This window comes from Mesoplodon densirostris, chromosome 10 (genome assembly GCF_025265405.1).
Source record: "Mesoplodon densirostris isolate mMesDen1 chromosome 10, mMesDen1 primary haplotype, whole genome shotgun sequence".
Taxonomy (NCBI): Eukaryota; Metazoa; Chordata; class Mammalia; order Artiodactyla; family Ziphiidae; genus Mesoplodon; species Mesoplodon densirostris.
The window spans coordinates 66401582-66689939 of record NC_082670.1 but is presented as its reverse complement, the minus strand read 5'-3'; the positions used below and the strand labels follow the sequence as shown (position 1 = coordinate 66689939).

The 288358-nt window shown below is 45.5% G+C and overlaps 6 protein-coding genes and 1 non-coding gene across 24 annotated transcripts; 3 read left to right on the top strand and 4 right to left on the bottom strand.

The window, feature by feature from the left end:
* Positions 1-35139: 35139 nt before the first annotated feature.
* SCN11A (sodium voltage-gated channel alpha subunit 11) lies at positions 35140-112857 on the bottom strand. The gene is made up of 27 exons (XM_060110779.1): positions 112822-112857; positions 105706-105979; positions 102084-102202; positions 100963-101064; positions 97713-97841; positions 96173-96276; positions 92279-92446; positions 91428-91491; positions 83475-83616; positions 82638-82835; positions 81532-81705; positions 78555-78684; positions 77288-77526; positions 72812-72997; positions 70182-70550; positions 68131-68562; positions 65471-65590; positions 64591-64705; positions 62059-62213; positions 58623-58832; positions 54050-54151; positions 53296-53565; positions 52543-52596; positions 49608-49749; positions 43472-43572; positions 39231-39501; positions 35140-36290 (listed from the first exon to the last, which is right to left on the bottom strand). Exons 2-27 carry the CDS (start codon positions 105970-105972, stop codon positions 35263-35265), a joined length of 5391 nt encoding a protein of 1796 aa, XP_059966762.1. The 5' UTR covers positions 105973-105979; positions 112822-112857; the 3' UTR covers positions 35140-35262.
* Positions 112858-116113: 3256 nt separating this feature from the next.
* On the top strand, positions 116114-116229 carry LOC132498086 (U5 spliceosomal RNA). The gene has a single exon (XR_009533698.1). It is a non-coding gene; the product is annotated as a U5 spliceosomal RNA (small nuclear RNA).
* A 44536-nt stretch (positions 116230-160765) lies between these two features.
* WDR48 (WD repeat domain 48) lies at positions 160766-207576 on the top strand. Of its 2 annotated transcripts, none has more exons than XM_060110760.1 (19): positions 160766-160829; positions 172619-172759; positions 177489-177567; positions 178299-178381; positions 178497-178626; positions 180782-180870; positions 181252-181353; positions 185606-185830; positions 187508-187582; positions 188516-188618; positions 189434-189531; positions 194374-194481; positions 194793-194889; positions 197209-197304; positions 199828-199933; positions 200836-200923; positions 203267-203343; positions 204778-204970; positions 205571-207576. In XM_060110760.1, the coding sequence occupies exons 1-19, from the start codon at positions 160782-160784 to the stop codon at positions 205664-205666; spliced, it is 2034 nt and encodes a 677-aa protein (XP_059966743.1). In that variant the 5' UTR covers positions 160766-160781; the 3' UTR covers positions 205667-207576. The 2 variants fall into 2 exon arrangements, with proteins under 2 accessions (XP_059966743.1, XP_059966742.1); XM_060110759.1 differs by lacking the exon at positions 160766-160829 and adding an exon at positions 161481-161562.
* A 10-nt stretch (positions 207577-207586) lies between these two features.
* Positions 207587-218913, bottom strand: GORASP1 (golgi reassembly stacking protein 1). 8 transcript variants are annotated; one of them, XM_060110767.1, is made up of 10 exons: positions 218761-218848; positions 218008-218066; positions 214407-214492; positions 213697-213900; positions 212147-212233; positions 211883-212013; positions 211438-211645; positions 210548-210698; positions 209939-210091; positions 207587-209685 (listed from the first exon to the last, which is right to left on the bottom strand). In XM_060110767.1, the coding sequence occupies exons 4-10, from the start codon at positions 213823-213825 to the stop codon at positions 209438-209440; spliced, it is 1107 nt and encodes a 368-aa protein (XP_059966750.1). In that variant the 5' UTR covers positions 213826-213900; positions 214407-214492; positions 218008-218066; positions 218761-218848; the 3' UTR covers positions 207587-209437. The 8 variants fall into 8 exon arrangements, with proteins under 8 accessions (XP_059966750.1, XP_059966751.1, XP_059966748.1 ...); XM_060110768.1 differs by having other exon boundaries at positions 213697-213972; positions 218761-218837; XM_060110765.1 differs by lacking the exon at positions 218008-218066 and having other exon boundaries at positions 213811-213972; positions 214407-214487; positions 218761-218913.
* A 45-nt stretch (positions 218914-218958) lies between these two features.
* On the top strand, positions 218959-248222 carry TTC21A (tetratricopeptide repeat domain 21A). Of its 5 annotated transcripts, XM_060110757.1 has the most exons (30): positions 218959-219126; positions 220454-220583; positions 221370-221480; positions 222148-222314; positions 222691-222813; positions 224635-224792; positions 227608-227692; positions 229592-229690; positions 230650-230842; positions 234376-234473; positions 234632-234832; positions 235506-235635; positions 237529-237686; positions 237895-238110; positions 238927-239165; positions 239971-240043; positions 240142-240252; positions 240587-240725; positions 240910-241013; positions 242218-242406; positions 243580-243690; positions 244368-244449; positions 245215-245365; positions 245593-245754; positions 245912-246092; positions 246177-246401; positions 246870-246990; positions 247149-247216; positions 247302-247400; positions 248171-248222. In XM_060110757.1, exons 1-29 carry the CDS (start codon positions 219100-219102, stop codon positions 247377-247379), a joined length of 3930 nt encoding a protein of 1309 aa, XP_059966740.1. In that variant the 5' UTR covers positions 218959-219099; the 3' UTR covers positions 247380-247400; positions 248171-248222. The 5 variants fall into 5 exon arrangements, with proteins under 5 accessions (XP_059966740.1, XP_059966738.1, XP_059966739.1 ...); XM_060110755.1 differs by having other exon boundaries at positions 245912-246401; XM_060110756.1 differs by lacking the exons at positions 247302-247400; positions 248171-248222 and having other exon boundaries at positions 246870-247209.
* Positions 248223-250259: 2037 nt separating this feature from the next.
* On the bottom strand, positions 250260-262448 carry CSRNP1 (cysteine and serine rich nuclear protein 1). Of its 4 annotated transcripts, none has more exons than XM_060110773.1 (5): positions 262305-262448; positions 255665-255916; positions 253331-253590; positions 252512-252826; positions 250260-252417 (listed from the first exon to the last, which is right to left on the bottom strand). In XM_060110773.1, the coding sequence occupies exons 2-5, from the start codon at positions 255876-255878 to the stop codon at positions 251437-251439; spliced, it is 1770 nt and encodes a 589-aa protein (XP_059966756.1). In that variant the 5' UTR covers positions 255879-255916; positions 262305-262448; the 3' UTR covers positions 250260-251436. The 4 variants fall into 4 exon arrangements, with proteins under 4 accessions (XP_059966756.1, XP_059966758.1, XP_059966759.1 ...); XM_060110775.1 differs by lacking the exon at positions 262305-262448 and adding an exon at positions 260465-261724; XM_060110776.1 differs by lacking the exon at positions 262305-262448 and adding an exon at positions 257917-259978.
* A 17963-nt stretch (positions 262449-280411) lies between these two features.
* On the bottom strand, positions 280412-285943 carry XIRP1 (xin actin binding repeat containing 1). Of its 3 annotated transcripts, none has more exons than XM_060110842.1 (2): positions 280913-285943; positions 280412-280834 (listed from the first exon to the last, which is right to left on the bottom strand). In XM_060110842.1, exons 1-2 carry the CDS (start codon positions 285941-285943, stop codon positions 280412-280414), a joined length of 5454 nt encoding a protein of 1817 aa, XP_059966825.1. The 3 variants fall into 3 exon arrangements, with proteins under 3 accessions (XP_059966825.1, XP_059966824.1, XP_059966823.1); XM_060110841.1 differs by having other exon boundaries at positions 280412-282410; positions 282453-285943; XM_060110840.1 differs by having other exon boundaries at positions 280412-285943.
* Positions 285944-288358: the final 2415 nt, after the last annotated feature.

Below are 288358 nucleotides of genomic sequence, written 5' to 3'. Positions count from 1 at the left end.
GACCCCATACGAAGTCTCTGTTAGGCTTCCCATTTTGTGCTGCTGTAACTCACTGTGTTTTCTCTATAAACCTCTGATTTGTAATTGCTGTTTGCTTTTCTACTTCTCTCACTAAATTGTAAGCTCAGTGAGGGAACACATTTATCCTGTTCAGCAATGATTCTCCAGGCCATAGCATAGTGTCTGGCATTTAGTAAATACTCGGCAGATATTTATTAAATGAATAGTGGTTTTGAGTTTTAGGAAAAAGGGAAGAGAAAGCACTGGTACTTGGATTGTGAGACCAGGGTGGGCAGAAACTGACCATATTCCAAGTTACTGAGGGAAAAATGTGATTTCTGTTCACTAACAACTTAAGGCCGGTGTTCCTAAAATCCACCCTGATTTGGATAAAATTTGTTCTTCAAGGTGGAAGAAGAACAGTGAGGGCTGAAACCTGGAGGTCTATGGGGGTAAGAGGTGTTGAACATTACAGAGATGCTATAGCCAGAAAGGAAGAAGAATAAAATCTGTCAGTGTCATAGAAGAGCAAGAAGAGAAGTTTTAAGAACTGCTGAGCCTTATTCTAGGGGTGGGAATGGTTTTAGTCATGGAGATTCATGGGGAGCATGAGTAAGTACCATGGGGTGGAAAGGATGTGACTACATTGCTTGATTTGCTAAAGAGAGTGGTTGGGTATGGGTGTAACTACAAACATGATTAAACTAGCTATGAGGGCTACCCTAAAAGTAGAACCATGATAATAAGCTGCTTCAGGATTTGCTTCCATGACTTGGATGCCTGGTGGAACAGCAAGCATATTATCAGGATGTCACTAGGACTGAGAATGTGGTTGGACATTTCATGGGTGGATTGTGAATGTGACTAAGCTGGTGCTGAGAAATAGTAACCAAGCCATTGACACATCTGAGTGAAACTGTTTTGTGCATGGTACTGAGAGTGTGGTTAGGCTCTTTAGTTAGTGTAATGAGCAACCTTGCTAGCTTTAGCACTAGGGATATTGCGGGGGTCTCTGTGCTAATGGGAATATGGAATTAACTGTCCCTGTTTTGAGGGATGTGGCCATATTAGTGAAGACTTAGAGCAGTCCCTAAAGTATCAGCATTTTAGATAGTTGGTGATACTTATATGTGTCTATCTGAGCTGTCCATTGCCCTGAAAATTTTAATTGTTAGGCATCTGATTGGAGCAACAGGGAAACTGGACATGTGAGTAAGCTATCCAAAGAAGAGATAGAATTTGAAGTAGCGATGCCACTGGGAAAGTGCAATAAGCTGTTTCTGGTGATGAAAGTGAGACCACATTATCCATGCTCCTGCCCAGTAGTCAGAGATTGAGCCTCAGCTACCTGGGACAACAGAAAAATATCACTGAGTTGTCTTTGAAGTTGAATAGTCCTGAGTTGTCCCTGGTGCTAAAGGAATGGGGCTATGGGAATCTTTGCTGAGTATAATTTACCTCTGAATGATTCAGAGATAATAGCTAGCTGATCTGTTGTCCAGGGATGGAGTACAACAAAAAGTATTTACAGTGTGGTGAAAACGACATACACCATCAGTCGTTGATGAAAGAGCAAGGCAATGCCTAGTATGCCCTTGAGCTGTCCATGGTGCTGAACAAGAATTGTGGGGATGGGTGAGAGAACTGAGTGGGAATGGCTTTCTACCAGGCTTGGTGAGTAACTGCTGTAGGGCTCAATGAGTGTGTCAGGCTATAGTGCTGAGAATAATCAAATTTCTGTGGGAGATAAAGTGGAAGAAAGGAGTAATTCAAGGAAGAAAGAAATGTGGAAGTTTGGGAGAAAGTGCCTAACAAGCATTTAATCAAAACATCTCTGCCCAACAGAACAGAGATCCAAATGAAGCTGAAGAGGAGAAAAATATTCTTTTCTTAAGGGTCTTTGTCTCACAACCCCAACCCACTGAAAACAGAATCAGAATGAAGGAAAATCTTTTTGTCAGTAAGGAAGAAATCAAGTTCCTCATCACCTGATCTGGAGTGTTATGGACCCAGGAACTCAGGATGGTGGATTGAGTCAGTTCTAGAGACTTCAAGTTATAATTAGTCAAACAAAAACAAAACAGAGAGGTAGTGTGGTTTTGTTAAAATAGCACTGGAATTGGAGGGAGGAAGCTTGGGTTCTGACACTAACTAGGTTTTTTTGAATTGTCTTACCCTCATTTCTATGAGTTGTGAACTGGAGATGCTAACATCTGCCCTGCTAATCTGACACTGTTGTTGGGAGAATCGAGTAATGTATGTGAAAGCATTTTGTAAGCTAAATGCTGTGCAAAGGCACAATGTAACTTTAAAATTTCCCATTATACATGTGACTTAATAGCCAATAGCCATTTAGCCTATTTCAATTCCATACCACTAGTTCTCAGCATACAAACTAAATAAACATTTGAGATCATTTACAATTAAACACAATATTAAAAACTCATAATGTTTCTACTTTATTTCTCCATCCCCCACCTTTAGTGTATGAATACTTTTTAATATGGTTCAGCTGCCCAAAATAAAAGTGTTTATTTAATGAGGTAATACAAATTACAGTATACTCAAGAATTTGAAGGGAATTCATGCTATGGATAAGAGTTTTTATTAAAAACATATAGAATCTTTCTTCTTTCTCCTACTTCTATTACCCTCCCCAACAGAATTCCTATCCTCTTCAACAGGTCCCTATCAGAGCATATCATTAACAGACCTTCAGAATTCTTCTGTGAGGGAGGCTGACAAGTGCTGTGAGTTCTTATAGTTTTTAAAACATGATCAGGTATATTTAAGTAAGCTAGAGATTTCATGAGTGCTGGTGTCTTATGAAACTGGAAGTAATGCGATGGCTTTGACTCATTTTGAGGGTGATCTTGTGAGGAAACTAAGGTTTTGTCTAGTTAAGGACAGGTTGACTTTGCAGTAGGAAACATCAGGATTGGGTTTGATCATGCACCTGGTAGAAGTATTTCTCCCTGACATGATTGATGTGTTCAGTTTCCTTCTGGATGCAACTCCTGGAGGAATAAGAGGATTGCGTTTCATATTTATTTTGCTTCTTGACTCTCTAGGGAATGAGGCAACAGATCTGTGTTCTCTTGGCTACAGTCAAATATGAACATGGCCTTGTGCCTTTAAGGTTCAGAGGTTCTCTTCAAACTGCCATAGCCTGGAAGTGTTCAGCTGAGCTGCTGGAGGTTACAGGGTGAGTCAGGAAGACTTAGCTCTTTCTCATTTTGTCAAATATTCAGAGATTCTTCCATTCTCAGTAATTACTAAAGGCTTAATGTGCATTTAGCTCTTTGAGGTGTTGTGGAACATGAGGTGGTGCAGAGGAAAGAGCATTGGGCCAAAAGTTAGCAGACTGGAACCACAGCCACAGGTCTATAATAAACCTTGCTCAGTCATTGTATATTATCTTTCTCCGGATTTCAGTTTTCTCATCTGTACAATGAGGGAATTGGTCTAGGTATACACTGAGGCCCTTCCATCTTGACAAAAAGCCATGTTTCTTGCTCTGGGGGCCTTTCAGACTTCTCAGGGAGAAAAGAATCCTAACAATTAGGAAATAATTGGGAAAAAATAAGGGCTAAATTATGTGGTTCTGACCATGGAGTTTTTAAGCCATAAAGACAAGTGCCTGAAGGTTTTGAAGAAGAGCAGGACCAACCTAGATGAGAGAAACTGGTGAAGGCTTACTGTTTTTAGAGTGTTTTTATGACTGTATGTATCATAATATGAATGTCACATACTCTAGCTGGGAGAGGCACAAGTGCACTGTGGGCTAAGAGACCCTAAAGAATATGCAAATTCACACCCAGGCTGATGGCTCCCCCTGGAGTATTTTCTCTCTCTGTCTGGCCTTGGTTGAACACCTCCTGAAAGCAGTGGCACCTATATGAGGCCCCTTTCCATGAGGCAATTCTATGGCTGTTAATCTTCTTCTTAAACATTAATTATTTTAGAGTCAAACATGTTTCTCATGAATAATAATCCCCCTTTTTCTTTGCTAGGTTTCTAAAGAAAATATATGCAAATTCTGACAGGTAGAAATGGGTTTTGGAAAAGTTTCTAAGGCAAGAGCACTGTGAATATTATGTAAATGCCAACCAATATAATGTAGCCCATCAGTTTACTCCAGGGAAGCAAAAGGTACTCAGAAAGTCTGGTGCTGCTGCATGGCTCTTGGCATTGAAGGAATCTTTTTTCCACAAATCACATTCTGATTTGGCCCTCAAATTCTGCTTTCAAATGGCAACTTCTGACAAAAATAGTGTGTCTCCTTTTAGGCCACTGATTAAATGTCACTTCCTCAGGGAGGCCTTCCTTAATGTTGCCTTTCTAAATTAGGTACCTTCAAGATGATATCCCAAAGAATCCTTTCCTTTCCTGACACTTATCACAGTTTATAATTAAATTTATTTGTGTGTTTGTTTAATATCTGTCTGCCTCAGTCAATTGTAAGTCCTGTGAGGGCAGAAACAAATTTATTCTGTCCACAGCTCTGTGGCCCCCAGTGCCTGGTACAGTGTAAAGCATGAAGTACTGTCACTGGGTAAAAATGGGGTCTCAGTGAAATTGTCACATTTTAAAACCTATATGGTGCATGCTTAGTGTTTCAGATCTTTAAAATGCACTATGTGATTTCATCTAATATTTGATTTCTCTAAAATTTTTTAACACATTTTTACCTCTCCCTCAATATAATGAAATATTTTCCATTGGTTAAGAAACTGGTATGTAGAGAGGCAACATGTAATGGTTAAGTTCTTGGATTCTGGAGCCAGACCATCTGGGTTTAAATCCCTGCTCTACAAAATTACTAACTGTGGGACCTTGGGAAGTTTATTTAACTTCTCTGTCCTCAGTTTTCTCATCCATAAAGCAGGCATAATAAGAGCACTAAGAGATTATCACGAGAATTAAATAAGTGCTCAGAACGCTTATCTATAGTGCTTAGAGCAATGACTAGAACATATATTAAGGAAACATATATTAAGTTTGCTGTTAACATTAGTATTCCCCAAGGGAACATAACTATTAAGTAGTTGATCCAGAAGTGCTACACAATCCATCTGATTTCACATCAAAACATATAATCTCCCTGAAGGACAACTGTCTCTAGGTGACAGGTAAAGACTCTGAGACCCAGGTGGATAATGGATCTCGCTCAAGTCCTCCAACTAGAAAGAGGTAGAGCTGGGACAACAACCCAGATATCCATCAATCATGCTGTCAGTTTCTCCAGGATTCCCTTTATCCTGCCCTCATACTGATGTTCCACAGAGCCAGGACTGGAATAGATGGCAGCAAGAGATATAGTGCAGTGTCTGGATAAGCACTGAACCAGTGGGCCAACCAGGACATTCCAAGCTGACCCCATTATTAACCCATTTCTACAGATAAGGCACTAAAGCCTTGAGGCTGACATAGCCAAGGTCAGAGCCTATCGATGACCTAAGTCATTATTCTTATCTGTTCTGTCCAGAAGGTGAAGAATAAAAATATTAACACTGATTCTTTGGGGGGATTATTTTTGGTGATTTCTTTAAAATGAAGGGGTAATATATACATACACAAAGTAAATAAGAGGCACTCATTTTAACTTTACAGTTTGATGATTTTTTTTAACATATGCAAACACCTGTGTAACTAGTACCAAAACCAAGATAGAGCACATTTCCTGCACCCCAGAAGACTCCCCCGTGTAACCACTCCTCTGACTTCTGTCAACAGAGTTGGCACTTTCTAGGTGTCTCTGATTCTTTGCCTATGTCTCCTCGCTGCACCCCTCCCTCCTCTGTGCACAGTAAACCCCCCTTCTCCATCTATCTAAAGCCCACCCACTATTCAAGGCCTTCCTCTGCCTGAAGCATCCCTAATTTGTCCTGCCTGTCAGCTCTGTGAGCCCCTCAAACAATAATAATAGTAATAATAATAATAATAATAATAATAATAATAATAATAATAATGCCACGACTCACTCCATCTCCCTTTTCCCTAGGACTGTGACTAATGTAAGGTCAAGCTCACATCTGCTGTTGCATACATGCTGGGCTTTGAGTGCCTTGGCCCTTCCCTACAGAATGTGAACAAAGCATCTCCAAGAGGGCTCCCCTCTTGTCACCTCGAAGCCAGTCAGTGCCACGTGGCAGGGGAATACCTCACAACATGGGTCCCTGCTTCTTGTGCTAGTAACCAGCTATATGACCTTAAATAATGGGTGGGCTTTAAGAATAAGTCACTAAAACTGAAATTCCAGGTCTCAGTTTCTTTATAAAATGAGGGCATTGGACTAAATAATACTAGAAATAGTAGCTAATAGGCTGGGCTAAGTCCTTTATACATACCACTGTTTAAAATTCGCAATCATCTTGTGAAATAGGTATTGTTATGGCCATTTCACGGTTGAGGAAACAAAAGGAAGGGGGAGAGTTGCCTGATGTGCTAATAAATAGCAAAGCTGGGACACTACCCAAGGTCCAGCTCTGTTGGCAGGCCTGTGCTCTTAGCCACTGTTCTCTCTACCTGCCTGTGGTCACTGTGACCTCTTTCTGCTCTTCTGATCCAGTTCATGAAACATGACTCTAGTCCTCTCTGGAGCACCAGGGGAAAGCATGATAATGAATAGCAAGGAAAGAAGAGTGACCATGGGGGTCTAATGAGCAAGATGGACCAAAGTGACATCTTCCCCAAGGACAAAGAGTTCTAAGCTCCCAGAATTAATGCCAGCAGGCAAGGGAGAGAACACATTTGCTTGAAGCAGGAAGGTGAGAAAAGGTGCTATTGTATTTGAATCTTCTTCCCAAATGATCTAGAACCCCAAGCCATGATTTTTATTCAGGAAGCACTTACTGAGCTGTTAGTGTGTACAAAGTTGTGATGGGGGTATACAAATCAAGGATGCTGAAATCCTGCCATTCAGAAACTCACACTCTGGTGGGCGCTGTAATAGGGGGCATACACCATACAAAGAAACATAAATGAAACAGTGAGACAGAAGCAGAGAAGAGGAAAGAGGGCCTTAGGGGAGAAGGAGGTCTATCCAGGACTTTGAAGGACAGGTAAGATCTGGGCAGGAAGTGATTATGCAGAAAGGGCAAGCCCTCTAATGAGCAATGTACCAGAAAGGGCACAGCAATTGCAGAGGAGGAAGGGATATTGTTTCTTTCATGGGCCCAGGAGGCATGGACTCCAAGCTCATGGTATTGGTTTGTATGTGGGACCCAGGACAGGTCTGTTCTGGGGTGGAGCGGGTGCTAATGGGAACCATGGGGCTGCTGCTCATAAGAAAGCTGATGTCTCAGGAGTCTTTCTGCATGACTGGGCTCTGACACAAGGGAATGCACACCCAGAGTCAGTGATCAGTGCTTTTTCTCCTCCTAGAACAGCATTTCTTTTGCAATATTTGTTTGTGAACGACTCTTTATCCACCATTTACCATTACAGACCCTTCTCTTTTTCCATTTCCTTCTGATGATGGTTTTCTTAAAACCATCCTTGCAAAGATCCACTTTTATGCCTGGGGCAAAAAAAAATGCTGATGTTTCACATTAAATGCTTGTTCATTACTATTATTATTATCATTATTATTATTATCACCAGTATTTGATTGCTAAGTGAGTGGACAGGGAACCCGTAAATTACTTTTTAAGACCACTCTAAAATCCTCCTAACATTTGAAACCAACTTTCTGCTATTTCAAAACAAATTCTTCCATCAAACTGAAAGCAATTCATTTCGCACCATCATTTTCTCCTCCCTCCCATGTCATGCGGCTGGAAAGCTCAACCTTTAGGCTGCCGTTACTCAGAATACACACGTGGCATTGCTTCTGCCTGCTGCATTTTGCAAGTCCAGGAAAGCCAACTCAAACTACATTTTAAAATCATAGCAGACTTTTCTCTCTTTTTCTGGTACTGATCCAATCAGGTAATCTCAAAGAGCAAATCACGATCAAGAATCAAATGTACACTAAGTGCCCTTGAACTATGGGAGGGAAAAAAGCCAAAGAAAGTCAGAACCATAGAAACTTCTGAATGGGTCGTTCTTCTGGATTGCAGATTCAGGGCTAAAAACGAAGTAGAGGTGGCTTTGGTTCGACCTGTTGTCAGCTTTCTGAACATGTATGAATTCTCCCTGAAGCTTGGAAAACATCCTTGGTCACCCGGGTTTGTCTTTTTTCACCACAATCTTAAAACAAGCATTCCTCAACCTTGTTGCCCATCAGAATGTTCTGGAGAGCATTGAAAAAATTATAGATTCTTAGCAGTCACTCCTAGACCTTCAGATTCAGTAGGCCTTGAGTGGGTCCCAGGAGTCTGCTTCTAAAAAGTTCTCCCAGTTATTCTGATTTGTGACCAAGAGTGGAAACCACTGCTTTTAACCTTACTCGTATTTCTCTAACAAGAGGACTTGTTGCCTAAAGTTTGAGGCAAAGCTTATCTCTGAAGGAGTGTATCACCTCCTACCCAAAGACCATGCATTCTCTGCTTTCTACGTCCATTCTTATTTAAATTTTCATCAATACTACTAGGATATTTGTCCTCTGTTACCACAGCTTTGGTAAAATTTCTGAAATTACATTGGCTACTAAAACATCTCTTTATATCAATGTGACTCTTTGAAGAGCATAAGCTTGACATTAATGTGGCATATATATTTGATAGTTTTTGGATTTAGCCATATTTTTTCCCTGATTCTTCAGAGGAAGGGCAGCAGCAGAGTCTTCTACACAGATTAATTGTAACTATTTTCTAAGGACTATGGGTGTTTGGGGAAGGTCATGTATTCAAACAGCCTACAAAACATGCTTCATTTTTGGATCATGGACAAAACCTAAAATTCTTCCCATATCACCCCAAATCTTTACACCATTAGCCATAGACAGGCCCCCGAGTCCCACAGTCATACCTTTGCTGCTCAATCTTGATTGTCTTCTAGATGAGAGGTCACCTCTTCTACCCCAGATCGCCTCCACTGGAAACCATGAGCTCCTGGAACATACGTTCAGCTTAACATCAAGCATGGTAAGAAGACACTGACCGATGTCTGTTCTGCCAGGAGGCTATGAGCGACTCTGGGAGGGGAGGCAAGTCCAGGACCCCCAGTTTTGCGAAGACTTACACTTGTTTGTCCTCAGGGAGGTGGTTCAGCCTGTCTGCTGGGAACCTCACTGTCGTTCAACTGGAAGTGCAAGGAATCCTGCTTTCTTGGGTGTCATTCCCTTTTCCTGTCACGAGATCCACCCTGGCTGCTGGTGCTCCAGAAAGTGTCCTCCTTGGATGGAGGCAGGGCGTGGGGAGGGGGTGGGGAAGCTTATGTGTGATTAGATGGTAAAGTAACAAATGTGATTTTAAATGATCTCATGGGAAATGCTGAAACCCAAGGAAGCAAAGAAGCTGCACTTTAGATCACAGTGCCTCTGGCATCCACAATAGCCGCCCAGGCTGGAGCAAGGCTGCCTTGAATAGCAGGACAGGCAACTCCCCACCGTTGACCCCAGAGAGCAGGGCTGCACGGACTCACAGGGTGTCTTCCTTGTCTCTACATTCTGCCTCCAGAACAAACACTCACATTTATTAAAATGTTTTTGTTCCCCCTCCCCAACTAAAACTTTAAACATTTTAAATATTTAATTGAAAAATGTATTTGAGTAATTTCCCCATTCTTCATGTATACTTAGAAATAGATCAGGTCTTATGAAAGAACAGTTTGAAATGAAATTACCGAAAAGGCCTAAGACCTCAGATTTGGTAAAAAGAAAAGAGCAGGAGAAAATAACCTGTCGACATGGCCATGGACCAAGAGGGAGGGGGGAGTGAAGCCAAGGGGTCCCAGCCCATCTTGACTACTCTGAGGCTGCCTGGTTCACCCTGGGCTGGCATGGGAGTCATTTCTCAAGGCCAGTTTATATTGCAAGAAACTGGCTGGATGTTTTATTGCATTATAACTTCATTTACACAAAATTTCTCAAATCAAACAAAAAACGGCTTTTTCAGGTCAGGATTCAGTTCTTATGAAGTGCTGGTCCCCCCCCTGCAGGAACCAAAACTTTCGAAGGAACAGGCCAAGAAGGGCCGACACCCCTGCTCTAAGGCATAGCTTGTAGAAAGGCTGGAGGCTAGAGGGTTTGGGCATCACAACAGCTCCGTGGGTGTAGGGAAGCAGGATGGCACTTCTTCTGCCCCTGGCAACCTCTTCAAGATGCTTCTCCTGTGGTCCACCCGGGCAATGGCATCTGAACTGCCTGAACTGCCTCAAAAGATGAAACTTCCAAAGTATTTATGGTCGAATGACATGATGTCATTCCACCAATAAATGTCTGGGATTTACTGCAAAATAACTCAAGAGGGGAAGGGTGAAGATGAAACAAGATTGACCATGAGTAGATAATTGTGGAACTGGGGTAGGTAAGGATTTATTACACTATTCTCTCCAGTTTGGTGTATGCTTGAATCTCTATGACAAAAAGTTTTTAAGAAGCAGACTCAAAGATATAGAGTAGCTACCAGTGGGAAGAGGGAAGGAGAGAGGGGCAATATAGGGGTAAGGGATTAGAAGTACAAACTATTTGTATAAAATAAGTTACAAGGATATAATGTACAACACAGGGAATACAGCCAACATTTTATAATAACTATAAATGGAGTATAACTTTAAAAATTGTGAATCACTATATTGTACACCGTACATCAACTATACCTCAATAAAAATTTTTTTTACGTTTTAAAAACAAGTTCATACAAAGGCATTAACAACAGGCTGTTATATTTTATGAAAATATAAAACTATTCTAGCTATCTGCAGAGAATATTGTCTGGGAGGTAAGACACCAAAAGTTTATGTGTTTGTATGTATATTGCAGAATTATGAGTAATTTTTCTTTTTTCCTTTTTTTTTAACTCTCTTTGTATTAAAATTTTTTTTCTACAACAAACACGGTACTTTAAGACAATATTTGAGGACCATGGTTAGGGCTCCATCTCCCAGGATCTCTGCTTTGCAAGTCCTGGTCTGGTGAGTAAGAGTGAGTGGCTGGGAGCAGGGAGTCTTTTCATTCAGGACTGAGCACCATTATCACCACGTGTCAGAATCTGCACAGCAAGAAAAGGGCTGCTCTCTTCTTTTAGAAATCACCCTTTTCCCACTTTCTTTCCTCCTCCCAGCTGATAGCCCGGGCTTCAGAATTCTCAGAAGCGGCATCGTCTGGGGAAACAGCTCTGGGTTGGTATCAGGGAAGGTGGGCTCTGCTGCTGGTACGTTTGTGTCCTTGGACAAGTTATCCAATTTCTCTGCACCTCGTTTTTCCCACTGCCACTCCACCACTCTCCAACACACTCTCCACACAGCACCTGGGATGTTCTTTATAATAGAATCTGATCAGAAAACACCTCTGCCGAAAACCCCTTGTCTGCCCATCGCTGTTACAAGGAAGTCCCAGATCCTAGAAGTAGCTCATGAGCTCCCATGATCTCTTAGCCTCAGGGTGACAATCCCCCACCTCACCCCCATTTCCATGACCCAGTGGTACTGGGCCACTTAACAGATGCTTAAACACACCACGGTCTTCCAACTTGGAGACTCTGCAGATGTTCTTTCTTATTTTCTTATATATATCCTCCCTTTCCCTTCACTTACTCATTTCTAGTGATCCTTCTTCCTCAGACTGAATATTACTCCCTTGAGAATAGATCCCTGACTCTCCAAACCAAACTCATGTTATACCCTCATATGAAGTTTTTCATTCACTCAACACATATTTATTGAGTACCAACTAAGTGCCAAGGGCGCACAGTCTAATCGGGAGACAGACATCGAACAAATAATTCTGAAAATGACCACAATAATGTGCCTTGTGAGGACGTATCCCATGAAAATACAAATTCAGACAGACAATGATCAGTGACTGGCTCCCCTCCTTGGCGGCTGGCTTACCCTGGTCACTTGGTGAGACGTGATAATGCAACACACATTCTACATGACTGAACTTTTTGGGCCTCGCATAAGGCCTGATGACAGGATTTTACTCTGTGACCAATTTATATCACTGAGAATATAAAGCATTTCTTCAAGTCATTTGTTCAATACCTATCTGCCCTCATTGTGTATTTACTTATTTTACTAGTGCTTCAAAAGAACCTATGATGTGTCTTTGTTGAGTGCTAAGCTTATAGAAATGAAAAGATGAAGTTCAGCTCCCATGGAGCTTACATTCTAAATTGGGGGGAGGGGGCGCAGAAAATAAGAAGCTAAGAAATTAGTGAATGCATTATGTGATGTGATTTTAAGATTTTTTAAATTGTAGTTAATTTACAATGTTGTGTTAGTTTCAAGTGCACAGCAAAGTGATTCCATTATACATATATATATATATATATTCTTTTTCAGATTCTTTTCCATTTTAGGTTATTACAAGATATTGAGTACAGTCCCCTGTGCTACACAGTAGGTCCTTGTTGTTTACCTATTTCATATATGGTAGTGTGTATATGTTAATCCCAAATTCCTAGTTTCTCCCCCACCCCCCACCTTTCCCCTTTGGTAACCATAAGTTTGTTTTCTATGCCTGTGAGTCTGTTTCTGTTTTGCAAATAAGTTCATTTGTGTCATTTTTCTAGATTCCACATATAAGTGATATCATATGGTATTTGTCTTACTCTGTCTGACTTACTTCACTTAATAGTTGCATCCATGTTGCTGCAAATAGAATTATTTCCTTCTTTTTTATGGCTAATATTCCATAGTATATATACACCATGTCTTTATCCATTCATCTGCCGATGGACATTTAGGTTGTTTCCATGTCTTGGCTATTGTAAACAGTGCTGCTTTGAACATTGCGGTGCATGTATGTGATGTGATTTATAATAGAAATAAATATTTCATCTCCCTGTTTCTGGCACAGAGCTCCTGAAACCCTTGAAATTTCCTAAGTGATGAGAACCATAAAGGTGTCTCTTGCTATGTTAATGAGGTGACTTTTGGAGTGCACCTAAGGATGCGGCTGGTTGCAGGGAGAACCATCTATGTATGAGAGGACTGGAACTTTTGATCTCACCCCTTAACCTCTGGGGAGGGAAGCGGGCTGGAGATTGAATCAGTTCCCAGTGGCCAATGACTTAATCAATAGCGCCTCTGTAATAAAGCCTCCATAAAAATCCAAAAGGATGGGGTGGGTTTGGGGAGCTTCTTTGTTGGTGAACACATGGAGATTTGGAACAGTGGGGCTGGGAGAGGGCATGGTATCTCCGTGCCCCTTCCCTATATCCTGCCTTGGGTATCTCTTCCATCTGGCTGTTCCTGAGTTATATCCTTTCATAATAAACCTGTGATCTCGTGAGCAAATGGCTTCCCTGAGTTCTGTGAGCCATTCTAGCAAATTAATCCAACCCAAGGAGAGGGTGGTGGGAACCCCTGCTCTATAGCCAGTTGGTCAGAAGGGCAAGTGACAACCTGGGCTTGCAATTGGCATCTAAAGGGGAGGGCAGTCTTTCAGGTCTGAGCCCTTAGCATGTGGAATCTGATGCTATCTCTGCATAGATGGTGTCAGAATTGAGTTGAATTGTGAGACACCCAGCTTGTTGGGTGTCAAACCAGACTTGCTTGTTGATATGAGGGAAACCTCCCCCCACACACACGTTGGACCTGGGTGCTCACTTTTAGTGTATTAAAGGAGAATTATTTTCCAGAAAGTAACATATTTTGCAAAGATTTATTTTGCTCTAGACAACCAGAGAATTATTTTTCACCCCCTCTAACTCAATCTCCATTTCATCCCAGGAACCTTCCTTTCCTCGGTAGACACCCAAGGAGGCCTTCTTCCCCAGTAAGTTACTACTTTCCTTCTGTGTTTCATATATCTTGTGTTCATCGCCCTAAGAAGTTTTATTTGTGCTCCTTGAGAAAAGTGTGGCTGTCTCTTCTGGCATGCTTCACAGTGCTGGCCACAAAGTAGGTCAACAAAAACCCTTTCTGTGAGCCTGGGAGTCCCTCCAGGGCAGGGTCCAGGACTTATCCTGGGTCTCCAGCCCCTGGCACCATGCCTGTCTGGATAGAGAGGTACTAAGCTCAGGCTAATCGAAGGAATAAAGGAATCGTTCCTTTTAATCCATTAGCGAGTTGTCATGCTTTCATTTATCTAATTGTTTTGAATACAGGTGACGTTTTTAGCCTGCTATTGCACCAATTCCTTACATGGTCGAGGGCTTTGTAGCTTATACTTTACTTTCAATAATGATACTTGATGGATATCTGGTGGATCAAATGGCCCTTGTTTTACATGTGGGGAGACTGGGCATGGAGAGGTTGACCCCAGCTCTGAAGTATGAGGACAAGGATGAGAACACAAGGTCTCCCACTCTAAGGCTCTTGACACCACACATTCCCCAGATGTGATTCTTGCCTCCGACAAGCCAACTCTTTCAGGCAGTAACCATCCCCAGGAATCATGGCAGTGGGAGAGAGTCATTGCCACTTTCTTGGTCCCTCTGCTCTCCGTGCTCCTCCGAGTCCCAGCCCGTGATGTGCCCTGGACACAGACTGAGAGGGTGAAGAGGAGCCCAGGGGTGAGGGCGCTCTGTGGAGTCTGGCCTTCCTGTCAGAACTCCAAGTACCAGGGAAAGAAGAGCAGCTTGGTTTCCATGGCGACCTGCCCACCTGGTTCCTATAGCTGCAGTCCCTCTGGTCCCCTGAGGTGAGGGCTGCGGGTGACCCGAGCCAGTCCTGTGCCCACGTTGGCTCCCGCCAGGTTCAGGCCCGAGGCACGCTGTTCATTCTGAGCTGGAGCTTTGCCTGACACGGTTCCCATGGGGACGGCGGTGGGCACACGCTGCCTGCAGTAAGATCCCCAGATCAGAACTGCCCTGCAATTCAGGCAGCTCCTCTTAAGCTCAGAGACTTTGGAAGAAAGACTGAGTTTCAGATGCCTTAGTCCTTTAACCCACCCCTCAGCCGAAGGTGGATTTAAGAACTTGGCCCAGTGGGGCTGTTTCATGTACAGGGCATTCCCTCTGTGCCAGGGCCTGGGGACACCAAGATGACTTGAGGCACAGTCCCCACCCTTAAGGGGAGCAAGCAAGACAGTCCATCAAGCTGGCAATGACAGTGCATCGGGGGCAAGCAATGTGGGACTAAGAACAAGAAGCCGGAGGGATTGCTCAATTCTGGGAAACATTTCAGAAGGGGAGCAGGAGGCATTCCAAACAGAGGGAGGGGCTCCTGCAAAAATGTAAGAGGAAAGAATATGCTGTATGAAATACCAAAGTTCCAGGTGTTGGGGAAAGAGTTGAGAGGAAGCTGCACGGCTGGGGTATGGGCAGGAGCCCTGCACTGAGCCCAGCTCGGGCTGTATCTTATAGGGAAAGAGGAGTCATTTTACACAGGAAAGCAACATGGCTGGACTTAGAAAGGTCACCAAGGATGCTGTGAAGGGACCGATTTAAGGAGGAGGAGATTAGCAGTGGGGAGGACAGTGAGGTGGCTGCAGAAATTCTGGTGAGGTCGCAGAGGCTGGTGACTAACCTTTCAGAGTCCGGGGCCTCCTACCCATCAGGTGTGGCCAAAGGTGTCAATTCTGTACCTTCGCGTGGAGATGGCAGGAACCAGGAGTCGGGAGACGTGGCCGTCAGCTGACAGATGCCTCGCCCACCTCCTGCCACAGGTCAGGAAAACTCTCAGGGAGGGAGGTCAGCCTACAGAAGACAGCCCTGGGTCAGCACCTGTGAGGAAGGGGCGGTGGCAGGATTGGGCAGGAGGAAAGGTCAGCTGTGATCGACCCATGGGCAGCTCTGGAACTCAGATGCACATCAGAGGCGTCCTACATCAGGCAGGTGGCCAGGTTTTTACACACCCCCCCCATAGTGGGTCGCTAGAGGTGGGCCATCCCCAGAAGAGCAGGACCTGGAGGCAGCTGCCTGCCGCTGAGGTTGTCCCAAGAGGTGGGAGCTGCCTCCACCTCCAGCACTGCCAGAGCTGGGTGGTGGGTCCTCAGTGCAGGGGACTTGTGCACAGTTCATACCTCGCCCACATCTACAACTTCGTCCTGGGCAGCTCTCCCAGCTGGAAAATTGATGGGTCTGGAGTAGGAGGTCTGGAAAGTCCTCCCAGCCTTGGTGCCTCCTGAGTCAGGGAGATGATAATAACAGCAAAAATAACTATCATTACTGAGTGCCTATGACATGTGTGCAGACTCCAGGCCTTCACACTCTACTTATATCATCTCGTTTCATCCTATGAGATAGGCACACCTATTATCCCACTTTGAAGAGGAGGTTGCAAATGTCAGAGAGGTAAAGTAAATGACCAGGTCCCCAGCACCTAAGTGGCAGAGTCTGGCCCCTGTGCAGAGTGTCTCACCTCCGGGTGGAATGGCCTCCTTCATTGCAGCTCCCACAACTGCGCTGGAAGATTGAGGGATGACGATGTGACAGTCGTGCAAGTGCAGGCCAGTCCATGAGGTGTCGCTACCTGCCAGGAGCCCCAGGTACCAGGGTGAGGCTTACAGCACGCCTTCCCCAGCCACCTACTGCCTACTCAAGCATCCATGGCTAGGGCCTGGGACTGTCCTTGGGGCCTAGGGAGTGGAGCAGTGACATGTAAAAGAAAAGATACCCTCACTGAGAAATGCACTTGTCGGGTTTATAAGCAGAATTCCATTCAGTCAAAGTGGAGGAGTGGGGAGCCAAGCACTGAGGACCTGAAATGTAACTCACTTGGTAATCTTCCTCCAGTGCCTGCATCCCCTTCTCTTCCCTTGTAAACACTGCCCGTGAGGTGGACTGTTTCTCCTTCTCTACCTCCTGACAGCTAATTCTTTAGCAAGATGCTCACCCCCATTTACTGAGCGGCCAGTACAGGCGAGGACTTGTGCCCGGACATCATCTCACTCTCACAACAGCCCTGAGAGACAGAGGCTGTCGCCTCCATTTCATAGAGGGGTAAATAGAGCCCCAAATGCATTAAGTCACTCGCCTGAGTCACACAGCCATTGCGGGACAGGACTTGAATCTAACTAGTCTGTCTGCTCAACCGTGGTGTTGAGGGGATTGAGAGAGGGTTCAGGTAAAGGGGCCAGGATTAGAGAAGGATGTAGTCTTGTGGGCTACAGCAGGAAGGAGAGGAAAGTCATACAGAGCCACTGGGATGTGGGGCCTGGTTGTTCCGGAAGCCATGGCAAGGTGAGCTTCAGAAGCAGAATCTTGAGAGGGGGAGTTGGAGTTGTGGGCAAAGGGCAGTTTAGATGAGCTGGCTTGGTGACCATTACAGGGGGTCTAAGAGCAGGTTTAGAAGGCAGTGCTCAATGGCACCCCACTGGGGACTACTCAGGACACCTGGTCTCCTGTGGCTGAGTCTCGGGGTTCCTTGGTGTAAGATGGCCAGGGAGGTGGCAGTAGGGGAAAGATGAGATGGGATGGTTTAGAGCGTGGTTCTCAAATCTCAGTGTACATTAGAATCACCTGGAGGGCATGTTCAACTAGATTCCTGGGCTCCACCCCAGCGGTTCTGACTCTGGTGGGGAGGTCGGGGGTGGGTCATGTTCTCCGTTCCTAACACGCGCAGGTCCCAGCCCTGCTGTGAGGAGCACTGGTTTGGTGGTTTCCACGGGCCCCTCCTCCCCAGCATCCGGCTTTCTGAGACTCTGAGATCGGCTTCCCAAGCAGGGCCCCTCTCCCAAGGGCTGGCTGCTGTTGACTCAGGCAGGAGAGAAATGACCCTCTTGCTCCAGGAGCTATGACTGGGAGTGGCTACCATTTTCAATATGCTTTTTGTGCAGACTTTACAGATAATAAGCCTGGATATCAGAGAGGTAGTCCCAGAGGTTACACAGCTAATAAGTGCTAAAGCCAAGATTAAATCCTGGAGCTTAGCTGAGACCCAAGGGGATAAGGCATAGGCACTAAGGAGGCCCTTCAGGACCTGGAATGCCCATTGCTTTATGGGAAGGTATAACAGGATATTTGTTTGGGAGGTCTGGGGTTCTGCATGCCTGAGATTCATTGAACCACGTCCCACCAAAACTCCTGAGATAGGAAGGTGTCTGGGATGAAAGAGGGACAATTTGCATAGTGTCTAGGAGTCATCTGGAAGGAAATGGATTGATACCATCACTTTTCCCCTGGGGTTCCAAGTTGGCTGGATGAACTAAGTACAGTGAACTCACCATTGAGATTCTTGAACTTTGTATGAGCCAGTGGCCCTGGGGAAGAAAGACCCCCTCACAGGGAACAGAACAGAGCTTGGAGTTACATGAATTTGAATACTAAAGGAAGTGTGATTTTATTTTGTACCCTGAGTTCCTTGCTACAATAGGATTGGATGGGGGCGGTGCTGGCAGGAGAAGTGCGCTGTTGCTCGCATTATCTCTGAAATAGGTGCACATTCATTAAAATGACAATTGTTTTAGAGTCATAATTGATAACTACTTTCATAATTTCAAAGTAAGAGAAAAAAAAATAGGTAGAAGAAAAGATGCCTAAATCAGCGATGGCAGTGAAATCAGAAAGCACCAGCCTGAGACAATGGCATTTCACTTTACAAAACACTGTTCAGAGGAGAATGCATTGCCTGATGTGGGTTCAGTAGAAGTTGGCCGAAGAAATTCTTATAAGAAGAGAAAACATTTGGGATCTCAAACCTCTTAGCCCTCGGCTGGAGGAAAAACTCAGAGCTGGGATGGAAGAAGCAGGGTGTGCTCTAAGAGCTATGCCAGGCCCTGGAGAATCGGGAGCTCTGAATATAACTTAATCTAAATGGACAAAGGAAATACAGAATGGATGTTAATGGATATTTCAATCCAAGATGAAATATGAGTCCAAGGAGCATTTCAGTATAATATATACTTAATTGAAATGAACTACATATCTTAAATCAAAAATGATGTTAGTGATTCCATGCAGAAAGAGAATTGCTCTGTGACTTTCATTTTCTCACTCTCTAATTCTTATTTGGGGAAAGAACTGTTAGCTCAAGTTTTTGCTGAATAAATGATTGAATGAATGAAGTTGCACTGGTAGAGGAGGTTTCTGAAAATGTACTTTTAATAATGCAGTTAATTTCCTGTGCTTTCCAGGTTTTCTACAGTGAAAAGAAATTACTTCAATAGTCAGAATAAGATTAGAATTGGGTCGGGGACAGTTTCCTGTGAGGGGCAATGAGATATCTACTCTCCCAGGCCAGAGATGGTGCCCTTCTGACCTGTGACCCAACCACTGGGAGAAAGATGAAGACAGGTGCTGGTCAGCAAGGCTGGGGTGGTGAACCAGCTGGGACCGAGTCTCTCTGTATCAGGAGTTGTGCATGGAGCTGGCATTCCAGGGGAGGCACCCAGATGACCTCTCCCTCAACAACCTCACAGTTTTGGCTGTGAAGGTTCATGCACTTGTCACATGTAATTCTAGAACAACCTGTCTGCATCTGTGGCCAATAAAACAGCAGAGCTGGAGCTGAGCTGAAGAAGGGCAGCTGGCAGATGGGTGGGAACTGTGTCTGTTGAGAAACAGCTGTTGATGCAAAGGAGAAAGGTGTATCCTGGCCCACAACCCCTCTCACTGGTCAGAAATGACTAGACATGACAAACGATCTCAGATGTCCCTAGGGTGTGCTTCCTGGCACTCAGAGCAGAAAATTCATTGAAGGATTTCACTGGAGTGGGGGTAACAGCAGGCTGGACAGGCTGGAGCTTTCCTGGAAGGGGCAGAGCTGTATCTGGGCTCCTCTGGGTGGGGCGGGTAGAGAGCGAGGATGGATGGATACCCGGCAATGGACCAGCAGAGGGGCAGCCTCTCTGCCCCTCTGTGAAATGTCATTCACAGGAGTATCCTGTCCAGCAGCCGCTGTCAAAATTGCCAGGGGTGATCCTAAAATGTATAGTCCAGAGCCCTATTTCTAGAGATTTCTTCTTCTTCTTCTTTTTTTTTTTTTTTTTTTTTTTTTTGCAGTACGCGGGACTCTCACTGTTGTGGCCTCTCCCGTTGCGGAGCACAGGATCCGGATGCGCAGGCTCAGTGGCCATGGCTCACGGGCCCAGCCGCTCCGCGGCATGTGGGATCTTCCTGGACCGGGGCACGAACCCGTGTCCCCTGCATTGGCAGACGGACTCTCAACCACTGCGCCACCAGGGAAGCCCTTCCTTTTTTTTTTAGGTTTGCAGTTGATTCCAAGAAACTGCATTTTTCACAAGTACTCTGGATGATTCTGATGCAGCGTGTCAAGCATTAGACTTTGGATACTGTATTAGCGTGGGCTGTCATGACAAAATACCACAGGCTGGGTGGCTTAAACAACAGAAGTTTATTTTCTCACAGTTCTGGAGGTTGGGAAGTTCCAGATCAAGCCTGGCAGGGTTGGGTTTCTGGTGAGAGCTCGCCTGCTGGCTGTCGACAGCCACCTTCCCACAGTGTTCTCACCCGGCCTTTCTTCTGTGCACTTGTGATCTCTGGTGTTTCTTCTTCTTCTTATAAGAAGTCCAGTACGCTCAGGTTAGGGCCTCATCCTTATGACCTCCTGTAACTTTGGTTACCTTCTTAATTATCTTCTATATCCAAATACAGCCACATTGGGAGTTAGGGTTTCAAACTATGAATTTCGGGGGACACAAACCAGTCCACAGTGGGTGCCACTCCTGTGGAAGGGAAGTGGGGCCTGGATACCTGGCCGAGGATGGTGGAGGATGTTCAGTGAGATGGGCCAAGACTGGCAAAGGATCTTCTGCAGGGAGATGACTGATGTCAGTTCTGCCTCCTGTTTCAGACCATTTGAGGATCAGCATGTAGCAAGCAGGGGCTTTACTGCACTATAACTCAAGTAATGCTATATGACTTTATTTTCCTAACATTAAATGACATATATCCATCCCTCCGAGGAATGAGAACTTCATCTCAGTCATCCCTGGGGCGCTTCCTCTCTCTACCTCCTCCCGGGAGCGAGTGATCTCTCCAGGCCTTCCTTACAAGGTCTGGAGCATCTGGGAAGGTGCCCTGGCCTTGCACCTGCACCAGTCACCATGGTCATGCTCATTGTTTAAACCTGCATGGTCTCTTGAAGGTGGCAACTGACTGCTTGGTGCCCTGCTTGGTAAGACATCTTTTGCCAGGGCTGGGACACCTAGGGCCTGGAACGCAACTTCCCTTGAACATCGCAAGGATATTTGGCTCTGGTTCTGCCCTGACCCGTGAACACCCTCATTACTCCTAGCTTAAAATTTCTCCCCAGCCAAACTGAAGAGAGTGCACAAAGCACTGAGGTCTCTATCATTCAAGAAAATCCCCTTCCTAGTTCCAGGGAACGTTCACTTCATTCTTAGACCCAGGCCATTGATCCTGCACCACTCCATGCCTTCTGCTCTGGGAGGGGAGATCTTCCGTGATCTGTGCCCAGCAGGCCTGTGACGGGACGCTGCTGTACCTCCTCCTTGGGTAGGGGGATGGGAGGAACAGGTGAAAGCTGGTGATTTGGTGGAAGCTGAGAGTTTGTACTGCAGAGTTTAATGGTCTATCCCTACCAGCTCCCTTGGAGTATTTAGGTCTCTGGAACCTGAGGCACAATATGCAGGGTCACCCAGCCCTGGAAGGCAAGAAAGAGCCAGGGAGCATATTTCCTAACTGTCTGAAAAGTAACGGGACCAAAAGAGATCCAGAGTGTCTCCACCAGAATGAGAGGATCACAGAATGTCGGCGCTAGAGAGAACCAAGAGCTCATCTAATCAGTTTCCTTGTTTCACAGATGAGGAAACAGAGGCCCAGAGAGGGGAAGGTACTTGCCCAAGGTCACACAGCAGGCCGGTTCCAGGGCAGGAACAGATCCCCCACACCCATGACTCCCACACTGGCCCTGCTCTTTTCATTCTCATCTGATGTGGGCCTGGTTCCTCTGCTCCAACTATATCTTATAATTTACTTGGTTCTACTAACCATAAAATTACCATGTACTTCATCAGAAAATGTGTGGTAGATCTAGAAGCCCTAGGGAAACATACGTACACACACATACATATGTGCACACACTCTCAGACACCGAGGTAACCCCTGTCAGCATTGGCAGGCCTGTTCTCCCTGGACATGGGGTAAAAAGCCCAGCCCAGAGCTCTGGTGCCCCGCCAGTGGGCAGCTTCACATGTCCTCCCCCCTCTAATGATAAGCGTGGACCACAGCATCCAGCTCTCACCATCAAGCTCAGAATGGGAATGGGTGGCCACCAGATGCAGTGTCAGGGGAGAAGATCCAGAGACCCCTCCCTCAGGAGCATTAAAACTACAGTGCTTGACTGAGATCTTGTCCATGAGCCATTAGGAAAGTGGGGAGCGCTTTCATGCATTTCTTTGAGACCCAGCAGCTGTGCACCCTGCCCTGGGCAGGGACATAGTCAGCACTGACTTCTCCAGTGAGCTGTTCTGACCCAAGGAGGAAGGTTGAGGCCATGACGGATGGTGAAAGCAGGGAGAATAGCACCAACACCAACAGTGATCCAGCTGACACTGCTTATTACATGCCAAGAGGCTTACATGGTTATTGCACTTAATTCCCAGAATGAAATGAGGACAAAGGTGGTGGAGCTGCGGGTGAGAAGGGAGCTGCCGAGTGACATCCGGGGGGCTGGGATGGCCAGGAGGACAAAGAGTGGCTCCCGGGTTCCTCTGATGAAATGTTCTAAGCAAGTTCTGGGTCGTCCCCTGAACTCACCCCCAAAACCCTTCAGCCATCACCTGGGAGCCTCCCTGGTTGGGAAGAGCAAGTGTGTGTATGTGTCCTTCTGGCCACGGCTAAACAACCAGGGTGGAGAGAGAGCACGGGAAGGAAGCTGGTCCTGGCCCCCAAACCATGCTCTCCCTCCATCCCATACCTGGGGGGCTCTTCCTGACCTGGCTGGTGCCGGGACAGCCCCAACCAGGCATTGGAGCAGAACAAGGCAGCTCTTGCAAAAGAGGGAAGGAAAGCTTCCCTTATGCAGGTATTTCTCTGGGGAGCAGTGCTGGGGTGGGCACAGATGGGCCTCAGACAGTCAGACATCAGAGGCAGCGCTGCCCTCACTGCCTTGCCAGGGAGTGACCCATCTACTTGGGTAAGTGTCAGTTTGCTGCAATTATTCATGTGACTCCCCCTTCTTCCTGTTCCTCTAAGCCCAGCACCATGGGGGCTACTGCATTTCTCCACGACCAACCTTCTGGGCAGCAGCAGGGGGGCCTGGCAGGTGTACCCTCAGCCAGAGAGATGCAGAGGAGGGATTCATGGGGCCAGGACCCACAGGCAGACTCACCAGAAGGAGGACGGACACTGACTGTCCCTGGGTGATGGGCAGCACACCCAATCTCTCACCTACAAGCCTCCTTGGGCTCTCACAGCAGCCCTGAGTCACTAGTGGTTTTATCTTTCTCATTCTAATGCCAAGGAAACTGACTTAGGGACAAACTTTTCTAAGACAAAATGGAAAGGCCAGGCAAGACACTGAGGTGACCAGTTTCTTAAAGACCTCTGCACTCTCCAGAGCACTACAGAAACCCATTCAGAACTCACCTTGCAGAGTCCCCAGGGACCCTGGGAAATGGACTCTCAGGAGAATGTCCATCCAGAGGCTTGTGGGGCTGGGTCCCAGGATGCAGAGCTGTTTCTTTGGCAGCATCCAAATGATTTCCTAACAAAGACAGACAATAAGAGTCAAGGAATGAAGACTAAAGGAATGAGATTGGGGATTCCTTGGGGGAACCGGACTACTCTTTTGCCATCTTTGTATCCCCATTAAAACCCTTCGAAATCTAACAATATACATCAATAAATACTTAATACATAGTAATGTTAATACTAATTGACCCATATCTCACTTAAGGATCATAATTGCCTCATGAAATAGGTATGGTCATTATTGTCTTCATTTTTAAAATGATTAAAGCTCAGAGAGACTGAGGACTGGGTCCAAGGTCACCCCGCTACTATTGGGTAGCGTGGATGTGAGACCCATGCAGCTGCCATTGTCTGCCATGTTTTTGGCCCAGAGACAGCAGCAGAGTCCTTGCAATGAGGATGGCACAGGGCTGGGAGAAGACTGCACTCACAGACCCAGCAGCACCCTCTCTGGTTCAAATTTATCTATTTCTGGTCATTTTAAATTCAATTTAAATTCTATTATTTCATTCTGGGAATGGAATACATAGGAAATGTTGTGTCACCCTTCAAAGTTGAGGACAGAACCATTGTATCAGTTAGAAATGCCCCACAATCACTTGAAACAGAGACTCACTAAAGATTGGCTTAAAGAATCTGCATCTCTTTTTCTCTAACGTAATGTGATGTGCAGAAGTAGGTGGTTCAGAGCTAGTGCAGCAGAGCCATGATCCCCTCAGGTCTCACACTCTTTCTATCTTTCTCCTCTGCCATCCTGAGGATGTGGCTTCTATTCTTTAGTTCGCCTCATGGTCACAATATGACTATTGAAGCCCCACCATCACATCTGTATTCCAGGCAGGTAGGAGGAGGTGGTGGTAAAGGATAAAAAGGCATATATCAACTGATTTAGCCCCCTCTTTTAAGGAGCTTATCTAGAAGCCTCATTCAGCAATGTCCCTATAACTCATTGGCCAGAACTTAGAGCAAGTCTAGTCCTAGGTTCAAGGTAGAATTAAAACTGTATTTTTTAAGGTGGGCACTTAAAACACATTTTTTTTTTTTTTTCAGTACACGGGCCTCTCACCACTGTGGCCTCTCCCGCCACGGAGCACAGGCTCCGGACACACAGGCTCAGCGGCCATGGCTCACAGGCCCAGCTGCTCCGCGGCATGTGGGATCCTCCCAGACCGGGGCATGAACCCGCATCCCCTGCATCGGCAGGCAGATTCTCAACCACTGCGCCACCAGGGAAGCCCTAAAACCGTATTTTTTTTAAGGTAGGCACTTTGACACCTCTAATAAAATCAGATTTCTTTTACTAACGAAAGAGGAGAGTGGATATTGGGTAAGCCCCTCACCACCTCTGCCACAACTTTACTTTGCCTTGGCTACTTCAGTCCCAGTAGTTAAGGATAGCCCTGGGGAACACTTTCATAGAGACTAAGCTGTAAGTGGCTTGACCATCAGAAACCTGAGGTGAGCCTGGCCCTGCTCTTAAACTCTTTCCAGCAGCAGCCTCAATAGCACAGCCTGTCTCTGGGCTGGCCTCAGGTAGGAAAGCACCTATATTGGGGGAGAATAAATACCTTTGGCTTGACCATGTCCCATGGCTGCTGTGAGCCTCAGAGGAGCTAATGCACGTAATAGCACCTCATAAAGTATGATGTCCATGGCCTCACCACCAAGAACCAGCAGCACTGGCATACCTGGGAGGTTGCTAATAATGAAAATTCTCAGTCCCCCTGCAGCCTTACTGAATCTTTATTTTAACCAGGCCGCAGGTGATTCAGGTGCATTAAAGTTTCAGTAGCACTTCCCTCTAGAGCCGTGGGACTGAATCACAAGGGAGGCCAGGTGACAGGAGACAGGTGTGCTCACCTGAGACCCTTCCTCCAGCCTGATAAAGTATCTTGGGAAAGTCACTCTCCCCCTGTGGCCTCGGTCTTCCCAACCATTTACAGGAAGGGTTTGCACCAGACCCTTGCTCCACAAAGTATGGTCTTGATCAACAGCATCAGCAACACCCTGGAAGAAATGCAGAAACTCAGTAGTCCCCCCAAACCCAGAGTGACTGAAGAAGAGTCTGCATTTTGGCAGCCTCCCCAGGTGATGCATCTGTACGCTAAAGTTTGAGAAACCCTGCACTAGATGTTCTGTGTGCTCTGAAATGAGAAATCAAAGTCATTTAGGCAACTGGTCCCAGGTTCCCAGCCTGTGATGTGGATGATGGGAGACCACTGATTCCTGGAGTTTCTTGGGTTGGGCTGAGTGGAGATAAACTCCCTTTGAAAGCTCAGTGACTGGCAGAGCACAGGGTGGTGAGCCACGCGGCTGGTACTGTGGGTGCCTGGGCTAGGTCTGGAGCCGGGATCAGACTTGGGGCTTCCTTATCAGGCACTTCTCCTCTGGAGCTGGATGGGTACCTGGAGCCAGAAGCGCAGCTGCAGGCGGCGCTCCGGTGATGGCTCTGGACCACACCTCCTTCCTGCCCTTCTCCCTCTCCAGGGCAGAGGTTGGCACACCTGAGATGCACAGGTGAACAGCGTGTGCACCACGGAGTCAATGCTGCCGGCTTTCAGGTGGAGAAGGCGGGGGAGCCTACCTCACCAGTCTTCTTGCCCCTGAGCACTTCGTTTTTTAAAAGAATCCTTTAAGACTGTTTGATGTTTTGTACTAAATAAAGCTGTGCTCCCACTCCAATTGAGCTTATAATGGAGTCTAATTTTATAAAGAAGCCAATTAATGTCTTTGTAAATATAAAAGAAAGTACCCCTGCTTCTTTTCTTGACCAAAAGGCCCCAGAAGTTAGTCCTGTAAAAATGTCAAATCTTGCTTTAAAGAATGGCAGGACTTCTCTGAGAATAACAGGAAATGACTCACAGAGGGCGCCCCGAGGCTGCTCAGCTGTACAAAGCGGGGGCCACACCCCCACCCCCCGCGCAGTAATATGAGGCTGCCGGCTGACTGCAGGGAGGAAAGTGCCCCGCCCACGGAGGGGGCGCTCTCTTCTCTAGGCTGGAGCTCTCTGAGGGGCTTAGGGATGCTGGCATGCTGGCTTGCAGAGACAGACATCACGGTGAGGCTGAGAGTCCAACACTGTCAGCATTTAGCGCCTTGAAGAAAACTCACCTAGAAATAATGCTAAATTAACCACACAAAATTGCCAGTCCAGGGACTCTTACCTGTACTGGACTCTCTCTGGCTCCCGTCTTGATCCCATTTGATGAGCCGGTGGAGACGGGAAAGATGTCTTCCTGGGTTCTTGTGGACTAACTCAGACCTGAATCTTCTATTCTGCCACTGAGCTCCCTATCTGTCTGCCTTTCACTTCCTTTCTCTCCCTTCCCGCCCACCGCCCTCCTCCGCTCCCCTGGCCCTATTCCCTCCTCAATCCACAGGCTTGCCCTGTCCAAGGCCCTCACTAAGGGCTCTCACTAAGGCCCTCACTGAGCAGCTCTGCCCCAGAAGCCCAGATCTGATGAATGGGTCAGAAGATATTCATATGGAGCACATCAGTACAGCCACAGCAGCCAAGTCCTAGAGCAAATAAAAGTCCCATGTTATTTTTTTGTTCTTGGGGAGAAAAGCCATCAGATATTGAATATTTTCCATGCCAGTTGTGGAGTAGCTGCTGCCTTGAGCCCTTGTACTAGTCAGAAAGCAGAATCCACCTCAGGTGGTTCAGGAAACTTGAATGAAGGACTATTTACAGACATGTGGATGCAGTTGCTTTAGTTACCCATTGCTGTGTCACAAATTACCCCAACATTTTGCAACTTAATATACGTTTGTGATTTCACATAGTTTCTCCAGGATGAGAATCTGGGGGTGCCTTAGCTGGGTGCTTCTGACTCTCATGAGGTTGTCACCAAGCTGTTCATAGGGGCCACAGTCACCTCAAGACTTGGCTGGGGCTGCAGGGTCCACTTCAGAGCCCATTCAGGGGATTTTTGGCATTTCTGCTCCTGACCATTCCCCCACAGGCCTCCAATCTTGATGTGTCCTCCTGTTCTTGCTCTTCTCACCTAGAGATAAGGGGCTGCAAGGGTGAGCAAGTTGAGCATACCCTCTCACCTTCCTTTTTGTTAGTGTCAAAGTGAGGCCCAGAGAGGGCATGGGCGTTGCTCAAGGTCACACAGCAAGTTGGTGGCAAAGCAGAGCTCAGGCCTCCGCTGCACTGTGAGGAAGGGCAGGGAAGTTTTCTCAGCATCTTATCAAGTGAGCAGGAAAGCAGCTACAGGCCCCAGTGGCTCTGAGAAAAGAGCTACTGAGCTGTGGGGCTCAGCAGAGCATTCTTAAGTGTAATTGACTTTAGGCATTAAACTTTTACCAGAATGAGCTCACAAGGTCTGTAGGGAGAAGGAAAGTGCCTGGCATTTCCTGCCTCTTGGGGCAGCGTCTGGGGTGCAGAAAAGCCCATCTTCCAGGCTGCAGGATGGAGCCCTCCCCTGGGAGGCAGAAGAAGGGTGAGGCCCTGGGAGAGACTGCAGGTCAGGATACTGAGTGTTCAGTGGCCATCTGGTTCTCACTAATTCTGGGGGGTGGGGAACGGGAGCTAAGACCACCACTCAAAGGCGTGACGGCCCTCGAGCAGTCACGCCTATGCAGTGAGTGACTACTGCAGGGATGGGGAGAAGGGACGGAGCACTCAGTCCCTGCTCATAGGGAGCAGCCCCCCAACCCCTGGCCACGTCCACTCATCTTTTTGCCCCTAAACCTGCCCTGCTATCAATCATGGACCTGGTATAAATCATAACCAATCTCTGGGCATAGTTTTCTTATCTGTATAATGAGGAGCTATACAAGATGATGTCTTGAAATGTTTTGAGCTTTGTCTTTCCCTAATGAAGGAGTTATCCCAATTCTTATCCCAAGGTTTCTTTCCAAATATTGAGGCAGCCACTCTACACATCCAGGCAAGATATCACCTTTGTTTGATGTGTCTCCCCAGCAGCCTCTCCCTTCAGATTTAGTGCTAAAATAAGAGCTCCAGAGGCATATTGAGACTTCCATTTAGATTCAAAAAACTCCAGGGCTTTTTTTTTAAACAGGCTTATTGAAGTATAATTGACATACCACAAACTGCACATATTTGAAGAGTACAATTTGATAAATTTTGGCATATATATATATATATATATATATATGTATTTGGCCATACCACACGGCATGCAGGATCTTAGTTCCCCAACCAGGGATCGAACCCGTGCCCCCTGCACTGGAATCTCAGAGTCTTAACCACTGGACCACCGGGAAGTCCCTAGACATATATTTTTCCCTTGTAAAACTTGATGGTTTTACAAGTGAAAACCACCACGATCAAGATAGTAAACAAATCCACCATCCCCCAGAGTTTCTTCATGCCCCTTTATCTGCCCTTTTTACCAACCCTTCCCCTATCCCCAGGTGACCACTGATTTACTTTCTGTCACTATAGTTTAGTTTACATTTTCTTCTTTCAAAAGGAAAAGGCAACCTACAGAATGGAAGAAAATATTTGCAAAGCATGTATCAGATAAGGTGATAATATCCAAAATATGTAAAGAACTCATACAACTTAATAGCAAAAACACAAACAACCCAATTAAAAAATGGACAAAGGACCTGAGTAGACATTTTTCCAAAGAAGACATATGTATGACTAACAGGTACCTGAAAAGGTGCTCAACATCACTAACCATCAGGGAAATGCAAATCAAAACCAAAATGAGATATCATCTCACACCTATTTGAATGACTATTGTAAAAAAGATAAGACATAACAAGAGTTGCTGAGGGTATGGAGCAAAGAGAACCTTTGTACACTGTTGGTGGGAAGGTAAAATGGTACAGCTAATATGGAAAACTATATGGAGGTTCCTCAAAAAATTCAAAACAGACAACCATGTGATCCAGCAAACCCTCTACTCAATATATATCCAAAGGAAATGAAATCACAATCTCGAAGAGATGTCTTCACTCCAGTGTTCACTGCAGCATTATTCACAATTGCCAAAGCAAGGAAACAACCTAAATGTCCATAAATGGATGAATAAAGAAAATGTCCTGTATATATGTACAATGGAATATCATTTAGCCATGAAAAAGAAGGAAATCCTGCCATTTGCAATAACATGAATGAACCTGGAGGACATTATGCTAAGTGAAATAAGCCAGACACAGAAAGATAAATGCTGCATGATCTCACTTATATGTGGAATCTAAAAAAGTCAAACTCATAGAAACAGAGAGTATAACAGTGGTTACCAGGAGCTGGGGGTAGGGGGTGGGGAGGGAAAATTAGGGAAATGTTGGTCAAGGGGTACAACCTTTCAGTTATAAGATGAATAAGTTCTGTGGAGTCTAACACACACTAGAGTGACTGTAGTTAATGATATTGTATTGCATACTAGAAATTTGCTATGAGAGTAGATCTTAAGTTTTCTCAGTACACCAAAAGGAAAAAAAGGGTAACTATGTGAGGTGATTGATGTGAGAATTAACTTGACTGTGGGAATCATTTCACAGTGTGTATGTATTTCAAACCATCATGCTGTACACCTTAAATATATACAATTTTCATTTGTCAATTTCACCTCACTAAAGCTGGGGGAAAAAAAGAGTATAAGCCATCATTGTGTTTTGGCTCCAAAAGTGATATTAAAATATAGAAAGAGCTTAGAATATGGGATGGAGGTAAGGGGACTTGAAGCTGTAATGGCACCAGAGGATACAATGCTTTTAATTAGACTGTATGCTCGTTCAGGGTGGCTTGGGTTGGGGGACTGATGGAGATTAAGGAAGACTAAATCAGCACCCTCACTGTCACCTCTTGATACCACCACTGTCTGACTAGCACACTTGAAGTCTATGTTAATAGAGATATATTGTCCAAAGGGAGGGGATAGTCCCTCTCTTGCCCCCTGGGTGCCAGATGCTAGAGGATATAGATTAACCAGAGTTTGCCTAGAGAAGGAGGGAGAAAATGATAAAAGGATTGAAACTACATCAAAGTATTGGAGAACAGAGTACACAGAATTGAGGCTGTTAAATTTAGAGAGGAAGCATAGCACCTCCCACCTAGAGGATGTTTCCACAATGTAAGAACTTTGAAGACATGCATTGTCTCCAGAGGAGAAGAAATGGATAGTAAAATATCCGTGGACATAACGAGAAAAACTCTGTACTTCAATCACACCATTTCTGTGTGCTACAGTGGTGATATAGCTTAAGCACTGGAGCCAGACTGCTTGGGTTTGAATTCTGTCAGGGCCACTTATTGGTTACGTAGCCTTGAACAAGCTTCTTATTCACTCTACATGCCTCAGGTTTCTCATCAGAATAATGAAGATTAAAAATAGTTTATCCCTACTAGAGCTGTTGTGAAGATTAAACAAGGTAATACTGGAAAGTGGCTACTAAGCCCAGAATAAGTGCTCAATAAATGTTTTTTTATTGCACTTGTCTTCTCACCGCCTCTTTGATGACTCCTGGGCAGTGAGGGACAGGACTGCCCACTGAACTACCCTGGAGGTTCCATCTGGGTTGTCAGCCAACAACCATCTGGGACCAGTGGCTCCCTTTCCTTGAGCAGGAGGAGCTGTACAGGATTGCAGCCTCTCTAAGGGCACTGGGCGCTAGTAGCTGACATTCCAAGAGAGCTCTCCTAAACAGCTGGCTCCTGAGTCTGGATTATTTATAAGGCAAGCTCTCACGCTTGCTCCATGAAAGGGTAGGGATCCCTTCCTGGAACACCACCGCGCTGTGCCCTGGCTTCTTGAATGCTTCTTGGTGGAAGGGATGAAAAGGTGGGATCATGTATCTCATCTTGTTGGCTATGACTTTCTTGTGAAGCCTGCTCTGTGCCCACAATGTGTGTCGTGGTATTACCTTCACCTACCTCCCCACACCTTTCTCTGAACCGTCCCCTCACCTTTATTCTCTGAAAGCATGGCCCCCAGGGCGAGTCCTCTGGTATGCTCACCCCTCCACGATTTAGTCTGCTCCCGGGGTTTCAAATGTCACCCTTGTGCTGAGGACTCTTGTCCAGGCCATGTCCTCAAGTTCTAGGCCTGGCTGAACATTGTCACTTGGACCTGGCATCTTAAACCTTCAAAATGTTCAAAACTGAATTGATTTTTAGATTTTCTTATTCCTTCATGAAAACAAACAAAAATAAATGAAAAAAACCTTATCCCTCCTAGGCTCATTAATTTGGTAACTTGTGCTGCCATTTATCTTGTCACCCTGGCCCAAAATCTTAAGGTTCCTCCCTAGACACCTCCCCCATGGACAGGCATTTGGCACAGGTATCTGAGTCACACCGCATTGCCCCCTGCCTTCGTCCTCACTCGGTGCTTCTTCCACAACAGGATCGGCATTCTGATCTCTTTCTCCTCCATTCCACCTGAATACTCTGTCCAGTTAATTTCCTTCCCTGCTCAAACACCGTCAATGCCTCCTTATTACCTAAATATGTTAGAACCCTTCGCTCTGGCATTCGAGGCTCTCCACAAAACTGTCCATTTCTATATTCAGTTGCTGCTGCTCCACTGTCTACACTCTGAGCCCAGTCAATTGAGGAGCTCATGCTTCCTTCCACTTTTTACACTCCTTACACTCCAGGGTGCTGCCTATACTGTCTCCTCCCCTTCAAACACCCTCCTGAACCACCTCCATCCGTCACAGTCCCACACATTACCCAGCTCATCTCAGATGCCCCCCTCTCTCTTGTGATGCCTTCCTGTGAGCCTGTCTCCACTCACACTTTGAGAGCAGAGCTGTGTCCTGGTTCGTGCACTTGTTATTTTGCATTGTATTGTCATCAAACACCTGTCTAATTCTCCTCCCAATTAGCATATATACTCTTGAGGTCAAGAGCCATTGGTTAGAAGCAGTTTGCACAAGGTGGTATTGCATTGGCTCTCCGGAACTTGTCTATTGACTGAATTGAGCAGGGGCTGATTTGCCTGGAGAAAAGAAGGCTCAGAAGACAGGGGACTGGCTTCATGTGCCTGTAGGGCTGTCTACCATTGACATTCAGCACGGCCCCAGGACAGAGCTCAGACCAACATCTCTGCCTCTTGGGGGTATCCTGGCTCCTTGCACAGCGAGAGCTATCTCTGGGGAGTGTGAGCTCTCTAGCACCCATCCAAGGTAATTCAACACTTCCTTGCCTTGGCTCTCTTCTCCCCCTTTAGCCCTCTGGCTCTTCGAACTCTAGGCTCATACAGAGAGATGCTGTGCAGCGTTCAGAAAAGAACACGTTGGGCATTTGCTGCCATCTAGTGAAGGAAGCATGGCTCAGCCTCTTGCAGAAGCCAGAGGGAGGGATCCTGTGCTCTCCCCAGAAGCTGGCTCCAGGAATCCAGCACTGGCGAAAGGGGACCATGTGGGGGTGGACAGGTGTATGTGAGAAGGGCAGAAGCTATTGCACAGATTATATTCAAGCCCCTAAATTGTAATCTGGAATAGACAAGACCATGTCCTTCCAGATCCTCCCTTACCTCCAGCCAGGGGATATCCCTAGTGGAATCAGGGCCAGCCATCTTTTCCAGAAAACTTGGCAGGGATCCGTAAAACACCCAGAGTTCATAATCGGAGGCATCTTTTAGGGAAGACACAGGTAATCTCCAGGGCCTCAAGCAGAACTGGCCATGGCTTTAGAACTGGTGATTTCCACAAGGCTCTTGCAGCCCTATATATGGGAGCCCTGTGGCCCTGTCTCAAAAGTGCCCTTGTTCTGGCCACTCCCCTGCCTCAGCATGGCACAGAGGCTCAGGCTCCACCTGCTGAGTGACAGCACACTCACCGGGCTATTGTGAGGTACAGATGAGATTATGCATGGCAAACACTTAGCCAGTGCCTGACACACAGCAAATGCTAAGTAAAAATTAGATATTGATAATAATTAGATAATGATATTACTACTTTTTGCCAATGCTCCAAAGCACAAGGCTGCCTACAAAACTCAGGCCCTGGACACGAATACATCAAGTCATGGTTAGATCTTGTGCACATTGTAAATAAGCACCCCCTCCGTGCACCACAGTATCTGGCATCGGCCTTACCTCCACCGGACAGTGAGGGGCAGGGCAGAGGCTCAGGCCTCAGACTCCAGGCTGCTTACAGACACATCAGCTCCTCCAGTCTGTCTGAGATACAGGATTCCAGGACCATTTCTGCAGGGTTCTCCTCCAAGCCTAGATTATCACAGCGTAGCTCTTTGTCCCCAGTCCAGCTAATGTCTTGTATGGCCTCTGGGCATCTCCAGTTTTTAGGGAGGTCCTGGGCTACTCCTGGGGCCAGGCCCTTCTGATCGACCTGGTTGTTCTCTGGGCTGTGTTTGATGCAGACATTCAGCCAGAACTGAATGTAGGGCTCATCAAATGCCTGAGGTCACCAGCTAACCAGTATGTCTTACGGCTCCCCCTCCCTGGGGTCCAGGTGTTGTTAAGGGGTTGCTCTCTCCATCCAAGTTGTGCATTGCAGATGTTTTAACCAGAGGCAAGTGAGACTGTCTTACTGGTTCCAGCCAGTGGTGTGCTGAGCCAGCTCCAGGCAGCTCGCGAGAACTGATTGTGGACGTCTCTTCCCAACTCTATGTTCAGAAACATGTTGGTAGCTTGAAATCAGTCATGATGGGAGTATTCACCACAGAAATCAGTAAATGCTACAAATCATGGCTTTTTTTTCCCGAAGAGCAATTGTTATACACTTATCAGCACACCACTGGCTCCCGCCTTTAATTCCAAGCAAAGTACCACATTTAAGCCACTACTCACACAACCTCCAAACAAGAGGATTTTTAGTGTAGTGTCTGAATGAAATGCAAACTGAAAGTCTCATTTATTTATTTTTTCTCCGAAAATATATTACAGAGATTGCAGCTGGTGAAAGATACGGTGGTAACTGACAAGTCATGATCATGCTTTTAGGTTTGAAATAAACCCCCAAAGTTTAATGCTGGTTAAAAAAAAAATCTGCAGTAAGTATTTATTGGCAGGTTTTGAATTTTCACTTAGCATGCAGAAGAGTTATGTGTGATAAGCCATATATTTTATTGGGGAAAACATCAAAGGTATTGGATACTGTACTTAAGAACATTTGGAAAAACACAATTTAAAATTTTAATGTTTTCTGTTTCTTATTATTTTCTTTTGATATAATTTGAACTGTGCTTCAATCCTCACATTAGTGTCCCCTACAGCAGCGGTCCCCAACCTTTCTGGCACCAGGGACCAATTTTGCAGAAGACAGTATTTCCACAGACTGGGCTGCAGAGGGGTGGTTCGGGCGGAATGCGAGTGATGTGGAGCGGCAGATGAAATCTTGCTGGCTCGCCCTCTGCTCACCTCCTGCTGTGCGGCCCAGTTTCTGACAGGCCACGGACCGGTAGCGCGGTCTGCAGCCCGGGGGTTGGAGACCCCTGCTCTACAGCCCATTCTACTGTCTTTTTCCTTGTTAAAACAGTACCGGTGGTTATAGTCAGGCAGCCTTATCTTATATATCTATAAGAACCATTTGAAGTGAACTCAGAAACACCATTTCTTTTAGCCAGAAAAAGAAAAATGGAATGGCTAGTTCAGTGGGTTCACTGCTTGTTCGCACACTGAGCTGTGGACCCCTTGGAGTTCAGAGGCTGGAGGCAAGGCTCTGAGGCTGTGAGGTAGGGGTGGAGGTGAGGGGCTCAGTCATAGTGGACCTTGCCCTCAGCCACCCCAGAGCTGGACAAGTCTCCATTGCAGAGTGTCTGGAGGGGTGAATGAGGCCTGTCTTCCAAGGTACACTTGGTCTTCATCATGTACTTTCGAAAGGCCTTTTGAATAACAGCAGCACATCTTTCCTCTTCCTTCCTCTTGGTGGTGGTGACTATGGGTTCATATAACTTCTTGAAAGGGTTGGCTTCCATGAACTTCTCCTCCATCACTGCTTTCATGCTATCCAGGCCACTGGACTCACCAAGTACCCTAGCGGTGAAAGCGAACAGAATATCCAGGCAATGAAGGCGATCTCCGCTCACCATGGGCAAGTCCATGACTAAAAATTGGTACTTATTTGGCTTTGCCACACGCAGAGGCTCAGAAAGGGCATCAGCAAAGTCAGAAAGAGCAGAATATTTGATAAATTGTGTTGCTTCTGGGTCAAACTTTTCCCAGACTTCGTAGAATATTTCAAAGTCGTCTTCACCCAAAGGGTCCTCACTTTCTTCAGTGGCTATATTGAAGTTTTCTAAAATCACAGCAATATACATGTTGACCACGATGAGAAAGGAGATGATGATGTAACTGACGAAGTAGGTTATGGCTATGGCAGAGAGGTGACAGTTCTCTGACTTGGGGTTACATGAGTCTTTTGATTGCAACATGGGGCTGAGGAGGGCATCCCAGCCTGCTGACGTGGTTATCTGGAAGAGGCAGAGCATGCTGCCTTTGAAAGTTTTGAAGTTGAATATGTCATCAATTCCAGACTCTTGCTTCACTCTGCAAAAACAGTTCATACCAAAAATGGCATAAATAAACATAACCAGAAAGAGTAGAAGACCAATATTGAAAAGAGAGGGAAGAGACATCATCAGCGCGAAAAGGAGAGTTCTGATTCCTCGTGCTGCCCGAACAAGTCTCAGGATTCGGCCAATCCGAGCCAAGCGGGCAATTCTGAAGAGTGTTGGAGGGAAAGGAATGTGTGCCTGGGTTTTCAAGGCAGAAACCATTGTACCTTAAGAGAAGGAGAAGGGTCAGTCAATTTCCAGCAGGCAGACTGACATAGCCTCTCTCTCCTGCCTTGAATCTGAGTGGGACCAACTTTTTATCATTACTTCTTAATTTATGTACAAAATTAAGATTTTTTTTTACCTATATCAGGGAAAATATATATCTGTGCCTTAAGTTGGAGAATAATTTCCAAGGTTCGTACAGTTTTAGATGGGACTTTAGATGGGATAGGACATCTAAAATACTGAAGACCCCCAAGGAAAATAAATAAAATGCTGTTTATGACAGGTTATTTTGTTAGTTATCGTATGCACTTGAAGTACATTATCTATGTTGGGCATTTAAAGTTATTCATGGGGTAACAAATATAAGTTTTCCATATTTATTGTATATATAGAGTGGAAAACAAACTACGGATGGAGTTATTTAGATTAGAATGCAAGGAGAGATTTCTGCTACTGAAGGTCAGCTTGAGCCTAAGCTATCAGTGGAAGTTGTTCGACCCCAGCCCCAAAACTTCTTAAACAAACAGGTTCTTATTATAGAGGAATTTGAACACAGCCTGCTACAGGCGAGGACAGGGCTGGAGAAAGAGGGTGGTGTTGGGATGCTCATTTTTGGGCTAAAGCTGCCATGGATCTTTCATCTTTGTCAGTATGCTCATTCCAAGTTCTTCTGGAAGGCCTAATTCAAAAAGCTTAAGGGACTAAATTGGAGACAGTTTCTCTGATGTTGTAGATACACCAGAAATGGCATCTCAAGCAAAGGTTTCTGCAGACTGCTAAATATTTGGCCTAAAATGTTGCCGTTTTCTCATTGCCTGCTCTGCAATCAAGTGATACAAGAATTTAAAACAACTCACATTTTGGCCCAAATATTATAGAATGGCTGGAACATGCTTGCCTTGTATAGACATGGCCTTGTTCTTGCTCTGGGGATCCTCTAAGGTAATTAGGGGTGATGGGTGGCCAACACTACCTGCTATCACCTAATGACTAAAGAGAACTAGTTGGTGATATACTTCACTGACTGCCTGATTGTATCAAGGAAGTTTAATTCATATGCTAATTGGGCAGGCAACTCTGGTGAGATGTGGAATTGACTACAAACCAATTCAGCAGGAACTGGAGGAGGTCCCTCCTTTAAGGCCCACCTCCTCCATGAATATTTCTTTGAGTAATCAAGCCCAGAGTAATCTGTCTTTTCTCTGAGCTCAGTTCTTTTGTGTACCATGTGATTTGCGGTTCAATCAGTTTCTCTTTTTCTGATCCCTTAAGGTGGTAGGTCTTAATACCTCAATTGGATTGTAAACCCCATAGAGAGGATAACTTTGACTCACACTCATTCTGTATTTCTCTAAAAGCTCAGGGGAGAGCGTGAGAAAATGTAGAGGCTAAGGATTGGATGGCAGATCAACTGGCAAAAGCATAGAAAATGCTGCCCACATTGGTGAGTAGGACTTGGCTCAATGTGTGGATCTTCTCATCCATTGGAACAAGATGCTATACAGTGCTATGCAGTGTAGCTGCAATCGCTTAGCATTTGTTCATAGGACAGAAGTCAGAGATATTTCCATGAACTCTACAGTGCCTGGCACTGCCTGGAAGAAGGTCAGTAAAGAGTGAAATGAGTGAGCTGCTCTCTGCATATTGGAGGAAGAGCCCTTTAAGTGCTCACAGGGCTGCCCCAGACTCATCCTATCATCATTTTCTAACTTTACTGCTGCTGTCGATTTCACCAGGAAATGATTAATAATGCTTGGAATTGACTAATAATGATTAACAGTCTATGTAACCGTAACCATGTGTAAAGATCTATTACTAAACCTTATCTACATAAACTTTACGGCTTAGAAACCAGAACAGACTATGAACTGTACCATTCATTTTCTTGGTCTCTGAAACATCTGCATTGCTGCTGTGGTGATAGGAACCAAAATATTTTGATCCAGCCTATCTGTTTAATGCATCCTTTCTGAGATAGCACAAAAACTTCTACTTGTGAAATCAGTTTTCATTGTCTTCATTGCTCTTTGAACTATGAGAAGAGCCCCTGGGCAGTTTTGCACAATTATAAAAAGTCAAATTATCAGTTTAGTTAAAAGCAGACTTCAAAAACCCAGAGTAAAATCTCATAGCTTAGTCATGAAGAATTTAATTTCCAAGTTGATGTATGTGTGTGTGTGTGTGTGTGTGTGTGTGTTTTATAAAAAGGTATATGGCAATAACCCTCTTTTTTCCCTATTCTTCTTCCATAAATCTTATAGTTAATTTCTGCCTGCGGTTAAGAAAAATATGCTGATTGTGAGTGAGGCTGGCTGGTGAGTGGGATCCGAGCAGTTGAGACAAGTGTAGTTCCCACTGTGGTTTAAGTTAACATGAGATACAGAATAAAGATAAAGCATTACTTGTCCTTATGACACACTCTTGCAAGCCCCATCTCGGCTGGGCCATGGAGGTCCTGTATAAGGAGGAGGTACGGGAAGGCCTGGCAATGTCACGGGGGCACAGTGATTGTGATCTGACATCAACATGGATTTTGAACTAGGGAAAAACATGGAAACTAAATGCCAAATCCTTAAAACAAGAAATGCTCTTTAGTTGCACAAGAAAGGTAGAACTTTGACTCAACTCCCTGGATAAAGCAGGTAGCCCCACAAAAACTTTTAAGTCATCTTAATTTTGTCTATCTCCGTTGAATAAATTATCCACATAATTATTTAACTCTATTTCAATTGTGTAGATAGTCAAGGGAATGGAAATTACTCTGTATCTCCTAGCAACTCCCCAAAGAGAATGGCATTAGTTCATCTATTTTTTCAGAAATCACATTAAGCTTAATTTTCTGCTTTGTGGATACTCTGGACATAATTCCAAATGATAAGATTTATAAGTTTACTTCTGGCTCTTAGATTAAAGCCCCTCTGGCTGCCAATTTTACTTACTAACAATAGAGATGACCACGATCACACAATCAAATAAATTCCAGCCACTGGTGAAGTAGTATTGCCTCAAAGCAAAGATTTTGATGAGACACTCAATTGTAAAGACGACCACAAAGGCCAGGTTGAGACGCTCAAGGAAGAGTTCCATGGCTTTGGACTGGCCATATGATTCAACCATCATGCTAACCATGTTGAGGAAAATGAGGATGATGATGATGATGTCAAAGACCTGGTGTGTAACTAGGTCAAAAACAAGACCCTGGCATTTGTTCTGAGGGAAAAAAAAAAAAAAAAAAACAGGAATCATAGATCATTTTGAGTTGTAGGAATGAAATCATATACATTAAAAGGCACATACAGCAGCATTTGTCCTCTCTTACAATTAAAGCAGTTTCTTGGAAAATGCACAGACCTTTTTTAAAGGGCAAGAAATTCTTCTATAGATATTTTTTCATTTAATTTCATTAAATTTAATTAGATAACTGATTTTAAGTTGTAGGCTTATAGCTTTAATCCCATTTTGAAACCAAATAAGTAAATTAATTAAATTTTTAGTAACAACATAACTTTGATGTGGTGGATGATTTGTTTTTGCTGAAATAAAATAGCTCATGTTGGACTTAATCATAAAAAATGAAGTTCGGTCTCTGTATTTCACCTGCTTCTGTATTTCACCTGCTTCTGTATTTTGACTTCAATAATACTAATGTAGAGAATACTTGCTCACATAATTATGTTGGACAAAAGAGAATTAATATCTCCAAGCCTCCATTTGTCAGTTCAGAATAATCAGACCTTATACTTAACCAAAACTCTGTATTCAAGCAATTCTTGAATGCCAATTTTCTAATTCTTGTTCACTTAAAGATAAGGCTAGATAAATGGGATTCTGATCCAACGATTACTAAAAATGGAAACAGAAAAACTGATTATTTCACTCTATTACTGATGGTGAACTTGCATATTGGTTTGTACATGGATGGCCTGCTCCAAAGTAAGAATGTGCTGATTGCTCTGGTACAGGTTCTAACTCAAGTTTACATGTCTAATCTACCATGTGCAGTGAAATGACTCAATTATTCCACTATTTTCTTTAATTTAACATCTATAACGCACCACTTTGTTCTTTACAGTGGAAACTTTTCTTAAACACAAACTCAGACACTGATATTGTATGGCATACTTGGCTATACACTGGTTGTTTTATATTATATGTATATATTAGATTATTTCATATTACATATCATCTAATCAAAGTATACATATAGTATTCTATTTAGAAACCTCATAGACCCCCTAAGAATTCATCTTTATAATCCCAGGCATCTGTTAAGGTAATCCAGGCAAGAGATGATGTTGGTATGTGGTGGTAACAGTGGAGAAAGACATGTGCATTTAGGTTTAAGAACTAATATGGAAGTAGAAGCAGCAGGAGTCAGAGAATGTTTGAATGGAGTAGGTTATGGGAAAGTTAAGGCTGAGGCTGTAATTTCTGCTTGGTGGAGCATTCAAACAACCAGAGAACAGGGGATGAGGAGTTCTAGGGGGAGATGATGAATGTATCCTGAGCACATGGAGTTTGAGGTGCCAGTGGGGCATCCAAGGGACATGGGCAGGTAGAGGTATGGGTCTGGAGCTCAGGCAGAGAGCTGGAATGAAGATGTGGAGTACAACAGCACCAGTACTGATATGAACTAAAACCAAGACAATGAATGATATCACTAAGGGACAGCAAGGGCAATGAGAAGAAACAGGGTCGGGACGGCAGTGGTAAGATACTACCCGTAAATTGGTGTCTTTCAAACTTTGCTCCAGGAGCCCTAAAGCTTTTATCAAGGAGTCTGGAGAAGAAACTTGAACATCAAGTGCATTTCCTATGTGAGAATGCATCTGGGAAGTCAGAAAGGACCTGGAGAAAAGATACTTTTAAGGGTGCTCTCCAGGGAAGCAGAAAGAGGGCTGAGAATAAATGTAAGGAATGGTAAGCAATGGCCTTACAGTTCAACTCTAATATTTAGAAAATGGAGATTAAAAGTATAAGCTACCAAATGTGGTAGATGATCAAAACACATTCTATGTCATTTTAAGATGTACAGGGACTCCTATACCTCAGGATCATTTTTAACCCCAGTAATGAAGCTGCCTTGTGGGGGTGCCTCAGGTAGAATCAGAAATGATTCCAGATTTCTTGCTCTTACTGCTAGAAAGAATATCCATCACTTCTCAGGTTAAAACAGCTGTATTTTCCCCTCTATGCAATTGCTATTCCTTTGTTCCAAAGACCAAAAGATAATACGTAGACTTTAGAGATTAAAAAAAAATCTGTGGGGAGGTAAAGTTGTGAGTTAAGGGCTAACAGCTGATTTGAAGTCTTAGCTCAAACTCAGGGACACCAGGGGATATGCTTTTGGGTTTATCTCATGCAAACTGCTCTCTGGAATACAGAGGTTAAGATAAATGTTCGGCATTAACTGGTGAGTTGTACTTGGTTGTCAGAATCACTCATTGTGAAATCTTGATTGGTGAGCCATGCAGGAAGGGCTTTGGGATAGCACCTACGCCCCGATGAGACATGCAACAAACAAGTTATAAAAGATAGTTAAGAAATGGAGGTGGCAGCTTCCCTTTGTTAAAGTAGTCCATGCCCACTTCAAACTCATCTCTTGCATCCTAGCATGTCCAGTGCAGTGGAGAGGCCTAGAAGCTACATCCACGCCACTGCAACTTCTGTTCGGCTGTGTGCTGCACTGCTGGCTTCATATCCTTCATGAAATAAACTGGTAAATATGTGTCTCAAGAGTCTTTTAGTTAATTCCAAATCTGGGACCAACTGGTATTGAGTCAGTTGTTGCATAGCGTGCATATGTAAATAAAAATTGTCTTTTTTGTTGGCTCAAGTTCAAATAAGAACTTCAAAGTGAAATTAGTACTAGAAAGTGAGTTTGGTACTTAAAAGCTAGATCTGACTTAGGTAAAATGAAGTTCCACATACTGTCGTCAGATGAAAATTTCCCAAATATATTGATAATTTTATCATTAACCCTTTTGTAAAAGTTCTTCATTGTATAAATTCTAAACACTTGGCCCTGACATTTGTAGACATTTTTAGTGCAACACAAATGTTTAATCCTAGTGGGATGGATTTTGTGTGTGCCCGAAAACATGCTCCTTTATTCAACAAATAATTACTGAGAACACACTTTTACTGTTCTGATTGATGGGAATAGCAGGAAACTAAACATACCTTTGATAATTTGTGGTCTCATGTTTGAATGAAAATCTCCAAATCCTCTACATGTATCAGATATCAAGCCCCTCTTCCATACTGCTTTCCCGACTTTTCGGACCCACTGATCCTCCCTGTCTTGAAAGCCTTCAAACTCACTTGTCAGAGCTACCAACTGTGCCTGTTGTATTACTTTATAATCTAATGCTCTCAAATTCCAGCTCCTCAATTAGACTGTAAGCACAGAGCAGCCCTGTTAGTATCTCGTAAGGCAGGATTCAGCAAAATATGGCCCACAGGCCAAATATGGCCCATCATTTGTTTTAGTGTAGCCCGTGAGCTCAGAATGGGTTTTACTCAGGATGACTTTTGGGAGAAAAACACAAAAGAATAAAATTTTGACACACGAAAATTATATGAAATTCAAATGTTGTTGTTTATAAATCAAGTTATACTGGAACACAGCCAAGCACATTTGTTCTATATCGCCGACGGCTGCTTTTGTGCTACAACATCAAAGCTGAGTAGTAGCAGCAGAGACCACATGGCCTGCAAAGCTTAAAATATTTACTGTCTGACCTTTTACAGAAAAAGTGTGCACATTCCTGATATAGAAAGTTTATCATACATACTTGTGAAGTGGAAGTGAGTATGCATGATCTCAGTTTCATACCAGAAAAAGTTGGTAAAAGATATTATAAATACATTTTCAATTGGCCAAGAGTAAATTAAAAATAACTGCTAAATTCACATCATTGCAATCAGTATATACTAAGCAGCTACTGTGTGCTCACTAAAAGGTAAATTAAAGTTGTTGCCCAAGCTCTTACTATTGAATTTGAATGTCTAATCTTCCGAAGGACTTGAGCCATACATCAGTGTACCTGGGGTCATACTGACTTCTTAGGTAAAGTCTACAAATTTAAAAATTAAAGGAGAATGGCACTGCAGATATCTGAGTTCCTCATAACCACTTAATGCATCTATGTGTTTAGAATCAATCAAGTGCTCTCACCAGAGGCCTTGGGATGGGCCTTTGAGGTTTTTTGGATCCTAATTTTTTCATTGCATTATAGTATTTCTTCTGTTCTTCTGTCAGAAAGATGTCTTGGCCACCTAAGTATATGGAGAAGATGAGAGCTAATTATCATTAATGGATTTTTGGAAAAAAGTTCTGAATTTTCAGAAATAGTTTTAAAGTTATATTACATTTCTATCAACAATTCCTAAAATTCCAATGGGAAGCAGAAAGAGACTCTGGGGGAGGGCTGAAAGGAAATAGGGTTTAAATTAAGGAAGAAAGGAAAAATGTTACTTTTACCAGTTACATTTCTCTTTTTATAATATAAACAAAGATTACAAATTCTTTGCAAACATCCACAGAATCTTTACAAAAACTGAATATATTTCAAGTTGTGTAAATCAATCCACAATGAAACAAAAATAGAAATTAGTAACAAAAATTTAAACAAAAAATCCTACAAAGTGACAATTAAAATTCTCCTAAATATGTGAATGCATATATCACTACTAATAAAATTTCAAATAATCTGTCCAGAGCCATTCTCAGGAAAAAAAAAAAAATTAGAGAGCTTTAAATGTTTTTACTACTGGGGAAGAAAGAATAGAAAAATGAAGTAGGATTTTCATTTCTGGAAATAGGGGTTGGGGGAGTTGTAAAACATCTAGAAATGTGGGATAAAATGGAACAGAATTCCTTTAAAAGACATAGCTGATATAAAAAGAAACGAAATTCAGTTATCTGTAGTGAAGTGGATGGACCTAGAGTCTGTCATACAGAGTGAAGTAAGTCAGAAAGAGAATAACAAATACTGTATGCTAACACATATATATATGGAATCTAAAAAGAAAAAAACAGTTCTGAAGAACGGAGGGGCAGGACAGGAATAAAGACACAGACAAATAGAATGGACTTGAGGACACGGGGAGGGGGAAGGGTAAGCTGGGACGAAGTGAGAGAGTGGCATTGACAAATATACACTACCAAATGCAAAATAGATAGCTATCGGGAAACAGCCACATAGCACAGGGAGATCAGCTCAGTGCTTTGTGACCACCTAGAGGGGTGGGATAGGGAGGGTGGGAGGGAGACGCAAGAGGGAGGGGATATGGGTATAGATGTATACGTACAGCTGATTCACTTTGTTATACAGCAGAAACTAACACAACAATGTAAAGCAATTATACTCCAATAAAGATGTTAAAAAAAAAAAAGACATAGCTGAACTTGTACAAAAGTAAGGAACATCTCCATCGTCTGAAAATCAAGAGAGATCAAAAAGAAAGAGTAGTAAATTAGTCCTGAAGCCATGGCTGGCCTAATGGCATTTGCTAATCTCCGTAAAAACAAAAATCTTGGGATTTAATAACTACAAGGGGGTCATGAGGAGAAGGCAGTGGGGTTAGGCCAAGGACCCTGTGTGAATCTGGAACTCTCCAAGTGCTGCCATTAAAGGGTGAAGAAGAAAACCAAACCTGTCTGTTGGCAATGGAAGACAACCAGAACACTGTCCCAGTCTGTACTATGGGTAAAAAGCCAGTCTTCCCTGATAATTTGTGAATCCAAACCTGCCTTGATGAGGGTGTGGGGTTTGAATTTACACCACCAGTATGGACCAAAAATATACAGCCTTAGGACAGTCTTTTCAACAAATGGTGCTAGGAAAACTGGATAACAACATGCAAAAGAATGAAGCTGAATCAGTACCTAACATCATATAAAAAATTAACTCAAAATGGATCAAAGACATAAATGTAAGATCTAGAACAATAAAACTCTCAGAAGAAAACATAGAACAAAAGCTTCATAACACTGGATTTGGCAGTGATCTCTTGGATATGACACAAAAGGCAAAAGGAAAAATAGACAAATTGGACTTAATAATAACTTAAAAATTTTGTGCATCCAAGACACTATCAATGAAGTAAAAAGGCAACCCACACAATGGGGAAAATATTTGCAAATCATGTATCTGATAAGAAATTAATATCCAGAATATATAGAGGACACCAAAAATGTAACAACAGAAAGACAAACAACCTGATTCAAAAACCAGTAAAGGGGGGCTTCCCTGGTGGCGCAGTGGTTGAGAGTCCACCTGCCAATGCAGGGGACGCAAGTTCGTGCCCCGGTCCGGGAGGATCCCACGTGCCGCGGAGAGGCTGGGCCCGTGGGCCATGGCCGCTGGGCCTGCGCGTCCGGAGCCTGTGCTCCGTGGCGGGAGAGGCCACAGCGGTGAGAGCCCCACGTACCACAAAAAAACCCAAAAAACAAAAAACAAGTAAAGGGCTTGAACAGACATTTCTCTAAAGAAGATATATGAATGGCCAGTAAGCACATGAAAAAAATGTTCAGTGTCACTAATCATTAGAGAAACGCAAATCAAAAAAATGAGATACCACCTCACATCCATTAGAATGGCTACTATTGAAAAAACAGAAACAAGTACTGGTGAGGATGTAGAGAAATTAGAACCTTTGTATACTGTACATATTACCATATGATCCAGCAATTCCACTTCTAGGTATAGACCTAAAAGAATCAAAAGCAGGGTCTCAAAGAGATGTTTGCACACCTATGTTCGTAAGAGCTTTATTCACAATAGCTAAAATGTGGAAGCAACCCAATTGTTCATCAACAGAAGGATGAAAGAGCAAAACATGGTATATACATGATGATGATGGTTGCACAACGTTATGAATGTAATTAATACCACTGAATGTACACTACAAATGGATAAGACGATAAATTTTACATTATGAGTGTTTTGCACAGTAAAAAAAAAAAAAAAAAAAATTGCAAAAAAGAAACAGCCCTAGAAGTTAACCAGGTTTTTTCAGGATGCCTGGCAGACACAAGTGTCTTCAATAATCTTATGCATCATGATAGTATTAATACTATTATTATGAGACTGTCCTATGTGTGTGTCGTGAGATAAATAAAATGAGTAGTTATGGAAAATTTTAAGGTATCATCTTTTGTACCGATGAGAACCAATTTTCTCAGTGTGGAAAAGAGGAGATATAGATGTACTGGTTAAGTGAAAACCTTGTAGTCTTGAATTTGAATGATGAGTATTCATATTTCCACATATATATTTCCTTGTGGTCCTAAATTTGAAGTAGCTCTGTCCACTGAAAACGTCTCAAAATAATCACAATAAGCATTCAGACTGTCTTGGAACACCACCTCCCAGCACTCCTTAGAGAAATGGCTGATTCCAGATCTGGGGCAGGAAGGGTACAAGCAAGGCCTAGAACATATTGTCATTCCAGAGAGCAAGGAACTCATCCAATGGGAGGACCTTATTTGAATCCTAATTTGAAAAGAAACAAACTTTAATATCAGTCAGTCAATCAATGAAAGAATGGATACATATTTTGAGAAAATAAAAGACTGGAGGAAATTTGAACACTGACTGGGTTTCTGATGAGTTTAAAGAGCTCATATTAACCTTTTTAGATTTGATAATGGAATTGTAGTTATATTTAAAAAGAGATATGTTCTGAAATATTGGTGAATGAAATAATGTTATCTGTGATTTGCTCTATAAAAAGTCCGGTGAGGAGCTTCCCTGGTGGTGCAGTGGTTGAGAGTCCGCCTGCCGATGCAGGGGACACGGGCTTGTGCCCCAGTCCGGGAAGATCCGACATGCCGTGGAGTGGCTGGGCCTGTGAGCCATGGCCGCTGAGCCTGTGTGTGCGGAGCCTGTGCTCCGCAACGGGAGTGGCCACAACAGTGAGAAGCCCGCTTACCGCAAAAAAAAAAAAAAAAAAATCCGGTGGAAGGATTGGGTAAGGGCATAGATGGCATAAGGACGTTCTTAAATCAATAAATGTTGTGCCGGGTGATAGATATTTTAGGTTCACTCTACCATACTCTTGTGCATGTTTGAAATTTTCTGTAATAAAAAGTAAAACAAAACAGAACAAAAATGCTATGGACTGATCAAAACAGTGATTTCAAATGTAAGCTTAAATCTAAAATCACAAGGCCTAACGTTCAAATTGTAGGTATTGATTGCAATCAAGCTGCATATTACAGAGGTGACACCATATAGTACACTCCTGAATAACAGCAGCCATATAGTTGCCTGGGACCATGAATGATTCTCCCAGCAGACACTAAGAAAGCTCAACAGTATCAGGATACATTTTGGATGAATTTAAAAAGTTCAACAGAAAAATAGAAGAGAGACACAAAACAATTAGGAAAACCAAAGGTGAATATTTAGTTACCTGATTTTAGGACTGAGAAATGCCTTCAGTATATAAATGCAAGAAAAGAAGCCAAAAAGGACAAGCTTCAGAGTTTGACTTCATAAATATGCTAAATGTCTATAAGTTAAAACTGTCATTACAAAAATGTAAGAAGCAAGTCACAAATTGGAGTTACTATATAAAAACATAAGAAAAAGATGATAATGTCAATTTTAAGATGAGACAAAGACAGTAAACAGATAACTCAAGGAAGAAATACTTATGGCCATCAACCTGCAAAAAAGTGTATAACTTCATAAATGGTCAAATGAATGAATGTAAAACTATGAGATAACACTTTTACCCATCGAGCTGGAAAAGATAATTAATAATTACAAAAGTCAGAATGATTAGAACAGAGTTAACAGGCATCTTCATATCTTGCAAAAGGATGGGACCCAGAACAGCATTTCTGAAAGGTAATTTGACAATATATCTTTAATGCCTTAAATTCTAGGAACTTATCCTGAGGAAACAATCAGAGATACACAGAGAGAATTTTAAGAATGTTCATGATTATTTTAGAAGAGCAAGAAATTTGGAAATGACCCTAAATGTCCTTAAAAGGGGGAGTGGGGGGAATGATTAGAACAAATTATGATCCATAATATGGGATGAAATTCAGCCCTGAAAATTCTTATAACAAAGATGATCTCATGACATGAACTCATAACTAATGGAGAGGATAGTTAAAAGTATTACATAATTTCAACGGTGTAAAAGAAATATTTAGTTAAAAAGTAACAGGAAAAGATGGTACCAAAATGATGAGGCGTAATCTAAAATGGTTATGATTTGGCGGTCATCTTATGGGTGATTTAAATATTCTTTTTCTCTTCCTTTTTTTCCACATTTACTACAATGCTCCTATAGATTGTAGAATCAGAAAAATAAATATCTGTTGTTACAATGCATGGGGAAAAAACTCCCTAAAAAAACCTGCCTCTTCCCCAACCATCTTCTTTCCAAGTAAGTTCAGTAAATCTGCTGAGATTTGGGTGTTGAGAGGCAAGACACAAGTTTACTGAAAAAGGAGCGTTTACAGATTTTCCTATACTTACAATGGTGTTACATCCTGATAAACCCATTGTAAGCTGAAAATATTGTAAGTTGAAATGCATTTAATACACTTAACCTACTGAACATCATAGCTTAGCCTTGCCTACCTTAATTTAAACATGTTCAGAACACTTACTTTAGCTTATAGTTGGGCAAAATCATGTAACACAAGCCCTATTAATAAAGTGTTGAATACCTCATGTAATTTATTGAATACTGTACTGAAAGTGAAAAACAGAATGGTTGTATGGGTACAGAACGCTGTAAGTATATATCGATTGTTCACCCTCAATGAGTGCGTGGCTGACTGGGAGCTGTGGCTGCTGCTACCCAGTGTCACAAGAGAGTATTGTACTGCATATCTCTAGCCCAGAAAAAGATCACCATTCAAAATCTGAAGTAAAGTTTCTACTCAGTGAGTATCACTCTTGCATCATCATAAAGCTAAAGTCATGTAAATTGAACCATCCTAAGTCGGGAATCGTTTGTACTCTTTTATCCTGGATAATAAGGTATGCTTGAAAGGTTACTAAAATATGACATAAATACTAATCCTGGTAATAATTTTTCTATTAGAGTTCCTTTGTTTAAGAGGGTAGAGTGGAGAATAAAAACAATGATTTAATAAAACCCAGCTGTTTTAGTTCCTTTTCAGCCATATCCTCAAGACTCCTCTTCTCCAGGAGGCTCCCTCTTTGTTCTCATGCAGATGATAAAGGCTACTTTGCACAACAATTTAGAACAGATTTATGCTCCATTCAAGCTCTTTGGAGAAGAAAGGTAAAAATACCAAATCAGGACAACCCCCATACTTATCTTTTTCTGCTGTTGGTTGAAGTTGTCAATAATAACACCAATAAAGAGATTCAGAGTGAAGAATGAGCCAAAGATGATAAAAACTACGAAGTAAACATACATTAATGAGTTCTCCTCAAACCTTGGCTGCTGTCCTTCCTGTTAGGGATTTTTTAAATGAGAGAAGAAAACAATTACTGGAGAAAAACATGAGCCATCTTAACTGCCTGGTAGCAGCAGCATTAACCACTCAGCCTCCTCCAGTCAGCCGTGGCCCTGCAGGGAGCCTCTCTCTCCTCTTTCAGCTTCCCCCAGCGCAGCTTGAGTGGTACCATACAGTGGGGAGGGGGTGTGGTGGAGGATTAGGCTTTTCCTTCTAAGCAATGGAGAATCATTGAAGGGTTGTGAGGGAGGAGAGTGGCATGTTCATATGTGTCCTCTGATAAGGCTCTCTAGGATGTCCATATGGACAAATAATTGGAGGGAGCCAGATTGGAGATATCCACCAGAGAAGGGACATGTTCACTTCAGGAGATTGACTACCAGCCCTTGTTGAAAGGCTATATCCTTCAAACAGAGCTCACTACTGTATTTAGTCTGTGCTTGCATCCTGTCACTCTTGAATTCCTAGTGCCTGGCACAGCTTGTGACATGTAGGTTCTCCACACACATTGAGTGAGTGGATGAATGATCAAGCTCTAGAATGGACAAGAATGGACTATAATCAAGCTGCCCTAGCTTAAGGCATGACCAAAAGTGTCCAAGATCTTCACATGGTCATTGGTTTTATTCATTTTGGGGATAGGTGGCAGGAGCATCTCTGTTTTCTTTCCCCTGATCACATTCAAAGATAGAGATGAATGTTGATAGCTCTGTTATGTGTTGAATGTACTCATGATACTTGTTTTTCAAAACCCACCATACAGACTAGTGTATTAGAGGTAAATATTTGAAACAATTATTTTTCTCTTTTGTCTTGAAGAGTACCTGACCTTAGTCCCAGTTGGCTGGAAGCATCTACTTGTTTGAATTAAGGATAGGCATTAGTCTAGAAACAATGTAATGGAAAGAATAATTAATATTCAGTATCTGACATTGAAAACAAGATTATGCAGCAGGCTAATCATCTTGCAAAGGGAGGTTCAGACAGAAAGAGGAACACAGAAAGGATCACCTCACTTGTACCCAGGGAATTGTCAGAAAGAGAAACAGAGAGAGAGAGAACATCAGAGCTGTGAGATGTGTATCCTGATTTTCCCTTCTTTGGGTTTGGAGAGGGGGCTTGGGGCCCAGCAAATCGAGGGAAACATGGAGAGCAAAGAATGTGTGTTCTGGCTCAACTTTGGTATTTTTCTTTTTTTTTTTTTTTTTTCTGTACGCAGGCCTCTCACTGCTGTGGCCTCTCCCGTTGCGGAGCACAGGCTCCGGACACACAGGCTCCGTGGCCATGGCTCGCGGGCCCAGCCGCTCCGCGGCATGTGGGATCTTCCGGGATCGGGGCACGAACCCGTGTCCCCTGCATCGGCAGGCGGACTCTTAACCACTGCGCCACCAGGGAAGCCCTCAACTTTGGTATTTTTCAAAGAGAAAACTACTGCTGGGAAGGCCTGGGATACGTTGCGCAGGCAGGATGACTTAAGAGACTGGAGTAGCATAATTGGGCAGACAGTGGTCTCTTGAACCTTCTTTAGTTCTTGTGGCTTGGATGTGGGGTTGACAGCCATATGCCTGCCATTGTGGGCTTCTTAGTAAGGGATGGGAGTAGACTGCTGAGCCAGGAGACCATATGAAGGATATGGCAGAGAGTCAGTGTTTGAGGCTAGGAGGAGTTGAAGGAGGAGAAAGGCCCATGGTTTCACCAGTTGCAGCTTCAATATTTGAGAACAGTAGGATGCTCTGTGACTACACAGACAAAGGCCATTATACTAGCACACACCAGTTAGGATATCCCAGGACCACAACAGGACAGGCACACCTCCACACACCTCCACCCACCCATCATTCACTCAAGGAACATATATGAGACATATACTTCTTTGGTCATACATAAGATCTCCTCCCTATCCCCTAGCTCCACCTCAAGGCAGATGGATGTCTAAGGTAAACTGAGGTGAAGTTCATATATTCATACAGACAAAAAAATAAGCACATTAATATTTTTAAATATTTCCTTTGTTATAAATTGCCTCTACTACTACTATAACACTATTCATATCACCTCTACTGCTACTACCAGCTGTACTGAACATCTACTATGTGCCAGGCATCAACTCTGTATACTCTCAAACAATAACACATATGTGTGTGATGGTAGGAAAAAATAAACAATGCTGATTCCATTCTTGATTCAACCATTTGCTCTCGCTATGACTTTGGGCAACACTCTTCCTTTCTATTCCTCAATTTTCCCAACTGGGAAATAGAAATGGACTATTTTGCTGAGTACTCTTCTAACCTTGGGAATCCATGATCACTTTATTTAACTATAATTTGACAGTTGGCAATTACTAGAAATCCCCTTATTCTCTGGGGAACCTGGAGCCATTGAAGGGTCTCTTGCTCAGACCTAGTCCAATCTTAAGGTTCTCTCTCCCACAGTAAAGAGCAGGTACTCTTTGAAATTTGGCTTCTGCCTTTCCACTCACTTGAAGAAGAGGTGAGAGAGGAAAATCAAGGCATCCTGTGATTCTGTTGCTTCTGGCTCCACCTCCTACATGAGTGGTCAGTATGGAGAAAGAGGACTTGACTTTGTAGCATGCTAGGATGTAATACTCACAGGAGGATGAATAAGAATCCTTTTAATCCCTGTTTCATAGTGTTTGTCCTAATGAAAACAAGGCAAAGAATCCTGGCCACTGTAATTATAATGCAGGAAGTTCTGGGCTGTCCATTTAGTCATGATATTCCTGATTTGATCCTAGCACTCTAGAACACGGTAGAACACAAGCTCACCCCTCTGGAATCAACAGCTGCATACATAATATCCATCCAGCCCTTAAATGTTGCCTGCAATGAAAGCAGAGAAACATGAACGTAATTATAGACTTGCCATCAACAGACAAGTGCCATACAAAAGCCAGCACGTCCAGTGGGCAGATGTACATAAGACAATGTCCCACCCTTCCAGGACAGAATGTCCACATAAAAGAACAGCAGAAGGAAATTCAAGGATAGATGTCTTGGATTTTTTTTTTCTTCATTTTCACAAGACAAAAAGTTTAAAAACAAGAGAAAATTTCTGCCTTAAAAACTGCTAAAGAAGCTATGAACCAACTGCTGCAAAGAGCCTGATTAAGGAAGGCTCTTTCCTGATTCCACATCTGTTTGCACTATCTGTCCAAAACCTTGCAACCACGATTTGACCTGGGACTGACTTCCCACAGGGAACTGTTACTAATGGAGTGGCTTAGCATCTGAGGCTCTATGTCTCTCTGGCTGGAGCTCAGGAGAGCAAGGCACCCTTTAGGACAGAGTGAGAGGTCCAGACCCTTATGGGACAGCTCCTGGAGGTTGAGGCTCAGTAGAAAATAAGGTTGGAGATGCTCAGTGCAGAACAATTCCAGAGGGCATTAGCTCCCATGTGAGAAACTGTGATTTGATTCTCTTATCTCAATAGAGTCACTGTATTTTTATTAGCTGAGAAATGGTTTATGATTCTTTTAAGGTTTCTTTCCCCAGAGTGAAAAACAAACCCACAGCGCTTACCACTTGCAGCAGTGCGAGGTAAGCCATTCCCACATTGTCAAAGTTGACTTTCAGGGTGAACCAGGAGAAATTTCCACTTTCACATTGACTCCGGTTTGCAACAATGTTGTAATTTATAACTGAGTTTCCATCTGTTACATTAACGCATCTTCCAAATTTTCCAGAAAACAAACTTACTCCCAGGATACAAAATATGAGCCAGAAAATGAGGCAGACAAGCAAAACATTCAGAATGGCAGGTATGGCACCTATGAGAGCATTAACTACCACCTTAAGGAAGCAAAACAGAAGAAAAATATAATAGACCTGTGAGACTCAACAAGCTCTTGATCTTCCCAGGATGGGTCTAACGTGTGGGGCTGGATTTCTTGGAGCCCCGTCTTTACATTCCAGCCCCGAACCCACACCCACGGCAAGCCCTGCTCTCAGCTCCATACATAATGGGTCCTTTCTGTTGCCACAGGATCACCTGAGAAGTGTCCTCTAATGATGGTGTTACGAGACTTATGGGACACCTACCCTAGGATTGAAGGGAAGCCAGAGCCCATCTCGGCTGTCACAGAAGCACTTTTAGGTGAAGACTGTATCTTAGACTTTTCTTTTCTCCATCTCTGAAATTCTAAGCAGTGGGCTGGATGGGAAGGAGTCCAGGAAAAGCTTGGCAATTTAAGGGAAGCCCAGCCCAAGAAGAGCAGTTGGCTTCTCTGCCTTTCCCTGCTAGCTGACTTTCCTCCCATCCATCTGAAGAACATACCTTCATTCCTTCAAACTGGGACAGCGCTCGCAGAGGCCTCAGTGCTCGCAGAATCCGGAAGGACTTCAAGACCTTTAAGTCGATGAGACTGGTCACAGAGACCTGGTGGGAAAAGAAGCCACAGGTAGTGCACCTGACTTGGTGCCCAGAGAACCCAGTGGGGATTAAGAGCTGTCTTTCTGAGAGGCAAACTCATTGTGCCCACAGTGGATTATCCAGACACAGAAACCAGCCAGACCCTGCTGGAAGGGGAGGGCAGGTGAGAGGCTATTTTCCTCCTTGCCTGGCAAAGCTACAGCCCATATGGGTGAGAACAATGCATTTACATGATTTGCTTGATGAAAGACAAAGAAAAGCTGAGACATTGTTGTGAATTAAAGGAAACCAAAGAGACATGACAATGATAAGTCATGTGAGGTCTTGAGTTTGATCCTGGATTGAGGTGAGGGGAAAGGTGATGGTGTGTGGGTAGGGTGAATTAGCCATAAAGAACCTTGTGACAATTGAGAAAATTTGAAAATGGATGTGGGTTTTAGTATTGGACCATGTTAAATTCCTAACCTTGATAACTGTATTGTGACTGTGTGAGATAATATCCTTGTTCTTAGGAAATACACACTGAAATGTGGAGGGCTAATGGAGTGTGATGCCTGCAACTTAATCTCAAGCAGTTTAGAGGGAAAAAAAATAGAAAAAATGATAAGGCAGATGCGCTGCAATGCTAACAATTGGTGAATCTGGGGGAAGAGTATAAGGGATTCCTTATACTACTTCTTGCAATTTTTCCATATGTTAGAAATGATATCAAAATCAAGTTATGAAGAAATAATTCTTTGTTTGCTAATATTTCCCTCCATTCAAATAGCTCTCTTTTGGAGAATTAAATCCAATTTTCTCTCCTAGCATACTTCTTCCCAATGGGACAGGACTGAGGATTGGAAAACTCTGTAAATACACTAACTTAAAATTCAACAAACCTGCTGAGCTTAAGTTGAAGGCCACTATTTGCAGACCTTCAGCCATTCTTATTGATTATGCAGACCCTTCAGAGGCTCAGCTTAGAAGGGGAGTGGCTCAGCATGACAGGAAGTGAATTATCCTGTCAATCTCATTGTAAAAGTAAAATATTTGCAAATTGAGAGAAATTGAGTGAATGTGACAGAATAACCAGATTTTAAAATTTGTAATCAACTTTAAAAAATCACCACCAATTCGAAACGTGTTTATAATGGTTTTTTCAAGTAGGTTTTTTTGTTCTTCTGTTTGTGACAGCATTGCCTGTTGGGAGACCTATTTAATCAGCTTTTCCACAAATACACCTACTTTGTTCCTAGCCAGAGGGACAAGGATGGCAAAGCCTAGCAGTTCTGGCTTTACTAAATGACTGTTACCATAGGTGGGGAAGATGTTCCTAGAGGGGCATTGTACACCCTTTCGCCTGGAACCTCACCCCCAGTCTCTGTTCCACCAATTGGGAGACATTGATGAGACACACAAACATAAAAACATCCACATTCTTTCCCACTCTACGGCATTCTTCCAGGGGGGAAGTCTTCACTAGTTTTATTTTATTTCTACCTAATTTGCATTTATCACTCTGCACTATGTTTTTGAGATTCCTATCATGTTGATATATATTCTCATGGTTTGCTCCTTTTAACTGTTATGAAATATTACAGCATATAAATATTCATATTTTATTAACTCATTCCCTCTTGGTGAATATATAAATTATTTCCATTTCTTTGCTACTATGAACAATAGCAAACTGGACAGACGTGTGCATTTTCCCTGGGTACATACACAAAAGTTTTCCTTAAATGTATAACTACAAGTGGTATTTCTGGGTTTGTAAATTGGGCTCATTTGTAATTTTACTTAATAGTGCAAAACTTTCCACAAACTGACTGTACAATAGTTAGCAGTGACTAAAAATTCCATTTTCCTAAATCTTTCTCATATTAGATATTATCCAACTTAAAAACTTTTGTCTATCTGATGAGTAAAAAGAAGTGTCTCATTTTAATATGCACTTCTGTGCTAACTGGTGATATGACTAGTGTGTATTTCTTTATACATTTATTAGCAACTTGAGCTCCTTCTGTGAATTGCCTATTTTCATCCTTCTCCCATTTTTACACTGGGTTGTCTTTTTCTTGTTGATCTGTAGGGAGTATTTACATACTGTAGACAATAACTATCTGTTATGTATATGGCAAATACTGTCTCCAGGGTCTAGCCTGTCTTTAACTATAATTATGGTATTGTTGAACAAAAACAAAAAGAAAGTTTTACATTTTGAAATAGTTAAACTTATGTCTATATGTATGTATATATGTATTTGTGGTTGTGTTTGCATTTTCCTACTCCAAAATTATAGAGATCATTTTTTATAATCTTGAGTAACAAGCAACATAAAAGGATTATTCACATACACTCTCTCTCATTTAATCCGCATGGCAATGCCCTGAATTAGGCAGTGTTGTACATCACTACCATGTTACAGATAAGGAAGCCTGAAGCTCAGAGGATCAGCAACTTGTTTCAGGTGGAATTGGGTCTGTATAATGCTAAGGCTGATAATAGTAATAGTGGACCACACTTATTGAGTGCTTTCTCTGGGATTTATAGAGATATATATTTACAGGATTATTTCTTTTCTTGCTCTACTCATTTCTGTTCCATTCATTTCATTGTCAACTTTATGTTTGTCTCATTAAATAAGTTTGTGAGCCTCCCCTCTTTTTCTGTTCTTTGTAAAAATTTGAACAAGGTTGGAGTTAACTGCTCGCCTTAGTCAGTTCAGGCTGCTATAACAGAATACTATACAATAGGCTGGATGTATAAACAACAGAAATTTCTCACAGTCTGGAGGCTGGGAAGTCCAAGATTAAAATGTTGGCAGTCAGTGTCTGGTTGAGGGCCTATTTCCTGGTTCATAGACAGCCATATTCTCCCTGTCTTCACATGGCAGAAGGAGTGAGAAAACCCTGTGGGGTCTCTTTTATAAGATCACTAATCCCACTCATGAGGGTTCAGGATAAATGTCCTTATGTCCTAGTCACCTCCAAAACACCAAAACACTGGAGATTCGGTTTCAACATACAAATTTGGGGCAGGGGTGGGACACAAACATTCAGTCTATAGCCACTGCTCCTTGGAAGTTTGCTAAACTTGTTTTCAAAACCACCTGGGCCTAATATCCTTTTTGAAAGTGTAGTATTCAACTACTGCTTTGATATTTAAATGGCTATCATTAGATTTATGTTTTCAATTTTGTATCTGGTCAAATTTGGGCAATTTAGCATCTACACTCTCATTTTTATCCATATGAAAATTTATGTCAAAACTTCAAGCACTTTGCTTGAGGTTACACAGAAAGAGAGTAAACAAAGAAGATTTAGAATTAGTCTCCTAAGTTTAGGCCAGTAAACCACAGGATCTAGATCAGAAATACCAATAATCTTTCCATTGTCGTATGCATTTTTCACTATAATCTAATAAGATAATGGGTGTAGAGTGATTAGCACTCTGGAAACTGATAGGGATCGACATGATGATCATGGGGTTGCTTGTGTTGGAGCTCCAATGGCACTGATGCTTTTCTGAAATTCCTGAACCACACGGCTTATTTCTGCCAACCAACAAAATTATGGCTCTCCAGTGTGGTGTGCTGACCACACGGCTTATGCTATGTATTTGTCGTATCTACTTCCTTAAATAGCAGGGACAAAGTCTAACTAATTAGGTCATGGTAGCAAGGATATAGATAGATGTTAAAATCAAGGGCTTTGGAGTGAGGCTTACTAGGTTTGAGTCTCACCTCCATCACTTCTAGCTGGGCAAGCTTGAACATGTTTCTTAGCCTCTCTATGACTTAGTTTACTCCTTTGTATCTGGGAAAAATAACAATAACTACCACATGGAAAGGCTGTGGTAACTAAAAGATAGAATGCATATGACGCATATGGCAAAGTACTGTTTTCTCTGGTACAGAGAAAGCAGTCGAAAAATGTGATCTACTATTACTACTACTGGCCTTAGCATCATACAGACCAAGGTGTGAATTACAATTTCACCTGAAACAAATTGCTAACCCTCTGAGCTTCAGGTTTCCTTGTCTGTAATATGGTAGGTGATATATAGGTCTGCTTAACTTGGAACATTGTTGTTCAGATTAAATGAAAAAATGTATGTGAATAATCCTCTTTGTTGCTTGACAATCAAGACGCAGACCAGTCTAATCTGCTCGCTGCTGACCTGCTTTGAGAAGTCTTGAAAAGAAATGAAAAGTTGGAAGGAGAAGTAAAAGTAGAGAATACAGAAAGTTATTCTAGATTTACATCAGACATAAGCAGTGCTTATGGAGAGAAGTGAATGAGTACTATCATGGAAAGTGTTGAGGTGGTGAGCATATGAGATGCAGCGTATGAGGAATGGGAATGAGGAAAGGCTGGACTGCTGATGGATGAATGTGAAGAAAAATATTTTGGAGAGGGACTCATATAAGGCACACAGGAATAGCAGCTCCCATGTGATCCCCTCCTCCACCCCTACCCACCCCCCCCTCAACCCCCACCTGCATGGGACACAGAGATGTTAAACTTACAATCACAATGATGAAATCGAGCCAGCACCAGGCACTGGTGAAATACTTCCTAAATCCAAAGGCCACCCATTTCAGACCCATCTCCAAGATAAAAATGTATGTGAAAATACTGTCAGTACAATTAAGTATTGCTTGGATTTTGGGTTGTGTAACAAGGTAAATATCTTCAAATACCTGAAATGATAAAGCACATCCATAGACCAAGTTGAACTCTCTGCTGACTATACCTTTTATTTTTCTTCCTTATTTGAATAAACTAGTACCTCTCTTGGTGACAAGGTTTTGCTCAAAAGGTATTAAGGCTGAACTTTTCCAATAGAAACAATTCCTTGAGTAAGTAAAACCAGAAGAAGGAAAATCCTATTTCTAGATTTCTGTTGCCACTATAGTTCCCCAGGCTCTCATCACTGGCTCCTGGAATATTTAAAAAATAAATCTTCACCACACTATTTCCTGGTCTTCCTAATCCTTTCAACTCTTGCCAACAATATCTTGCCAACTTTTCCAGACCCTCCCAGTGGCATACACCATCTCTCTCATCCCCCTAGTTACCTGGTGGCTCTATTCAGTGGCTCTTTGTTTCTTATAACATCAAGTCCAAACACCTTAGCCCACACTCTGGATCCTGCCAACCCTGAGGCTCGTCATCTTCCACCACAAACAGCATTATCCGTTTACCCCAGTGTCCCCTACAGATGTGATCATTTTGTATGTGAACCATGATTTGCAAAAGTTTGGGAAGCACTGGGCTAGAGCTCCCAATGTAAATTACTTTGAATATTAAACTTCATTAAGTGTGATTTATGAAAATTAGATACCCAAGCTTTTGGAGAGACCCTTTTCCATGCTACATCCAAACTTTCTTCACCTGAAGTATGTGTGCGTGTGACTCTTCAGGGTCTATATTACTAGGGTATAAGCTGTCCTTTTGGTCTTTACAGTGTTACTGAGGATGAAAGAAAAGAGAGAAGAGGCACTAAACCTGCCAAGTCATTTGGCAGGCAATGCCAAATGAAGGCAAGAAAGACATCAGCCCTGCTGTCAGGGACTAAGGTAATCCCACAGTCCCACAACCCTAGGGAAAAAGAATAAAGAATAAAACAGTCTCACTTCCAACCCCCAAGTGGGCTTTTGACTGAAGAAGGCCCTTCATCTCCTCCTCTGCCCCACTGGCTCCTGGTCAGCATTTAAGATCTCAGCTTAGCTTATATCTTCTATAGGAAACTGTCCTTCTTCCACAGGAATAGGTTAGGTGCCATCCTACATGGCCCCATGTCACCCACTGCTTCTCTGAGTGTATCACTATGGCCCTGGTCTATAATCTTCTGGACTCCATCTGTCTTCCCTACTAGCCTCCAAGCTCCTGAAGGTCAGGGATTGTCTGTTTGCCTCTTGAGGAGAGACAAATCTGAATGGTGTTGGAAGCTCATTTCCTCTCTCATTTTGAAAACTTAGCAACAAGCTGGCTCAGTAGGTCTGAGTTTGCCCAATGGAAGAGCAGGCTGATATCAGCAACTGAGCTTTGGAAGCTCCCATAATATAACTAGGCCATTTCCTAATCCAGGAAGCTCCCATTATTAAGTAGTTGCCCAAATCAGAGCTTCTCAAACTCTAATGAGCCCCAAATCACCTAGGTTCTGGTTCAGCAGGTCTGGGGTGGGCCCAAGGCTCTGCATTTTTAATAAGCTGCCAGGTGATATGAGGCTGCTGGTTCATATACCACATACAGTGGTGAGGGACTAGATGTTTCTTGTCTCCATTTCTCTATAAATATGTGTAGTGAAACAGGGCCTGGGTCCCTCTCCTGGAACCCTCTGCATTGTGTGCTCAGTATCACTCTGCCCGGCCTACGCTTGCCTCATCTGAAGGCAGATGAGAACTAGGAGGATTGTGTGCCCTCTGCTACTTTTCTGATTATAAGTTTTCTCACATGGTGCATGGGGTGTGTGTCTGTGACCTTGTGACGACACCACTGCTTTTCTGCTGACTAACACAGGGCGTGGCAGACAACAATGACCATTTGTGGAATAAATGCAAGAACCCTGTCTTTTGGAAGTGTAGACAGCTGGTGAGATGTGATCACCAGAAGATTACAGGGAACCCTACAGGGTGAGCAATAAAAATTAATCAAGGGAGTTCTCTGGGATGGTCTTAGGGAAATTTTCTTTTTTGTTTCAGGGATAATTTATATTGCAGTAAGCAGGTAAATGGGGATGCCTGTTGATCACAGGCTCTGGTGGGCCCCCATGTGTGCTCTTCTCCTTTCACCTAGAGATTACATAGGTGTAAAGCACTAACCAGGAAGGCAGGGGTGTAGGAACAAGACATGTCCTTGTCCCTCCTAGCAACTTGTGAAATGTTCTGTGACTCTAAATCCATAAGGGATAGCTCAGTACTCCATTCACTTGACATGACAAATAATAAGAGAATTTAGTTTTATATTATGGCCATTTTAAGAGGAGACACAGAACATAATGGGAGGGAGAGAGAGAAACATGTAGGTGATAAGAGAGAACATACTGTTGCCCAAGGTGAGGATATATGCGCAGAGGAGGAAAGATGGACTACAAGGTGAGAAGAGAGCGCAGAAAGGAGTTTATGACTATACGGTTAGGGAGGCTGATGGATTTAGTTATTTCCAAACCTCACTGGAAATCACACCATACCTCAATTTAGAAGGATCTGTCATACACATAAAGCGGTATCTCTTTGTCTCTCCTCTCAAGGGATCATGAGTGGTGAAAAGTACCAAGGCAACTTATATCCTAATCTGGTCCCTGTTGACTTCTCCTCCTAATGTTTTACCTTTCAGAAAGCAGCACTATGGTCTTCAGAAAAAAAAAGAATAGGAACATTGCTGTCTAGAGGAGGAAACATGTAGGATACAGTGAAAATGTCTAGAAATCCTCCAGGAATGATGGACAGACTTGGAGTCAAGGGCAAGACTCTAATAGCCACTTTAAAGTGCCTATTTGGGGACTTCCCTGACGGTCCAGTGGTTAAGACTACACACTTCCATTGCAGGGGGCATGGGTTCAATCCCTGGTAGGGGAACTAAGTTCCCGCATGCTGTGTGGTGCAGCCAATATATAAAGAAAGGAAGAAAGAAAGGAAGAAAGAAAGAAAGAAAGAAAGAAAGAAAGAAAGAAAGAAAGAAAGAAAAAGTGCCAATTTGGATCATCCTTCCCACAGGTAAAGCATCTTCGGCTTGGGGATTTCCCGGTTGTAGCATTCCTCCAGAACTTGTTGTGCAAAACCCTGTCCCCTAAGGGGAAACAACAGCAGAGATCCCACTTCTTCTTGGTCTCCCCACATTCACAGCCCCGTGAGGGACCAAGTCAGAATGAAGCCACCCAGCTGCCTTGATCCCAAATGTGCCCACAAGACCATGATAATTTACCAGTGCCCCACTGCTCAGCAGAATCACAAAGATAATAAAGCTCTCAAACCAGCTGTGTTTCACTATTTGGTAGCAGGTTTTCCGCAGGTTCCACCAAATGATCCAGGGGGACTTCCTCTGGTCCATAGTACAGCACGGAGAGCAGCAATTCAGGCCTGCAAGGAATTAGCATCACTATCATTAGTGTCTATAATACGTATGCATTAATAGCCCAACTCTTCACCCCTCCTTGTACACACCATGTGACTTTGAAAATCCACCAACTAAAGAGATGGAGTCTTTTTGCAACCCCTTGAATCTGGGCTCAGCCATGTGACAACATTTGGCCAACAGAGCAGAATAGGAGTCATATGTGCCAGTTCTGACTCAGTGAGAAATTCAACAAAGATATAGAACTATAGGAAATATAAAAAAGAACCAATCAGAACTGAAGAATACAGTAACTAAAATGAAAAATGCACTGGAGGGAACTAACAGATTAGAGGATGCAGAAGAATGAAATCAGTGATCTGGAAGACAGGGTAGTGGAAATCACCCAATCAGAACAGCAAAAAGAAGAATTTTTTTAAACGTGAAGAGTTTAAGGGATCCCTGAGACAACATCAAGCATACTAACATTAGCATTATAGGGGCCTCAAAAGGAGAAAAGGGACAAAAGACTTATTTGAAGAAATAATGGCTGAAAACTTCCCTAACCTGGGGAAGTAAACAGACATCCAAGTTTGGAGATTGGGAGCACAGAGATTCCCAAACAAGATGAACCCAAAGAGATCCATGCCAAGATACAGTATAATTAAAATGTCAAAAATTAAAGATAAAGAGAGACTCTTAAAAGCAGCAAGAGAAAAAGAACTAGCGTTATACAAGAGAACCTCCATAAGACTATCAGATGATTTTTCAGCAGGAACTTTACAGAGCAAAGGGACTGGCACAATATATTCAAATTTTTGACATTTTAATTATAATGTGTCTTGGTGTGGATTGTATTATTATTGTATTATTCAATTCTTTCCTACATTTTCTAAGTCTTCATTGAAGTTCTTACTGGGATGAAGTTCATTTTCCTCCCTAGTTTGGTCAGAATTCTTTTTTTTTTTTTGCGGTACGTGGGCCTCTCACCGCTGTGGCCTCTCCTGCTGCGGAGCACAGGCTCCGGACGCGCAGGCTCAGCGGCCATGGCTCACGGGCCCAGCCACTCCGCGGCATGTGGGATCCTCCCGGACCGGGGCACGAACCCGTGTCCCCTGCATCGGCAGGCAGACTCTCAACCACTGCGCCACCAGGGAAGCCCGGTCAGAATTCTCATGATCATCTCTTTGAATTCTTTATCAGGTAAATTACTTACCTCTGTTTCTTTAGGGTTTTTCCTGGGGTTTTATTTTGTTCTTTCATTTGGAATACATTCCTCTATCTCCTCATTATGACTTTCAGTTTTTGTTTCTATGAACTAGGTGAAACAGCTACCTATCTTGGTCTCGAAGGAGTGGACTCGTGTGTGAGTATCCCCTGTGTAGATGGCTTGCACCTGGCAGCTTTAGCAGGGCAACTGGGACTGGAGCTTGCCAGGGGCAATCTCTGGGGAGCACTCCTCCTAAGGCCACCCAGGCGGGGCAGCTGGGGTTAGAGCAGGCTTGGGCTGGAGTCAGTCCCTGGGGAGTGCTGAGGCCAAGGCTGCCTTGGTGGGGTAGCTAGAGCTAGAGTGAGTGAGGGCTAGGGGGAGTTCTAGAGGTAACTCAAACAAAGGCGCTCTCTGGTGCCTCTGACCCCACAGAGGGCTCCAGTACGTCCCTGCTCATTTGGCAGAAGCTCTAGGGTTAGTACATGGATATCCTTCCAGTATAGTCTAGATGCCCTTTAAACTGCTATTTTCTTGCTGCGTCCCAAGGTAGGTGAGTCTGTGCTCTGGCCCCGCAGCAATATTCCTTCCTACTGTAGGTCACTAAGTTGGGGGTGGGATTCCCATGGATACCATGTCTCCGTCTTTCCTACCTGTTTCTATGTGGTCTTTCTATGTGCAGTAGCTGTTCAATCAACCCCCAGGTCTTTTTCAGGAGGAACTGCTCTATAAGTAGGTGTAGAGTTGGTGTGTTCATGGAAGGAGGTGAGCTCAGGGTCTTCCTACACCACCATCTTGGACCCCTGCTCCCAGAGAAAAATCTTGAGAGATGAGTTGAGGGCCTGGCAAGGGCTCTAGTCAACCCCAGACTTGTGGTCAAGTTCTCTTGGTCTATGACCTCTAGTACATCCTGACAATTGATGTACTGGGAACTCTACCAAGTGGCAAAAATACTGGCCCAGTGGGCTTTCTGGGAAAGTTTTCTAGATTTTCTACCCTGGTACTTGGGCTGTACAAGTTGACCCCACCTAAATCAAGAATTTCCTGAAATGGTCCCAAGAATCCAGGGAAGACTCTTCACTTTTGTCTCCAGTAGAAGCAGAAAGAAGGCCTCTATCAAAACCATACATCTTCAAAGAATAACAGAATCCCATCCAAATATTCCATGAACTGAAGGTAGGAATACTGCCACTTACCTTTGGGCAAACATCTCTCTGGTTCCTTTTTGGGAACCATTTCAAGTACCCGCCTAAAGGGATCCTGTGGACCAGTGGTGCTACATTCTGAGAGCACACTCGCAGCATCAGACTTCTGTATATCAGAACAAAGAAAGGGGGAATCACTTCCAACACCCTCTTTCACCATGGTTAATACCTAATACCTTATTTTATGACTTTTTATGCATGAAACTAGCTAGGCAAAGGTATGAGGGGTGTCTAGAAAGTATACCTCTTGTTGCGTTCTTTCCTAAATGTTCTGACCAGCCCTGACTTCAGGAAAGAATTCTCTAACTGCTCTCCCTTGGTTGATGAAAGATAAGGCACATGAAGACACAGTGCCTTAACCTTTTCCTCCCTTCAAATCTTACCTCTGATCTGCTGACTAACCCCAAATATGGAAGCCAGGTGATAAGAAGGATGCTTCTTTACTGAGACTGAAATTGTCAGCTACCTCAATTCCCAGAATAATAGGCCTAGAACAGTGGTTCTCATTGATTTTACCCTCCAGGAGACATTTTGGCAATGTCATTGATTTTATCCTTTAGGAGGAGGCATTTTGGCAATGTCTAAAGACATTTTTTATTTTTACAATGGGGGGATGCTATGGGCATCTAGTGGGTAGAGGCCAGAGTACTGCTGAACACCCTACAATACACAGAATTGTCCACATAACACAGAATTATCCTGTCCCAAATGTCATGGTGGAGAGGTTGAGAAACTCTGGCCTAGACCTTTGCTTAAGATCTAATTCTGGCAGTTTGCTTTGTACTAATCTTGATAGTTTTCCACAGTGGCTATCTTGGAGAAGGTGTATGGATGAGCCATGTTTCTTCTGGGAACACCCTGGGAAAATTACCTTTCGGGGATTCTGTATCGACAGATAAGGATCATCTTCAGAGAATATGTCCATTTCCACACTCTGAGCTCCTGGACTGGTGGGCTCCTTGGTACTCTGATGGAGTTCACTGGCCTGACACTGAGAAACCCCGAGTAGGATTAATATTCCTCCTGGACATCTCAGTTGAGATGAAACAAGTTTGAATTCTATTTGGTTTTCTGTTTGTCATGAAAATTATTACATTATTAACCTTTTTTGCTTTACTTTTGAAAACTGATCCTGGAAAAACTCAACATAAAATAATTCTGGAACACTACTATAGGAAACTTACTCATAAGTAATATAATCAAAACAATATGCTTTGGATACAAAATTCACCAAATAATTAAGAGATGAAACTTACTGTAGCCTTTCAATTCAATGGCAAAATAATAAATTGTTTAATAAATGGTACTGGCATAATTAGTTATCCCTGAAAAAATATTACAATGTCAGAATATAGTAAAAATTAAAATCCATAATCATTTGATATTCTGATGTAAAAACAGATGTATAAAAATATTAGAAGAATAACTTGGAAAATAATTTTTTACTCTGTTGGGTACAGAGGGCTGGCTTAGCAAAATAGGTAACTGAAAGACATAAAGAAAATATGAAAATATATCACAACATAAAAATAAAAACTAAATTTTGTCCTCTGACCTGCAGCTAAATCCAAGAAGGATATGCAAAGTCACACCTTAAGTGAAGGTTTCGTCCTAAAATCTATGTGAGGGTTCCTGTGAATGTGACACTGTAAGGTCATGATTTAAGAACACTTTCCCCTTTGAACATATACACACAATAAACAGGTACATATTATCTATGGACCAGACACAGAACAAAAAGATAAAGTAATAACAATTTAAAGCATGTAGCAGGTAATGGTGAATAAAAGTGCCCTGTGTGAGGAAGGAAACCACAGTTATGTCCAAAGCTTGAAACGGTGGGCTGGTTGAAGTTCTTGCACTTAAGAAAGTCAAAAGAAGCTGTGGTTTTGTGACCACCTAGAGGGGTGGGATAGGGAGGGTGGGAGAGAGGGAGACGCAAGAGGGAAGAGATATGGGGATATATGTATATGTATAGCTGATTCACTTTGTTATAAAGCAGAAACTAACACACCATTGTAAAGTAATTATACTCCAATAAAGATGTTCAATATAAATAAATAAATAAATAAATAAATAAATAAATAAATAAATAAATAAATAAAAGAAGCTGTGGACAATGTTTGGGATTACAATTATACAAAGCTGCATACCTAGAGAGGAAGGAGGCAGCACAGCCTCAGAAACAAGACCTGGGCAAAGGGAGCCACTGGTTCAGTGACTGGATCTGCAAAATGCCTAGTATCACTATTAGACAAGAATCCCAAGTTGGCAATACAAGACTTAGTTCTGAAATGGATCCCCTAGGAGGGTCAATTAAAGATACCACAGAACTTAGACTGCAAAGAGAGGGACAGATCCTCCCACAAAGATGAGCTTTCAAATTCACACTCCAAAATGTATGAGTAGACAAAACATAAAACCAGTAGCCCTCAAAAATTAGCTACAGGGAGGTGAATTTACTTGAGAAAAAAATGAAATTAGTATAGTAATCCGAACGCATCATTAAAATTAACAAGTTTAGAATTTAATTTTAAAAAGATATACAGAATTTCGCTTCCTGGATAGTAAAGTAAGAAGCTCTGCAGACATGCTCCACAGGAAAATTAACATAAGCGGTGGAAAATATTCGTAAAAAATCATTTAAGTTTCTGGAAATTGTCCTAAAGGCATACAGCAAATGAAGAAATATTTACTAAAAATTTCTACACATTTCAGTAATAACAGCAGGAGTCTATGTCACTTGAGCCATGACCTGCTCTCTTCCTTCCCACCCCCAGCTCAGTTTGACAGAAGCTCCACTCTAGGCAGATGTGACCAAGAAGATGGGGCTCCCTTTACCCTCAGCTCCCAATCAAGAGATATATATCTCACCAGAAGGTGCAGGTCACCAACTTTTCTCATCTCCTCCAACTCTGAGTTGAAGAGGCTAAATTTCTGGTGAATGTGGCCAAGAAGTTGGATTTCCTTTTTCAATTCAGTTTCTACCCATAGGACAGAGACTCTATTCCAGGTTCAAAAGCTTGAGAATACTGGGGCCCTGATCACCCTTACTCCAGCTAGTTTGCAGGGCAGAGGTTCCATGAAGGAAGAGGGAGGCTGAGAGATGAGAGACTACTGCCCCTCGGAGTACCAAGGGTAGCGGCTATGGCTAAGTGATCCTTCCCAGGGTGGTAGGCAATTCATAAGAAACAAAATCTCTTTTTGTGCTATTCACTTCACCTTCCACACTCCCTTTCTCACCTTTCAGCCAATTCAAAATCTATACTTCTTCTTTTAGGGCTCAACCAAAGGCACTTGATTCCCCTGTTGCCCCAGCCCACTCTGATTGTGCTCCCCTCTGAACTCCTCTGACACCGCCCACCTGGGCCACAAGTGCAGGACCATGATTAGAACCAGCCCCGGATGTGCAGCTGCCACATTTTATACCCTTATCATCTCTGCATACTGCTCAGAACAGGGCAGGCAACCAGTGCCCTATGGCAACTCTAGCTTTGTACAACCTCTAAGTCTATGCGTGAACCTTCATACCTGTTTTCCAGCCGCAGGTTGTGTGACAGGCTGTGCCTTATCTTCACCAGGGGATTCAGCATCATCTTCTTCCTCTGCTAGTGGGGCCAACCAAGTCCGATCATGCCCAACACTCAAGGTCTTTGGTGTGGAAGTCAGTACACCAAACTCCTCCCAGGTCTCTGGGCCCTTTCTCATCTCTGTGACCAGGGAAATGACACCTTTGCTCTCTGCCTCAGGACCATCTGTCACCTCTTTTTGCTTTGGTAAATGTTGTCTCCTGCACCACTTGGTACAAAAATGCTTGAGAGTATATATGACAAAACAAAAAGCCCGGCAGAACCGGTCCAGGGCTAACTGGACTTTGGTTTTCCTGACCTCTCCTTCCAAGTGTCCATCTCTCTCCTCATTGCTGAAGGAATTGAGCAGCAAGGCAATGAAGAGGTTGAGTACCTGGGAAGGGGCAAAGGGAGGGGGGACATAAGGAGAATGAAAAATTTAGCAAAGGAAAAGAATACAGTAGGTTTCCACAACAACTTTTCCCCAAGACCCAAAACTAAATCAAATGAGAGTTCTATGTCCTGCCTCCCAAGAAAGTTCATCTGTAAAATAAATAAAAGGAGAGAAGATTGAGGAAGTAATAGGGACATCAAGATAAGACCAAAGAAAAATTGAAGTTAAAGAGTGCAGACAGCCATATCCAGTCTGTCTGTGTGTAAGCAGCACGTACTGTAGACCCTGGCCAGGGTAAGGCTAAATGGTGAAACCATGTGGCAAAATCAAAAGTGGATATTCCTTGGGGTTCAGCCAGAGTCACTTTTTCTGGAATTGCCCATAGCGATATGGGTCTGATGTCTAAGACTGCTGTGCTAGGAGGTCCTCTCCTGTCTGCACAATTTGAGAGATGGTATACTTGTGCAGGCTTTTAAAAATCTCTTTTGTTTGTGGCTCTTGCCAGCTCAAACGTATACAGCTCTCTGGGAGAAGTGTCTTGTGGGTGTTAACGGGTCTAGTCACTCTTCCTCAGCTTCACCAGGAGAATTCCCAAGTCTGAATCTTTGCTCAAGCTCTCCTCTATTTGCTAAGTCCTCTTTGCCTCTTAAGTGCCCTTCTCAAGTACTGTGTCTCCCACAAAGCCTTTCTTAGTGCTCCCTTCCCACCCCCTTGGGTGATACCCTGCCCTTCTGATCTTTCGTATCTTTTACTGTCTATCAACATCACTTATTAGGTATTTAGGATAGTTAATTTTATTTCTATGTGGATTGTTAATTATATTTGCATGATAGCCCCAACTCAGTTCTGAAGATGTTATGTTCAGGTATCCCTGTCTGTCTCCTGTCTCTTCATACCCTCACTGGTGTACACCTAATTAGCCTCTCCATAAATAGCCATGTTTCCAGCTGCAAGTAACAGACTCAGGGCAGCTTACACAGTAAGAAAATGTCACATGACAAGATATTTGAAACGTTTTAAACAGGGGACCAATTATGACCCGACAATAGGTTTGTTCCACCTTCCCTCTATCTTCCTCAGTGCTTACTTTGTCTTAGTTTAGTTCTTCTCATGGTTGCATAATGTTTGCAGTTCTACCAAGAGTCACAGTCATAAAAGGTCCAGAGGAAGTAAAAGGACCACTTTTTTTTCCTCATCCCTCCTTCCTCCCCTCCTCCTTCTCTCCCCCTTCCTCCTCCTCCTCCTCTTCCTTCTCCTCCTTCTTCTTTTAAACAACAAGAAACCTTCCTCAGTGGACATTTCTTTACATCTATTGAACAAATTAAGTAAAAAACCCCTACCTCAGCCAATCAATGGCGATTTGAATAACCACCTGGAGTAGGATAGACATTGGGACATCTTTATGAGCACTACGTGACAAGGTTTTCTTTCATGCTTACTGTACTGTCTTCAAACAAAATTCAAATGCAGATTTTAAAATATTATATATAACATTACATTTATAATACTATACTTAGAGTAACAATTTTCACTAGTGAAGTGTTACAAAAGAAGCCAATGCATTTGTTTAGTCCATGTATTTAATACAATGACAACAACAACAAAACTAAGACACTCACCACGAGTTTTCCTATCACCATGATCAACAGAAACACAATAATGCACAGTGCTTGGTTAGCTTCTTGCATACATTCCCACATGTTTTCGATCCATTCCCCACAGAGGATGCGGAATACCACCAGAAAGGAGTGGTAGAAATCCCCCATGTGCCAGCGTCGTAAACATGGGACTGCAGGATCATGGGACTTTGAATTACTCTTTATGCAATTGAATTTAGAGCCAAAAAGCTGCATGCCAACTACTGAGAAAATAAAGACCACAATGGCCAAGACCACAGTCAGGTTTCCAAGGGCTCCAACGGAATGGCCAATTATCTTAAGCAGTGTGTTTAAAGTTGGCCAGGACTTGGCTAACTTGAAGACCCTCAGCTGTAAAAACAGACAATAAACAAAGATGGAAGAAAAGCCAGTTAAGAACAAATTCCATCTGCTCAGCTATAATTTAAATGACATGTTCCCAAACCACAGCATTTATAACTTTCAAAAATCTTTTCAAAGCCAGATCCATCCTAAACATGGTCATCAACTCCATGTCCCAATCTAATATTCACCTGTATCTACTTTTTGTTTAAAAAATGGAATATTTTGGTCTAATATTTTAAATGATAAAGACTTTGGGATCATGATGGTGGAATTGAGCATACATGTTTATTAAATATAATGAATGTATTAGAACCCTATATAATATACCAAGGGTCAAAAACTTTGGCCCCAGGGCCAAATCCATCCCATTGCCTGCTTTTATATGGCCTGAGAGGTAAGAATGTTTTTTACATCTTTAAATGGTTGGAAATAATTTCTTAAAATATTTCATTACACATGAAAATTGCATGAAGTTCAAATTTCTATGTCCATAAATAAAGTTTTATTGGAACACAGCCACGCACATGTGTTCTCTACTGTCTACAGCTACTTTTGTGCTACGATAGCAAAGCTGAGTGGTTTCGACAGAGACCATATGGCCTATAAGGCTGAAAATATTTACCATCTGGCCTTTTACAGATAAAGTTTGCTAACTCCTGTATTATATATTTGAGGTCACAAGTTTGAATCTAAACTTCATAAGGATGACAAGAGTAACATGATGTTTTGTACCCAGGAGAGAAAAGGCAATCAGCCAGTCAAGACACACTCTTTCCACGAGAAATTTTCTCCATGGAAACTTACAGACCTTATAGGAGACAATAACCTTAGAAAAAACACAGCAACTAGTTTATAGATTATTTCTTATATTAACTTTCAATGTAAACCAGTGGTTTCACTCCAAAGTACAATCCTGTTAAGTATCAACTATTTGGGGGGTGGGGAGATACTGCAGGTCAGTATGACTTATCACAAGAGAAGGACCACCACTGTCTACTTAGAGGGGAGCTGAGGGCATCTCAGGGAGAAACTGTGGTTCTGTTCTTATCCACAGGCAATGCCACAGAGCTCCTTGCCTCATAGCATGGCTGTAATAAGTCTAAACAATAGTAAAGCGAATGTAATTTTGCTCACCCAAGCACCAATAAAACTTTAGGGAGCAGCCTAATAACGCCTGACTTTAAGCAGTGTGATTTTCTAACATATGCCAAGTATAACATGTATGCTTAAGTAACTGAATCAAATGTCTTATTCTACAGGCTTAGAAATCCTATCCATGCCAAAAAAAAAAGTAAATCTCTGAAAGGGGACAAGAGGTCACCTTTTGTGGTTTCCCTATTACCCTCCCACATGTGATTTCTCTGTGATTTCTGTCCATACTTCTTGTGGGGTCTGTCACACTCCATTTTGCCTCATGGTCATTTCTGGGCCTGTCTTGTATCTTCCCAAGACTGCAAACTCCTTGAAGGCAGTGCTTTCCTCACCTTTGAACCTTCCCTCATGTACATATCAGGTGCTCGGCAAAGGTTGCCGGGATGCCTCCAATGGTTCGTGGATGGAGGGCAAAGACTACAGAAAAGGAATGTGGTACTGGCAGCAATGAGGAGGGACCCTGTGAGATAACACCTGCAGGCAGCACCCGACCCTCATCCTGGGCTCTGTAGTCTACACCCCCTTGGTGAGCCCAGCTGTGAGGATGCCTGGCTCAGAGCTCTGTGGGGGAAGAGATCATTGGAGGGGTTGTACACGAAGCAGGGAGCAGAGTCCTGATACCAGAAGACACAATTTTGCATCTGGTTGCCTGAGGATCATCTTGTGGAGGGAGAGGGAGGAAAGTAGGGGTTCACCTGAGAGAAAACGCCTTGGGACTCACAAAGGTATTAAAGACCTGGGTGGGAGGAGGAGTGCAGTTTTGGTTCTCAGGTTAAGGTAAGATGGTAAAGTTTAATCCAAACTAGCTACTGAACTCACTCAAGACTCTTCAGTCCTGTCAGATAAGTTATTCAGTATGGGACTTCCCTGGTGGAGCAGTGGATAAGACTCTGCGCTCCCAATGCAGGGGGCCCAGGTTCGATCCCTGGTCAGGGAACTAGATCCCACATACATGCTGCAACTAAGAGTTCACATGCCACAACTAAGACCTGGTGCAACTAACTAACTGACTAACTAACTAACTAAATAAATAAATAAATAGCTGGTTAAATTGGATTATCATCCTGACAGCCCCTTAAAAAAAAAAAAAAAAAGAAGGAAAGAAAGTGCCTTACCACTCTTAAGGAACGAAGTGACATACAACTTTGTTTTCCTGGACACATACTATTTATTATCACCTCTGCAAAGCTCAGAAGAGCAACAATGCTGTCAAAAATGTTCCAGCCTCGACGAAAGTAGTGGTAGGGATCCAGCGCAATGATTTTTAGGCACATTTCAGCCATGAAAATGCCAGTGAAAACCTACAGCAAGACAAAGAAAAATGAGAAAAGGAAGCTACCTCTTCTTGGAGATACATTTTTAAGAATGGTCCAAGGGAATTACAGAGGTTACAAAGAAATAAAATGTATTCTCATGCTTGATACAATATGCCCTGCAATCCACAAAAAAGAAACGTTTACCACTGTAGTATGAACCTCACTCTACCTTTGCCCCTCTCTCTGCCCTCCTCCATGGCCTCCACTCCAGTGTCACCAAGCTAAGAGACATCAGGATGGAGAATAAATATTATTTTCCATTCTGTTAAAAAATAAAGCAAAATTGGCTTCTTGGTAGATGGCAGAGTAATAGGAAGTGTCAAGCAATTCCTCCTCTGAATTCTCTTTAAGATACTAATAACTCCGAAGTGGGGGGAATACACAACAGCTCTGAAAACTAAAGATAAATATCGTTCATAAACCAGAATGCAGGAGGAGTTCACCTAACCATTCAATCTCAACACCTTGATCAGAAAAAAAAAAAAAAAAAAAATTAAAAGGGCCCAGAGCAGAGAACTGAAAAACACTACCAGGCGCAGAAAAATGTCTTTGAGCAACCTGATATAGAGGATAAACCCTAGATTGGTCATGGTTGAAAGGAAGATTAGCGAGTCAGAATATAATCCTAAAGACTCACTAGAATGCAGGGCGCATCATTCCAGAACAAAATATCAAAGAATTAAAAGGAGGGGCAAGAGCTTAAAAAGCACTAAACTATGTCTTTCCCAAGGGAAAAATAATTCTCTGTCTTTAACAATTAGATAATACAGGCTTAAGATATTTGCAAAATGTAGCACAGTAGCCAAATTCAAAACTAAATCTATCTATTCTTTGCAGAAGATAAAGCAAAGCATTCCTTCATAGCAAATAGCACTTTCTCTATCATACACACACACACACACACACATTAAATAGAAATGAGAAAAACAATAGTATGAAAGTAATACAGTAATATGAGAAGGGTTAAAGTCTTTTAAAATGTATTTTTTGTGTGTGTGTGGTAAGCGGGCCTCTCACTGTTGTGGCCTCTCCCGTTGCAGAGCACAGGCTCCGGACGCGCAGGCTCAGCGGCCATGGCTCACGGGCCCAGCCGCTCCGCGGCATATGGGATCTTCCCGGACCGGGGCACGAACCCATGTCCCCTGCATCGGCAGGCAGACTCTCAACCACTGCGCCACCAGAGAAGCCCCTAAAATGTCCGTCTTAACAGGGGTCCCCAACCTCCGGGCCACAGACCAGTACCGGTCTGTGGCCTGTTAGGAACCAGGCAGGAGGTGAGCAGCAGGCGAGCCAGCGAAGCTTCATCTGCCGCTCCCCATCACTCGCACTACCACCTGAACCATCTTCCCCCTCCCACAGTCCGTGGAAAAACTGTCTTCCACGAAACCGGTCCCTGGTACCAAAAAGGTTGGGGACTGCTGGGGCTTCCCTGGTGGCACAGTGGTTGAGAAGCTGCCTGCTAATGCAGGGGGCACGGGTTTGAGCCCTGGTCTGGGAAGATCCCACATGCCGCGGAGCAACTAGGCCCGTGAGCCTACTGAGCCTGCGTGTCTAGAGCCTGTGCTCCGCAACAAGAGAGGCCGCGATAGTGAGAGGCCTGTGCACCGCGATGAAGAGTGGCCCCCACTTGCCACAACTAGAGAAAGCCCTCGCACAGAAACGAAGACCCAACACAGCAAAAATTAATTAATTAATAAATAAACTCCTACCCCCAACATCTTAAAAAAAAAAAAAAAAAAAAAAGGTTGGAGACCGCTGTGTTATAAGACTCTCCTCTTTAGTTCTGGAAACAACAAAAACAACCCTTAAATGATTAAATTTCCTTATTAAAAAGTAACACGTGATCTATCTTTATAAATAATTCAATGACTTACTATTTATAAAATACATCCCTAAAATAAAATGACACAAGTTAAAATAAAAGGATAGGCATAAATAAACACAGAATAGGCAAATAAAAAGAAATCAAGGGTGGCAAAGAAAAATCAAAGCTTATACCTATCTTCTCCCTTTAAACATTGCTGCCTATCCCTGCCCAGTGCCATAACCAGCACCTAAAAGCAGGCAGTATTGCGCATTCCCGTTAATTGCGCTGGACTGATCTCCATCCCCTTTTGACCCACTCTTCCTCCTCCTGTCTCCTTCAGGCTTTAGGTATCTGAGCCCAACAGCGTCCCTAGATGCTTTGGGACCATTGGTTCTGCAATCCAATTCAATCGCTATTTATGACTTCTTGGGAGCTCAATGTACTCGTTTGATTCAAGCAATTCTGAAGCCTAGAGAGTCCATTTCTAAGTCTAGTCCACAGAACTCCACAGGCCAGATTAATCCTGGTCCATCCATCAGAAGGGAGAGGTCTGAATGTGTTCTTTCAAGCTCAGGGCTCCAAGGCCTCCCCGCACCACCATCACAGGGCCACCAGAGATGAGGTGGCTGCCCCTTTTTTTGCATGTCTAGGGAATGGGGCACATGGAATAGATGCACAGGCTACATAACCAGCTCTGCATGTTTCTCTTCAATTTTCAGGACCCAGGGTCCAGCTGCTGCCTGTGTTCTCAGACACTAACAATGTCCCTGTGTTCCTTCTGCCTCTGGAGAGAGTGAAGAAGAATGTCACTTAATTTGCCAGCTTCCAACTGTAAAATGCAACTTCACCTCAGCACCCAGGATGCCTGGTCAGTGGGAAATGTGAGAGGCGGGCTTTGGCTATTTCCCACAGTTGGACCAGCAGATGAAGTGATGGACAGAACACCTTTGCAATTGGGAAGCCCTGCCCAGGGGGATAACTCTGGGTTCTTTGCATATTCTCTGGAATTTATCCAATAACTCCATCTACCAGGAGATGCTGAAAGATGGGTCCTGCTAACTCTGTCGAGGTAGGGACTGTTGCCCTGAGGGCACAGCATTCTGCCTCCAAGTGAAACTAAACCTTCAGGCCATTCTGGGACACCTCAACAGGAGAGAGCTAAACATCCTGGCCTGGAGCCCAGAAGATGCCAGCCTGTTATAAGGTATTGTGTGTGTTAGCTTTATTGTGCAACACGGAATCTAATCTGACCTATGCACACCCACAGGGCACTTCTTCCCAAAGGCGGTATGGGAAAAGGAACTTAAATGCAGACTGTCTGTAAGGAGATCCACCCTGCTCTTATACTGCAGTTCCCTACTCTTCCTGCATGGGATGTGGAACCAAGGGTGACAGGCACCTGTCTACAGTTCTACACCATCCTAAACCTGATGCATGGAAGCAGCTCTGTGGACCAACTCCTGATTCAATACGTACTGTGGGCTCTTGTCAAAGTAAAAAAAAAAAAGGAAAATTTAAAAATACCTACATACATACATACTGCCTGGAAATACTCTGCAATGCTAAAAATGATCATCTTTGCTAGTAAGACCATAGGAAATGAGTTTCTTCTTTGTATTTCCCTTCTTTGTATTTTTACTTATTTTTAAAATTAAAAAAACATATATTGCTTTTTAAATTAGAAAAATAACATAAAACTGTAAGAAGAAAAGGCTAGACATTCTGGTAAGAATTTTAGCTAATTAACTCATTAGCAAATTAGGGTAGAACATTCACTAGGTACTTACTTATTATTTCTGATATTTGGGAAACTAATTTTCCCTTGGGCCTTCTGCAGGAGCTATGAATTAAAGTGAACAGTTCTTGAAAAATCTGCTCCCCTATCTTAATGTTCCCAATTTAACTGAGAGTAGCTTCATCCAATAACAAACACACTGAAGCAGGCTCAAGTCTGGAACCCCACGCCCACCCCACCCCACAAGCCTCTCACACCTATTCCTGGGAAAGAACCTCCTACAGCTTCCATGCTCTGACTCACCTTTCCAGGGAAGATAAAACTTAGTAATGGCAGTCACACTGTTTGGTGACAAATGATGTCGTCAATATCACTGGGGACCATGGTACTCATTACCATGGGTCTCTGGATATGGTTAATGTTTTCTTGATTATCCAAAATAGTTGACCGTTTAAGATGTCTACTTGCTTCTGTCTTACCACTGAATGACTCTTTAGTCATCCATTAAGATGACTATAGAAACACCTCAATGTACTAGAGGGCGAACAGGGGCCCATGGAAAATTACTGAAATGGGTAAAAATAAAATCCTAACGGTCATCTTTTCCCTCTACTCCACCTAAGAGGACCAAAGACCTATGTTAGGTTAGGCCATTCACAAAATGTTTAGACTTTGAAAGAGTTATAATTCAAAGTTTGAAATATGTTTTATATTTTAAAAAGCCTAGAGTTACCAAATTCCCTGTGTACAACATATTCTCAAAACTCTGGTCCATTTTGTAATGCTCCATGGCCAAGAAGAGAGTGTTGATTATGATGCAGATGGTGATGGCCAGCTCAGTAAAGGGGTCAGTCATCATGGTTCTCAGGGCCTTCTTAATGCACAGCCACCGGGGGCTACAGTCCCACACGAGGTATTTGGATGCCAGGTTTTCCCCACATGGGAGGCAAGGTTCCTGTGATTTTTCTTGTTCTGGAGAAGGAGAATTGAAAGAGCACTTGAGGAGTTAGGTCTGAGCCAGCCTGGCTGTTCTTTGCCTGGGTGCATTCCTTCCTCCCTCTTCCCTAGCATCTCCTGTGCTACAACATGATCAGTCAAGAAGGGTACTGACGCATAGCTAGGAAGGTTTCCCACACTCAACTCCCATGTGGTATATAGTCAAGTACTTCAAGTCTTTATACTTATATTGAGCATCTGGGAGCAGGGCCGCACTTCGGGAGATACAGATGGGGAAGTCAACACTGACTGGCTATGAATCCATGAGAGAGACAGACACAAGCCCAAGTTATGTTCACTCAAGGAAGACTATGGTGACGGCTGTACCAGAGCACAGGAAGCTACCAGGGCTCAGGGGAAGGGGAGATATTCAGGCAGGGACATCTATAAGCACTGAAACAAAAGGCATGCTATCAGTTGGTTGAATTCAGGCCAGAAAGCAGGTGCACCCTGACTTCCACACAATTTCAAGGCCTCATGAGATGATGCAATAGGCTCAAAAGTGCTAAGAACCCATTTGATCCCGTTCTTACTGGGACTTGAGTCCTGCCCTTGAACACAAACCCCTCAGTTTGGTCCCTGTTGCCTCCTGTTAATCAGGTCCATCAGATGGTTCCAGCCTGCATACGCAAGTCTTCTTCTATTATTCATGCCAGATTCCTATTCTAACTTCAATGACAACTGTAACCTCCTGGAAACTTCTGTGTCTTCTCTTCTTTGGCTGGCTATCATTGTCACCGAAACGTCCTGTGACTGCCTGGCCTGAACGAGAAGTCCTGTTGGTGCGCTTGGTCCCACCACTACCCAAGTGGCAGCTCAGGGTGGGCCCAAAAGGAAGGCCTGCTTCTTCCAAGCCATTTTGCTCACATGCTCCAAAGAAGCATGGGGAGTCACTCTGCAGGAAGTACAGTGGGTTGCAGAGGGCTTCTGGGGGGCTGGAGAGAGGGAGAAGGGAAGGGCATCCTTGAAGTTAGGCTCCCCCTTGGTCTTGGAACAGAACTTACCATGCATGGTGATGGTGAGGATGCTCACAGCGCTCAGCGCTCTCTGCCTTTGGAAGGGGTCTCTGTGCTCATCACAGTGGTCCACTGACAGATTCTGGGACAGTCGTTTGGTTTGTTCAAGTAGGTGTGGCTATAAGAGAAGGCATGGTGGACTGTCTAAGGGAAGGGGCGACCTCTCCTCAAAACTTGACAAACTTTGTTTCAATGCCACATGCAGCGAAGATGCTCAACTAACTTCAACTTCATAGCATGCCAAAGGTGCAGTTTTCTTAATTCACATTTAATAGATAAGAGAAATATGGTTTGAACATTCATATTTCTTATGTATGCCCATTTCTAGAGTCTAGAGTTGTACCTACAGAAACATTTCTTTCTCCGTGTTTTATTCATTGCCAACAAAGAGCAAAAAATATTTTACAAAAACTAATGCGCAATGGTTCAGGGTATGAAAGCAATAAAAAGTGCGATTTAGAAACAATGTTTGCGAAGGGCAGAAGTGGTGTATAAATTTAGAAAGGTGGATTGAGGCCACATAGTGAAGTGCCTTAAGTGGCTGCCTAAATAGATTTTGAAATAGTCAGTAACTAAAAAGAACAGTCAAAATAAATACCACAAAATCCGTATACTAAACTTCAAACACTCAGGCCATGTCTAAGAGCTTATTGATTCTCACCCTATCTACAACTCTAAAGTATCTAGAGATTAAAAGACATAAACCTCCAGCTATCCAGAAAACTCAGGTATCCGTAATTACTTATTCCCCCAAAGTTCTGACCAACCATGGCCCCAGAGGGAACTATCCCTTTCTGAAAAGCTATTCTAAAGGGAGCCTGTCGTCTTTCTATAGCTATTTCCTATTCTAGTTAAAGGGAAAAGACACTTTATGTTAGGTGTCTGGGTCTTTGTCTATTGCTTTGTGAAATGAGGAAAAACTTGCAAAATATTAAAAAATATATGCAGTCTCTTGAATATACTGTGATCTGACGGCAAAGAAGCCTCTAAATCATGAGATCTTGACCTGTCACTCCATCAGATAACTGCTCAGAGCAGTGGGTGAGGTCCGTGCATCTACTTCTACAAAGGCCCTTGAACTCCCTTTCCCCACCCCAGGCTCAGGCCCACACACCCACCTCCTGCCTGCTTCATCCTCCCCCTACCTCAGTAAAGAGGCTCTAGCCATTATTCCCTGGCCTGTATCACCAACATCTTCCTCTCTTCTGACTTCTCTTCTCCAGAATTAAAACATGTTCAAACATCCCCCACCTTAAATGATAAGAATAAGCTTTCTTTTTCTACAGTACATCCTCCCATAGCTTCTTTTCTGCATATCCTGCTGCCTACTCAATAGCCTGACTTGAATGCCCCAGAGGCACCTCAAAACTGGCACATGCAAAACTTAACTTGCTATCTTCCTCACCCCCAGAACATGCTCTTTGCCCATCTCAGTAGATTACCTACCAACAAGTCGGCTACCCAAGCCATAAACCCCACCCTCTACATCTAGTCAATTGCCAAATCTTTTCCTCTGCAGATCACTGTAACCTGTTCATCTCTCTTCATCCTCACTGCCCTAACCATAGTTTAAGCCATTGTCACCTCTTACTTGGATCACTGCAACAATTTCTTAATTGGTTGCCTCCAGTCTCGCACTCCTCCAATCCCCTCTCTTCAATGCATCCAGGATTTCCACAATGTAAATCTAGTCATATCACTCTTCTGCTTAAAACCTTTCCAGGGGCTTCCCTGGTGGCGCAGTGGTTGAGAGTCCGCCTGCCGATGCAGGGGACACGGGTTCATGCCCGGGTCCGGGAAGATCCCACATGCCGCGGAGCGGCTGGGCCCGTGAGCCATGGCCGCTGAGCCTGCGCGTCCAGAGCCTGTGCTCCACAACGGGAGAGGCCACAACAGTGAGAGGCCCGCGTACCGCAAAAAAAAAAAAAAAAAAAACCTTTCCATACTGCTTACCACTTGCTCTCAGTGTAAAGAATGAACTCCTTAGCTTGGCTTCAAGGCCTTTTATGATGGTCTATATCTTACCACTAGAGCCTCTTGCCACCCCCCCAACCTCATCTCACACACGCACACGCACGCACACACACACTTGCACATTTTCTACTGGGTCATGTTCTGCTCTCCTTTGCTTCCAGGCCTATGCGTGTGCTGTTCTCTCTATGTGTAGTGCTTCATTCTTCTTTTTACCTGGTTAATTCATCCTTTCAGCTTACACACTGCTTCCTCTGGGAACTCTTTTCTGATCCACTGCTCTTTTCCCAGCCCCCACCAAGTCTGGGGTTGGTTGTCTGAAGCAGACACTATTGTTGGCCCCATCCATATGTCCTCAGGCTTCCTTTGGCAACCCAAACACTTCTGCCCTAACACATAGAAAAATTATTGTTTCCTGACCCCAGAAGTCTTGAACCAATGATGGACCAAAGCTGGTGTATAAATACTCTAGTGCCCTCACTCCAGGGAGATTAAACTGGCTTAATAGTTCACATTAATTGGCCACCTTCTCTTCCATGTATCACTTCTCCCCTCCCCTCTTACTGCTTCCTAAGATCACTTCCCAAATAATCTACTTGCACTCTAATGTCTCAGGGTTTGCCTTGCGGGGAACAAACATTGCCCCTAAGGCGATGCTCCTGCTCTGCTCTCCCTCAGTGATCATCATGTTGGTCATCACACTGAACAGTAACTGCCTCCTTGCCAGTGTGCCTTCATCATTACTTGCCTGTGTTATATATCCCACGTATCCCCAGTGCCTACCCCAGTGCCAAATAAACACTGTCAACATTTTAAATAGACATCTGTAAATAAATGGATAATTGAATAGACACATGGATGCAGGGAAGTATGTGCAAATGGATGAATGGATAAATGATTGAGTGAATGAATGAGTCCTTTCAATTAGATTGACAACTTGACCTGTCCCCCTGAACAGTGCTAAAGTATCATCAATCCCTTGGCCCAAACTTGCCTTTTTTGAAGAATCTTCATCAGAATCTAATCCTGGAACCTGGTCTTTCCCAGACTTTCTCAAAAAGAAGGATTTTCTTTTCTTATTACCAAATAGCCTTCTCTTCTTCGGGGAAAAAGATGATGCTTCAAGGGAATTAAGTGAACTTCTGTCAATACCCATGGCAACCAGAGCCTTAAAAAGTGAAAAAAAGCAATTAATGAACAGATCACACTCCCCACAGAACACTGTAAATGACTTCGACCTCAGTAAGCATTCTCTCCTCTCTTCTGGTAGCACTGAACCATTTTGATTGCTCATTGCCCAACTGTAATATGCTAGCTTTGTCATTGTTTATGTGGGATGCTAGCTTTGTCATTGTTTATGTGGGGAACATGTCCTGTTTGTCCACGAGATTGCAGCCCTCAAAGGCAGGGTTGACTCTTAGATATCTCTGTGTCACTAACTCTTAGCACAGTGCCCTGTATGTGATAAGCATTCAGTAAATGTTTGCACTTAACGTTGCAGATATCAAGCACTTAAGATGGGCTTCCTCCTGACAAATCTCTGTGGAGGATGAGAAAAAGCATAAAATATGGCCCTGCTCTGAAATCTTAGAATCAAATCTTAGAATCTTAGAGCTGAAAAAATGTAAAGATGCCAGGGAAACAATAAGAATGGCCTGTAAATATAACAAGAATTATAAGAAAGGATCATGACTGTCATCTCTACAGCCACCATGATTGATTTCCCAGACTCTCGCAAGCAAAGTCCCTGGACACAAACATCTCCAGCTTCCCACAGGAAAGCCTGCAGCAGAGCCTTAATTTACATACACATACATTTTATCCTCTAGCCAGCCATTTGGGATCTATCTTTGAAGGCTCAGCTTTCAGAAGGTCAAAGATCATCAAAACCAAGGGTTCCCTTCCTCAAGAGCCCTGTGCCTGGACATCTTAGTGGGAGACTGTAGCAGAGCCAGCTGCAAGGGGCTTAAAAATTCTCAGAAAAGCACCAGTTGGGAAAGCACTGAGACTAGGCCTTATACAGAAACCTTGAGTGTCAGACCCCACAGCCTCTGGGGTCCTCCCAAGCAGACCCCACTGTCTGACACCACGTGCCCCTACCTCCTTCTCCTCCTTTAACAGCTGCTGGGCTTCCTGGAACATCTTCTCCTTGGCTTCTGTCTCAGCAGCTACATTCTTGTTCTGTTCCTCGTAAGCCATGGTGACAACAGCCAGGGTTAAGTTAATCAAGTAGAAAGAGCCCAGGAAGATGACCACCACAAAGAAGAAGACTGAGTAGAGCCCTGAGGTGCGCAAAGTCTGCAAGGGACACAGCACATGCTGGCATCTGAATCCTTCCTCTGCAGAGGGGTGACTTGACCTCGAGTGGAGATTATACACTGTAGCAATTGGTCTCTCCCCAGCCCTGGTTAGCTCAGCTACCTGCAGCATCATCTACTGCCTCCCCCATCACCTAGAGCTCCTGATGCCCTATCTCTCAGCAAGGAAATGCCATCTGTACATTCACACAGAAGTCATAGTGACTTTACTGTGACTTTCTCAAGGGTATTTGCATTTTTTAAATTAAAAAGGCAAGAGAGAGAGCAATGCTGCATGAAAGCTGAAGCACTAGTGGTGGAACTTCAGTCAGTGGAGAATCTGGAGAGGGGTGATATTTCTAGGAAGAGGAGTTTTTTTGTACTCTTCTTCCAAATATCACATTTATAGTCTTTTTTTTGATGTTTCTAATGGAATTTCTAAAACACAATTTAACAGTACAACTGTTAAGGATAAGAAATAGATGACAAAGGTGAAGGAGAGATGGTAGGTTATAAATAAATGATGAAGAGATAGATAAGTGATGGAAAGGGAGAGAGGAGGCAGGGAGACAGAGGGGCAGGGAAGAAAGGGGGAGAGAGAGAGAGGGAAATAAAGAGAGAGAATGAATAAATAGATAACCTGTTGATAAAGCTTCTCCCAGGAATCTTGGGTCATAAGCCGGAACACGGCAAGAAAAGACCAGCCAAAGTTGTCAAAATTCGTGTAATTATAGTCAGGATTTTTATTGGTATGTTTGCATTCAAATTGTTCAGAACAAGCCCTAGATATTGAAAACAAAGGAACAGAGAAAGAATTACATACCCTGCAGCCCACCTCCCCTCGACACCCTGCCCAGGGCACTGATTCTTCCAAGAACCATGGGCTCACACTCAAAAGTCCTAGGTGAAGAGAATATTTATAGAGTTGGCCATCCTCCATCTTCCAAGCCTCCCTTTCTATATCTAAACATGGGCACTCATAGACTCTTTTCAAATGGATTGATTAGGAAGTTCATATCGGCAGTTTTTCATTGAAAAATTAAGTGCAGTGACATAGTGAACACTTTACAGTAAAAAAAGGACATACAATGAATATGATGTCTCCCTCTCTCCCCACTCAGTCCCACTTCCTAGAGGCACAGTTTAACAGTTACTTTAGTAAATTTCCAGAAGTCCTCTATGAATATAAATGCACATATTATCAATATACATTTTCTATAATATATGAATGGGAGCATTCTTTGAACACTCTCTTGCACTTCGCTTTTTTCATGGAATGGTATTGATTGGGGGTCTTTTCCACCAGCATACAAGGAAATATCTCATTTCTTTTCATGCCCTACAGTTCTGGGATTTATATAAGTGCTTTGCTAATGCTAAATATTTAGGTATCAATTGTTATCAGTCCTCTGTTCTTACAAACATTTAGGTTTTACTTTAAAAACAGTAGATATCTTGCATATAGGTCTTTGTCCACATCACCAAAAACACATCACTGAGTGCATCTATTGAATATACTATGAGTATGTACTTTCTTAATTTGTAATAAACATAGTATTTTTATCAAAGTAACACATACATGTGGTTTAAAAAAAGTCACATGGCACTAAAAGGCTTGTAATGAAAACCATTCCATCATTCTTCATCTGTCATTTATACACCCCAAATTCAAAAACTTTTAGCTCTTTTAGGTCTATTATCTCTAAATATAGTGCTTTTACTGGGAGAAGATCAAGGTGGCGGAGTAGGAGGCTGCTGAGCTCACCTCTACCAATGAATACACCAAAAATACATCTACATGGGACTTCCCTGGTAGCACAGTGGTTAAGAATCGGCCTGCCAATGCAGGGGACACGGGTTCGAACCCTGGTCCAGGAAGATCCCACATGCCACAGAGCAACTAAGCCCACGTGCCACAACTACTGAGCCTGCGCTCTAGAGCCCGCAAGCCACAACTACTGAGCCTGAGTGCCACAACTACTGAAGCCCACATGCCTAGAGCCCATGCTCCGCGACAAGAGAAGCCACTGAAATGAGAAGCCCATGCACTACAACTAGAGAAAGCCCGCGCACAGCAACGAAGACCCAATGCAGCCAGAAATAAACAAATAAATAAATTTATATTAAAAAAATACATCTACATGTGGAGCAATTTTCAATGAAAACAAACTGGATACTGGCGGTAAACTGGACACAAGATTGTAAAGAAAGATCCACACAGAGTCAGAAAGGAAGGAAAGAGAAGCAATCAGGTTGGGACTCCCTAGTCAGGGGCACAGAAGAGAGGGATATCATGGGCTCAGAGATCCTCCCTGGGGAGTGAGGGGTTCGAATCACATATTGGGCACCCCAGCCCTGGGGTCCAACACCAGGAAGACAAGTTCCCTTAGCTGGTTAGAAAACCAGTGGGACTTACAAGAGGGCTGTAACAAACTGAGACTCTGCTCATGAAGAACATATGCACACGCTTGCTTAATCTCAGGAATAAGGTGGATGCCCACTCTCACCAATTCTATTTAACATAGCATTGAAAGTCCTAGCCACAGCAATCAGCCAAGAAAAAAAAAAAAAGGCATCCAAATTGGAAGGGAAGAAGTAAAACTATCACTATTTGTAAATGACATGATACTATAGATAGAAAACTAAAGTCTCCATCAAAAAAACTATTTGAGCTAATAAATGCATTCAGTAAAATTTCAGGATACAAGATTAATATTCAGAAATCTGTTGCTTTTTATATACTAATAATAAACTATCAGAAAGAGAAAACAAGAAAACAATCCCATTTAAAATAACATTAAAAAGAATAAAATACCTAGGAATAAACTTAACCAAGAAGGTAAAAGACCTATACTCTGAAAACTATAAAACACTGATGAAAGAAACTGAAAATGATACAAAGAAATGGAAAGATATACCGTGTTCATGGATTGGAAGAATTAATGTTGTTAAAATGTCCATCCTACCGCAAAGCAATCTGCAGATTTAATGCAATCCCTATCAAAATAACCATGACATTTTTCATAGAACTAGAACAAATAACCCTAAAATTTATATGGAACCACAAAAGACCCTGAAGAGCAAAAGCAATCTTGAGAAAAAAGAACAAAGCTGGGAATATCATGTTTCCTGACTTCAGACTACACTACAAAGCTACAGTAACCAAAACAGCATGGTATTGGCACAAAAATAGACACAGATCAATGGAATAGAATATAGAGCTCAGAAATAAACTCGTGTACTTATGGTCAATTAATCTACAATAAAGGAGGCAAGAATATACAATGGGAAAAGGACAGTCTCTTCAATAAATGTGGTGGGAAAACTGGACAGCTACATGGAAAAGAATGAAATTAAAACATTTTCTCAAACCATATACAAAAATAAACTCAAAACAGATTAAAGACCTAAATGTAAGACCGGAAACCATAAAACTCCTAGAAGAAAACATAGGCAGAACACTCTTTGACATAAACCATAGCGATATTTTTTTTTTTTTTTGCGGTATGTGGGCCTCTCACTGTTGCGGCCTCCCCCGTTGCGGAGCACAGGCTCCGGACGCGCAGGCTCCAGACGCACAGGCTCAGCGGCCATGGCTCACGGGCCCAGCCGCTCCGCGGCACATGGGATCCTCCCAGACCGGGGCACGAACCCGCATCCCCTGCATCGGCAGGCGGACTCCCAACCACTTGCGCCACCAGGGAGGCCCATAGCGATATTTTTTTGATCTTTCTTCTAAGGCATAGGAAGCAAAAGCAAAAATAAACAAATAGACCTAATTAATCTTAAAAAGTTTTGCACAGCAAAGGAAATCACTGACAAAATGAAAAGACAACCTACTAGATGAGTGAAAATATTTGCAAATGATATGACCGATAAGGGGTTAATATCCAAAATATATAAACAGGTCACACAACTCTATCAAAAAAAACAAACAACCTGATTAAAAAATGGCAGAAGACCTGAATAGACATTTTTCAAAGAAGACATACAGATGGCTAACAGGCACATGGAAAGATGCAGAACACTGCTAACTGTTAGAGAAATGCAAATCAAAACCACAGAGATACTACCTCAAACCTGTCAGAATGGCTACGATCAAAAAGTCTACAAATAACAAATGTTGGCAGGAATGTGGAGAAAAAGGAAGACTCGTACACTGCTGGTGGGAATGTAAATTAGTGCAGCCACTGTGGGAAACAATATGGGGTTCCTCAAAAAATTAAAAATAGAATTACCAGGGCTTCCCTGGTGGCGCAGTGGTTGAGAGTCCGCCTGCCAATGCAGGGGATGTGGGTTCGTGCCCCGGTCTGGGAGGATCCCACGTGCCGCGGAGAGGCTGGGCCTGTGAGCCATGGCCACTGAGCCTGCACGTCCAGAGCCTGTGCTCCGCAACAGGAGAGGCCACAGCAGTGAGAGGCCCGCGTACCGCAAAAAAAAAAAAAAAAAAAAAGAATTACCATATGATCCAGCAATTCCACTGCTGGGTATATAGCTGAAGAAAATGAAAACACTAATTCAAAAAGATACATGCACCCTAATGTTCATAGAAGCATTATTAACAATAGCCAAGATATGGATGTAACCTAAGTGTCCACCAACAGATGAATGGGTAAAAAAGATGTGGTATAAAAAAGAATGAAATGATGTCATTTGCAGCATCATAGATGGACATAGACATTATCATACTAAGTGAAATAAGTCAGACAGACAAAGACAAATATCGTATGACATCACTTATGTGGAATCTAAAAAAATGATACAAATGAACTTATTTACAAAACAGAAACAGACTCACAGACTTAGAAAACAAACTTACGGCTACCAAAGGGGAAAAGGTGGGGGGGAGGGATAAGTTAGGAGGTTGGGATTAACATATACACACTACCGTACATAAAATAGGTATTCAACAAGGACCTACTGTAGAGCACAGGGAACTATACTCAATACTCTTTAATAACCTATATGGGAAAAGAATCTGAAAAAGATTAGATGTATGAATATGTATAACTAAATCACTTTGCTTTACACCTGAAACTAACACAACATTGTGAATCAACTATACTCCTACATAAAAAATAGAAAAGATGCGGTGTATATACATACAATGGAATATTACTCAGCCATAAAAAAGAGTGAAATTTTGCCATTTGCAACAATGTGGATGGACCTGGAGGGTGTTATGCTTAGTGAAATAAGTCAAACAGAGAAAGACATATACTGAATGTTATCACTTATGCATGGAATCTAAAAAATGAAACAAATGAATATAACAAAACAGAAACAGAATTAAATATATAGAGAATAAACTAGTGGTTTCCAGTAGGGAAGGGGGGAGGGGCAAACTAGAGGTGGGGATTAAGAGATACAAACTACTATGTATAAAATAAATAGGCTACAAGGATGTATTACACAGCACAGGAATATAGCCAATATTTTACAATAACTTCAGAGTATAATTTATGAAAATACTGAATCACCATATTGTATACCTGAAACTAATATGATATTGAAATTCAACTATACTATAATTTTTTTAAATGCTTATACTGATATTTGATTTATCAGTTTTAGTCTTTGTTGACTAGCTTTCTGCTGTGGTAGATAAGGGTTTTCCAACATCCCACCCTACTTCACCACTACTTATATCACTCTCCATGGAAAATATCATGGCCTGTGTCATTGGGTCTCCTGGGTCAGATACATTTTTTCTTGGCTCTTTTGTGTTGCTCTTTCTAAGTTTTACTCCCTCATTTTTCTGGACCAAACCTCAAGTAGCTTTTTAGGAAGACTGGGTGATCTTTGCACATATGGGTATATCTTTACTCTGCCTTCACAATGGAGTTACAGTTTGACCAGAAATAGAATTTGGGGTTGAAAATAGTTTTTCTTCAGAAACATAAAATCACTGCTCAGCTATTATCCCTATGTTGTTGTTGAGGATTCTGATACTGTTCCTTTGTGGGTAACCTTTTTCTCTTTGGTTTTCAGATCTTTTTCCCCAAAGTTCTGAAATGCCATGGAAATGCACCTGACATGGTCCTTTTTCATTCATTGTGTTGGCTACTTTTTTTTTTTTTTTTTTTTTTTTTTTTTGCGGTATGCGGGCCTCTCACTGTTGTGGCCTCCCCCGTTGCGGAGCACAGGCTCCGGACGCGCAGGCTCCGGACGCGCAGGCTCAGCGGCCATGGCTCACGGGCCCAGCCGCTCCGCGGCATATGGGATCCTCCCAGACCGGGGCACGAACCCGTATCCCCTGCATCGGCAGGCGGACTCTCAACCACTTGCGCCACCAGGGAGGCCCCGTGTTGGCTACTTTATGGGCCACTGAGGTATTTGCATATTTAATCCCAGGGAAATTCTCTGTATTATCTTTGCTAATTTCCTCCTTTTTGCTTTTTCTGTGCTCTATTTCTGGAATTCCTACTTAGTCAAAAGCTGAAACTTCTAGATTGATATTTATTCTCATATTTTCTGTCTCTTTCATTGCTTTATCTTTTAATTCTATATTGATTTTTTCTATTCTCCCCCTTGCACTTCTCACCACTATCCTACACATGCATTTGCACACACATATACATGCCAACACCCCTCCACAAGTCTTGTTCTGTCTCCTAAATGTCTTTGGGATTCATCCATCCATTTCTCTTCATCTCCGCTGAAGAGCTTCATGACTCTCATCTGTATTAACATAGCCTCCTAAGTGACTGTTTCGTCTACTCTATCCATCCATTCTCCATGTAGCAGACATAAGTGAGTTTTAAAAGTATCTAATCTGATCAGATCTTGTTTCCTTTGTGATTGAGGTCAAAATCCTCAGCAGTGATGGGCTGCCAGGTCCTGCATGGTTGGCTCCTGTCTCCTGCCCCTCTGCCTAACAAGCTGCTGGGCTTCTTACTATCCCCGCATGTCCTCATGTCCTGAGGCTTTCATCCTTGATATTTGTACCGTCAGGAATCGTTTGCTCTATCTTCTCATCCACCAGAACTTCCCACTCATACTTCATATCCATGTTGTAGTCACCACTCAGTCAGTCCTCAGAGGAGGCAGTGAGTAAAGGCTGAAAACCAGGCCTGGACCCTGAACAGAGGCCTGTCTGGGAAGGTGACCTCAGATCTGCCATCTCCTTGGAAACTACCACGTTATGATCAGTGTCAAAGGTCATGTACTAGGAGTTCGCTTACTGTAAAACTCCTGAGCTTTGAGACTATACCTAGACTGAGAGAGTTGTGACTGGCACACAGTTGGAAACCAAGGCTTCTGCATCTGTATGTTTAGATGGCCCACCCCACCTTGGATTTTGCTTATAGTAACCATACCTGCCCTGCATGGATGATGGATCAAAGAAGCACTGTTGTGACAGCTGTTGAGCTCCTCATTGAATGAAAACACTGTAGGTGCAGTATGTCCTGCCGAGGATCATTCTAGAGAGCTCAATAAACCTTGTATTAAAACCTAATAAGTCTGTGAGTTTGACCTAATCAGTACCTGTGACCACCACAAGAAGACTTCCTTAATTTTACAGGCAGAGTTACGTCTCTGTTATCTCTCTCAGTATCTACAGATCTCTCTTATAACATTCATCACACTTTCAAGAATTTACTGTATATCTCTGTTGCCTGAAAGATGTCAATTTCAAAAGGGCAGCACTCCTTTGTTTGTACTTGGATTCCTAGGGCCTAACACAGAGCTTGGCACACTGTTGGCCTGTTGACCTTGATACCTCTTTGTTATTGAGAGATGAATGTAGTCTATTTCATCAAAGTGCCTAGCATATTATCTTAATTTGAAATACACTCAATAAACCTTCACTGAATGAATCGCTCACCACAGAGAGTACTAATATCCTGGAAGAAGAAACAGTATCCCCAAAGGGTCAGAGGGCTACTAGCTGTTGAAGTGAATGTGTATGAACACACATACAACAGTGTGTGCAATTAGAGGCAGTGGGGGCCACAGATCAACAAACAGAAGACGTGTGCTGAGATGTCTTCCATCAGGGCCATGTCATTGAACAGGAAATAGGTCTAGATGGGGCTTTCAGTCACAACATCCTTTCTTACCTTTGATAGCCTTGAATATCCGCTCCATAGTGTCAAAATATCCCTATGTTTTCAGTAGGTTTCTCATCAGATACAAATTCAATATAATTTGGGAGAGAGAACTGCTCTAAACACTTGGAAATAATTTTTAATTTAGTAATGCACATCTAAACCTGCTTAGAGGGACTTCCCTGGTGGCGCAGTGGATAAGACTCTGCGCTCCCAGTGCAGGGGCCTCGGGTTCATTCTCTGGTTGGGGAACCAATCCCACATGCATGCCGCAACTAAGATTTTGCATGCCACAACTAAGGAGTCCACGTGCTGCAACTAACGAGCTGGAGAGCCACAACTAAGGAGCCCGCCTGCTGCAACTAAGACCCAGCACAACCAAATAAATATGTTAAAAAACCCAAATAAAATAAAATAAACTTTCTTAGACACATGAAATAGTAGTGTTTGAGAACTACCACCACTGCTTCTACAAGTCATTAGATAAAGACTGTCTGCCATGTCACTTCAAAAAGATAGAATGAAGAGTATAAACGTCTTACCTGCTCTCCATCCATGTACCACATATTCTGAGTTCAGTGGACTCTTTCTTTTCAAAGCAATAGTCTGAGAAGGAAATAATTATAAATTCAGATTTGAAAAAACAACATTGAAAGGAAAAAGAATAGCAAATATGCCAGATTATGTTCGAAACAGATGGTTCAGAATCCTCCAAAATGATCAAAGTGATCAAAGTGATCTCGATGAAATGATCCAGAGAGGAACTAGAACCTAAGCCCTCAGGAAGATGCAAGAGAAAAAGAGGGAAAAGGAGAAGGAAGGAGAAATAAGAGGAGGAAGCAGTAACACCACCACCACTTTGCCTCTCAGTACATAGAACTGAACCAGAGACCACCCCTAGGAGAAGCTGGAAACAGGGTCAGCCCATGAGAAGCTCATAAACCAAGACAGTCATGGAGAAAGTGTGGCCACATAAAATTCAGGACACATGAAATTGATATAGGGTTGACCTCAGAGTGGAGAGGGTGCAACATAAGAGGAGCAATATCATTGAAGAAAATACTTGGGTGGGGGCAAGCATTGTGGGAAGTTGCTGGTCCCCTTTGGCCAAAGCCAGGCACTCTGAAGACTTCTGCAAAACATGACAAGGAAGTGGGCAGAGATGGAGGATGACACCACGCCTATAGATGTGGCTTCAGGATTTTCCTTCTTCATGGAAACCCAAAGAATGAGGCAGTTCTCTAAGAAATGCATCTGCCCACTTGAGAACCCTAGAGGGACTAGTCATCTCTTGATCCTAAGACACTCTGTAATGCAGATCAGTAGACATATGAGTGGGGATAAATAAAAGTTAACCATGCACAAACCAAGGAGTGAAAGGTGGGGTGTTTACCTTTATAGTCAGAGTCACAGTCTTTCCTCACACATTTCTGGTTCAGATTTCCCATGAAGAGCTGCTGACCTACCAGGGCGAAGATGCTGAGGCAAAAGAGAGTCAGGATCATCACGTCGACAAGCCTCTTCACAGAGCGCAGCAAGGCCCCAACAATGACCTTCAGACCTGGGGAAGAGGACAGATGTGGGGAGAAGCCCCCCACTCACACACACACACCAGACACAAGCAAGGAACAGAGAGGGAGCAACAAGGCCTCGAAAGTTGTCTGATTGCATGCTGGTATCAGAAACTGGCCTGACCTGGGATTCTGAGGCCATAACTCTGTGCCTTAGAAGCTATGGGTCATCAGAGTGGTCCACTAGTCTAGGACTCGGCCTCTTTATCCTGCTCTACAGATGCCACAGGGTTGCTCTGAAGGGCAAGTGAGAAGACTTTGAGCAGAAGCATGCCACAGAGACACAAGACATAACTTGATGACAGTTGTGCAGGCACCTCCACGGCTGGGGGTCACAGGCAGCATTAAGGCCAAAGTGAGGCCTCCTGAGAGAAGGAACAGAGCTGTATTTAACATTTGGTAGCTACTACCTACTATAAGGTACACGAGGTGCCATGAGATATAGCTAAATTGGGGGGTCAGGGAGCTGGAAGAAGGAGCTTTGTCTGGACCCAAATAATAAGGATGTCTTAGGAAAAGAAACTCAGATTACTACTTATAATAAGGATTTTTAAAAATTCATTCAAGAAATATATTTACCAAGCACCTACTATGTCCATGGTACACTGTCAGGCTGCCAAAGTTACAAAATAAAAAGGACATAGTCTTGTAGTCTGTTGGTAAATGTTTAAAATCAGCTCTTGTAGGGAGGGGAGGAGACAAAGAAAGTCTTCATTTGCAGCATTTACAGATGTCCTTGTTTGCTGAATTCCGGAGTGTAAATCCCTCTTCTCCCTCCACACACCCCTCTCCCCCAGCTGCTTTCAAGCTACCAACATGACGTCCCTGGATGCAGAGCTGGGAAAAGATGTGCACAGTCTGCTGGGGAGTCGGAACAAGTCAGTCCCAGCACAACACTGAGTCACAGGCTCTGCTCTCAACACAACTGGAGAGATAAACCAGCAGATGGCATTGGTAATGTGTGGGATGACACTAAGTGACAAAGTTTCAGTTGATCAGCATAAACCATGAATGGTAGACTTGAGAACACAAAGCAGCATCTGACGGGAGGCCAAGCCCACAGCAGATGACCTTCCACCAAGGGTGATGCCACATGAGGAGGAGACTTCAGGCCAAGCTGGGACATCCACTGGATTCACCAGTGCTCTTATGTTCATGCCAAGATCACGCTTCCCCTGCATGGTCAGGGGCACCAAACACAAAAATACTGTAACCTCATCTACGCCTGATTTTTCATCTGTAACAAGAGGCTCGAGTCTTCTCCAAAGCAAGATGATTTGGATGAAAGATAGCTATGATTCCTGAATTATTTTTACATAGTCCCATAAAAGATTGTATCTCATACTCTTCCTTCCAAAAAGCATCCAGGGATCTCATGTGTTTCATGAGTCAAAATGGAGAGTACGTTCACCTGCTTAGAGATGAGGAAGGGAACATGAAAGCTGCTAAGTATCTCCCTGAATGTATATTTTACCCACGCGAAATACGAGGGACTCAGCTCAGGCAGAAAGCCCCTAAATCTACCTGGGAAACGAAGGTCCACCTTGCAAAAGAGGAAGAGAAAGAGTGACATGTTCTACATAAAGTGTCCTCTGACTGCCAGTTGCTTTATCACTATGCAGTTGTTCTTCTGGAGTTTCCAAAAATAACCCCACTGCCTCTGTATGAAAAAGATCCAAATTGCCTGAAGTTTTGATAGAAGAGACTAGAAGAAGAAGGGAAGAAGAAGGGGGGAAGGAAGGAGTCCAGAGGGAGAATATTTTTTAATAAAGTTTTATTTTGTAAAGGAAAGGAGGAAAGGGGAAGGAGAAGACTGTGCCATAATAACCTCATTTCTGATAAACTGGAATTCATATTTACAACCCCGTCCTTGGCTTCATCCTGATCCACAGAGCTCCTTCCTTGCCTGGCTTCCAAGAGACCACTTTTGCTCTCTTTCCTCCTTTACTGGTGGCTCTTGCTCACCTCCTTTGCTGTTTTCTCCTCTCTCCCCTCCCCTTTAAGGTCTCAGTGCCTGGGACTCAGTCCTTTGTCCTCTTCTACTTTCCATCTCTGCTCATTTTCTTGGTAATCTCATCAGATTCCATGGCTCTAAATATCATCTACAGGCTCATAATCTCCAAAATGATATCTGAAGCCCTGGAACTCCAGCCTCATATATCTAATTGCCTACTTGGTACTTTGACTTGGATGTCTCACAGCCATCTCAAACAGAACACATGCAAAGCTGATTCCTTATCTGACCCCCAAGGCCTGCTTCTCTCACAGCCTTCCTTTTCTCATTCAGTGATGATTCCATCTTTCCAGTCACTCAGACAAAAAACCTTGACTCATCCTTTACTCTTTTTTTGCTCATATCATGTATACAATCAACCTGTCAGGAAGTCATCTTGTTTCCACCTTCAAAGTTATACAGAATCTGACCACCATTTACCAACTCTTCTTCCACTGCCTGATCTGAGAGCACCACCACCTCTTGCTTGGATTACGGCAGTGGCCCCCTGTGTCAGTTTGGGCCCTCTGAGAAGCAGACACTTTGAGACCAGATTGCAAGAGATTTCTTGGGGAAATGCTTGTGAGGAATAATCTGGAGGGAGGGAGTGGAGGGACAGAGAGAGCCTCAGACTGTGACACAGGGCTGACACCTGGGAAAGGAGATCAGGAAGGAAGCAGGATAGACAGGAAGTGCCTCAGACTGCAGTGCTGCTGTGAGACAGTCACCCTGGTTGCTGAGGAGCCGCTGAGCCAAAGTCCCACATAGAGGAGTCCCATACCCTTCAGGGGTGGGCCTGCACTAGCGGCCCCCACATGCAGGGAAAGCGTGATCTTGGCATGAACATGAATGCAGTGGTGAATCCAGAGAGGGGGCAGCTGGGACCATTAGCCAACTGCACTCCCTGCAGCAGGAGATCTGAGCAGCACATTTCCATGGTGACCAACATGCCTCCTATCTGGTCTTCCTGCTTCTACCTTTGCTCCCGCACATTCTGTTCCCCACACAATCGCCAGAATAATCCTTTTAAAGCCTGGGTCAGGTCATGACTCCTCTGCTCAAAGCCCCTGCATGGCTCCCATTTCTCTCAGAGCAAAGCCCAAGTCTTCCCGGTACTTAGGTGCTTCCCCTTCACCTCTGTGGTCCCTCCTCCACCACCTGGCCCCTCATTCTGTCTGCTCCAGCCCCACCCACATGTTTTATAGTCCTCGGTCTGTAGACTGGCTGCTTCCTATGCTCAGAACACTCTTTCCCATAAATCTGCTTGTGAAACTCCCTCACCACCTTCAAATCTACTACATCTCACCTTCTCAATGACACCTATCCTGACCACCCCACTAAAAATTTCAACCTGCTTCCCTGAACCCCTGTGACTTCCAAGAGCCACCACATCGCCTACTTTTCCATTTTATTTTTCCATGGCATATGTTACTTTCCAGCGCGCTATATAATTTACTTATTTATTATAGTTACTGCTTAAGTCTGTCTCCCAACCCCCCATCTAGAATGTAAACTCCATGAGGGCAGGGACCTTTGTCTGTTTGCTCATTGATATATCCCAAGCAGCTAGCACAGTGGATATTAGGTGCTCAATACATATTTGTTGAATGATCAAATAAATGAATAAAGCAGAGTTTGTTAGTTTGTGGTTTACATGACATATTGAGAAATTTTAACTATTCTCTTCCGCTAAGAGCCAGTGTTGAAAGTTAGAGTGACTTACCTGAAATTACTGAAATTGCTTTCAAAGCTCTGAACACTCGGAAGGTACGCAGGGATGACAGACTGATGCTGCTGTCCTTGATATATGGTGAATATGATACAAACCTACAAGACAAAGCACAAGGAAAGTCCAGGCTTGTTCAGGCATGCGTCTGCCCTGCACATCTCCACAAAGGTCACAAGTAAGCACAGCCTGAGGTGTGCGTCCACCAGAATGAAATCTGCAACCTACCCTTCCAATCCCACCTTCATGTCAGGACCTGGCAATACCACTAGTGCTCTATTGCTATGGACCCTATGGACCACAGATTGCACAGGAGGCTGCTCTCAGCTAATCTTTACACTTGGACATAGATGAGGATTCCTTGAAATAGTCACTGCAGTTGTGGCTACATCCATGGATAACAGAAATCAACTTAAACATTTATTGACTTGCTACCAAGTTCCAGGCCTCAGTACACTTCCCTAAGGTCTCACCAGGTGGCCAAGCCCAGGAGGAACCGAGGCAGTCTGGCTCCAGAGCCCACATACTACACCATCTCTCAATAACCAGGAGCACCTGACCATTGACCTTCAAATGTAAAACTCTGAAATTAATAGTAACTACCTCAAAGGACTTTCGTGAATATTAAATAGAAAAAGATATGCAAAGTGCTTAAGACAATGGCTGGCACAAATTAAATAAGGTTGGGTTTACTATAATTGTGCTGGCAATGGGCCATTGCTCCTCTTGCTTATTATTTTGCTGACTCATGAATTTGGAATCTCATCATTCAGATGCCAAATTGATGCCCTCTCCTTCAGGAAGAACTTCAACTCTCACCTCATGCCATATACAATAACTAACTCAAAATGGACCACAAACTTAATTAAACATAAGAGCCAAAACAATAACACTTCTAGGAGAAAACATGAGAGAAACTCTTTGTGACCGTTCAGTAGACAAAGATGTTCTAGACCCCTTTATTCCTCCTCCATGCTCTAACAGCTGGAATCATGCACAGCTCCTATGCTAGCACTCACTGTAGCAGGTTATAATGGTCATTAAATGCCTCACTTCCCCTCTGACCTGCGGGCTCCAACAGGGTGAGAACCATGCATGATATATATTTTTTTCATTATCACAAGCCCTATATCTGGCACAGAGCCTGGTCCCATAACAGGTCAGTGTTTGGTGAATAAATGGCTGAAAAAGTAAGATCATGAGTGTTGGCCTAGAAATGGATTTGTGAGGAATTCCCTGGCAGTCCAGTGGTTAGCACTTGGTGCTTTCATGGCCATGAGCCTGGGTTCAATATCTGGTTGGGGAACTAAGATCCCACAAGCCTCGCGGTGCGGCCAGAAATGGATTTGTGTGTGTGAAGGCCTCTGGTCAGTTGGCTACATGGTGCAGTTCAGTGTCAACCAACACTGCACTCAGAGTTCTAGGCTTTACTTGGCTGCACTCAGCCAGTCATGTGGATCTACACAGGGCCCTGCTGGAAGCCAAGGGACTTCTTTCCCACCCCTAGTCTCTTTGGTAAAAATCTTAACATTCTTACGCTGTTGCAATGACAATGGAGTCCAGCCAGTTCCACGGATCTCGAAGGAAAGAAAACTCATCCAGAATAAAACCTCTTGCCAATATTTTAACTAATGCTTCAAATATATAAATCCCAGTGAAGACATACCTACAAAGCAAATCATTCAGAACAAGGAGAAATATGATAAGCTATGTGAAAAACAGAGAGCCCATCTGTCTGATATGACCTTCATGAGGTCTGATTCCATTTTAATGTGACATTTAACATTCTTGTGTTAGCAAATCAGAGTTCAGAAAGGTAAGGTCCTCAAGCACGTTCTGGTATTTGGGATTTCTGAGAAAGAGGCCCATGGATAAAGCTGTAAAGCTGCTTTTAAACACCTAGCTTCACAGCCATATTCTTGAGAGAAGCTTCAGCCAACATGGACAGTCTTTTCAACAAATGGTGTTGGGAAAGCACAATATCCACATGCAAAAGAATGAAGCTGGACCCTTACCTTATACCATGTAAAAAAACTAATTCCAAATGGATTAGAGCTAAATGTAAGACCTTAAACTAGGGACTTCCCTGGTGGTGCAGTGGTTAAGAATCAGCCTGCCAATGCAGGGGACACCAGTTCGAGCCCTGGTCTGGGAATATCCCACATGCCACAGAGCAGCTAAGCCCGTGCGCCACAACTATTGAGCCTGCACTCTAGAGCCAGCGAGCCACAACTACTGACCCCACATGCCACAACTACTGAAGCCCACGCGCCTAGAGCCCCTGCTCAACAACAAGAGAAGCCACTGCAATGAGAAGCCCGTGCATCGCAACAAAGAGTAGCCCCCGTTTGCCACGACTAGAGAAAGCCTGCGCACAGCAACGAAGACCCAATGCAGGCAGGCAGGCAGGCAGGCAGGCATGCATGAATGAATGAATGAATAAATAAATAAATAAATAAATAAATAAGTTGTGAATATTTTTAAAAGACCTGAAACTATAAGACTCCTAGAAGAAAATATCTGCAAATCATATATCTGATGAGGTTAATATTTGGAATATATGAAGAACTCCTATAAACTCAACAACAAAAAATTAAATAATCCACTTAAAAATGGCCCAATGACTTGAATAGACATTTTTCCAAAGATTACATACAAATTGCCAACAAGCATATGAAAAGATGTTCAATATCACTAATCATCAGAGAAATGCAAATCAAAACCACAATGAGGTATCACCTCGTACTCATTAGGCTGGCTACTTTTTAAAAAAAGCAGAAAATAACAAGTGTTGGTGAGGATGTGGTGAGATTAAAACCCTTCTGCACTAGTGGTGGGATTGTAAAATGGTGCAACCACCATGGAAAATAATATGGAGATTCTTCAAAAGATTAAAAATTGAATTACCATATGATCCAGCAATCCCACTTCTGGGTACATATACAAAAGAACTGAAAGCAGAGTCTTGAAGAGATATTTGCACACCCATGTTCACAGCAGCACTATTCACAATAGCCAAGAGGTAGAAGCAACCCAAATGTCCATTGACAGATGAATAGATTAATAAAATGTGGTATATACATGCAATGGAATATTATTGAGCCTAGGAAAGGAAAGAAATCCTGTCACATGTGACAACATGGATGAACCTTGAGGTCATATACTAAGGGAAATAAACTAGTTTAAAAAGACAAATATGGTATGATTCCACTTACAGGAAGCATCTAGAGTAATCAAATACACAGAGACATAAAGTATAATGGTGGTTTCCAGGGGACTGGAGAGGAGGGCAGAATGGGGAGTTATTGTTTTATGAGTACAGAGCTTCAGTTTTGCAAGATTAAAAGAGTTATGGAGATGGAGAGTGGCAATGGTTGCAGGTCTGTGAGAATGTACTTAATACCACTGATCTGTACACCTAAAAGTGATTAAGATGGCAAATGTGATGTAATGTGTATTTTATCACAATTTTAGAAAAAATTATTTCCATTTTATTCCTTTAGTTCTTCATCATGTTCTGTCTTCTAATTTATTTCCCTTCTTCCCCTTCCTCTTCCTCCAAAAGACAATACTCTAGCTCTCTTGTTATAATCCCAATAAAAATATGCTTGGTTGGTGCACACACACACACACACACACACACACACACACACACACACACATGCTGGTCCCACATCTGGGACAGAAACAATCATTTCAAACACTCTGCTGGTTCAGAGTAAAAGAAGTGGACCTTTTCTGGTAGAATGTCCAACCATTGTTAGCCCTCAAAGCTAAAGAACTAAGGTCTTGGGAACTCGAAGAATCCCAAAGCAGCTAAGTCCAAGAGCAGAAATGGTCATGAGGCTGCCTTGGGCAAGAGCTACTTCTGTTTCAGCTTTTTTCTAAACTGCTCACCTTTTAGGTGACAAATAAACACAGAAGATTAATTAATGTCTGCCCTGAAATGCCATCTTTTAAACTCAAGTATAATTTATAAAATTATAGGCATTTTGAAAAAATGCTGTAATTGCAGATGTGTGGGATTCTGCAAGTCTTCATCTAGATCTCAAGCAAATGAGACAGCCACCTCTGACTGCTATTTCTGCCTAGCCATTTAGCCTTCCACCTCCCACCCTGCCATTCTCTCTTTTCCAGCAGAAGCCTTCCAGTGGTAGGACATGTGGACCAAAATGACATCTGCTGTGGAGTACAGCCATGCCCACCAGCAGGAAGCAGGGCTTGAGATCTCCATGATAGGGAGACCTCAACCCACCAGGCAAATCAGGCCCTCTGGGGTGTGTCACTGTCAGTTCAACCATAGTTAGGGTGTCCAGTCAGGACCATGGTTGTCTAGCTAGTAAACCCATTTCTAAGACTCTATTCTAAGAAAATAATGATTTTTTAAAGTAGCTTTATACCAAAAGATGCTTGTTGCAATGCTATTTATAGTAGTAAAATACGAGAGTAGTTAAGTAAATTATAGTATAGTCACCTGATGAAATATTGTATAGGCATCAAAATGGGCTCCTATTAAGCCTACATAAGGACAAAGAAGACCACTTAAAACTAGACATAAAATTAGTATGTGTGCTGTTTATTATAAATGTAAGTGTAAAAGACCTTTAAAGACAATTGTAAATGTACATATACAAAAATGAAACTGACTCTGCCAGCATTTGTGCTGGGGATCTGGGATTATGGGTGACGTTTTCTTCTCTCCATAGCTAAAATCTGAGGTAATCATAATTCTTTTAGGTTTATTTGCTTAAAAACGTAGGACAAATGCGTGCAGGACAAACACTTACTCAGCACTCTCAGTATCTACGTTAATGCTGTCCTTCCCACGAGTCATGGCCATGAACACGCAGTTGATGATGACGGTGCAGATGATGAACATGCTGAACAATGTGACCAGGGCCGTTAAGGCAGCTACACTGCAGGATGGCATGTGTCATTAGTTATTGTAGTTGAGGCTGTGGGGGTCCCTGCAGGGCCCCTTTTCTGCAGGAGCATCTGTCCTCTAACTGTGAGCATTGGCTGAGAACAACCCACAGCTGTCCCCTCCCTTAAAGAACTGTCCTCAGCCTGAATGGCAGCCTCCTCACCCTGGAGGGCTACACTCCCCTTCCACATGTCTGACCGACAGATTTACAAAACCCCGGCCTCTGGCTTTCAGGCGGGGCAGCTCTGTGATAGATTCATGCTCTGGAGATCCCCGTGGCTCCGGGTGATGCCTGATGAGGGCTCAGCTGAGCCCTTGTCCTTGCTTGGCTCCTCCTTTTGCTCCATGCTGTTTCCCTTTTTCCTTTTCCAGAGAGCACTCCCCCACTAAATCACTTAAATAAGAATCCCATCTCAGGCTCTGCTTCTAGGGAACCCACCTTAAATAGATATTCCTTCCCGTTTTCCTGAGTACTTCCGTCTACCAACCCACGTCTTTTTCACACCCCTCTTCCCCCCATCTAAAACTGCCTGGTGTCTCCTCACCCCCTGAAAATCTGGACTTTTAACACTAGAAAGTGTTTCTAAAAAAAGCTTTAAACACTGTAGTTCTAGCACAACTCATTTATCAGCTAAACACAGTGCACAGGTTGCCAGTTTACCCTTTATTTGGGTCTCAACTTAGATGTTCCTTTCTTCAGGAGGCCATTCTTGATGCCTCCAAAGCACAACAGAGCCTCTCCACACTCCCACTTCCAGACTGCCCATCTCACTAAGAAATTGCCTGCCTTTTGACCTGTCTCCTCTGAGGCCACAGGATCCCAGACAGGTGCCAGTCCCAAAACAGCCCTGCCATACAGCAGGGCCACTCACCCAGTATTTGTTAAAAGAATGAGCTATTTCCACTCAACAAACATGTGAACCCCTAGGGCTTCTGCACACTTCACATGACCTGGACTTGGTAAAAGAAACAACAAAAGGATATGAATGGACTGAAATTCTAATGGCTAAACTTCTGATTGAATTGAAAGGCCCAAAAATGAACAAGGCACGTTTGGCACTGAAGCGGTAGATTGTTCTCTTTTTGTTCAACACCAAAAATGTCTGCAAAATAAACAAACACAACAGGAATTACATGCAGTGACCAAACAATATTTATCATGAGTTCATTCAGAGAAAATTCGGTGGAACCACAGGTTGAGGTATGGCTTGTCTTATTATGATGACTGTAGCTTCTGATTGGAGACCTGTCTTCTGAAGCCAGAGGTACTTTCTGACCAGCCTACACTGTCACTCTGGAAACCAAGAGATCTCCCCATGTGGCTTGGGTCTCACTCAGAGTCCCAAGACTCTGATCTATTGAAAGTCATCCCTCACTCCCAAAATAACTGTTGAGCTGTGGACTGTTCAACCAGTGAAATACTCTCGAAGCCCCAGAAATGAAGCGCATGGGCCCTGCAAATAAAGAAAAAAGGGGTGAAGAGTAATAACTGGGTCAAACAAAACCCTCTGTATTGTACTCCATGGTAATATATTTATGGAGACAAGAACTAGAAGAGAACTTGAAGAGACAGAAATAGAATTGAACATTCACACTCGGCAGATTATTTTAAATTATTTTGATTACTAATGAAAACTTTGTTGGCACAACATTGTAAATCCACTATACTTCAATAAAAGATAAAATTAAATTAAATAAAAACTTTGTAATGAATCCTAGAATAGTCAGGTACCTAGAGAGTTTATATTGTTATACCTGAGCTGTCCTACATGAAATAGTCTGCCACTCACTTCTAACCTTGAGGATTTTCAATAAAAAGTCATCACGGTTCCCAGACTTGCTCTCCCATTCCCCCCACCTCCCTGGACATAGGCAAATCTGCCTGAGGTTCTCGACTGACAGGGGAGGGCCTACAGAAGGCAATGGAAATGTGTGTGGGTGTTTTTGGTTATCTGTCACAATCACTGGAGGCTCTACTGGCCTGTAGTGGGTACGTCCTGGGATGCCAAATCCAGGACAGACACACCAAATGGTGCACTGTTCACCCAAAGTGTCCAGTTGGGCCCCACTGAAAAACACCAAACCTGCGCCCGTTTCCTCCTTGCATGTCTTCCTGGGCTCTGGGCCTGAACCTGCACCTGGACAACAACCAATGACTCACAGGCTTCTAACATCAACCCTCAGACCTCTCCCTTTCCATTTAACTGTCATCTGGCTGTCCCCTTATGTGTCCTGAAGGCTGTTATAAAAGCCTTCATAGAACTAGGGTCATTCCTGTCTCCTGTGTCATTGCTCCTTTCAGATTTGCAGAAAAGTACTACTTGACATGTAATCCAGCATATTCTCAGACAGGACAGACAGGTCTTGTCACCCAGGCCCAGAAACAGTGGGGTAGCTGCCGCCTTGCTTGAGATACCAGAACTTCAACCACTGCCAAACATCAACTTCCCTCACTGAGTTGCTGGAACTTACTTGTCTGCTGGCCATCTGGCTGCAGGGAAAATGTGGACTAGGATATTTTCTGTTTCCTCCATAACAAAATGAAATGGGTCACAGGGTTTCTTTAAAAGCTATGAGCCCAGGGGTCTAAGACTCACTTTGAGGATTCTGTGCCCTTCCTTTGGACAGAAAGACGATTTTAGGGCAGTGAGCAAACCTCTTCCTAAGGTGGGTCACCCAGATTAATAGGTGGTATGATATGGCTCTACTTCTATGCCCTTTGAGTTTTTTTTTTAATTTTATTTATTTTTTTATATAGCAGGTTCTTATTAGTTATCCATTTTATGCCCTTTGATTTTGATATTTTATTAATGCCTCCTCTGACTGCTTTAAATATTTCAACTAATAGTGTATTTAACTACACTTGCCAGGGTTTTAATGATTTAAACCTGTCTGCTTGCTGACACATCTCCACTCTTTTCCCTGTAGCTCTTCAAAAATGGAAGCTTTGAAAAGAGAGGAAGTGACCTGCGACTACAGAAAGAGCCCTTGGGTTTGAGTCCCAGCTCCACCACTAACTAGCTGTTTGACCTGGTGTAAGCCACTTCCCCATCAAGGCTTTGTCTCCTCATCTGTAAGGTGAAGTGCTAATGACACCACACATAGCTCACATGACTGCTGAGAGCACTGACGTGTTAGGTCATGGGTGTGCAGAGCTCTGAACAAGTATCATGTCTCCTGATTTAAAGGGAGGACCCAGGCTAAGAAGAGATGGTCCTAGAACATCCATCCCAGCTGTATCAGAGCCTGTCCTCCCAGGACTGGCCGCAAAACACCAAGTTGCTGCCTACCTCCTGGATCTCCTACCCAGCCTAGAGGCAGAAGGAGGCCTCCAGGAGTTACCTCACCTCCAACTACTCTGCCTCCTAGAAGCCCCTGGAATTCTGGGGCATTAGGAGAAGGAGAAATATTGGAGTGTTTTTGCTCCTTCGTCTCTTTTCCCCTTTTTTGTCCTTCCCACTCATACCCAGCTTTCTTCCATCACACAAGTCCCCATTCGGCCTGGTAACCCCAAGTCTGTCCAATTCAAGGACATACAAACCAGGCAATCTTTCTTTGGAGAGGTCAATTTCTCATGGGTGCCAGAAAGGGATGCTCTCAGCATCCCATATTTTCCAGGACTTGCCCCAAACTCCCCAGCCTCCTTCCTCCCTGTCTTCAGTCTGGCAAAGTGGGTTTTCCATTCTCTGCTGGATCACACAGTGAGATGATGATGGCAAGGTCTTCTGAGTCTTTCCTGAAAGGGGATGGATGGTCTGTAGAGGACTTTCCTCACTGCCCCAGGCTTTCAAACAGCCATCAGAAGAACCTGAGCTCATGTTTCCTCACCCAGGAACCCCTTTGAAGAACTTTTACTAGAATTTCCCTACATCTAGGTAGATAAAACAGCAAGCCTATCACATATTGGCATGGAGTTTACATGTAATCTGCATGTGCCTACTTGATTACAATATTCTTAAACTTCATTTATTGAGCTCCTCTTATGTGCCAAGTGTTGGTCTAGGGCTTTGACCTTCATAAATCTCATTTAATGGCCTAAAAAGCCTATTGCCTAAGAGTTTTTCAAGGTAAACTCTAGTTGCTGAAATGGACATTCATGGACAGTGATATTAATTCTTCATATCAGTATAATGCCTTACAGTTTATAATGTTTTACAGTTTTTAAAGGCTCCATAGCATGCCTATGTTGTAATGTAGGGAGAGCAGGGATTATTCCCGTTTTACTGATTAGAAAAGTGAGATTAGTGAAGTGATTTACCCAAAGTTATAAATCCAATTACTTGAAATGGCCTACACCCAACTTTTCTGACTGCTAGTCCAGTCCTCTTTCCTGACACCATCTTATGTTTTCTCTGTTCTCCTTTTACCCTTCTGCTGCTTGTCCTCATTCACCTTCTTTTCCAAGACATGCATTATTACAGAGAGAAAATTAGTACTGAAAGCCATTCTCAGGACTGTGAAAGCAATGACAGGGGGTGACAGCAAAGGAGAAGTGGGGTCTGGCCTCTTTATACACCAAGATCAATATTTGGAGATCCATGCAATGCCAATTACAGCTGGTGGTTAGAACATGGTTAGAACACCCCAGCCTCCCCACAGAGGGTACCTTATGATTTCTGTAGAATGGGTCCAAGTCTTCCAGGGGCTTCCCTATCAGCTCATGGGGAATGTCACCATAGAGCATGGGCAACTTTCTGGACACCTTTAGGTCAAGCTGAGGTCGAGGCTGGGGTTCTGCTGCTGTCTGGTCTTTGGACTTTTTTTTCTCCTTTTGGATGGCGATCCGCTTCTTGATTGCAGCCAAAGAGTCAGGAGTGAAGGGGCGGAAATTCCTCGCATCTGGGAAGATCACCGGGTAGCGCCTGTCATCCATCTTCACCCTCGGGGCAGAGACAAGCAGCAGATCCTCAGAGAGCTCTGGGAGGTAGAAAATTACACTGTCTGCCCTGAGATTCCACTCTCCAAGGACCATATCATGGGGTCTACAAGAGTTGAGACTGAGGTGAGGGGGCTTGGGAACTCACTAGCTGTGGAGAAGGTCAGAAGTGGTGACCACTATTGTGGATATAAAAAGAATTTGGGGCATAGGCGAGACCAAAGCAGGACATCGTTCCTGGAGGACCTGGAAATAGGTGGGAAGCTGAGTTCAGGATCAATGAGCAGAAGAAGCTCAGTCTCTAAAAATGAGACCCAAGCATCAAGGAAGACAGTAAGACTGAACCAGCTGAACTACTGAAATGGGACCTGCAGATGGTAGACAAGTGGCCACAGTGTGAACAGGAGAGGAAGGAATAGGGAATCAAGTGGGCCATAGTTGGGGGTTGTAAAATCAACACTATGAGTGCATGAGTCTTCACCTTTGGTCGGCAAAGTTCTTGAAATGTGATGGGATGGAAACAAAAGAGCCATAAACACAGGCATGAACATTTACACTAACATCTATGATCCTTTGCCAGCTCCCTAACTTCTGAGACCCAGACCTGGCAGAAGTTAGACCCCAAGAAAGCAAAAACGATTTGCCAAAGCTAATAAGTCACTCTATCATGGGATAATAGCTCTCCCAGCCCCTATCCCTGACAGCCCTTTCTACAAGGACTTTCTCTACAGCCTCAGGCTTAAAACTAGACTCTGAGAAAAAGCAGTAGTGTTTAAGTTGAATGCATTTATTCCCCATGCTAGGCATCTTCTTCCTTTCTAATTTACTGAATGCCAATCTAGGACTGACTCCCACACCACTCCAAGGAATTACAATGGGGAACCCAGCATAGGACTGGTTTATTCATTCAACAACCATGTGCTCAGAGCCTGTTCCAGGCACAGTGTTAGGCACTAACGGTGAAAAAACCTCAGTCTCTCCTCCAGGCCCTACAGTTACACTGCCTGCTGTAGCGGAGAAGACAGATAAAAGACATGAAATTACAGTAGAGTAAGACAAATGCTACTATAGGAAAGAAATAGAGGGTGCTATGTCTGTTCATAGGATAAGCATCTAAGCAGTTTTGTAGAATCAGGGATGGCTTACCAAAGCTTTAATGTCTCAGCTGAGACCTGAAGGAGATGTAAGTCTCAGAGAAGAAAAAAAGGGACATTAGAGTGTTACAGTGGGGAAGAAAGAACATGTACGAGGACACTTGGTTGAAAAAGAACATGGTGTCCATCAACAGGTTTTGTTTGCCCAGAATGGAGATTGTGCAGAGTGAAATGGTCAGTCAGCATTGGAGAGCATGTGGGGGCCTGTAATCCTTAGTAAAGATCATGGACTTCACCCTGAGGGTAGCAGAGTGTTACTGAAGGGTGGGTTATTACTATTATTATTATTCCAGAGGAGTAACACTATCATTTTTTAATATCCCTCTTACTGGTGAGAATGGATAGGCTTGGGATAGGGGAATGAAGGAGTTGGGAAGGCCAGAATAGGAGGAATGAGATTGGAAACTGTTGCAACAGGTCATAACCACTGAGGATGACCTAATGGAGTGCATGGATTTGAGAGTCTCTTTAAAAATAGCCTTGACAAGTGATTCATGGGAAGAGAGGGATTTAAGGGACAGGAAGGAGCCAAGGCTCCTGGCTTCAGCAAGTGAGTCAACAGTGCCACTCGCTCAGATAGAGAGCACTAGGGAAGGAGAAAGCTTTGGGGGAATAGATTCAGATTAAAACACATGGAGTTGAAGCCACTGATGGGACCTGCAAGTGGAGAGAACCGGGAAGCACTTGAATACAGAGAAATCACAGCTTACACGTGTTAGCCTCTGGAAAAAAGCACATAAGAAAAAAACAAAAACAAAAAACATAGTCAAAACTTCCCTTGCAAATCCCTTAGGGAGGTACCATATTGAAGAGGCATCCCAACTCACTGGTCAACAAATTCAATAGAACCTCTTTCTTCAGTGAAGAAAGTAGTTGGATTCTGTTTAAGGGCCATGATAAGGGCAACATATGTGTCTTAAAACACACTAAGGGTAATGCAGTACTCACAAGGTGTGAGCCATATGTCAACAGAAACCAAATATGGGACCGTAGATTCAGTGCATTCTGTCCTGCATTCATTCAGGGTCAAGATCTTTATGGATGCTCCTGGATAATGGAGTTGGCCGTACTATTTAAATTACTCTCTCTCCTCTCCCCTCCCCTCTGTTCCTCTTCCCTTCTATTTCTTCCCTCACCTCTCTCATAAACGTATGTAACTGAATTTGTATAAATGAAGTGAACATATAATGAGACTCTACTGAATTTGGCTCTAGAGCTCATAAAAGATATTTAAGACAAGCATGAAGTCTTTTGAAGTAAACAGCATATGAATGCTAGTTGATCCTATAAAATGGATGAGCCAGGAAAGACCCTGGATGGCAAAAACTGGACCTTATGCTAAGTTGCAGCAAGAAATTCAGTGGAGGGCTGCTGCCATAATAATGAGACTATTAACGAAGAAAATGGACATTCTGGCCCTGCTGTTCTGACCCTGGGGTATTTTGACTGGGTCCTTGAGGAAAAGAGACTTAATAAAAATAAATAATACAAAATAAAACTGACAACCCCTGAAACTGCACATGTCAAAATTTGTTATAGATGGGGACTTCCCTGGTGGTCCAGTGGTTAAGAATCTGCCTTCCAATGCAGGGGACACGGGTTTGATCCCTGGTCGGGGAACTAAGCCTCGGGGAACCTAAGCCTGCACACTGCAACTACTGAGCCCGTGCGCTCTGGAGCCCGAGTGCCACAACTAGACAGAAGCCCACGTGGCTGCAACGAAGAGCCCGCATGCTGCAAAGAAAGATCCCACATGCTACAACTAAGACCTGACACAGCCAAAAAAAATAAAATTAAAAAAAAAACTGGTTTATTAATAGGTAAAAAAGAAAGGTAATTAGAAATTCCATGGAAACAAAATGTTCTTCAGAAAGTCACATTTTACATATGAAGCCAACTAAGTGATCTGAGCAGCCGACAGAATATAAGAACAGGAAAAAAAGAGAGTCCACTTGACCTTGACACTTAGAACGTTCTCCTTCATGCAGCAGAAGGTCAGTGACATCAGAGTCCATCCTCTTCTTTATGGGTCCAAATATAGTACTTGGTTTTAGAGACTAGTAGCTACAAAATCTTTATATCATAAAGGTTATATATTAGTTTTTGATTTTTAACAATCTGATACATAAAGCAAAATTAATTATAATTACAGAATAGACTTCAAATGTTATCAGTGTTATAAAATTTTGCTGCAGAAGAGAAGAGGTGGAGAGAAAAGGTGAAGGGAAGCTCAGAGGCACTAATTTCCTCATCCTAAACACGTGGAGAATTAAGACGTTCTATGGAAGGTCAACGGATCGAGCAATACAAGTATAAGTCTATCCCTTAAAATTACACAGGTAATCAAGTGCAAAACCAAATTAGAAATATAAGGAACAAAAACTGGAAGAAATCATGAGAAAGGCAGAAGGATTACTGTCAATAAGCTAAATCCCTCATCACACATAGGGACAATTCAATAATTTTTACTTAAACTTGATAAATCAAGAAATAGAAGAATAAGAGAATTATTTAGAGTTAAGTGAGACAATGATCAGAAGACTGAAAAACTGAAATGGTTAACAGCGCGACTGGATACATAGGTGACGGTGGAGACATTTTATTTTTCATATTATATCCTTCCCAACATTTTTTCTTCCTGAGCTATTTGAATTATATGCATGTATGTTACTCCCATAGGATTGCGAAAGGATTGTAAAAATCCTTCAAGGGCTCAAAACATCCTCTAATTCAACATAGAGAGTCAGAACAGAGGATCAAAATAGAGAGTCAATATCAGGTATGAAGACAAGCTCTAAATCTCCTTGAGTCAGAAAGGAAGCAAGCTTAATCTCAATTTGCAGTCCTAAACCAGGAGGCCAGCAACATGTGAATTATGACTTGACACAGGGCAATCATGGGAGAGAGGGAGGCCTGCGAGGAGGCTCTGCCAGACCTCCATCAGGTGATGGGCTAGACTGGCAAGGGAGGTGGGGAGCCATCTGTCAGGGTCTCTGAGGTCCAGCCTGTGTTCAGCAGGCTCACGGGCCCACTCCCGCTAAATAGAAAGTAAACAAACACTCATCTAGGAAAGAAAGCCAAACCTCACTTCCTTAAGTAGAGGTCCTAAATTCTTTGGGAATTCACTCTCTGTTAAGATTAGGTAGCTCTAGACCTTAATTCAAATCTATAGCTTTATAGAGGTATTTAGATCTGAACTCCAATCATTCATTCACTCATGTGCTGGGTGCTGGAAATGCAAAGTGATATAAAACACCATCCCAGCCTCAAGGGTCTTACAATGGTGTGGGGAATCAGGTAAGTTAAGGACAAAGGATGAAACCACACAATGAGGAAGCACCAGGTGCTGTGGGAGCCCAGAGGAGGGCATGGTTACAAAGACTGGAAGTCATGGAGCTGAAAGGAAAGAGGGAAGAGTATGCATGTGTGAAAGCACTGAGGGTAGCAAAGGGCTTTTGTTTCTTATTTATGACTTTACCTATAATTACAAAAGCTACATAACCTTACTGTGCTGGCCATCTTCAGTTTGCCCTACAGGTTTCTCCCCATACTTCCCCACCCTGCTCAGTGCCCATGAAGCTGATCCACATGGACCCCTCACTGGGGTTCCTTGAACTCTGGCTTCTGGTTGAGTTTGGCCAATGGGAGGCACCAGCAAGAGACCCAGAAAATAGGGGAGAATGAGGTTGGAGACTTCTTTCCCAACTCTCTCCCTGATGGCTGCACGCACCACAGCTCCTATCAGATGGCCCATCCACACAGCTTCTCCTCCAGTTATACAGCACCTCCCCCTGCCCCTTCAGATGCAGGGTGTAATGGCTCCCCACTCTCAGCACACCTGAGAACGGCATTGTCACTTGTTTCTGTTACTGTAACTCTGCCTGAACTTTTGTAAAATGTCCCTTCAATAAAACATCCTCAAAATGCCCAGTTTGAATGTGCCATCTATTTCCTGCCAGGGCTTGGGCTGATAGAATCATCCATTAAATAAAATTTAGAAAACAAGACAAGGAAATGATCACTCACCAAAGCCACCTAACACATGCAAATTTTAACATTTTGGTGTATTTCTTTTCCGCAGTCTTTCTGTGGATATATTTACATAGCTGTCATTATGTAGGGTATGCAATTTTACCCTATGAACTTTTCAATTAACATGATATCACAAACATTTTCACAATGATAGATGTCATTTAAGGATGTCTACCTTGTTCCAGGCAAAATTATTATCTCATTTAATCCTCAGAGCAACCTCATGAGATAAATATTATCCTTGGGGGATTTCTGAAAGGAAATATTCATCTGGAATTAAGGTGAATTCTTCTCCTAAGAGGCAGAGATTTTAACCTTACATCTGCCTTTGACTAGTGTTTCTCTCTAATTTTCTCTCCAGGTAAGAAGCCAAACTGGACAACCTGACCCTTACACTTTACCCTAACCAGTAAGGGGAAGTCACAAAAGGATTGCAGCTGCACAACCAGAACCTTTTGGCATGGATCTGGTCCACACAACCTAAAATGCCAAAGGTCCACACTGAGGTTAATAAGAGTTCTGAGCCATAGGCTAAGCACTGTCAAACACTTCAAATGGATTATCTCTCACAATTTCCCAAGAGAGCTACAGGGTAGATATTATTATATCGTCCACATTTTACAGAAGAAAACATTAGGGCTTAGAGAAATGGAGACACTTGCCTGTGATCCCGTAAGTGCTGGAGAATCTCAGTCCCAAACAGTCACGACCATGCAATTCCACCTACCTGCCTAGTTCTTCATACTCAAACTAAGACACCCCTTCCTGAGAGAAGGGAGTCAGGAGGAGAAAGCCACACAGCTTCCAGCTGGGCTGCACTGGGTTGACGGCACCTTCACTGCGTGTGACGTTCTTCCCTGGACATCAGCCTCACCACCATCGCCCCATTCACGTCACTCCCACAGGCATTCCACTGGCCCCACCATGACACCCTCCCACTCATCCAAGCCAGACAACCCAATGGTGGATATATCCTACAGGATGCCCCTTCATCCATTTTGGGTGGTGGTCTGCATAACAAGTTCCTAACTTTGGTGATTCATAAACCATGTACGTTAATGTGGATTACAAGAATATATATATACTCTTCCTCCTTCATAGATCCCATAAGAAAATCAGAAAGAAAGCGAACTTGAACAGACTTTAACACAGTTTGATCTCAGTCCAAAGCCAATCCCAAGATTAAGTTGCTAGCTCTTCAGCAAAAAACAAAAACAAAACAAAAAACAAACAAACAAAACCCCTCATGTACATTAATTTCTGATTAAGTTAATTGGCCACAGGGAATTCAGAAAATATTTGGAGGATTTGCACCATAGCCTCAGATGGACACAAGACTTGAGCACATCATTTCTGGAAAAGTCCAATTCCTGACACAAAGTCCAGGGTTGCAAGCACCTACCAGGCCAGCCAGCCAGCCATCTCCTGTCCCCATGCGTTCATGCCCTCTCAGAGCATTTGAAAGGAAGAGAACCACCTGATGGACCCCATCACCTGAGTCATGTATCCTATACCTGGTCTCTGCCTCTGATTTGAGCAGGAAAAGGTTACAAAAGGCCTGTACTCTGTCTTGATGAAGAAAACAGAGCAAGTTCCATAGTGGCAGGTCCAGCCCTGAAAGGACAGAAGAACAGGGCTGCCCCCAGCCCAGAGGACTTACCTGCCTCCTGGTAAGGTGGCTCCAGGCAGCAGCCCCTGTGGTACCTCTTGAAGCTCTCCGCAGAGCAAGTCTCTCGCAGAGTCCGAGCTCCTGCTCCTGGCAATTGAAGCCCTTCTGGGAGGGGCAGCTCCAAAGCTGGATGGAGAGCATAGAGGAAGGGAAATGGGAAGAGAGCCAAAGTGATTTTAAAGAATCGTGTAGGAAACCCTGTAACCGGAGAGTGACTGAGATGGTACTTACATTTATACTTTGGAAGCATCTGCCTTTAATCAGTGCTTAATCTAGCTGTGCAGAAAGCATCATTAATAAAGAAACAGGTTGTTTTTTTCTTTGGCCTCATCCAAGGGGGTGAGAAAATACAGAAAAGTCTACCTGAAAAGCCATGCTGTTTCTGCATTCAGCTTAGCTTGCAGGCCAACTAACTTGGGGGCTCTAAGGTCTCGTCCCCCAGGACCTACCAAGGTCCACAACGTGAAACTGTTCACAAGACACCCATTCAGCTCCTCCTTCTTTCTCTTCTCTTGTGCCATCAACACTGGGGTTCAGACCTATGAGAATACATGCTTCCTTATATGTTTGTCATAAGGGACACCAAGAAGACCCCTTGGCCACCAAAGCAACCCCACAATGGACCTGTCACCAAACCCAAACTCTCCCATGTAGGCTTCTGTTTTGTTAATTCTTGGGGAAAAATGAAATCTTGCTGGGCAGTGTCCTACCATAAGCTATTTTCAGCCATTGTCCCCATACAGAGGCCGGCTGACAGCCAACTGAGGTAAAGGATACAAGATGCGTGTTTATAAGGAAGCATGAAGTAGGAAGTAGAAAGGTGTTGAAAGGAGTGCTGGATTGGAATCACAGGCAGATTTGGGTCCTGCCAGAAGGGGCATTGAATACTGGTCAAAAGAACTGGGCTCTACCACTCTAAGCTGTGTGATATTGGATGGATCACTCCATTTCTCTGAGCCCTAATTTTCTCCCTATAAAATGGGATAATCTTCCAAATCTCCTTAGTCTTAGGAAGCAAATGTGATAATAGCTGTGAAAACACTTTGCAAACACTAGATATAAGTATCTTATAATCTTAGAGAGAAAAGGCCTGGTTGCTTTTCTACCTCTACTGACTCAACACCTAGACCCCATGGAGAGGATGAAATCACAGACATAGGATAGGATTAGTACCAGGCCTGGCACAGTGTATATGACCCGACTTTTTAAGGCAGTGATCAGAAATTCTAAACCCTTGTCTGATTTTAGGGTGACTCTCAGAATAAGAGAAGATCAAAGAATAAGAGAAGTGCTTAGAGTTAATAAGCATTTTTTACATGGATAAAAACGTGTGCATTTGAAGAGGTAAAGGAGGCCTCTAAATCCATTATCTTAAGAGGCCCTGGCCTTTTTTAATATAAACTCTTTGCAAATATTATTTTCCTAAACTATTAAGTCAGATTCAGACTTCCCACTCTGAAGTTTCAAAGAATCTTTCTAGCTCCATCTTCAAGGAAGTGAAAATGATTCCAAATGTAAGGACTTAAGTGACTAAGAGTAACACAAACACAGGCCGCCTGAGCACTATGGGGCTTGCATTCAGGACTTTCCCCAGATTCACGTCTCCTGTGGAGAACTTAGGGAAGGCAAACATGCATTTGAAAAATGGAGCAGGGCACCTGTGCTAGGACTTCATAATATAAGGTGCCAATGCCAGGGCACCCACATTTGCACCCCTCGAGCCATATAGCATCATCACCTCCCTCAAGTGCTAGCAGGCAGCAAGACCTTGCCAGTCTCAGTCCATCTGATAAGCTGATCAGTTTCAGCATCAGTGGTCAAGGTGGCACATCAGCTTTAGCAGCAGCCATGCCTTCCATCTGTTGATTTAGCCAAGATGACACTGAACCTCCACTATTGTAGAGCACCTGGAAATACCAAAATAAGACCTGGGCCCTTGAGCAGCCTGCAGTCTCTTTATGAGAAAGAAACCTGTCCAAAGAACTGTAAAACAAGAAAGGGAGCATCAAGGGGCTGCAAGCAAGATGCAAACAGAGGCCTTCACAGCATACAGCAGAGAGCAACTCATTCCAGGAGTGCTTCCAAGAAGAGATGGGATTTGAGCTGAGGCTCAGAAAATGAGTAAGTACTCAATATGTGAGAAAGTAGGGCTTTCCAGGAAAAGCATGAGCCAGGACACACAGGCCTGGAAGGATAGGACATGTGTAGAGAATCTCAAGTGGTTCCATGGGGATAGAAGAGGAGGAGGCTAAGATGAAGGGATGATTTGCATGTCCTTGCATACCACTTGGATACTGCTGAGTTTGAACTTGAACTTGTATTGAGTCACAGGCATGGCACTGGCACTGTCTTAGGCTTCTGATTATTTTATGAATAACCACCAAGTCCTGTTTCCCGAATATGCACCATGGCTGTAATCACACTGACAATAAGACATCCACGCAAATGAACAGATGTTAATGAGTGATGCTGAGGGTATGATGTACACCACAGCAGAAGGTGAGAGCAGCCAAAGGGAACAGGACATTTTGTGGGGAAACTTGGAATGAGCAAACCAAGGAGAACTAGCTGTGACTGATTCTGAGGACACAGCTCTGAGGAAGTCCAGAATCCATTTCCTAGCATGCACTTGCCTTTAGGATCCCAAGGGAGATTCCTAGATAGTTCCTTACAGAAAACATGGTTGTTGAGGACACAGTTTCATGATCTTGTTCACGGCTATGGCCCTATGCTTAAAAGAGTACGTATTTAATAAGTGTTTAATAATTATTTATGAATGAATAAAAGAACTGCTAACCTCACAGTCCTTTCTGAAACCCAATGCACGCTCCTCAATCCTGTCCGTCTGGTTCTGGGAAGGAAGCCCTGGCGTGTCCTGCTCTGTAAGATCTTGCTCTTCACGTCCATCCTTCATTTCCATATGTACAAGCCCTTCTAACCTCTCACTGGACTGTCACAATGGCCTTCCCAACAGACAGCCTGCCCGAGCCCCTTCCTGGTAGACTGTCCCACGCACTGACCACTCCTCCCCCAGCCACATCCCTCTTCTCTGTTCCCTGCCTCGCTCAGGGTATTGCTAAAGCTGCCTTCCTCTTGCCTTTCTTCTTGTCCCTTCCCCCAATCCCTCCATCTCTCAATTCCTGATGCTTCCACGAAGCTTTCATGACCATGCTATCCCTCTGTGAGCTTCCTCTACATGGTTAACCATCAATATTCCAAGAGCGCAGTATATCACATACCTTCGTGATCAGCTCCACACCATTTCAAAACTATTTTAATCTATACTCGTACTTCTCTTCATAATCAAATGAATCTTTTGCCTTTTACTAAAGATTAACGTGGAGAGGGACGAGCATGACCGTTGCTTCCATTTTTTTGAGGGCTTGTGGGAATAAGCAAGCCTGATATTCCTGTGTATAAAAATAGACCTAGGGCTTCCCTGGTGGTGCAGTGGTTGGGAGTCCGCCTGCCGATGCAGGGGACACGGGTTCGAGCCCCGGTCCGGGAAGATCCCACATGCCGCGGAGCAGCTGGGCCCGTGAGCCATGGCTGCTGAGCCTGCGCGTCCAGAGCCTGTGCTCCACAACGGGAGAGGCCACAACAGTGAGAGGCCCGCGTAACACACACACACACACACACACACACACACACACACACACACACAAAATAGACCTAGCGAGGGACTTTCCTGCCGGCCCAGTTTGTAAGGCTCTGTGCTCCCAATGTAGGCGGGCTGGGTTCAATCCCTGGTCAGGGAACTAGATCCCACGTGCATGCCGCAACTGGGAGTTCACATGCCACAACTAAGGAGCACTCCTGCCGCAACTAAGGAGCCCACGTGCCACAACTAAGACCCGGTGCAACCAAATAAATAAATATTAAAACAAACAAACAAATGAAATTATTTTACATACTACCTTTGTGTTTTGGTTTAGGTTCCTCCAAAAGCATTAGACAAGTACTTCAGTGAAAGAGTTTGTTTGGGAGGTGAGTCACAGGAAACAGGAGTGAGGGAGAGAGGAATAGAAGGCTAAGAAGGAGGAGAAGCCAACAAAGGGTGTGCACTTCAGATGATTACAGATATGGCAGACTGGGGCTCAGCCTCTCTGGGGAGCTTCTGAGGAGCTACGCAGAATTTATTTGAGAATTAGGAGGCTGGGCATTTGTCCTCTGGCTTACATCCCCTATTGGCTGAGGGTTGTCCACGGGGGCATTATGGTAATCAGCCTCTAAAATAGCCCCAGTGACCCTTACCTCTGATACAGTATTCATGTTCTTGTCTGGTCCTATTCCAAACTGAACAGGTATAACCAACATGATATTGCAGAAGTGACAGTGTGTAATTTCTGAGGCTTGGTCACAAAAGGCAAGGTGGCTTCTCCCTGGATTGCCCCTCTGGAGGGAGCTAGCCACCATGCTGTGAGGACACTCAATCAGCACTGTGGAGATTCTGTGTGGGGAGGAACGGAGGCCTCTTGCCAAGAGCTGGCACCAACTTATCAGCCATGAGAGTAAGCCATCTTGGAAGCAGATCCTCCAATCTCAGTTGGGGTTAACTTCTCTCCAACCTCCAAATCTCTGGGCTATGCTTGCTCATGGGCTGAGAGAGTTCCCGTGGCTTTGGAGAAAGCACTGAGACAGAAAAGCCAAGAGAAGCAAGACAGACCCTTGAGGTGGGATGCTGTTAGTACACAAGAGCTATCCACCACAGCTTTAGCTGTAATCAGAGGTAGTCTGACGGAATGTGTCAGGAGTACCGAAAGCATCTGCTATGCTCGGAAACTTCCTAAAAGATGGTTCCTGTGTATTCTTCTTTCCCCTCCACAGGGTTTGCCAAATGGTTACATACATGTAGGTTGTGAGCAAGGCTTCAAAGCCCAGCTCATGAGATCTCCTGCAACACAACAGCAAAAACTGCTCCATCCTCTAACTCCTATCGTTCACTTCTTGTACCTATATTTAGTGCTTAGTTCACTGCTTCCATTTTCTGATATGTATTTTTCAGGATTCTTTTGGTTGCAAGTAAGAAAATCCTAACCCTAGTATACAGTATAAGCAAAAAAGATTTTATTGGCAGGGAACAGGAGTGTCATACAGAATCCAAGGGAAGAGAAGCTGCTGACTCTCATGGAACAGAACCAAAGATTGAAGACCTGCAGGACGTTCAGGAAGTTCTGCCTCTCCTCATCTCTTGGTTCTGTTGCTGTTCCCCAGCTTCTTTGCTCTCCTGTCTTACTGTACACTGGCTTTCTCTGGTCCTAGCTGACCTAACAGAAAATGGGCACTCTCAACCACTGTGTTTACGTGCTGACCTTTTTCATTCTCAAAATTCCTGGGGAAGGGGCTGAGTGACCTCACCTGGCTCGGGGGGCCGTCTCTAAACCAATAAACAGAGGGTCAGGAAGCTAGAGGTCAGGGAGCTCCCAATGCCAACCTGGGGATGGATCCGGGAGGAGAACTCCTAAAGAACCCCCAAATGGGGACAGCATCAACTTCATAATGTTTTTTTTTGTTTTTTTTGTTTTTGTTGTTGTTTTTGTTTTGTTTTTGTGGTACGCGGGTCTCTCACTGTTGTGGCCTCTCCCGTTGCAGAGCACAGGCTCCGGATGTGCAGGCTCAGCGGCCATGGCTCAAGGGCCCAGCCGCTCCGCGGCATGTGGGATCCTCCCGGACCGGGGCACGAACCCGTATCCCCTGCATCGGCAGGCGGACTCTCAACCACTGCACCACCAGGGAAGCCCCCATCATAATGTTTTAATGATTAAATAAGGCAGTATGAATGAACTTCCTTTTGTACTCTTAAATGTTATACAAAGGTACAACTCTATTGTTATTTGAGAACCAGTGTAGTGTAGAGAGGAAACACATACACACACACACACACACACAATTTAGAATTGAACACCTGGTCTTAAATCCCATTTTGTTCTGCCACCTAATAGCTGTGTGATCAATCCCTTTGTAAAATTTCTCTGAGCCTCAGTTTCTTCATCCATAAACACCTGGATGTAGAGTGATAACACCTACTTGTACAAAGGATTCATGAGATTGATTTACATGACCAGGGGATAACACTTTGTAAGGTACAAGCTAAAATAAATGTTTGTGGCTGAGGTAAGAGAAGGCGTTTATATACGTGATCTTCCACTATCTACCATGGCCCTGCCCCTCACAGGGATACAAATACACACACACTTCAAATTCTTTATACCCACTACAGCCCTGACCATATTTAAGCTCCAGGAGGTAGTAGCTACAGAGGATTGCTGACTTAATTGTGCAGGAGGGAGGGGGGAAGAGGTGGTGGGAAGGAGGGAGGGAAGGAATGAGGCAGACAGATAGGCATGCCGCCAGCCTGAGGCTGGGATAGGTGGCCAAGTCTATATGGAAGCCCAGTGAGGGACTGGCTGGAAGTCAAAAAGGATATAATTAACTTAAGAATTTCAATAAACTTGTAGCCACACTTAATAGGTTTCAAATATTTTCTCAATTTACCCTGGCTTCATTCTTCTCGGTTTGGTCTTGGGCTTGTTAGGGACGAAGGGAAGAGGTAAAGCCAAGAAAAGTCTTAAAGGGGCAGCACCACCAAGCTTGTAAAAGGGAAGAACGGGTCTAGGCTTTCAGCAAAAACTCAGTGGCCTGCGTGACATCAGATATCTGCACAGTCAGTCCTTGGGGAACACAGAGGAAGGGAGTTGAGCTGCAGCAACAGGAAGAAACACATCTGACCTGACTGTGAAGCTGCCTTCCTGGCCTCCCCTCCTTCTCATCCTTCCCTCCCGCCCCCCGCCCGCTTCCCACCATCCCTTGGAGGCTGAAGGTGGTCCAGGGGCTGCAGTCAGTGTTCGAGATGACATTTCAGCTTTCTTTTTCTGCTCTTTCCTGACTAGACAGAAAGAGGATGTTGGTATTTCTAGAGCAAATTTAAAGGCATCTGGAAATGAATGTACACAGAAGAGAGACAATATCTGCTAACTGAGGTTTAAGTTCAGAAATAGAATGACTGAATGTCACAGGAGAAATCGGAAGACCTTCCTCCTCAATTCACCATGTGGCCTCAGGTTAATTGTTTCATGTCAAAACCTAAACTGGATGAGACTCTAAAATCCTGAGCACAGAACCTCCCCGGCTACTTCTGTATAAGGTGGCCCAACCAAAACCCCCAGGCACGCTTGACCCTGTGGCCATCTGTTGCCATTAAAAGAATGTGTCCTGGGCTTCCCTGGTGACGCAGTGGTTGAGAGTCCGCCTGCCGATGCAGGGGACACGGGTTCGTGCCCCGATCCCGGAAGATCCCACATGCCGCGGAGCGGCTGGGCCCGCGAGCCATGGCCGCGGAGCCTGTGTGTCCGGAGCCTGTGCTCCGCAACGGGAGAGGCCACAGCAGTGAGAGGCCCGCATACAGCAAAAAAAAAAAAAATTAAAATAAAAAAAAAAATAAAAGAATGTGTCCTTTTATTGTCGCACAGATGTTAGCTGCCTGTCCCTCTGCTGTCACCTGTATCCAATCCTGTTGCCCCTCACTTCTGGCCCTGGAGGATCTCTCTTGGCTTTCCCCAACTCCACTGGACCCTCAGTTCTTTCTATTCACCTAAATTTCCTACCAACTTTCCTCTCAGGAATGAGGCAAATTCCTTTTGATGCCTTGAGCATAACAGTTTCAAAGCCCCATCTATTTTTTTTTACATGCATGCCCCTGGGGTCTTACCACCCATCTCAAGCAATTTCTCTGAGTATTTCTTTCAAATAAATAATATGCTCTTCCCAAAAGACATCTGAGTAGAGAAGTAGGTCTCCACATCATTGGATTGCCATAATTTGTAATTAAAGGTAATGTTGTCTTATTTTGCTTGCTCTCAACTTATATTTAATTTCAGAAATTTAAAAGAAATCTTAGTTAATGTTTTTTTTTCCCCTGAGGCCTCATTTTTAAGACATTTTAGCCAAGAGACACCCTGAAGTGAGCATATGAATACAGGCTCCTAGATGCCTGGAGAGTCAGACCATGGGGTCCCTCCACATCGTCTCCCTCCTCAGTTCACTCTCCGGGATGATCTGTGCCCTGGGCAGTCCAGTCTGTTAGCACCTTGGCTCCTTGGAAGGCCAGTGAGACCCCCTCCCCCAGCATGGTGTTTCCTTCTGAGAAGGGAACAGTGCACTGGGCTGTGGGCACACCCTGACTATGGGACCCTCAATGTGCCCCCCAGAGCCCCGGGACCCTTCTCGAGAGGAAGGACCTGTGTAGGTGCTCCTTCAGCTCCTCCAAAGGTCCAGGCTTCCCTGTCTCCCCATCCTCCACCATCAGGGAGCCCAACAGGCCTGAGGTAGGGACAGATCTGCTATCAGGGCCTCTTCAGCGGCCCAGGGTCTCACAGCCTCAGTGACTCAAAGCTATGGCCCCTGCTGTCCCAGTTCAGTTATTACCACCCCAGCGCCAAATCCAGAAACATACTGTCTGATAAGAGTCCCTGAGAGCCAAGGTGTGCATTCACACATACCTGATCACATCACACACACACACACACACACACACACACACAGCCCACTAGAATACAGATGTGAAAGTAAATAAACTAAGAAAACCTAAAACTGCACTGGGGCCGCTGCCTGACTTCCTCTGTAAGGTTGGGCTCTCCACACCCCAGAAACCGTGGGGTTAAGAAAAGGAGGCTCATAGGCCAGCTGATCCCATAGGTGAGACAAACTAGCAAGCAGGCAGACAAAAGGCTCCCTTAATCAGCACTAGCTTGGTTAAGGTTCACTTCCCTGACTTTACCTCACCTGCCCTCACACCAGATTTGCCCAAATCCACACTTGTGCTCCCACTAGGCCCTGTGTGGGCTGCCCTCTCCTCTACTTCCTCCCCAAATCCACACCAACATTCAGAACTGGTTTCAGTCCCTTCCTCCAGGGAGCTTTCCTCACAGCAAGGCCGAACTTTGCTGACACTGACAAATACTGTCCCCTCCTTCCTCCTCTGACGGCTTCATGTTGAATGAGCCTCATCTCCCCAGTTAGGTTGAAAGCTGGCCCAGAGCAAAGACTGTATCCTTTTCCCTTGCATTTCTCAGCACGCAGCCGGGAGTTCATGCTCATAAACTAACACTCAAGTTCCCTATTAAATGGGACAAGGATGCTAGATGAGAGGTGGCTCAGCTGCTTCTAGAAAGACACTAGTGCTTCAAAGCTCAAGGAAGGCAGGAGGAGGGAGGGAGGGAGGGAGGGAAGGCCTGCATTAAAAGCTTATGGAATACACAAAAGAGCTGAGCATCAGAACAAAGACTCATTTAAAAGGGCAAAGGAAACACTAGATGGCTGTTAATGGTGAACTGAATATGATAAATTATTACTTAAATCACTTGGTTTCATTCCTTGTTGTTATGCACAGTTAATTGGAGGGAACAAAATGCTGGGCCTCCCTGAATGGGGAGGGGAGGTGGGAGCAGTCTCAGGCTTGCAGCTTCCCCAGGACCATAGAGCCATCATGCAGAGATGACAAGTACTGGGACAACCTCCATCCCCAGCCTCCCATGGTGGCTGGGTCCCATTACCCACACTCTGGTGCTCCTTTAGCTGGAGCTGTTGGCAGCCAGGTGGCCTAAGAGAGACAGAATCAGAGGGCTGGGCTGAGTGGCAGGTTCTGAACACCAACCCTGCCCCTGCTGGACCCCACTCAGACGTCTCGTACCCTGAAGAAAGCCAGGCGGCTGGGCTTCCCTGGTGGCACAGTGGTTGAGAGTCTGCCTGCCGATGCAGGGGACACGGGTTCGTGCCCGGTCCGGGAGGATGCCGTGTGCCGCGGAGCGGCTGGGTCCGTGGGCCACGGCCACTGAGCCTGCGCGTCCGGAGCCTGTGCTCCGCAACGGGAGAGGCCACAACAGTGAGAGGCCCGCGTACAGCAAAAAAAAAAAAAAAAAAAAAAAAGAAAGCCAGGTGGCCTCAATAGCAGATTAACTGCTATTCAAAAACTTGGATTTTGACGTTTTTTTTTCTTCTTAGTTTATATTCTATTCATTATATTCCTGAGTTCCTACTAAATTATAAACCACTTAGACACAGAAATGAGTAAGACAGAGCTTCTACCTTCACTCAGTTGGGAGTACCGATACAAGCATATTGAACTCATTGTGGGCTGCATAGAAAAAAAATCTTTCTAACACTTAAGACAAAGAATGTGTTAGAGTCTGGGAATAAATTAATAATTCCACAGTGAAAGGGAGAAGAGGCAGACAAAGTGAGCCTGATAACACCATCATCAAAAAGAGAAATTTAGAAACATATAGATCTGTTACAGACCAGGATTTCACAAGTAACGCTTGTATGACAATTATTAGCAAGGCCTAGAGAGGTATAGTTACAGGATAATGGCAGACAACATTCAAATGTGGAAATCCACATGTCTACAGGACAATTTAACAAACATTAGCAAAAGATATTCTTATGATTACAGACATAGAAAAACAGAGTTATAGCACAGGTATGTTTGAAGACCATGTTCCTTTTCCTAATTTAAATTTATGTTTAATTTTATTTTTAAACACTATTCTCAACCTTCAGTTTTATCACAAGAAAATATTAATTGCTATACTCCTCTCCATGAAACTTTTGTATAAATAAATGTAATCTCAAGAGAAAAAAACTTTTTCACAAGCCTGTTAATTAGACACTCACAGGTTCTACTTGAAGTCAGGAGTCAGAACTGAAGATATATATATATATATATATATATATATATATATATATATATATTTATACACACACACACGCACATGCGCACACACACACACACACACATATATACACATACTGCAAAATCAAAACAGTAACAAAGAAAGGAATAAGAGATAATGTTTTTTGTTTTTGTTTTTGTTTTTTTGCGGTACGCGGGCCCCTCACTGCTGTGGCCTCTCCCATTGCGGCACACAGGCTCCGGACGCACAGGCTCAGCGGCCATGGCTCACGGGCCTAGCCGCTCGGCGGCATGTGGGATCTTCCCAGACCGGGGCACGAACCCCTGTCCCCTGCATCGGCAGGCGGACTCTCAACTGCTGCGCCACCAGAGAAGCCCTAGAGATAATGGTTTTTACATAAAGAAAATGTGAAGCTTAAAGAGGACCCTGGACTGACATGGAGAGCTAAATACCCTAAATAATTTTGCAATTGAAACAATTAAAATACTGGATAAAATATTAAAAGATGAAAAATTAAAATATTTTAAAAGCTCTGAGGACTCTAGAGATAAAGAGAAAACAGAAACCCTTGGATGAAAGAGAGTGTTGGAACTATCTTTTACCTAAAGGACTTCTGCCATGCCTTCAAGACCTTATGCTGCTGTTTAGATGGCTACACAGAGTATGGAGCAGAAGAGAAAGTCTGGGGGCCCCTAAAGTGGAATATGTAAGAGGAGTCCACTGTGTAAAACTGGAGCATCTAAGGGCTACACCCACAAAGTAAGGTGAACAAGAAATAAAACTGCCTCTAGAAGGAGGCTAGCAGAAACAAATACAAATCCTTTCTGGAGAAATTCCACTCTGATTCAGGCTTCAAGCAATTCCCACAAGTAAGGTTTTAATAAAAATTAGCAGCTCACAATCCAAATCACAAAACGTAGAAAGAAATAAGTCACCATCAGTGAGAGCCAGTCAAAGCAATGGACAACACAAAGATTTTAGGTACTAGAATTATCAGACAGAAAATTTAAGAACTAACAGAAAAAATGGGAGGAAACAATAAACTATAAAGAATGATCTTGGCAAATTTTAAAATGAAACAAATAGAATGTCCACAAATTAAAATATTTAGCAACAGCAAGTAGAAATGTAGTATGCAAGTTATACAGCAGAGTAGACACACAGGCAGAGAAAATTTTAAAACTGGAAGATAAATATAAAGAAATTAAACCAAAGTGCAGCAAAAGAACACAAAATGATGCAAAACAAGTAAGCGGGGTTAAGAGACATGGAGGATAGATTAAGAAAGCCTATTGTAAGTCCAATTAAATGGGCACTTAGGTTATTTCCATATCTTGGTTATTATAAATAAAAATGTACCATCTTTTAAGCTTACAGTTCAATACTGTTAAGTGTTCACATTGTTGTGAGATCAATCTCCAGAACTCTTTTCATTGTGCAAAACTGAAATTCTGCACCCATTAACTTGCTATTCTACCCTTCCCCCGGCCCCTGGCATCCACCATTCCACTTTTTCTCTCTGAATTCACTAGTCATAGGTATCTCATATAAATGGAATCATAAAGTATTTATCATTTTGTGACTGGCTTATTTCACTTTGCATAGTGTCCAACAATCTCCATTCTTTACTTCTTTTCTTTTATATATATATATATGTATATATTTATATATATATATATATACACAATGGCATATTTCTCAGCCATAAAGAAAGAATGAGATCCTGCCATTTGCGACAACATGAATGGACGCTGAAGGTACGATGCTAAGTGAAATAAGTCAGATGGAGAAAGACAAATACCATATGATTTCATTCACATGTGGAACCTAAAACAAAACAAAACAAAACAAAACAAACAAACAAACAATATAAAACAAAACCAAACTCACAGATACAGAGAACTGATTAGTGGTTACTTGAGAGGAAGGGGTATAATAAGTGAAAGGGGTCAATTGTATGGTGATGGATGGTAACTAGACTTGTGATCAGCACCAACACTCCTTCCATGAGAGTTGACTCCACACCATGTTTGCAATTCTTGACAGTTCTGCTTACCACCTGTATGACTATTACTATTTTTATTTAAATCAAGTCAATTTTTAATCTTAAATATATTTTTATTAAAAATCTATAAGTCACTATGACACATTAAAAATTAATAATACTTGTCATAAATAGAAAATAATCCTAAAAAAGCAATATAGCAAAGACAACATGATGTGATTAGACTTAAACATGATAAGCAATGATAAAGAAAAGCCCCTTACCATGGCTCACAGACCTGGCATGGTCTGGCCTTGCCCCCTCCAGTCTCCTGTCCCTTCTTTCTTCCCCTGGCCACAACAGCTTTCTTTCCTGTCCTTAGTGCTCTCCATGCCTCCTGAAGCTACAGGGTATTTGCACATGCTGTCCCCCCCCGCACCCCAAAATCCTCTTCCCCACCACCCTCTTAGCGCACTTAAACTCCTTCCAGCCTTTCAAATATCAGTGTAAGATATTTCCTTGGGAATACTTCACAGACGTCCCTGATTGTGCCAAATCCTCCCACTCTCAGGCCTCAGAGCACCGCAAGTCTCTCCTTAGCACGTATCTCAGGGGCAGTTTTCTATTTGTTTATGAGATCGATTAACAGCTGTCTTTTCCTCTGGATTCTGTAAATTCCACCAGGGCTATGACCACTCCTGGTTTTGCTCACCATTAAATTTCCAGTATGGTGCCTGATACATTATAGGCACTCAATGGTATCCACTGAGTGAATGAGTGGATGAATGAATGATTCTTAGATTGTTGAGACATAAAGTAGTAAAGTCCAGCAATTCCTTGTGGGTGTAACTTTTCTCTTCCTTACTCAACTTCTGTGTTTCCAGTTTGATAATGAGGCATGGGAGACACTACAAGCTTTCTCCAGTGGGGTCAGAACTTCTTCCTGGGACCATGAAGGCATAGCAGGGCATATTGCTCACAGGTTTTGAGAAGCAGAGCTTTCTGAACCTTATGAGTCCTCCAGACACTGCCATTTCCATGTCCATTTTCTGCAGACCTCTGCCATGTCATTCACATGAGACCATGGCAGGCAGGGACTTCAACACGTAAAAATAAACATATAAGGGCTTCTCTGGTGGCGCAGTGGTTGAGAGTCCGCCTGCCGATGCAGGGGACGTGGGTCTGTGCCCCGGTTTGGGAGGATCCCACATGCCGCGGAGCGGCTGGGCCCATGAGCCATGGCCGCTGAGCCTGCGCGTCCGGAGCCTGTGCTCCGCAAGGGGAGAGGCCACAACAGTGAGAGGCCCGCGTACCACAAAACCAAAACAAAACAAAACAAAAAACCATATAACTAATAAAGTTTTAAATGGCCTTCCATGAACCTTTTAAACTTCACCCTTCATAAAACACTTCTCTGCCAATTCTGCATAGCATTCCTCCAAAATCTCTTCTAACTTTGTTTCTCCATCTCAATTGCTAATCCCACTCTTATCCTCTGGCATCTGGACCAATATAATTGACCCTTCCAGTCCTGGTCTTCTCTAATCAATTCTCTACACAGTCAAAAATTCATATATGGGCAGGTTGCCTCTTAGCTGAAAAAGCTGAAGTCTCCCAATTCCCTATAAAATTCTTCAAGAATTTCCCAGCAAACATTTAAGATCCTCCTCAGCTTGGTCTAACCTCACCATTCAGCCTATTTCCTTAACGAGAAAGCTGTACTGAGATTTAACCCAGGCCTGCAGCATGCCAACAGCCCAATTCCAGAAGCAAAGTGGTTTTTAAAACATCTTTCCAGGAAGGGAAGTTAATGGGTGAGCAGTGCAGCAATACCCAGAACCAGTGCAGGCAACTGTGTACTGTGATCTCAGTCATTAACGGGAGTTAGGAGTCGCAGCTGCTACATGCGCTCACTGCAGGAGCCCAGGCAGGTCACTTCCCTCTCCAAGTCTGCAGTATGGAAACTACAAACTGAACACCATGGGAAAGGCAGGAGGACAAGGAGAGACATGTGAGAGGCTTCAGGTGTCTCTGAACCTAAGAGAGATCTGGGAGCTTTTCAAGTTTCCAGTAGGTGGTTGTGTCTAGCAGGGAGGAGCTCATGGATGGGTAGAGTCAGACACAGAATCTTGTCCTCAGCTTTGATGGGTCAGAAATATCTCATCTATTTAACAAAATAGTCATGACTACTATCCCAGGCAGCCTCTTCCCAACATCAGGATTTCAGGGAAGCCAGGGACTTTTCTGGTGGTCCAGTGGTAAAGAATCCGCCTTCCAATGCAGGGGATGCGGGTTTGATCCCTGGTCAGGGAACTAAGATCCTACATGCCGCGGGGCAACTAAGCCCACATGCCGCAACTACTGAGCTCGCACGCCTCAACTAGAGGGCCCACGCGCCACAACTACAGAGCCCACACACTCTGGAGCCTGTGCACCACAACTAGAGAAGAGAAAATCTGCTGCCACAACTAGAGAGACGCCTGCGCACCGCAACGAAAGATCTCACATGCCTCGACGAAGAACCCGGTGCCACAACTAAGACCCAAGGCAGCCAAATAAAATAAATAAATAAAAGAATTTCAGGGAAGCCAAATTATTAACCAGACGCCTGCGCACCACAACGAAAGATCTCACATGCCTCGACGAAGATCCCCGTGCCACAACTAAGACCCAAGGCAGCCAAATAAAATAAATAAAAAAAAGAATTTCAGGGAAGCCAAATTATTAACCAGAAGTTTACTCACTAGGGGTGGAAGTAAGCCAAAGGGAATCAGGTAATTGCAGACACATTTTTTTTTATAACCAAAACCTATATAGAGCCTGAAATTTCTGATGCAGTGGAGAACTGGTTTGCCTAAAACCCAGGATGAGATACACCAGAACGCCAGACACAGTGCCTTACTCCCTTGGCTGCAGCTGAACAAACCTTGACATTGGTTTATCGCTGGTCTTCCTTTGTCTATCCTCTCTGTAGACTTCCATCCTTCTGCCTACATCTGTCGGTACACGTCACAGTTTCCAAGGTCACAGTTTATTTTACGTGGCTCCTTATCGTCCTCATTTGGAAAAACCTTAATTTCATCAACCACAAGCCTTCTCTGGGGTTGGACTTTCCATCTATTATGGAAATTCTTATTATCCAGGAATGTCACTTCCTGACCTGATGGCAAATGCAAAGAGTGCAGCTGTCTCCCCTTGCACCTTAATTACATTTCCAAGAAGGAGTTCAGAAAAACAGACCTGGAAAATGGCTTACAGTTGGCTCCAACAGGAAGTAGAGCTCTGTCAGCTGAGAAGGACTGAAAAAGTAGTAACATTGAAAACCAGGGGGAGCCAGTGCCTCCTGGATGCAGCCTGGTTGTCGTGTCCTTAGAGATCGGTCTTCAGTTTCTCATTTTGCCCTCTTCATCTGTGGCCTCTGGAAAGGGCAGCAGGCCATCTGACTTTGACAGATTTTTGAGGTCAGGTGTCATGGTGGCCATCCCAATACAAAGAAGGAGGCAACATGGCAATCCACAGGGAGAATTCCAGTTCAAAAACCAGGAAGGACAGAGAGTGGCCCCATTCAACCTCAGACTTTCTAGTGAGGGGGATTAATCTGACAGGGAAAGTGAGTTGGCATTAACTCAGAACCACGGGAACAAGCATAAGTCAAAAGTAGAGACTGAGGCCAACATCAAGCCCTGTTTGGAGCTGTTAGGGCTCAAAAGCCAAGTGCTCAGGAGGAAATGGTAGTCCTGTTGCCTGCTCTTTTGGGACCACACCTGGATCAGCTCAGGGTGCAGAATTCCTGGAACTTTTAATGAGAGTAAACAACACATTCCACAAAGCAAGAGGAAATAAGCTTCATTCTCAACAAAGTGCACAAACTGTCCTGGCCCATGAAACATCATTTTTCTTAATGTTTTAATGGCCCTGGGTAAATAGTAGGTGAGCCCCTGACTTAAAGGGAAAAGTCTGAGTTTGTATAATACAGGCCCTTGGAGTTAATAAAAGAGGGCGGGGAGCTGCTTCAAAGCTGCTACTCCTATGTGAACCTAAAGGCAGATGAAAGAATCTTGCGGATTGTTTTGCTGGAACAAACTTAAAGAAAGGTTTCATTTATCAAGGGAAGGAGATTTCCTTAAAAGTAGGGAATCAGCAGAAATACTGTGGCAAGGCATTATGTGGTTACCTAAAATGTGTCATGCTACACAGTGAAGAAAGTGGATGGCCCAGGAAAGGGTTGGGGCAGGAGAGGGAAACCGGGTCAGGAGCGTGGGCTAGCCTGTAACATTGCTGTGATCTTGGGAAGCCCCTTCTGGGCCATGGTTTCCACATCTGTGAAATGCTATAATGACAGCAACCAGCACTTACTCAGAGCTTCCTCCAATGCCACATGTGTGTTCTAAGCACTTTAGGTGAGTTAGTTCTTTCAACTGTTACGATAATCTCATGAGGTAGGAGAAGAAAAAATTCCTAGCTTCTCTTAAAAAATCAGAAAATCTGACTATGTTGGGCACCAGTCCAACGTAGCAGAATAAGCCAGAGCTGAGTAGAAGTCAGGCTGTTCTAAGATGAGGCCATCAGCTGCAGCCCTCACACTCTTCTTGTCCCACTTATTTTGTTCATGGTGCCTGAGTGGCTCTTGCAGCCTGTGGGTCTGTGGCCCCTGGATTAGTTGGTCTCAGTGATTTCTCCTCTACCCTGAGAGTTGATGTTCTTTGCTCCATGTCACCCTGCCCAGAGTGGTCAGGTCACTCATGAATATTCAGGCCTCAGACAAAGGGTATAGAAGATTGGGCTCCCTCAGTTGAGGACTCCTAAGAAGCAGGAATACTGGGGACTGAGGAAGGGCACTTCTGTGCCCTATGACATAGAGTTTCAGTGGACACCGGGCCCTCTGCAGCCTGCCCTCCCCTGTGCCAGGAGCTTGAGTCTCACTTGAATGGAGAAAGGAAGTAATGGAGGAATGAACAAGGACATTCTGAAACCCCCAGGGACTGTATCAGGACGAATGAGGACCTGCCCATCCTAGGAGCAAGACAAGGTAATTACTTAACCTCTCTGTGCCTCAGTTTCCTCACCTATGAGTTAAATAATAGCACCTACCTTACAGGGAGGTTGTGAGAAACAGAGTAAGAACCCCTTTGGGTTGCTAAGGACTCTATAAAGTTTCTGATTCTAGTCCTTTGGCCATCATGACTCACCAGTGGTTTCTTGAAAGAACGATCTCTATTTAAAAAACAAAACCACTTTCTCGGCTTAAGCTAAGCTTGTCTTGTGTTTTACCCATCAGGAAGTTAGAGACAGAAATTACTTAGAGATAAACTTACAGATTACAAGTCCTTCAGTTCTATGTGCTTTTTCAAATGTTCTCTTTCTAAATGGGCCTCTGGTGAAGATAATGATCGGTTCACTGATTTGTTCCCAGGAGAATGGGGTAAAATGAAGTCCTGTTCATCACATTTTTAATTCTTTTTTGTCCAATTACTTTGGAAAGGTTTCTACACCAGTTATCCTTCTCCAAGCTCTCCCTCTTTCACCCCACCTGCGACACCTCCTCAACTGCCAGGCCATAGGAGGAATCACAGAGCGGTCTTGCTCTATGACCAGCAGGTCCTCTTCAATAAGAGCTCTCTCAGACCATATTCTCCAAGTTGGGTTTACTCATTCTTCAACTGAGGTCCCTCCAGAGGGGCAGATGCTATGTCCAGCTGGAGACCAGTATGTTCACAGCTGCCTGTTATCTGCCTCTTCTTGGCTCTTCAACATTGTCTTCAATCAAATGAACCCACCCCCACCTCTGTCTTCCATAATTGCTATTTTATTTTATTTTTTAACAATTCATACATTTATTTATACAAAAATATTTAATGAATACCTACTATGTTCCAGAAACTGTTCTAGGCATTGAGGATGGTACAACAGCAAGACAGACCAATTTTCTTTCCTAATGGAGCTTGCAATTTTGCAGTAAGAATATGGTAAATAGGCAAATGAATAGCTAATTAAGAAAACTACAGATTGTGATTTGTATGTCATCAACTATTGGTTTATATATTGACATTTACGTGTGTGTATATGTAGATATTGATATATACATGTATATACCTATATATCTATATTGATGTATATATGTGTATCTCTATCTATCTATCCATCTATCTAAAATCACACTGAGTTATCACACTAGCTTGTTAAGCACTGTTCACTCCTTTTACAGATGAGGCTCAGAGAGGTTAAAGAACTTTGTCAAGGTTATACAGATAATAAAGATCAAAGCCAAGATTTGAACCCAGACACTATGACACCAGGGCAGTGTTCGTTCTATGATTTCACCAAGCTGTACTACTGAGCTCTCTGGCAGGGTGGAGAAGTGGGAAATAAGAGGGAAAGGGATTGGTTGGTAATGATGAGAGTGAACCAGAAATGACTGACAAGAGGAGCAAAAGGTTATGAAGTCCAAAAGGGGAAGGAGGTCCTAACTTGGAAAATAGGAGGAGGGTTTTCAATTTTCCTGGAGGATTTCCAGAATATCAAGACAGGGAAGGCAATGTGGGCAGACAGTAGGCTCTGATCAAGTTCTTATCAGTATTCTACTGGGAAAGTATAGTTTAGCTTTTCCTTGTGAGCTTCTATTTTAAGATGGTGTTGGTCTTGATGATAATTATTCTCTTATTCCTAATTAAGTTTCTGGGTCCCTCACAGAGGGACATAGTAAGTTTTCCATTAATTGTTACCGTAATTGCTATTTTAAATTGGAAAAAGTTGGTTTCTGTTGCTTGCAACCCAAGAACTCTAGCTCTAATACAGTACCTCAGTGGTGAGAACAAGGGAATAGATGGTAAAAGAGAAGTGTTTATATCTGAATTTCAAAATGGTGACAGCAGAGCATTAAACCAAGCTTGATCTCTCCTAGGTGAGGGCCCTGTGTGACTGCATGGGTTGCACACATGTGAAGCCAGCACTGCCTACCTGTTACTTCCCATGACTGCACAGCCCCAATGCCTGCTATTGACATTCATGCAGCCAGTCTCCCTACATGTCCCCTCCAGCCCTGGGCAGAGCCACACAGGACTCTGAAGGAACAATACTCTTCCTTGTCTTACTGTCTGTCTCTCACTCTCTGAGCCTAGGAAATTTCATCTTCCCACCACCACCACCACCCTCCTCACCCCTGTCCAGGGACATGTCCTGTGGTCCCCATCATCAATGTTTCTGGCCTAACCCATCCCTCCTTCTTAGAGTTCTCTTCCTGTCTTGGGCAGCAGTGGTATCCCCACAGCTCATACCTGACCTCGTGGATCACCTTCCAGTCCCTTTCTGTCTTGGGTGGTCCTCACACACTCCTCTCACCTCAGCCCAGCCCTTCTCCATCTCCCACCATCACTCTCAAGGCCCTCTCCCATTTCTCCCTCCAAGGTCACCAAGCTTCCGCCCCACAAAAGAGTTCTGCCTGCAGCTTGGTAATATTCCAATCCCTTATCATAATCCTGCTCAGAGTTGTACAGGACAGCTACATTTTAAAGATATTTTGTACAAAAAGATACATGCACCCCTATGTTCATAGCAGCACTATTCACAATAGCCAAGACATGGAAACAACCTACATGTCCAGTGACAGATGAATGGATAAAGAAGATGTGGTACATATATTCAATGGAATATTACTCAGTCATAAAAAATAATGAAATAATGCCATCTGCAGCAAGGTGGATGGATCTAGAGATTATCATACTGAGTGAAGTAAGTCAGAAAGAGAAAAACAAATACCATATGATATCATTTATATATGGAATCTAAAATATTTGCACAAACAAACCTATCTACTAAGCAGAAACAGACACACAAACATAGAGAACAGACTTGTGGTTGCCAAGGGAGGGGGTAGGGGAGGGATGGACTGGGAATTTGGGATTAGGAGATGCAAACTATTACGTATATTGATAGAATGGATAAACAACAAGGTCCTACTGCATAGCACAGGGAACTATATTTAATATCCTGGGATAAATCATAATGGAAAGAATATAAAAAAGAATTATATATGTGTATAACTGAGTCACTTTGCTGTATAGCAGAAACTAACACAACATTGTAAATCAACTATACTTCAATAAAAAAAATTTTAATATATTTTATATGTGACAAAAGACATCTAAAAGTTTATTTATTTTGTAATAAATACTTTTATCAATGAGAAAACAGAAATTTGGATGGGTGAGGTAACTTTTCCAAGGTCACACAGCTAGTTAGTGGCAAAGCCAAGGCAGGATTCCAGCACCTGCTGACTTCAACTACAACTCCTATGTAATTAGGGATTAATGGGGTCATAAAGAAATGAGGACATAAAGGAATAAGACAGCACTGTGGTTTTTAAAAACAATGGCTACATATTCTTCAGCATTAGTGGGAGGTGGGGTCTGTGTTCCTTCCCTTGAGTTTGAGCAGGCCTGTGGCTACTTTGACCAACAGACTGGAGTGGAAGAGATACTAGGTCATAAAAGGTCTACCTGGTTCTCTTGGGAGGCTCACTCTGAGGAAAGCCAGTCTCCACAGAAGAGTACCAAATACCCTGAGACTGTCATGCTAGAGAAGACACATGTGGTGCTCTGGTCAACAGCCCCAGCTTAGCTCCCAGCTGACAGCCAACATCAGCTGCCAGCCATGTGATGAGCAATCCTGGATGTCCAGCCAACTGGACCCTTAGAAGATGCCAGTCTCCAGCTGTCAAGTGACTCCCTGCTATATGTCTTCCCAGCTGAGGCCCCAGACATCATGGAGCAGACAAGCCATCCTCATTGTTGCCCTGCCTGAATTCCTGACCCACAAGATCTGTGAATATAATAAAATGGTTTTTGGAAGACAGTCAGTTTTGGGATGATTTGTTATGCAGCAGTAAACGGAACAGACCCGTACAACCCATGCATCTGTCCACTAATATTTTTTTTTTTTTTCCTTTTTGCGTTATGTGGGCCTCTCACTGTTGTGGCCTCTCCCGCTGCGGAGCACAGGCTCCGGACGCGCAGGCCCAGCGGCCATGGCTCACGGGCCCAGCTGCTCCGCGGCATATGGGATCCTCCCAGACCGGGGCACGAACCCGTATCCCCTGCATCGGCAGGCGGACCCCCAACCACTGCGCCACCAGGGAGGCCCTGTCCACTAATATTTAAGTCATAAATTTCACATGACTTCTTCTAACAGCTTTTCAGAATTCTCCTAGCAGGCACTGAGAAGGTGCCACTTTCAGAGAATATGCTTAGAGAGAGCAGGGCTCCCCCACCTCCTCATCCACACTCCTCACTTCAGCGAGGTCTACTTTCTGAAAGTAGAGAAGCTGTGGTGTTAACTCCAGTGCCATGTTAACCCCTCTGAAGTTCCATTCCTCCTCTCTAAAATGAGAGATGGAGAATAATTCTCACTTCATAGATCTGATGGATGACCCAGGAAAGCGAAGCTGTAAATCTGCTCTGGGAATGCTTCAGCACACTCTAAAGATAATCATGAAGGCCACCTATAGCCTGTTTCCCCCTCTGCCCACTCCACAGCCCCTTTCCTTGTCTTCATGACTGGTAGATATGGTCTGACTCTGTCAAAATAACTTTCCCAGCCTAAGCCATTAGCTCTACAGAGCCTCACACAGCTGCCATCCTTCCCCTCTTGTTTGTACCTTTCCAATAAAAGCACCGCCTCTTTTGATTACAGGAGAATTCTCCACTCTAATTGACTTCCAGGCATTAAAGTTTTACTGAGATGATCTCAGAGGCTCTCTGGGGAGAGGAGAAGTGCCGAGCATCACCGCCCTTAAGGCCCTGGTGCTAGCTAACAGTTTCTAAAACTGTTTGCTCTAAATTTTGACAAGGCACCTTCTGGGTAATATAAAGAGCAGCTCAAAGCAAGAGAAGCAGCTCAAAGCAAGGGCAGCTGGGTCCCAAGCTTCCTGACCTCTCACTGACCTCTTAGACAGCAGGCAGAGCAGAACACAGACCCGTAGGTCTCCTCGCACCTGCATCCCTGCCCATCTCTGTTAATGAGATGCCTCTGCAAAGACAAAAAGTGAGAGGCATGGCACCTGCCCTAGACAGGTCAGCAATGCACAGGCACACATGACCCCTGTTGAGACAATGTGAGGCCATATAATTAGGTGCCAAATTTGGTGGCATAATTAGCACTAAAAGAGGTAAGGTGGAGGAGGAGAGAGAAGCAGGAATTAGGGATGATTGAGGAAGGTTTCCTAGTATTGACAGTAAGGAAACAAATGCTAGACCTTTGAGAGCAATGATAATAGTAAACACCTCTATAGCACTTGCTTGATGACAAATCCTGCCCCACGCCCTTCATATACTTAAACAAGTTTATTTCTCGTAACAACTTTTTGAGACAGATTCTACTTTTAATGCCCTTTTTATAGATGAGAAAATCATGGCATGAAAAGGCTGAGTAACTCAGCTAGAGTCAGAGCTAGTAAACAGGAGAGCCAGGCTGGGAACCAGAAAGTCTGACTGGGGGTCTGCACTCTTCTGCACTGTGCTGCCTTTCAAGGCATTCACACCAGGAGAGGAGGAGGAAAAGAAAGGTCTCTCAAGCAGGAAACACTATAGACACAAAGGCACAGACCTGGAACTGTGCTCCCTGTTCAATGACCAATCATCCTTCCTCTGTCTCCTCGAGAAAAAAAAAAAAGAAATCACATATATGGTTTTATATGCTTAGAAAATTTCTGGAATAACAGACATGTTATCAGTGATTACCTGTTGGAAATAGAAATAGAGAGGAGGGGAGAAATGGGAAGAGAGCTCTTACTTTTTATTTTATAATTCTCCAAATGTTAGAAAATTTTGCCTCCAATCACTTTGACAATTCCATATTGCTCCGTAAAAAAATGAACAAAGGAAAGACTCTCCTCTATGTCCCCATCATTCTCCTAGGGAAATAGCTGATAACAGGGCAAGTGGACCAAGTCAGAGCCAGTCCTTGGGCTACAGGAGTGTGCTGGGAAGATGAGCCTCTGCATCCTGACCTCCACCCAGAGGGAGCTGGGGACCTGCCCTCCTCCCAGTGAAAGGGTCCATCCCTCAGGCCACAGACGCCAGGCTCACCCTCACCCTCTTCTCTTTTCTCTGAGTGTTCCCAGCTTTCCACTCATCACCACGTGTTTGCAGAGATCACAAAGAAAGCTGCAGACCCATGTTTTGACATTTTATTAATATTGAGAACTTTTAAAAATTGAGAAATTCCATATAAACATCTAGATTTCTTTTTTCTTTTGACCAAACCAGAAGATCTGGCAATTCTAGGCCTGCATTCTCACTGGGCAACTGGGAAGCTGAGTTGAGGCTGCTGCCCCTTTTGACATGACACAAGCTCTGTTTGCCTCTGTCTTTACCACTGCCTATATTCTCACATTAAGGTCCAATGTCATTTATATACATCCATGCAATTGCTTTCTTATTAACTGGCATACTTCCTCAGGTACATCCCCTGCTGGGTCCTGGTAAGAAGCTGGATTTGCAGTCTGTGGTTTAGATTGCAAAATAATCTCCAGTTGTTTAACAGTTCTGTTCTCCCCAAGATCCTTGAGTGTAGGAACCAAGTCCAACACAGCCTTTCCATTCACACATCCTCTCACAGTGAAGCTTTTTATTGACGGCCTGATGAATTGATTCATCATAGTTAAGATACAGAGTAAAGACCTGGATTTCAATCCATCCAGAACTGGCTGTGGCCGAATCATTCATGTAGCTCAACGCTCAATCCTCCTCAAGAATGCACTGTGCTTTTATGCCTGGAAAAATGGATAGAAATACACTGCTCTCCCTTCAGACTATGGTTTTACTAAATATAACTGCTGGCTTCTGTTATCTGTTTTTACAGACAATCTACATTCCTCTGGCTGATCTTCCCACCTTGACAACCAACTTCCCATCACATCGCTCTCCTGCTCATATATAGCACATGAATGATTCAACCAAAAAAGGAATCCCTTTACCTTCTACCTGATACATTTTAAATAATAAAAAAATACTTTTCCAGTCATTGTGTCATACTAAAATTCTTTCATAGCTTTAATCTCACTTAATCCTTACAAAAACCATAAAAGGGGGAGTCTCTACTTTTAAAAATGGGCCTCCCCACTCTATGACATAAATCACAGCAAGATCTTTTTTGACCCACCTCCTAGAGAAATGGAAATAAAAACAAAAATAAACAAATGAGACCTAATGAAACTTCAAAGCTTTTGCACAGCAAAGGAAACCATAAAAAAGACGAAAAGACAACCCTCAGAATGGGAGAAAATATTTGCAAATGACAAAGGATTAATCTCCAAAATATACAAGCAGCTCATGCAGCTCAATATCAAAAAAACAAACAACCCAATCCAAAAATGGGCAGAAGATCTAAATAGACATTTCTCCAAAGAAGACACACAGATGGCCAAGAAGCACATGAAAAGCTGCTCAACATCACTAATCATTAGAGAAATGCAATTCAGAACACTGTAAAGCAATTATACTCCAATAAAGATGTTAAAAAAAAGGGCTTCCCTTAGCACTGATTTACTTTATAAATTGTTTATTTACATGAATTGCGCTTTTTTTTTTGCACTTGCCCAGTTATGTTTTTTAACATCTTTATTGGAGTATAATTGCTTTACAATGGTGTGTTAGTTTCTGCTGTATAACAAAGTGAATCAGCTATACATATACATATATCCTCATATCCCCTCCCTCTTGCATCTCCCTCCCACCCTCCCTATCCCACCCCACTAGATGGTCACAAAGCACCAAGCTGATCTCCCTGTGCTATGCAGCTGCTTCACACTAGTTATCTGTTTTACATTTGGTAGTGTATATATGTCCATGCCACTTTCTCACTTCGTCCCAGATTACCCTTCCCCGCTCCCCGTGTCCTCAAGTCCATTCTCTACGTTTGCGTCTTTATTCCTGTCCTGTCCCTAGGTTCTTCAGAACCTTTTTTCTTTAGATTCCACATATATGCGTTAGCATATGGTATTTGTTTAATGTGGCTGCTGCGTTATAAAGGAAGGACGAACAGTCAGTTATATCAGCAGCTGAATTTCTCATGAACCCCACAGAGCAGCTTCTATAAGCCAGTCCACCACTTCCATGACTCAAGCCTGGAACAAGCAGATGCAGCTATCATGGGGGAAACCTCACTCCTCTTGTGGGAAGGAACTGGGCCAGCGATCTGCAGCCAGGTTTCCAATCTTCGCTAACCAAACACAACACATCTAAAATGTCTTCATGCCTAGTGTGCCCTATAAGCTCTTACAGGGTAGAATTAAGGAGTCCTTAGAAAAAAAGTTTCTGAGGATAATTATTCCTGGGGAAAGGTCACCTCAAGTGAATTCACTTAAATGGGAAGCAACATTTTATAGCAAATAGTGTGTGTGGGTTGGTGGGGGGGTGTGTGGATTGGAGCTTTATCTTAAAAAGAACTAAAAATTATGATAGTAAATTTATTTTATTTTATATTTAATCACATTTTGATTATAACTGCAAAAAATGGCCTAATTCTTAGAACAGAAAAATGAATCAAGACTTCTTTGGGGCATGTTTATTCTGAAAAAAAATTTCTAAGACAGCAAAATATGAAGTCAATCACTTCTTATTTGACCTTCACAGAAAGGTTTTAAAAAAGGTAAATTTTGCAAAATAGTCAAGGGCTTCATCACTTTTCCCCAGGACCTCTCCAAATCCTTTGCATTTCCAATCATCCCATTCTGAAGCCTTTATTATATCATCATCTTTGTTGATTTTCTCTTTTTCAGTTGTAACCAGACAAACTCTGCCAGACTCTCATTTCTTGGAGGTTTTCTAACAATTATTGAATCAGTCCTCAATCATCACTTTCATTATCTTAGTGAAACCTTGCATCTTTTGTAAGATTGGCAATTTCACTCTGCAACTGGTAGGCACAGTAATCACAGTGACAACATCTGACACTAATGTTGGGGGGGTGGTTAGATACCATGTTAAGCCAGAAGGAGGTGTGAACAGGGATTAGCTTTGTAAGGATCGATTTGTTAGTAAACATTTCATGTTGGGATGACCCTTACGTCACAACTTGTAATTATTGGTACTCCAACAGTAAGTACTCTGATAATGAAGTTCCCTTGCTCTTAAAAACAGGAAGTAGCACTGCGGGTGCAGGAGAAAGGACTCCACTGGGAGAACTGTGATGAGTCCACCACTGGTGAAGGTGGTCAACTGTAAACTCTGTGATGCTGGCTGAGGGACTGACTAAGGTCCCTCCAGGCTCTGGCTTCCAAACCCAGTGTGTTTAAGCCCTAAAGCTGGTCAACACCTAAAGCTAAAATAACTGAAAAGAAACACAAATATCTGCTTTGTGACTACTGCCACCTACTGAAATTAAGCTTCATTTCCAATTTTACTGTTATCTACACTATAACTGACTCTAGGGGGCAATGCATTGCAGTCTATCACTTGGATAGGTTAGCTTAGCTCTAAACAGGTCAGAAGAACTTTGCAAGGTCTGGCAAGCCATAAAACCTCTTCTTCCTGTTGGGAGTCTGTTGGGAGATTCTGGATTTTTGTCTGGTTTGGTCCAGACTGGGTGAAGTTTGGCTCTACAAGTCTTCGAGGCTTGCACAGTAATTGGGAAATTCATTCTTGGGATAGGGTGCGTTCTTTCATGTCTGACTTTGCACATGTTCTTTATACTGCTGGCCCACCTCTCCTCCACTGGGCAAACTGTTCTCCTTCAAGATCACGTTCAAATGCCCTCTCCATAAAGGCTGTCTCCACCTCCCCAAAGTTGTTCTCCCTTTCCTCTGTGTAACATAAGTTTTACTCGGTTCTGTTACAACACTTACCACATGCAACTTAATCCTTTAATAGTCCATTTCTTCCTCTAGGTTAAAGTTTTTGGATACAACTGTCATGATTTAATCTTGTTAGTACATGTTCACTACCTAGCACATTGAAGATACTCAATAAACCTTTATTAGGCAGAAGCAAGAGGAACTACAATCCTGCAGCCTGTGGAACAAAAACCACATTCACAGAAAGATACACAAGATGAAAAGGCAGAGGGCTATGTACCAGATGAAGGAACAAGATAAAACCCCAGAAAAACAACTAAATGAAGTGGAGATGGGCAACCTTCCAGAAAAAGAATTCAGAATAATGATAGTGAAGATGATCCAGGACCTCGGAAAAACAATGGAGGCAAACATGGAGAACATGCAAGAAATGTTTAACAAAGACCTAGAAGAATTAAGGAACAAACAAACAGAGATGAACAATACAATAACTGAAATGAAAACTACACTAGAAGGAATCAATAGCACAATAACTGAGGCACAAGAACAGATAAGTGACCTGGAAGACAGAATGGTGGAATTCACTGCTGTAGAACAGAATAAAGAAAAAAGAATGAAAAGAAATGAAGACAGCCTAAGAGACCTCTGGGGCAACATTAAATGCAACAACATTTGCATTATAGGGGTCCCAGAAGGAGAAGAGAGAGAGAAAGGACCCGAGAAAATATTTGAAGAGATTATAGTCAAAAACCTCCCTAACATGGGAAAGGAAATAGCCACCCAAGTCCACGAAGCGCAGAGAGTCCCATACAGGATAAACCCAAGGAGAAACATGCCGAGACACATAGCAATCAAACTGGAAAAAATTAAAGACAAAGAAAAACTATTGAAAGCAGCAAGGGAAAAACAACAAATAACATACAAGGGAACTCCCATAAGGTTAACAGCTGATTTCTCAGCAGAAACTCTACAATCCAGAAGGGAGTGGCATGATATACTTAAAGTGATGGAAGGGAAGAACCTACAACCAAGATTACTCTACCTGGCAAGGATCTGATTCAGATTTGATAGAGAAATCAAAAGCTTTACAGACAAGCAAAAGCTAAGAGAATTCAGCACCACCAAACCAGCTCTACAACAAATGCTATAGGAACTTCTCTAAGTGGGAAACACAAGAGAAGAAAAGGATCTACAAAAACAAACCCAAAACAATTAAGAAAATGGTCATAGGAACATACATATCGATAATTACCTTAAGCATGAATGGATTAAATGCTCCAACCAAAAGACACAGGCTTGCTGAATGGATACAAAAACAAGACCCATATATATGCTGTCTATGAGAGACCCACTTCAGACCTAGGGATACATACAGACTGAAAGTGAGGGGATGGAAAAAGGTATTCCATGCCAATAGAAATCAAAAGAAAGCTGGAGTAGCAATACTCATATCAGAAAAAATAGACTTTAAAATAAAGATTGTTACAAGAGACAAGGAAGGACACTACATAATGATCAAGGGAGCAATCCAAGAAGAAGATATAACAATTATAAATATATATGCACCCAACATAGGAGCACCTCAATACATAAGGAAACTGCTAACAGCTATAAAAGAGGAAATTGACAGTGACACAATAATAGTGGGGAACTTTAACATCTCACTTACACCAATGGACAGATCATCCAAAGTGAAAATAAATAAGGAAACAGAATCTTTAAATGACACAATAGACCACATAGATTTAATTGATATTTATAGGACATTCCATCCAGAATCAGCATATTACACTTTCTTCTCGAGTGCACACGGAACATTCTCCAGGATAGATCACATCTTGGGTCACAAATCAAGCCTCGGTAAATTTAAGAAAATTGATATCATACCAAGCATCCTTTCTGACCACAACACCATGAAATTAGAAATCAATTACAGGGAAAAAAACGTAAAAAACACAAACACCTGGAGGTTAAACAATACGTTGCTAAATAACCAAGAGATCACTGAAGAAATCAAAGAGGAAATCAAAAAGTACCTAGAAACAAATGAAAATGAAAACACGATGATCCAAAAGCTATGGGATGCAGCAAAACCAGTTCTAAGAGGGAAGTTTATAGCTATACAAGCCTACCTCAAGAAACAAGAAAAATCTCAAATAAACAATCTAAACCTACACCTAAAGGAACTAGAGAAAAAAGAACAAACAAAACCCAAAGTTAGCAGAAGGAAAGGAATCATAAAGATCAGAGCAGAAATAAATGAAATACAAACAAAGAAAACAATAGCAAGGATCAATAAAACTAAAAGCTGGTTCTTTGAGACGATAAACAAAATTGGTAAATCATTAGCTAGACTCATCAAGAAAAAGAGGGAGAGAGCTCAAATCCATAAAATTAGAAATGAAAAAGGAGAAGTTACAACAGGCACCACAGAAATACAAAGCATCTTAAGAGACTACTACAAGCAACTCTATGCCAATAAAAGGGACAACCTGGAAGAAATGGACAAATTCTTAGAAAGGTATAACCTTCTAAGACTGAACCAGGAAGAAATGGAAAATATGAACAGACCAATCACAGGTAATGAAATTGAGACTGTGATTAAAAATCTTCCAACAAACAAAAGTCCAGGACCAGATGGCTTCACAGGTGAATTCTATCAAACACTTAGAGAAGAGCTAACACCCATCCTTTTCAAACTCTCCCATAAAATTGCAGAGGAAGGAACACTCCCAAACTCATTCTATGAGGCCACCATCACCCTGATAACAAAACCAGACAAAGACACTACAAAAAAAGAAAATTACAGACCAATATCGCTGATGAATATGATGCAAAAATCCTCAATAAAATACTAGCAAACAGGGCCTCCCTGGTGGCGCAGTGGTTAAGAGTCCGCCTGCCGATGCAGGGGATACGGGTTCGTGCCCCGGTCTGGGAGGATCCCATATGCCGCGGAGCGGCTGGGTCCGTGAGCCATGGCCGCTGGGCCTGCGCGTCCGGAGCCTGTGCTCCGCAACAGGAGAGGCCACAACAGTGAGAGGCCCGCATACCGCAAAAAAAAAAAAAAAACAACAACAACAACAAAAAAATACTAGCAAACAGAATCCAACAACACATTAAAAGGATCATACACCATGATCAAGTGGGATTTATCCCAGAGATGCAAGGATTGTTCAATATACGTAAATCAATCAATGTGATAAACCATATTAACAAATTGACGAATAAAAACCATATGATCATCTCAATAGATGCAGAAAATGCTTCTGAGAAAATTCAACACCCATTTATGATAAAAACTCTCCAGAAAGTGGGCATAGAGGGAAACTACCTCAACATAATAAAGGTCATATATGACAAACCCACAGCAAACATCATTCTCAATGGTGAAAAACTGAAAGCATTTCCTCTAAGATGAGGAACAAGACAAGGATGTCCACTCTTGCCACTATTATTCAACATAGTTTTGGAAGTCCTAGCCACGGCAATCAGAGAAGAAAAGGAATACAAATTGGAAAAGAAGAAGTAAAACTGTCACTGTTTGCAGATGACATGATACTGTACATAGAGAATCCTAAAGATGCCACCAGAAAACTACTAGAGCTGATCAATGAATCTGGTACAGTTTCAGGATACAAAATTAATGCACAGAAATCTCTTGCATTCCTATACACTAATGATGAAACACCTGCAAGAGAAATTAAGGAGACACTCCCATTTACCACTGCAACAAAAAGAATAAAATACCTAGGAATAAACCTACCTAGGTAGACAAAAGACCTGTATGCAGAAAACTATAAGACACTGATGAAAGAAATTAAAGATGATACCAACAGATGGAGAGATATACCATGTTCTTGGATTGGAAGAATCAATATTGTGAAAATGACTATACTACCCAAAGCAATCTACAGATTCAACGCAACCCCTATCAAACTACCAATGGCATTTTTCACAGAACTAGAACAAAAACTCTTAAAATTTGTTTGGAGACACAGAAGACCCCGAATAGCCAAAGCAGTCTTGAGGGGAAAAAACGGAGCTGGAGGAATCAGACTCCCTGACCTCAGACTATACTACAAAGCTACAGTAATCAAGACAATATGGTACTGGCACAAAAACAGAAACATAGATCAATGGAACAAGATAGAAAGCCCAGAGATAAACCCACGCACCTATGGTCAACTAATCTATGACAAAGGAGGCAAGGATATGCAATGGAGAAAAGACAGTCTCTTCAATAAGTGGTGCTGGGAAAACTGGACAGCTACGTGTAAAAGAATGAAATTAGAACACTCCCTAACACCATACACAAAAATAAACTCAAAATGGATTCGAGACCTAAATGTAAGACCGGACACTATAAAACTCTTAGAGGAAAGCATAGGAAGAACACTCTTTGACATAAATCACAGCAAGAACTTTTTTGATCCACCTCCTAGAGTAATGGAAATAAAAACAAAAATAAACAAATGGGACCTAATGAAACTTCAAAGCTTTTGCACAGCAAAGGAAACCATACACAAGATAAAAAGACAACCCTCAGAATGGGAGAAAATATTTGCAAACGAATCAACAGACAAAGGATTAATCTCCAAAATATATAAGCAGTTCATGCAGCTCAATATTAAAAAAACAAACAACCCAATCCAAAAATGGGCAGAAGACCTAAATAGACATTTCTCCAAAGAAGACATACAGATGGCCAAGAAGCACATGAAAAGCTGCTCAACATCACTAATTATTAAAGAAATGCACATCAAACTACAGTGAGGTATCACCTCACACCAGTTAGAATAGGCATCATCAGAAAATCTACAAACAACAAATGCTGGAGAGGGTGTGGAGAAAAGGGAACCCTCTTGCACTGTTGGTAGGAATGTAAATTGATACAGCCACTATAGAGAACACTATGGAGGTTCCTTAAAAAACTAAAAATAGAATTACCATATGACCCAGCAATCCCACTACTGGGCATATACCCAGAGAAAACCATAATTCAAAAAGACACATGCATCCCAATATTCATTGCAGCACTATTTACATTAGCCAGGTCATGGAAGCAATCTAAATGCCCACTGGCAAACGAATGGATAAAGAAGATGTGGTACGTATATACAATGGAATATTACTCAGCCATAAAAGGGAATGAAATTGGGTCATTTGTAGAGACGTGGATGGATCTAGAGACTGTCATACAGAGTGAAGTAAGTCAGAAAGAGAAAAACAAATATCGTATATTAACGCATATATGTGGAACCTAGGAAAATGGTACAGATGAACCGGTTTGCAGGGCAGAAATTGAGACACAGATGTAGAGAACAAATTTATGGACACCAAGGGGGGAAAGCGGCAGGGGGTGGTGGTGGTGCTGTGATGAATTGGGAGATTAGGATTGACATGTATACACTGATGTGTATAAAACTGATGACTAATAAGGACCTGCTGTATAAAAAAATTAAATAAAATTAAAAAATTAAAAAAGAAACCTTTATTAAATGAATGAATAAATACGATGATCATGCCAAATGGACCAAATTATATTAGCCTCCTGAATTTAGGGGGTTTTGTTTGTTTGTTCTCATTCAAGTATAGTTGATTTACAATGTTGTGTTAATTTCTGCTGTACAGAAAAGTTATTCAGTTATACATATATATATATATATATATATATATATACTTTTTCATATTCTTTTCCATTGTGGTTTATTACAGGATACTGAATATAGTTCCCTGTGCTACACAGTAGGACCCTGTTGTTTTGGTAGAGCTATTTGACTCTTTGAACTCTAATCATGTATAGTTTTGATAAAGGTAAAAACTGAAAATAGAAAAAAGATAATACAAGTAGAAATTTTAGTATTTTTTTCTTGACCTCCACTTTGAAAACCCTAACAATAAGCTCCAGCATTAACAGCAGGAGCTGTGCCCCTGGAGCCCATCACAGAGTCTGGGGTGTGAACATAAACCTTTAGGAAGCAAACGAATGAAGAGGAACAGACAAAAACAAATTTTCTTAAGAAAAGATCTTTCAAGTTATCTTATTATTTAGCCCCTATCATACAGATATGATCTACTTGTTTAAGATTGACATGGAGATAGACAAGTTATTTCCATACCTTGCATATCGATTTTTCTGTGGAAAAAGAAGTCGAATCTGGAAAATGGGATTGATTGGTTCATAAGAGATAGAAGCTTAATCTTACACATCAGAGACCACTATCATAGTTAATTTGGGATTCTACATTTTAATTTGAGAAATGGAATATTATAAAATGCTGGCTTTCAACTGGGAAAGGGAACATAAGAGAATCACAAGGGCAGGAATGCTGAGGAAGGGTACCTGTAGTTTGAAGAAAAAGCACTGTTCATTTAAGAACCACTGATATTTATGCGAAGCAGTGAAAGTAGAGTCAAGAGGGTGGTTTGTGGTTCTGGCTTTTCCACTTACCTAACCAAGTAACTTGGTCTCAATTTCATGTTAAATGCAGAGGGCTGCACTTGATGGTCACTAAGATTATAATTAAGTCTAAAAATTGTTGTATGTTCCACCAATATTCTGAATGGCAAAGGCAGGTCAGACTGATATAGACAAGGAAACTCTTTTATCTTTGAAATAGAAATAAAAACATTTTGGAAAAGAAAATAATATTTGATTTGGGCTTTGAGATTTACCAGTTAAATAATATATAATTCAATTTGCTGAGTAAAATCAGTGTACTGGATACAGTTTCTTTACGTGAAAATGCCATGGTGTTTTTATTTAGGCTCCTTGCCAACAGCCTCCCTGATTCATAAATTCTATTTTAGATGCTGTTTTCTCTTCCTGATCTCTATGTGGCTAGAAAAAAAAATGAGGTATGCCTAGGTAATAAATGATGATACTCGTCTCTTACTTTTTCTCATGTTCATTTTTCTATGGTCTACTGCAATTATGTTTCTTTACTGAGGATGGCTAAAAATGTACCTGCAGCAAGAGCCTGTAAATGCAAGGTAAATGCTTGATTAGCTGTAATTAGGGGCTCATGAAAATAAATACCAGGTGATAGTTTGCACTATTCATCAAAGAGTATTAATGGAGGTGAGGGACAGCATAATTTTTTTTCCTTTAAAAAAAATAACCAGATGAGGAAAAGTCATCAATAATGCGACCACTTAGAGAAAGCCACCTTTAATAGACTGCATCATTAATAGTGTCTTCCTAATCCTTTTCCTGGAGCTATAGCAAACATAGTGGTCCAGAAACACATTTCAAAGGCTTAGCACACACACAATCTTTCACATACATAAAAGTTTGTATGTGCTATAGCTGATCTAGAGGATCACAGCCCCTGCCAGAGATGATGACCAGAGCAGAGAGGAAGAGATTCTTTGGCTTCTTCCTTTCTTTTTTCTTCAGATTCCTAGTAGTGCTGAACCCAGCCAGAAGCCAGCTGACATGAGAGTCTGGAAAATGCGGGTTGCAGAGGGGAATCCCAGTCAACCAGAGCGAGGCATAAACAAGCACAGGATCAGCACAGTACCCCTATGCTACTCAGGATTCATTCCCATCCTTCTACCCATCCTTAACTCTCTGAAACGACTTCGTGCTTGTACTAACACAGAATGGTAGTGTAAGTGCCTGACATTAGGCTTTTGATTGTTGAGGCATCCATTTCAAAAGATATATATCTTGAATAAGCATATTACCAGTTGTCTGACACAGCTACTGGCAAAACAACCAGATAAGGAATTAGGCTATCACCACCAATGAAGTTCCCTCTTTCAGAAAGCCCTGGGTAACCTAGATAACTGACCACTTGAGTGACCCCACTTCTCCCTTCCTGCACCCCAATTCCCATTCTTATGCTTGAAATTAGCCAATGAAGAGTGAACCCATGAAACCCTAGACACCCCACTCTGGGGTCCTAATAAATGCATAATACAAGCAGAAGTTTTAGTATTTTTTTCTTGACCTCCACTTTGAAAACCTTAACAATAAACTCCAGCATTAATAGCCCAGAGCACTGGGCACTGTTACCTCTTATCCTTTTGGATACTTGTTTCCCTGGCCTCAGCTATTTCCTCACACCTGATCAGTATCCTCCCCAATACTTGAGGAGAACCCACAGGTCTCTGGGTTTCTCTCTGAGTGCAATTCCCTCCTCTTTGGAAGCCTGTCCTGAGAACTCTTGCCTGAATTGGAAGTCCTTTCTGTTATCATTTGTATTAATTTCTTACTTCCATTGTCCAAGGTTAATTTGTTCTTTTTCTAACCTTTTGAATAGAATGTTTAATTCATGTAACATCACTCTTTCTTATTTATAATATTCTTTTTATCACAGCTTTAACCATAACTTGTAAATTTTGTCATATAGGATTTTTCTTATCATTGCTTTCATTTTCTCTGTAGAAAAATGTTTTAAATCCCCAAATGGTTGGAGTATTATTGTTGGATCATTTATACCATTGTTATTATTAACATGTGGTTTCCCACATTATGACTAAAGGCTGTGGGGAAGCATATCCCACAGTAGTTAACAGCTTTCATTCTTGAGTCAGAAGGCTGGAGTTTAAATTCCTGCTCTTTTTCTGGCTATATGACCTTGGGCAGAGTATTTAATCTAAGGCTCAATTTCTTCACTTGTAAAATTGAGATAATAATAATACCTATCTCAGATGGTTGTCCTGAGAATTAAATTATGATAATTCATGTAAAACCTTTAGCACATAGTAATCATTCAACAAATCTTAGTTAATTTATATTTGGGGGAATTTATAGAAGGTCCTTTGTGGTCAACTTTTGCTGTTCAAGTGGCACTTGCAAGAATTAAAAAAAGATGTTCTCTGTGGGCATAAAATTCAATACGGCAGCACATGCTGTTGATCCTAGCTCCATAACCCCTTGGCCCGCTCTGAATTTGCCTGCAGCTGTAGGGGACAGTGTGCTGACAGTCTCTTCAAGGACCCATACATGCCTGCTTCTCTACTTGAAGGTACCCAGCAGGGTTTGGGACTTAAAACCCTCAGAGATAATTCTTAACCAGTTAGGGATGGGAGAAATTGGATATATACCTACCCTGTCTTTTCTGTCCCTGGAGAGAACAAATCTAAGATGCATTTCACATGTTCCTCAGAGAATCCTCAGAGGAACTGAGCTTCAGTTACCCATGGGGAAACCTGCTCTCTTATGAATCCTGGATGGGGTTGTCCTCCTTCTGTCTCACCGTCCCTGCTCTTTTTCTTGTGCTTCCTGAGATGACCTCCTAAATAAACCAGCTGTGCCAAGACCTTGCACAGAATCTGCCTTTTGGAGGAACACTAACACAGATACATATGTATTAAATTATCCTAGTAATTGAATTGTTCACATCCTCTAAGGAGTGCTTCTTAAATCTCATTTCATATTATAATCAACTGGAGAAAAATATATTTCTGGAGATTGTCAAATAAAAAAACAAATTCAGATTTAGTAAGGAGAGATTTTATTCAAAAGGATTATTGCAAAGCGGGGTGGAAGGGACCTTTGCACTAAGGGGAGTAGAGCTATTGCAGTAGGGAGAGGCTTTGACCATAAGACCTCAAAGGTTAGGCAAAAAGTTTTTCTTTTATACAAAGGAGTAAATTAGACTAGAAAGAACCAGGTGTGGAGGAGTGGGGTAAAAGAGTGATGTTGGGGAGAGGGAATTTCTCCCTCTACCCTTCTTGAGTTCCTGTGTCTGGACTAATAATAAAGTTGACACAAAGATTAACAGGAAAAAAAGAAAACAACTTTAATTTGTGCACACCAAGGTTTCATAGAAATAGGACCTAAGAAGTGGCCAAAGCAGGCAGTTTTTAAATTTTTTAAACAAAGAAACAATAAATTTGTGAGGAATTGACAGAACAAAGAAACTTAGGCTTTGGGTGCTTAATGAGTAAGGAATTTAAGCATAGTTTGGGTTTGGGTAGTAAATTAGTAAAGAAGTAACAAAGCTTTCTTATATAGGCTTCTCAGTCCTGAATTCCCTCTCTCTGGTGATAAGAATTACCTTTCTACAGAGAGGGGAAACTTTCATAGGGATATTTATTTCCTGTTTTCAGGGGACAGAGAGAAAGCTCAAAGTGTCCCTTTTGCATGGGCCATTTCTTAAGTAAATTTAATTCAAAAATAATCAATATGCCATTGTGGTGTATTTTGGGGTGGTCTGCCATGGGCCCCAACAGTGACCTGATGGGAGTAGATCAGATAATGTTTTACTCTGAGGCCAGCCTTTTCTCAGGAGAGGCTGTTAAGGATGTTGACTTAAACAAAAATGCACAACACGAGAGTTGTGAGTTTAAGTTTTTTTCAGGGTCTTACTGAGGACTATAGCCTGGGAGCCAGCCATTCAGTAGCTCTGAGTAAACTGCTCCAAAGAGGTAGAAGAGGAGCCAGTATTTTTATGAATTTTTTGGCTAAGACATATACACAACTCAAGCATACCTCTTGGCAAAAGATTAATGCCAAAAAAAAAGATTAAAGTTAATCACAAACAAAATCAAGTTAATGATTTTAATGTTTTTCCATGTACGGGAAGATGCAAGAAGCTGGGGTCATTGGAATACTTTCTGAGATATGCATCTTAGCTATCTAAGGGCCCAATGATTCAAAGAACAGAGTGCCTCATTTTATTTTTTCATCCTGAATTCCCCTCAAGGCCCATTGTGCACTGTCAGTGGGTGACTGCAGTGGGTTGTGACTTAACCCTTGTAGAACCAGATGGTGAGTTACACTCCTCATTCTTTTTTTGCTCACAAGGAGGACTGTGTGCTGGCTCAGATTGAGCATGGGTTAAAGCTTAGGGACCTTGGAGGAAAGAATCTTAACCGAAGTTTAACAAGCATTTTGTTCTGATTGGTCAATGGGGACAAGCAGTTCAGTTAATCATTTATGAGGCCAAGAATGGGAACTTAGAGGGTCTGTGTCTAGTCTTGTCATAGGTAAACAAGTGGGCACACGTGAGTCTTACCTAAGTCATGTGGAAGAGGATGGTTCTTTGCAGTCTTTTCTAGAACACAAAAAAGGCTCTGTGTGTGCATGCACATGTGTGTGTGTGTGTGTGTGTATGTGTGTGTATTTCTTTAACTGTCCCTGTTTTCCAGGAGCACATGGCTCAGGTAAAATTCAACATTATCAGGATGAAACCTGGACTACAATATTTTCTAGAAGCTCCCCAGGTAATGTATAGATTACAATAAAAGAATTGAGAGACACAACAACTAATCAAAACGTGTGGACCTTATTCAAATCCTAATTCAAACAAAGCTATTTGTAAAAATGACCTTTATAAAACAATTGGGAATTTTAATACTGAATCTTTGATAAAGTTAAGGAATTACTGCTATTTTTTAGGTGGGATAATGATATTGTACCTATGAATTTTTAATTTTTTAAAAAAGTGATAATGGGGCTTCCCTGGTGGCGCAGTGGTTGAGAGTCCGCCTGCTGATGCAGGGGACACGGGTTCGTGCCCCGGTCCGGGAAGATCCCACATGCCACGGAGCGGCTGGGCCCGTGAGCCATGGCCGCTGAGCCTGCGAATCCGGAGCCTGTGCTCCGCAACGGGAGAGGCCCACGTACCGCAAAAAAAAAAAAAAGTGATAATGGTATTGTCATTATATTTTTTAAAAAGATTCCTTATATTTTAGAGATACTCATTGGAGGAAATGTGTGTAGGTTAAATTATATGATTTCTGGGATTTGCTTCAGTATCATATAGAAGGGGAAAAAGTGGGTGGGGAAAGTTGGCCATGAATTGTTAACTGTCAAAGTTGGGTGGTGTGGGTCACGTGGGTTCATTAGATTAGTCTGTCTACTCTTGCATATGTTTGAAATAAAAAAGCTTTTCTAAGGAAGCTCCCTAATTGTTCTTACTAGGCAGCCTATGTTGAAAACTGCTTTTTATATCCTTACTTATTTTCAGTCTGCTCAATTGCCAAGACCTGAAAGAGGTCTGTTAAGGGTCCCCTTTCCATGGCTATTGCATTTCTATCCATTTCCCCTTGTATTTTCTGCAATGCTTCATTTCTATAATTCATTGCTTTATTGTTTGTCACATTAGGGTTTATGAAAGATTTCCTTTTCCCTGCCATGAAAAAAATGTTCATGGCAAAGGTAAAGAAAAAAAATCAAGTAGTATAAAAAGGTATACAGTGAAAAATAGATTTCCCCTTCAACTCAGATTCCCAACTTTCAGTCCCTCTGCCAAGTGTCAGACACGATTATCAATTTCCTCTGTCTCCATCAAGAAATAGTCGATGTGTATGTGAACACATATATGTACATATGTACACATACTTGGAAGACAGCTATGCTCACCACTATACCACCAATGCCATATTCAGGTACATATACTTGAATGTCATACACACACACACATACACACAATTGGGACCAAAGGATTTTACATTCTATTAGACTTCTTGCATTTATCATTTAAATCTTGTACAGAAAATGGAAAACTATACACTGTGGTCAACCCTGCAGCATTACTGATTCTGTTTCTATGAAAGCTATTTTACAACTCTGTAAATTATAGATAACTGATAACAAGGCAGAATAACTCCTATCTATAGACATGTAAATCAATTCTGTCAGGTGCAGGGACAACCTCCCCCACCAGTAGTAAACCAGTTTGGCCCTCATTTGCACATCCATTTCAACCTTCCTTTATTGCACAGGAATCTGTGCTTCTTGACTTCTCCTTTGAGCCAATTATGACATCTGCCTAGCCCTCCTCAGTATAAAAGTCTTTCCATGTCCCTGTTTTTTGATTGTGGGGAAAAGGCTTCAGTCTCACAGGCCTTCCCCACATTCCAAAAAGCTGGCTCAAGCAGTTAATGATTAGGAAAAGAGAGTCACAGGACTCCTCGTTCCTCCTGAAGGAATATAGATAATAATCTGATCCATATCTTTGAGTTGTTCTGCAGAAACTGAGACCCTCACCCAGGTGAAGGATGGTGACTACATGCTGACCACAAGCACTAGACCCCAGACTGGTTGGAACCAGAAGGCTGAGATTCCTAAAACATCACCCTGTTACCTCACCACCAACCAATCAGAAGGTTCAGGAGCTGATCAGGCATCCCACGACCCTATTCCCTAACAATATCTTTTAAAACCCTTGCCTGAAAGCCATTGGGGAGTTCAGGTCTTTTGAGCACAAGCAGCCCATTCTCCTTGCTTGGCCCTTGCAATAAACCTTTCTCTGTTCCAAAAGCCGACGTTTTGGTTTGTCTGGCCTCACTGTGCGTTGGACACACAAACTTAGGTTTGACAACAGTCCTTCATTGTGAGCAAAATGAAATCTTTAACACTTGTTCATTTTATATCTGCATGAGAGTCATGATTTTACTTTTTTTTTTTTAAGAATTATCCTTTAACAGCATTTCACAAATAGGCTGAACATACAACTCTGGGATTTAAGGAAAACCCAACTTTACTTCTGTCTCTCACTGTCCAGTGTGAATAACTGTCTGGATGTATCAACTCATTTAATCTGTCCCAGTCATTTGCTTCAACAATGCATCAATAAATATTCTTTTACTGTATTTTTAAGTTAAATGTAATTGCACTTGTAGGATGAATTTCTAGAACAGAAACTGCTAAATCACCCTCCAAGGAGATTATACCAATTTACCCTCCCACGAAGAGTCTCTAAAATGATGGGTTTTGCACATTCTCTGAACACAGTATATTGTCAAATTTTTAGATCTTTTCCAATCTGGTAGGTGAAACATGGAATCTTATTTAAATATGTATTTCCTTCATTATGAATGAGATTAAACACATTTTCATACAATGTAAGCCATTCATTTTCTTTTTCTGTAAGCTGCCTATTTATGTCCTTTGTTCATTTTTTTCCATTGTGTTTTGGTATTGTTCATATTAACTTGTATGCTCTCTTGGTATATTAAGGAAATTGGCCCTTTGTCATGTGTGTTGCAAATATATTTTCCATTGTGGTGCTGGGGTACCATGAAGAGATGGGGCAAGACAAGCGTAGTACAACTCAGTGGCCTGAGAATATAGCTGCATCTAGAAAGGCTGCAACTCTCCAGCTCTCCAGATGTGACTGAGCTGTTACCTTCTCATTCACAACCGCTCAGCAATGAAGATCTAATTGAAGTGCAAGAAAAAGAGTGCACTGAAGAGTTACCATGGAAACTACCCCTCCCACAGCATTTAGCATTCAAAAGCTTCTGCAGGCATTCATGTACAACAAATTAGCAAAGAAAGATTTCCAGACTCACAACCCTAATTTTGAATGCAGTTTAAAGGTGTTTGGAGGCATAAAGAATACCTGTGGTTTCTATAGGGAGATTACCAGGAAAATAATTGTCTTGGGTTGTAGCTTCTGTGGAAGATAATTTGTTGAGATATTAGAGGGTACTTTGTTTTTTCAGCAGTTTTCCCTCCTTCCCCCGCCTTCTGCTGATGGTTGCCAGTCCACAGTACTTGCTGATCTCAGGAGGGGTTTGTAATTGCGGTCCTGAAGCTTAAAGACTACCTCTTGTCTTGCCTTTAATGAAAGCCCAAGCTCACTGAAGAGCTTAAGCTGCAAATCTAGGTGGGAAAGGGTGTGCAGGGGGAAAAATCCATACTCTTTGTAGGGCAGAGAGGTTAGTGAAAGCAGGAAGAGAGGTTCTACAAAGAGTAAAGACCTGTGACCACTGTTGAAAGCATCCCAGTTGGTGACAGACCCTGGTCAATGATGGCTGCATATCTTAGAAGGGTGGGGCCCTAGGCACTAGGATTTCCAGCTATAACAAAAAACCCCAGTCCCAGTGGAGGAAAAGAACAGAGGCCTGGCCACTTTCAAAGGACACTGGGCACCTCAGCCCTAACCATTGTGGCCTGAGGATTGTTGGTGCCTCCCCGTATGACTCCTGGTCATTCGTCAGTGACCTAACGGTGGATCAAGGTAGTCAGGGGAGTCTTAACAATAACTGAGGTTGACTTTTCCATCATTTTGGCTGTCTGGGAGCTCAGAATTATAAATAATTTCAATAAGCTAATATGATATACGTATATGTCAAAGTTTTAGAGTAAGATTCACATACACTGTACTTTTTTGGACTAGTATTTTAGGAAGCCTCAGGCAGTTCAGCTCCTGTACAAAAATTCCACCACAAAAAAGTACATATGTGGGACTTCCTTGGTGGTCCAGTGGCAAAGAATCTGCCTTCCAATGCAGGGGACGTGGGTTCGATCCCTGGTCTCAGAACTAAGATTCCACATGCCGCAGGGGAACTAAGCCTGCACACTGCAACGAAGAGCCCCCGCAGCGCAACAAAAGATCCCGCATGCCGCAACAAAGACCAGACGCAGCCAAAAATAATAAACAAATAAATAAATAAATTTTTTTAAGTACATTTGTGATGTAGGTTTAATTTTTTTTGTCCACTTAAATACTTATAAATGCATTCATTTTGCTTTATTTTCTTTTATTCCCACAATCAATTATGATTTTTTATGGTAGTGAATAGGCTTTCTAAAAACGTACTTTGATTATGACATTTTATCAGTAGGAAATAAGTACCAAGGATTTTAAGGTCTGACTTGTCACACATTAGAGCCAGTGAGGTTCAAAATCAGGGATGGCTTGGATGGTTCTCTACTGCCCTCCAGTGGGAAAGCTAGACAAGGTCAAAACATTTTTGGAACCGAAGAAACTGGTTTCTCTTTCTCATATTGGCGTGTAAAAATATAGACAAAAAGAAGTAAAAAGAACTAAAGGATACTTTTTTCCCAGTGTGTTCAGAAATAAGTTAACGTTGAATAAGGAGTCACTCAGTAAAGCCTTCTAAGACTGTATTTAAACCTGAGGATTTGCTGACAAGACATAAACTAGCATACAACTTTTGACATAAACATCTTAAGCATTCTGAGTCTCTATATTTACTTATATAATATTGCTTCACTTATGCACGTTTATTTAATTATGATCTTGTAGTCTATTATATATCATAACACCCTATTTCTTTAAGGAAGCATTGTTTTAGAGGATCATTAAAGAATTATAAGGAAATAATGCAGCTTCTCAATTTCTCCATGAAGCTGGTTGATATCATGACAGGCTTGCTTTACAAAGTTTATTTAGCACTTCCACATTACTTGCATGAGGCTTAAAATTTTATTCTTTTTAAAATTCATCTTTAAAATATCCAAATTAATGCATTAAGCACTAGCAGACAAGTAGTAGCTGCAAACCAAGGTGCTGCATGATTGTGTGTTTTTAAACAAATTTTCAAAACATATTAATTCCTCTTAAACAATTAAAACAGAAAACATTCATGTCTCCCCCCGATGATGGTAAGTCTGGGGTTTGGTTCAAAGACATACCTGGTCATCTTCACCTCCTTCAGTAAATGGATTGGTCACGGAGCCAGAAAACATGTATTTAAACATGTGGACAAATCCGTTAAAAGGCCTTATCATTTCATGAATCTTTTTCCAGGCTGTTGAAAACAAGAAAGCAGGCAGGAACAAAAGATGAAATTTCAAGCTGGTTTGAAAACTTTAGAGCCTACATTATATAAAACAGGAGAAAATCTATCCTGGGAAATTACAACATTTTGGTAATGTTATTATAATATTTTGGCAATGTTTCCTGAGCAAGGTGATACTTAAAAATAATACCTAAAGTATACTGAATATTTCCTACCTACCAGGTACTATGGTAAGGTTATTTCATAAGAACCATATGAAATAGGTACTGTTGTGATTCCATTTTACAGATTTAAAAAACTGAAGATGTAAGAAGTTAATTGACAGGTAACTGACAGAGGGAAGGGTCCTTCCAGAGTAAGATTTAACAAGAACCAGTCTGGTTTATTTGGAAGTAGAAGCCTTCTAGAACTCTTATTTACTTTTTAAATCGATTGTATTTTTATTTAATACGTACGTGGATTTTTTTTTCAGGATGTTAAAGTTTTCATGTTGCCTAGGACTTTAAACAAAGGTCTCAAAAACTGAGAAAAATATAGTAGGTGTCAAGGCTTCTTACATTTTGAATAAAGGTACCAATCTTCCTATGGAGGAAATTCTAAGAGACTGATGAAGGAATTCTGCCAGGATAAGCCTCCTGACAGTTACACAAGAAAAGACAAAGAATTAAATGGAGATTGAAGAAGCTGATGATGAGACTATCTTTGTAAAGTTGTGAAAGTGCTGTGACATTTCCCCTCCTCATGGAGAAGGGAGGGTGCATTAGTTATCTATTGCTGCATAACAAATTATCCCACAACAACAAATATTTATTATCTCACACAGTTTCTGCAGTGGCAGGAATTTGGGAGCAGTTTAGCTGAATAATGCTGCCTCAGAGTTTCTCACCAAGTTGCAGTCAAGATGTCATCTGATTAATTAAGCTGAGGTCACATGCATAGACTCTTGCTATAAGAAGGCTAGAAAAACTGAGTAACTGTCTTTCTCACTTTCTGTAAGCAGTGCTCACCACCACCAAGACACATAGTGGGGAATTCCCCAAACACAGAAAGAGAACTCAAATGATGGACAGCAGAAAATAAAGCCCCAAAAATATCAAATGTAAAGGCATCCCTTTGGTTGCCCAACACCAATATAACCACTGCTTTCAATGCTTATACTTCAAAAAAAAAGTTGTCACTTAAAATACTGCAACTATCCTTTACACAGTCAAAGATGCACTCACTCTGTCACCCTCCAAAAGAGTCAACCCAATGTTTCATCAATTACCATATCCATCATCCATTTCTAAGTCTACAACCTCTAGTTGCTATCTTTTCCTCTGCAACTTACTAAATAATGAAGTTTACCAACAATAGCACACCCCACATATAATAGTGAAGTAAAGGGTAAAGAAGAAAATAAAAGTTAAAACACTTAAAAGTATACATGATACATCAAGAAAGGAAAGGAAACATGACTGTTCTCATTTCTTCCCCTGATCATGAGAATTTCACTTCCCTTTATGACTTCTTTTTTCCACCAGCTATTCTGTTGTCCCTTTACCTTCAACCAATGTCTTCATTTCTAAGGGATCTGAGTGTTTGATGGACCTATATGTTTAAAGCTATATCAGCAAACCTATTTCTGCTTCATGATCAGGGTTAATTACTTCCACCAAAACCATAACCTTGCTCTTCTCCTTCTCTTGCCTATTCAGTGACACAAGACATACAAAATGGTGAGGTGCAGTCCCAGCTCCAAATCAGTAGAACCATTGTTCAGCCTTGTTAGAGGAATTCCCTTCTTTGGTGACAAACCTCTAAACCAGCAAAGTCCAGAATCTCAGAGAATGGCAGATTAAAAAATTGTAATTGGGGGACATTAGGTATAATATCCCTTTGTTCCTAAATCCACTAACTTTACCTTTGGAAATGTAGTGGTTTTAAAACATATCCACAAATTCTTTGACATTTCTCCCATTTAAAAAAAAGAAGTCTCCTTAGATATAAGCAGCCTTAGTAACTAAGTTCTATGAACTGAATATGGTTGAAGTGACACTGCAGGACTTCTACTGTTAGTTTAGAAAAGTCATTACAGTTCCCACCTGGATTTCTCTCTCCTGGCATGATTGCCCTTGGAACCCAGCTACTATGTTGTGAGAAGCCAAACAGCACTGTGGAAAGGCCATTGAGTAGGTGTTCTGCCCACAGATGCAGCATCAGTCACCAGACATGTAAAGGAGTGGGGCTTTAGATGATTCCAGTTGCCAACTTTTTAGCTGCCCCAACTGGCATCAAGTGGAAAGTGGAACAGAGATAAGCTGTCCCCACTGAGCCCTGCATAAATTACAGATTTGTAGGCAAAGTAAATGTTGAAGTTGCTTTAAACGACTAAGTTTTGGGGTGGTTATACAGCAGTAGATAACAGGAACAGGAAGAAAGAATGCCAAATATTGGACACTAGTTCAAAGCATATACTGCATCCTATAAAACAGCATCAAAAAGGGTTATTTTCCAGAAAGCACCATAACTAAGACTTCAATAAGACCAGGTGCTTCTTGGTGATAGACTATACAATTAGACCAATGAATTCTATGGGCAACAGCATATTGCATTGCTTCTTTCATTACAGAGTGAATTTCTTGATCAGAAGCAATATGGTGTCAGACACAATGACAGTGCATAAAGCATTCAGGAAGTTCCTAGATGGTGGTGCTGACAGAGCACAGCCATCAAGGAAAGCAAATTTAAACTTAGTGTATTTCAGAGAGGACAAATAACTACCACTTCCTAGATGATGGGGAGGGCCAATGGAATCCGCTTGCCTCCAAGTGGTTGGCTGGTCCTCCTGGAGCATGAGGCATGTCACCAACTCAGGACTGCTCACTGCTGCTAGCAACCTGAACGCTCAGCAGTGGCTTGGTGATCCCACGCACAGCTCCAACCTTGTTATCATCACCATTTCATTCATGAGTCCACTGAGCAATCACTGAGCCTGGAAAAGGAGGCTGGGTTTAATCCACAAAGCTGTTCATTTCATACATATGATTCTTAAGATTCATTCTGCAAAGTCCATCACCATATCCCTTCCCAAGGCTTCCTTGTCACCAGTTCTCCAATCGTGCTCTTTCCATGTCCTTGACCAACTGGCCAAATAATTAGCCTTGGACCATCAATACTTATAATTAGTGTCAGGAAAATTTCCTCAGGTCAAACCTTCATCCAGAAAGGTCTACCTGTCCCAGTATAAGAGATGATTTAAACCAGATACTAGAGTGAGCCCCAACTCCTTCAGGATTTGGAATTTAGTTGTCTCTGTCAACATTTTTTTTTTTTTTTTTTTGCCGTGGGTCATGCGGGATCTTATTTCCCCCCGACAGGAGATCAAAACCATGCCCCCTGCAGTGGAAGCTCAAAGTCTTAACCACTGGATCACCAAGTAAGTCCGGCTGTAAACAATTTTAACTAGTGTGTATTTTTTGCCTTCTTAACATCAATTTCTTTTTGGCCGCTGAGTCCTAACCAGGACCACCAGCGAATTCCCCATCTCTTATTTAAATGAACACTGTGCGCCTCCTTAAGATGGGGCCACCTCCTTTGCAAACCTTTCTATTTCTCCTCCTTCCAGGCCAGTTTATAATCCTCCGCCTTTTTTACGTACTTCATGGCAAATATGCCGGTTCCCTTGGCTGCCCACGAATGTTTGAGGGAGTGGAGGTGGAGTCCAAGGCGCCCATCTCCAGCATTAATTCTTTCAGCGCTTTTCTTATGCCTACTTGGGCCTCTGAGGAGAACTGCGCAAGCCAGGGTCCAGGCCCACACAGAGCTGGATACAGATTGCTCCCTTGGGTCACAAAGTGGCTCTCTCTCCGCCAGCATTATATGCACGCAACGGTTTTTAAGTGCTTCTGCCGCACCACAGGGTCACCGGCCACAGCGACAAAGATTCCCTGAGGTGAGCTGATCCACCATGCCTCGGCCAAAGGGGAAGAGGCGGGACATCCGCCCTGTCCAAGCCACTTCCGGAAATGACGTAGGAGTGTCAACATGCAAGATGGCGGCCCATCACCGGCAGAACACGGCAGGGCGGAGGAAAGTGCAGGTAGGGGACCCCAGCTCCTCGACCTCCCGGGCGTGGCTGGCATCCCCGGGCTCACCTCCAGCGAGCAGATACCTCGGGCCGCGGTCGGCCGGGGTAGCGGCTTGGGGCGAGCGGGACGGGGCGCGGCCGGCGGCTAGGGGTGGGGCTGCGGCTCTAAAGGCTTGAGGAAGGGGCGGGGGGCGGCAGATTGGACCCGCCGGGGCCCCGTCCCGGGACGCTTGGGCGCGCGGTTGGGAGCCTGGGGTTGCCGGTCGTCCACTGTTTCGTAGGCTTGGGCTTGCGTGGTCGAGCTGGGCTCGTTCCCCGCCCATCTGCCTCCGTTCCCTTGCCTCCCAAGCGCTGTGCCCAGCGGCGTCGGAGCGGAGGCCTGCGGGAGCTTCTCCGCGGGGCGGGCAGCGGAGTGAGTGGGCCCGTGCTGGGGCGTGGCGGGGCTGCGGCTGGGCTGCGGAGCCCTGCAGGGTTTTTGAGCAGGGGTCTGCATGTGGGAGACCCCTGCCTCCTTTTATGCGGGAGCTTCCCCCCACCCCCAAGGTGGAAATGACGTGGGAGTATGCTGATGTTAGTGGGGGAATTATAATTTTCATTGTTTTGGAATTTAATTTCGTCTTCACCATTTCTTCTTCAGAGTGCATCCTTGAATCTTTCTGTTTCTCTAATGTATTATTCAAGGGTAAAGAGTTACCTAACCCGCCCGTGTGTGCTTTATGCCTTCGTGAATCCAGTTTTGTTTTGGGTACGTTTAAGCGTTATTGCTATCTATTATTTTCAACGATCTGAGGAGTAAAAGCCCTATTACAGGTGTTTACCTGCAGGTATGTTGTATGTAGTGGTGACAGTACGGTACACTTATTAAACATTTACTGAGTACTTAGTTTAGGCCCCAAAATGTGCAAAGAATTGAGAGAGTACAGAAATAAGTAACACCCAAGCTTTCTTTATAAAACACAGCATTATATATAGTTCTACAGGTTGAAATCAGTGAGTGTTTAATAGGTAGTCCGGACAAGGGGTTCCTTCATTGAGGAAATGGCTGTAGGCCATAAAGTCTTCTGGCCAGTTCACTTCTATGTTTTATTGATCTCATTGATCAGTACAGTGTCCTAGGCACTCACTTAGATGTTTGTTGAATTGAGTGACATTAATAAGAATCTAAAATAGCATACCTTGTTGGTGATTTTTTTTTTTTTTTTTTTTTTTTTTTGCGGTACGCGGGCCTCTCACTGTTGTGGCCTCCCCCATTGCGGAGCACAGGCTCCGGACGCACAGGCCCAGCGGCCATGGCTCACGGGCCCAGCCTCTCCGCGGCATGTGGGATCTTCCCAGACCGGGGCACGAACCCGTATCCCCTGCATCGGCAGGCGGACTCTCAACCACTGCGCCACCAGGGAAGCCCCTTTGTTGGTGATTTTTAAGTGCATCAGTGATGGGATTTAAGTAACCCCAGCATCCAAGTCAGGTGGTGGGAATGTCTGTTCCTGACTAAAATGTAACTCAAAATTGTAACTTGATTATATTCTAGAGTGGTAGGTACATTCCTTAGGGTAGTAAGGAGAGTTAATCAAGTGTCTTAGTTTCTTGCATTTAGACTTAAAAGGCAATATAAAAGTACTGGATGGGGAAAATGTAAATTAGCTGCAGCATGTGTGGAAAAACTGAATGTTTTAATAAGCTGAATATGAATCATTGTATGCAGAATGAGGAAGATGATCATTTCACTCTTCACTGATCAGAGTACAAAACTAGAGTTTGGGGATCAGCACTTAGCACCTTGTTCTTAATAGGTATAGCAATCAGATTGGTGAAGTGACTTGATGCTATTTCCTAGGAAGAGCATTCAGAAGAACTATCTAAGATCAGTCTGCTGAAGAGAAGATTCAATGAGTCTTGTTAGCTACTTTCAGAATTTGTCTTTAAGGTGTAGAACCAGTATGAGAAGCCACAGAGATTGATTTTATCTCAACACAAGGGAGAGCTTTTGTTTATGGAAGTGTTTTTTAAACTAGTGCATGTTCATTGCAAAAAAAAAACCCACAAAAAAAGTGTAAATGATAATTGTCTTCCACTCTTTAAAGAAAACTGCTTTGAAGACTGTGAGATATAATCCTAGCTAAGGGTTTTTCACTGAGAGCCCTATTGACATCTTGGGCTGGATAATTCTTAATTGGGGGAGGACTGTTGTTTTCCATCATCCTGCCTTCCCACTAGACACTGGCACCTTCCCAGTTGTGACAACGAAAATCAACTCTAGACATTTTCAGATGTCCCCTGGAGGGCAGAGTTGTTGCTGGTTGAAAACTAATGTTCTATACTTCTTCGTGTGTGTGTACCCGACTTAGGTGATTTTTTTACTCTAAGTGGAGTCATGGTATTCACTGTTTCATGTCTTCCTGTTTGTCAGATTTTTAAATACACATTTCCTTTGACCCAGCAATTCCTTGTCTAAAAAATTGTTTTACAAAAGTACATATGCATATATCTTTCTCTCGTTATGCAAGGGTGTTTATTTTAGGAATGCTGTCATTGTGAAAAACAACAATCTAAATGTTTAACAGTAGTCAATTGGCAGATAAGTTAGGTACATTCATATAGTAGATTAGTTTGCAATTAAAAGATAAGCTAGGGCTTCCCTGGTGGCGCAGTGGTTGAGAGTCCGCCTGCCGATGCAGGGGACACGGGTTCGTGCCCCGGTCGGAGAAGTTCCCCCATGCCGCGGAGTGGCTAGGCCTATGAGCCATGGCCGCTGAGCCTACGCGTCCGGAGCCTGTGCTCCGCAACGGGAGAGGCCACAACAGTGAGAGGCCCGCGTACCGCCAAAAAAAAAAAAAAAAAAAAAAAAGATAAGCTAGATGTATATTGTTAAAAAGGAAAGGTGTCCAGAAGTCAAAATAGGAAATCAACATAGCATGGTCCCATTTCCACAAAGGAAATAAGGCATTTTCAAAGTCTGGAAGGATATCAACAGTGATTGTCTCGGGAGTATTACATTATGTGATTATTGGTAAGGTGGGAAACAGAATATCTTTTACTTTAAAACATATGAACCTTTATATTTTTTAACTTTTTACAACATTTTTTGCTCTCATAAATTAAAAAAAAATCTTTCCATTTTGGAAAAAATATATATGGCTACAGAAATTTATTTTGCCTCTTGGCTGTCTGTTTCTTGTACCAAGGTGGGGGGAGCGCAGCAGTGGGAGGCCCGCGTACTGCAAAAAAGAAAATTCGGTGCCAATATGATATCCATTAGAACAGGGCTCAGTAAACTTTTTCTCTAAAGGGCCAGGTGTGAATATTTTAGGCTTTGCAGGCCATTCTCCTGTTTGGTAACCACTCAACTCTGCCATTATAATGTGGAACCAGCAATAGGACAATACCCAAATGAATAGGTGTGGCTGTGTTCCATTAAAACTTTGTTTACAAAACAGACTTCGGCCTGGATTTGGCCCTTGGGTGGCTTTTTACTAACCTCTGTAGAAGTTTTTTACTAACCCCTGACTAAGAAAAGTCAGGCTAGAAAGTGTCCTATTTTTATTTGCAAGACTGCTTTTTAGAATACTTTTTAAAATCAGCGCTCTCGAAACATAGGTACAAGCAGAAAGTCATGGTCCACGAGATTGAACAGGAAAAACACATGTAAGAATTATTCATATTTGGCCAATTTTTCTTGGCCAAATTTAGTCTGATGTAGCCTGAGAGCTAGAAGTAGCCTTACACAAAAGAGCTGTGTGGTTCCCTTTATAAGGTGTTACAGAACAGGCAAAAGTAATCTATGGTGAAAAGGGTCAGTTCTAGATTGTCTGGGGGTGGGGTGTAGAGGTTGGGAAGAGGATGAGGGAACTTTCTAGGGTGGTGATGTATATATCTTGGTAGAATTTTGTATTACACAGGTGTATTAATTTGTCAGACGTATCTATGTATACTTAAGATGTGTACATTTCACTGAATGTAAATCTTACCTTTGAAAAAGGAGCCATAAATAAATAATGAACTCGTCAATGATATACATGCTGAAGTACTTAGGAGGAAATATTATTAATGATGCGCAACTTAATTTGAAAGCCATTGAAAAATGATATGGATCAAATGGATGGGTATGTTCAAATGGATAGAAAATGTTCGTTGTAGAATATATCCATATGGATATATGGATGTTTGCTGTGTAATTCTTCCAACGTTTATATGTTCTCTAAATTTTTCATAATACAATGTTGAGGGAAAAATAACCTTTAAATGTCAAAAAATGATTAATGATAAGCAGCAGAGGAGGGAAAGTGAAAATTTTTTGTGGTGGTCAGAGAAAGCCTTGCTCAGAAGCTGACTTTTGAGTAAGAATCTAAGAGAAATGAGATTGCTACTTGGGGGAAGAGCATTCCAGTGAGAATACCAAACGCAAAGGTCCTGAGGTGGCAACGTACCTGGCCTATTTGTGGAATAATAAAGTTGCCATTGTGGTTGCCATGGAGTGAGTGAGGGGAAGGGAGTAGGAGCTGAAATCAGAGAGGTAACTGCAGGCCAAATCATGTAGAGCACTACAGGCCATAGTAGGGCTTTGGCTTTTACTCCTGAGTGAGGTGGGAAGCATTTGGTGGATTTTGTGCAGAAGAAATGTGTTTTCTCAGGATTACCTGACTGCAGGTGAGCAAGGGCAGAGCAGAGAGACCAGTAGCTATTTAAGAAATCCAGGTGCTATGTGATAGTGGCTCCACCCAAGGTGGTGAAAATTGGTTGAATTCTGGATGACAAAACTTGCTGACAGGATTTGAGATGAGAGAAGTTGAAGTGAGGCTGGCACTAAGGTTTTGGGCCTGAGCAACTGGAAGAATGGAGTTGCCATTAACGTCATCACTGAGGAAGACAGGAAAAGCTCATTTGGAGAGGACTGTCAGGAGCTCTGTTCGGGACATGCCGTGATTCAGATGTCTATTAGACATCCAAGTGGAAATGAGTTAATGCACACCTTGGGGAAGCCTGGGGGAATAGCCCAGAGTGTCCTCTTTGTGAGCCTGAAATGCTTTTGTGTGTGTGTGTGTGTGGTATGCGGGCCTCTCACTGTTGTGGCCTCTCCCGTTGCGGAGCACAGGCTCCGGACGCGCAGGCTCAGCGGCCATGGCTCACGGGCCCAGCTGCTCCGCAGCATGTGGGATCTTCCCGGACCAGGGCACGAACCCGTGTCCCCTGCATCGGCAGGTGGACTCTCAACCACTGCGCCACCAGGGAAGCCCCCTGAAATGCTTCTAAGTCTCCTTTCTTTTCTTAAAAATATTGTGATTTTGTACTCATTCTGTAATATATCCATATTTGTTTTCATACAAAAAATTGTTACTGTGGTAGCGGAATGCCCGCCCCCCACCACTGCCAAATGTTCATGCCCTAATCCCTGGAATTTATGCATATGTTATGGTTACATGATAAAAAGGATTTTGCAGCTGTAATTAATGTTACAGACCTTGAAATAGGAGGATTATCCTGGATTATCCCAGTAGGCCCAATCTAATCATGTGAGCCCTTAAAAAGCAGAGACCTTTCTCCGCTGGAGGACCAAGTCAGAAAAATGTGAGGCATGAGGGGGGCCCTCCTGTTGCAGGAGAAGGCACATAGAAAGCATGAGGATTGCAGGCAGCCTCCAGGAGCAAGGATGAATCCCTGGCTGAAAGCCAGCAAGGAAACAGGGCCCTCCAGCCTACAACTACAGGGAGCTGAATTCAGCCACCAACCTGAATGAGCTTGGGAGCAGTCTTTCCTAGCGTAACCTAACTGGATATTGCTGCTGGGGGAATACTCTTGTCATTTTTCTCCCTGTCAGAGTCCCTTTAATTGTCTCTTCCAAATGCATACTTCCTACTGAAGGTCTGGCTTCTGGCTTCCCATCCCTTGCAGAGTCCTTATAGTACCTTCTCTTCCTTCCCCCCGCCCTTTTTTTTTTAAACAAATCAAGGCAGAAATGAGTCCTCATCTTCTCTGCCTTTGCCTGTACTCTTGACTTTGCCTAAATGAAGTTTTTCCAGGACTTTGTTCACTCATTTATTGCTTCTGTGTCCAGCACCTTCTACTCTTCTTTTTCCTTTACTTCGATCTCTTCTGCCTGCAAAGCTTGCCTATATCTTGAGAAAAAAAACTTCACTTACTGTCTTTCCCCCACTAGAATGAAAGCTCCAGGAGGGCTTCTGTGCTCACTACTGTATCCTCAGCATTTAGAATAGAGCCTGGCAACTGGTGGATGCTTAATCAGTATTTGTTGAAAGACTTGAATCCTATTTTTCTTCTGTCTACAGCCAATTTTTTTTTCTTTAACAAGTTTTTAATGTGATATGTCTTGGAATATATCATTGTATGTAATTTATTCTTTAATGACTACATAGAATGGATGGACCATAATTGACCTAGCCATTTTCTTATTGAAGTTATTGTTCCTGTTTTGTCCATCATACTAAAATTTACCGAAAAAATTAATAGCAGAGTTATGAAATAGTAAAGGAAGTCTTACAAAAGTAGGCAAAAAGACAGAGATAGATAGTATAGAATGCATAAAAGATGAAGGATCAGTTTGAAAATTCCAACATCTGACTGATGAGAGTTTAAGAAGGAGCAAAGAAAACAGAGATAGTTATTAATGAATTGATGTAAGATTTCCCAGAGCTGAAAGTTTCTAGATTGAAAGGGCTTTCAAAGTGCACAGCAAAATTAATGATAAAATGACCAAAAATTATCATGATAAAGAACCCCCCCAAAAAATACCCCACCAAGTAAAAAGAGAAGATCCTAAAATCTTGGGCTGTATAGGTGGTGGTGCGGGAGAGAATGAATATGGGATCACCTTAAAGCTGAGTGAAACAGAATTGGCATTGAATTCAGTGGCAGCACTGGATGCTAGAGGAAGTTAGAGTACTGCTTTCAAAAGCTGAGTTTTTTTCTACATGGACTTCTTTATCCTGCCAAATCAAGTGTAAAGGTAATGACCTTTTCAGACATGCAAGGGCTAAGTCACCTCCCGTGTACCTTCTTCTGTGTTAGTTTCTTAAGGTCCTGGGGATGTACTTCTGCCATACTGGGAAGTGAGCAAGGAAAAATTGGAATTCAGGAAACAATGGTTCTAACCCAGAATAGCAGTAAAGGGAAGCACCGAAGGTGACAACTGTGCCAGCAGACCGAGAGGGCAGCCAGCCCAGATTAGAGTGAGAATGTGGGAGATTCTGAGGGGGAAGCCTTGTGGGAAAGTGGGGGTTGGAGGTGGGTTCTTGCTGGACTATCTAATATGCCGCAGTAATTCAAGAAAATCGAAGTTAAAGTAGAGGGACCCATTGAAGGAAAGAAGGAACTCTAGGGAAAATGAAGAGCTCTCTGAGGAAGGAAATGTATTCATAATATAGTACTTGGCTAGTCAGTAGATAGCAATTACAGTCCAACAGTGTAGCACTGATTATTTAATCAACCAAAAACAGTGATAGATCTATCGATATCAGAAGAGTAGAGGGAAGAATTACTGAGGGAAGTTTCAGAGCTACATCCTAACCTACCATAGCTTGAGTAAATAGGCGATGTCTAAAATGGATAAGGATAAGCACAATATTTCGAGAAATGCGGTAGCTATCTAATAGAAACAACCAAGAGTTGAAATTAATTACCTCTAAGGATTAAGACTGTGTATGGGGAGTCTTAACCAGACAGTAGGAAGATGGTTTTTCATTATTGTCTTTCAGTACTATTTGATTTTCTGAATACAGGCAAGAATTAGTTGGATAAGAATTAAATTATAGGGCTTCCCTGGTGGCACAGTGGTTGAGAGTCCACCTGCCGATGCAGGGGACACGGGTTCACTCCCCTGTCCGGGAAGATCCCACATGCCGCTGAGCGGCTGGGCCTGTGATCCATGGCCTCTGAGCCTGCGCGTCTGGAGCCTGTGCTCCGCAACAGGAGAGGCCACAACAGTGAGAGGCCTGCGTACTGCAAAAAAAAAAAAAAAAAAGAATTAAATTATAAATTCAAAAAACTAAGTAATATATGCCTATTATAAAACATTCATACTGTATTAAAAAGGCATGAGTGAGTGACAGTCACCATAATTCCATCACTCAGGAATAACTACTGGTAGTTTTATACATGTATATCCTTCTAAACTTGTGTGTTTATTTTTAAATATATCTATATTTAATATTATGCAACATGTTTCCAGTAATGATTATTATACACTACTGTGTTAGACCATGCATACTTCACTTAAATATACCCTGGGTTTCTTCCGATATTAATCAGTCTAGAGTTACACCAACATTTTTAATGATTAAATAGTATTCTCTTTTATAGATGTGTGTGCCAAAATTTACCCAACTAGGTAGGATACTTCTAGTTATTTGCTGGGGTTTTTTGTTTTTTATTTTGTTTTGTTTTGTTTTTTGCGGTACGCGGGCCTCTCACTGTTGTGGCCTCTCCCGTTGCGGAGCACAGACTCCGGACGCGCAGGCTCATCGGCCATGGCTCATGGGCCCAGCCGCAACGCGGCATGTGGGATCTTCCTGGACCGGGGCACGGACCCGTGTCCCCTGCATCGGCAGACGGACTCTCAACCACTGCACCACCAGGGAAGCCCTATTTGCTGTTTTTAATCTCACATCTGTAATAGATGCCCTTAAAGAGGTTGGTCCAAACTTGTTTTGCTGAGAATTCCTTGCCACCTGGAATGAGGACTGACAATCATGTTGTTATTCTCTGACCCTTTCCCACTGGGCCAATCAGATCATCTCCCAGAAATTTGAAAATCAAGATTCATATATGCTACCTCATCTTCGTTAAATAGGAAATGTACTGAGAAAAGCTGATAAGGAGCCTTGAAGCCCCAGAGGAAGAGGCATTAAGAGAGACTGAAACTAACATTGAAGCCAGCTTGTTTCCTGATGGTTTTTCAGTATCTGATTCATGCAAAAAATATTTATGAGATGTCTTTTGTATGCCAGATACTATAATAAGGATACTATGGTAGGAGGAACAAGGCAGACAAGTTCCTTGCCCTCTTGCAGCTTTTATTCTAATGGAGAAGATATAGCAAAAAAGATAAATATGCAGCGTGGTAAGAACTGTAGAAGAAATGGAATAGGGGAAGTGTTAGGGGAAGGAGATCAGGGAAGGCCTTTTAGAGGAGGTTACTTTTCTGCTAAGACCTGGAGGGTGAGGGTGAGGGTGAGTCAGCCAAAATGAAAGCTGGGAGAATAGTATTCTTGTGGGGATTGGAGAGGTGAGGAATCTTCTTGGCACAGGGAAAAGTAAATCTGAAGGCCCTAGGATGGGAAAGAACTTGATGTGTTTGAGGAACAGGAAGGAGTTTAGTGCGACTGTCGTCAAAGAGCATAGGGGAAGTTAGTTAGAGGTGAGTGTGAGTTTGCAGGGTAGAACCAAAGCATGTGAGGAATTTGGACTTGACTTTAAATGCAGTGAAAAGCTTCAGTAGAGAAGTGCCATGATTTTATTTTTAAATGTCTGAGTCATGATTGAATTTCCTGCCCTTGAGCTCTGTTAGATATCCTTGTTAAATTCTCATCTTAAATTCTTCATTTTTTAAAAAATTTAAGCTTGTTTGAGTAGATTTCAGTTACAGTTACTTGCACCGAAAGGCCAGGTTAAAACAACATCCTTGTCCTTTTGTATACAATCCTGGCCCTTTTCACATCTTTTATTATTTATGTGTTTGTTGGCCATTTTCTTTTCTTTTAAAAAAATTTCCTCTTCGTGATCTCTGTTCCTCTTTCTGTTGGTTGACTTTTTCTTATTGTTATCTAAGGAATCTTTGTATGTTGTCAAGAGTAAACTTTTGTCTTTTGTATTCATTTTTTCCCCATTTAGGTGTTCGCCTTGTAACCTTGCTCATGTTATTTTTTTGACATTCAGAAGTTTGCTTTGTTTTAAATAACAGCTTTAATGAGATAAAATTCACATAAATTTACCTTTTTAAAGTATACAACTCAGTGATTCTTAATATATTCGCAAAGTGCCTTGACCACCTAATTCCAGAACATCTTCATCACCCCCAAAAAGAAATCCTGTACACCATAGTAGTCATTCCCCATTCTCCTCTTCCCTAAGCCCCTGGAAACCATTAATCTACTGTCTGTGGATTTTTCAGTTGATGGACATTTGAGTTGTTTCCGTTTTTTGGCTATTGTGATTAATGCTGCTGTGAACATTTGTGTATGTATAGAAAGTTTTGGCTTCTGTTTGGTCAGATCAGCGTTGCCCTTTTCTTTTGCAAAGATTGTGGTCTTTCTTGTCATGTTACCAGAGCCTTCTCTAGGTAGAGACTATGTAAATACTTGCAAGTATTTTCATGATTAGGTTATTAAATTTCAATCTTCAGTCCATATGAAAATTCATTTTGGTTTAAGATTTGGAGAGAGGATATTATTTTTTGCAATAGAATCACTAGATGTTCCTAGATAATTTATTAAATAATTTATCATGCCCTCATTGTTTCAAAATCTGTTTATATCAAAATAAAAAATGTATAATGGGAAAATATGTTTCTGAATTTTGTTTTATTTCATTGATCCTTTTATATATTCCTATTGTGGTCCTCCTTTGTAATTCTGGTAGCTTTATAATACCTTTTAAGATCTTTAAAGAATATCCTTTCATTTAAAAAAGTGACTGGGTAGTCCCCTCAAAACATTGTACTATTGGTATATATTTTGTCAACTTCTAGAAAGAAATCCAGTGAGACTCTGACCACAGTTGGGTTAAAATCACAAAGTTAAGAAAAATTGTTTATTTTGAATCTTCCTGTACTACCTTCCTGTACTACTTCCTGTAGTACTTCCTGTACTAATATGGTATGTCTCCTTTATTCAAGTTTTCTTTTATGTACCTTGTCCTGTTGATTATGTATCTTCTTTGCAAAATGAATTTCTAGGTATTTATTTTTGTTGCTATTGTAAATAGGGTCCCCTTCCCCCGTTATATCTTAACTGGTTATTTCATTAGAATAGAAAAGTTTTGCTTTTGGCTGCCAGCCAGCTTGTTGAGTTTTCTTAATTGTAATTGCTTTTGGTCGATTCTCTTGAGTTTTCTCATGGAGCAGACAGAGGTTATCAACCATAACAGAGTAGGGAAAAGTTCTCTGAAAGAAAAGTTTAGTGTGTTATTGGAGAGCAAAACCTCATTTTGCTTAGCAGGTCAGAGAAGGTCTTTTGGAGGAAGCATCATTTCAACAGAAATCTAAAGACTGCAGTAGGAATTAGCCAGAGTGGGAGGAAGAGCTTAGCCAGACAGAGTGGGAGGAAGAGCTTCTAGACAGAGGGTACCAGCACATGTGCCCGTCTGGAGGCACAGTGTGTGCAAGGAGTGGGAGCAGTGAGCAAGGATGAGGGGCAGGAGAGGTGCTTGAGGAGTCCAGATCCAATTCTGAGTCTAGTGGAGTAAGCAGCCAGAGGGGTTTTTGAACAGGGAGCGATATTCCTATTTACATTTTTAAAAGATATTTCTATTAATGTTTTAAAGATTCATCCAGCTGCTTTGTGGAAAATGGATTAAAGACAAACAAGGGTAGAAGAGAAAGTCCATTTAGGAGATATTTGCAGTGGTTTAGCCTCAAACTTGCTTATCTTGGTCTAGGCTATTATTAATGTCACTCTTCTCTCCTCAGCCCTTCAGTCTCTATAGAGTAAAATAAAGTTTTTAGCAGATTGGGAAATAAGTTTTATATTAGAAAACATGGGATTTTGAATTTCAGATTGGCCACTAGAAGGCTACATTTTATTATCACGTTTTGTAACTTCATAAACAGCCAATCTTGACATATTTGTCAGGTTTCCTATGTTATTCGAGATGAAGTGGAGAAGTACAACCGAAATGGGGTCAATGCCCTGCAGCTGGACCCAGCACTAAACAGACTTTTCACGGCAGGTCGAGACTCCATCATAAGAATATGGAGTGTCAATCAGCACAAGGTAAGTCAGGGATTGAGTTTATACTTTAAATCTATACTCAGTAAGTTTTGGTCTGTCTAATAAGGTGCCTTTCACAGTTTCAGATTTAATCTCTTTGAGCACTGAGTTATTTGGTACACTCTATAAATAAAGACACTGCAACTAGAATTCAGTAAGCTTCTGAGAAAAACACCCCAGGGGAGTTTCAGAAGTGTTTTAGCTAAGGCAGGGACTCTATAAACTAGGTTTGTGATAAGAGCCCTTTGCTGCAAAGGAACAAAGAGGTTTGTCTGGTAGGGAGCTTCTTTGCAACAATTTATTTTTCTGTTTTAAATATGTTCCCAAAAAGCTTTCTTGCATCCCTTTTCAGTGTTACTAAAAAAAGACTGAATATGCTTTTACATTTATAATTAACCTTGAACAAGTATTTGATCTCTTCATTTAAAAGTGATTAGGGTGCCCACAAAACCCATAGGGCCTTTTAATGTGCTGTTGGATTCTGTTTGCTAGTATGCAACAGCACATTAAAAGGATCATACACCATGATCAAGTGGGGTTTGTTCCAGGAATGCAAGGATTCTTCAGTATATGCAAATCAATCAATGTGATACACCATATTAACAAACTGAAGGAGAAAAACCATATGATCATCTCAGTAGATGCAGAGAAAGCTTTCGACAAAATTCAACACCCATTTATGATAAAAACCTGCAGAAAGTAGGCATAGAGGGAACTTTCCTCAACATAATAAAGGCCATATATGACAAACCCACAGCCAACATTGTCCTCAATGGTGAAAAACTGAAACCATTTGCACTAAGATCAGGAACAAGACAAGGCTGCCCACTCTCACCACTCTTATTCAACCTAGTTTTGGAAGTTTTAGCCACAGCAATCAGAGAAGAAAAGGAAATAAAAGGAATCCAAATTGGAAAAGAAGAAGTAAAGCTGTCACTGTTTGCAGATGACATGATACTATACATAGAGAATCCTAAAGATGCTACCAGAAAACTACTAGAGCTAATCAATGAATTTGGTAAAGTAGCAGGATACAAAATTAATGCACAGAAATCTCTGGCATTCCTGTACACTAATGATGAAAAATCTGAAAATGAAATCAAGAAAACACTCCCATTTACCATTGCAACAAAAAGAATAAAATATCTAGGAATAAACCTACCTAAGGAGACAAAAGACCTGTATGCAGAAAGTTATAAGACACTGATGAAAGAAATTAAAGATGATACAAATAGATGGAGAGATATACCATGCTCCTGGATTGGAAGAATCAATATTGTGAAAATGGCTCTACTACCCAAAGCAATCTACAGATTCAATGCAATCCCTATCAAACTACCACTGGCATTTTTCACAGAACTAGAACAAAAAATTTCAAAATTTGTTTGGAAAAACAAAAGACCCCGAATAGCCAAAGCAATCTTGAGAACGAAAAACGGAGCTGGAGGAATCAGGCTCCCTGACTTCAGACTATACTACAAAGCTACAGTAATCAAGACAGTGTGGTACTGGCACAAAAACAGAAAGATAGATCAGTGGAACAGGATAGAAAGCCCAGAGATAAACCCATGCACATATGGTCAACTTATCTTTGATAAAGGAGGCAGGAACATACAGTGGAGAAAGGACAGCCTCTTCAATAAGTGGTGCTGGGAAAACTGGACAGGGACATGTAAAAGTATGAGATTAGATCACTCCCTAACACCATACACAAAAATAAGCTCAAAATGGATTAAAGACCTAAATGTAAGGCCAGAAACTATCAAACTCTTAGAGGAAAACATAGGCAAAACACTCTATGACATAAATCACAGCAAGATCCTTTTTGACCCACCTCCTAGAGAAATGGAAATAAAGACAAAAATAAACACATGGGACCTAATGAAACTTAAAAGCTTTTGCACAGCAAAGGAAACCATAAACAAGACCAAAAGACAACCCTCAGGGGCCTCCCTGGTGGCGCAGTGGTTGAGAGTCCGCCTGCCGATGCAGGGGACACGGGTTCGTGCCCCGATCCCGGAGGATCCCACATGCCGCGGAGCGGCTGGGCCCGCGAGCCATGGCTGCGGGGCCTGTGTGTCCGGAGCCTGTGCTCCGCAACGGGAGAGGCCACAGCAGTGAGAGGCCCGCGTACAGCAAAAAAAAAAAAAAAAAAAAAAAAGACAACCCTCAGAATGGGAGAAAATATTTGCAAATGAAGCAACTGACAAAGGATTAACTCCAAAATTTATAAACATCTCATGCAGCTCAATAGCAAAAAAACAAACAACCCAATCCAAAAATGGGCAGAAGACCTAAATAAGCATTTCTCCAAAGAAGATATACAGACTGCCAACAAACACATGAAAGAATGCTCAACATCATTAATCATTAGAGAAATGCAAATCAAAACTACAATGAGATATCATCTCTCACCAGTCAGAATGGCCATCATCAAGAAATCTAGAAACAATAAATGCTGGAGAGGGTGTGGAGAAAAGGGAACACTCTTGCACTGCTGGTGGGAATGTGGATTGGTACAGCCACTATGGAGAACAGTATGGAGGTTCCTTAAAAAATGAAAAATAGAACTACCATATGACCCAGCAATCCCACTACTAGGCATATACCCTGAGAAAACCATAATTCAAAAAGAGTCATGTACCAAAATGTTCATTGCAGCTCTATTCACAATAGCCTGGAGATGGAAACAACCTAAGTGTCCATCATCGGATGAATGGATAAAGAAGATGTGGCACATATACACAATGGAATATTACTCAGCCATAAAAAGAAACGAAACTGAGCTATTTGTAATGAGGTGGATAGACCTAGAGTCAGTCATACAGAGTGAAGTAAGTCAGAAAGAGAAAGACAAATACTGTATGCTAACACATATATATGGAATTTTTAAAAAATGTCATGAAGAACCTAGGGGTAAAACGGGAATAAAGACACAGACCTACTTGAGAATGGACTTGAGGATATGGGGAGGGGGAAGGGTAAGCTGTGACAAAGCGAAAGAGAGGCATGGACATATATACACTACCAAACGTGAGGTAGATAGATAGTGGGAAGCAGCCGCAGAGCACAGGGAGATCAGCTCGGTGCTTTGTGACCGCCTGGAGGGGTGGGATGGGGAGGGTGGGAGGGAGGGAGATGCATGAGGGAAGGGATGTGGGAACAGATGTATATGTATGACTGATTCACTTTGTTATAAAGCAGAAACTAATAAAAAAAAATTTTTTTTAAAACCCATAGGGCCTTATTATATAGTATAAAGTTGGTGTAAAAATATGAAAACAGGAGCAGGACTTAATGATATGTGAAGATAAATCCCCAGTCAAATGGAAAGGAGCTCTTTTTGTATTTTGTTTGAATGCCTGTATTGTGAATGACATAGAAAGGAAGATTCAGGGAAGAAGAAGGAGCATTTCTTGAACTCCTAGCTATGTACCAGACACTTAGCACTTTCGTATCCAATATGGTTTTAATAATCCTTCAAGGCAGATATTAAGATCCATTTTCATAGGTGGGAAAATGGACTCAGAGAAACCCATGGTTAAGTAGCTAGTTCATGACAGAGAGTTAGAACCCAGTCTAACCCTGAAACCCTGATGTTAGACCTTGTCATTTTAAAAGTCAGTGTCTTTTAGCAAGCTCTACAAGTCTGATGTTCCATCTGAAAAGGAACCACTACTTTGCACGGTTCCTGGATAGTTTCTTTAAATGGACTTTGGTCCAGTGGGCTTTGAATTCTTTAACCAGTGGAAACAGTGGTGGCCCAATGTTAAAAACATGGAAAGTAAGAAAACTATGGCTCTGAAATGCTTTTTGGAACTTATATTTGAATTGGAATGTCACTTTCCTGGAAATTTACAGTATTTCAAACAAATTAAGGAAAACACAAGAACTAGCCTGGAAGAATTAGAAAGCTGCCTATCCTGCCCTCAGACATCTCTTTCTGGTCCTCATTTTTATGACAAGATTGAATAGCATCATTTCTCAACTAGACTTGTAGAGAGCTATTCTTTTTGCCCATGAATCATCTTGAACTTGCCTGTCTTAGGTGTAGGATATAACCAAATACTCTTCTTTAAAAGGCCTCTTCTGGTGATTAAACCAAGTGAGAAGAATAGAAAAATCTTGAGTTACTGAATTGAAATGATGATCCTTTAGCCCTTGGCTTCCATTTCTTCTCTGAAGGACTGTAGATACTGTGACAAAATGTTTAGTTCACAGGTAAAAACAGCAGTAGGAAGCTAAGAGCAGAAGCGTGCATCCCCCTCTGCAGTCTGGCTACACTTCTCACCACTCTCATCAGCTTCCTTTCTGTCCCTGCTGTCTGCTTTGAGCCTTCACCACTACTGAGTCAGATCCCCCCAGCCTACAGATTTGTTTATGTCCTGTCCTTTCTAGTGAACCCCTTCCTATTGCACTCGTGTCACCCACAGTGCCTAGCCCAGATCTTGTTGCCTTCACTAACTCAGGGCATAAAAATTAAGCATTTTTCCTGGAAACCTAGACTTTCATCAGTAATAAAACTGTCCTGAAACAAAACTTCTGTTTATATCTGTCATATGGAAGCATCAATTGTTTGATAAAATTCTACTCTGAATTCAGTTGTCAATTTTAAGACCTTAGAGTAGTGTGTCACATTAATTGAAGAATATAAACATATCTATAATTTGTGATATATTTTATCCTCTAATATAGACTAAAGACATTTTTATGATTTTTCTTTTAATTTCAGCAAGATCCATATATAGCATCTATGGAACACCATACCGATTGGGTAAATGACATTGTACTCTGTTGTAATGGGAAAACATGTAAGTATTTCTTTGAATTTTTGGGCTGCTGGAAGATTTTAATTCAATTTGATATATTTTTCTTTTTTTTATGTAAGCCTTTTTATTGAAGTATAACATACATACAGAAAAGCACACACACCTTGAGAGTATAGCTCATTAAAATTTCACAAGGTGAACATCCATATCAAGAAACATATTACCAGAAGCCCCCTTATGCCACCCTTTCAGTCACTACCCCTTGTCCCAAGGTAACTGCTCTCATGTCTTATAAGCACTATTGATTAGTTTGCCTGCATTGTCATTGTATATAAATAGACTCATACAACATGTATTCTTCTTTTAACCTTATTAATATTTCTTTTTGTTTTCATTATGGTAAGATCCATTTCTTGGTTTTGCAATCTGTGTTAGAGAAACTTTTCATAATCAGATTAGTTGTGCCTTCAACTGAAACATTAAAAAAGTTTGTCTTGCCTATCTAAAAAAATATTTGAGACAAAATACAATAGGTTCTAGAAAGAACTTTCAGATATATATGTATATGTGTATGTGTGTATGAATATTAAGATGTTTGAGTTAATGTTCGGAATATTATAAATATTCAATATACATAAATATTCAAATATTTATGTATGAACATTTTGTATGCATGTGTGAAAGTTTGAGACAATGTTACATTGTTTTACGTTAATTCTTTAAAATGGTGTTAAGTTACATTACTAAGGGGTTTAATTCTTTGCCTCTTCTAGTAATATCTGCTTCTTCTGATACAACAGTAAAAGTATGGAATGCACATAAGGGATTTTGCATGTCAACATTAAGGACACATAAGGTAAAACAACACAATTTTCAATGTCTTTAGTGTAATACTGAGATCTCAGTACTTCATGTGGCTCATTTGCTTATTGATCTACAGAGTAGATCAGAGTATGTGTATTTTGTTGCAGGATTATGTAAAAGCCTTAGCATATGCCAAGGATAAAGAACTGGTAGCATCGGCTGGGTTGGACCGACAAATATTCCTTTGGGATGTGAATACTCTAACAGCATTGACTGCCTCAAATAACACTGTCACAAGTAAGGTGTTTGAAAAAAATTTCTTTGAAAGTGATCCAAATTGACATAAATAAAGAATGGTTTATAAAACAAGTTTGATAAGTTTGCATCGAGAGAGTGGTACTACCTGCAGCGCTCTAGCCCCCAAGAGTATGATTAAACAAGGAACCAGTTTCTCACTGCAATCTAAAAATGGTAACTTCTCCAGGTGTAACCTGGTTATTTTTGTACATGTGCATGTGTTAGCTCCCTAGCTGAAGTGTAAGCTTCCACAGGGCAGAAGTACCTGTCTTATTACTTTGTATATCCCAGCTGTGCCTGGCCCAAAGCCACACTCTAGGCAGATATTATTGATGGAGGTCGTGATTACCTGGCAAAAAGTAGGCAGTTTTTGACGTTTAAAAGTGTTACTATAGGGCTTCCCTGGTGGCGCAGTGGTTGAGAGTCCGCCTGCCGATGCAGGGGACACGGGTCCGTGCCCCGGTCTGGGAAGATCCCACATGCCGCGGAGTGGCTGGATCCGTGAGCCATGGCCTCTGAGCCTGCGTGTCCGGAGCCTGTGCTCCGCAACGGGAGAGGCCACAACAGTGAGAGGCCCATGTACCGCAAAAAAAAAAAAAAAAAGTGTTACTATATACTAAGAGCCTTTGAGTTAATGGCCAACTTGGAAAATACCCAAAGGAAAGAAAGGTTTTTAGTGCCAATATTGTGGGACCCTTTCAGAGCAGCCCTAAAGAATCCAGCCAACTCTTCCTGAGCAGAAGAGTTCAGGAAGGCTAACCTAGCATCTAGAGGCAATTCAGAGAGATTCACAGCAGGTTAGTAGCATGTATGCCTCATCAACTAAGAGATCTCAGTTACCCAGTCAGATCCAGACAGGTCTAGACTTGAAACTCAGCTCACACTTGGCCCAACCAATAAGAGTTCTCTAGGCCAGGTGTCAGTAGGGATTCTTGAGAGCACATTTACGGCTAAGCCGGGCCTAGAAGGTCTGTGTTCAGGATATGGGCCTGAACTATCTAGATTCCTACATAACAGGTCCAATTTGTCATGACTGTGGAATACTCATGTTGATATAACAGTTCTAATATAATCTAGTGTGTGCCAAGAAGGGTAGGTTGGGAGACTGGTGTTTATAATTTCTTAAATATTATTTTGCCCTTTTTCTCAGGAAATATGTGAAGGTCTAAACACTATTCTTCCCTTGTTTTCCGTGATTTTTCACCTGTACACAATCTCAGGGATTCAGCAGCTGGTCCCTACTGGGGGCTGTCATAATACATCATTTAGCTCTCTCTAGATGTAAGGCCTGCCTGAAAGAGACACTAACAAGAAGGAATGAAGCAAAAAAAGCAGGATTGTCCCAAGGTCAGAGCCAAGGCTTAGTGGTTATAGATTCTGCAACAGATATGTCTTGCTTAGAATTGTTTAGAGAGGATATCAAATACTTTTTTTATAATTATGGAGGTAATAATAATAGCTAATATTTATTGAGCATTTAATACAAGCAGTTACTTTTCTAAATACTTTACATGTATTTACTCCTTTACTCACAGCATCTCAGTGTGTTTGTTTAAATTTATTCTTCGTTGTACAGTTGGAATCATACTGTATAGACCATTTTATATACATACTTCAGTGGTATTGAGTTCTGAATCAAAGGGCATGAATATGATTCTTGCTACACATTGTCTAATTTCCTTCTAGAAGAGTTGTACCAAATTATCATTCCACAAGTAATGTATGAGGGTGCCATTTTAACTATATTTTTTGAGAATTAAGTATTGCCTTGTTTTTTATCTATTTGGTAAGTGAAAACTGTATTTTTGTTTTAATTTGTGTTTTCTTGTAAATAATGAGTTTAGCCATAGTTTTCATTTTTATTGGCACATGTGCATCTTTGAAAATACATTACTTATGCAGATAGTTTCTTAAATGGCAGTGCAATTCAATTTAGCAAATATTTATTGAGCACTTGTGTATGCTCAAATCCAGAAGAGATGTAAATTTTGTTAACAATATTATGATTTAGAATTATTTCCATTATAGGGATTTCTTTTCCTTAGAGTACTCATAAAGATAAGATTTTCTAAATTGAATAATTAAACTTGCAGTTTGTGCTAACTAGTTATTAAACAGCTGATGATTTTAACATAGCTCCATTTATCCTTACTAGCTTCTTCTTTAAGTGGGAACAAAGATTCCATTTATAGCCTGGCAATGAATCAACTGGGAACAATCATTGTATCAGGGTCCACTGAGAAGGTAAGGGGAAACTTAAAGGGTATATTTTAACACTAGAAAGTAAAGAAACCAAAATAATTTGATCTGTGTAATTACAAAATACATAGACAGCGGTTTTGCCTGGTGGGTACTAAAATAAGGTTTTATTTGAACAAGTAAGAGTATAACTGTATAATTACTGTTGTGTGTGGTAACAGAGGCGGAGGGTGGAGTGGGGGAAGCCTGTGCTTTTTTTGACGTTAAAAAGACTTCCTCCTACTTAAAAAAGTTGGGAGCCTTGGACACTGTCTATTGGCAGAAGTAGTACTTCCCTCTCAGAATTTAATAGTTGTCATTTGATTTATAAAAGTCATCTGTTATTTAAATTTCATCATTTGTATGATACTTTGTTAAAATTCACAGGTTTTAAGAGTATGGGATCCAAGAACATGTGCAAAACTAATGAAGCTTAAAGGGCACACGGATAATGTTAAAGCATTGCTGTTGAACAGAGATGGCACACAGGTATGCAGTTCACATGAACATTTACCTACTGACCTTGTCAAAATTTCATACAGCAGAAGCTCCCCCACTTTGTATATTGTTGCATAGTTGGTTTGAACCAAAAGCCACACATATTAGAAACTGTGGTCTAATTTTTAAATCCTTAAAATACTCAGTTGCACATACAGTAATCCACATTTCAAAATTTCTGTTTGCCTAACTTTTAAATAAAGGCCAAACAAAGGATTTCCTAAGAATAATTTTAATGCAGGTGAGTATATGCAGTTATGATAATGTATAGCTGAAATAATTTAAAATGTTCCCTTGTGTAAAGCAGAAGGAAGCTTTGGTATTGAATGCTTTCTGGCAGTGTAGTAAATGGAAAATTTCCTCACAGTGGGTCTATTTTCCAAGCAAATCTTGTCAGTTGACTATGTAGATACAGTGTATAGATTTAGTTATCTAACATAGTACTTAGAGTCAGCATTTCAAAGAAAAACATTTTGGTAATGTTTGAACATGTATTAATACTCTGTTGGCCACATAATTTGTGAATTATATATCACAGTTCTGTCCTGTAGCAGTAGAAAAATGATCTTTCACCAGTGTAGATAATAAAAAACAAAAACTGAGCACCATTTTATGTTACGACATACCTCTACCATGTCCTGCTGCCATTTTTTGCATAGGGCAGGGGTCATTGGAATTGATTGTGACTGGTTTAGAAGAAGGAGAGTATGAATGTGATGAGATGAGAAACACCATTGGTCTGTTACTCCTGTGGAAATTATGTCATGGAAGTTGCCTCACACATGAATTAGAGAAGCCTTTGTCTCCAGAGGTGAAAGGAAGGTTTGAAAAACTAGCCAAAGGAAAGAAATTATTTTTTCAGAACCAAGCAGAGAAGCTTGAATATTCCCATGGAGGTCTTTGGAGATGTGGAAGGATCTTGATATTAAAGTATTGTGTGACCTTGAGGAGAGGAATCTACTGGTCCCTAGTTTGCTTATCTGCAAAGTGGGAGTCATAATATTTAGTTAGTGTAATTGGTGAGAAGAGTAGAAATAATAAGTATATTCTTGTCTGTAAGCCATGGCATTTTCTAGAGCTCTTGAGTTTCTTCATAGCAGCATTTTCATGTGAGTCTAAAAAGCCCAGTACAGGGGAATTCTCTGGCATCCCAGCGGTTAGGACTCCATGCTTTTACTGCCAGGGCCCAGATTCAATCCCTGGTCAGGGAACTAAGATCCCACAAGCCGTGAGGCGCGGCCAAAAAAAGCCCAGTACCGTTAGCTCCTCCTCACTGTTGCAGTAGCTGCCAGACTACACTTGAGATGGTTGTCCATGCCTAGTTCTGTTAGCTTTGTCCAGGATTGAACTAGATCATATGGTCTCCATGGGACTGCACTTAACTAGAGGCTATAAACAATATGGTTTCCAGAAATGGGCTGTGGGCCTGGCCTACTTTCGTAAATCTTCTCCTGTCTACTACACTCCATGCCTTGTTTCCTATATAGACAATTATGAATGTGCTTTTACTTAAGAAGATTTAGGTAGCACATTTACTTACAAATGCACTTCACCTGTAGTCAGTTCCACTTACTGAAAGCAGAGAAGGTGATGTAGTACTACTTTAAAAGCTGCCTGTCAGCCTTAGAGTAAATAATTAAGCAGATACCATTTCTTCTCTAGTTCCTCCTTCATCCATTTTCCTTATTGGCAACGAGAGACTAAATGTAGATTTAGCCACCAACAATATGGCATCCTTACATTAGGGAATTGATCAAGAAAACATCTGTAATAACTACTCAACTGAGAAAAGAGAGGAGGAAAAAAGAAACCTTTACATACTGTTTCACAAACTCTTGCAACATGGAAGAAGTAACCATCGGTTACTGGACCAGAGTATATACTGCATCTTGCAGAGCTGCCATGCAAGCTTCTAATGTAGGGTCTCTACTGACGTTGTAAGTGAGGGACTTATGATAAGATATGTATAATAGGCCAAAGAATCCCATCGATGTCAGCCTATTGCCTCACTTCCTTCGTTGTATTGATAGTAAGATACTTAGCAAATCTTACTATCTGAGGTCTGTCACCGTGGCAGTTGTTCTGATTGTGCCAACATTCGTGGGCCAAGCCAGCTGACTTTTCAGTCCTTGTACTCGCTCAGGCAATTGCTTGAGGATCTGGGACAACCTGCCATCTTGCTCTGAGTCAGTCACATCCTTGTGTGTCACTCACAGGGTTTTCCTTGGTAATACAAGTCCTGCTGAACCTAGCTCATGGGTCGGGGCTATCTCTGAGCATTAGGTCACTCCTTGCCCCTGACTTGCTCACTGGGCTGCTCTCTATTGGCAGTTACAATTGTGTGTAAGCAACCATCCCAGAAGCACTTTGTGTTGGTCAACAGCAGCCTGGCCCCAATACACTGGTACCTCTCATGTCCATTGGCAGAAGCACAGAGCACCTGATCAGGCTATAGAATCTGTTCCCCTAAGTCTGACTTAGCAGAACCATTTGGGGCATCTGTCCTAATCCCAGAGGCCACCTCATAATGAAGGGGTCTTCATTTTTATCCAGTGGAAGGGTGGAGGCAGTGGGAAATGTTTTGATGACTCCTCTAGCTCCTATAGGATATCAAGCACTAGAATTCCTATAAAATGGGCACATCCTTCAACCATACTACTAAATGCTGCAAAGATGTTTGCCTGTGTAGTACTTTAAAAGTGATTGCTGTCTATTTGGGAGCCTGCTTTTTAGCAGTCTTAGAATACTGACTACCATCAAAGATTATTTTGTATTCTATATCAGGGTTGATATAGAACTCTAATATACTCTGTTTCCTCATCCACTTTCACCTGTGCATTCTGGGTTTGGAACTCATCTCTTTACTGCTATAAGTCACCCAGCCTGTGAGGACTTTCAACCCATCATCTTTGCCTTCCTTTTCCTAAAGTTGTCAGACCTTATTCCCTGCAGATACATGGTCTAGAATCTGAGTGATCAAAGCTTTACTAACAGCTTTTCCACCACAGAGTAGCATCTCTTCCTGGAATGGAGAACTCCTCCCTGCCTTGTCCCCATCAGACTGCCACAGTGCTCCTACACACATGATGAAGGTCTGCTTGCCACCTTACTCCTGACAGTTTCTTTATTGGTTAGTCTCTTGGTTCCCTTGTGAACTAGTTGGAATTGGTGACTAAAGCACTGATGCTCCTGACAGCTTATGGGGGAGTCTGTTAGTATGATGTTTGTTTAATTAAACATGTCTGAAGGCCCCTTCAAGTCAGAGCAGGCCAGTAAATCCTTAATATTCCAGAAGGCCTCATCTGTTCAAACACTGTCCAGGTCTCCAAGCCCACAACTATCTTCTCTTCTTTGAAGCTCTTTGCCTGCTTAATTTCGTACACCAGCACCAGCAGTTCCTTTCCCCTCAGGGTGATTTTTTCCCCAAGAAATAAGTTTTTATCCCTTTCCTCAGGTCACCACAGTAACTAGTAGAGAACACCAGGCATGCTGAATGTGAATGTCGGGTGGCTGATTCTGCCTGTTTCTGTCACACTGTGTGCTCAGCCCTGATTTGTGTACCTGCAACTTCTATGTAGTTGACACTCCTGAGCCTTTAGAAATTGTCAGAATTGCCAATGTTAACTCTGAATGCTGAGGGTCTACATTTTGTATTAATGGATGTTGAACTTGAAGCTCATATAGGAAGTATCCAAGCTCACAGAGTGAGTGGCAAGCCTGGATTTTGCTTTTGGCTCCTGTCAGTAGAATCCAGGAGACCTGGCAGGCCATCAGGAATCCAGAGCTGTGAGGTGGGGGACAAAACAGATGTGTGACCCAGGGCTCCAGAAGGCTTCCTTGCCTAGTGCAATGCTTGTCAAACTTGGCATACCAGAATGACCTGGAGAGCCTGTCGAAACAGATTGCTGAGCCCCACCAGAGTTTCTGCCTCATTAAGTCTGGAATGGGAACGGGGAATTTACATTTTTAACATATTCCCAAGGGATGGTGATGCAGCAAGTGGCCAGGTACACAGGACAGAGGAAGTTTTGCTCAGAGGGTTCCCCTGCTTGAGCCCATACGGTTGCCTTTGGTCGTTTCAGGCCGTGGTGTATGCTTGTCAGAAGTCTTTATCAGAGTCAGGAATACAGGTTGTTAGAGGTGTGTGTTTGACATTGTGGAGTCAGGAGCGAAGACAAGTGCAAAGCAGAAGAAAGCAGGAACTTTTTGGCAGGTTTCTAACCTTAGCTTTCTTTGTTCTCAGTGCCTTTCCGGCAGTTCTGATGGGACAATTCGCCTTTGGTCCCTTGGCCAGCAGAGATGTATAGCAACGTACCGAGTGCATGATGAAGGTGTTTGGGCTCTACAGGTCAATGACACCTTCACACATGTGTACTCTGGAGGAAGGGACAGGAAGATTTATTGTACAGACCTAAGAAACCCTGACATTCGGTTGCTAATTTGTGAAGAAAAAGCACCAGTTCTCAAGGTATGTCATACGTTTTAGTTTTATGATTAAGATTGTTACATGTGCTAGCCAAATACAGCAAAATCAATATTAAAACACAAGTCAACTGTGAGGTTGTAAAGATACTTGTTAGTCACCCATAGAAGAAATGGCGACTTCATGGATACATCAGGGATGGATGGCTCTCGCACTGGCGAATCCTAGTGAGCTGGCCCCAAAGTGCTCCTGAGCTCTCCTGGCTCTCCTAACCTGTCCTTAGAGGAGGAATATGAGGAGTTCAGGTATCTGAGAGTGGACAGCAAAGCAGAAATTTGTCCACTGCCTCAAGAGGAGGATGTGGAATAGTGTTCCTGAAGAAGAGCGGAAGCTGGTTCACATTCCAAACCATCACTGCCTCAAAATAGTCCTGGGTGGTGGGTAAAAGGGTACTTGAGAAGCCATCCATATTGACACCTGCTAAAAGTGAAGTCTAGAAAATGGCCAGTCATCATTGACAAGATGTTCAGTCTCACCAATGTTCACAGAATTGCACATTAAGACAACGGTGAGGAGATTTCCAGGTTTAAAATGGAGGCATAAAGGCAGCACTCCCCCCCACCCCCTCTCAGAAATCATCTGAAAACAACAAGGAAAGCAGGAAACAGAATTGTAAATACCCATCGTCTTCGAAACTAAGTGACATCTGAAACCACAGTATAGGAGGAAGGACTGAAAAAGGGAATAGAGGTCAAATGAGACACTTGAGAGGATGCCTGTGGTCTAAGAGCTCACATAATACTGGCCAGTTACAGTTCTTTAAAACAGATGGCACAGCCTAATGGACAAAAGCAATAATCCTTTAGAGAAGCAAGAGAGTGGAGGCTAAAATACAGACACAGCATGTGTGCAGGAAGCATACTGATGGGGAGAGTCACGTGTGGAGGAGAAACCGCGCTGCGAGTCCCGCAGCTGCCAGGATCTCTTGGCTGTGGAGAAAAAGACTAGAAGTGTTTAGCACAGGCATAACCATGTTGTAATGAGCATCACTTTGAACTGAAGAGGATTCCTACTTGCTAGTGGTTCAGCCCTGTCCCCAGGTCTAAAAACCTGCAATTTCCTGGTGCAGAAAGAATAGTGGGCAAATGTAGAGTCATTCCATTTGCATGATGTATACATGGGTATATGTGTATTTTTATATGTATGATATTTTAAAAATATAGGAGGACACAGTAAACTGTTCACAAAGTACAGTTGTACTCCTTAAGCAAGTGGTGGGGGGGTACATTATGTGGGTACTTTTCCTTTTGCTGTGTTGTTAGAATGGTTGTTTTGGTTTTTGCTACAAACATTTTCCAAGAAAAAAACGTATTTCCTTGTTACTAAGAACATGAAGACAAAACACAGGAGTGACAAAACCAGAAAGTTATGGTAAGTCATCCTTTTGACTGTACCCATCTAGAACCCTTAAATTAACCACACTTAAAACTTTAAGCCACTGTTTTTGGTAAGTAGTCACCCCTATTACACTTTTATAGGGTTACGAATTCCTTTAGCAAAGAGACTCATTCTTCTGTGCATCCCTAGCTTTTAACACACGCTGTGGTATCATCAGCATACAGATGTTGAATGAAGGAGTTGATATTTAATAGTGTATAGCTGGTCCTGGCAGTTCAGAAGAGTCAACATTCCACAAAGCAATATTTTTGTGCTTTATTTCAGATGGAGCTTGACAGGTCAGCTGATCCCCCTCCTGCAATCTGGGTTGCAACAACGAAGTCTACAGTAAACAAATGGGTAAGTGAGCCACTGTATATCTGGCAAACGTTTATAAACATGTGGTTTGTTATCACGGACCTCCCAGGTACCAGTAGCAAATGCTCAGTATGAGCCTGACTCTCAGCATGCTTTTGGACAGTGACAAAAATCTGAAAGCCCCTATGAATGCAGGTGCGATCCTAAGGATTGTACAAAAATTAAGGTCATAGTCAAAATGCAGCTTCTGACTTCTTTGTCAGGAGCCAAGGTACACATTTGATGTGCTTAGAATAAGCACTGTTCCCTGATAAAACTAGTAAAGTACAGCTTTAAAGTAGTACAGCTTCTGAACTCATGAAGCTGTATTTGAAAAGAGGCAGCCCAAGTACCAACACAGCAGGGAAACTCTAGGATTCTATTTTTCTAAACGTAAGAGAAAGCAGAAAGTTGTTTTTTCAAATTCATTTCCTTTTTCTTTATAGCATGAAGAACAGGTATAGAAATAAAGAGTAAGCAGAGAGAAGTCACAAAAGTACTATTAGTTCTTAAGTCTTAATTAAAGAAGATTTAAGTTTTCTTGCTTACCAGACTGTTTGTGGATAACAAAAGAGAAAGTGTTTGCATTTATTCCTGTTTATATGTAGATCAAGTGGTCTTTCTCTGTACTTGTAAAAAAAATGTTATATAACTTGTTTAAATTTCACTGTGCCAATTTGAGATCAACATAGCTTTAGCTGGAAGAGTGCCTAGTCTTCTCTCCAAAAAGACAACATTCCCTTCTTAATTTTTGTTTTGTATTTTTTTAATCATGGTAGGTAATTGTATTTTGTGACTAAGTATTTTTTGGTTGATGTTGTTATTGCCGGTTTTTCTCATTTGTTCTTTGTTGTTGGTTTTTTTTGTTCTTTGTTTTTCTTGCCACTTTAAACCAATTGGCATAAAATGATTAAATAATGAATTTTGTTCCTTTAGACATTGAAAGGAATTCATAATTTTAGAGCCTCTGGAGATTATGACAATGACTGTACAAATCCTATAACACCCCTTTGTACACAGCCCGACCAGGTTATTAAAGGTAAGTAAGGATATTGGAAAGTATTGTCTGTTTTACTGAAGTTAATTATACTTACTAAGAAATTGACAAAAATAAAGGAGATGACCTTCCTTTAAATGTAATCCTGATGTCAACAAAAGACTAATAGTATATTGGTTTGTTTTTAATAGAAGAAAAATATTTTTAAGTGCTTTTTAGTGACTTTAAAAATTGAGCTTTCTTGAGTTAATCGTTTTGCCCAACATTAGAATAATCATGGACTTGGTAAAGCCAGCAACCACTCTGTAAAAGATACAAGATTTAATGTTGTCTTTTGGCACAAGCCAGAATGGTCAGATCTGGCCCCTGAATTCTGCGTGCTAAAACCGCGAGTGACAGCTCTGACTTCAAGGGGATTAGAGTATTGAATGGTGTGTTTACCTATAGTTAGATGTCCGTGCTGTGACCTTTAGGATAGAATGTCCATTCAGGAGAAGGAAGATAGGAAACAAGAGTTAATGAGAGATAGGACTAATTCAGAGATTTCCTGTCATCATGTGGACTTTTCCTAGTGGGTAAAAAAAAATATTAAGGGGTTTGCTCTTAATAATTTTCCACTAGTAGACCCTTGAAGTGAATGGAGAGTCTTTTAATGTGTTATTAAAATCAGACAGTTTTTCTTTGGTTAGCCTTAAATTGCCTTAGATATAACTATATGGTCTTCTGATTTACCTTCTCCTTTCTGGGGGCTAGTATGATTTACATTCTGTTACAATACATGCCCGTTAACATTATTGCTGTACTGTGAATTTAAATGTAGGATTGTTTTCCTAATTGTGTGGATTTTTTTCCTTTAGGGGGTGCTAGTATTATTCAGTGTCACATTCTTAATGATAAGAGACATATATTAACCAAAGATACCAATAATAATGTGGCATATTGGGATGTATTAAAGGTAAGTATCTTTTTGTAATTAAATATAGGTTATTGGATTATGTATCCCTTTATTTTTTATTATAGTCTGTGTGTGTATATGTGTTATATGTGTGTGTGTATAAAATAACCAAGATAATTATTATATAAATAAAGATTTAATTGCAGCCTTATTTTGGGGTGGATATATATATATTCTTACGTGAATATTAGATAAGGCCATAGTTTATCTTTTTAAGTACCCAGAATTTGAATGAAACCGTTTTCTCTGTTTAGTGTATTACAAACTGTATTGTGCTGCCTTCCCTTAAAATGAAAACATCAGAGTCCCTCGTCCTTGAAACTGTTGACATTTTGGGGGGGGGGGGCGGGGGGGGTAGGATCTGTCCTGTGCATTGTAGGATGTTTAGGAGCATCCCTTAGCCTCTACCCAGAAGATGCCAGTAACCACCTTCATCCCTATCCCCCACTTCAGTTATAACAACCAAAAATGTCTCTAGATATTGCCAAATGTTTAGGGGGAGGAAGGAAGAAGAAGGATGCAAAATCACCCTGGGTTGAGAACCACTGGAGTACACAAGATAAGTTTGGCCATTTCTTAGGATTTATAGCCATCACTGTGAGCAGCAGTTACTACTTTGGGTCATGTTACAGTGACTCCTTGGATAATTGAGATGTATTAAGCTGTTCAACCACATTATAAATAGCACTGAAGAATTTATAGACAGATTGAAAAGTTTGCTTTTAGAATCCTGACAAATGTCCCTTCTTAGTGTTGTTGTTATATTTGTTCAAAAAATATTTCTGGGGCTTCCCTGGTGGCACAGTGGTTGAGAGTCCGCCTGCCGATGCAGGGGACACAGGTTCGTGCCCCGGTTTGGGAAGATCCCACATGCCACGGAGCGGCTAGGCCCATGAGCCGTGGCCGCTGAGCCTGCGCGTCCGGAGCCTGTGCTCCGCAACGGGAGAGACCACAACAGTGAGAGGCCCGCATACCGCAAAAAAATAAATAAATAAAATAAAATTTCTGGAATGAATGAATACTGTGTGCAAAGAACTGTGCTGAGGGTCACAAATGATGAAAATTTTTATTTCATGATCCCTTCTGGTAGGAGGGACAACAGAGCACAAGATAGCTTATGGACAAGGGTGATTACTTACAACTGGAGAAATCAGGAGAACCTCACAGTGGAGAAATCATTTGAACAGGGCCTTAAAGGATTCCAGCAGGTGGATTATGGGAGGGCATTTTAGGAAGAGGGAGTGAATGACAAAGGCACAGAAGAGGAAGGTAACCAAAACATACTTATTCAGGACCAGGTGAACAGTTTTGTATAGCTGGAGACCAGAGTAAGTATAAGAGTAGTAGGGGTGTGTAAGGATGAAAGATGAGATTCACATCATTTACCAAAAAGTCGTGAATTTCAGGCTCCAGACCTGCCCTTTCTTTGGTACTTCCTAAAGATTCTTAATCGTAGATGATTTTAGAGCAGGAAAACTCTATGTTGAGAGCAGTAGCAGTATGTATAATGGGAAAGAAGCTGGAAGTCAGGAAGTCAGTTGTCTTAAGCATAATGACTTGGGAATCTAAAGAAAGAGATGGATGACTTTTGACCACTCTGAAGCCTTGGAGAGATCTTGGCCAGGCCAAAGACATCAGATCTCATTGTCCTCCAGGCCTTCCACCCTCTCCTGGAGTCCCTCAATAAGATGGTTTGATCCAAAAATAAAAGAAGAGACAGATATTGGGTATATTTTAAAGGAAGAATTGAAAAGATCTGGTATTTTGGTTAGGTTCCTGGTTATAAGGAACAGAGGTTCACTTAAGTTAACTTCTGGATCCAAAGAATAAACACATTTCTTTCTCGGAAAAGGGGACTGTCTCTGAATGGAAACCTTGGCCTGACTAACACATTCCCCCACTGTGGCGCAGCTCTGTGGGAAATCACATTACAGAACAGTTGCTTGGTGAACATGGCTTCAGAACAAGAGACCTCAGTTGAGTGGAAAATTTAATTGCAGTAGGCTCCAAAAATTCCGATTGGTTTTTTTCCTACAGTAGAGACCAGAAACTCACGTTTGTTTCAGAGAGGGGTTCTGTGAAGACAGAGAGGATCCAGAGTAGCCCTAAGGACCTCATCAGTAGGAATTTGGCTGCTTCACCACTAATGTGGCCCCAGCTCTGCCCTGTGCCTAGGCTTTACCTCATGCTGCGCAGCATCTGATGTTCTCCAGAATATCTAACAAAGTCAAATCAAGCCCGTTCCCCTTTGATTTTCTGCCTGTGAGTCTGATGTCCTCTCTTGGTCTAATTAGCTGAAGTCTGAGTAGAGTCCTGCTGTCTGAATGGGAGGTAGTTCTACTTAGATGGGGCGCTCAGCTGGCATGCACCATCATTGGCATTTTTGTGTCCCTGGCAGCTTCCCATATCCAGACACTAGACCTTGAGGTTTTAAGATCAAGTGATCAGGCCAAATAGACATGGCATTATACAGAAATATGGAAGTCAGGAGTATTTAGGACCATAGGCTCAGAGTTAGAGCTGCATTCTGACCTTGGCTGTGCCAGCTACTAGCCAAGTGATCTCCAGAATATGCTTACCTTTGTCTTTATTCCTAAAATCTGGATGGTCCATATTTCTTGGTAATGTTAAGGGGGTGTTTGAGAAGTATTTACTGTAGTGACTGACACATAATAGTTAGGAGGCTGTTGTACTAATACAGGCTAAATATCAGATATTCCTCTGGAGTGGGGTGGGAACAAGGGGAAAAAAACCAGAATGATTAGAAAGATATTTAAGCCTATAGATAAGAGTGATGCTAGAATAAAAGGGAGTATGAAGAAAAGGAAGGAGCAGAGATTAGTCCTAGGTTCCGGGATTAGTTTGGTGAGTGTAAGTGATATAGGGAACATAAGAGGAGAAAGCATTGTTGGGTGAAAGGGACATGCTGAGAAAGACAACAGATTTGAATTTATGTGAGATATCTGGGTAGAGGTGTTTGCTGGGCAGAGAGCTATACAACCTAATGCACGCATGAAAGAACTGGGCTGGAGAAATTGGTTCAGCCGTCTTCAGCTGTGGATTATAATTGGAGCCATGAGAAAGGTCAGAGTTTCTAAGGGATACATCTATACTGAAAATAGAAGAAACCAAGTCACCTCCCTTTCAATAATTTTTAGAAAAAGAGGAAGCCACAAAGGTGTGTAATAAAAAGGGGTAAGAAAACGAAGAGCTCAAGGAGTAATTAAGCGTTTCAGAAAGGAGCTTGTGGTTAGCTGCATTGGCCTGCTGAGAGTTTGTGTGAGACAGTGGAATGGAACGTGCACATGGATCTAGCCAATAAAGAGGATGGTGTCTGGGGAGAGCAGTTTCTAGGGAGACCTAAGGGCAAAAGCCAGATAGAGTGGGTTGAATAGTGTTTGGGAGGTGAAGAAACAGAATTTGAAGGGAGACAATCTTAGATGAAATTTGACTTTGGTGAGATGGGCAGGAAAGGCAGTAGCTGGAGAAGATTTAGGCATGAGAAGGTCAAGGGAAGGTTTTGTTTTGGTGTTTAGGCATTTTTAAGATGGGAGAAATTTGATCGTGGTTCACTGTTCATGGGGAGAAGCCCGTAGAGACATGAGAAGGTAAATGATGGTACAAGGTCCCCAAGAAGCAAGAGGTGAGGGGATCCAGAGCACAGCAAGGAGGGACACCTTTTTCCTTGCACCAAGGAAGAACAGTAGCAGAAAGTTAAGGGGATTCTGTCAAGGCTTCTCTGTTTTTGAGAAGTAGAGGTCAGAGTCATGTTCTGGGGGTAGTGAAGGAGGTGGTGGCAGCAAGGTCAGGGGTATGAGGAGAGTAGAGATTTGACAAAGATGTTGTGGAGAACCGACTTTGGAAACAAGTTCCAGGTAGCATTAATGACTGTGTATTTATAGTGGGAATACTGTCAAGGATTTGAGAGGCCATCTTGTCCTGTGTGTTGTCCATGTGGATGTTCATATTGTCCAGGATGCAAGCAAGATCTCAAGATGGGTTTTAAGACATTAAGCCAGGCTCAGGTTGCCATTGAATGAGGGAGATGAGGGAGAGTGAGCACAGAGGTTGCTAGATGGCTGTGAGGAAAAGGGGTACGGTTTACTGCAGCTAAATGATACGGGCTCAAAGAAATAGGAGTTTTTACATAGTGATGGTGGAATGATGGTCTCTGTATGCCATTAGAGAGTTATGGGATGTAGGAGATGCAGAGTCACCCTTTGAGAAGACAGCTGATGAGATGGGACCCTCAGGAAAGAGCCAGTTTGCTGTTAGGAAGAATAGGTAGAGGGAACATTCTGTGATATTGTTCAGGATTGAGATGAACTGTGATTGGAAATGCTCCATGGCACGAGGGGAAGTTCAGGACATACTTTTGGGGAGCATAGATACTTAGGGAATGAATAAGAAAGACTGTAATGGTCAAGAAAGAGAAACTTAAAATTGCTGCCTGTATTATAGCGGTTGTCTGAAGGTATTGGTAGCTTCACAGTTCTCTTAAAGTGCTTAGAAACTGTTATTTGTTCCTTGAAGATTTTTTTTGCTTCATTTGACATTGCTTCCTGATAAGTGTGGTGGTATACTATATCAATATGAGCAAACTTAGGTTACAGTTTCCCAAAAAAGAACAGTTTGTGGTTTTTTAATTTAAAATTTTAATAGGACGTAGTTACTTAATGGTAAATGCTTTAAGATAAAAATATTTGACCATGTTCTTTTTGGAATGTATTTAAGACTCCATTATATTTAGGCAAATGTGTAAAATTTTTAGTAGCTAAGTCAGAATCAAATCAGTTGACCACCTAACATTGATAATTATCATACTTTATTTTTGATGTATAGGCATGTAAAGTTGAAGATCTGGGCAAAGTGGATTTTGAAGATGAAATTAAGAAAAGATTTAAGATGGTATATGTACCAAATTGGTTCTCAGTAGACTTAAAAACAGGGGTAAGTTAGCAATTGATATTTGTGTGATTTGGGATAGTTGAAAATTCCTAATATAGCTCAAAATTAAGTATTATTAGTTACAGAGTCCTGTGTTTTTATGTATGAAAGGAAAAAATTTTATGCAGTTTAAATGCCTTTTCATATCCCAGTATATTAAATTGTAGTTGCATTGAATCATGCAGAAACACATTTTGGTTCTGAATCTGTGGCTTAGCACTTTAGTTAAATAGTACAAATAAGTAATGGTTTAGAGACTTATTTGGAGAATGTATTCACATGGAATGTCACTAACAATTTTTTTCTTTTGACAGATGTTGACAATTACTTTGGATGAGAGTGACTGTTTTGCTGCTTGGGTTTCTGCAAAAGATGCTGGCTTTAGCAGCCCTGACGGGTCAGATCCAAAACGTGAGTTTAAGTGTCCTTCTTTCCCTTTCTCCTTCCAAAAGAGAAGGTGGATCTGTGCTATTTTTTTATGTGCTCATCTTCTTTTTTTTTTTTTTTTTTTTTTGCTGTACACGGGCCTCTCACTGCTGTGGCCTCTCCCGTTGCGGAACACAGGCTCCAGACACACAGGCTCCGCGGCCATGGCTCGCGGGCCCAGCCGCTCCGCGGCATGTGGGATCTTCCGGGATCGGGGCACGAACCCGTGTCCCCTGCATCGGCAGGCGGACTCTCAACCACTGCGCCACCGGGGAAGCCCTCATCTTCTTTTTTTAAACAATATTTGGGTTTTTTTAAAATCATTTTTCAAGAAATCTGTATATTCTCTCATATGAAAATGGAAAATACTATTCATTTTAAGTGTTTTGGGGATCTTGATTTTTCTCACAATCTATGGCTTAGCTTTAACAATTAAACATGCAGCACACTCTCTACCCTTAAACCATTCGGGAAGTCTGTTAGGTTAGGAAAGTGAATCTAGGAAACAGTTTTTCCCCCCCAACTAAAAAAAAAAATTTATTGAAGTATAATTGACATATAATGTATTAGTTTCAGTTGTACAATATAATGATTCAATATTTGTATATATTGTAAAATAATCACCACAATAAGTCTAGTTAACATCCATCACCATACACAGCAAATTTTTTTTTCTTAATGAGAATTTTTAAGATCTACTCTCTTAGCAACTTTCAAATATGCAATACAGTATTAGTAACTACAGTTGCCATGCTGTATATTACATCCCCATGACTTATTTATTTTATAACTGGAAGATTGTACCTTTTGACCCCCTTCACCCATTTTGCCCATTGCATTACTCCCCACATCTGGCAACCACCAATCTGTTCTCTGTATCTGTGAGCTTTGTTTTTTGGCCTTTTTGTTTTTAGATTCCACATATAAGTGGTATTTGTCTTTCTGTGTCTGACATATTTCACTTAACCATAATGCCTTCATGGTTCATCCTTGTCGCAAATGGCAAGACTTCATTCTTTTTTATGACTGAATAATATTTCTCTGTGTGTGTGTGTGTGTGTGTGTGTGTGTGTGTGTGTGTGTATCACATTTTCTTTACGCATTCAGCCATCAGTGGACAATGAGGTTGTTTCTAATATCTTGGCTATTGTAAATAGTGCTGCAGTGAACATGGGGGTGCATATATCTTTTTGAATTAGTGGTTTCCTTTTCTTTGGATAAATAGTCAGAAGTGGAATTACTAGATATGATAGTTTTATTTTTGAGGAACTGCCATACCGTTGTCCACAGTGGCTTCACCAATTTACATTCCCATCAGTAGTGCACAAGGATTCCTATTTCTCCACATACTCTCAAACATTTGTTATTTGTGGTCTTTTTGATAATAGCCATTCTGACAGGTGTGAGGTGATATCTCATTGTGGTTTTGATTTGCATTTCCCTGGTGATTAATGATGTTGAGCATCTTTTCATGTACCTGTTGACTGTCTGTGTGTCTTCTTTGGAAAAATGTCTATTCAGATCTTCTGCCCATTTTTTAATCAGATTGTTCAGTTTTTTTGCTGTTGAGTTGTATGAATTTTTAATATATTTTGGATATTACCCCTTTCATATACATGATTTGCAAATATTTTCTCCCATTCACTAGGTTGCCTTTTCATTTTTTTGATGATTTCCTTTGCTCTGCAGAAGCTTTTTAGTTTGATGTAGTCCCACTTGTTTATTTTTGCCTTCATTGCCCTTGCTTTTGGTGTAAGATCCAAAAAAACATTGCCAAGACCATTGTCAGCGAGCTTACTGCCTGTGTTTTCTTCTAGGAGTTTTATGGTTTCAGGTCTTACATGAAGTCTTTAATCCATATTGAGTTAATTCTTGTGTATGGTGAGAAGAGACTCATCTATTTTGTTGATTATATTTTTGATCAGTATTCTCCTAAGAATGTAGCATGTAGAAATACCTGATATATATAAATATAGTGTACTTGGCTTTGTATGGAAATAGCCCTTTAAAGACTACAGTTGCTGTTTTTGTTTGTTCATTTTTAAAGAATGGCTGTATCTGAACAACCAAATAGAATATGTGTTTGCTCCATATTATCACAGCTTTAAACATTCTAAGATAAAATTTTAATAGACTTCGTGAAATCTCTAAATCTCGCTTTTAAACATCCTTGGCATTGGGTTAAGAATGTAACATCAGGGTTTGTGGAAACTTTTAATTTTTACTTCTTTCCCTCTGTTTTTAGGTTAAAGCTAATGATTCTCTTTTCCATTTCTTTTCTTTTTTATATTAACTCTTTTGCAGTGAACTTAGGAGGACTTTTACTCCAGGCCCTCCTAGAATATTGGCCTAGGACACATGTGAATCCAATAGATGAAGAAGAAAACGAAGTAAACCATGGTTCGTGTTTTTATATCAGGATAATTGATTTAAAAATTACTCAGAAATTAAGGATACTTAGATTGTGTGTTATCCTGAGAATGTTTTCTTTAAAAAATTATTTTAAGCATTTGCTAAAGTGTGACATAATAAATATATGTGATGTGCCCAATTTACTGCCCTCCCTTCCACATCCTAGAGAACATCCATCCAGTCTTAACTGAGATTCCAAGAGAGCTTTTAATCAGTGAGATTCTGTACACAAGATATAAAGAATAAACCCTGTGAATTCAAATGACCTTTGTCCTTAAACGCAGGCAGCTTAGCAGGGTTATTCCAAAGATATTTCTTAGGGTATCCGTAGACGTGCTGGATTTACCTCCAGTGCTCGCTAATTAACATCAGAAAGCCAGGTTTGTCCTTGTGTAGTCAAACTTCACGTTGGCTTGAAATGTAGATATTACCTAGTCTGATGATCTACCTGATCTTGGCTCAGAAAATCAAATCCCAACTCAGAAGTGTCAGGGTAAGTGAATGAGTATGTGTAAAGAATTAATGTCATTGAGGGCATTGAAAAGCTTTGTGTGCCACAGGCAGTGGCAGTAACTTTCTCTGGGAAGCAGAGGAGAATTTGGCTCAATTTCATTAAAGAAAGGGGGGAAAAAACCTTAAAATTTCACAACTCATATGTAACCTTGAGTCCCACCCACTGAGGACTTATCTGCTGAAGATTCTCTGAAGACTGCCCACTTACGGTGGTCACCAGTGACGAGGACCTCCTGCCAGAGACTTTGTTCTGGCTGACTGATTCATCCAGAATGATTTTTGGAGTTTAAATCTGTTTTGCGAGGCTGACATACCTCTCTGTCTGAAAGCCAGTCTCCTGATGTCCCTGTCATAGAGAGGGCACTGACCCCACCCATGATGTCATTTCTTTTGTCACCTGGCCCACTTCATTCCCCTTTAGAATTGTACAGTGGGCTGTGAGCCAGAGAAATTCAGTGGACATTTCTCTTCACAGAGGGTTGAGCAAGCTAGGTTCTGGTATGGGCTCTGCCATTTATCAGCCATGTAGCTATGGGCATGTCATTTCCTGTTCTTGGCTTGTCTTTCTCCATCTGTAACATGACAGGGTGCCCTCAGAGGCCCAAGTAGCAATAATAAATATTAAGTAATGAAAAAACAGTGGTACAGGGACTTCCCTGGTGGTCCAGTGGTTAAGACTTTGCCTTCCAATGCAGGAGCTGCGGGTTCGATCCCTGGTCGGGGACCTAAAATCCCACATGCCTCGCAGCCAAAAAACCAAAACATAAAACAGAAGCAATATTGTAACAAATTCAATAAAGACTTTAAAAAAATCAAAAAAATCTTTAAAAACAAAACAAAAAAACAGTGGCACAGAGTAGGGGTGGTGTGATGAATTGGGGGATTGGGATTGACATATATTCGCTAATATGTATAAAATAGATGACTAATAAGAACCTGCTGTATAAAAATAAAACAAAATTAAAAACAAAAACAAAAACAAAACAGTGGCACAATCAGCACCTCTTGGATCCAGGCTTTGGTTGGGGAATAAAGAAAAAGTCACAGGAAACCCCAAATCATCCTTAAAATCAAACTGGCATAGTAAAGGCAGGGCAGGACCCAGCCAGAGCTCAGGACACTGCACACTCTACGTGTCTGGTAATCAGCTACACCTGCACCATGCTCAGTGGATACTCAAGAGCTGCTTAGATTATACTTGGGGAGCAGCTCGAGTATTCTGAGGCCTGTATTGTGTTGCAGGTGGGGGTAATAAAGGTAAATGGGCGTGGACCCTGCCCTTCAGGGACTGGCATTCTGGTTGGGCAAAGGGCCGCTTATATCAGCATTATAAGGTCAGAGAGTAGGTGCTGTGAGAGAGGTTCTGAGAGTGCTGTAGGGTTGCAGAGGACAAGACTGCTTCCAGATTCATCAGGGAAGTGTTTATGCACAAGCTGGCACTTGAGTGGGGGTTGACGGCACTCCGTTCAAAAGATTACAAAGAAAGCAGAGTGAAATGAAGTCTGCAGAGAGCAGTAAAAATGAGATTATGACCTCTTGGAGGTTTTGTTTTTCACTAATACCTCTGCCATTAGTTGTGGCTACCGTTAACCATAAACTTTTTTCTGACAGAAATTTTTCTGAGCTCGGCATTTTACCGGCCCCATCCCATCCCCGCAACAAAAAAAGAGCAGATCATCATTTATAAAGAGGCTGTCCTGTACTTAACTGTGGCTGAAATAGATGGTTATGTTTTTGTTGCAAATCTCAGACATTAATCTCTCCTGTTAAAATCCTCTAAAATGTAGTCATTTCTCATGAGGTACATCCCAAGTTGCCATATTTCTTATTTTCAAGAATTTAACTTTGTTTTTTTACCTTTATTTTTGTCTCTGACTGATGTACAGGATTTTGACTTAAAAAATCTTGCAGTGGTTGGGCTCTGTGGAAACGAAATGTTTAGAGTCTGTGTTTTTAGCACTAACTCTGGATCCTGACACCATCTGTACCTTTTCCTAGTAAATGGGGAACAGGAGAACCGAGTACAAAAGGGAAATGGCTATTTCCAGGTGCCCCCACACACTCCTGTGATCTTTGGTGAAGCTGGAGGTCGCACCTTGTTCAGGTATGGGTAAGAAGGGCTAAGAAGGCATCCTGTTTGCCAAGAAGTATTCATTCAAGCACATGTTTATTTTTAACTTGTAGGGGTGTCAGGGGTTTGGAAGCTTCTTCATCTCCATGACATAGTTAAGTGTCTGGTGCTATTAGACCCCATTCTAATTGCGAGCTGAGCCTCTAGTGTTCAAATGAGGTTGATACCTCGCCTTGAGGCAGCAGCTTAGTGGTTTCTGCAGGAAACCATCACCAGAAGTCCCTGCCCACAGGACAGCATCAGAGTAGATAACTTCCCTCAGGCTGGGCCAGGGGAGATGGACTGGGCTGCTCTTGGGAACTGTTGTGCCCAACAGTGGCCCGACCTGAGGTGTGAGGCTGTCCTTCATGAGGCCCTGCACGCAAGAGCTAGACTGGCTTCATCTCCAAGTTGCCAGCCAAGGCCCAGGGAGAGTCATGGGGGAAAGCCTACTAGAGTCTTCTGTAGGGCCGGAAGTAAGAAAAATGTTTGTCTTGCCCTTGAGGGCAGAATTTTCTTCCTTTATGATGGTTTCCTGAGAGTGTGGTTACCAAAAATAAACCTGACCCCCATTGTGTGTGGAGTACCACACTCTATAGCACTGGCAGACGACCTTTCTCAAGTGCTTTGCCTACACCCAGGTTCCTATCCTCACCCAGGGAATCAGGCAGCTGTAGTATATGTCTGGCCTCAAAATCTGGGGACCTGAGTTTTAGGGCTTGCTCTCCCTCTTAGCAGAGTGAGTCATTCTGCCTGCCTTCACTTTATTTCCTCAGCTGTCAAGTGAGGGTTATCCTAAATGAACTCTATAACGGTCCCTCCCCCTAACATTTATTGACAATGATTTTGGGGTCTGTGCTTGTTTTGTCACTTACTACCTGATGGATTATGTTTAGGCTGCTCTGCCGAGACTCTGGGGGTGAGACTGAGTCCATGCTTCTGAATGAGACAGTGCCACAATGGGTAATTGACATCACTGTGGATGTAAGTATCCTCCATTCCCACTTTGTCCTTTTATTTTTTTCCAAATCATGAAGACAATTAAGAAATATGTTAGACTGTGTAATCTTTAATTAAAACTAGACTACCAAGTGGAATCCTCTTCTGCTTCCCAGCATTTCCAAAGTTTCAGAAGAAGTATTAATAATTATTTATATATCTCTTTATGTCTTTAAATTATATAAATAATATATGCTTATCAAAGAAAATAATAAATGAATAAGGTGAAATTCCCATCCCTTTCCCTATCACTGTTTCTCTTTTATTCACTCCCTATTCTTCTTCCCAGAGGTAGTAAATATTAATAGTTTAATGCATAGCCTTCAGTAGTTTTTTCTATGCATACACAAGCATATATTATTTGTGTATATATGTGTGTGTATAGATCATTTTATTTTGCACAAAATCTTCTACTATATATACTGTTCTGCAACTTGACTTTTTTTTTTTTCCTCACTTAAAAATATATCCTGGACATTTTTTCATGTCTGTATATGGATCATTCCTTTTTAATGACTGCAAGGTATTCCATTGTATAAATGTACCAAGATCTATTTAGCCAGTCCCTATAAATGGACATTTAGGTTGTACCCAGTGTTTTCTATTACAAACAATACTTCAGTGAACATCCTTGTACATATATCTTTGTGTACTTTTTAGGATAAATTCCTAGAGGTGGAATTGCTGGATCAAAGGGTATGCACATTTTAAATTTTGATAGATATTGCCAAATTGCCCTCCACAAAGGCTGTACCAGTTTACACTCTTACCAACAGTGTATGAGTGCCCAGTACCGCACACCCTTACCAGTGCTGGATACTTATAATCTTTGCTGAAAGATAGGCAGATTTTTTTTTATAGGCAGATATTATCTCATTGTTTTAATGTGTTTTTTTGTTTTGTTTTAATTTGTGGTGAGGTTAAGCATCTTTTCACGTTGGCCATTTTTATTTCTTCTTTTGTGAATTGCCTGTTTGTATTCTTTACTCAGTTTTCTATTGGGTTATTTGTCTTTCTTACTGGCTTGTAGGAGTTGTTCATATTCAGTATTAACCCTTTGACTATTATCTTGCCTCTCAATTGAATTTTACTTTGTTCATGATGTCTTTTGGCAGGCAAAAAGGTTTTTTTTATATGACCAGATTGATCCTTTTTGGCTCTGAGTTTCATGTCTTGCTTAGGTATTTCCCACTTCAAGGTAGCAAAAATGTTCTCTTGTATTCTCTTCTAGTATGTTTATGATAATGGTTTGTGTCTAGATCTTCAATCTATTAGAATTTATTCTGTTTGGTGTGAAGTAGAATGCTAACTTTCTCCAAATGGATAGCCAGTGTGCCAACACAGTTTATTGAATAAACTTTTCCTACTAATTTGAAATGCTATCTTTATCATATACTAAATTTCTATACACACATGGGTCTGTTTCTAGACTCTTTTACGTGCTGTTGACCTATATATCTAAAGACATATGAAAAGAGATTTAATCTCTAGAACCTGCAGAAAATTCATTTTCTGTCCCAGATATACCTCCAAGAACTTAAAACCAGTCTGATACCTGATAGATATTCTGTGGTCTTCTCTAAATCCGAGCTCCCCATAAACCACAACTTCCTTTGAGTGTTAAACTCACCTGGATGCATTGCTGACTTTAGGCCTGTGGCTTATTCCTCAGAGGAGACATCCAGACAGGACATGACATGGAGGCTCGGAGAGGATTAATCCCCAGAGAAAAGATGACCAATTAATTTTATCCTTCATCTAAGTATGTGGTTTACCTCATGGTGGACATCTAGGTGGTTGGCTGAAGTTTCCACTCATTTAAAACCTCAGACCTCACTCTGATGTCAGAGGAAAAGAAAGTGGGAGGACTTTGATTGGCCTTTTCAGTTGGATAATGGGCCTCACCAGCGTAGAGCGTATGGTTTTGCTCAAAGATGAATGTTGTGGGTTTCTCTCAAGACACTTAATTTTTTGTTTGGGCATTTTAATGTAGAATTCAGATTTTGGTTTGTATGGCTTGAAGAATTAAAATGTGTTTCCTTTTCATTCCTTGAATTGTTAATTGAGAAGATCCATGCTGCAATTTCATATTGCCACTGACACTGCATATAATTTGTCTTTATCTTTTATTACAAAATGAAACATTATACTTTTCTGATACCTTTTCACTAAGGCTGACGTAGATAATTTGATAGCTTATAAATTTCATAGACGGTCACTTTTAATTGTAAAATAACTGTTAACTTGTGGATAGTTTTCCTGTTGACATCATTTTAGTTTATCAGCTAATAGAAACTATTTTACCTTTTTTCACTTTTCATGTTTCAGAAAAATATGCCCAAATTCAACAAAATTCCTTTCTACCTCCAACCTCATGCATCTTCAGGAGCAAAAACCTTAAAAAAGTAAGTAAATGGAGTGTCGTGTGATACTTTGATCGAATTTATTGCCAGAGATTTTTTTTTAATTCCTTATAATTGCTTTTATAGCACAGGAGGCAAGTACTAGATCTAAGGCTAATTTCATAATATTGAAAGTTTATATAATTTAACCATATACCAAGTACCTACTGTGGCCAGCTGCACATGTTCAAAATTAGTACAACATGGATTTTGTCTCTCATAGTTTAGGACACAATCTGCGTATAGTAACTGCTTTTATGGATACTTAGGGAATGATGAGTGTAGGGGAAAGAAATGAATTTTTGGCTGTAGCTTTCCAGAAGCTTTCTTGAAGGACATGGAATTTGAGCTGGACATGTAAGGATGGATAGAACTTCAAAAGAGAGATATTCCAGGTCCAGAAAATGGTTCGATCAGGGATGTGGAAGTAGGAGCCTGCATAAGATATTGAAATTGTCAAGGACCTATGTAGCTGCAGCATAGGATGGAGGGGTGGCCAGGAGATGCTAGGAGGGACGTCAGAAAGAACATTCAGGGTTTCACTGATGTGTATCCCAGCAAGTAGAATCCTCAGGACTTTAAAACCTTTTGTTAGAGAGATTTCCAAACATATGCAAAAAAAGAGGAGAATGAACCCCCATTATCCCATCACACAGCTTAAATAATTCTCAACATATGGCTAAACATTTTGTTTCATCTATACCTCTACCTGCCCTCCCTCCCACTGAACCCACCTGCCTACACACACACACACACACACACACGATTATTTTAAAGCAAGTTCTAGATATCACTTCAACTAGGTTTAATGACTGAAGTTCAGGATGGCTTTCAGAGTATGAGCCTTAGTTACTTGGTTTAACCATTATTAACTGATGTCAGAGATACAGAAGTAGGTTTGGGGGTAAGGAAATGAATGCTGAATCTAGTTTTGGACACGTAGAGTTTGAGGTGCCTTTGGGACATCCAGCTGGAGCTGCCTAGCCAGCTGTTGTGTTGGTAGGTCTGGAGATCAGACAGGCAGTTGAAACTCAAGGGCTTGGCTATAGGAGGAGGAAGCCTTCGGAGAAATGAGCACATATATTATTGGAGGCTGGTAAGCACCAGGGGCTGCCTTCCCTTCCAGGAGCATTTAGTTTGCCCATGCTCTGGGAAAGTCTTTAAGGGAATAAAACCCAGAAGGCTATTCCTTATGTATATAGAAGGTTTAAGAATATGTATTTAATCTCATTTATTTGCCCATAATCTGTCTTAGGGGAGGACACTATAGAAAATCTATTGGCGATTCTAAAAATGGATTATGGCAGTGACTAAGAACATTTATTGGTTTATGTTTCTGTGGTATGTTTTATCTTTGTCAAATGTTAACACCAAAAAATATGGAAGAGAAATATCCAGTGATTTCCTGATGTCACAATCTGCCCTTGCTTTTTACAGAGATAGGCTCTCTGCTAGTGACATGCTTCAAGTCCGGAAAGTAATGGAACACGTCTATGAGAAAATCATCAACTTGGATAATGAGTCTCAAACCACTAGCTCTTCTAATAATGAAAAACCAGGAGAACAGGAAAAAGAAGAGGATATTGCTGTGCTGGCAGAGGAGAAAATTGAACTTTTGTGCCAGGACCAGGTAAGTGGACTTGAGGACACAGCCCCATTTTTTCCAGTGCTGGTGCTCAGAATTTCATCATGTGGTGGGATTGTAGTTTCCAAGTCTGTTGCCTTTGGGGGGCTTTTGCTTTTAGGAGCACTGGGTCTCTCCCACCTATTTGTGAGGCCCCTTCTGAAGGGCTCTATAGCCCACCTTAAAGCTTCCATTTATCCCTGGGGCAGTTTTCAGGAAAGGGACATAGAGACTTAAATGCACACACAGACAAATGTGGTTGTGCTGGTGGCTTTTTTTTTCTGACAAGAAAGATACATGCTCGTCTTTATTTGCAGGGCAGCATCTGCCACGTTAGTTTAAGATTTGAAGTGGAGGTGGGTGGAGCATTGGTGGAGATGTTGTAAATGAAGATGCACTCAAGGTATTTCTTCAGAGGAATGGCTGAACATGGCCTGTCTGGCCTAGCCACACAAGCTGCACATCTTACCATGCCCAGATCCGTGCCTGCTTGCAAGGCAGCTGTGTCAGCAAGAACAGGCCACCAGGTATGGGCGAGGAGAGTCCCAGAGTTAACGATAAAAGCCTTAGATATACCTTTTTTATTATTCATTTTTTGCTGTTCAGGTTTTGGATCCAAATATGGACCTCCGAACAGTGAAACACTTCATATGGAAGAGTGGTGGTGACCTCACCCTCCATTACCGTCAGAAGTCCACGTGAAGGGTGGGCGAACACTCCTGGGTATTCATTTACTGACCTTCCTCTATGGCCCTAAGAGTAGTCCTAGGAAGCCCACTGAGCCCCAACGGGAACAAGACTTCTAACGGCCGATTTGGTATGGACTGAGATTCTCTTTCAATTGAAGTGACTAATTGAGATGTAATATAGAAACCAGTCTCCATGTGTAGATTAAGCTGTCCCCAGAAAGGCAGAGTGCCAGAGCAGAAGAGCCCCGAGCAGACTGTGTCTTGCGAGGTGTACAGAGAATTAACGACAGGCCAGCGCAGACTTTGCTTCCTCCCTTTGTTTCAGAGGACCCTATCTTGATCTGTTAGCACTTGTTAGAAACACATCGGTAGGGCCACATCTGTCACTGTGTTTCAACTCCAAACCCACACTCTTGAGCTTTGCTAAGAGTACATTCCATTCATGCAGTACCTATGAAGGCTTTTTCCAAGTTTGTCATTAAAAAAAACAAGTTGTTTTCACCATTTAAGACAGTTACTTTTAATAGGAATTTGCTGCTGCACAATTCGAGAGCCAGCCCATTTCATAATAAATGATTATTGTTGGGCTTGTTTTTAATATTGCATCTCAGATGTGTTCTTGTAGGAAGACCTGTTGAAATTCCAGGTGCTGGATCACAGCACTGGGACTGCCAGCCTAGAGTATGCCCAGCCTGTGCCCAGCGGTGATACCCCCACGGTGCCCGGACTGTTTGGCGGCCACAGGGAGGTGCAGCTCTCTTACTCCTTCCTCCACTGTGTCGTTTTATTTATGGGCAAAGCCAGGTGACACCACAGGTTCTTGCTCTGGGTGAGCAGCGTGACACCATCAAAACTTAAGACTGTGATGAGATTTTAACTTCATTTAAATGCTACCTAATATTTATGGTGTCAGAGTAAAAGGCTATCATAGTGAGTTAATTTGATATTCACGTCCTGGAAGTATACATGTTTGTTTTTTCCAGTTTTATATGCAGGTTTTTGTTGTTGTACCTGTATCCAGATTTCTTTTCACTGTTCTTTCTAACAATCTAAAGCTTTCATAGAATCCTTTGGATCTTGTACAGAATATAACTTATTGGGGATAAATACTTCAACTTTTGGCAGAAAAAAATACTTTGGATTCTCCCCAAGGTCATTTGTATTTGGAATAGAACAATGGTCCACCCCCATAAAACTACGTAAGACAAGCCTCCTGGATGAAGCCAGAAGCACAAGTGCCTTCAGAGGGCAGTTTATTCCAGTCCAGTTGTCTCCCCAGCATGGCCCGTCCCCACAACAGCAGGGACTGGGGAGGGGGTGGGGAAGGTTTTTTCTTTTCTACGCCTTCACAGGTTCAGCTGGAGGCAGCTGGTGGCCTGAGTCCAGACCTCACTATCTGAGATACTCCGACGGGCACAACCGTAGAGACAGGGTTTCCTCACCGCTGGTCAGCCTCCTTTGGAAAGTGGGCTGGTCACTGCCGCCACACTTTGAAGAAGTGCGCAAAGACACGCCACATCTCCAGTGAGCCTGTCTCCCTTATGCAGAGAGCAACCGGCTGTTTTTAAAAATCCTTTCTATCTGTTGAATACAACAGTGCGCTTTTGGTGCACATTTTTTAGCAATAGTTGTGAATTAATGGCAAAAAAAAAAAAAAAAAAACTCATTTACCAGCCCTCAGTTGTGTTTGCACAAGGGGCCCTTGGGCTGAAGGAATGGGCCTCACTGGGCCATGCTGCCCTGTGTGCCGAGCCTCGAGGGGCGGCTGTGCTCCCTTCCCGTCATAGATCTCACCCCCCAGCATGGTTGTGGGTTTTTTTGTTGTTCCAGTCAAACCAGTAATAGTTTCCAGAAAATCTTGACAGTCTGCAATGCCAAAAGGGTAAAAATCTGTATTTCACAGTTGTATAGAATAAAGGCTTTAGTTACAATATTTCAAAGTGTAGTACCCATTTATTTTCACTTGTCATTTTCCTTCATAGCAGATTACAGAGAAAAGAAGAAACTTCTGGTTTTGTGTTTACCGTGGAAATAATCAGCATTGATATCCATTTTATCCCCCAATTTAAGGAGGGGAGTGTGTGAAAGTGAGGGAGGGAAGAACCAGGTCCCTTGGGTGAGGGTGACTCTGGGTCGGACTGCCAGACTACAGTGAAGGGAAGCTGGCCTCAGAACAGGCCCATGGTGATTCTTTTCTACTTCCTGGATTGCTGCACTGGGCTCCCAGACAATCCAGGAACCAGGCTCCAGCACTGGCTTTGGACACAATGCCTCCCTGTTCTGTGGGCTTATCAGCTGCTCTGGTAGACTTGACAAAGACTTGCTTTTTAAATGTAGTCACGGTGCTAGAAGCGAAGTGTTTGCTGGTTTGGGGCCCTCCTTCCATATACTTGGTCTGTGCCCCCCAGAGCAGACAGTCCTTGTCCTTTGAGCCTAAGAGAGCTCTGCTCTGAATTCCCTGTAAGTGCACACATTCCAAATCAAATGGTAAAGGTGGGACTTTCGACTGGGCCGAGGCTAGAAGGCCAGGCCAGAGGAAGCGTTCATGGTACTCAGTGAGGGCTGTGGGAAGGTGAGGGACTCTAGCCAAAGAGGAGAGGACTTCAAGTGATGAGGGGCCATCCCTGGATGGAGCCCTCCTCTTCCTGCAGGAACCAGGCAGAGCAAAAGACCCAACCTAGTCTTAGCCTCCCAAGGCACTGGAGGTGAGGGGAACAGCCCTCTCCCGTACTACAGGAGAGAACAGAAGGGCCCTTACCCAATCTTGTCCAGGCCCCTCATCTCCCCTTGGAGTGGGAGCTGTGTGTAAAGAACTCCAGTCGGGAGGACTGGCTCTGAGAGTCTGCTTAGGATGGTGAAATTAAATTTGTAACTTTTACTCACCACTGGGGCTGGCTGGATGACATGTATATTTAGAAGAGATGGTTGTAAAAGTTTGGGAGCTGACAGGAGTCACAACTGGGGACACTAGGTCTGTGGGGTGTAGACGGTGGGGAAGAAGAAGCATCATGGTCCAAGCACAGGTGAGTGTGCTGAAGGGCCTAGAATTTCCAACCATCCTCCCTCAGAAGAGGTGAGCAAGTTCACTGCCTCTCCTCCAACCATGGCTGGAATATGTGGTCAGCATGAGCCAACTGTGCAGTGTAGCACAGAGTGAGACAGTAATTGGAGCGGCAGGGGTCCCCAGGGCTTGGGGGTGCCTTCCATTACAGATAGAGCTGGCTGAGCTCTGTGGAAAGAATCACTGCAAGCCCTACAGAGCGATTAGGCAAACACTCCACACCAACCCCTTCGTCCCTCACCCCATCTTCACACCTGATGGTGCCTGGACTCTGCTACCTTCTGTGCAGCCACAGTGACCAGAGCAGGAGCAAGCAGTGGGTACGTGGCCAAAAGATGCCCTTCCCCAAGGCCCGCGGCCACTGAAGTTCCACGCCCTGCCCGAGTGGCAAAGAATCCTTTGCTCTCCGACCCTAGCTCCTGGAAAACTTACTTAACCTGGGTGCTACTCCCAGCCCCCTGCTACCCGAGAAGTACTTGAGATTCTCAAACAAGTGGTCAATTCCCCGAAGGCAGGACCATCAGGCAGAATGAATGCTGGGAGGTCACCTCTTGGAGACCAGTAGGGTCGGAGTGGACACAAGCCACACCCCCACCCCCACCCCGTCAGCAGCAGCCTAGGAAGCACAACGCAGGGGGTTCGGCCACGCAGTGTGGCCTGAGCTGCCTCCCACTTCCGGGCCTCATGAAATGCCATCAGAGGCCCTTCTTAGAGCCTGGGGTGTTATTCTGGGGTGGAGAGCTGTGCCTGGCTGGCTGCCCCCTCAGCCTCTGCCCTGAAATCTGGGCTCTCTGTGCTTGCTGGCTCCTCCTCAGCCTGGGCTTCGAGCAGCTCAGCGGACAGCCCATCTTCTGGTGAGGCTGCAGAGGTGAGGCTGTCGGGAAGTGTCAGCTGAGGCAGGTGGTCGGCCTGGGTGCCTGGGCTGTCTGGGAAGGAGACCTCAAACTCTGACCCAGACCAGGTGGCCTCACCTGAAACACACGGGGTGGAGCTGAGGAGGCCCACAGACCAGGGCCAGTGTGGCCTGGGGCAGTAACCCCGCTGACCCTCAACTCCCACCCCCAGCGTTGATGGGGGATGGGCGCTTTAGCATACAAATGCCGTGATGCAGCTGCATTCCACCTGTAGGCCAGCCTCTAACCCAGCTGAGAGACTCAGGGCCGCCTTCCCCACAACCCGGGGTCCTTCCCAGAAGGCCTCTAAAGGTGCCGGACGGCCACTCACCGCCACGCTCACGAGAACCCCTGCTGGAGCAGGCGTCCTCCGGCCCTGAGGCTGAGACCGCAGTGGAGGTCAGCTCTGTGGAGGAGGGCAGCCCAGACCAGGCGCTGGCATTGCTGCTGTCCAAGAGGGAGATGCCGGACACGTCCAGGAAGCCTAGGGGAAGGTGCACAGTTCTCTGCCAGAACAAAACCCTGACCGCTGGAAGGCCAGCGCCCTGGGCTCACGGCGCCCTGTTCCTGGGGCATCTGGCCCGGCCAGAGACTGTAACCTCCTCAGCCTGTGGCAATGCCCCCAGCCAACCCCAGAGGTTCCCCACTGCTGGTTTCTGAGGAAAGAGAGGGGCCTGGGGTTGGGTATCATGGGAATAGCCCAGTGGCAGAGGGCCCAGACCCTGCTCTGTGCCCAGTGTGCTGTGTGACCTTGAGCAGGCCCCCTCTCTCCTCTGGACGGCAGTCTTGCCATCCGTATACTGATTGGATCACCTGCAGTTATCTTGGCAGATATCAGATAGGAGGGCTCAGTGGGTCTGCCGAAGTCCAGCCCAGAGCCCGGGACCCGCTCCGGCACAGGGCTTGCAGGCCCTCAGCTTCCTCTCAGCCTGCTCGGTACCTGGGTCCATGACTCGCTGCAGTGGAGGCGGAGGATGAAGAGGAATCTCCATGGAACGGGGAAGGTCGCCAAGGTCCGGAGTGCCATGGCCAGGACTCTCAGGCCCAGGGAGCTGTTCCTCCTTGGAGGAGCCAGGTGCCTGCAGCAGGGCCTACAGGGAGCCAGGGGAAAAAAGGAACAGGAGGGGCCTGTTGGACAGGGTAGTCCAACCCAACCGCCAGCTCACACCCACCGGGAGCACCACTCAGCCCGAGGGAGCAAACAGCCCTGGGCGTCTGCCGCTTCCTCTACAGCAGATGTGAAGTCAGGCAAGAGGGGCCTGGCTGGCCTCCCGTGCAGTGCGGACATGGACTCGGGGCACCCTTCCCACTCTGCTGAGCAGCCCCAAGGGCCCACCTGACGGAGCCCCATCCATGACCCACAGGAAGAGTCCATGCCTGGAGAGCAGTCCCCAAGGGCCCCCATGCAGACCCCAGGCACCAACCCGATGCCCAGAGGCACTTGGGGGACCTCTCAACAGCCACGATCTGGCTGCAGACCCAGACAGACACCCAGCCCCTGGCCTAACTTTACCACAGACTCACGGAGGCACAGAACAAGGCTCTGCCCACCTCTGAGCCTCAGTTTCCCAGTCATGAAATGAAAATGACAACCAGTGCCTCACACTACCCTCACCTCCAGACCCAAGTGGCAGGAGAACCGAAGTAGGTTCCACTGTCCCAGGATGAGCCCATCTTCTCCCACTGGGTCCCACAAGCAGATGGGCCTCCCAAGGGCTCTGCAGGCAGGCCCCCAGTGAGGACAGTCCCCAGTCTCCTCTTCCCAGCTGCAGGCCCTTCTGCCCACATGAAGCTCCCTCTCTCCACAGCTGGCAAGTGCTCCCCATGTACCTCCACGTAGTCACCCTGCCTGGAGCCTGTCTCCAGGCCAGAAGGGGCAGGAGAGTCCTGGGGGATGGGTCCAGGTGGTGGGGCACCAGGCGGCGGGACACCAGGCGGCGGGACACCAGGTGGTGGGACACCAGATGGCTTCTTGTGGTGGCTGGGAGGCTGGGTTGGGATCCGGTGCAGATACCCGTAGCCGATACCACAGCCCAGGCTGCCGAAGACCAGAAACATTCACTCCAGGGCTTGTCCCACAGCCCTTCCTATCCCTGCCACCCCCATCCACCAGCAATGAGGGGGCCTCATGGACCAACTGTCAGCCTCAGGACCCCTGGGGCCAGGGCCCAGCCCTCCATCCCCACCATGGGACTCCAGGTCCATGCCCAATGGCCAGGGTCCCCCACGGCCCCACCAGGGCCCCACCCTGCAACCCTGCAACCCCAGGAAATACCTGCCCTCTCCTCCCCAGGCTGCATTGGGAGTGACAGTCACCTCCCGGCAGGAGTCGGACTCGGAGTTATAAACCATCAGCTTCAAGGGCTTCCCCTCATGGGACTCGATGAGCGAGAAGAAGTCCTCGGACTACAACAGACACATGGAACCTGAGCCCTGCTCCCACCCTGGGATGGGAAGCCTCACAAGACGCTTCTCATGGACAGCACCCACCTCTCCACACCCCATCCAGGGGGCCGGGGGGAAGGCTGTGGTTCCTTACCTCCTGGAGGATCTGGTCTGAGCCGACCACGTAGTCGGTGTAGGGGCGCAGGCCAGCGAGAGAGGCAGGGGAACAGGGTTCTACATCCTGAGGAAAGAATCACCGAACCATCCAACTATCGGCCTTGCTACTGGGGGGCGGCGGGTGGGAAGCTGCCTCTCCAGGAGCTGCCTCTCCACCTGTCCTCTGTCCCCAGGCCAGGACCTCAAGACCAGACTCTCCCAGCCCAGCCCCTGGTTCCCCTGCTTCCCATGGTCCACAGCCTGTCCAGCAGAGGGCAGCACCGTGCCACAGGCAGGAGCTCCCGCATCTGACCACCTAGGTCCAACTCCCGGCTCCACCAGCGGCTAGCTGGGCGCTGTGGACAAACACTTAACCCCTCGGCCACAGTTTCCCCACAGTTACAAGTGGGATATGTAGTACTCACTCAAGAGTTGCTGAGAAGATTAAAAAAAATAATATATGCACAGAATGAAAACCACACCTTGGCCCACAGTAAGTGCCCAACTGCATTGCTGTTACGGCTGCAGGCACAGAACTGAAGACCCCTGGGGTGGCGGGTGGGGGGAGGTTGAAGGAGAGGGTGGTGAGAAGTGGGTACAAGGATTGCCTTCTCCCTTGGAAAGCTCCACTACCCAACCCCCAGCCTCCCGGGAAATATAGAGGGATTTGCATCACCACCCCCATTGCACTTATGAACAAACTGAGGCTGGCTGAAAAGGTTGAGAAGGCTCCCGCGAAGAGTCAGTGAGCAATAGAGGGGGCTAGAAACCAAATCAGCCAATTTCCAGCTCAGGGCACCCTCTGTCCATCAAGCCGTAGGACCGAGCATTCAAGAACTCGGGCCCCATCAGTGACTGTGCATGTCACATGTGCATGTGTGTCTGTGAACGAACACTAACAGCAACATCTGTGACAACTCAGTCACAGAGATTCATTAAGGTTCAGACCCCAGGCACCAGCCCACTGCCCAAGGGTGCTCTCAGGGGACCTGCCAAGAAAAACCATAATATCCTAGAGCAGCGGTCCCCGACCTTTCTGGCACCAAGGACCAGTTTTGTGGAAGACAATTTTTCCACGGACGGCGGGGGTGTTAACGGTTCAGGCGGTAACGCAAGCGATGGGGAGCGGCAGATGAAGCTTTGCTCGCGCGCCTGCCGCTCACCTCCTGCTGTGCGGCCTGGTTCCTAACAGGCTGGGGACCGGTACCAGTCCGCGGCCCTGGGGTTGGGGACCCCTCCCCTAGAGTACACCAGAAAAAACACTTTTAGATAAAGACTAAAGCAGCCGCAGCAGCAGCCTTCTGGCAGTACAACCAAGCTTCCAGCAGATGGCGTCCCCACCTTTCCAAAGAAGAAGCCCACGTCTAGAGGGTAAGAAAATGCCCTAAGTCACAGGGCACTGTTGGGCTGAGAGGAGTTGCCCTCTCTGGGACACTGGACAGGAGAGACCACACCCTGCCCTTGGGACCCTCTAATAGACCCACTGCCTGCTGGCCTCTCCCGGGAGGACCCCACCACACACCCATCCCATACGCCCCGCCCACTCACCAGCACGTGCCACACGTGCTCGCTGGCCCTTCGGAAGCTGCAGAAGCGCACGCTGGCACCCAGCAGGCCCTGGCCGCCCCACATGTTGCTGGGCACCACCTCCACCTCGCGCACCTTATTGGTCTTCATGTTGAACACCTCCAGCTTCACCGGCTTCTCCACGTTGGCCTTCAGCAGGGCCTTGAGCGTGTCATTCTCCTTGTTCTGCAGGGGCAGCGGGGCTGACTCCCAGACCCCCCACACACACGCGGCCGGGCCCCCCAGACAAGTCTGGGTCTGAGATGGGGCAAGGGCCTTGGTGGCTGGGCTGGGCCTGCAGCCACTGTGACCCCCAGCACCCCAAGCCCTGCTAAACCTTCCTCCTTCAGTCCCCCCGGAAAACACAACAAAGGAAGCAAAGAGCCCCCGGGGTCCAGAGCATTGCAGCACTGCCCACTCTTAGCTGCCCCTTCCAGAGCTCTCACACCTCTCAGGCCCCTGTGGGCAGGCCCCGTAGACCTTGCAGCCAGTGCCAGGAGTCTACCTGCTCCAGTCCACCCCTGAGAGCCCGGGAGCTGAGCTCCAGGCAGGGCCCCCATCAGGCTCAGGAAGAAGGGGAGACGGGGCTCAGCCTCCCTTCAACAGAAAAGGGAGGGAGGAGCAGGGCTGGGGCCCCTGTGGGACAGCAGGAGACACACACAAGCAAAGCAGAGGCAGGAGGGGGGCCTCACCAGCCTTGAGTGCCCGATGGTGATGATGAAGTCGAAGTAGGGCTCCAGGCCTGCCTGCTGGGCGGGGGAGTTCTCCTGCACCTGTGCTGCACAGAGGCCTCGGTCACTGCGCCGACCCCGGGACTCTCCCAGAAGCCCCCAGCCGTCAATTCTAGAAACCATCACCACTCCCCGTGTCCCGGCGAGGACAGAGACACCAGCATGAACCGTTCCAGGCAGGCCACGCATGGGCATGGGCAAGGTGCACTCCATCCTCTCTCACTACCTTCCTGGGCACAGGTTTTCCTCTTTTGGAAAACGACTCTTTCCTGATTATGATCCACAGACGCTTCCAGAGATGCCTCATAGGAGAACCCAGAGCAGTAGGCCACATGGAGACAGGGTGACATAGATGGCTGCCCCAGAAGCCTGGGCTGGGGCTGCTGGAAAGCCAGAAGGGTTTACCAGAAATGTTCAGGTGTGGACAGGAAGGGAGTGCCCCAGGATGGATGGAGCCAGGGCTGTGCCCAGAAGGAGTGCAGAGGCAGCCTGTGGCCAGATCCCAGAGAGCCCCTGACCCTGTGGTGACAGATCCAAGCCCAGTCCCGCAGGTGGGGTGATAGGAACTGTTGAGGAGGGATGGCTGAGGAGAGCAGACCCCAAGGTCTGGAATGAGCCTGAGCCAGGGAGCCTGCTGAGCAGCGCAGAGTCCCCTCACCATCCAACCTCCCCACACAGGACAGCTCCTCCGGGAGCCATTCCCAGCCCAAGGGGCTCCTGCCCTGCCCTCAACTCCCGAACTCCCTGCTGTCTCCAAAAACACCACAACCAGGCTTGCAGCTATGGTGGAAATCCATCTCAAAGGCCCCATTCACAGAGCTTTGCTCAAACAATGCAGCCTTTATCCCCAGGTCTGGACCAAAGATGGGCCCCACACCCTCAGGCCTTTGGCTGTGAGCACTTGATGCCCTGCTGGTCAGGCACCAGCCAGGCCCACAGCCCACAGGGCACAGGGCTCATGTGGCCTCAGGTTCTGGATGCTTCCTTGAGGGGAAGGCCCCCATGGCTTCTGCCACCCACTAGCCCCTCCAGTCTTGGAGTCCCCACACTGAAGGAGAGCTCACCGCTGAGGCTACGGATTAAGGCCAGTTCGCTCCTGGAATCAGGGCTCCCTCCAGGCAGTGGAACTGACAGAGCCCAGCCTTGCCACCTCCAGAAGCTGCCATGGCTTTCAGTGAGAATGAGCCCAGAACCCAACTCCAGCCCTAGCAGCCTGGCCCAGAGGGCAGCTGCTTGGAGTCTGCCCCTCCGTCCCTTCAGGGGGAAGCTGGGACAAGGGGTCTTCTGAGAATCAGACGACAGTTCGCCAGGGAGAGCTGGCGAGGAGCTGCTCCTCCCTGCTCTGGGCCACTCCACCTCCCTCGGGTAAGGCCCCCACTCCAGAGGCCGGTTGCCCTCTACCTTCCTCAACACTGTGTCTGCCAACCTCCATCATCAATGAGGCTCAGAGGCTCGGGCCCCCAGTGCACAGGCCCGGCCCTCTCCCAGCCCACCCAGAACCTCCACCTCCCCTCTCCTGTGGCCTTGTCCTCAGTCTGGCCTTCTCAAGGCCCCTTGCCCTAGGCCTTGTCATCACCCACTATGGCTCCACAGCGGAAATCACCTGCGGTGCTGCCCACCGCACCCCCGGCCCCTCAACAAGCGTCCCTTCTGTCTGGCTCTCCCTTGGGCGTTCCCATCACCCCAGATCCCGCAGCCCCACAATGAGTGCTGCTTTCATAACACTCCCCCCGCCCCCTGTATCTCCCATCAGGGCACCTAGAGTGATTAACAAGGATGGCAGTTTACGCCTTCTGAGGCTTGGCTGGGTGCCAGAAGACTGCACCACCTGCTTCCCCTGTCATTTAACCGTCTCACTAACACCAACTGACAGGGGAGGAAAAGCACTCAGTTTTTCAGCAACAGCCTGACCCCAGGAAATCCGACCCAGAGTCTGCTCCTGTCCACTTCCGAGGACAGTGACTTCTCCACCATGCCCAGCACACAGTGGGAACGCCAATATTTAGAGAAGGCAGCACACTTGCTCTTCGGTTTTTTTAAATGTTTAGGAGGCAGTGTCACACCTCCACTTAAAACCACTTAAAACCTCCCAATGGCTCCACAGCTCAGCATAAAATCCTAAATCCTCAGGACAAAAGGCAAGGCCCCAAGCAACCTGGCCTCATCCTTTAGCACACTCCTCACATGGGCCACGCCACCCAAGCACACCAACCCCACCTCCTTGCTTCTCCTCAAGCCCAGCAAGCACAGTCCCACCTCAGGGCCTCCCTCTGCCCAGAACGCTCTTCCCCCAAATATCTGTATTGTCCACTCCTTACTTCCTTCCAAGGTGTCTGTTCAAACGTGACTTGATCAGAGGCCTTTCCTGACCCCTGTATACAAGAGCACCCACTCATCACTCTGGATCCCCTCACACTGCTTTTTTTTCTCGCTAGCAATGATCACCAACTACCATATATTTCCTGTCTGTCTCCCTTCCCTCTCTGCTGGCATCCAAATGTAAACTCCATGAGAAAAGGGACAATATCTTTTCTGCTCACTGCTTTATCTCCAGTGCCGGGAACTCTACCTGCCACAGCATATGTGCTTAAAATCACTGTTTTGGCTATAAGGATATACTGTACAATGCAGGGAATACAGCCAATATTTTATAATAACTATAAATGGAGTATAACCTTTAAAAATTGTGAATCACTATATTGTACACATATATAATATTGTACATCAACTAAATAAAACTACACGTATGAAACGGGGGAAAAAAAAACTGTTTTGGGGCTTCACTGGTGGCACAGTGGTTGAGAGTCCGCCTGCCGATGCGAGGGACACCGGTTCGTGCCCTGGTCGGGGAAGATCCCACGTGCCGCGTGGGCCCGTGAGCCATGGCCGCTGAGCCTGCGCGTCCAGAGCCTGTGCTCCGCAACGGGAGAGGCCGCATCAGTGAGAGGCCCGCGTACCGCCAAAAACAAACAAACAAACAAAAAAACTGTTTTGTAAATAAAGACCTCCAATTCCCCAGTCTCTCCATTCTGTCCCTCTCCAACAGGCCTTTCCCATCTTCACTCCTACCATCACCACCATCACCACCACCACCCCACCCCCCACTGTCGATATCCTCAATTTGCCTTCCATCAAACCTGTTGGAAGACTCTTCTGGCTGCATGCATTTCACTGTCCACCTTTTCTGTCCGGTGCCTCACCATGACGTCCACTAGGGAAAGCCCACCACCAAGCACAGATTCTATTACCTCTGGGTCCTGAAGCCATCCTGGCTTTCCTTTTAGGAAACCTCTTCTTTAGCTGCCCCTCTCCCCCATAGTTGTTAACAGAGCCTCCCATCACAATACAGAGACCGCTCAACAGCCAGGCACCAAACTGACAAGCCTGTCTGCCTACCCCCATCTCTGCTGCCATCCACCGTGCACAAGGGACAAGGGAGTCCTGCCCCGCGGCGCGCTTGGGACGGACACTCTCCTGCCCCTCTCAGCTCTGTTACAGCCCCTGCTTCTCCGCAGTACAAATCACCCCAAATCTCCATCTTGCTGCGGGCCCCTCTCCTCACCTTCAGGCTCTAGGAACCCACTCCATCTCCACTTTCCCCGGGACTGCTCATCCAGACCTCTGTGGCGACACCGAAGGCACATTCTCAGCCGCGGCCTTACCGCGCTCCTCCGCAATGTTCCACCTGGGAGCCCTGCTCCACCCCCCATCCCCCGCAAACTCTCTCCCCGAGCCCTCTGCCGCATTCTCTTGGCTCTCCCGCTCCCACTTTCTGGTTGTCATCGGTCTTCGACCCCACCACAGGCAGGATGCCCGCTGGCAGGCTCCCCCGCAGCTGGCGTCCACTCGGTTACCCCGACCCCCTGGATCCAAGGGCGGGGACAGCCGGGCCCTGGGCTTATCTGGCTCTCTCCCTTGGCCCAGTAACAAGCGCAGTACACAACAGGCGATCATAAATGTGATCATACAAGTGCACAAATGCGTCCCGACTGGACCTGGTGCTTTCACTCTTCACTCGGGAGAAGTGCCATTCCGGGGCGGCCCGACCCGACCAGGAAACGCTCCAGCTTCCTGCAGAGCTGGCACTTGGGGCTGGCGCCGGGCCGACCCGCGGCCGCAGACGGGCCGTGGCCCAGGAGTGCCGTGGCGCCATCTCTCGCCGGCGGCTCCTACCGGGAAGGGGCATCAGTCTCCCCCGGGTGGCCACACTAAGGCCGGGACCCCGCCTCTACCGCCCCCGGCCGGGGATCGGACATCCCCCGCACGTTGGTGCGGACGCCATGCCCAGGCCACCGGTGCCGCAGGGGCCACTCACCCCGTGCAGGTGGAAGCCCTCGAAGCCTCCCGCGGGCTGCTCGGCGCTGGCGCCCAGGCCCATGGCCACGGTCGGCTCGTGCGCCGGTGCCCGGGACCGCGGCGTCTCCAGCGCGTACTCGCCCTCTCGGCGCTCGACTACCCGCGCCTTGTCACGTGGTTGCCTGGCCACGCCCACCCTTAACTCTGACGCCCTTAGAGAGCGGCCGGCTGCTCCGTTTCCAAGGACGCGCGCGCCTCCAACAGTAGGCCGCGAGAGGCGCGACCGGGACCCTGACTCGGGGAATCCCGCTCCGCGAGGCACTAGCAGACCCGGACTCGGAGCCGCGGGTGCCCGGAGATGAGCATCAATGACTCCTCCCTTATGGTGCGTGGCCCGGGCACTGCCCAGCCGCTCCCTCCGGGACTCTCCGCCCCTGGCCTGGTGACCCTCGCGCCTTGCAGCTCTCCTGTTACCTCTCTGACCGCTCGTGCTGCCTCTGCTACCCTCCTTTCGCTGTCCCCTGCCTCTTCAGGCTGTCTTCGTCCCTTCTCGCCTCACTCTCCGTGGCAAGCGCATCCTCTCTAGTGTTCTCTGAGCCCACAGTCATCATCCCCACCCAGTCCTATCCCCGAGCTCCCCCAAACCAAAGCATAAAAACACAGCTCCATCACCTAGCCATTATCTCCCCTTCCCCTGTCTGTGCCTCTTCTGGGTCCTTCACCTCAGTGGATCGCACCACCATTTGATCCCCCAGCCTTTACTCTTTCCCATACTCATCTCCAGATCCTGTCAATCGGCAGGAAGTATCAGCTCCTAAATGTCTCCTGAGATCACCCACTTTTTATCTCCTAGTCCAGGATCACCACCATCTCCCCTCTGGGCACCTGCAACAGTCCCCCTCCCAACTGGTTTCTCTGCTTCGGCTCTCTTCACCAGCAGGCCTCCACTGCCGCCACCACCGCCACCAACATCCACGACCACCCCAACATACACACACACACACACACACACACACACACACACAAGCCAGAGTGTTTGCAAAAACACACACCTGAGTACATTCCCCCCCACCACCATGCCCAACGTTAAAACCATTCCAGCTGCTTCCTATTACCCTCAGGATGGTGTCTGGGCTCTTTCGTATGGCCCACAAGGCTGTTCACAATCCAACCACATCTATCCCCAACCCCGGCACCCACAAACCTTAGGGGAAGTGAGACTTCATTTTGAAATCTCAGCGCCTCTTACTACGTGACCTTTGTCAAGCCACAGCCTCCATGGGCTTTGGCTTCCTTAACTGTGAAGGATATGGAGAGGATAATGCATAGATGATGGGCGTAAAGCCCTTGGTACACTTCCCCACAGGTGGTTAGCCCACAATAACTTGTACCTCTAAGTACTGGCGTCATGATTCTTATTATCGGTTCACTTTCTTCCCTCTTATTTGCTTCCTAAGGCAAAACCTGAGTTGAATTCCCCATCACATTTGAACCAGAATCTGTGGTTAATTCCAAAACAAACATCTCCAAACTCCTTCCCAAGAAAACTGTATGGAGCTGTTCCTGGGGCTGGGGAGGAATGGGATGAGGCCTGAATATTCTTTCTCTTCTCTTTACAGAACTGGAAGAGGAGCAGGGACTAGGGGAGGGAGCAGGTCAGAATAGACAGAAAAGGGGCTGGGACTATTGCAACTGTGTCTTCCTCCTCGCAGGCTGGGATCATTTATTACAGCCAAGAAAAGTACTTCCGCCATGTGCAGCAGGCCGCAGCCGTGGGCCTGGAAAACTTCAGCAATGACCCAGTGTTGCAGTTCTTTAAAGCCTATGGAGTCCTCAGGGAAGGTAGGGACTCGTCAGTGTTGCCTTCTGGCCTCAGGCACTAGCCAAGCACTAACGTGCAGGCTCCACCTGGATGCCTACTTCTACCCCAATCATGTTCCCTTGGAAAAAGTCTTACACCCAGTAGCTAGATTCCCAGGTTAATCCACAGAACGTAATCCATATCTAGTTGACTTTTGAGACCTCAGAGACCTCACTACCCCTGCTCTGCACCTCAGTTTCCCTATCTGTAAAATGAGTGGGGGGAAAGATGACTGCAAGATTATTGAACCAATCCCAGGCTTGGAAACTGAGAGCCACTAGTGCAGAAAAAGGAGGAAGTGGTAGGTGTGGCCACAGGCAGGTGTGGGACAGGAGCAGGGAGAGAAGTGAGGCCCATGGAGGTGTGACTCACTGACATTTAGAAGGTCGTCCTGGGTGGGGGGCCAGCTAAGCTGCCCATGGCCAATGTCAGTGGACATGGAAGGATAAATATAACTGAGCAACTAGCTGGGAATGCACAGAGGTCCTTCTTCAGAACCGACCTACAGGAATCCTTGTGAATACTCACAGGTACATCTCTCAGCTCCAAGTCCTCCATTTCCTGGCAGCCTGGACCATGGCGCCAGCAGCCCTTTCAGGAAGCTTCAGTCTTCAGGGAACTTGGGCCACTAGTGACCTTTTGGACCAGTTAGTCCAAGTCTTGGGTCAGGTGGTACCAAGCCTTGGGTCAGCCCTGTGTCTGCCATGGAGCTTCCTGCCCTCTGTGCATGGAGCCCCAGAGAATAACCACTTGGGCTCTCTTCACAGAGCGCATCCAGGATGCCATCAGCAGCCTAGAGAGCATCCAGAATCACCCAGACGTGTCCCTGTGCTCTGTCATGGCTCTCATTTATGCTCACAAGTGCTGTGAAACCATCGGTGAGTGCAGCCATGCTCAGCCAGGCCTGGCCCAGCGGGGAAAAGAGAGCCCCACTCCAGAGATATAGCCCCTCTCGGGCTGCAGGAGGTGTGTGCACCCGAGACTGCAGATGCTGTGAGGAGTGGTTCCCCTCCCCTCCCCATGGAGACCTCAAAGAAGACCCCATGCCCAGGCCCAATTGAGTGGGAGCCGCAGGCAGAAAGCATGACAGTGGGAGGGGTCCTCCTTCCACATCCCAAGAGCTGGGGACACACCCTGCTTTCCTTTGCCAAGATCTTGTCGAGAAAAATCAAGCCAAAATAAAAGATTCTACCCCTCATCTCCGCCCCTCTAGAGTCAGGAAGAGATTCTAAGAGACTATGTACAAACTACAATTTCCCCACCCGGAATGGATTGTGGGCCTGAGGTGGGGGGTTCAGGTTTGATCTGTCTGCCCAGCAAACTGCTGGGCACAGAGGAGAAAAGATAAATCTCAGCCAGCAAACCCAATTCCAGGACTGGGCAGCTCCTGGGGCATCACACGGGTCAGTGTTCCTGGTTCCCAGGCCCTGGGCTGTCGTGTAGTCGGCTCCGTGTGTTGAGGGAGGCCCAGAGCGTGGAGAGGCAGGGCCAGACAGAGCTCCCCATCCTAACTTGTCCCCTTCCTCCTCTCTCTCGGATTCCCAGACCGAGAAGCGATTCAGGAACTTGAGAGCAGCCTGAAGGAAATCCGCAAGACAGCCAGCGGGACTGCCCTGTACTATGCCGGCCTCTTCCTCTGGCTCATGGGTCGCCATGACAAGGCCAAGGAATACATTGACCGCACGTTGAAGGTCTCCAGCAGCTCCAGAGAGGTACCAGCCCTGAGCATCGTGGGGGCAACAGCCGAAGAAAGCAGCGTCCAAACACATCCAACCCAGCCTGGAAGGTCAAGGAAAGCCTCCTACAGGAGGGGCCTCCTCAGCTGAGTTTTAAAGACTGGTGGTGGTTAATCAGATGAAGGGACTTGGTTTGGGGGGCGCGTACTGGGAAGGGCGTTCCAGACAAAGGAACAAGAGGTACGAAGGCCTGCAGGGAGAGAGCAGGGCTCGCCTGGGATCTGGGAGCAGTGGTGCCCGGCAGGGCCTCAGGGAGTGGAATGACAAAGGGCGGGATGTGGGCAGGAGAGGCAGTCTGGATGGAAACGATACAGGACCAAGCACTCCATCTTCCCCCTTGTTCTTATGCCAGGGCTACGTGCTCAGAGGCTGGGTGGACCTCAGCTCAGACAAACCCCACACGGTGAAGAAGTCCATCAAGTACCTGGAGCATGGCATTCAGGACACCAAAGATGTTCTGGGGCTGATGGGAAAGGTAGGAGGGGCAAGAGTGTCCCCACCCAGAGACCTCAGTCTCTAGACCCCCCAGCTGGTGGATGAGGAACAAAGGTCCGGAGAGCATCAGGGACTCAGAACAGCCCCAGGCCTGCTCCATTCTTCCCTGCTTCCCGCCCAGTCTTGAGTTTCCGTTGCCTGTGTGGGGTCTTCTTGGGGGCTAGGCTCCCTTGGCTCTGGCAGGCTTTGTCTCTTTGCCTTTTGTTTTCACCCACTGCCCCTCTTCTATGCATCTTTCTTTCACACTTTCTCATCTCACCTGTTAAGTTCACTTCGTTGGCCATAAGAGAAGGGAGGTATGTGTTTTGTATTTTCTGACCTTAATTTAAATTGTTTCCTTTTTCTGATGAGGCCCTCGTTGAACCAATCTATGAGGGAAAAACCATCCTCTTATCCTCTTCTGTTTGTATATCCTTTCTTATAAAATGAATACTTACTCATTAAAAAACCAGAAGTCTAAGAAGGTCAAAAGGTGATTTAAAATGGCATCCTTAGCCCTACCACCCCCGAACAACCCATGTTAACATTTTAGGGCCATGTCTCTAGTCTTTCTTCTACGCATTGGTTCGGGGTGTGCCTTCGGTGGTCTTCTGGGGAGCAGAGGCCATGAGGTTATCACACAGGAGGTTTAGCAGGTTGTACCCTTGGGACCAACACTTGTGGAGAAAGTGAAAGAAGCAGGAGGGAGAACTTGGGCTGTGAGCCAGCTCCAGTGAAGGCCTCAGCCAGCTCTGCTTGGAATTATGGTGCCGGGATGGCCCTTCACTGACTCCCTCACTGACAAGATGCTGACTGTGTGACCTGCCTCTTGCGGAGGTGTGTGACCTGGTACCAGGCAGCTCCCTGCAGCCACGGGTGATCCCAGGAGGGAGACTCCCCCGAGAGCTGTCAGCGGCCAACTCCCCTTTTCCTGAAGGAGGTCACACACAGCACCCACCATGGGGTGGGAGTTAGTGTAGGTAGTTCATATAGTTGTAATCATAGGGCATCTTACCGTTTGGTCTTTCTCTTCATGTAAGGTTATATCATAAGCACGTGTCATTTTGAATGTCTGCATAAAGCCAGGCCCCTGTTGTGTGGGCCTAATGTAATTTGCCAACCCCGCCTCCTATTGTTTGGATATTGAGATTGTTTCTAGTTATACACTTACAAAGAGTTCTACAGTGAACACGTTTATGCATGTATCTTTATTTAGAATAATCCTCCTCTTGTTTTTAATAAGTCTCTTAATGGAGGGTTACTGTAAACTGAAGCCGCCCTTTCGGAGTCCAATTTCAAGCCTTTTGGGAGCATTGCCCTCTGCCCCTCAGGCATCTGTGTCATGACTCACCCAGGAGAGCCTGGTGGCTGGCTGCCTGCAGAGGCCATGACCCCAGCCCGGTGTGCCTTGAGAAAGAAAAAGCACCGCAGGCTTGCCGTGGGGAGGGGAGGGTTACCTGCAAACCCTAACCGACTCCTAGTTGCTGCACTGGCCCAGTGAGCAGTTTTCAGTGGTGAATTTTAGGAAAGTGAATGGGAAATGATGGGCCATATGTGGAATTGGAAGGTGCCCAGCAACCCCAGCTTCTCCGCTAGGGGGTCCCTCCCATGACCTTGCTCTGTCCCAGGCCTGCTCGGGGCTCAGCTGTCTCCTGGAGCCCCTGCCTTGCCTGTCAAGGAACCCAAGACCGCTGTGGACCCTGATTTATCACTCTGAGTGATGGCTCCTGCCCACATGTCAGGCTCTGCTCCTGTCCTGGTGGGGACCCTGACACCATCCTTCGTGGGCACCAGTGGGGCTCTTTTCTTTGGCTTTCGACAGGCAACGTACTTCATGATGCTGCAGAACTACTGGGGGGCCCTGGAGGTGGTGAACCAGATCACCGTCGCCTGGGGCAGTTTCCTGCCGGCCTTGGTCCTAAAGATGCGGCTGTTCTTGGCTCGGCAGGACTGGGAGCGGACGGTAGAAACAGGACACAGGTGAGGGGCAGGGCCAACCTGCTATTTCCTTCCTTTGCTAGCCAAGGGGGCTAATCGTTCCCATCTTACACGGAGGCGAGATGGGAGATGCTGTGTACTTGATGGAGTAAGACATAAAAGTCAGTATTGTCAACAGGAGCTATGAATAGTGACATTATGACATTGGGGGTGGGGGAGGAGAGGGAGGATGGACGTGAACTAGACACTTACCTGTCATAGCGGGAAGCCGGCAGCGGAGACCTGCAGTGGAAGAATCAAGAAATAGGCCTATCAAGAGGTCTAAGCATAGTGTTTAGGAGAGAGATGGAGGGAACTACCAAAGGAACCCAAAGCAACAAGAGTTACAGGGTAAACAGCAGTTGTCTCTGAGGAGTGGTGGGGAGGGGAGAGTAAAGGGAGAAAGGGACTATTGTATTATTTACTTTTAAAAACTGTGGGTGTGATATGCGTTAATAAAAACTTCAGGGGATAAAGGTCATTGTTGCCTGAGAGAAGACTTTAGTAGCAAGCTGAGTGCATCCGGAAGACAGCCTAGGGTTCAGGAGTTATGCAGATTTGTGGAAGCCAGACGCCAAGTATAGGGTGATCCTGAAGCACTTTCACTGTGAATAGAGATAAAGATGGCTTCAGGGGAGGGATGTTTGATGGAGGGTTTTGTAGAATGGAATTTTCTAGATAACTGAAGCTTATCTCTTTAACCTCTAACGCTTTAACTATTTTTATCACAGTAATCCTAAAATGTACAGTACCAATTTTCTTCCTAAAAAGAGTTAGTGGACTATGTTTTTTTCTGAGTGACCGTGAGTCACCACTACAAGTTTTTACTAAATTGTGTGTGGGAAAAAAAAAAAAACACGCAAACATACCTCTTCCTTCCCTGTGGAGGGATGATAACTCCTCTGATGATAGCTGGAATTTGAGTCTCAGAAAGAGGCGCTGGTAGGAAACTGAAAGTGATTCCAACCTGTGCCAGGCCTGGGCAGGTCCTCAGCAGCCCTCTCTCACAGTTGACACCTGGCCGGTGTCCTTGGCAGGAGCTAGGTCAAGAGCTTGCTTTGGAGGCTCTGCCTTGGGTCCACAGGATACCTGGAAACACCTGGCTGAAGGCCTCAACCTTGAGTGTGTACGGCCTCCCTGCCCAGGCCCTGCCACATCCACCTGCAGGGAGATGGTGTTTGGTGCCAATGGGTTGAATCCAACACCCGACGCCTTCCCTCACGGAGGGTTTCCCAGCTCATAGAGTTCCCCCATTGCTCTTTAATTTTTTTTTTTTTTTTCCGGCCACACCACACAGGGCCTGCAGGATCTTAGTTCCCTAACCAGGGATCAAAACCATGCCCCCTGCAATGCAAGCGCAGAGTTCTAACCACTGGACTGCCAGGGAAGCCCCTCCCCCATTGCTCTTTAAATCTCTGCTCTCTGTAGGTGTGTTTCTCTTTTCAGCCCTAAAAATTGTTTATTTTTTTCCTTCTCTCTTATTTTTCTCCACTGATACTAAAATAATTTGTCTCTTTCGTTTAAAGAACCAGCTTTGAGTTTCGTTGATGCTATTATCTTTGTTTCCTAATTTATTAATTTCTGCTCTTTATTATTTTCTGCCAACTACCTCCTGTGGAATTACTCTGTTGTTATTGTCTGACTCTTGAGTTGGGTGCCTGGCCATTCTCAATCTTCTTTTAGAAGATAAGCACTTAAGTCTATGAATGTCCCTAGAGGTACCATTTAACAGTATCTACACATTTGGATACTTCAGTAGTATCTTCAGTATCTTTTGGTTCTAAGAATTTTCTAACATTCGTTCTGATTCTTTTTTAGTCCATACGTCTTTTAAAAGTTTTTTTTAATTTCCAAATTATGAGGTTCACAGTGCCTTCAAAATCATCATAAATGCTTAGAAGTCTTTGAATGTTGACTGTGCCTAATCGTGTTGGAATTTTATATGTCAATTAGAGTAACCATCAATTAAGCAGAAGGGCCATTCCCTGATCAGGCTGAAAAATATGAAGTTTCCTGTAAAGAAATAGAATATTGGGACTTCCCTGGTGGTCCAGTGTTTAAGACTCCATGCTCCCAGTGCAGGGGGCATGGGTTCGATCCCTGAGTGGGGAACTAAGATCCTGCATGCCATTTGGTGTGGCCAAAAAAGAAAAGAAAAGAAAAGAAACAGAATATAGGAAAGTCCACAGTATGATCAGGAGCTGCATCTTCCCAAGGACATATGATGGAAGCCAAGGTTCCTTTCCATCTTACAGCTGCAGACTGCCCCCCAAGCACCTCTCTGGCCCCCTGGACCTTGGTACCACGGTCATACCTGTGCTGTTTGGGACATAATGGGCTTCTGTCACAAAGATACCCCCAAATATGTGACTTAAATAACATAAGATGTTATTCCTTTCTCAGGGAAAAGTTTGGGTGGTGGGCCAGGGCTAGGATGACAGCTTAACTCTGTAGGGTCCCAGGCCCCTTCTCTCTCATTGCTGTCCTGTTCCTAAGATGTTGCTCACATGGTCCACATTCCAACCAGCAGGAAGGAGGAAAGAGAAGAAATGGAAGGCATGCTGTAGGGGCACCACTGGATATACCCTGGGCACTTCCGCTTGCATCCTATTGGGCAGAACTTAATCACATGGTCACACCTGAGCTGCAAAGGGGGGCTGGGAAATGTAGTCTTTTCCTGTAGCCCCATGCCCCAACAGTTTGGGGGTTCTATTAGTAAAAGGAGAAGGGGAGAATGGATGTTAGGAGACAATCAGAAGTTGCCACCACACCTTCCTAGCCTTGCCTCTGAACACTCTCAATCCTCTTCCTATTTCAGAATCCTAGAAAAAGATGAAAGCAATATTGATGCCTGCCAAATTCTAGCTGTGCATGAGCTTGCAAGAAAAGGAAACATAACCACAGTAAGTTCTTTCAAGACTCAGGAGTTACGCCTTGAAACCAACACAGCCAAGGAGGGACCCCTCACAGCACCCCCACCCCCAAGGCATTGGAGGGGGCTCCCTGGGTCTCAGCTCCCTGCCCCCTCCTCCATACTCCCTGCCAGGGAGGTCTGATCTGGTTTGGTCTTTGAGCCACACAGTTCCAAAGGCTAGCAGTGAGGCTAACTCTGGTTCTGCCACATGTTCCCTGTGTGACCCTGGGCAGGTGTCTCCACCTGAATGAGCCCCAGGATGCTCATCTGTAAAATGGAGATAATTCCACCCACACCGTGAGCTTGTTATAAGGACTAAGATGACAGATGGGACAACTGGGAACAGTGCCCAGTGTACTACAATAATTTGCTCCATGTTACCTGATAGAAGTCATGGTTGTGGTGGGGGTTTTTTTGTTTTTTGTTTGTTTGGGGTTTTCTTGTTTGTTTTTTTGCCACACCACACGACTTGCAGGATCTTAGTTCCATGACCAGGGATTAAACCCAGGCCCACGGCAGTGAAAGTGCTGAGTCCTAACCACTGAGCCACCAGGGAATTCCCCACAGTTGTGTTTCATATTTCAGGAAATGCCTTTTTTTAGGGAATGGTTGGAATTGCTCAGGTATTGACAATACCAGGCAGTACCTGGCCCCAGACTTGCTCCTAGGCCTTGTAGTTTTCCAAAGAAACCCCAAAGAGCCCTCACATCCAATCAGAAGCACCTAGAATTCTTAATGAAAACCTCCATGCCCAGACAGCTTCTTATTTTCAAAAGGAGTCTGTGTATTCATCTAAAACCCTGCCTTCTGAATAAAGACATTGCCTCTGTGGGGAGGGTGACAAATCAAGAGGCTCTAAGGGGTCATGGTGGGAAGAGGAAGTTTCTGGTTCCTTCTGGCCAGCTCTGAAATTACGGATTTTGTGGGGTGAGGTGCGGTGGAGGGCACCGTTCGTATTTGGGAGGAACCCTCGAAAAGGGCTCTACCACTGTCTCTGGGTCAGAATAAGAGAACAGGCATGTCCTCTGCTCCCTGAGACCCCAGAGCCCTGGGCAGGCCTTCCTAAGGCCTGGCCTGAAGGTTAGGCCCAAGGGCAATTAGCATTTAATTCTCCTTCGTTCCCACCTCAAACTCTGGGATCTGCCCCTCGCCCCAGCTCAGGCTGTCCAGTTCTTGTCTTGCAGAAAAGATCCACCCTACCCCGGGCTTCTCTTCTGGCACTCCTTTGCAGCTGGGGACTAAAAACTCCCTACTCCCACGTAGAGAGTGGGCAGAAGAGTCCACTGGAAAGAACACAGGCTTTGGACTCAGTCAGCCACCTCGTTGGCTGGGTAACCTTGAGCAAATGACCTAACCTTTCTGACCCTTCATCTGCTGGACTGGAAAATTCGGGTATCTATAGTTACAATAACTTACAGGGTCGTTGGGAGCATTCACTGGAATGACAGAGAGGCGCCAATGTGGTGACTCACGTCAAAATGGAGCAGGGGTTTGGGGCCAGGGACCTGCCCTGACCATTTGCTCCTGGGCCAGCCCAGGTGGTTTGCCGCCAGCCTGGTGGGCTGTGGTGTGGGCACCGTGACAGGTGGCTCCTGGCCCTGCCTGGGGGTGTCCCAAAGGGCAGCTGCTCTTCACAGATTCATGAACAAAGCGGCAGTGCCAGCTCTGGGATGAATAATGTTCCTGAAAGCTCTGCCAATAAGGCTCCGAAGTAATACTGAAGCCTGGGCCCGCCCAAGGCCAATTAACTCTGAATCTCTGGAGCTGGCTTGGGGGCCTGGGTGTTTTTAAGATCTCCCAGCTGGTGTTCATGGGCAGCCACAGTTGAGAACCTCTGCCCCACTCCCCTTTTATATACTGCCTTTGATATTGTGTTTTGTTCTTGTAGGCTGTCGAGCATGTTAGAAATCTGATTAAGGCGCTGGAAACAAGAGAGCCCCAAAATCCAAGCCTCCATCTTAAAAAAATTCTTGTGGTGGGCAGACTGGTAAGAAGGTACTCCCTGGTTTCTGAATGTGTGCTTCTTGTTATGTTCCCCGGGGGAGACCTGTGCTCCCTGGAAGCTCCCTGAGGACCCTGCCCCTCCCCCTCTGGCTTAAACTTGGCCTCTCAGGCTGGTGGCCCAGGCCCCGGGGCCACTGCCTGCCTCCAGCCAATCACTGAATTGTGGGCTCTGAAGCCTGCACCTACATGTCCTTCAAAGATGCTATGAAGATCACGGAGGTGAGGTCTAGAAGTGCTTTCAGAGAGGGAGGCACCTTGTTTGGGGAAAGAGGGCAGTGGCACAGCTGTGGTACAGCAGAGCAACGCCCAGCTCTAGCCTCAGGGTGCTGGAGCACCGGACTCCCACATTCTTTCTGTGGAAGAGCCCTGGTGAGGCTGGCCTGCCTAGGCCTCTCTGATGCCAGGCAAAGTGCAAACAGACCAGGCTGCCAAATAATCTGTCTCTGTCAGACCCTTGAGCCCCAGAGCCAGATATACTAGAAGGAATTGCCATAAGAATAGGGGCAGCTCTGGGGAGTCGAATGCCACTGGGATACCCTCTTGTCCCCCGCACCTATGTCTGATTCTCTCTGCCTTATTCTCCATGCGTGGCAGGGAAAGTGGCTGCTCGCAGCCTTCAGAGCCACTTTCCATCAGTGGGACACAAAGAGTTTCTCTCATGCAACTTCAATTTGTGAAAAACCTCCTGGTGACTCGTTGGACCAATGACTGTGGCCAGACAGGGGCTGGGTCCCTCAGAGGGCCTGCGGCTGGAGGCAGGTTCCACAGATGTGGCCAGCGGGGGGTTCTCTGGGAGGTGGACAGCTACCCGGACCCAGCTGCCTGGACACAGGGTACCTCTTGGGCTCTCCTGAGCACCCCCTAGTCCCACCAAAGTGACACGGCCATGCTCAGACAGGCTGGCCTGACTGATTTCCCCATTCCCGTGTCTGTGCCTTGCAGTCTGGGAGGCACCAGGCAATTCTGCAGCTGGTGTGTAGCTTCCTTGAGCGAACCTTCATGGCCACATCCTCCTACGGCCATGTGGCCACAGAGCTGGGCTACCTCTTCATCCTGCAGGACCAAGTGAAGGAGGCATCTCTGTGGTACTCGGAGGCCATGAAACTGGACGAGAGCAGCACGGCTGCCTTGACTGGTCTGTGCAGGCGGGGCAGGGCGAGGGGTGGTAGGGCGGGGGCTGGGAGCCAAGCAGGGTGGCCGCTGTGGGTCCAGAAGAGAGTGGGCTGGGAAGCATTCTCCCCAGGCTGTGTGTGAGTTTGGGGCTGTGTTGTATGATGGGGTGCCTGTCCACGAATCTACAAGTATAGATGTAAGAGGAACAGGAATTCTCGAAAGTGGTCAAAGCCATTCTGATCTACAGCCGACCTCCAATAGCCATACGCAGCCCATTACGCTCAGTCAGCCCTGCCTCCTCTCAGGCCTCACCAGGCCAGTGTGGGAGAAGGTTCTACTGCCAGAGCACCCCTCCCCAAAGCCTCTAGCCTCACCTCTGTAGACCCTCCCTCTTCAGGCCACTGAGCTGAAAGGCCACCAGAGTGAGCAGTTTTGAGAGTTTTACTTCCCTGTCTGTCCCAGTGCTTCCCTCCCGCTTTATCTAAATGTCAAATGAATTTTCCAGAGCCCGATTTTCATTTTTACACAAAGCCCTCAAATCTGTGGTCTCTGGTGAATCCTGAAGCAGCAGTGTTTGATTTTAGTGGGGGCAGCCTCATGACCAGTGCTCCAGGCAGGCTGGCTTCTTGCCCTGGCTCTGAGGAGTCGTGGGCAAGTCACTTCTATCTACACTCCAGGCTCCTCATCTGTGCGGCACAATCAAAAAAACAATCCAAGTGATTGGTCTTGATTTCTGGTTCAATACGTCAGGCTGACTCATCTGTCATCGCCTCTTCCTCCCTCCCCAAATCCCACAAAAGTCATGGGCGACCTTTTAAAAAGATAATGAGTCCCTGTAGCAGCCCCAGAAACAGGGAAAGGTGCCTTAGGTGGACCAGGAACTTTGAAGGACTTCTCATTTTTAGAGGATATAAAGCAGATTGCATCCAACAAATGGAAACTCCAAGCAGGTCTAGAAACCCATAAGCCAACATGGGTTGGCGCAGCTAAAGAAATGAGTAGATCAGCTTTCCCCAAAGGGCTCCAGGAAAAAGAAAATTTTTAAAACATAAGCTCAGGGTCCCCAGAGGCTGGGAGCAAAACATGCCATAGGGTAGTCATTGAGATAACAGGAGGGTTATTGAGGGCCAGAGAATGGGATCAGGGAGGGTCTTACCAGGTGGTGGGGTAGGAGGGAACAAAACAGAGCCCCCCGCCCCATGATGTCCCACCATCAGGGACATGAAGGACCAAAAGACTTGGATGCCTGGCACATAGGCAAATCCCCTGAAATGTTCCTCCACCAGGCTGAGTCCTTCCCCACTTCCTCATTCAAGGGAGATCCCCAGCCGATCAGCCAAAAGGGAAATCCACACACTCCAGCCCAGGCCGAGCCCACTCTTGTGTGTCCTGGATTCAACCATCTTCTCTGGCCTGTCCGGGAAAATCAGTGACCTTAACAATTTGGGAAATCTGCCCCAGATGCTAATACTCATCACGCTTGTCCATTTATAAATCTACTAGCAGTTTGAAAAAGGGACCAAGTGGAACATGCAAAGTAGTGCCCCTCTGAGGAGCAAAGTTAAGGCCAGATACAGAAAAGACTTTTTCCCCCAAACACCTCCCATGTTGCCTGGCTCTAGAGGGTATTATGTCAGTAAGTAAAGAACATGCTACTTGGAAAAAATACAGAGAACAAAAAAGAGTTGCTGAAAATTTAAAATATGATTATTGCAATGTAAAAAATTCCATAGATGAGCCAAATAGTGGGATGGATATAATTGAAAACAAATTTGGTGATTAGGAAGACAGAAATAACTGCACCAAAATGACCAAGGACTATCTTGTAAAAGAAGAATAGAAAGAGAAGGGATTTGTCCTCCCAATATCAAAACATGTCTCAAAACAAGAGTAGTTAGGTCTGGACTTCCTTGGTGGTGCAGTGGTTAAGAATCTGCCTGCCAATGCAGGGGACACGGGTTTGAGCCCTGGTCCAGGAAGATCCCTCATGCCACAGAGCAACAAAGCCCAAGCGCCACAACTACTGAGCCTGCGCTCTAGAGCCTGCGAGCCATAACTACTAAGCCCACGCACCACAACTACTGAAACCTGTGCACTCTAGGGCCCAAGTGCCGCAACTGCTGAGCCCGCATGCTGTAACTACTGAAGCCTGTGCACCTAGAGCCCGTGCTCCACAACAAGAGAAGCCACCACAATGGGAAGCCCGTGCACTGCAACAAAGAGTAGCCCCTGCTCACCGCAATTAGAGAAAGCCCACGCACAGCAACGAAGACCCAACGTAGCAATAAATAAATAAATAAATATTAAATGCTTTTTTAAAAAAAAGCAGTTAAGTCAGTTTGAGGCTAACACTGGAATAAACAAATAGATAAATGGGATAGAAACAGGTCTTATGATATAAATGACATTTCAAACCCATAGAGTTTCAATAACTTGTGATTGGACACCTGACTCTCCATTATGAAAAAAATAAAGGTAAATGCCCATCTCACACTGTCCTCAAAAATAAATTCCAGATGAGTTAGGTATTTAAACATAAAAATTAAATTGGACTTGGGTTTCCTGGGGGATGCTAAGCCTAACCACAAACTCAGAAGCTGTAAAGGAAAATATTTGATCAATTTGACTATGTAAAAATTTATAACTAATGGATGGCAAAAGGCACAATAAAATAGTTAAAAGGTAAAAGGCAAACTAATGGAAAATGTAACAAAGTCTATATATAAAGAGAATATAAATAATAAAGAGAAAAAAATATATATATATTTATAGAGAGAGAAATCCATCCAAAGAAAAACAGGCAAAAGCTATCAGGAGGAAATTCACAGTAGAAAAGACCATTAAATATATAAAAAGATGTTCATTCTCCCTAAAAAATTTTTTTAAATGTGAATTAAAATGAGTTACTATTCACTCTTTAACCTGGTAAAGAGTGAAGCATGTTTGTGAGGTTGTGAGGAAAGAAAGAACACTTTCAAATTCTTGGCAGGAATATTAATTCAGATATCCTTGGAGGACAAGTTGGCCTTATCTATCAATGTTTTAGATATACGTGCCCTTTGACCCATCAGCTCTACTTCAGGAACTAGAACACACACAAATGTAGACCATGGCACTGTAATATTTAAACACTGAAAACAAACTAAATGTAAAATGAGGAGTCCTTCAGTAGGGCAGTAGTTAAATAAACGGTTACATCCACAGTGGAATATTATGTCATGATTAAAGGGAATGGGGTAGATTTATATGAACTGATGGGAAAACATGGTATACGCTAATAACATATAAATGTTTCAAAAGATGTTTGGAGGCGTATACCCCAAAGTGTTCGTGTTGGTTCTTTCTAGAGAGAGACACAGTTAGCCAGAACATGAGCTAGGGATGTTTTCCTTGCCTTATGATTTGAATTCTTTACCGTGAGTATGTGCCACTCTAAGTTTGTGAAGATGTCGGAAAGGGCGCCTGCCATCCACCCTCCCATCCCTGCCTCTGGCCTGCTGGACTGCTGGCTCTGCTGCAGAGCTGGCTGCTCATCCTAGTTTTGCCCCATCCCAGGGGTCATCTGGTGCCAGATCTTAGACGGCCACCTGGAAGAGGCTGAGCACCAGCTGGAATTCCTGAAGGAGGTGCAGCAGTCCCTTGGGAAGTCCGAGGTCAGAGCTCTCTGGGCGCTGGGGTTGCTCCAGGATCGTGCCCCCCGCCCCGCCTTCCTCCCACCCCCGGTTTCCAGTAAAGCACCCAGGACAGCCCGGGCTTCTGGCAACTCTGCGCAGAGGGTGTTGCTTCCAAGACCTGGGCCTGCCTCCCACAGGTGCTGGTTTTCCTCCAAGCCCTCCTGGCTTCCAAGAAGCACAAGGGAGAGCAGGAGGCCACAGCACTGCTGAAGGAAGCGGCTGAGCTGCACTTCTCCAGCATGCAGTCCCTCCCCCTGAGCTCCGAGTACTTTGAAAGGCTTGATCCCCTCTTCCTGGTCTGCATCGCCAAGGAGTACTTGGTCTTCTGCCCCAAGCAGGTTAGAGGAGAGTGCATCTTCATGGCGGCGGGGTGGGAGCGGGGTTGGTCCTGAGGACAGATCTGGACGGAGGCAGGACCTACCTGGCAAGTCACCAGGGTGCTTGAGCCTCTGGCGGTTGGGGAGCCCAGTGCTTTTCACACTTGCACGTGCAGCACACCAGTCAGCCAGGGAGTGGGGCACAAGCCCTGCATCTCCCAGGTGATGCCGATGCTGCTGGTCCAGGTACCGCACTTGGAAGAGCAGGGCACTGGCCCCTGTGTCTGCATTTATCCTAGAGAAGAACTGGGCTCCCTTTTTGCCAGACGTCTTCTAAGAAGTATGTTGGTCTTTTCTTGTTTGTCTGGCTTTCCCAGACAGTCAGGATTCCTTGTGGGCAAGGATCATATCTCATACGCCTTAATATTCCCCCAGTGCCTTGTAATGTCATTCCACAAATATTTATTGAAGGCACTACCATGTGCCAGATGCCGTGCTAGGTAGGGGGGGATGCAACAGTGAACAAAAGAAAGTCCCTATTCTTGGGAGCTGATGCTCTTGCACTAGGTGGTACAGAGTGGATGGTATATACATGTGGAAAAAGGTAAAACACTGCGAGAGTGTTTTCTGAGCACTCCAGGAGTCTCCGTTGGAATAGGGCAAACCGCACAGCCAGACCCCCGTGTTCCTACAGCCCCGGTCGCCAGGCCAGATTGTGTCTCCACTTCTTAAGCAAGTCTCTGTGATCTTGAATCCTGTAGTCAAGGCAGCACCAGCCCTGATCGACCCGCTGTATGTGATGGCCCAGGTTAAGTATCTCTCAGGTGAGCCTGTGGGTCCTCATGGCCGGCAGGGCCCCTGGGTGAGTGTCCGCAGGCTCCCTGCCTGGGGTAGTCCACACACACACACCCTCAGGAGGCGGGCCCACTCTTTCCAGCCTCTAACCCCCAGACACCTTCCTGACTCCTCACCAGCAGGGGTCTCTCCAACCCGCCCTTTTGCTGATAGCTTACTTCAGCGGTCCCCAACCTTTTTGGCACCAGGGACCAGTTTCGTGGAAGACAGTTTTTCTTCCACGAAGAAGCGGGGTGGGGGGGATGGTTCAGGCGGTAATGCGAGCGATGGGGAGCAGCAGAGGATGCTTTGCTCACTGGCCCGCCGCTCACCTCCTGCTGTGCGGCCTGGCTCCTAACAGGCCGCGTCCGTGGCCAGGGGTTGGGGACCCCTGGCTTACTTGATCTGTGCCAGGTAATAGTCACTGAACTTGATTACGTGCTGGTACTGCTCTGATCCTGGGGGACAGCAGTACTCAAAACAGGCAAAAGTTCCACTGTGGAGTTTGTGTTCTAGTAAGGGGACTTGGACAGTAAATGTAGTATTGTTGTTAGGGCACGATTGTGCAATGGAGAAAATGAAAGCCGGGGAGGGCGTGTGGGGGTGCCAGGGTTGCAGTTTTTAAAAGGTGGTCAGGAAGGCCTTGTGAGGAGGGGAGACCCTGTACCATTAGACTTTCAGAGCCTCCAGCAGCCAGAACAGTCCCCATCCATCCTGTCCCATCTCAAGGCCGAGATTCTGGAGGGAGAGGGAAAGAGGGGGAGAACCCTCCGTGGGGGTCTGTTGTCCTCTCCGAAGTCCTTGCTCCCTGCAGCCTTTCACCCCCATCGGCCAAAGGCTCCAGAATGCCGTGGCGTGCCTGTGTCCTCTGGCTCTGCATTGTGTGGGTTACAGTCTGTCCAGAGCTCCCCGGTCTTCATCCTCGGTCCTCCTAGTGTTCATCCGGCTGCCAGGTTTACCCACTTCTTGAAGGTCTCCTGGGTACAAGGGGAGGGCAGAAACCGCCCCCCACCCCTACATACACCCAGGGGTGCTGGCAGCTGCCAGCACCCTTAGGGACAAAGCAAGGTCTCCAGCTGCTTAGGTTGTCATGGTGACATCTTCACGTTTCTGCAGCACAAGGGAAGGAGCAGGGAGTTTGGGACCCAGAAGCAGGTGTTCCCCACCAGCTGGTGATGCCCCCCAAGCAGGAGCTGTTGAGGGACCTGGCTGCAGAGGGAGGAGGGCTCTCCCCACAGCTCACTGTACCCCATTCCTGCCACTGCCGCCTGCTTAGGGCCAGCCTGGCTGCAGGGAGGCCTCTTAGCCCCAACGTGCCAAGGCATTCAGAGCTCAGCCTCAGGAGCCGATAGGCCTGGATTTAAATCCTGACTTTTTCCCTTCCAAGCTGAGTGACCTATATCACTGAAGTTTCAGTCCTGCATCATAATACCAACCTTGCAGGGCTGGGCAGACATTAAACCAGCCTTTCTCAAGTGCTCTGCCTATGTTGGCGCAGAGCAGGTGCTTCTTAAGTTGTGGCTATTATGGTTGCTGTTATTATTAGATTTTGTTCTGCTCTTAGGTGTGGGAATCGAGACTTCAGTGTTCCCCTGAGCTTCCAGATGGAGCAGTGAAGTAACTTAGCCATCTCCCTGAGGGTACAGAGAGAAGGGAGGTGTCACACCAAGGTTTGAATTTCCTGGCTTTTGTCTGGGTCGAGGCGAAAACCGTAGTTCTAATTTTAGGAAGAAACCTCTGAGTCAAGCAGAACAGAACTGGATAAAATACCCAACTTGGGTATTTCTGGGTAACAGGACATGTAAAATTCCTTCTGCCTTTACATAGTGGGTCCTGAGAGTCCCAAGGAGCCCTGGATGTCGAGGTTTGTTTCTTATTTCTAGGAGAATTCGAGAATGCCCAGAGCACCCTGCAGCGTTGCCTGGAGCTGGACCCCACCTCCGTGGACGCCTGCCTCCTCATGTCTCAGATCTACCTGGCTCAGGGCAACTTTGCCATGTGCTCCCACTGCCTGGAGCTGGGCGTCAGCTACAACTTCCAGGTGGGGGTCCCCTATGCCCTGTCACCTGCTCAGCATCCCACAGCCCAGCTAGCGTCAGCCCCCACTTGTTTCCGGAGAGTAGCCTCAGGAGCTGCCTGCATCCCTCAGCCCCTTCTGCTGGCCCAGAGGCAGGAGCAGGCTCAGTGGGCTCCTGTGGCCTTCTCCCCTCTGGGAGCTGGAGCCCCACACTTTGCTTATGCTCCTCTAGGTCCGAGACCACCCCCTCTACCACTTCATCAAGGCCAGGGCCCTCAACAAGTCTGGAGACTACCCAGAAGCCATAAAGGCACTGAGGAGGATCATAAAATTACCAATTCTGAAGATGGAAGAAAGCAAGAAGTTCCATGGGCCCTCTGTGCGGCCCAGCGAGCGGGTGTCCATCTTACTGGAATTGGCAGATGCTCTCCGGATGAATGGGGAGCTGGTAAGAAATGCGCTGCTCTCTCCCCTTGGTGCTGGGGCATGCTGGAGGTCCAGGGTAGGCCTGGGAACAAGGCTCTTTAATTCTGGCTGATGTCTCCTTGTGCTTTATTTGAGCCTTTATTCATCTGGGAGCATCCCTCTCCCTTACCTAAAAGGCTTCAGTGGCTCCCATTGCCCTCAAGATAAACTCCAAACCCGACTGAGTCCTGCATGATCTGTCCCCTGCCTACATCACTGTCCCTATAAGGATCTCAGGGAGGTGGAGCACACAGGCCCACCAGGGCCACCACAGGTGGTTGTGCAGGTTGGGTAATGCACAGCTCCGGTAGGTGCCAGTTACATCCCCTTGAAGTTTTGCAGTGTACAACCTGCTCAACTGTATGAGGCAGCCCTGGGACCTTGGAAGGTCTGGCTGGGCAAAGGCAGGAAGCACCAAAATGGGCAAAGAGAGTAACTTTGTTAGAATAATCAAGGGTACCTATACAATGAAGATATAATTCGAATAGACCTTTATGTGCCCAATACCATAACGTTAAAATATCTTTGACTGAAAGCAGGAAGGTACAAGGAGAGGCGTCCATAGGTCTCCCATAGGAAGGAATCACCAACAGACTTTGAGATGCTCGGGAACAAGTTCTTACAGTCAGGGGTTTTGTGCCCTTCAGCTGGCCCTGCCCTCCAGGAACAGTGGCCCTGGATACCAAGGGGCTCTCTCTCCTTCCTGCTGCTCTGAGGTGGAGGTGGGCCATCCTCTCCTTGGCTTCCAGGAGTGGTGGGTGACGGAAAATGGAGGGTCTGTTGGGTTCCCATGTCTTAGCACGAGGCCACTAAGGTCATGCAGGACACTATCAACGAGTTCAGTGGCACGCCGGAGGAGATCCGCATCACCATCGCCAACGTGGATTTGGCCCTGAGCAAGGGGAACGTGGACCTGGCACTGAGCATTCTGAGGGACATCACACCCAAGCAGCCCTGCTACACGGAGGCCAAGGAGAAGATGGCCAGCATCTACCTGCAGATCCGCAAGGACGTCCACCTCTACATCGGGTGCTACCGGTGAGCCCTGGGCAGTGCACTGACAGCCCCAGCCCCAGTGGCATCTCAGGGAGTGTTTTCTCCAGATTGTCTTCTTCACCCTGGGTCTTCAGAATGTGTCCTCAGAGTGTGTTTGATGAAAGTAGGGAATTTCCCATGGGTTAGAATTTGAGTATGATAGGTCCGGCAGACCAGCTTGCGGCTGACTTGTGAGGATACAGGGGTGAATCTGCCCTGAGCCCTGCTTGCCCCCCGTTATGGATCACGTCCTGGTGGGAACCATGGTTCTGCCCCGGCCCCTGGCTCTGCCTGTCCTTGAGGAAATGTTCAGTGACTTAGATGTACCAATTGAGTGAAGGAGGACGGAGAGCAGGGATTGGAAGCCCCAAGTTACTGTCTCTACAATTTGACATTGGGACTTCAAGGGCACTTCCCTGGTCCCCTTCCTCAGGCAAAACTCTATCGAGGCAATTCAGGAGGAAGGGGAGGTGATGCCAAGAACAGTGGTAAACCAATAAGCAGTGGGGTGACATGGTCACACTGGAGGTTTAGAAAGAGCAGGCTGCCTCATGAAGAGGGGTCTGGGGGTTTGGGAGCGGAGGCCAGAGCAGTGGGTGGAAGTGCCGGCTGTGGTCCAGATGACAGATGAGGAGAGGCTGAACTAAGGGAGCTAGCACCATGCCTCATCTGAGCCAATAAGTACTGAGTGATGAATGAATGAGTAAATGAAAGAACGTCAGCCAGAACGAGTGGGAAAGAAGAGGAGATGGATTCAGGAATAAGAAGGATGCACAGGGCCAAGCTAAGGTTTGGGTTACTTTTGCAGGGAGCTCTGTGAACATCTGCCTGGCCCTCACACCAGCCTGCTCCTGGGTGATGCTTTCATGAACATTCAGGAGGTGAGTGAAGGTCTCATGACCTCACCAAGTGGCTCCCCCCACAAACTTACTTCTCCAGTGAGAGGGAAGAGTGAGACTGTGGACCCTTTCCCCACCAGCCCGAGAAGGCCCTCAAGGTCTACGACGAGGCCTACAGAAAGAACCCACACGACGCATCCCTGATCAGCAGGATTGGGCAAGCTTACGTGAAGACCCACCAGTACACCAAGGTCAGGCTGGGCTGGGGTGGGAAGGGGTGGGGAGGGCCGGCCCAGCAGGGAAGATGGAGGAGGGTGCATGGGTGGGAGGCTGGGTGGGAGGGGAGACCCCGTTGAACAGGGTGCCAAGGGGAGGACTCAGCAACTCCCCACCCCCCACCACCACCTGCCGAGGCTAAGGCTCGGGCCCTGAGCCAGGAGGGAGGCCTTTGCATCTGAGGCCTCTGTGATCTGGAGGGGCACACAGGCGCGGTGGCTGCGGCGGGGAGTGGGGCGGTGTGCACACAGTGTGAGGTGCTCGCGAGTAAAACCAGACTTGATGCCAATATTTCCTGTGTGCACTAAGGCGATTAATTATTATGAGGCCGCCCAGAAGATTAGCGGACAGGACTTTCTGTGCTGCGATCTGGCTGAACTGCTCCTGAGGTTAAAGAAGTTCAACAAAGCAGAAAAAGTTTTGAAGCAGGCACTGGATCATGACTTTGGTGAGTCAGCATCCTCACTCCCCTAGCCTTCGAGCAGACAGACTGCCCTCGGCCCGCACCCTCTTCTCCTGCAGAATGGGGCAGGGGGCCGGCACTGATTGGGGCGCTGAACCCAGCCTCCATCCTCCCCCAGCCCCCGCTTCCCAGGGGCCAGAAAACGCTACTTTGAGTTTCCATTTTGCAGTCAAAGACATCCCATCCATGATGAATGATGTCAAGTGCTTGCTTTTGCTGGCAAAGGTTTACAAGAGCCATAAGAAAGAAGATGTGATGGACACTTTGAACAAGGTAATTGACAAGTAGACTCAAGCTCTTTATCTGCCATTTCCTGATGGGAGCTGAAGATAGGATAGGACTGCAGGCCTGGAAGGCTCCAGGCCTGGTCCTCAAAAGAGGATCTAGTTTACACCTCCGACCTCCACCTTGCATTTATCCCCCCAGCCTTGCTCTTTTATTGCTTGTGCACGGAAGTGCTCTAAGCCCCCTGGGCTGGGCTGGAGAATGCAGGGCGTAAGACAGTGCCTTTGTCCTCAAGGATGCTTGTGGTGATCATAATAGATAATGCCAGCAGGCTCCCATGCATTGAATGCTCTGTGCTGAGTTCTGTACTAGGCTTTTTGCTTTCTTATTTAATTCTCACAGTAGCCCTTTGAGCTAAGCACTGTGACATTCCTATTTAACAGATAAAGCTCAAAGAGGTTAAGAAATGTACCCAAAGTCATACTGCTAGTAAGTGGTAGAGCTGAGATTTGAACCAGGTTTGGCTTGTCCCAGCCCAAAGTCTCCTGCTGGGAGACTCCTGGCCATCCTTTCCACTCCTTCACTCTTTCTACCCAAGGGTATGGCCTGGCACTTGCCCCTGGGGTGTATTCTGTGGTTGTAGAACATCTCGGACTGCTTGAGGTGACTTATCCCCTTGTTTCCCTCTGGATTTCCATTCCTCAGTCTGGCCCTTAAGGAACCCGGGGCTGATCTGTGCCCACTTCCCAAAACTTAACCCTGGCATCCTCATTTCCTCTTGCCTCAATGCTCTCTGGTTACTCACTTGATCACTGTATGTCATGGACATTTGTGGGGGCCGCCTCAAGTTCCCAGCAGGGCAGTATTCAGAACAAATGCACCCATCAAAACACAGCCTGTGTTGAATACCTACGGTGTGCTTGTCCTAGCCTGTAGGACACCTGAAGCAAATTAGACACAGTGAGTACCAAGGTGTGATGGAAACAGGTAAACAAGTCAAGTACAATAGAGTGTTTTGTTTGAGTGCCTTTGCTTCTGCTCCTGCCCCAGAGGCAGTGCCAGTTCACCTCCTGGGTACTCAGCCAGTGGCCCTGCCTGTCCAGAGTGACCCAGATTTGCTCAAGGGCACTTGAGATGCCCTTGCTAAGACAGCTGGCCCTGAGTTGAGAGCTTGGGGACTTGCTGTGAATTGGCCTGAGATCTGGCACATCAGGCTCTGGGTTTCTGATGCAGAGTTTACTGCTTTCCCAAGGCCATGGACCTCCAGTCTCGGATCCTGAAGCGTGTTCCCCTGGAGCAACCAGAAATGATCCCCTCCCAGAAGCAACTGGCAGCCTCCATCTGCATCCACTCTGGGGAGTACTACCTGGCAGAGAAGGAGTATGCCAAGGCAGTGCAGTCTTACAAAGATGCCCTCTCCTACTCACCCATTGACAATAAGGTGGGGATTGAAATAAGGTGGGTCCTCAAGAGCGAGACCCTCTTCCTTCTCTTGGGGCACAAAGCCTCGCAGAGCTCCGTGACTAGGGACGGAGGCCAGTTCCTTCTCTGTGCCTCCCTGCAAGGGGCACAGACCCCTGGTGCCAGGGGGGCCTGCTCCAGCTGACCCCAGGGCCCTCACCCACCACAGCCCTTGGAGCAAGACTGGAAGCCTCACTTTGTTATTTTTGTTCGTTTGTTTGTTAATATTTATTTATTTTATTTGGCTGCACCAGGTCTTAGTTGCCACACGCGGGTTCTTAGTTGTGGCATGCATGCGGGATCTAGTTCCCTGACCAGGGATCGAACCCGGGCTCCCTGCTTTGGGAGCACGGAGCCCTAACCACTGGACCACCAGGGAAGTCCCCTGGAAGCCTCGCTTTGGACAGCCACTTGTGGAGGGTGGAGCGGGGAAGGTGTTGCTGAAAGGTGCTGCAAGTCTGCCCTTTTCAGGTCCCCCTTGCAGATGGAGAGACAATGAGAGTGTGGCTGCTGGGGGCTCTTTGGACATGAAGCCCAGGCTAAGCTTCCAAGGAGGTTTAAAGTCTTGTGAGAGGTGTGGGTTCAGATAGGGAATGGTGGCTGGAGTTCACAGGCAGAGGGTAGATGAAGAGCCTAGTGACAGACCCATTCATTTATTTAATATGCTCTCATTTAACAGATTCCCAATATGTGCAAGCCAGGTACTGAGCTAGGCCCTGGAGATGCAGTGGGGCAAGACACGGGCTCTGGCCATAGACTGCCCTCAGGCATGGGGTATAGACAAGTACACATGCAGTTCTCATACCATGTGATACCTGCATGGGGCTCAGTACACTGCGAGAGCTCAGAAGAGGGGTACCTGTCCCGGTGTCTGGGGCACAGAGGGCTTCCCAGAGGAGATGAGGTCAGACCTGAAGCTGAAGGATGAGTATGAGTAAACCAGGCCCTGACTCTCAGCGGTTAGTTAGTAAAAGGCACGGTGTGACTAGAGTATTGAGTGGGAGAAGGGGAAGGCCAGAGACACCATCCCAGGGGATCAGAGACATATTTGGAAGGCACAGCTGATAGAACTTGGGTGTGAGAGAACAAGGCATCGGTCCCTGAGCTTTCCCATGATGTGCATTGGTTAGTTATTGTATCTGGTCTTGTCCAGGTGGTGCTGGAGCTGGCACGGCTCTACCTGCTGCAGGGCCACCTGGACTTATGCGAGCAGCACTGTGCCATCCTCCTGCAGACCGAGAAGAACCATGAGACAGCCTCCATGGTAAGAGGCTCCGGGCCCTCTTCTCTGCCTTCCCCAGGGTCCCTGCGACCGCATGCGGGCTGCTTCCTAACCCCGTAACCCCAGGTGCCCGGCTGACCCGGCCCTGAGGGGCTGTCGGGCAGCAGGACTCAGCACTGGACCCGCTGCCCTTCGGATGGGAGGGGCGGGCTGGCAGCAGGGGGCAGCAGCGACCTCCCGGGCCAATATGAGGGGAGGTGGTGAGGCTGATTCACTCCGGGGGAAACCACACCCAACTGTTGAAGGCAGGGGTGGGACAGGTTCCTGGGGCTTCGGGAAGTGTGTGGGAAGAGCCATCCCCAGTCCTGCCCCTCTCCACCCTGTCACCCAGACCACCTTCAGGGCTGCCCCAGCGGAGGTGGGGAGCCCCCATTCCACCTCGCTGCCTGGAGCTGGTAGTTCTCAGACGGGGGTGGAGGGCCTAGCTCCTCGCATGTCTACCTCCAGCCTTTCCTTCCTACTTCCATCCTTGCCCCCCCGCTCCCCGTCCCAGGCTGCCCCGCCTTCTCGGCTTCTCCTGTGGCAGCTTCTCCCAGCGCCCAGAGAGGCTACCTTGGAAATCCTCTCCTACTTTCCCTCTTTACCCACCCCGTTCCCACGACAGCCTCCCTGCCATGCCCATGCAAGCTGCTGTCCCAGCATCGCGTGTTTTCTGACAGATGATGGCTGACCTGATGTTTAGAAAACAGAAATATGAAGCTGCCATCAACCTCTACCACCAAGTCCTGGAGAAAGCGCCAGGTAACTGCCTGCATCGAGCCTACCCACTGAGACTGCCTGTGTCGGTTCCCACCAAGCAAGGGCTGCTCTCCCCCCAGAAGGGTGGGCCCTCTCCCCTCCTTCCTGACTGGGCAGAGGAAGCCCCCTCCTCTCTGATTGTTCCCAGAGAGGCAGGAAACTGATAAAGGCCCAGTGGAACGTGCTGGCCCTTCCCGAGTCCAAGGGGCCAGTTCCTGGTCTCAGGCAGGGCAGTGCTTGGCACTGGACCCAAGACAGCCTGTCTATCCCCAAATCATAGACACTGGGGCTCAACATAAGTCCCCTTTTGAGGTCAGAGCCACCCAGAGGTAGCTAGAAATTCTCCCCTGACGTGTAGCTCCATTCCCACTCACTGCAACATAAAACCACTGCTTCTTGCTGGGGAAGGGGCCAGACACGAGGCTCAGGGTGGAGCCCAAGCCAGGCCCACAGCAGAGTCACCCAGCAATCACAGCTATTAGGAGTTCGGGTCCTGGAGCCAGACTGTCTAGGTCTGAATCCTGGTCTTCTATTTACCAGCTTTGTAACCTTTGGCAGATGACTTAACTTCTTTGTGTCTCAGTCTCCTCATCTGTAAATGGGAACAATAAGAGTACCTACTTTATTGTGTCTCAGTGGAGACACTGGAGGCACTGGGTTGCCCCTGCTCAGCCCAGATGGGTAGTGTTTCCTGGTCCTCTCTGCCTCTCCCTGCCTGATTCAGCTATTGGTTATCACAGCCTGAAGGTTTCTGCTCTCTTGTTTTAGACAATTTTCCTGTGTTGAACAAACTAATCGATCTGCTACGAAGAAGTGGCAAACTTGAGGACGCCCCTGCCTTCTTTGAATTGGCCAAGAAGGTGTCCAGCCGGGTGTCTTTGGAGCCAGGGTTCAACTACTGCAGAGGCATCTACTGCTGGTGGGTTGGGGTGGGTATGTTGGCAGTTATGTGCAGGAGGCCATCCCTAATGGACATGCTGGCGTTTGCTAGGGAAGCAGAAATTCAGCTTCCAGATCAGGAAGCAGGGAGACCAGCGATCCTGCCCCTGCATTGTGCAGATTCACAGAGTGACCCCTGTGTGTCCCTGTACTCCTCGGGCCTCAGTTTCCCTGTCTGATTCTTGGTGTTTCTCTCCTCCACTATAGGCACATAGGGCAACCCAACGAAGCCCTGAAGTTCCTAAACAAAGCACGCAAGGACAGCACTTGGGGCCAGAGCGCCACCTACTACATGGTGCAAATCTGTCTGAACCCAGACAACGAGATCGTGGGTGGAGAGGCTTTCGAGAACCTGGTGACTGAGAGCAAGTGAGGGCCCGGCTGGCCGGCGAGGGCAGGGGCGGGACCTGGGGGAAGGCGGAGAGAGCCCGCGGCCTCTGGGTCAAGGCCAGGCGAGGGCCAGGCTGGCAGGCCAGCGCCCTCTGCCCTCCGGCTTGGCATCCGATGCCCGCGGCTCCACCGACAGGAAGGAGTTGGAGCAGCACGGCGTGCGCACTGCTGAGAAGCTGCTGCGGGAGTTCTACCCGCACTCGGCCTGGGGCTGGACCCAGCTGCGGCTGCTGCAGAGCCTGTGCCTGTTGGCCACCAGGGAGAAGGCTAATATGGAGGCGGCGCTGGGCACCTTCATTGAGATGGCCCAGGCCGAGGTGCACCAGCTGCCCACTGGGTGGGCAGGCGGCGGGGGGAGGCCAAGGGCCGGGCGAGGCAACACCTGCTTCCCACCCGCACAGAAGGACAGCATTCCCGCCCTGCTGGCCGTGGCACAGGCCTACGCGCTGCTGAAGCAGGTCCCTAAAGCACGCACGCAGCTGAAGCGTCTGGCCAAGGCCCCATGGACGCTAGCCGAAGCCGAGGACCTGGAGAAGAGCTGGCTCCTGCTGGCCGACATCTACTGCCAGGGCGGCAAGTTCGACCTGGCCTCGGAGCTGCTGCGGCGCTGCATGCAGTACAACAAGGCAAGGGGCGCACAGCTGTGGGGGAGGGGCACATGGGCTTCGGGGGCAGAGATGCGGGGGTAGGAGGGAGATGAGAAGAGGCAGGACAAGAGGGTTCCCACGGACCACAGAGCAGGATGGGAATGTGGAGCAAGGCAAGAGGAGGCTCACGGTGTCCGGGAGGGGGGACCGTGGAATGGGGAGGAGAGATGGGAAGGGTTCATGGGGTCGAGGGGCAGCGTGCTGGGAGGGTTTGGTGGGGCCGGGAGGGGTGTTTGCAGGTCAGGGCAGGAGCACTGCAGAGGAAGGGGTCCTGTCAGAGTGGGCACAGCTGAGAAGAGGGTACACAGTTCACCCCTCGCCAAAGTGGGCGGTGCTGCTGGAGTCCCTGAGTGGTTTGGGTGAATGCACCCACCGCCCATCCCTTGCCCCAACCGGGATGGGATGTGGCTTCCCCTCCGCAGAGGCTCTGACCGGCTTTCCCTGCAGTCCTGCTGCAAGGCCTACGAGTACATGGGCTTCATCATGGAGAGAGAACAGTCGTACAAGGACGCAGCCACCAACTATGAGCTGGCCTGGAAGTACAGCCATCATGGCAACCCTGCCAGCGGTAAGGCAGCCAGGCAGGCGCGCATGGGTGCTGGGCCGGAGGACCAACAAACTCACCCCGCAACACAAGGCCTATGTTCTGGCTGTTCTGGGAGCCAGAGGGGTTCTCAGGCCGTCGGAGTGCCACCCATTGTCTGCATTCTCCCTGCCCCTGGATAGGCTTCAAACTCGCTTTCAACTACTTGAAGGACAAGAGATTCGTGGAGGCCATCGAAGTCTGCCACGATGTAAGCCCCCGACAGTGGTGGGGGGCTTGCTGCAGTGGCAGGGAGCCCTGCCTGGTGCTTCACACCCTTTCTCTCTCGGTCCCAGGTCCTCAAGGAGCACCCCAACTACCCCAGAATCAGAGAAGAAATTTTGGAAAAGGCCCAAGGGTCTCTGAGGCCCTAGCTGTGGTCAATGGGAGCCAGGGTGGGTGGAAACTATCAACCTACAGAAGTTTCATGGAGGGGGTGGGAAGTGGGTCAGTGGAGAAGAGAGTCAGAAAATGACATATTCTTCCCATTTCTATATTGTGTGTGGTTTATTTGAATCATGCCTAATCTGGTCTAAGGGACGTCCCAAAGCTTTATGTTTTTAAGGTACAAGAAGCAATTTTGCTCTGGGGAAGAAAGCTATCAACCAGCTTAGCTTCCACTGAGCTCACTGGGCAACTTCTAATGGGCCCCGCTTTTATCCCAGACTCTCAGAGGCCAAAGGGGAACAAAGAGGTGGTTTAAAAAATATCCTACAGCTATTTTAATGTTTTTATGTTGGCCCGTACAAGCCTCTCTTCTCCTGTCTGGTCCCCAGAATCCTGGATTAAAGAAGCAACTGCTCCTCTCTGCCAAGCTGCCCACTGCGTCCTCCCTGGCAGGGGCCCAAACAGGCCCACTCTGTCCATGCATTCTGCCTCCCCCTCCCCAAGTCTGCAGCCCGCGTCTGCTGGTCCTTACCAGTTTGGGACAAACCCTGATTACTCTTGCCTCTGGCAGGAAAATAGATCCCAAGAAAAACTAGCTCCTACTTCATCTTTAGTAAAAGACAGTGACCAACTAATTCTTCCTCGAGGAACACTTTTAACACCTCAGGGGACAAAAGCAGGGGTCCCTGTGTAGATGAATAGTGTTAATTGTAACTGGCAAGAGGGTGACAGAGGTCACCTTTGGTGTGCTCCCAATACCTCTCTTCCTGTTTTGCAGGATGGCAGTAATGGGCCAGTCTGACCTCAGGGGAAGGAACTCTGAACTGGGAGTCAGGAGGCCTAGAATCTCCCTGTGTGACCTTCCCCTCTGGGTATGTGTCCCCATCTGTGGCAGGAAATTAGACTAGATCTCTGTGTTCCCAAATCATGGTACAAATCCCTGCTAATATACAGCAAACATTTGAAAGTTTAATAACTATGTGTTTAAGTATCATCCTTATAGAAAAAATAGTACAACAAACTCATGAATTTGCGGGTGCTGTTACGTAGAACGGTTCTAACTTTTAAGCATATTGATATAATTGATATAAAGTAAAATACTTAGTATGAGTAGAATGCAGATATGGCAACGTTTTCAAGAGAAGTTGTCCAGTGACTAAGGTTTGGGAACAGTGAACGGGTAAAGGTCCCTTCCTTCTAGAACAGCCTAAGTCGTCCCTGGTGGCTGCGAGCCTTGTCTTTATAGCATACTGCTGACCTCGTGCATGGCCTTTTGGTATGAGTCAGTGTTCTGGAACGTTTTCCCCAGGTTACCACCATCCTTCCTATGGGAAGCCAGCTGCCTTTATTATGATCTGCCTTACAACCTAGTTTCTTGGGGTGGATTATGTTGAGAAAAAAACCCAAGTGACCCTGGGGCCCTAGATGGGGAGTGGGTAGGCTCAGTCCAGCCATGGGCTGTGGCCACGGGATAGCAGCCTGCAGGGGCTTCCAGCCAGAGTATTGGAGCTGTCGGGGGCTGCCAACCAGACCCCTAGGCTGGCCAGAGCAGAGCCTCAGGACCCTTGGAGAGACCCAGGTTTTGGATCATGTGTGCTGGAGCAATCTCTACAATAGGGCTCCCAGGGATCAGTGAGAGGGGACACGAGACAACTTGATGTACCAGAATACTCCAACCTGAGACGCCTAAGACCTGGCTGTCCCTGCCTAAGCTGGTACCAGGGACAGGCGGCCCCACCATAGCCCAGACTCCAAGCCATGAGTTCCCTAACGGCCACTCCACTGACGACATGACCACATGACCATGTCTACACATATCCTGAGGCAAGCGATAGATACCTAAAGGGTGACAGAACTGGCAAAAAAAGAGGATAAAACATACAGAAATAGAGCAGACACATGAAAACAGAATGGGAAGTCAGACACGCACCCGAGGCTTACATGTTCCAGGCACTCCTCCGAGCACTGGGTGCGTATGAACTGAGCAAGCTTGTGAGGTAAGCAGCGTTATTATTTGGACAATACGGGGGACACCCAGGCACAGAGAGGGGAAGTAATTTGCATAAGTCACCTCACTAGTTAGTATAAGAGCTGGGATTCGAACCCTGGGACTCTGGGTCTGTGCTCTTAACCAGTAAGCCATAAAGAGGAAATAAGGGGTTCCCAGCACAGGCAGAGAATTAGAGCAAGAAAAGGGAGACCCAAGTCAGGTCTTTTTGGTGACCCCTCCTAGCACTTGTATAAATCATTATTATTCCTAGAGGGGAGGTCAACCTTGCTCCTCAGCCCCCAGACTGGGGCCCCCTGGGGCAGGGTGCAGCCTGCTCTTCTGGCCTTTGGCCCAAGCTGCCAGAGACAGGTCAGACAGGTCTGGCTGGTGCAGATGGATGAGGTTCTGCAGCTTCTGGTGCTCAAGTCCCCAAGGACCTCAGCCACTCAGTCCCACATAAGGCCTGCACCGGCCATATCCCACTGCCCGCTTCACCCTCGAGGCCAGGCCCCAGCTCAGTGCGGGTGAGTGGGAAGAAGCCAGCCCACACCCATCCCACGCAGACAGCCCTGTCCCAGAAGACTGCCCTGCTGCTCTCCACCACCATCCAGGTGACCAATGGAGATGGCTTCATCCAAGGGGAAAACTGCTCCATCTGCCCGGCCAGCGTCTTCTCGCTGGCTTCCTGTCTCTGGGTTGACTGGCTGGCATGGAAAGAGGCCCAGTGTGCCCCCCACTTCTATCCCAAACACAGCCTCAATGTCCATACTGCCCAGCAGGGCCTGTCTCCCCCTCCCCCTCCCTCCTCACTGCCACCTGAGGGTGTACCTGTGCTCCTGGTCCCACAAATGTGCTCCCAGATCCACACAGACCACACTGAAAAATAGAGCCTCTTTATTGGTACCTGTAAGTTCAGGTACAAGGTGTTCCCACAAGCTCGCAGGCTGGCAAAGCCTCCTAGGCAAGAGGGCAGGCCCAGAACCTGGGCTTCTTGGCACAGACACAGAAAAATGAATAAATTACAGTCCTAATACTCAGGGACAATACAGAAACTATGATGTGAAATTCAACATCTGCAAACAAAGGGCATGAAAGCCATAAGGAGCCACCCCTCGCCCCTGGCCAACTGGCCTTAGGGTACAGGCAGGTGGACCAGGCTGGAGTGCGTGCCTGGAAAGCCCTGAGTGGTCAGGGGCGTGCTACAGGCCCTGGGGCAGCCCCTTGCCCTCTCTGGGCCTCCAGCTTCCCCCTCCTACATTGACGGGCTTGGAATAAAAGCTGCAGCCTTTGGGGAGGGGGAAGATGGGGCAGAGGACAGGAAGGAGAGGGGGCTGCGTGGGGCAGAAGAGGGTTTTGGTCACGGTTGGTCAGCCCAGCCCCTCCCCCTGCCCAGATGCGGTCCCAGGCCAGCCCCGGCTTGCTCAGCCAGCCGCAGCAGGGCAGCTGCCACATTAGACGGAGGGCTCAAATCCATGCCTGGTCTACACCAAAGTCCCGGCGAGGGCAGGGCTGCAGGACTAAAAGGCAAAGGGACTCGCAGGGGTCAGTGCCCCACCCCGACCCTAGCATAGCCTGCCAGCCACCTAGTCTCCAAATAAATTATGGAAATAAATTATAGTCTTCACAGTCCAGAGGATTCAGCCACCCATGAGTCTAGGGCTCAGGGTGGCAGAAGAAGCCTTAAGAAGTGGCTGATTTCAGCCCTGTGTGGCTGTCTTTGGGCTTAGGAACATCATACAAGACCGAAAAGGAGTCTGCAAAGCTCCAGAGGAGCCACATTTCTTCCTGCTCCTGGCACGGCCATGGAAGTGGAAGAGAGGGTGTGGGCATATGGGGGACCAGGCAGCTGAAAGGGGAAGTGCCCCCCCGTCCCGCTTCAGCACAGAAGGTTACAAAAATAAATAAATAAATCCAGAGTGTTGCATGAAAATTAGGAGTGCCCACATGGGAGCCAGCCAATGGGAGACCGTTACATACAGACAGACCTCAGGGAGCCCCCAATTACAACAAAGCAGCAACAGGGCTCTTGGGGCCGGGAAAAGGCACCCTAACCCTTACACAGACACAGGCTCTACCAGCGACGCTGGGGCAGTGTCCTCAAACAACTGGCTGTCCATGAAGGGAGCCAGGGCCTCAGCGGCTGGCTCAGACAAGCCCATGATGGACTCCAGGAAGCACGTGCTGGCGTCCCCAGGGGGAGAAAAGGCAGGCAGGGCGAAGTGGGGCGCCTCGAGGTTGTCCAGGCTATCAGACACCTTTTGGGAGGTGTAGTGGGGCCCCAGACTGTAGTCTGGTAGGGCCTGGAGCAGCTTGAAGGAGTCACAGGAGGACAAGCTCAGGTCCACTGAGCTGCTCTGGCCGGCATCCGTGATGGTTGGCACCGGGGGGCTGGGGAGGCTGCCTTCCCCCAAGCTTTCAAGGCCACTATTGAGGAAGCAGCTGGCATCCAGGTTGGCGTTTTCATCCAGGATGCCTGACGTGAGGCTGGAGCTGGAATAGCTGTGGGTCCAGCTGGCCAGGCCAGCGGGGTCACCGGTACCAAAGATGTCAGCTGGGTGGAAGCAGCTGAGGTTGTCCAGGCTGCCCACACCCCCTTCCTCCTCCTCCTCCCCCTCTCCACCCAGGTCAGAGTCACTGAAGCTCAGGATCCGAGCCAGGCTGTCATCGTCCACTCCAGGCTGGAAGCCGGGGCCGGGCAGGGCCGGGTGGGCAGAGCCACTGGGGGCCTCGCTGCTGCTCGATGCTGTGGACGAATCGGTCATGTCGCTGCTGCAGCTGTTGTCTCCCAGCTCGCTGCTCACGGGGGGCTTGGCCAGCGGGAACGTGGGGGCCAGGACCTGCTCGCTAGGGCTGAATGTGGCACCCTGGGCCGGGGCCTCCAGCTCCCCAAGGCTCTCGGCCCCCTGCTCCAGCTGCAGGCGGGTGAGCGTGTGGATGAAATGGGTCTGAACTCGTGCCTGATTAAATTCCACACGGCCCTTAGGGTTCTCACAGCCCTCTCTGCAGCAGCCACAGGGGAACGCTGTGTGGTCCATCTGCAAAGAAAGCAGAGGTGCAGGTGAGGATCCGGTGGACCCCGGAGAAGCCCCTGACTCAGGCTCGCCTTCCCAACCCCGCCTGGCTCCATACCTGGCACTTGATGCCCGCCAGGCTACAGCTGCAGGTCTCAGGATCACAGACCCTGTCACAGCGACAGCCACAGTCCTCCCGGGACTGGCGCAGTGCCTGCAGCTCTCGCTTCTCCTCGCGATCGATCCTCCGCACGCCCGAGGCCCGCAGCAGAGCCCGCCGCTTCCGGGCTGGGTAGGGCTGGAGGAAGGTCATTTCCTCCAATTGGCCACCTGCCATGGCCACTGCCAAATCCTCCTCCACAGAGGCATCATCTATGGTGTCCACTGTAAGCGGCAGGTCGGCCTCCGTCTTGGGTACCCCAGCCTCCGAAAGCTGTGTCCAGAGAAGAGAGGAGGGACGTGAGAGGCAGACACAGATGCAGTTTCTGGCAGCATCGGTCACTTGATAAATACCCCCCTGCCACGTGCTTACTCTCTCTGGGCTGGGCACTGTGGATGCCATAGTGAATGGGACAGCCAAGAAAACACCCTCAGGGCATTTGCAAACAGGTTTCCTATTCATGTCATTCCCCAGTTCGTGGACAAACCCCCTCCCCCAGACAGAAACACCGACCTCCGGTGTCCCATCCACTCCCCCTCCCCAGTGAGGTCAGGCATATTCAGGCACCACGTCCCCAGCCCTGCAGCAAACAGAAGACCTTCTATACCCATCTGCCTGCAGATAATTTGGCAGCAAACCCTGATCAGGCCAATCACAGCCCCACAGGCCTCCCAAAAACACAACAAGCAAATCAGCATCCACCCTGACACCTGTCCCCCCAAGGCTAGGACTTCAGAGCAACTCCTGGGGCGAGGGCCATGCAGAGGGTCTCCCCACCTTCCATCTCAGCGCCTCCAGCTTCTCCTCCTTCAAGCGTAGGCGCAGCTTCTCTTGCCGTGCCCGGGCTTGCTCCTGCGTAAACTCGGCCAGGGAGAAGCGGCGGTAGGCACTGTGGCGGGAGGCCATACCCAGGGTGCAGCCGCCGCGGCTGGGCACACTGGTGAAGCCTTGGCACCGAGGGAAGTAGAAGACAGTGATGCCATCGAAGGCTACCCGGCCTGGGCGCTTCCGGGGGGCCCGCTTCAGGATGGACAGGGCTGGAAGGCAGGCAGGGGAGGGGCGAGCATTAGTTCTCCGTGAGGCAGGGCCTAACCCCCAGGAGGTGATGCTGAACCCTCTCTCCTCACACCCCTCCCACCCCCCAAAAAAATGGATCTGAGCCTAGGAGCCGGCCTGGCCACTGGAGCTGGTAAAATGCAACATCACTCTATGTCAACACTGGCTCATTGTTATTTACCAGTCCAAATGAGAGCATTAAACATCTTTCCCATCTTTAGTAGCCATTTACAGCTCCCCTGCACAGTTTTCTATAGTTTTTTTTTTTTTTTTTTTTTTTTTTTTTTGTAGCTGGAGGCGGTGAGCGCCATGCTGCATGCGGGATCTTAGTTTCCTGACCAGGGATGGAACCCGTGCCCCCTGCAGTGGAAGCACGGAGTCTTAACCACTGGGCCACCAGGGAAGTCCCTCTATAGTTCTTAAAAAATTTATTTGTAGGAGCTTTTTATATATATTCAATATTAGACATTAATCATCTAACCTATCTGTGCAAATATTTTAGTCCTTTTTTTTTAAAACATCTTTATTGGAGTATAGTTGCTTTACAATGTTGTGTTAGTTTCTGCTAGTCCTTTATTTTTGCTTTTGGGCTTTTACGAAATAATTTCTAAGGTTTATGTAATCAAAAGTATATTGAGCTCTTCCTTTATAGCTTCTGCATTTTGAAACAAGCTTAGAAAGGTCTACCCTTTATAAGTTATTAAGTATGTTGATTAGTAAGCTATGTATTGGCATATTCGATATATATACTGGTATATTATTGATTTTTATTAGGTTGAACCATAAGAAGTTACCATGAAATAATCAAATCTTAGCAATTCCATATAGTTAAACTTAATATATTAATTTTGTACCCAGCTACCTGAGGGAATTCCCTTCTAATAGGTTTTCTGTATACATATTCTTGAATTTATCATGTAGTCGAACACCTGCAAATCATGGCAATTTTGCCTGTCCCAATCCAGTATATTTCTCATTCTCTTTGCTAACTGAATTGTCTAGCACTTCCTGAACAATGTCAACTAACAGTGGTGACAGACAGTGTCCTCATCTTGTTCCTAAGTGGGACTGCTTCCAGTATTTCCTCATTAATTGTAATGCCAGGTTTTAGGTTAAGACATTTTTTTTATCATTTAGGGTAGAATTTACTTATTCTTATCATACAGAGGGTCTTATCTGGAAGGAATATTACATGTTATCAAATATTCTTTCAGTATCTATAGCGGCTCTTATATTTTTCCTCCTCTGACATAGTCATTTGGTAAACTAAATGATTAGATTTTATAGTATTAAACCATCCTTGTATTTCTAGAGTAAACCCATAGTAGTTTAGTCAGTTAATGTACTGTTAGATTCTATCTGGTAAAAATTATACTTTCTCATGTATAATGTACAGATATGCATATAGTACATAAATAGACATATCTGTGGTATTAAGACATCATGGTGGGGAGGATCAGGGGAAAAATGTCTCAACGGGCTCCTTGGGGTTTGGGGTGCAATAATGAAAAATAAGGTTGAGAAACACTGCTCTAGGGCCATCTTTGTCAGTTTGGAATCAGAATTACACAAGCTTGAAAAAATAACTGGGAAAAAACCTTTTCACTGCGTTCAGGCAAAGCCAAACAGCGTTTTGCTAGGCGAGGGACCGGCCTGACAGGCCCCGCAGGACAGAAGCGTGGGGTGTGGGACTCGGGCAGTTCAGCTGGTAGAGGATAGGGAGCCAGCTGGAGAAACAAAACAGGAACTGAGGGACAGAGCTGGGCGGGAAGGCCCCAGGGCCACTGAAGAGCCCTGCCCTGAACATGATGACTTCTAAGCTGGAGAGTCCCAAGGTTAGAGGTGAATGTAGCTGGACCCAAGTGCCTCTGGACAGGGGGCATTCCCAAGTGACCCCTGTAGGACAGGAAGTGGATGAGGTGGGGAGTCAAGTAGGGAAGCTAAAGCCATGGGGACACGACCTCCAGAGGCCAGAACGACTTCATCAGGGCCCCCCAATTTCATCTTCAGGAAGGAAAGAGGGGTGTAATGGGTTCCCAGGGTGAAGGGACTCACGGGTGAAACTTCGGGGGCCACAGAAGTCGCGGTCAGGCAAGGGCATCTGATCCCAGGGGCCCTCCTCATCCGAGTCCCAAGACGGGGAGGCCGAAGAGCTCGGGGAGCAGGAGGGAGAGTGGCGGCCCGAGGAGGACAAAGAGGAGGAGGACGAGCAGAGTGAGGAGGAGTCCTCATCCAGCTGGTCAAACTTCCTCTTCAGCAGTCCAGTCATGGTGGTGAGGGGTACTCTGGGGTCTGGGCACAGACAGCCTGGAACAGGAAGGGGAAAGCTCTAGGTGGCAGGCCTGAGGGCAGGAGGTGGGCACCCAGCCCTGGTCATCACCTCTCCCACCTACCCTCCGAGGCAGCCCAGGCCCTCCCCGAGGAGCCCTACGTGACAGGGCCACGTCTCTAGTAGGCTTCTTTGCACCAAACGGAGCACTGAGATCCAAACCCTCATTCTGGCCCTTACAGACTCCCGCCACCTCTGCCCCAAAGCCTTCCTGGGACAGCACCGGGCACCTTCCCCTCTACCTCCTGTAACCCACCTACACGCACGCACATGCCAGACCGACAGATGGACCGACAGACCTCAGCCTGGCCACGCTCATTCCCCGGCAGGAATCCTGGGGCTGACTCACTGGCTGGGTGATTCACACAGCTGCATCTGTGTGCCTTTGTGTGTGTGAGGCTGGGCGCACGCCGACAGCCTGCACAGCCCTCGTACAGTGGCTCTTCCTCCTCCTCCTCCTGCCCCTAGCACACCCACAGACACGCCGCCTGCACACCCCGGCAACGGGCCCTCGTTCAGGGCCAGGCTGACCAGGACTCAGGGAACAGGGTGGCTTTGACACCAGCCCCGATTTCCAGCGTCCAACTTCCCTGTGATGGAGCTGCTCGGACTCTCCCTTAGAAACCCCCGCCCACAAGAGAAGTCCCCGGCCTCCAGGCCTGACTGGGGCCAGAGCCACCTGGGCTTTGTGTCTCTTTAGCATCTCCTGTTTGATCTTCAAAATTCACCTTCATCTTGCCTTCCACTCCAATATCTAACTCTGTTTGTTTGAAATAACTTCCTAGGGAAATTATTTTCTCCCCTTAAAAAAAAAACCGTCTTCTAGTAAAACTGACCGGCCAAGACGACGCTCTCCCGTCCGTAGCTGGGTGACTTGGAGCACCCCAGGATACACTGCTCGCTGTGTCTCCCCTTTAAGGGTCGCAGCCCTCCACAGGAGTGCAACCAGAGATTCCCACAGCTTGGCTGGCCTCAACCGAGTGGAGGGCACTTGGGGTTCCTTCCCTGAAATGCTGCAGCAAATAACAACCCCTTCCACTGCTTGGGAATCCCCAAATGACTCGGTCCTTAGGGCTGAGCCCAGCTACCTTGTCTCTCTGTGCCTCCTGAGCACTCAGGGCTGGGCCCCAGGAGGTCACCAGGAGGAAGGGGAAACGATGCAGAGGCCCCAGTGCTGGGGAGCCCCTCCCCCACTGCCATCACAGGAAATGAGAGTGAACAGGAAAAACCAACCAGAAGGCTGGCGATCTCCCCTACTCAGGTGTCCTTTCTAAACACCCCTATCCCCGTTTGCCTAGCCTTCCACAAAGTCTCTGGATCCCAGACCCAGGCGGTATGTCGTCAACCAACTTGCTAGATGAAATTCATCCCAGGGACAGCCTCTCCCCACAGGCACATGAGCAGCAAGAGAAGCTCCCCGACTTGCCAACCCTCCAACAACAACGGGCCCAGGGAAGGAGGATACACAGGTGTTTCCGGGGGCTTCTCAGCAAATAATTTCTCAGGCTTGGCACCCCCCCCACCCCACCCCCAGGTCAAACCACAAACAAACACAACCCAGCTCTCAGCTGACCTGAAGGCTCTCACAGGAGATGCGGGAACTCATGGCCCAGAGGCAGGCATACACACACATACACACAAGCAGACGGAGCACAGAGGCACCCAGACACAGAAACACACAAGGACAAACCACAACCCACGCATCTTGTCCCCACCACAATCCCGCTGGGAGGCCCCATCCTTTCCCAAACTCCAGATGCTGTCTACAGGGTGCTGAATGCCGTCCTAATCACACGCCTAAGCCTGAGATTCCCCCGAACCAAAGGCTCACTTGGTCTCTCTGCCTGGCCACCCCTTAGAAACAAAATTCTGCAGGCCCCAAATCGAACCCCTTGTCTCTGTTCCCCACCCCCCATGCCATCTGTTCCTCTTCCTGTGTTCCCTATCTTAGTAACAGCACTGCCACCCACCCACTTACTCAAGCCAGAAACCTGCAGTCATCCTCAATTCCTTCCTGTCTCCCTCCATCCACATCCAGTCACCCAGTCCTGGAAGTACACATTAGCTCATTTAAGCCACACAAGGCCAGGCACAGACTTGATAGGTATCACGGAGGCCACCCAGCATAGTGTTAAGAAAACCTTGGCTCCAGAACCAGACTGCTTACATTCGAACCCTGGCTTGGCTATCAGTTGGCTGGGTGACCCTGGGCAAGTTCCTTAACTTCTGTGTCTTCAATTCTTTGTCTTACAACCTCACAGGGATGGGAAGTTTACGTGAATCATTACATGTCAGGTTCTTAGAACAGTGGTAAATGCTTGGTGAATGTGTCATTCTACACTGAGAAAAAAAGAAAGAGCTCCTGGATACACACAATACAGATGGATCTCACTGATATCATGTTGAGTGACAGAAGCCAGACACAAGATTACATGTGAATGAAGTTCAAGAAAAGGCAAACCCAGTCAGTGATGATACAATTCAGAATCGTGGTTATCCAGCAAGTGGGAAGGGCATGCACTGGGGACAGTCATGAGGGAATTTTCCCGGGGCCGGGGGTGAGGGGTGTCTAGAAATATTCTATGTTGATCTGGGTGGTGGTTCCATGAGTGTCTAAAACATCTCACTGTACACGTAAGATTCATATACTTTGTGCATTTTACGTATGTCACCTTCAATTCTGAAAGTCTGTTACCCCTATGTCTCTGTCCCACTGCTACTACCCATGTCCCCTGCCTCTGTTCTTGCCCTCTGCCCGCAGCCACTCTTTACCCTGGAGTGATCTTACTAAACCGCGTGTCTATCTACCGTCACCCCCATGCAGAAAATCATTCCCTAAGGGGAGCACTTAGGATCAAGTCCACAATTCCAGAAGAGGCTGAGAAAGGCCTGGCTGCTGCCTCCCCTCCAGATTCATCATGCAAGACTCTCCCCACCCCCCTCACTTTATACTCCAGCTGAACTTGCAGTTGCCCAAATGGCCATGACCTGCTCACCTCCTGGCCTTTGCACAAGCTGGAACCCAGCCTCACTCCCCTTTAGAAGTCATCTCCAAAAAGGCCTCCCTGAAACCCTCACTCCTCCCCACTACATGCCTCTCTGGGCTCCCGCGGGCTCTTGGGATTCCCCCTTCACAGACCTTACGGCCCCTTCCTACAATGGCCTCACTGCTCATCTCCCTCATGCCAGGCTGAAGGCCTCTCGGCCTGATCGGCACTGTGCCTGTGCCTGGAATAGGGTCTGGCACAGAGAAGGCTCCTGAGGACCATCAGAGGTAGGCAGCTGACGCTGCAGATCAGGTATACACAGAGAAACGATTTAGGCACATGAGGTCTCGGGGGCCCACTGGTCAGTGTGCCCTCCTCCTGCTCCTGTCACAGTTAGTTGGAGGGGAGGACGTGCCCATCCCCCAACCTGTGCCTGAGGGTTTGAGCAAGAATAGCACCCAGAAGGGGGTAGCTCTGAGAGCAGGAAAAGGAAGCTCAGGCTGCAGGCAGGTGCCAACACAGGCATCTCAGGAGGTTCCCCAAGAGTAAACAAATAGAAGGAGTGTTAAGGAAGCAGGTTCAAGCCAGACACCCTGGCTCTGCCTCAGGGATGTCTACAGAATGGGAGCTTAAGGTGAGGGGGTTATAAACTCCAAGGCTGGAGACAGGGAAACGGGGACACAGGAAAGCTACAGCCCGTGGTGCAGGTTCTAATGATGAGCACCCAGCAAAATCTGCAGACCTGGAAATGGGAAATCATCTCCTCCCTGACACTGCGGGAGGAGGAAGAGCCCCTGGCTCTTGTGCTCGGCCACCGGACCTAGGGATCCAGAGGCTGAGAGAGGCAGAGGCAGATGAGACAAAAAGACTCAGCCAGAGACAGGAGAGGCCAAGTCAGAAAAGGAATGAAAGATAGTGAAAGAGTCCAAGAAAAGTGTCAGACAGTGAGTCAGAGGGTGGGGGAGGGGCCCTCAGCAGCTACCCAGGAATCAAGATCCTGACCGTGGCACCGTTCCCAGGGTGAGCACAGCCCCCTCCGAGGGTCCTGGAGGAAGGAAAAGCAATTCCCAGGAGCCTGCTCAGACAGAAATACCACACCCCCAAGGAGCCCCGGAGACAGGCCCTGAATCGAAGAGAACCAGGCTTCTTCCGGGATCTGCCTGGGCCCTGAGAATCAGGCCGCCCTGCCATCACCACTCACAGAAGCTGACAGCCCAGGAGGAGGAGGGGCGCCTCCCCACCCTACTAGCCACAACTATCTACACACTCAGGCCACACCATGTGAGCCGAGGGAAGGCCACCTCACCCTGGGTACCAGGCAAACAAAGGCTGTTTGGGGGCAGGAATCCCCAGGCCTCCGAAAAGTCACATCAACTCCTCTTCGACCACAGCAGTCCCAATGCCCTGGCCCCCAGTGAGAGCTGGTATTGGGAAGGGGGCACCTTCAGCTGCCTCCACCCTCCTTCAGGAATTTGAAGAATGTCCTTTAACCTCAGAGTCCCAGGCCTTGGCCAGGCCAGGCCAGCTCCCCCTAGGTACCTGGGGTCAGACGACCTCGGATCCTCAGGAACTACTTACTGGCAGAAGGAGAGAGCACCTCTGAGCACCTCAGGCCCCCACGGGGATTGGCTAGAAAGGCAGCCAGGGGAGCCCAGAGAGGGCAGGCAGGAAGCCTTGACACATCCCTCCCCCACCCATCCCTCCAAAAGTGATCTCCGGGGGAGGGGACAGTTCCTCAGCCTTGGCCTCCAGGGCCTGGCACTGGGGAGGTGCCAAACGTTTGCTGGCTACATGAGGCAATTGCTCCTGCAGAAAGGAAACTGCACCTGGCAGAGACTGCTTCCTCCACCTAAGCGAGGCCCCCTTCACTCTCATTCATTCATTCCTTCAACAAATATTTATGGAGCGCCTAAGACATGCCAAGCACTGTGTCACACACCTGGGCATACAGGGAGCAAGACACAGACCAGTGCTGCCCCCCTGAAGCTTTGAGTTTAGTGGGGAGGAGTATAATGAGTTACAAACCGTGCTGAGTGCTGGGATGGAGGGTGGGAGGGGTACAGCTGGGGGTGAAGACAGATCTCTTGGAGTAAAGGATGGGATGTAGGAAAAGTTCCAGAGAGAGAGGGGGGCACAGGAAGCGGGAGGGACTTGAAGAGGAAGAGGCAGAGAGATGAGGGGGAAGGGGCGGCCTGGGAGGGGGCTTCAGGAGCCAGGGAGCCAGGAAGCCAGGGCTGACAGGGCAGGCTGAGGGCACAGGAAGCTACAGAAGGGTAGAAGTAGGGAGTGACAATACCAGATTTGCATTTTAAAAAGATGGCTCAGCAAGGGACAGAAGGGGGTGTGACCGGTTGGACCAAGCTGCCAGAGCTAGGTGAGAGATGACAGGCCAAAGGCTTAGGAGAAAAGGGAAGGGAACCTGGTGACCTCTGGAGGTCGGGACCAAAGAAGGCAGTGATGATGAGGATTTGGGGGTAAGCTATGAGTTCCGCTCCAGAGGACTGTGAGACATCTGAGTGGAGGTGTCGAGTGGGCAGTGGAGCCCGGGAGGGACCCCCCTGTGTCAGGAGTGTGGGCTGTGTGTGACTGTGCCAGGGAGCAGGAGTGACTAAGTGTGTGACGGCTGCTGTAGTGTGGGCATCTCAACAGTGCCGTGCCGGTGTAAGGGCCCCCGGGGAGGGGAAACTGAGGACCTGTAGGAAGTACGTGCTGGGGAGGGAGCCGTGCGTGGGAGAAGCCTACATGTGCCCGCGGGTGGCCTGTATAGCTGCGCCCGTGACTCACAGCGGTGGCCTCTGCGTGTGACGGTGACTGACAAACAGGTGAGCGTACGACACAATCCCTCCTCCTCCCTCCCTCCCGGGGTCCGTGACTCACGGAGACTCACTCCACTCTCACCCCTCCACTCCCTCCCTGACTGACGCCGGGCACTCGCCGCAGCCCCGGCACCCGCCCCCGGGGGGAGCCCGAGGAGGAAGGCGACAAATGTCACCTGCTCCGGCCATGCGAGGAACTTCTGAAAAGTTCTCAGGCAACTGGGTCAAAAGGGAACTCACCCGCGGACGCGCGCCCGTCGCCAGCCCGCCGCCAGCGCGCAACCACGGCTCGGCAGCCACCCGCCCCACGCTCGGGGCGCCGGGACCTCTTGGGGTCCCGGCGGCGGGGCGGGGGAGGGGAGCGGAAAACCTGAGACTGTCGCCTCCCGGTCTCCCGACCCGGACTCCGGCCGTGGCGCGCCGTCCGGGGCCGGGCTGTCCCCGCCCCGGCACTCGCTCAAAGTGGCGGGGGGCAAACGGCAGGGTCCGGGAAGCAGCGCGTCCCGTGTGGGACACCCCCTCCTCAAGGTCCCGTCCCCCGGCCCGGAGCCCACGGTGCTGACCTGCGATCCGGACGCTCGCCAAGGGCAACGCCGCGACCCGCGTCCTGGCCGGGAACGCCCCCTGCACTGCGACCCCGCGCTCGCGCGCGCGCTCGCTCGGTGGGCAACCGTCGGCCCAGCAGCCCCTCGCTTGAGCGTCCGGCAGCGGCGGCGGCGGCGGGAGACTGGCTGCGCCTGGCCCCGCCCGTAGCTCCGCCCTCCTCGTCAGTGGAAAACTCCGGGGCTCACGGCGCTGACGCACGCCGGGCCTCCCGCCCGCAGCCCCGCCCAGCCCCGCCCCGGTGGTACCGCCCCCCCCCGCCCCGGAGGCACCGCACCCCCACGGCCGGAGCCAACGTAGCGGCCCCGGGCCTCCCTGTGGACTCTGACCCCGCGCCAGCGCCGCGGGCGCTCTCGGCCCCCAGCCTCTCCCGCGCCCCTCCGCCGCCCTCCCCCGGGCCCTCTCCCGCACGCGTTCCGGGAGTCTCCGACACTCCCGGCAGGCCGAGCAGGTCGGGAAGATCCCCACCTCTGCTCGCGGCCCCCGTTTACAGATCGGTACACTGAGGCCCGGAGCAGCGCGGAGCGTCCGTCAGGCCACCCGGCGGTGGCAGAGCCCAGGCCTCCTACACGCCCTAACCGCCACCCAGCCGAGGCAGTTTACTATAATCCCATCAAACGTTCCCTCCTCTGCCCCCTTCCTACCCCCCACCGCCAGATCGCCTGGAAAGTATACTCTGGGGATGAAACGGGTGGGGGATGGGAGTAGAGATAGGGGGTTGGGTGAGAAGGTCATCCTTGGTCCCGACCTTCACCTCTGCCCATGGGCCAGAGACTCTGCAGAAGCCCTGAGCTAGGGGTTCCTATAACCAGCTTATCCCCATCCCCACCGTCACCCGATCCCTCTCTTAAAAAAGAAGAAAAAAAAGGCTGGTTTCTTCTCAGCCAAACCCTGGCCACTTAAAATGGCCCACTGCCCGCTCTGCTCCCGCCAAGGCCTTTCCTGGGTAGGGGCCAACTCTCCCAGTATTACTGCGCCGGGGAAAGTGTGTGCATGCCCCGGCAGTGAGTTCTGGCCCAGGAACCCACCCTCCGCCCCTCTTCCCAAGCGCTGGTCAGATCCTACCCACCACGCGTGCCCTGAGCGTTTCTACCCTCACACCTTCCCTGCAGGTGTTCCTCTCGCCTGGAACGCCTTCTTGCCCTCTGGCTGCTTACCAGAACCCCACCGCCTTTAAGGTCTCAGCTTGCACTGCCTCCTCCAGGGAGCCTTCGTGGGAGCCTGACCCTCCCCCCTCCCAGTCTGGCTCCCGCTGCATTCTGGGTTCTTCTCTGACTGTCCTAGAAGAACTGTGTGTGACTAGCCCAGCCCTCAGGATTCCCTTCTACCTCACTCCAGGTGGCAGGTGGGGGTGACCTGTCCTGCCTGGATGGTATCTGGGGTAGAGATGATAAGGGCCCCTCTAGCCACAGGTGTGTATGTGGAGGGGACCAGGAGGGGTCGGCCTGCCCTTTACCTTTCTAAGGAAGAACCATAGGAGGAACGCAGGTTGGGGGAAGCTACAGCCCCTGTTCTTGCTGGATGCTTTGAATGTGTGTACCTGGGCGGCCTGCAGGGGGGAGGTGTCTGGACAGCTGGAGCCAACTTTTCAGTGACTTCCCAGTGCCCTCAGGATGAAGTCTCAACTCTGTGGGGCCTACAAAGCCAGAATAATCAGGTCCTTGCCCACCTTTGCAACCTCACCTCTTTCTTCAAACTCCCACGCCCCACTCACTTCCCTGGTCCTCCATTTTGTCTTTAATGAGTGCACGTATTTTTACTTGCACATTGTGCTTGTAACATTGCTACAACCTAGTTTTAATTTACACACGAGGTATTCTGTTCTGTACCTCCATAAGCTTCTTCCACCCTTACCTCTGCATTTCCACCCCACACCCTTGATAACTGCACTCCAGCCCTGATTGCCAGCAGTCAGTTCTTGGGGTGTGTCCTGCTCATCCTGGTTTAAACTTCCAAAGATGCTACTCCCCAGCCTGCAGCTGCCTTGCACCCACTTAGTTGTATGGTTTCCTAGTGCATTTCCATGTGAGTTGTCTGTGAGCCCTGGGAGGGCAGGGACCATGTCTGACTATCCTTCGTGCTTGTGCTCATTAAGAACATATTGAATAAATTGTCTATGCAGTAAACGTGTACAGGGAGCTGGGGATCAAGGAGAGGGCAGGGCTGGAAGTGGGGATGGAAGGGTCATCAGCAGACAGCCGGTACCTTGAAGCCCTGGATGTGGCTGAGACAGCTCTGGAGGGAGTTGAAAGGCTACAAAGCTGTGTCCTTTGCTAGAGGTGACTCAGCCCTTAGGGCTATGAGGCGGGTGGCTACCCACGCACTCCCACCCCCCTCAAATACTCAGCTGCACTGTCTCCTGTGGCTGCTGGGTGATAGACCTTGCTGGTCCCAAGGAATCACTTCTTCCACTGCCTCCTCCTTCCTGCCTCTAATCCTCTAGGTAGGTTCTCAGGAGACAGGGAGGTCTCTGTGACCTACAGTGGAGTTCTAGTTTTCTGTGTGTGTGTGTGTGTGTCTGTCTGTCTGTCTGTCTGTCTCTGTCTCTCTCTCTCTCAAGTCTTCCAATTTGTAAGATGGGGGCATTAGACCAGAGAACTCCACTACCTTCAACATTCCTTGAGCTAGTTTCTAGAAGATGCTGCCTGCTGATCAGGGAACTGGGTAGTGTTGAGCACTAGTTAATGAGGGTCTCTCAGGTTGTCTCAGTTTGCATCCTGTTGGGCTGTGTATGAGGGAAACCAGACAGGACAGAGACCAGAGCAGGGAGTTGGCAAGGGCTGGAGTGGGGGCTTAGAGCAGGGAGCCCAATGGTTGACAGGGTTTGGGAGGCAGGAAAAGAAAGAGAAAATAAGGGAAAACATAGGAGAATAAAAAGAATCAAATAAGTGATGTGTTTTCTCTAGAAAAGCATCCCCCTGTCCTGGGATGGGCTCACCAGATGTTCCCCAGATGTTGCTGGTGATGAGAAACATCTTCCTCTGGGATCACAAGTAAGCTCTTCCTGTTGGTAGGGAAATGAAGGGTCTGTTCCAAGGCAAGGAGGGTGGGTCTGGAGCAGCATCCATCTGTGACTATGGCACATGCATAGGCAGAAACACACCCACACACCCTCAGGGAATTTTTGAATACTTTGGAGAGTCCCACAAGTTTCTCAAACATTCAGCATCCATGGACCACCCAATTTTAGGTAAATAAAAAATTACTACTAGTTTTAAATAGATATTTTTTAAATTAAAAATTAATGATGCATTTCCATCCGAAAGATTAAAATTAAAAGGACTTTTTTTTAAGTACTAAATGTGGCAGGATTGTGAATTCATCAGATTTATCATACATTGTTGTTGGGAGGTAAACTGATACAGTTTGGAAAATAATTTGGCAGTACCTACTAAGGCCAGACTCTATGATCTTATAATTCTACTACTCTGTATATTCCCAAGAGAAAAAAAGGTGCTTATGTCCACGAAAGACACTTACAAGAATGTTGTGGCAGCTTTATTCATAACAGCCTGAAACTAGAAACAACGCAAATGTCCAATAGGTGACTGAAAACAACTACGATTTATCATACAATGAAATATTACACAGCAATGAAAAAGAACAATTGTCTCATATAATGACAAGGATGAATCTTTAAAACATTCTGTTGAGTAAAAGAAACCAAGCACGAAGGAGGAATAATTATGATTCCATTTATTTATATGAAGTTTAAAAATAGGCAGAACTAAAGCACAGTGACAGATAATATTACCTTGGTGAGTATTGACTAGGAAGGGTGACGAGCCTTCTGGGGTACTGGAGATGTTCTATATCTTATTCTGGACAATGCTTGGACAAGTATATACATATGTAAAAATTCAAGGTCTACTCTTAAGATTTGTTTACGTCACTGTTTGTAAGTCTAACCTTGATAAAAGGAGGGGAGGAGGGGATGACAATCATAGTGCCATAACTGTGAAAGGGGTGCAGTTGTTCTCAGCTGTCCACCAGTAAGTCTACCTCCTGACCAGTGAGGGGTACCTGGGGCTCACAGGTCAGGTTCAGCTGTTTAGGTTTCTCTCCATCTAAATTACTGTAAGAGTTTTATTCCACCATGATTCTTAGGTACAAGGAGGTTCATGGTTTTTGCATCTAAGGGTTTTATAGTTTTAGCTCTTACATTTACGTCTTTGATCAATTTTGAGTTAATTTTTGTATATGGTATAAGGTCAGAGTCCAGCTTCATTCTTTTGCATGTGAATAGCCAGTTTTCCCAGCACCCTGGCTGAAAAAATATTATTTTTCAAAATCAAATCAAAGCAGCTAAGTTCCAAGGAGAACTTCAACCTCAGTCAGCAGGGACCCTCTCCCATATGCTGCCTCCAAAGTTTGTCTGAGGAGTGGGGATGCCTTCTCTGTCCCAGATGGCCTGGCTCTCTGATCTTCAGTCTATGTTTTCTGCTCATGGGTAGCATGCCGCTATCCACGCCTATGGATCCAGAGAGAGTAGGTGGGCTCTGCTGTTTCTGAGCCAACCTTGGTTGTGGGAAGGGAAGGGAGGAGTCTTTAGTGAGACTGGGAATTCGGACTAAGTCCTGTCTCCTTAGGAGGCTCAAACATCCCTCTGGGGTTAACCTCACCCTACCACCTCCTCCTCTGCCCAGTCCTGGGGAGCATCCTGTTCCTCTCCACCTTGCCTCTTCCTCCTTTCCCTCAAAGGAACTCATCTCTCCAACCCCCCATCCCTCCACGTACCCTAGTCCCTCAAACAGGCAAAAGGTGTGGCTCCCAGGCTGGCAGTGTCAACATCACCTGAGAACTTGTTAGAAATGAAGATTATTGGGTCCTCCCCACTAATCAGAAACTCTGGCAACGTGGCCCCAGCAACCTGCATTCTAACCAGCCCTCCATTGATTCTGATGCACATCAAAGACTGGGACCCACTGAGCTAAGGCTGTGGAAAGCAAAACCCAGGAGAGGGGAACGTCTTCAAGCACATTTCCTGAACATTCTTGTTCATCTAAACTGGAAGACTTTTTAGTGTAGATCTGTGGATTGAAAATCTGAGCAGTTGAGTTCTGGGTCAAAGGATTTTGACTGATATTGCCAAATCGCCCCTCCCAGAGTTGCACCAATTTTACTCTCAACCAGTAGTATTTGAACATGCCTGTTTCCCAACACCCTCCCTGGCACTGAGTGTTATCAAACTTATTGATCTCTGCCAATCTGATAGGAGAAACTAAGAAGAGATCTTACTGTTTTAATTGCATTGCTCTAATTATGAGTGAAGTTGAGGCTCTTATAAGCCGTTTGTGTTTCCCTCTAAACCATGGGTTTATATTCTTTACTTGTGTTGTTTTAGGTCTTTGAGGATTAGGGGGATGAGCCCTTCTGTCTGTCACACATGTGGCACTTAATCCTGGTTTGCTTTTTACCCAGGTCGATAGTATGTTCTATCATACAGAAGTTTTAAATTTTTATGTAGTCAAATTTCTTAAATATTTACCTTAGGGATCCTGGTGTTTGTGTGTTGCATTCCCTATCAGAATATTACAAATAAATTCACCCATTCTTTTCTCTAAAGTTTTATGGTGTTTTTTTTTTGGGATGCGTTGGGTCTTCGTTGCTGCGTACAGGCTTTCTCTAGTTTCAGCGAGCAGGGGCTACTCTTCGTTGCAGTGCGCAGGCTTCTCATTGCGGTGCCTTCTCTTGCTGCGGAGCACGAGCTCTAGGCCCACGGGCTTCAGTAGTTGTGGTGCATGGGCTTGGTTGCTCCGCGGCATGTGGGATCTTCCTGGACCAGGGCTCGAAGCTGTGTCCTCTGCATTGGCAGGGGGACTCCCAACCACTGCGCCACCAGGGAAGCCCTTTACGGTCTTATTTTTAAATATATAAATCCTTTATCCATTTGGAATTTATTTTGACTTAAGGTATGGTATAGGGTTTCCATTTTATTTTTTCCCCCAAATGAGTTATTTTCCTACCACCTTTTTCTTTTAATTCAAATGTCACCTTAAACAGAAATTGAATTCTCATGTGTTCTGGAGTCTGTTTCTAGTTCTCTACTCTGGTCCACTGGGTTGTCTATTTCATCTTTGGGTACCAAATTGCTTTACAAATTACAATTTCATAATGTGTTTTATCATCTGATAGGTGTAGCCCCATCGTGTTACTTTTCTTTTTCATGGCTTTCCCGGCCCCTTATTTAATTCCCCATTTGAGTTTCATATCATTTTTTGACAAGCTCCCCACCTAAAAATCCTGTGAGTATTTTAGTTAGAATCACATTGAATTGATACATTAATTGAGCATTGATGTTTTTATAATATTGGGTCTTTCTATTCAAAAGGTCAGTATAGAATGTTCCCTGTATAATTTTAATATTCATAAAGGCCCTTATATGTCTTTTAAATACTGTTCTGAATATTTTATCTTTTTGATTGCTATTATAAGTGCAATTGCTATTATATTTTCTGGTAAATTGTATTTTTTTATGTAGAGGAAGGCTACTGAGTTTTGTATATTAAGCTTTTAAACTGCCATCATTTTGAATTCTCTTATTGTCTGTAATGGTTGTGCATTTTTCAGTCATATCATCTATGCATAATTTAGCTATTCTGTTATGGTTTTGTTTGTTTGAAGCAGGAACTGATGTGGGATATTTTTCAAATGTCTTTTTGGCATGTATTGAGATGTTATATAGTTCTTCTCTGATCTATTAATATGGTCAGTTTTATTACAAATTCCCTAATGTTGGACCACCTGCATTACTAGAATGAACTTACTTGGATATGATGAATGATTCTTTGAAGGTATTGTTGATTTATATTTGCTAGTATTTTATTTGAGATTTTTGCACCTCACGTTCTATCATATTTAAATACTAATTACTATTTGGATTCCCCACATTCTTCCTTATCTTTTGTTTCTTACTAGGTCATGAGCTGATGAGGTCAGTTAAAATGTACTCATGTCTCATCCAATTTCTATTTGTATTTTCTGTATGTATACTGTTATTCTTAATTCTCATATCTTATTCTTGGTTTTGAAGCTATGCTATCTGGTGCCTAGAGATTTCAAAAAACGAGATTCTTAATGTGGATACTGCTGTCTTTCCTGTTTAACTTCCTTTTCTCTCATTTAGCATTTTTATATTGAATTTGACCTTGACTGATAGTAACATTGCAGCCTCAGCTCAGTATTTTCTTGTATACCTTGGTTTATATTTTATTTTTAACTTTTCTGAGTGATTCTGGTAAAGATGCATCTCTTCTATACAACATACAATAGAACATTGTTTTATGATATCATAATCTTTTTTTCTGTTATAATATGGGTTTATTCTATTTACATTTCTTGATATAACATGTATTATGCTTACTGTTGTCATCTTATCTTCTGCTGTGTTTTCTATTTTAATGCTTCCTCTGTTTTCTATGTTTTACATGCATATTTTTTTGTTTTCTTTGATATGTATGTGTGTGCTCACATGTGTTTGTATTTTTGTCTGATGATTTGAAGTTTTATAGTCTGTTTTTAATTTTTCTAGTGGTTGCCTTTATATTGATTTATTTCTCTGCCAAGAGAAGAAAACCTTCAAATGTAGGGAAAGAGTCATATTCTCAAAGGCTGAGCCTTGGCACCACAGTTCTGTCTTCAAATTCTTGATATCCTCAGAATCAAACAAACAAAACCAAAAAACAAAACAAAATTCTTGATATCCTCAACATGAAAAATAGTGATAGTCTCGCCCTGAAGCCAAAGGTTCAGGGTAACCAAGATACTGAACGTGCCACTGAGATGCTTCTTGAGTGAGCGAGCCACCTGTGCCAAAGAGCTATCGGTACCACAAAGGGATGCTGTATCTCATCTCTTATTTCAAAACCTCATGTGAATATCTTTCCCTCAACAGCCAGCATACTTTGTTCAACAGTGTCTTTTACTTGCTGTCCATTTCTCCACACAGTATTCTGAAAAGGCATAGTCGGAGAGGCATGAATAGAGGGCATTGACTCTTCTTGCTATTTGTTTCTACACATATCGAGATCAGGAGCCAGATTGTTGCCTGACAGCTGGTCTTTGTGAATACAGTGGTGTGTGGTTGGTGTTCAGATGCAAGTTGTGTTTGTGTGTGTGTGTTTTCTTTTAAATCTGACAGTCAGTGTACCATCAGATAATGGTACTCTCAAAACAGGATCACTTTAGGAAAGCTTATTTACAATGGTACTACTTACAAACATGTAGGTATAGGAGCACCCCAAGGGATGGTGCAATAACCTGGACGAGCAGCAGCAGAACTGTTACCACCAATAGACCTGAAGGGAAAATGTGGGGGGAAGGGAGAGGTCACTAGAAGGGAGAGAACTGAGTGGGCTGGCTACCTTGGGAGGACCAGTGGCCCCCCACTGGAGGATACATCCAACCCATGGAGACTCACAGGCAGGAAACCAAAGGACTAAATACCTGATCTCATTCGCTTCCCTCTCCTGTCCCTGCTGGGTCTCCCCATGGCTGAACCCAACTGGAAGCCAGAAGCTCATTCATCTAATCTTGCAAAGGAATTCAGTGATACATAGAACAAAAAGTCAGCAGGTACATTTCCTTCCTGTGTTTTTGGAAAATATGTGGCAAGCTGACACATCAGTGGTACACACCCACTAGGAATGCTTTCAATTACCAATAATAGAGAATTCACTACAGTTTTCTTCTGTACTGTAACGGGAAGGCTGGAAGGTGGCAGCCACTGACATTCAATAATGTCAGTGCTGGTGTCTCTAGAATTCTCTCAGCCTTTACCTTGTGCTGGTTGCTTCATAGGTGCAAGATGGCTGCCCAGGTCCAGGCATCATGACCATAGTTAAGTCAGGAAGAAGGGGGAAGGGGGGGTACCAGCACGTATACCCATTTTCTGAAAAAAAAAAAAAAAAAAAAAAACCAAACCAAAAATTTTCATAGAAGTACCCTCAGCAGACTTTTCATCGTATTTAATAGGCCAGAACTGGGTCTCATGTAGCAGCAAGGGAGACTGGGAAAGTGGGAAATGGGCTTGTCATGATTGATTTAGACCACTTGTAATTAATTGCCTGAGATTGGAGACCTTGGTGTATGGATCAAAATCAGGAATCTTTTATCAGGAAAGAAGGGATGGAATACATTTCTGGATCAACAATGAACAAGTTTTGTCACAAGTGGTTTGTATTCAACAACAAAGCCAACTGTCTGCTAGTACTCACTTAGGACAGCCATTGCTCTTTCACACTATGTGCTATTTATTTTATGTGACATCCAAAAGTATTGTTTGGGGACTTCCCTTGTGGTGCAGTGGTTAAGAATCCGCCTGCCAATGCAGGGGACACGGGTTCGATCCCTGGTCCAGAAAGATCCCACATGCTGCGGAGCAGCTAAGCCCATGTACCACAACTACTGAGCCTGTGCTCTAGAGCCCACGAGCCACAACTACTGAGCCCACGTGCCACAACCACTGAAGCCCGCACACCTATAGCCCGTGCTCTGCAACAAGAGAAGCCACCACAATGAGAAGCCCACGCACCGCAAAGAAGAGTAGCCCCCGCTGGCCACAACTAGAGAAAGCCCGTGCACAGCAATGAAGACCCAACACAGCCAAAAATAAATAAATAAATTTATAAAAAAGAAAAGGAATCACTATTTTAAAAAAAGAATGAAAATATTAAAAAGTCAAGTAAATTAAAAGACTCATTTAATTAAAAAAAAAAAGAGTGTTGTTTGATCAAGTAATCTTGCCAGGAGCTTGCTCTGCTTTTCCTCAGTAGCCTATGACTCAATTTACATGTCATAGTTTGAAGTGTGTAGGTTTTCACTGTAAGTTGGACACCTTTAATGATGCCTCTCTGGTTTTGATCTTTTCTCTGTCTTTAGTGACAAAATGTATCTTGACCACACTGGACATTATTATTTTAGTTGATTGGTTTTCTAACTAGCTTACGGGATCTGATGTGAAGAGGATGCAAAAGTCTCAGTGGGCTTCCTGCCACTGTTTGACAAAGTTTCAGAAGAGATGATGCCTCCAGGGCTAGAGAAAATGATTACCAGCTAACAGAATCCCAGCTTCAGATATTCATTCCCATATCTGTCTTTCTGAGTCACACTTCTTTTTCTCCTTGTGTAAAATTATCTCATTCTACACACTCATTTACTCTGGTATATATGATCATATTTTATATTGCAATATTTTTTTTTGCTATTTTCAATTTTTTTTTTTTTTTTTTGCGGTACGCGGGCCTCTCACTGTTGTGGCCTCTCCCGTTGCGGAGCACAGGCTCCAGATGCGCAGGCTCAGCAGCCATGGCTCACGGGCCCAGCCGCTCTGCGGCATGTGGGATCCTCCCAGACCAGGGCACGAACCCGTGTCCCCTGCATCGGCAGGCAGACTCTCAACCGCTGCGCCACCAGGGAAGCCCTATTTTCAATATTATTTTTATGCTTTAATGAACCTCTTTTGAACTACTGATCCATCTTTATGATTTGGGGCCATACTACCATATAATAGTAACAATAAAATGGAAATATAACACATGTAAACAATCACATGTAAATGGTGTGAAAAATCTCTTAGCAAGTTGAACTAGACTCCATGGCATTCTCTTTAGTATGAACTGAGCTGAACTGGCCAACTCACTTCTTGTGGTACAGGTGTGCCTACAAGACCATGATGATGATTACAAAGGTAATGGGATTTCTGTGGAAATGATCACTGATCTCACATTTATGAAATGTATGTGAACAAAATTGCTTGTCTGTAGCAGACCCTGCCATGCCCCACTCATATCCCCTTACACTCACAATTCTCACATGTGCTGATGATGGTTTCTATGGGGCCAACAGGGATGTCATCCAATGGAAGTGGAGCACGATATCCACGGCCAGCTCCTGCAAGAGGAAATTCATTTCTATACCATTTATCGAGCTCTGCAGTGAACAGGGCCCTAGGTTCACTGGGGAGCGATGAGGGGCTGAGATCTTAACGAATCAAATGAATCCTTGCTCTCCCACGTGGAGCTGATAGGTAAGAAGTGAGATAATTCACTTACTAGAAGCTAGAGTATACTAAGGGCCACAATAATAACAGCTGTGATGGTTTAAAAACATGGCTGCAAATTCTTTCACACTTATCAAAAGAGGGAATCTAATTCCTCTCCCCTTGAATATGGGCCAGCCTTAGTGACCTATAATGAACAAAATGTGCAAGAAGTGATACTGTATGATTTCCAAGGTTAGTAGGTGGTAGAGCTACTGTACACGCAACTGTTAGGTCAAAGGGTATGTTCATTTAAAATTCTGATCCTAATGCCAGGTTGTTCTCCACCTCTCTCCTACCCCTCCGCCTCCCAGCAGTGGATAAACACTCCTTTTGGATCAGTATACTGGTTTCAACTGGCATTTCTATACTACGGGAAAAGTGAAGCATCTTTTTCCTTGGAACCGCTCTTGGGGTCAGAAGACCCAGCTGGAGACAAGCGTGGGACTCAGGGGAGCCAAGGGGCCCCCGCCAACAACAGCCACGGCTCCACTTGCTCCCCCCTGCTCCCCTGTTTTCGGCGCTTTCCTTCCTCCCCCACAAGCTTCAGATTCCTGGAACCAAGCTCGGTGACCTCACGCCGGTGACTTCACATCCGGGACCTTCTGGGAATTCTCAGCAGCACTTTTTCGTAAGAAAACTAACGGGGGAGGCGGGAGGGGAGGAGGAAGGGTGTGCGTCAGGGGAGGGGCCGGAGCTCTCCGCTCAGAGGCAGCTTCCTCCTTCCGGTCGGGGGTGGGTGGAGCTGCCAGCGGCGTGCGGCCGAGCGGCCGCCAGCTAGACCCGAGGCCCCGCCCCCCCACGCCCCGCACGCCCCCCACGCCCCCCATACCCACCGCGGCCGGGTGCGCGCGCCAACCCGGGACTAGCGTCCCGGCGCCCATCGCTACAGGTTTGGGACCAGGGGCCAATTGCCGGGGGCCCCCAGGCTGAGACGCTGCCAGAATTTTCTTCCGAAGTTAGATAGTCGTCTAACTTGGCAGCTCTGCCACAGGTGGGGAGCGGGTACCTTCATGAGGGAGAAAAAGTGTGTGTGTGTCGCTGACTCGCAGATACCAACAGTAGGGGGGGAGGGGGGACACGTACAAAACCGAGAGTTTACAACGGCGTTTTCCAAGGTACAAAACTGCATAAAGTTGAGAGGTCAGAGAAGGACACCCTCCATGGCTTCTGCTTCCTTGAAAAGGTTGCCTCAGAGCTGTGTCTTCAACACCAAGCTTACAGAAATGAACCGGAGGGGGAAATGAGGGGGGCTGCATTATGACTTTCGTAAGCGCTAGGCACTTGGGCTTTCATGGGCTCCTTCCTCCATAAAAAAATATTTAAGAATATATTTAATAACTGTGGTGGTTACTAATGTTATATATATACTAAACCATTTTCTTCTACCCCAAAGTTCTTTTTTTCCTGTTGATTTTAAAAGAAGAACATTTTCATGGGCCCATCAAGTATTGTGGGCCTGAGGCTCCATCCATGCCTGCTGTGCCCAGTGGGTAAGCTGACCCTGGACAAAGCCAGGGTGGTGTGACAAAGCCTGGATAGAACATTAAAGGACCTGGAAAGTCTGATTCTCTTGGGGGAATGGAGTGAGAGAGGCTATAAACACAGGCGGCAGCTGAACAAGAAGGGCCTTGAATGACGTGAGGAGTGTGGATTTTATGGCGGAGGTGGTGAGGAGCCATTGCAGGGCTCGACTGGAGGATTGACAGTTTGGGGGTGGCACTGGAGGTGGGAAGGGCATTGGGATCGCTGTTGCTGTAATGACATCCAAACTCTTCCTGAGCCACAGTGGAGATGGAAGGGAGGGGGAAGGGTAAGCCACAGATTGATGTGAGGAGGTGGGGCCTGGAGAAGCCTGGGTTGACTTCTCTGGCTCATCCCTCCTGGACAGGAGAAAACAAGAGGAGAAACTGTACCGGCTTCAGGACTTCGGGAAGATCAAATGGAGGGTCCTTCACCAGTCACATAGCAGGGAGAGTTTGCATACCTTAATAGGTGTGTGGGTGGCTTCAGGGCCACCTCTTGCCCAGATGGCCCAGAAGACAAAACCACAGTCCTCACCTGGGCATTTCCAGAGTTCAGAATGAGAAGAAACAGACTGGGTTTTCAACACCCTTTACAGTAGAACACTGTTCCAGAATCTCATTTGGCTACATGTTGCTCAATCCCCAATAACTGCCTTTTCTCCCCCAACCTGCAGTCCCTGCCAGAAAACAAAAAAAAAACAAAAAACTATACGTGATTCCCACCTTCCAACGCAAACACTGGGCTTCCTCCAGAGCAGACCAGGCCAAAATCAAGGGCTGGGACAGGAACTATACTTACAGGGAGAAGAACTGGGCTCAAATGACTCCTTGAAAGACAAACCTTCATTTATTCACTCTAAAACATGGATTGAGCACCTACTATGTGCTTTTGTACCATTCTAGGCACTGGAGATGCAACAATAAACAAATGAGAAGTGGTTAGCATGGAGATGATACTCCAGTGGAGGGAGATTTGCCTGTGGAGATGGCACTTTCCAAAGTTGGCCACATATTCTTCTAGAACGTTGCCTCTTCCTCATCAAAAGGTAGTGTCTAATACCCCTTCCATTCAATATACACAGACTTGTGACTTACTTGTAACCAACATAATGCAGCAGAAGTGATTGTGTGTGACTTCTGAGACTAGATCATAAAAGGCAATGCAGCTTCTGCCTTGTTAGTTGGGACACACGCCTTTGGAAACGAGATGCAACGCAGGAAGTCCAACTACCCTGAGACTCCCATAATGTGAGGAGGCCCAGGCAACACGGGGAGGCCACACATATGTGTTCTGGCTGACATTCCAGCTGAGGTCCCAGCCAGTAGCCAGCATCGACTGCCAGACATTTGAGTGAGTGAGTGAGTGAGTTTTCAGATGTTTGCAGACTCTAGCTGTCATATTACCCCCACCCTTTGAGACTTTCCAGCTGAGACCTCACACATCATGGCACAGAGGGAAGCCATGCCCACTGTGTTCTGTCCAAATTCCTGACCCACAGAATTCATGAGCATCATAAAATGGTTTTCTAAACCACTAAATTTGGGGTGGTTTGCCATGCAGGAATAGTATCCAGAACACTGACAATAAGCAAATATGTGAGCAAGATACTTTTCTACTGTGATAGGTTCTCAGGAAAACAAACAAAAACAGCACAGCATGATAACTTGGAGGAAGGCCGCTATAGATGGGGAGTGGGTGGGTGTCGGGATAGGTGGGGGAGGCAGAGGAGGTATGGATCAGGAAAGTTCTTTCTGGAGAGACATTTGACCTGGAATGTGAGTGAGAAAGAGCCCAGCCACTAAAGATCTTGCAGAAGAGACTTCCTAGCATAGGGTACAGCAGGTGCAAAGGCCCTGAGGCAGGAATCAGCTTGGTGTGTTCTGTGAAGATCAGGAAGGCCAGTGTAACTAGGGGATGTGGGTGAGGAAGAGAGTGGGGCAATGAAGCTGGAGAGGAAGGTTGAGCGGCAAGGCATTCTGGTCTTACAGGCACCCGAGAAGAGTTAGATTTCAGGCTGAGTGAGCTGAAAGCCTGTGGAGGGCATTATAAAGGAGTGACTTGGTCTGGTAAACTCTTGATAAGAGCTTTGGGTGCCAGGTGGATGACAGACTGTAAAGACAGGGCAAAGGGAAGACCACTTGGGAGGCTATGACAGTGGTCCAGGAAAGGGGGGATGGATGGTGGCCTGGGACAGGGTGATGGCGGTGAAGATGAGGACTGTTGGATAAGCTCGGAACACAGGCAGTGACAGAGTAATGAGAAGGGAGGAGGCGCCCGGCCGGCAGGACTGTCCTGGATGGGGCCGCGGCAGGGGTCAGGACCGGAACTGGCATCCTTCTGGAATCCGGGAGGGAGGCTCCGAGCAGGGCGAGTACTGGCGTCCGGCGTCTGCCGTGCGGAGCCTGCCCCTGGCTGCGCGCCTGCCTGGCGTTTCCCAGCAACGGCTACAGCCGCCCGAAAAGTTCCGAACCCAGCGGCCGAGGTGATGTCATTGTCACCTTGGCGACGGCGGGTGGGAACACGCCCCCTCCAGGCTAGGGGCGGGGTCTGGGCGCCGCATGCTCCGCCCCCAGTCGGCCCGCGTGGAAATGCCGCCCACTCCCCTGGCAGGAGGAGAGGTGGTGCCTGGGGTTCGGCAGCAGGTGTGACGGCAGGTGTGATAGCTTGTGAGGGCACTGAGCGAGGCCTTACCGAGCGGCCGCTGCTCTCGCGTGCTGCCTCCGGTGCGCTCACTACCCATCCACCAACCTCTCCCCACTCTTCCCCCTAGGCCGCCACCTCCAGCTATTAGGACTGGTTCCTCTTGTCATTCAGAGATGCCTTCCCCAGCCACGCAAGCTAAAGTAACTGCCAATTCTCCTCTCGTGGGCTGACCTTGTTTTTATTTCCTTCACAGTATCGCTCCCTTCTAAAATTACCTTCTCTGCTTATAACATATTGTTTTCCCTCTCTAAGTTCCATGAGGTCAGGGATAAATTCTGCCATGTTCATCTCTATTCTCAGCACCCTGGATGGAACCTGGCATGAAGTAGGTGCTCAATAAATGTTAGTTGGATGAATCAGTAAATTTACTCAATCATTTAATTCACCCAGGGGTTCATTTATTTGACATTTGTGCAGTGCCTTCTAGGCACTTGTGATAAGCAGTAAGGATACTGAGATGAACGAGACAGGGACTCCACCTGGAGGTGAGAACAAGAGATAGATTAAAACTAATAATTACAGTAGGAGAAGTGAACAGCCTTGAGTTCCAGACGCTGGGCATAGTTCCAAGCACTTTACATATATTAATTCACTTAATCTGCACAATAGTAGGCACTTATAATCGTGCCCACTTTACAAATGAGAACACTGAGAACAGTCATGCCATAAGTTGCTGGGCCCTGTAATCAAGTGAGATCCCACAGAGGATGGGGGAGGGGGACCCGTGGCGAGGGGGTAATAGCGAGATGTGTAGCTGGCCCAGGTAGGCCGATTTGCTATCTTAATTGCTTATACACACCAGTCTTCCAGGGAACAGGCTGCTTCCAGCTCAGAGCTCTGCTGCCCCAGAGGAACCCCTGTCAGTGGAGCAGGCAATGATGGGGCTGGGAAGGGTGTGGAGGGCTGATCCCTGGGCTGGTGGTATGATGGGAGCCTACCTGTTCAACAAAAGCAAAGTATGGACAAGTTTCCACCTAACCTTATCGGGGGCAGGATGTGTGTGGGGGTCGGGGGAGGCAGGGGTGGACAATCGTAGTTGTCCACCTATACGGAAGGGTGTTTAGGCAATCCAGGAACTACACTCACTCCCACCTCTGGGTTTTTGCATGTGCTCGTCCCCCTGCCTAGCTGGCACTTCCCCCTGATTGTCCCATAACTGGCTTTTTACTTTTTTTTTTTTTTTTTTTTCGGTACGTGGGCCTCTCACTGTTGTGGCCTCTCCCGTTGCGGAGCGCAGGCTCAGCGGCCATGGTTCACGGGCCTAGCCGCTCCATGGCATGTGGGATCTTCCCGGACCAGGGCACGCACCCATGTCCCCTGCATCGGCAGGCGGACTCTCAACCACTGCGCTACCAGGGAAGCCCCCATAACTGGCTTTTTGTTATTCAGATCTCAGTTGAAAAGTTTTTTCCCCTTGGAGGGGTATGCCTTGGCCACACTCTCTAAGGTAATCACCTATCACTGTCACATCATCATGTTTTAAGATTCCTACCCTAGAGTGGGAGAATGGCTTAGTCAGGCGCATCACCCTTATTCCTGAACTGATTTTTCCTGTTTATTCATAGTCTCTCTGCCTCCTCATTCTAGAACGTCAGTTCCCTGAGTGTATGACCCCATTAGACCTCACCTCTGTGTCCCAGCTGCCTAGAACAGGCCTGGCATGCAGCAGGTGCTCAGTGCTTTTTGAAAGTGTGGAAAAGGGCCCTTCACTGGATCATTCTGACTTTCCAGGCCAGGATCTGTGCCTTCCCCTTCCCAGGAACCTCTGCTCTGCACATTGCACCTGGCCTGACCAGGAGGAAGGTGGCCCAGCCGTCTTGGCCACTGGAGTTCTCCTGGCTGTGGCCCTCCCTCCTTCCCAGGGCTGACTGGGCCATTCTTCCACTCTGGGGCAAGATTCTGTTCAGATTCCACTCCAGGGTGGTGTCCAAGGTAGAGGGCAGCAGTGTATGTATGTGTTGGGGCATGGGGAGCAAGGAGAATGGGGGATGGGCAGGCCTTTCTGGTTCCCAAACAAGATGGTAGAAGAAGGGGTGGCTTTTCAGAGCTTTCCAACACTGCTGTTGCCAGGAACACAGGGCACCGGGAGGTGTGGCTGTTTTCCCCCTACAGTGAGAACCCAGACCCTGGGACAGATGCACAGTTAGACACGGAGAGGAGGGAATAAAACTTGGGTTTATTCAGACTGTATCCTTCCCATTTGGAGTACAGAGTCAGGGGCATTGCGGGTGGAGAGAACCTTTGGCTTCTAGGGACATTGGTGATCGCCGACCTTTTCTGTATGACCTTTGTGCTGCCAGGATGACTCGCTGACTGAGGGAGATGGCAATGAAGGGGCCCTTCTGGGGCCCTAGTCAATCTGAAACAGAGACCAATGCAGCTGGCCCTGTCCTCGCCAGGAATTAAAGAGCAGAAGACTGAGAACATTTGACTTGTATTAAAAGAAATGAAGGCTGAAGGTCACTCACGGGGTTCTGTCTCAGGCAGTGGCGTGCATACTCACTCGTGTTGGCACGCGGGCCAGGCCCGTGAGAGGAGCGTGTGTGCCTGTACAGATTACATCCTCTGCGAGCAGCTGTGAGCCCCCATCCAGCTCCTGGGCTTGAGCTACTCAGAGGGGCTTCTTCCCAACTTTTCTTTCCCCCCTTTTGCAAGAACTGACGAAAGGGAAACTGCCCACAAGTCTCAGAAGATGCCCTTTCTTTTTGGTCCTTGCCTCATCTGTGCAGGAGGTAGGCACCCACCTCCGTCCCAGGGCCCTGGGGATGGGTGGGAGGCTGTGGTGGGAGGCGGAGAGGCTCACTGGGCAGCTGGCTGCGAGTGGCCGCAGGGCACACACACCTTCCCAGCTTCTGCCAGGCCTGTGCTGAGCCCGGCTGGACTGTGCAGGAACTGCCTCATCAGGGGAGAGGCGTGGAGCCCGAGGTGGGGGCCTGGGCCCCTGGGCGGCTCTGCGGGCGCGGTGACCATGGTGGGGGAGGTGAGCACTGAGGTCCTGCACTGGTCCACCCTCTCATATTGCTCGGTCACTGTTCTTGTGGCTCCATAGTGCTGGGAGCCACCGGGCCCAGTCTGCAGCTCCAGAACACTTTTCTGCCGCCTGGTGAGCGGGGGGCTGGCTGAGGCAGGGGCATGCCGGGGCTGTCCGGAGCACTGGGTGGCTTCTTTCTTCCCAGCCTTGTCCCAGACATCTTTCTGGTGGGGCTGAGCCTGGCCCACATCCTGGGGGAGGTGTGTGCTTTTCACTGAGACTTCGGGGCTGCACCTGGGGCTGGGAGCCTCCAGAAGCTTCCTAGTGGCCGACTCGATGGAGGTAAAGGTTGGGGAGGAGGGTGAATCTCTGCTGGGAGTTAACACTCGAGGGAGGCTTGACTCTTCTCTCAAGGTCTCCAGCCTCTGAGTAGAAGGGGTGGTTGGGGCTGCTTGACTTCTGGCCTCAGTGTGATTTCTGACCTTGGCCTGACCCTGGACCTCAGTGTGGCATGTAACCTCCGTTTGGCTCTTGACTGCAGTTTGACTCCTGACCTCTTGGCCTGGGCAGTTGGGCCTGACTCTACTGCTCTCTGTGACACTGACCTTGTGTGCACTGTGGTCCTTTAGAGGTCCATGGGAATGGCCTCTGGTGTTAGTCCCAGGCTGGAGGCTAGACATGGAGCTGAGGGCCTTGTGCACGGCCTCCTCGATGTCCAGCAGCCTGGCCAGGGTCTGTTCCTTCAGCCGGGCCACCTCTGTGCTGACCCTTGTCAGCTCCCCAAAGGCCTGCTCCACTGAGGCCTCGGGCTTGTTGGGGACAGTGGGAGCTGGAGGGGCCCCTCTCAGCTGGGGCACAGCCTCAAAGAGCCTCCTCAGTGCCCGCACGTCCACAGAGCTTTTGGCCTCCTTCTCCAGTGCTTGCACCTGGCTCAGGAGGCCCTGGAGCTCTTGCTGGCTTCTCTGCAGAATCTTGGAGCTCTCAGGGACCCCTTGTTGGGAACCGTCAGTGCACTTCTCTCCTGAGGGGCTGGGGCTCTGCTGTGGTGAGATGGGGTCACTGCTGAGAGCTGAGAGCTTGAGGGGCTCAGGGCTCTGGTCGTTGCTGCCCACAGCCTGACTTCTGGTGGGCCTGGGGGTCGCGGTGCTGGAGTCATGCTGGGGGCTGTGCTGGCTCTGTCCAGTGGAGCATCCAGCTGGCGATACTCGGCCCTGGCCTGCAGTGGTGGGGACCTTGGTTGGCCGAGGGTCATGGTCAGCTGTACCAGTCTCACCTTGTCTATATTTTCCTTGCCCCACCTCCTTAGAGGAGCTGGGAGAGAGGGCTGAGGGCTTGGGCAGCCAGTGAGGTGGGGGGATCTGGCTTAGGTGTGCAGGTTTGGGGGGCAGCTGGGGCTTCTTCCTTAGGTGCGTAGTGGGCTCCAGTTTCGGGGTTTTTGTCTGTGAATCCCCAGGGCTTCTCTGGCCAGCAGCGCTGCTGTGGGACTGGAGAAGGGGGTCCTGTGTGGGCTCAGAGGCCTGCTGGATGGAATTTTCATCATGGCCGGCTTGGGCTGGGAAGTCAGGTCCCGTCACAGCAGCTGGGAGAGGAGGAGGAGGCGGAACAGAGGCATTATGGGAGTGCAGGCTGGCATCTGCAGCCTGAGGCCCAGAGGCCAGAGTGTGGGGGGCTAAAGGGGCAGCCTTCAGGGTGGTCTCTGCAGCTTGGAGGACCCCTGGGTCGAGTCCTGCCATCACCTTCTCTGGAGGTCCCCAGGCCTTCTGTGTGTGGCTCCCAGGCTCCTCTTGCCCAGGCCCGAGACTCTGACCTGGGCCTTCCAGGAGTGGGCTGGGAGCCTGAGACGGGAGCACAGTCTCCCTGCCCCTTGGCAAGGCTCCTGTCTCAGAAGGCCAGACATCCCCCGGTAGGTCAAAGGTCCTGATGGGGTGAGCAGTGTAAATGCCATCCTGAATAGTCACCCACCCCCTAGGCAGCCCTCCAGGCAGTGCTTTCTGTTCCCCACTGACCTTTCTGGGGGCTGCTGGGATCCTGGGGTCACCTCCAGCCAGAGGCCTGGTGTTGCTCTGGGCAGTCCCAGTGACTGTGGCCGGTACTTGCAGAAGACTATCCTGGGAGGGCATAGAGGCGGTTCCAGGGGTGGGGCCCTGCTTGTGCTTGCTCAGAACTTGCTGGTGCAGGCTTTGGGCTTCGGCTGTTGCCATTCGCAGACTCTGCATGGCAGCCTGGAGGTTTGGGGACCTGGGTCCCAGGGGCATAGTCGTGGCTCCATCTGACTTTCCCAAAGCTTCCATCCCTTTCTGCCCAGTGCACCTGCTTTCCTGCTTTTCTTCCCCAGCCAGAGGGACTGCCTTTCCAATGGCCTGTGGGGGGCAGGGGGTGGCCCCTGGCCCTCTCAGATGCCTCATCCCCATGCTGGAGTCCAGTGGGGGAACATGGATGATGCTCTCAGTCAGGGGCAGCCTCTGGGCCCCCTCGCTGGCTGGCACTGGACTTGAGTCAGCCGGTGGCTCCCACCGCAGACTGTGCAGGCCACTCAGGTCTCCTTTGTCTATGCAGCTGGCCAGCAGCTGCACACTGCTCCTCTGGGGGGCCCTGCTGGTTAGCCGGGGCTGCAGAGAGTAGGCGGTCAGTGCCACTAGGCCCTGCTCTGTCTCCTGCATCACTAGCCCAGTCCTCGCCACCGAGGTCCCGAGGCCACAAGCCAGCAACTGCTGGAACTCAGGGTCCATGTCTTCGACCTTCCAGCTGCTGCCTGGTGCTGGCAGCTTCAGTGACTTGAGGCGAAGCTGGCCCACTGGGTCCTCCTGCACCAGCAGCCCCTGCTGGTCCACGTCTGGCCGGCGCAGCACTTGGCGGACGATCCTGGGAAGCTCGCCAGGCACCAGCTCCTCCTTCCGAACGTGGGGGCCGCCCTGCCCTGGGCCTGGGAGCACGTACTTGGCAAGGCAGAGCTCCCCTGGCCCTCGGGCCTCCATGACGATGCCTCCATGGTGCAGGATGCCAGGCGTGGTGTGCAGAATCCGCAGGGTCCCCTCAGCTGCAGTCTGTTGCCTCTCCCACACCCTATTGCCTGAGGGGCCCATGGGCTGCTCTTCCTGGAGGTTGCCCCCTTGGATGCTCTCAGCTGCCAGGGAGCCCATGGGGCAGTTCTCAAAGAGCCAGGTGAACTTGTGCACAGAGCCTGCTGGGATGGGCTCAGGGATTACCCTGGATCCCTGGTTTTCCCTCTTGCCTGCCTCCAGGGCCTGGAAAACTTCCTTCTGACGAGACACCTGCCCTGAGGGGATGTCCACTCTGCTGCAGTATCGCACAAGCCCCCTTCTGCAGGGATGGCCTGAGGCCTGCAGAGGCTCAGTCTCAAAGACGTGTCTGTCTGTCTGTCTTTCCCCAGGCTGGACCTGGCTGACCTCAAGGTGCTGCTCCCTGGAGCTTTCTGGTCTGTCTGGGGGTTGGGGCGTGAACATCCAGGTGCAGGACTGTGCCTTGGCCTTGGGTGTGGGATCTGTGACCTCTGACCCCTGCTTCTCACCCAACTCACTCATTGGGCATGTCTCGAACAACCAGCGGATGGTCTGTACATCGCCCTTGGGGGATGCTTCAAGCTGAGGGCCTCCCTGAGGCTTTCCTTCTTCTTCCCGTCGTTCCTGCTGCTCCCGTTGGTGGATTACCTCCAGGGGCTGGGTCTCAAAGAGCCACCGGGCAGTCCCCACGTCTCCAGCCACCACTTCCTGCCGGGTGATGCCCCGCACGACGTCGACAGTACTGGGGTTTTGGCCTAGTTGGTCTAGGGGCTGTGTCTCAAACATCCACCTGTAACCCTGTACATCACCTCCGACTACATGCTCTCTGCTGACAGAGGTCAGGGCATGGAGGTGGCCTTTGCCATCCTGCATGGCATATACCGGGGACCCTATGTCCTGGGACTGCCCAGCAGAATCAGTTCCTTCTGCTCTGCTTATGCTCCCATGGGCCGAAGCTTCACCCTGCCTGATGCCGTCCAGGGGTAGGGTCTCAAAAAGGTTCTTGAAGGTCTTCACGTCTCCCTTCACCCCATCCCTCTGGGGGGCACTCTGAGAGACGGACAGTGCTGAGGAACCATCACTGGATAGACGCTCGTACATGAACCTCTCACCCTCCTGGGGTCCCACCCGCTGCAGGTGACCCACTTGGACCTTGTCTCTGAGTGTATCCAGGGGCTGCATCTCAAATAGCCACAGGGTGGAGCGGACATCACCGGGGACCACTTCCTCTTTGGGTGGCGCCTCTGCTCCAGCCTCCTCTTCCCCCTTTAGAGTGTCTAGTGCTCGGGTCTCAAACAAATGCCGCTGCTGCTGAACGTCTGGACCAGGAGGGATAAGATCTGGGGATGGCTGGAAGTCCTTCTCGTCCACCAAGATCTCCCGGATGGCATCCAGGGGCTGTGTCTCAAAGATCCAGCGAGTTGCGCTGACGTCGGGCCTGGCCGCCTCCTCCAGAGAGATCCCCCGGATCACCCGCACCTGGCTGGGGTCCCGGTTGATGGCGTCCAGAGGCTGCGTTTCGAAGAGCCAACGGGCAGACCTCACCGCGTTGCTTTGGATCTCCTCCCGGCAGGCGGCCTTGACCTCGTGGATGGCTCCCTCTGCGTCCTGGATGGCACACAGTGGCTCTGTTTGGAACAGCTTCACCGTCTTCTTCACATCGCCCTTCAGCTCCTGGATCTCTGAGCGCAGCTCCAAGGGGCTCTGCTCCTGGATGGAGGGGCGGGAGCCCAGGCGGTCCAGTGGCCGTGTCTCAAAGAGCATCCTGGTACCCTGGACATCTCCACTGGCTGCAGGCTCCCTCACTGTAGCTGCTGGTGCCTCAGCATGGCCCGTCAGCTCATCCAGTGGCTTCGTCTCAAACAGCCAGCGGGCTGCATGGACGTCCCCTCCAGATGGCTGAGGTCCGGCTGGCTCCTGGCCTGTGCTGTTGGCAAAGGAGCCTTCCTCAAACTTGCGGGAGGTGGCCTGGACATTGCCGCCGGCCACGGGCTCCTTGGCAGGTGGCCTCTCATGGTCCCCAATGGCGTCCAGCCGCCAGTTCTCAAAGATCCAGCGCATGCACTGGACATCACCCTCAGTGGGCTCTTCGGAACCCAGGATCTCAGCCAAGTCTTCAGCCACAGCCTCAGCCAGATTCTTGCGGAGCTCGGGATGGATGTGCTTGTAGAGGCGGCGGAGCTCGCTGGCTTGCCGCTGCTGGTGGAACTTGGAGAAGGACTCCTTGGGTGGCGGCAGCGGCAGATCCTCCAGAGCAGATGGTGGAGTGAGAGGCAGGTCCTCTGTAGCTGCCACTGGGATGCTTGCGGTGGGGGCCACCTGCGTCTGAGCGTCGGCCATCCTTCTGAGGAGAGGGGGCAGAGATGAGGATGGGGTGGGGGGCTTTAGGTGGGGTGGGGCTGGTTGCTGGGAGAAATGGCAGGGAGCAGGGCCCAGGGGCAGAGTAGCCCTGCTGTGGCATGTGTTTAGAGACCCCCTCCCTTTCCAGATGTCACCTGGGTCTCACCCTGCCACCTGCGTGGTTGATATATGACAAGTCTTGAGTTTAATGCACATGGAGCCATCCATCAAGGTGCTTCCCCAGAATCACCTGGCTTGCTAGGGAGCAAACAGGGCACTGCGGGCTTTGAAGCTCTGTCCTTCAGCCAAGGGATGCCCAAACCTCCAGTGGGAAAACTGGACATGCCCATCCTTGCCTGCCTTTGCCAAAATCAGTTTTTCCTTGGCAGACTCCCAGGTGAGTGGCCTGGGGGAATTCTGATTTAAGGGGTCCCAGTCAGGGAGAGGCAGGTCCCTAAACTGGTAACTATTTTCCATGGAGAGAAATAGTCATCAGTTATGTTTCCTTTTGTAACACCAGAGGGCGCGCTTGTCACTTTCACGGGGGAGGGGGCCAAGGCGGGTGGCCTGCCCAGCTCCACTCACCCTTCCCAGGCCAGGGAGGCAAAGCGGGGGGCCAGCAGCCCGAGCTACAGCGGAAGCAGCGAGGTTGAGTGAGGGTTCACCCGGTATCTCATGGTTAGGCAGAGCCTGATTCTGAATCCTAGTTAGGGGTTTTCTGTGCCAAGACTCAGAAGATCTGAGCTAGGGCGACCTCAAGGATCTTCTGGCCCAACCACTCTTACTTAAAGAAGAGGCCCAGAGTCAGATCTTGGCGAATGAGGGGCAGGCAGTGCTGGCTTGGAGTTCCTAGACCCTATAGGTAGGGAGTGTGAAGCTTTCTTAGTGGCAGTGGTGTCCCTCTGTGCCCCGGAAGGCACCCCAGGAGAGTGTGAGGGTGACACCCACAGGGAGGGGAGGCAGTGCAACCAAGGGCCTTCCTGCAGAGATAGCCCCGCCCCTCACTCGTGGACCCTCATCCCCAGTTGTGTGCAACCCGAATCTCCTGTGCTCCTCTTCCTTCTCCCTCTTCATGCCCATCAGCTTCCACCAAGGCCCCTCCCATCCCTGCCCCCCATGGCCTCCCACCGCTCAAGCCCTTCTCTGGTCTCTGTCCTAGGTGTCTTATCTGTCTTGTGACAGGTGTACTAACAGCCCCCAGAGGCCAGTAGGGAAAGTGTGAGAAGCACGTTCCCCCTCTCACTGCCCCTGACCCACTGCTCTGCTCCACACTCGGTGCTAAATATAGCCGAGGTCCTGGCCTCAGCACAGCAGCCCTGCGCTGGGGAGAGGTCAGGCTCAGCCAGTGGGACCCTGGGAGCCTGGGCCCACCTCATCTCCTCCTCTGCCCTGGGCTCCCTGATCCTGCCTCCTGAGCTGGTGTCAGGCCCCTGGCCTACAGCATGACCAGTGCTAGAACCCTCTCCTGGCCGAAGCGACCTGGGGCTGGGGGAAGGACTTTCTTTTCACGGCTGCCTCAGAAGAGGGGAAACTGAGCCTTGCATGCCCCACCCCACCCCGACACGTCCACCAAAGGCATCCGAGCCCCAAGGAGTGTGACGTCTAAAGCCGGCAGCCCGAGTCTCATTACCTGCTCCGGGTGCTTCCTTTAGTCTCTGAGTTCTCATGAGGACCCTCTGCCACAGGCAGACCTCAACTGTCCCCACCTCCTCCCTGTCCTGTCATCCGGGTGGCCTGAGCAGATGGCATGTACAGGCCACCAGCTCCACCCCATCCCCACCCCTAGGAATCTCCAGAATCCCTCCTATGGTCACAAGTTGTCAGCATCACAAAGTCCAGAGATGGCAGACCTGAGGACCCACAGAGGTCACTGAGCCCAACCCCCTCACTGTTCAGACGGGGAAACAGGCCCCAAGAGGGGAAGGAGGTGACCCAGGAGGCTCCGCCAGGTGGTAGCAAGGCCTTCCCACCGCGTTTCTTGAGGGCAGGGACAGGGGTGGGGTGAGGGCAGAGTTCAGAACTGGGACCAGACTTAGGGCAGGGCCTGAGCCTCAGTGGATGTCCCTGAGCTCGGCCTCCCAGGGCTGGGCCGGCCTCTCAGGGAGACCCCTACTTTTGCTTCCAGGTCTGCTCTTTCTTGGCCCAGCACCTCCACACATCTCTACATCTGGACAGACTCAGATCTGGTTGCCCCACCTTGCGCCCCCCCGCCCCCGCCCAGATCTTCCCCAAGGGCTTTCCAACTGGGCAAGTCAATGGCCTGCATCCCACCCCAGGCCCTAGGCCATGATATGTGGGGAGCTGGGCTCAGGCCAGCCCAGGGGAGACATTCCTGGTCCAGATATGCCAAGACTTTCACCCGCAGCAGCTGGGCACCGGACTTGTCCTAGCAGTGCAGAGTCGGGCCCACTTACC

Bases quoted from the DNA above. Each gene is read 5' to 3' on its own strand.
- TTC21A (XM_060110754.1), top strand. From the start codon at position 219,100: ATGAGCATCAATGACTCCTCCCTTATG. The intron at 229,691-230,649 runs GTAAGAAGGTAC...TGTGCCTTGCAG, and splicing joins TTCTTGTGGTGGGCAGACTG to TCTGGGAGGCACCAGGCAAT. The intron at 242,407-243,579 runs GTGGGGATTGAA...GGTCTTGTCCAG, and splicing joins ACTCACCCATTGACAATAAG to GTGGTGCTGGAGCTGGCACG.
- SCN11A (XM_060110779.1), bottom strand. From the start codon at position 105,972: ATGGATGACAGGCGCTACCCGGTGATCTTCCCAGATGCGAGGAATTTC. The intron at 62,214-64,590 runs GTAAGTGGCAGT...AATTCCTTGCAG, and splicing joins AGAGAGATGTTTGCCCAAAG to GCCTGAATTGCTGCTCTCCG. The intron at 58,833-62,058 runs GTAAATTATCAT...TTATCATTTCAG, and splicing joins TGCTGAGCAGTGGGGCACTG to GTATTTGAAGATATTTACCT.
- WDR48 (XM_060110759.1), top strand. From the start codon at position 161,485: ATGTATTATTCAAGGGTAAAGAGTTACCTAACCCGCCCGTGTGTGCTT. The intron at 177,568-178,298 runs GTAAGTATTTCT...TGCCTCTTCTAG, and splicing joins CTGTTGTAATGGGAAAACAT to TAATATCTGCTTCTTCTGAT. The intron at 189,532-194,373 runs GTAAGTATCTTT...TTTGATGTATAG, and splicing joins CATATTGGGATGTATTAAAG to GCATGTAAAGTTGAAGATCT.
- XIRP1 (XM_060110840.1), bottom strand. From the start codon at position 285,943: ATGGCCGACGCTCAGACGCAGGTGGCCCCCACCGCAAGCATCCCAGTG.
- GORASP1 (XM_060110761.1), bottom strand. From the start codon at position 214,658: ATGGAGTGCACCTTGCCCATGCCCATGCGTGGCCTGCCTGGAACGGTT. The intron at 212,234-213,696 runs GTGAGTGGGCGG...TTCTTTCCTCAG, and splicing joins AGCACGTGTGGCACGTGCTG to GATGTAGAACCCTGTTCCCC. The intron at 212,014-212,146 runs GTAAGGAACCAC...TGTCTGTTGTAG, and splicing joins CAGACCAGATCCTCCAGGAG to TCCGAGGACTTCTTCTCGCT.
- CSRNP1 (XM_060110773.1), bottom strand. From the start codon at position 255,878: ATGACTGGACTGCTGAAGAGGAAGTTTGACCAGCTGGATGAGGACTCC. The intron at 253,591-255,664 runs GTGAGTCCCTTC...CCTGCCTTCCAG, and splicing joins TGGCCCCCGAAGTTTCACCC to CCCTGTCCATCCTGAAGCGG. The intron at 252,418-252,511 runs GTATGGAGCCAG...CTTTCTTTGCAG, and splicing joins TGGCGGGCATCAAGTGCCAG to ATGGACCACACAGCGTTCCC.